The 256757-nt window shown below is 40.8% G+C and overlaps 4 protein-coding genes across 16 annotated transcripts; 2 read left to right on the top strand and 2 right to left on the bottom strand.

Moving 5' to 3' along the window:
- The first annotated feature begins 28613 nt into the window (after positions 1 to 28613).
- CD44 (CD44 molecule (IN blood group)) lies at positions 28614 to 73681 on the top strand. 10 transcript variants are annotated; one of them, XM_079308367.1, is made up of 17 exons: positions 28614 to 28855; positions 46462 to 46627; positions 48597 to 48733; positions 49930 to 50001; positions 50625 to 50867; positions 51716 to 51811; positions 55030 to 55155; positions 55617 to 55736; positions 57396 to 57500; positions 59031 to 59207; positions 60707 to 60868; positions 61421 to 61582; positions 62796 to 63056; positions 63881 to 64066; positions 66928 to 67044; positions 68308 to 68386; positions 70378 to 73681. In XM_079308367.1, exons 1-17 carry the CDS (start codon positions 28789 to 28791, stop codon positions 70592 to 70594), a joined length of 2493 nt encoding a protein of 830 aa, XP_079164493.1. In that variant the 5' UTR covers positions 28614 to 28788; the 3' UTR covers positions 70595 to 73681. The 10 variants fall into 10 exon arrangements, with proteins under 10 accessions (XP_079164493.1, XP_079164495.1, XP_079164496.1 ...); XM_079308369.1 differs by having other exon boundaries at positions 28615 to 28855; positions 62796 to 63029; XM_079308370.1 differs by lacking the exon at positions 57396 to 57500 and having other exon boundaries at positions 28615 to 28855.
- A 13836-nt stretch (positions 73682 to 87517) lies between these two features.
- On the bottom strand, positions 87518 to 164975 carry SLC1A2 (solute carrier family 1 member 2). 3 transcript variants are annotated; one of them, XM_079308383.1, is made up of 11 exons: positions 164117 to 164973; positions 115281 to 115420; positions 113991 to 114143; positions 113139 to 113389; positions 109601 to 109760; positions 106491 to 106617; positions 103842 to 104075; positions 101189 to 101383; positions 97514 to 97648; positions 91906 to 92137; positions 87518 to 88435 (listed from the first exon to the last, which is right to left on the bottom strand). In XM_079308383.1, the coding sequence occupies exons 1-11, from the start codon at positions 164131 to 164133 to the stop codon at positions 88361 to 88363; spliced, it is 1719 nt and encodes a 572-aa protein (XP_079164509.1). In that variant the 5' UTR covers positions 164134 to 164973; the 3' UTR covers positions 87518 to 88360. The 3 variants fall into 3 exon arrangements, 2 of the variants coding, with proteins under 2 accessions (XP_079164509.1, XP_079164510.1); XM_079308384.1 differs by lacking the exon at positions 164117 to 164973 and adding an exon at positions 152724 to 152742; XR_013774583.1 differs by having other exon boundaries at positions 88365 to 88435; positions 89359 to 92137; positions 164117 to 164975.
- Positions 164976 to 168596: 3621 nt separating this feature from the next.
- PAMR1 (peptidase domain containing associated with muscle regeneration 1) lies at positions 168597 to 224024 on the bottom strand. Of its 2 annotated transcripts, XM_079308377.1 has the most exons (12): positions 223804 to 224024; positions 215306 to 215482; positions 214437 to 214565; positions 208625 to 208739; positions 203129 to 203346; positions 197907 to 198014; positions 179406 to 179576; positions 176573 to 176785; positions 174915 to 174981; positions 172544 to 172776; positions 170892 to 171187; positions 168597 to 169640 (listed from the first exon to the last, which is right to left on the bottom strand). In XM_079308377.1, the coding sequence occupies exons 1-12, from the start codon at positions 223874 to 223876 to the stop codon at positions 169104 to 169106; spliced, it is 2337 nt and encodes a 778-aa protein (XP_079164503.1). In that variant the 5' UTR covers positions 223877 to 224024; the 3' UTR covers positions 168597 to 169103. The 2 variants fall into 2 exon arrangements, with proteins under 2 accessions (XP_079164503.1, XP_079164504.1); XM_079308378.1 differs by lacking the exon at positions 179406 to 179576 and having other exon boundaries at positions 223804 to 224004.
- A 31160-nt stretch (positions 224025 to 255184) lies between these two features.
- Positions 255185 to 256638, top strand: FJX1 (four-jointed box kinase 1). Its single transcript, XM_079309768.1, has one exon. It carries the CDS (start codon positions 255336 to 255338, stop codon positions 256614 to 256616), a length of 1281 nt encoding a protein of 426 aa, XP_079165894.1. The 5' UTR covers positions 255185 to 255335; the 3' UTR covers positions 256617 to 256638.
- The last annotated feature ends 119 nt before the right edge of the window (positions 256639 to 256757 follow it).

Raw genomic sequence — 256757 nt, 5'->3', positions numbered from 1 at the left:
AAACCAGAAAAGCAGCAAAGCAACCTGCTTGTGGTTTATTTCCTGGGTGAGAAAAACAGCTTAGGGTGTGACTGGGAAGAGGAGGTTTGTGCCATGGAAGTGTAGCAATCACCACCCATGAATAAGGAGCTGTTGAATAATGGACAGTGAAGTTTTGGGGTGCAGATGATTAACATTGGACCTAATTTCATTCTCTGCATCCTGCCCATGGCTCTGAGAAGGGTTCTCCATATATTTTGCCCATCTGGCTCTGCATCTGGTTTTAGCCAGGATTAAATCAGCTGCACACAGAATGCTGATGATTAACTTGCTGTGACAATACAATGAGCATTTCTTTGCATTTAAGAGCAGGACTCAGAATTCTGATCAGATTTCAAGTCATTCTGTTCTTCCTCCTTAAATTCTAACATATATTCATCTGAAACAAACAGTTGTCAAAACAATGTGCTTTCAATCATTTGCTGTATTGCAGTGACAAATTTATCCTCAAATGTAACCTGCAGTTAGAGTGAATTGATGATGATAGATTGCCAAATAAACAGCAATTGTTGTCCATTATAAGTACCCATAAAATAAGCATTGACTGTTAGATGGAGAAAATGAAATTGTTGTGGTTTGTATTTTACTTGGTAGTTTTAAAACTAAGATGTAAATTATGTAGTGTATCTGATATGAATGCCAAGCAGCATCCTAAGTTAGTTTTCTTCATGCAAGTCAAAAGGCAACAGCAAAATCCTGTGATTCCTTAGCTATAAAATATGAAGGACACAAAAATAAAGTTCAGGTCTCTTCAAGAGAAAAAACTGATGGTGCTTGGAATATAGAGATCAGGAAATTAAAAAAAAAAAAGAAAAAAAAAAAAGAAGTACTGCTAGAATGGAAAGTAAACCTAATAGGAAAATGAACTTCACTATTACAGGCTACTATGTTAATTGAATTTCTGATGAATAATGCTGGATTGGTAGCTTGGAATGCAAAAGGATTTTTAATTAAGAAAAGAAATCCTGCTCATTTGAACAGTACTTTAGAAATGGCATAAGATCAGTAGTATTGAGCTCTTATATGTAGAACAGATATATAGTTGAATTGCTTGAGTCTTGAAAGAATATGTGTTGCCAGGTCTTTTTCTCTTCCCTATTAGACAGCCACATTTTCTCACTTAAGGTATTACATTAGATGGTCCTTAAACTTCATTCCTTTAAAATTCATTTTTTTTATATGTATGCCCTGCAGGTTTGGGTTTTTTTGTTTTTGTTTTTGTTGTTGTTGTTGTTTTTGTTGTTGTTTTGTTTGGTTTTGGTTTTTTTTTTTAAAGTCCATGTATATTTGAATCATAAGAATCTTTACTAGTTCATGTTTTGGGTGGAAGTCACCCATATGTAACTTGATTTGCTTTTAGTGGATGTTAATTAAGAAGAAAAACATTTAAAACACCTGCAGAACTCAGGATTTTCCCAGTTTGGTGTAATTTCCCACTGTTAATTTAAGACAATTCTGTTACAATCTGCTATAGTAACAATCAGGTGATGTGCAATCAGATAAAATTTTTATTAATAGTCCACAGAGCCTTCCTTAGTTTCTCTCTCTGTTTCTCTTTTGGCACATGTGATCTGCTGTCTCCTTGTGACCCCCTAAGATTAAAATTCCTGCTCATTGTAGCAGTTGATGTTGGAACTGCAAAATCTCCACTGTGGAGCAGGAGGAGAAAATCTTCCACAGTCAGACATGGGTTTATTTCTTTGACATGGATTTCCTCCCACGGAGCAGTACAGGAGGAACAAGTTTGCTGATTTTTTTTTTTTCTTTAAGAGCCCAGATACTGTCTGAAAATACTGTAGCTGAGGTATTAATGTGGCATTTTCATTTGAATGGGCCTCTGCTGCTCTGCCTTGTAGTGGTGCCTCACAGTGAAATTGGTGTTTGGAGGAGAAAATCACAGCAGAATTTTCTAGGCTTGCTTGGAGATGGGAGTGTGCAGGCAGAGCAGTTTTTGCCCCTTAGCAAGAGGCTTTACTTTAGTCTAGATGAAGGAAATAAGAAGTTTGTTGGTGAGAGATGCTCCAACATGTGAAAGTGGTGTCCATTCAATTCTGTCTTTTCAGTAGAGGCTCTTAGAGGACACAGCCAGTTTGACTGGGATAGGTTCCTTTGCTTAAATGTGAGCTTGGAAAATAATGCAGAAATTCCAAGGGAAATGGGGGACCCTGGGGGTGTTCTTTATTAATCTCTCACATAGTCATATGTGAATATGCACTTCTTAATAGATTAAAACTCATTGCTCTCCCTCCTCCTTGTTCATTTCTGGTCTCCCCACTGTCACTGTCTTTAACCTGGCAGTAGATGACCCAAGGTGCCCCACCAAGTATTCCAAGAAACCATTTGAAATTAACTAGAAAACAAAATAAGCTGATAATTATAGACATGAAGTTTGAAAAGAACATTAAGGCAGTCCCAAAGCCAAACATTCAAGCAGTAGGAAATAGCAGAAAACTTGTGCTTCTAGTTTTTTAGCTTCTTTATGTGGATACTGGTGAGGATTCAGGGGAAAATACAAGCTGCATTTTTCCCTGAATCCTCAGCAGTATCCACATCTTTATACAACTGATTACAATTCTCTTTTTGAGTGCCTGTTGCATGCTTCCTTCACTCCTAGCCCTCCCAGGACCCCAGGGATGCTTGCTGCATGACATACACAGTACTGCTCACTTAACAAGCATCTTTTCAGTATTTTGCTTATGCCTTATTTTTCTTTGATTGGTGTTTAGGGCTGTGTCTGGTGACCAAGATGTGCTTTGAGATGACTTGTACTTTCCTGTAGTGCCTGAATGTTTCAAAAGCAGTTTGTCTTCACAAAGGCCCCTGAGACAAGCAAATCTTATCACCTCCAGGAGGTTTTATGATTAAAAGAAACAATTAGCTTGATTTGAGACAGTGTAGTTCTGACACATCTGAAACATGCAGGAAATCTTGTTTGAGAATGTATAGGAGTAAACTGAATTTCATGCTTTCAAAGTATAGCTCTCCAAACTTCACTTGCAGCTGTGAGCCAATGAGATTATTTCTTTACAGGAGGTACAGTTTAGATACCCAGAAATTAACATGCAGACTTCACTTGTTTTAGAAAAATAAAATATTAGATCAAGCCACTTTTCCAGCTTTAGGCAGAAAGTGCAAGGCAGAGAGAGGAATCCAGTTTAACCTTTAATTCCCAACCCTGAGCACACCTTTTTCTCCTGCTGTATACCTCCCAGTCTCTGTGAGAATTATAGGTGCTACTCACAGAGTAAACACTGCTACTGCAGAGCTTTCCTGCCTTCCCAGAGTGTTTTGTAGCATGCATGCTGAATAAAATATTAATTGTGAAATTGTGAAGGTGGTTTCTTCTATGCATAAGCATAGAAGGAACTGATGCATTAACTGATTTATTAATGTACACCAATGAATGCTGGTATTTCCTCACTTTCATAGAATCATAGAAAGACTTGAGTTGGAAGGGAGTTTAAAGATCATCTAACTCTGACACCCAGCCAGGTGCAGGGACACCTTTCACTAGACCAGGTTGCTCAGGCCCCATCCAGCTTTGCCTCAAACCCTTCCAGGGATGGGGCATCCACAACTTTTCTGGATAACCTGTTCCAGTGCCTCACCAGCTTGAGTTAAGAACCTGTTCCTAATAACAAACCTCAATCTCTTCTCTTTTATTTTCAACCATTCTCCCACCACTACCTGCCTGTGTAAAGTGTCACTCCCTATTTTTATAACCCCCTTTAAGTACTCTAAGGCATCCAAGGGGTCCCCTGGAGCCTTTCCTTCTGCAGCTGAGTTGTTGTCACAGCCTTTGCATTAACTGTTTATCTGTGGTAAGCTGATGCTTGCAAGCAGACCATTGCTGGAGGGAAAATGAGGGAGTGGTATCTGAGAGTGAGACAGTGAGATCTGACAGTGAGTCACTATTGTACAGTGACCTTATTTCTGGAAGGCATTTACTGTACCTCCAGTGGGACATTGCTTCTGGCAGGAGAGAAAGGGTATGAGCGTGGACACAGCTGCAATATTTATTTATTTCAACACAGAGATGAGCTTTTCTATTCCTTCTGTTCTGTGCTGAGATCTCCCTCTTGTTTTCTGTCCTTCCTCACTGAGCCAGCCCAGGTCTTCTCTCCCTGCCAGGTCTTTCCACATGCTTCTTTCTGCAGTCCACTTGCATACAGGTCAACTTTTGTCCTCTCCTTAGCTCTGGCAGCTTCTTTATGTCCCTGGAGTTTGTGTGGCTGGGTGGATTTCAGCAGTTTCAGGGATAGTTGTGCTTAGCCCTGTGCTTGGCCATGCCCTGTGGAGGGATGATACTTGATAATCAAGGCTGCAAAGAGCCACTGGGTGTATATGGGAGTCAGCAACTCTTAGAATTTTAGCAGCACTCAGAGGGGTAGAATATGGCATGCTCCTGATGCAACAACCACTACCATATAAAACTGTAAAGTGGGTGTTAGAAGAATTGGATGAAAAAAAAACCAATTTCAGAAATATGGATATTTGAATAAAACACCAGATTTTTCAAATGTTATGCTCTGAAAAAGCCCAGCTATTAAGGTTGAAATTTTCCAAACCCTAAAGTTACTTTATGCAGCAAACACACAGAAAAAAATTCATTTCAAAATGTAGCAGACCTAGAAATAAGATTTTTAAAAGAGATATAGTTACATGACTTTAATAGGTAGAGCTATATATATGGTAGCTACTAAGCCACCAGTACATGGAACTATGTCTTTATCTACATAAGATTGACCTGGAACCCAAGCAATCATCTAAAATTATAGGACTGTGTGTCTAATTTCCTATCTCTGAGCCTTAAAACATATTAATTTCAGGATTTTCTTTCCTCACTAGAAGGCAATTCCCAACATAGCCAGTCTTGTCTCTCCCTCTTTTCTTCCTCTTTCCTTACCATAATAAATTGGTTTTTGTGCTTTGCACTGTTGAAATGAAACTGAGCCCTGACAGGTATCCTTCCAAAAGAGAGATGTAGGAGGATACTGAAGCAATTGGTTAAATCTCATTTTATAGAATTTGTCATTCTTTTTAAACTATGCTTTGTCATTTTCCTAGTGCTTTTTATTCTTGGTAATAACATGACCTAAAAGTACTTCACAAAAAAATGAAACAAAACTACAACTAGATGCTAGATTCTTGAATGGAGGAAGAAAAAGGAAATCTTTTTTGCAAATTTCTGAAACATACAGGCATAGGAAATGAACCAGATTTCATTCTGCTTTGGTAGATTTTGCTTCAAAATGGCAGGCAAAGATAAAAAACAGTCTTGGAACTTCTCCATGTTTCTTAGGATTTCTGCCATCAGCCAGTGTTTCATTTGGATTGTCTGAGGTCTTTTGGAGGGGGTGCTGTACACCCTCAAACCAAAATAAGTCAAATATACAATAGTGCTCATAGGGCATAGCTCTGGTATCTGTTACACAGTCATTTGTACCTAAATGTTAGCACTCCAGTGTTAAAAGTTGCTGGAAGGATTTTATACTTTCTCCCCTTGTTTTTTCTCCTTCTCTTGTTCTCCTACATTTCTCCTTTTAAATTTTTTTTTCTCTCTCTTCTCTTCAACTCTTTACCTCCTCTCCACTACTGATTTTATTGCTCACATCAAACCACAGATAAGATTAGATTAGTTTATTGAGCTTCTATGTCATTACTTGTAAGTCAAAAGAGTACCTCTTGGTTAAAAAGAAAAAAAAAGGGAAAAACCCCAACTCTCCATCATGCAGAAATTCTCTGTAAAGCTTTTGAAGAATTTCCAAGCCCTTCTATCCCCTTCACAGAGAGACACATGCACTGTCTATTTTCATGTCTGTGAAGGAAAAGGTGGACTCATTTGCTAGAAAATAAATTCAAAATTCTTTATTTGTATTTTCACAGCTGATGACCACACACTTCATGGTGAGTATTCAGAATGTGACTTCCAGGTCTTGGGTGAACAGGAATAGAACTGCAAGGGAATTCATGACAAAAAATGCTGTGTGAGAAAAGGACAAAGAGAGCCTTTCTCATATTCTCTCTTTCCCAATGCCTCTGCAAAGGAAAGTTAATTGCTATTTGTGGTCTTTTTTTTCTGAGATTAAGAAACTTGGAACATTGCATCTGCAAATCTGCACTGCAGTTGGAGGTTAATGCAAGTCCATAGGCCCTCTTTGTCTGAGCCAAACAGTCTTTGGCAAATGCTACTAAAGCAAATTTTCTCTCACCAGTGTTGACTTTCCATTAAGATACCTAATATTTGTTTGAGCTGTCATTATTGTAATTATTTAGAGCCTTATGATAAGAACAACCTTTGAGATGTGAAGTGCAGATTTAGAAACCTTGGATAATTGCACAATAACAAACAGTTCAAGATTCTTCATACTGTGTAGGTACCAAACCACCTTTTGTACCTTTTTACATGTCAAGGAGTTGAAAAAAACAAAGTCAAGGGAAAAAACCCCCAGATTTTATTTTGTAGATTCACACAAGATATTGTGCTGTGCCACTGTATGTTCTTCACTGGTTAATGCTTGTGGTCCCCCCAGTGTATCAAGGTGTCATTTTATGATGTATGGCAGTGAGACATCATAGAAAAAGATCTCCCCTCATCCCTCAAAGGTGAGCTGCACTGTAAGAAACAATGCAAGGAAACTGAAGCTGGGAGAAAAAATCAAGCAGTGCATAAGTCAGTTGTCTGCATGAGGAGTGTTACAATTCTATGGCTTCATTCAATAATGAGACTGTAAATCATAAATATGATAGTGGAAAAACATCAGCATTACTTTTAAATAATGTATGCTTGGTAAAGCTCACATAATCTGCAAACATCCTAGAGTAAGGCATGAAGCAAAATTATTATTGTCTGGACTTGGAAGGAAAAAGTGAAACAGCTCAGAGGGAATACTGATAGGAGTCTGCAACAGTTGGATCATATTAATGCCAAAGCAGAAGAAGAGTTTACTATGATCTAGAAGAAGTACTATAAGAATTAATGGCCTGAAAAATTTGGAGGAATTATAACTATGAGACTGCAAAATGCTTTAAAAGTAGACTTAAAAAATGAGTCTGGGAGCATGTCTAAAAATTATAATTCAGGAACCAGCCTGAACATCAGAGCTGGATATTTATGGTCATATCTGAGTCTTATAGACTTCCTGCCACCACAGTGTTTTTCTGCCAGTAACCTCAACTCTCATAGAGATCTGATATGTTGCCCTTCTGCCTGTTATATTACTGATCATGAACTGTTCTGTGGTGGGCTTTGTAAAAAAAAAAAAAAAAAAAAAAAACCTACAGGCTGACCTACTAAAAATAATCTTTAATCCAGAAGAAATCTCTGCAATGATAATGAGAAATATGAACTCTAAACTGAGGAAGAAATAAATACTTTTGTGGTCTTGAGGCTCAGTATTTACTCAAGAGCCTAAATCAAGTAAATAACTATAAAAAATTTAGAGGAATATGACCAGTGAACAGAAAGTCAGCAAAGGGAATATGCAGATGAAAACAGGGAACAGCATAGGTACTGAAGAAAGTACATGTCATGTCAGAGACTGGGTGTAGTCAGTGAGAAACCAAATATTTATACACCAACACCACAGCATGGTAACACAGGGGAGGAAGTTGAGCTGGTGGGGGAAATGAAACTAGACAAGTGGAGGACGAGAGGAACATGGTGGAATAAGAATCATGTTGGGACCAGTTGTTGGCACTGAGATGTGTGCCATTTGCAAACCCCATTCTTTAGACATTGTTAAGGCAGATGGAGAATGCAGCACACTCAGAATATGATCAGAAATTTTTTAAAAATAGCAAAAAATATGTGGCTTTAGAGGAATAGGTTTGAATCAAAAGTAAACCCATTTTAAAATAGTAAAGTAAGTTATTGTGTGCCAATACTGAAATCTGTATAGATTTTTTCAAATTTTTTATGATAAGAAATACCTTTGGAAATTGCATGATTGATATTTTTGCCTTACCTGATAAGAGTTGGAAAATAAGTCTTACTTACAAGGATGAGTTGTGTGTATTTGCATATAAAGAGACATGGCAGCAGGAGCCAGGGGTGAGGTTTAACATATTAAGAAGTGCCAACTGGGTGCAGAGCAGTGAGGGTGAGCAAGGAGTGCCTTGCTCCTAAATCCCAGAGCCTGTTGGAGCATTGCCTATACCTGGAATGCCTGTACTATTGCCTGTAGTTTCCTACTGAGCACAAACCTTTGGAAGTCCTGCTTCCAGACAAGTGCAGGGTAGAAGACACAGGAACAGAATCCTTGAAAGAAACTGGCAGTGGAGGCATCACCAAAGTACAGCAAAAGAGACTGAGTAAAACATCAAGCTAGTTCTACTTCCTGCTGCTTGCCAGTCTGAAATCAGCCTGGAATAACTCAAAAGATGAAGCAGTGGACATGAGCCAGAAGTGATAGTGGCTTCTGGTTTCCACACTGTGCTCCTGTAGAGTTGTTAAGGGAGAACTTTCTAGTCTTGACCTGTACTCATTCTTAATATCATTTATTTGAAGGAGTTTGCATGCAAACTTTGCGCCTTTTTAATTTTTTTTCCCCCCCTAGTTGCAGTAATTTTTGAAAGAACATTTTGGCATACTATTGAATACTATTCGTTGGAATTCAAAGCATATCTGAATTTTGGAAGTTTCCCCACTAGCCTAACAGATGTACTAAGCAATTATTACATGCTAAAAATTCTACCCTTAACCTTAACCCTCTGTTGTTTCTGGGTGGGTTTTTGGACAGAGGACAACTTTTTTTTTATTTGAATGCAACTGTGGCAAAGAGCTTCTGATCTGTTGCCAGAACATTATAGTGTGTTCCTCCTTGGGATAGTAATACTTTAGGTTTTATAGCTTATATTTTTACATAAACAATTTGTAGTTTCAGAAGTGCACAAGCATAGTCATTAAAATCTGGTTAATATGGGGCAATATAAGTGAGAGGCTTAGACAGCTTGTGGTTGCAGAAGAGATAATATAGATTGCTAATAGAGATTGTGCTGTACAAATGGAAAGTGGCATAAAGCTTTACTCTTTCTTTGTCGGCTTCTTAGTAATCTAATCTCATTTCATCAGACCTGATAGAGACACTTTTCACCAGTAATTTTTAACTAGAAACAAACTGCAGTATTTTTTCTATGCCTGAAATAAATAGGAAAATAAAGTGTTTCCTGGGTAGCACGTGGGAGGTCAGTCAAGTGGTGAAGGAGAGATTTAGCACAAGCATTATGGTCCCAATCCACTGAAGGTCAAAACCATGAATTGCTTTCTTCCTTGGCACAGCACCAGTACAATGAACGGCTCTTTCAAGCCTTTGTGGAGGGAAAACAAAAAGACTGCTGAGAGAATGCAGGAGCATTCTAGAACATTGTCTGCCATTAGTTAACTCTCAGCTGCATCTTTGTGCTCCCATCAGTGCTCCATGGAAAAGGTACCTGATTGTCCCAGGAGGACTATAGTGACAGTTCTGATGATTCCACATCTACTGCATTTCTTCATGGAAATCTGAGAGAAAGTCACTGTTGTTCAGGTGTGTCACTACTGCTTTGCCTGCTGTAGGCATTTTAAAGTTTCTTCTAAGATTTTTAATCAAACAGAAACATGAATTCTAGAGCTGGATGATCTAGAGCTTTGGTGTAGAGGCATGAGAGGGGCAATAGGAGCAGGAATCAACCTATTCATCTGTTAGCTCTAAAAAGCCTTTGGTTGCTATGGCAAGGTAGTTTCCTCAGGAAACCTCACAAGTTCATTCCTCCCTGGCTTGGTGTTCTTTGTAATGGGAGCAAATAGTCTTTACGTCATTCAGCTTCTTTTTGCCTGGTTCTTTCTGTCCAGCCTTACAAACCGCAGAAATGGGAAGTCCAAAATCTGACAGCATCTTGTTGAAGATAAGAGTTTTCTGTGAGATCATGTTAAATACACAGAGTAAAGCAAACCACATGAATTATGTCCTCAAAAGAGTAACATGCTAAGTTTGACATTTCTTGCAATAATTTTTTAGTGAATTCAACAACTGAAAAGAGAAGAAGAAAAGGGGAAGGAAAGGAAGGGGAACTGAAACACAGAAATCAGTCAAAGAGAAAAGTTTTAGTTAAAATCCCTGTTGCAGTTGAATAGACGAATTGTATGAATGAAGTGGCTTGCTTTAATAGCTGGCAGGAAAAAAGCTGATCTGCATTACTTTCTCATAAACAGTATTTAAGGACAATTCAATTGAGAACTTGCTGAAGGCCTAGCAGATAAAAGCAGTCAAAAATAGGTTGAAAATGTTTTTATTCTAGATTATCACAATATTTTAATAAAGTGACAGTGTTAATTTTCAAACTGAATTTTCAATCCCTTTGATAAAATTTTTATGCAACCTTTGCTTTGCTAACCATTTTTCAGTGACTTCTAGAGTGAAAGAATCTGCTACATCTTCCACAGACACCTGCTGAGTATGGAGAGAACTGATACCACCCAGCTCTTACATTAGCAGGTGGTAAAGAGTTTTGACAGCAGGAACAGCATGAAAGCAGATAGAGTTGACATCTGTAGGAACCACTTCATTAAAACTCGGGAGAAAATGCATGGAAGAGATCTCACAGATACAGCAGGTGTGAAACAAAATTTGACTAATTGAGATATCAGAAAAACTATAAAAAGAGAATCATTAGAAAATGGAAAAGTTTCTAGGGACTCTGTTTTCTTGGCTCAGTTGTTTAATATTTTCCTCTTTAATGACTATTAGAATATAAAGCCATTTCCAATAAAGTTTATGGAAAAGAGGGTGTACTAAAAAAATGGCCAGACAGGTCCATGATTCAGAGTCCTTTGTAGTTCACATGGGTGGCCTGTACCTTGTATTTTTGTACAGCTGCATGTGATATTTTAGAACTGTGAGCAGAGAACAGTTTACTAGACAGGAAACTCAATGCCACAAACAGCAGTGTGCATTTTATGATTGATGGCTAACTGGAAATGAGATTGTGGTATAATTTTTGCCTTAGACTCCACCTACATTTAAACTATTATTCTCTTTTCCTTTTTTTTTTGGTTCACTCCTATTTATTTGATAATAGGATCTTCTAAACAAAAAATTCACACAGTGACATTTGAATTGTTTCCTTCTTCCAAATGTAAATATTTTGATTTTTTTCCCTTCCTGTTTCAACACTACATTGTTCCAGACTGATTCAGCTGTTTCATTTTGCTCAAAGTCTTGCTCAATTAACTATTAGCTTTATTTCTAATGCAAAATCATCACTTTTTAGAAGTTACTCTGTAACTTTCCATTATTAGGGCTGAACCATTAAAATTCTTTTCCCCTGCTTGCTTACAAAGACAAGACCAAAAACTTTGTAGGTTTTAAGGTCCACCTACTACTAATTACGGGAGATGCTTGATGACCTTTTTGACAGTCCAGGTAGCATTTAACTGACCTTTAGGCCACATAACATTTTCTCCAGGAATTGGAACAGGAATAAAACACAGCAAATGGTGAGCAGAGTGGGTAAATGAAACAGTAATGTGCCCTTGTGTTGTGGTTTAGAGCCCAGCTGAAATTTGAGCACCACCCAGCTGTTCTCTCAGCCACCCTTCCCCTCAACCCCCCGTGGAATGGAGAGGAGAAACAAAAGTAAGGCTTGGAGGTTGAGATAGGAAGTCTGATAACTGAAACCAAAGTGAAAAAAAAAAAAAAAAAAAAAAGAATGGTGCACAATACATTTGCTCACCACCCACTGACTGGTGCCAGACCCTGCTCCTGAACCCAAACTGCCCTTCTCCCCACCCTCCATTCCAGGTCACTCCCCCAGTTTATGAACTGTACAAGACATTCTGTGGTGTGGAGCATCCCCTTGCCCAGTTTAAATTGCCCTTCCTGGCTACACTCCCTCCCAGTTTCTTTTCCTTTGTGACCCTCCTCACTGGCAGAGCATGAGACACAAACAAACAGACAAACAAAAAAACAAAGGCCTTGACTTCAGATAAACACAACTTAGCAAAATCCAAACCTTACAATTATCAGCATTATCAGTGTATTATCAACATTATAGTAATTTTGAATCCAAAATACTGCACTGTACCAGCTACTGAGAAGAAATTCACTCCATCCCAGCTGGAACCAGGACAGCTTCCTGCAAAGAAGGTTGTGATGTCTTGGGCTACATCAGCAAGGAATTGTCAGCAGATGAAGTGAGGCAATCCTTCTCCTCTGCTCAGCATTGCTGAGGCCACAGCTGCAGTGCTGTGCCCATTAACAGGTCTGAGCTTCATGGAAAATTACTCTCTTGTCCCAGTATTTAATTCAGTGGCTATTAAAGCTGAACAATTTTTTATTTAATATGTCTCCTCTCAGACCCATAGATATAATTAAGGATGGACAGAAAATCAGACCATCAAGATACATCAAGACAGGAGCAATACATTTTGCATTCACTTGACATCTGTGGCACAAACTAGCCTAGAAGAAGTATAGAAGTATAGAAATCCTGGAATTGAGAATGTAAGTAGATTTTTTTCATCTGTATTGTTTTAAATTTCAAATAGAAAGATACTAATACTCCTCTGAGATCTGCTGGTAGAGTAATTTAAAAAAGCCTTACACATCATCTGTTTAATTTGTAATATGGTCTTTCAAATTATTTCATATTGAAAGCAAATATGCTGTAATTCCTACAACTGGTTAAACTCATAACTTTAATAATGTTCTGGGAAAATGAATGTATCAGCATCACACACAAGCATTACTTATATTAAACTGGAATGCTAAACAAACATCATAGAAAAAAGCAAAAACAGGGCCATATAAAATATGACATCTGTTTGAAGCAGTAGCTCTGCTCCTGCCCAAATGGATGTATATATTAAAAGGAAGTCTTTCTGGGTGGCAGCCACTTTATTTATGAAATCAAACGTGTGTCATGAATTGGTGTAAGCCTTGGAATTCCCTGTAAAATCTATTCTATTTGGCTTAAACAAATTTCTGTGGGCTTGTTTGTTGTTTTTCCTGAAATGAATCTAAGGCTATCAACCACTTGAGTGGACAACATACTGAATCTTTAAATCATTACTGACTCTTGTTATTTAGAAAAATACCAGCTAGCTCCAAGGACATCTTACTGTGGGAAGACCAGTTTTGTTCTTGAGACTTTTCAAAACAATGGTTGCATTCTTGGTCATGAAATAATTTAGTTTTGCTTAATGTAGGCTGGTAGAAAAAATGTATGAAGATTTTAAAATTATCATTTGCATTAGTATTTATGTAGACAACATCATCTATTTTTAAACCCCCAATCTTCTTGAGCCTGCAGAAGTAATTTTCTTCATTATCATAGAGATAAATATGCACAAACCAGCAAAATTCCTGCAAGCACTGTAGTGCATCTTCAGATTTTCTCAGCAAAGCAATCTATCTATTTTAGCTCATTTTTTAAATTGGACATCTCTGCATGTCACCAATGCAATGTGGCTTAAACATGCAAATTAATATGTTGGTCCTGGCAAACAAGAATAATTTCAATAATCTGTGTTACCCACTTCTTTGCTGGGCTCTATTATTGTTGTCATTCTCTTTGCCACTGATGGTGTAAGAAGTCAACTCTCAAGGCCTGAATTTTTTCTTGAATGCTGTGAAATTGTTTTCACTATGTGCACTCCCCTCAGGCCAATGGGGCCACATACATCAGCACAGAGCATGAAATCATTTATTTGCTCCTCTTTAAAACTGCTGTGAAGGGCTTTTGCAATACTGACCCATCCAAGTTATTTCTAATTGCAGTAGAATATAAATTACTTTCTCTGGCCAACATAGTAAGAGAGAGATGATGAATAAATAATTTAACTACATCTCTTCAAATGAGAAAATCCATTTTGGAGGAATAGTTTTGTTTGCATTGCATAGATGAATATCTAGGCCTACCCTTTGAAGGAGAAACTATTAGGCTCAACAATAACATTTCTGCACTGATTGTCACTGCTTTACTTTCCTGTTTAATCAAATTTATTCCATTAAGGTCTGAATATTCATAAATGAGAACATAAATGTAAACACACATTCTTATAAACATAAAATAAATTCAGTTTCTGGGTCAGAATTGCAAACTTCTTGAAATATAGAGTTCTAAGTTGAGAGATCCCTGGGAGGGATTGATATCCACTTTGCTTAAAGTGCTCAGGGAAATAGATATTTTATTCTCAGGTTTTGCGTTTTAAGCCAGAAGAATTGGGGAAATAATAAAAAGAAAGAATGTTATAAGTAATGGAAAAGGAAATTTTTTAATTATGGTTGTGATCTCATGGGTGGTGGAAAAGCTGCAGTCATTGCTGCTTTGGGAGTACACATCTTACATTCTGCTATGTGAGGGGAGAAATAATCTCATCACCAGCAGTAACTCCCTCCCTGACCTTGCATTCTGTGCAAATAAAGTAAATGGGATGCCCTGAAGTGCTGTGAGAAAATATAGTGGGGGAAAAATTGTATTTCTAAAAACTTATTTTGACCATTGTGGTAAAGGGGAGATCCTGTTTTATCCTATTCAACAAGTGTCCCAAATCATAAAGATACATTCTTCATTATGTATCTAAAGAAAAGTGAGGGCATGAAAAATGATTCTTTGTTTTAATAATTACTTAATCAGGAAGATAAAAGGGCTACAGATTGGGCAGAAGGTTTCTCTGAACTAACATGTTAATACAGCTTCTTTATTTTCCTCTTTTGACATAATTCTCCTTAATCCAATGAGTAAATCAGAATAAAAAAGAATTGTGCCATTGTTGAATGAGTGGAAGCACAGGCAGGAAGTACAGTACCTTCTTGCACAAAGTGATATTATGAAAGGTAGCAAAGAGTTTTGTTTCAGAGATTCTTTAGCTGATAAACAATTGGCTTTCTCTTTGGGGAATTCTTTTTGTGTTGAGCACTTTTATTTGAATAACATGTGCAGTCATCAAGGGTTTCTCAGCAGCAGCTACAAATAAATGAATCTGGAGCATGAAATAGGCACTTGATGAGCCAGGACCATGAGCCACTGATGACTGTGCAGTAGTGCAGGAAGTTGCACTCCAGAGGGAATGTGACAGAACATGTCTCTGTATCCAGTACCTGCAACCACGTGCCATCAGTCATTGCAGATATCTGGAGGATTGCCACATGCTGTGGAAACAGCAGAGAATATGGGTAGCTCACTGCTGAGCACATCTTCTCTTAAAAATTTTAAAGAATTTTTCAAAGAGAATTATATGGACTGAATTTTTAACCTAACTTCCTGCCAGAAAAAAAAAAAAAAAAGGTTTAACACAAGTTTGGTAAAACCCAGATAAAGACTGAAAAATTATGACACACTGGCTTCTTAAATCTAAGCAAAAATATTGGGTACTTTTTGTGATGGAAGTGATGAGATTACTCTTACTTGTCATGGGGTGAGGATTGGGAACAGGGCCTCTTAGGCAGTAGAAAGGGGAAATTCAAAAATTAAAATAATGAGATGTCAGAAGTTCCTTTAGAGAGATGTTAAGAAGAGTCACTGGACAAGAATGCAAATTTTAAACCTTTTGGACGAAAGTTAAAAAACCACCCCAAACATGTGTTTCTGTGTAGTTTGTATGGCTACTGTGGCACCATCAATTCTAGTGAGACAGAAACAGGACCCTGAGACACAGGAACATTCTCTGAGCTTCCCACTAAACAGGCTCTGACAGCAGAAAAATGCAGTAATGTGGTGTTATAAAAGGAAAACTTATTTTACTGTATTTTGAGTCAGTGGCAGAAATCATTATAATTCTTTGAGCTATACAGATTTACCAAGCCACACCTTAATTCCACCAGGAATTTAGAAAGCAAGGGGTCTACTCTGAACCTTGTGACTCACTCCCTTATCCTCCTGCATCTTTTGTCTTTGTGTAAATCATTCTGAATCAATGCTAAATCAAGTTTCCTTTCTTTCATCCACACAGTAAGCAATAGATGGAACCTTGCCATCAAGCTTTTTCAAAGTTGCATTTTTATAAATTTCTATTAAAATCTTTTTTGCTAATAACTGTTGACAGTGGTTCTTTGAGCAATCCTAACCCACTCTTTCATGACAAATTGGCATTGTTGGCAGGATCCTAAATGGGGATTCACAACAGATACAGAGAATTGTTTCCTTGACTTTTTTCCTTGACTTTTTTCCTTGACTTCCATTTCCTTCCAGGGTTAATACTAGATTCTAATAAAGTCCTTCAGGATTTTATTCCATTTTTGTTTTTTTCTGCTTTTCTATCTTTTTAAATATGTGATGGGTGATTCACAAAGTTTCCTGTTTTACACACACACACACAAACATACATAGTGCTAGAAATATATATACAAACATATACAAGTGTTCATTGGATGACTACATGCTACTGTAGAGCTTTCAGTCTTTTTTTTGCATCTTGAAATAGATATAAAGAAACCTGGTATCACAACTGCATCTTTTCCTTTTTCTTTTCAAGGATCATTAATATGATGAACATTTCCAATCAAATCAGAAATTATATTTCTTTTATAGTTTCTCTCCTTTTAAAGGAAACATCTCCACAAAAGTGGAACACCATTAATAGCTGCATAGGAATTCAAGCAGCATAGCAACTGTGCTATGAGCACAGAGAGATACAGAGCAATATTTGAACCAACCAATCCTTGGATGCCAGTCTGGCCTTTTCTGAAATCTACTTGCATAGCTGAGACTCTTGTCTCCCCTAAGAGGATGCAGAGAATTTCTTCAAGTTTAAAGTAAATTGTAACTAAAAACCACCCAAATAAGCAAACAAACAAAAACCTAACTAAAAAAAATACCCAAGCAAAAACCCCAAACCCAGTGTAAAGCACTGTTCTGCTGCTTCTCATCTGATGTGCAATTTAAAGACTGTAATTGAGACAGTTCATTGCAAAATACCTGGCATGTTATTTATGACTTTCCTTTACTCTTCATGTAGCCACATGCAGAAGAAAGAATTTATTGGACTAGGGTGGAAGTTGAGAAATAAATATTTATTCCTTTGGAAACTGGAGTTTATGTATAAACCCCACACATGGCTTCTGATTCCAATTCAAAAACTTTTAAAAATAATTAAGCAAATGTGTTTGATGCTGAATTCAAAAATAAAATTAATAAGGGAAGTTTTGTTTATCCAGAATTAGAGTGGGTAGGAGGTGGTTACATGCAAATGATTACTGATTGAGACAACACTGTCTTAATTGCCGGGTGGAAATGAGTTCTCTGTGTCCATATCATGGTTTTTTGTCTCCTTTCTACAGCTTGAAATTTTATGACCTGTTTCTGAATTCTCTCCAGGCTTCCCTTTTCTCTGCTCTGCACATGTCCTTTGGTTTGTACCTCTTTCCACCTCACAGAAATCATCAGAGATACAAATTCACTCGTGTCTTTGATTTAACAGAGAAGGCAAACTAAGATTTATAGAATCTCTTGAGACTTTGGAATTTCTTTTCCCCTCTGAAATTTGTCAGGTTTTATAGTAGACATCGGGAGAAAAATCAGCCTAGTATTTGGCCTAGTGGAGCAGATTGGTTTACTGAACATAGTTCTACATTTTTAAGTGTTCAGCCATAGGCATGAGTTTCAATTCCTAAACAAAAATAAACTTTACAACTCAACTGGGGAAAGAAAGATCCTTGACTTTAATACTTCCAACACAGAATGGACCAAACTTCTAAGACTTCAATTTGTATCTTGTTCTCCTTTTATTGTTAAGTTTGAGGTCATTGACAGATACAACTGGTTGCCCTTTGGATTGGTTGTAATTTTTTTGAAGACAGGATGAACATCCAAATCCAGACTGCTTTCCATGCTTGATCATAAAATGGTGAAAGGATTCAAAGTGTCAAAAATAGTGTTTGTCTTGGAAAAAAAGGTATTTTTACACTGTCATGGAAAAGGAATCTTTACTCAAACTAAAAATTACCTTTCTACCTCTAAGAAGACAAATCCATCTTGAAGTTTCTACATTCAGGAGCCAAAGCCTAGACACAGAGTCTCAGATTCTGGCTCATTTTGGGATTATTTAGAAAGAGGGAAGGGACAGGCTGGAACAAAAAATCTGATGATTTGAGTCTCTGCCTATAGGGAAGAAGGACTAAGGACAGTACTGCTGTGTAAGACTGTGGTCTACCTCAAGAAAAAGCAGCCACCATCATGTGAACTTCTGTAATTCCCCCTTTTCCCCCTGTTTTCTATAACTTCTCTTGTGACTCCCAGATTTATAAAGATGCTTCGGTGTTGCTTGTATGATCAGTGTAGTGTGGCTGAAACTGTTCATGAATGATCATTGTAAAGTCATCTGAAGAAGATTATATGAGTACATTTTGCTTCATATGTCTGTCTCTCTAGGTTTGATATTTTCAGTGACAACATATCTCATGACAAATCTTTTACTCTTTCCTTACTCTACTTATATACTTATAAGTATACTCTATTTACCATACTTATAGCAAGAGATCATTATATATTTCATGTTTCCAACCTGCAGGTCAGAAAGGATTCACTGACCTCAATAGAATAATGCTAATAAGAAAAGAATGTGTTCAGCCCAGTCCTTATTCCCTTGTTTCAAATCCTGTGTCCCTCTTGCTTATAATTTCTTTCACTCTGTACCACTCCACTCACAGGAATTTCTGAAACAAGTCAGAGCTGCACAGTGATTAATTCCAGTATTCCTTTAGCATTCCTTGCCATTCTAAAAAGCAAATATTATTTGCAAAGTAATAGCTCAGCATGTAAAGCACTGAAGAATGTGTAATAGCACAGCAATGAGAGTGTACTTGACCTAGGAGATCACTATACATCTCTTTATGAGAACTCTTTTCTGTACAAATGTTTTTCTTTAAAATTCCTGTGTCTTGAACTCTCCATTCAGTCATGCATCAACCCACGTGTTTTCTCTTGTGTTAGAAGCAATTACTGAATCTGTGAGGGAGTAGAAATTATTCTAAGATCTGTGAGGGTTTAATGGCATTGCAGAGCCCAGAGCACAATGCCCTCTTTCCATGACAATGGCACTGAGCGAAGTGTTTGTGTTTCTGTTGGAGTAAAATGTAAGAGATGATTAAAAATGAATCTCATAAATTCATCCACAGACTATTCCTAATTTTTCAGTCAGTAATTTTCTACCTACTGATAATATCCCATGCATCAAGGATGTTAAATGGATAGCTGAGAAATGTAAAAGTAGGATGTCTGTGGGATGGTTAATAACACAAATAGAGAAGAATTGGGTTAAAATACAAATGTTCTTTCTCATAACCTGTGCTTCAAGAAACAGAAAACCTTCTAGCTGAGTTTCAGTCTGAAAACTGTGTGACTGGAAGCACCCCTTGTCTGCAGCAAAGGCTCTGAGGAGTGGCAAACCCTACCATGGTGTGACTAATTCCTTGTACTGGTTTCAGTGACTGTTCACATGTTCCAAGTATAGCACTTGAGATGTGGGATCCTCTTAAATGAATCACAGAGCCATAGTTAAAAAGCTCTAGCTGTTTCACCTATTCCTCTGTAAGGGCAAGCATGTTCTCAGAAGTTATTCCACTATTTAGCTGGTCTCACAACAGGACCTTCCTAATGTTCAGATTAATTTCTTTCCTGTCTGAATTTTACCTCTTACTCCAGTTAAGCCTCAGGAGATTTTTTTCCTAGTCTTGCTTGGCTAGATTTCCTGCTTGGCAAAGAATTTATTTGGCAAGACCGAAATCTGTTACTGAATAGGCTTTACAGTCTGATAGGCTTTAGGCTTTAAATCTCTTACTGATTTTGGCTTCAGTCTAAATCCACACCACCAAAATCTGAAATCTTGCAGATCTTGCCAAAGAAAAAGAGTAGGGAGATGGGGAAAGCACAGACAGCTCCTTTGATAAACTCTTTCTTATCTCAGGTCACAGGCTGTCTTACAGGTGACTTGTGACCAAATCCTGCAATGAGATGTGTTCTTTAGGTAAGCTCACCTCCAGGGAGGAGGGAAACGACTCCAGCTGACATCAGAAGAGGGTAAAGAGCTGTACCCAGCTGGTGCTTCCACATGCTGTAATTACCAGGTATGTAAAGACATGAGTTCCTGAAAGCCATAGATCTCTACCAGAGTGTAGCTGGTCCTAGCTAGTCAGGCTTATCTGCAAGGCTAATGAGCTCATATGCAATGCCAAACCAGCCAGGCTCCAATGTTTTCAGCTGGGAGGCAGCTCAGCTGACAGCAGGCTGGAGCTGCCTTTGCTATGCAGATATGCAGATACATGCTAAGCTGCCTACTCCCCGAAGGAAGGAGGATCCCATTCTCACACAACAGTGTCAAAGCATCAGCCATAGGCTCGGGTTGTCTCCCTGGCCCAATATTTCTCTGTTCAAGCAAAATGGAGCCACTTCAACATGACTCAAGAGACACCCAGGGGACCAAATGCCCACTAGCAGCTGTGGTTGGAATGTACAGAATAGGTAAGGGCAGCCTCAGCCTCCTCAGGCGCCCAGGAAGGGCTGCTGGCTGCTTGTGACCACCAGTGTGTGCCCCGTTTTTACAGTTTTCTCAGCTTTCTATGAGGGTTTCAGTCAGTTCTCTAAAGCTAGAAAAAGTGTAAAGTGTTCTGGAGCTGCTAAATTCAACAAGGACTGGGCCATGTGAACTGTATTCCAGATATATCTGTCTGTACAGAACTGTGTGATTAAGACGAGAGGTAAAACTAGCTAGACTGGGGTTGAAGAACCGAATTTGAATACGGGAGGAGAAGTTAAAAAGGAATGCTTAAATAGTTGAGATAAGCTTTAGCATCCTTATATCTGTATTTGAACTAGACTCTTGAACATTCATAGCCTATCTCACATCTGTGCCCCTTGAGATATGCCTTGTATAATTCATCACTGAGGGTGTAATATATTTGTCAGAGATCATGTTGATGTTGATGCAGATCTATCCTTCCTGGCCCAGCCAATACCAAGCAGTGACTCTCCTCCTGTATATGGGAAAGAATCTTTGCAGGAGTGCACTCAACACATTCCTTTTTGTCTCAAGACTCTCAAAAAACTGTTTAGTATGATTCACTTTCTGTGGTATTGTCCTGGTATTGACAGGAACTGCTGTTCCTGCTTGCTAGATAGTGCTGTACCAGATCTATCAGACTAACAGAACAGTTTTTTATTCCTTCTATTATCTCTGCCTCTCTACCCATTCCCCTAGGGAAAATTTTCATTAAATCATTGCAACAGTCACGGAAGGGCTGGTTATAGAAAACAAAGTGAGGGGAGCATGAACCTCAGATAAATCTTCATGTGTATAAACTTCTTTATCTTAATGTGTCTTGCAAAGGACAGGAAGAGGGATTTTGTACTGCTGAGACTTTGGGTACAATGGACAGCAGATAAATGCAGATTCTCTCGCTAGTTTTCATATCTATTTGTATATCACTGAATTTGGTCTCATATTGTGTATCTTTGAAGTATCTGGTGACTCAGACATAGATAATTTCTTGTAAATTCAGTGCAAGTTGGCTGAAACTTTAACATCTGAAGGAGTCTTAATAGCTTTCCAGATCTGACTTGTTCAAAAAGCTGTTCAGACATGACCTGCTTAATTCTTCCAACACTTCTGTAAAATATTTAGACAATATAAGTAATGCATCAGAGGTGAACTAATAACCCATAATGTATTTATTGCCAGTTGTATTTCTGCAAATGAAATATTTGTGAACACATTGCAAATATTTTAGATGTGCACTATTCTGAAGAATTGATGAATTAATGAACAAATGTTCTCTTTATCAGTGAAGAACAAATTATTGAAAAAGGAGTTTTCAGGAACCAAAAGATGATATGGAGTTGCTGAGCTATGATGATCATATTATACTGTGTAATTTGATGATTACTGTATTTATATAAATCACCAGCATAATTTTGTAATATGCAATTGCATAATACATTGAATTTATTTATTTTTTTCTGTATAGGATTTCTGTCTGGTTAATATCTTTACTGATAGATCCTGTCAAACATCCCTCAAAAGGTTACCCAAAAAGACTGCAACTAAATACAAGCACATTTTCAAAATCATATTGAAAGTAATATTTTTTTTTTTTAATTTAGTTATTGTCACTCAATATTACTAAAGAAAAGACAAAGCTCATAAACCAAATTTTGGTCAGTAAGAAAAGTACATTTTCAAATACAGCTGTGTTGTTCTAGGTATGAATTTCTTGCTAATGAGAGAAATTTAATCCATAACTGAAGTTTTACCAACTGTGTAATAATATCCCAAATGAATGTTTATTTTTAGTTTTTAAAATGTTGGCTTTCATTGGTACTTAAGCCAAGTTAAGTAGGCAATGAACGTGCAGTCTAGTGTGACACTTCCCAGTTCCAAGAAAAACTCATTGTCTTGTAAGAGCAGTCAGCTCCTCCCTTACCCAGTTCTGTAGCAGAAATTCAGGCACAGGGAGATGTGCAAAACCAGAGTTTCTGTCTCACTAATCTTTTGAATTCTATTTTCTGTGCCTCTGTCCCAGCCTAACACAAAACTCCTGCCATCAGTCACCCAGTTACCTTCTTTCTCTTGTTTACAGAGAGGGGAACTTCCCTCAGAACTCCTGGCTTTTCCTACTTCAATTCCAGCATACATTATGTAGAGCTCAGAAATAAGACTCTAAAAGGACAAACTGGGAGGAGTTTCCTGCCTTATGCATTCTCCATCCATGGAGGGGCACTCAGCTCCCCCTGGACATGAGACAGCTCCTCAGGCTCCCTGTTTCCAGCTGAGCTCAGGGAGACAGCTCTCCTGGCTTTGTTTGGGTATATCCAGATGGAAAGGATCAAACTGTAGGAAACCAGCTGCTGCTGTTGCACCAATGCATTGATTCCTGGCTGTGTTTAACCTGCATAACCTACAGGGTTTAGGGAGATGCTGGTTGCTGCTATGTCTGCACATCCCACAAGGCAAAAGGACTGCCCATCTGAGGAAGAAGATGTCACTGCTGTAGCAATACATTCCCTAAAAGTATATTAGGGCCAGACTGCTCTGTGTGTACTTTCCCCAGGGAGTTCAGCATTTCAAAATCTAGCACTGCTGTGCCTGTCAGCCTCCCCACACTGTTCATCCTATGATGTGTGCACACCTGCACCTTCCCTTCTGGAGCCACTCTGGAAACAGCTGGAACCCTTACCTCCTAAAGCAAACATGCTTATTATGGTCTAAAATTAAGATGCTTTTCCTTCCACCTTTCAAAGGAATCATAAAACTGACTAACAGGGAGACTACTGAAATTTAGTAAGTTTCTGTTTATATACAGTCAGAGTCTGGTTTTAGTGCTCTTTAACTGAAAAAAAATAGGTTTAGCTGCTCATTCCCACACGGTCTAAATGTGGATATGTTGTGTGTGGCTATGGCAAGAGTGGCACAAACAGAACTGGTGTGAACAGAAATTTTTCCAGCTAAAATTCAGGGTTTACTTTTGTTAGATAGGAAAATATTTTATCTGTGGCTGTAAATCTGATGTAACCCCTCTATCCTCTCAGAATATACATATATACATATACACAGGGTAAACACGTTTTGCAGTTGGCAGAGTTATTGTAATACAGATACTGGGACTGAAGTAAACACTGCTTGCAGCTGCCTTGATTCAGAATTTCTCAAAATCAATGGAAAACCTCCCCTGACTTTGAATGGCTCTGGTCAGGTGTATATTAGACACAAAGGCCCCTAAGCATTTATCTATATGTAACAGTTAACAGTTTGGTTATGCAAATAAGAAGTGTTTCCTGAGTTTCCTGAATGTTTGCCTTTTGTAAAGCTCACCTGCTCTTCTGGGGCTTTAAATGTTTGACTTAATAATTCCAGTATGTTGTACAGAGGAGAGAGTGGATGAGAAAGAATGGTGACTAAGAAAAAGGAGAAATTAGTGGAGATGACAGAGAGAAGTCAAGGTAGAAGTCATGAAGCCAAATCAAGTAGGAGAAAATGAAGACAATGGGCAGGAAAGAGTAGATTCAGGAAATGGCTTAGTCGAGGCCTGATTCACCTCTTGTATAACTGCAAACAAAAGAAATGAAAGTGGGAATACAGAATGCTGAGCACAAAGAGGGCAGCTCACGCTCAGTGTTCTGCATTCCCACTTTCTTTGCTTGCATGTATCAGTGCCAGGCACTTCTGGCATGGGGTGTGCTAGGAGGGTCAGCCAGGGCAAGGAGGGGCAGGGACAGACAGAAATCACCTACAGGGAACAGGAGAGTGCCCTTCTGCCCTCTGTTTTCCCAGTATTCCCCCACCCCAGCCCCTCACTGCTGGTGACTCAGCCAGTCCTGAATGGGCTCAGTGTCTGTGGGGCTGGCACAGCTGGTGGCCCTGCTGGGGACAGGTTTCCATCTCCATCAATCAGTAACCAAGGGGCACAGCAGTGTTAGAGCTGTCCCTGGGACTGGGATTTGCTGCCTGAGCTCTGTGGCACACGAGGGTCAGCCAGGGACTACGTGCACTGCAGTGGTGCTGGGAACAAGAAAAATGATGGAGCCACAGGGTCTGACAGAATTCCTAAAGCCAGCCTGAGCCATGCTGGCTGTGGAGGTTTGTGCCTGAGTTGGATGAGTGAGTTATTTAGGGATCTGGGGCGAACCAGTAGAACAGGCTGATGAATCCACACGGTAGGTGCCAATCTGGGTTGCTGCCTTTTTCAGGAGTAAACAACTGGGAGCCATTGTTCATCTTCCCAACTCTCTGCAGGACACAGGCTGTAAATTACATCTAGGAACAAAAGCTTGATGGGAGCAGAACCGGGCGCTCAACTTCCCAAGGGAGTGCTTTGCCCTCCAGCCAAAAAGAGCAGCTTTTCTTGCTCAAACCAGCACAGGCTCTTCTTGTGCCTTCCCATCAGCTCAGAGCCCAAGAAAAGTGTGCAGCTCAAGATCTGCCACGCTGGAGCATTTACAACCGTTGCCATTACAAAACCTGTTTTCAGGATTGATAATGAAAATTAAATCTGCTCTGAAATTGAATCCAGTCTGAAATGCAGGAAACTAGATTGCAGTCTAGGGACATGGAGGAAATCTTATTAAAAATAGCATATTTTATTGGTATTACAGATAAGTGGGTATGAAATGCTCCCTGCTCCCCCAAATTTGATTTTCAGCCAGTCTCACAGATCATCTGTAGTCTACACAAAATATACACAGCCATGACCAGAACTACCTAATGACATTTGTGCTTTTTATATTCACTAGGACCAGTTGTTGCTCAACTTCCCATAACAATCTTGAAGTATTCACCAAATTATGCTCAGAAAATGAATTTTTTATTAAAAAAAAAAAAAAAGCATTTCTGCTGATAATAGAAAAAAAATTTAAAATTAGGAGTTGTATTTTTTTAGGAAGTTTTGGGGTTTCAGAAGACAAATGCCAGCTATTTTCACAGAAGCAAAATTCCATTCTCCCCTTCTTTCAATTTCTCCCATTGTGCTGGTTTGGAGATACCCATTCAATAGTGAAATCAATTTCCATTGCTACCTTTCTTTCCACCATAAATGCAGGTTCATTCAGGTACACCCATTTCCTTGTCTGTCCACAAAATAAAATATTCATTCTAGGGAGAGGCCGCACCACTGAGTTCAGTGGAATTTTGGTCTTTCAATTAAGCTAGGCCAGAATTTCATTCTCTATGTGAATTCCTGCAAAAAACCTCAACTTTTATATCACTCTAAGCCATGCATGTTCCTTTTCTAGGGCTCCAACATATGCACTCCTTATTAGGATTTTTATCAAAATTAATTAGTGCTGGCTACAGTTCACATATGTGATAAAATCACTGATGAGTTATTTTGGTGTTCCTGTTCTATATTTTACCATCACAGATTCTGTATTCACAAATGTATAAATACATCACAGAAAAGCAGTCTTTTAATGGGGTTTTATGCTTTTTCAGTCTTATTGTTTCATTTTCTTTTATAAATTTCATTCATTAATCATTTTACAAATTTTTGGTGCCAGTAGTTGAGCTTCTTATTGCCAAGGAAGTAAGCAAATTCCAGATCTCAGATATTTAACTGTACTGACAGGCTCAAAAGGGATGCTCTGCTGCATTTCTTCAGCTGAAGATTTACTTCAGGATTTTTCTGTTCCTATGTGATAAAGCCTTCCCAAACTAAAGGAGAAGTTATGTACTTCTCACAAAGAAATCCCCAAAACAAAACCAAAACAAACCCAAAAAACAAACCAACCAATTTTTCCAGAGTCATACATCTGCTTTGACTAAGTTTTCTGAGCAGCATTCTGCCCTGCATTTCTACCTGAGACCAACATAAGCTGACCATGCTTGTGTGGGAAATAAGGAAATATTTTTGTGACTATTTTTTGTTGGAATGCTTGTGTGTGTCCTAGGCTGATGTGTAAGCAGGCAGATGGCACAAGGAATGGCCAAACTCACATGTCCCATACAAACAGCTCATTAACTATTTTTGTGATTTATCACACAAAATGATGTAATGTTATCAATTATATTTCTTGTGTAGATCCTCTTTTCCTTTCACATTAGGCACCAGCACCTCCATGCACATGGTCTAAATGTGTCTAATCTTAGCCCAATTTTTCAGGGCAACAAGCAAGAGAGAGCCTTTCCAAAGAGAATACCAGCCACCCTTGCTGAACACATGCAGAAGTATTGAAAATACTCAGAGGAATAGCAAGTAATATTTTGGTATCCAGAAAACAACCTGTTAATAATTAGGTGTCAGAAGGGCTAGAATCAGAAACTTCAGACCATGAAGAGACTAGAAATTTCCACTCCTGGTTAAATAAGAGACTGCCTGTATCCCCAAAATGGACATTATTCTCCCTTTACCTGGGGAAAAAAAAACCTTACCTTTTTTTTATTATTATTTTAATTTGTTATCATTATGAATACAGGGAATTAATAGAGAGACAATTTATGTTCATCAAAAATAGGACTCAAAATTTCCTGAATTTTAATTGAATGTTTAATTATTCTGTTTCATCCATAGGATATGAATTTTAAAGTAATTTAGCAATTGAAGAAAAATATATGCTTAGTACATTTAAAGCATTCATTAACTATGTGCTAGCACACTAAACTTGATTAATAGATTTTGATGCCAAAACATTTTAGATATAAATGTACAGGATTTTACAGAACTACTTCTCTTTCCACTTTAGACAATAAGGTATATGGGAGATTGCTTTTTAATTGCTTTTAAAGCCATCTCTTAAGGGGAAAAATGTAGCATATCCACTAAAAAAAATGTGTTTATCCATAATTTCAAAGTTGCTTGTTTTGTAATGAAAAGATTCCTTGTGTTTAAAGGAATGATTTTTCACTTTAACTTTGTCCCATCAGATATTCTAGATCTGTAGGAAAAGCCTGTTGGAACCTGTTGCTAAGAATTTGGCTGGTTGAGGAAAGGATAGCCAACCATCTCTAAGTCAAAAAAAAGGGCAAAGTCCTGAAAACCTCTTTATGTGACCTTCTTGTGCCTGTCTGTATTTTTCCATTGTTTGTGCTAACGGAGATTAAATTAATGAGAAAACTCTTTCAAGTGGGAAGATGGAGAGAATGGTAATCTGATATAGGACTATTCATTCTGGGTTTGGCAAGGGAGACTGGAGTCGGGGCATTTCTGGTGTCAGCCATCACCACAATGCTGGCTGCTGGAGGTGGGAAGTGCTGGCTTTGGTGGTCCCTGAGCAGCCCCTCACCCCAGGAGCCACTGCCACGGTTCTGCAGCTCTAAAGAGGAGCCAGTGCATGGGGACACCATGGGAAATCAAGGCACGCAGGAGACAAGCCTTTTGCTTATCTGCAGAGGCATTGAGGTTTTCATCTGGGTTTTCATGAAGAGCCAAACAAAACCACACGCTGCAATGAACATATGATCCTCAGGAGCTGAGACCTTGTCTGAACTCAAAGGTCTCGTACCTTTCCATCCTGTTTCTCTGCTTTCTGAATAGGGAATAGGAAGGAAAATTCCTTCTGTACCTTATGCCATCAATACAATAAAACATCAGCTTTATTCCTCAGTGTCACTCACTTCTGGCACTGGCATTATTCACTGCTCTTGTTTGTTCATTATTCGTGCTGGAGCAGCCTGTGCAGGGACACCAAGGGTAGAACTGTGGGGAACTGAACTGCCTCACCTTCTGCATGAGGTTATCCTCCAGCAGACAGCAAAAACATTGCAGAAAGCTTCACTGCAGAGCAGGCATTTTACTTGCTCTTAACTGAACCACACAAAGAGAAAATGGTGAGATAGGAATAAATAAGCAAAATATTTGGAGGAAGTAACTAGGCTGTTATAGATGCTTTACAAAGGTCCAGAAACTCTAGTGTTTTTATGTTCACTTGGTTTGAATAATGAAGAGATTTTAAAAGGCAGGAGGAAAAGCATATAACAAACAGTGCATTTCTGAGGGAACTCAGGAGAGATTACACATGTTTTCCTACAAGCACACTAAGTATAACTTTTGACTAGACTTGTGTAAGAAGAGAATGGCTCTTTAAAACTCAAGTGTGCCTGCTTAGTCAGTACTAGCTCTCCTTCCACTCCCCCTTCTGCTGCCGGGTAACTTTTGTTGCAATATGGGTGTGACTTTTGATGGAGCTTCCCCCTCCCAGTTATGTCATTACTTCAGTTCCTTTGAATCAGAATAAAAAGTGCAGCAAACTTCAGACTCATTGACTGCAGGCTTAACAAGCGTCGGGGCTTTTCTTCTCTCTGCAGCTTGCAAGGATCTTTGGATTTTGCAAAGCAGCTCCAAGAAAACAATGGCCACCTTCTCCTTATGGGTAACTTTTGGATTATGTTTGCTGAAGCTCTGTCTAACAGAAACAGGTAAGATTTTTATGAATGAAAAGACTTATGATTGTTAAGTTAATGCTTCAGACAGCAAGTGCCCTTCTGCTAGATAGCTAAAAGCTTTCTTGCATCTTTATACTTTCATTATTTCAAGTGTTTCCAGAGATGTTTCAGAAGTGTAATCTCAGTTGTGCTGGTCTGCACGATCACGGAAAGCTGTGTGTTGCTTGTAAAGGGCAATTCCAGATCTGTAAAAACTGAATTGCAGAACATTAAAGAATGAAGTTTAAGCTAAGAACAGAACTACATTGGGGAATTCGGAATGGCTCTGGTAGAGCTCAGTTTGACAGTGTGACTGCTGCTAAAACGCTGTTTGCTCTCCCAGCTCCGCTCCAGACTGCAAAGGGGGGTGGAGGGGAGAGGGTGAGCCCCCCCAGTTTACAGCTGCCTTCTGGAGTTCACATGAGCTGAGCACTGAAACAAACTGCATTTGGGCACAGCCTTGCTGAACAGGAGAAGAACTGCAGGGATCTGTGAAATCTGGAGAGCTTTTATGCCAAGCATGCTTGCTTCTGACTTTCTAAGGTCTCTTCAGGGCTGACTGATGAGCTTTAGGAACAAAGAGGGTTAGAAGTGGCAAAGTTCAGTTGTTTATCACTTACCTTCCTGCAGCTTGGCTATCTGCTTCAAATATTTGCATTTTTATGTCTAAGGTTAATACAGAGGGAAAAAAATTATGTCCAAAGTGACAAAAAGCTTTTGAAATTTCACGTGGTGCAGGCTCAACTGTGTTTTAGGGGAATGACCATACTTTCAGCAGACTCTCACTGTGACTGCCACTGCCTCGAGGCATTTAGTGGTTATGGATAACAGTTGTGCTTCTATATTGTTCTTGTACTCATCAGTTCCAGGAATCTAACAAAAGGCATTTTTCATGGCCATCATCACCCAAGGGCTGTGTGTGTGTGTATAGTAAATATATGTCTCATTTGTTTGAGCAGCAGGGGATACTTCTGTAATGGTTGCAGAGCTGCCAGGCTGTGAATGGGTGTGTCAGGGGGAACAAGCTCCCAGTGCATCTGTGATAGCTGGGGCAGCCTCATTGCTTTTCTTTCTAAAATCGTGTGTCCACTGTACCAAAATGCTCCTGCTAAGACCAAGTGTATGGACAAAGTCTTAAGAGAAAGGACAGGGCTACTGTGGGCAAATAAGGAATCTCTAAGATGTGCTTAAATCCTTGGCTTGTTCCACGTCTGTGCACTGTATAAATATTATAACTGCTTGGCTGATTTTTACTTCTGTGAGCTGCCTGGAGTGTCCTGGAGAGCAGGGTCTGCACTGACTCTGGGAGTAATGTGATTTTACAGTGAGACAGAAAGCCCCAAAATTGAGCCCTCAGCAAAGATACAAAAAGTGTGTCAAACTTCACATATGCCCTCAAGGGAAGTTTCTTTACTGGCTTAGTAAGGTATTAGACTATAGCTACATATATTATATTTAAGTTGGTATACAGCACATTCCAGCATGACTTTGTAGTCTGTAATGACTTCAAAACAGCAGTTGATGGTGGTGGTTTCTTTTTTTAGCCAGTGATTTTGGTGTGTATCACAGACTAATATCTATTGCTGTTGGGAAACTCCTGAACTGGAATTTTGATCCTTTTAGTACAGCATTTTATGAAATTAAAGAGGACCTGGAATTACTCTTAATGTGATTTCAGAAGGAAAAAATGAGATACAGAGAAAAGTGAGAAACTTACTCATCCTGATTTTTGTGGTGTTGTGTCTCTACTGTCACTGATATGTTTCTTACTCACGGTGTTGACATGGCTTGTCTAAGGAGTCTGGATCCTGGAGGATATAGATGCTGACATCTTGGTAATGATGCTTTCAGAGGAGATTTCCTCCTGCGAGCATTTTGTGTTTGTAGAAATATTTTTTTCTTGAAGCTTTCCTCAACACAAAGCGAATCCTAGAATTTTGCCCCCCCAAACTGGAGGGAGCTGGAGCAGAAGTAGTAAAGATGAAATGGAAGGAGGGAGGATGAGTCTGCCCGTGGGAGGAGGGAGGTTGGCTGCCACAGCCCCGCTGCAAGGTGAAGCTCTGAGACAGGAATCCTGCAGCTGCTGGGCAGTCACAGAGGAAGGGACCTGCCTGCCCCTTGGTCTACATATCCACCGTGTAAATTTGTAAATAAAGCCGCTTGAAGAAGCTCTTTGTGCTAGTTTATTTTCACTCAGTCCCTACAGTGTGTATCTTGGCAGTTCCCCAAAGCTACAAAGTAACTAGACTTTATTAAGAGGTCACTTGAACTTTCCATCATTGTTTAGTGGAAGGGTTATGGAGCTGCCCTGGAAACACTCGCACACACAGAGCCAGAAAACCCTGGCAGGAGATTGTTTTTCAGTCTTTGGAGAAATGTTTGAAGATTCTTTAGGTACTGGTATTCACCACAATGAAGAGCCATTACCTTGAAAATAGGAAGCGAGAGAAAGGCATAATGAGGACAGATAGCATCGTACAATTGAGGAAGAACTTTTTAAAGTAAATGCTTTTAAAACCACTGGTAGCTCTAGCCAAGGTTTAACAAAATGTTTATCCCTATGTGGTGTATCTTTCCAGAAGAGTTCCCATGAAATTTATAGGCCTGAATTGGATATAGTGTGAATATTGCAGTTATTCATCTATCATCCAAACATGCATGAGATTTGGCTGTATCAAGAGTGTGCCAGGAGTCGGAGACATCACGACGTGCTGATAGACAGATAAACACCAGAGAGACCCATGAGCTCGTTTCTCTTAAAATACTTGTTGAAAAGATGTGATAATATTTATAATATTAGTTCTGAATATAATTGACTGGTAGTAAAACACGCTGCAGAAAAGCAGAGAAAAAGCAATGTAGAATTCCTTTATGAGGAGAGGGTAAATCAGTCAAAGAATTTAAAAGTTTTTTTGACATTCCAAATGCTGTAAAAAGGCTTCTCCATCTACTTTCTGGTCTTCTTGCATCATATTTTTGTTCCAGAACTAAGAGATAAGTGTTTGAAAATACAGCCAATATGGAAGATGATAATTCTCCCGTTTATATATCACTGTTTGGTCTTTTATTTTCAAGAGAATACGATGTGAGAGAGCAAGGGAAGGAGTTCTGCAAAACTCACCTCTAAAATTGGTTTGTCCAGGACCAAGACTATATGTACGTAGTTATCTGTGAAATACAACTTCACGGAGAGGATAATTGTAAAAAAAAAACATCACCCATCACAGTAATCTTGCCTACTTTGAAAACAATGCAACATTGCACTGGGACAATTATTGGTGCTCCAAACACATCATATTTTAGAGTCAGCTGGCATCTGGGAGCACGCTGATTTAATTTGTCAGCATTAAACTGAATTCTTAAAATAGAGATAGGGAAGCTTCCGAGTTGCTAGAAAGTAGAGCACATCCACATCTATTTTGTTCTTTGCCTGTTACCCTGCCAGGGTTTCTCTGTGACAGACCTGGTGTTTTGGACCATTCTCTGTGTGTTACCCATGGCTATAGGCAGGAAGCCAGTCTGGTGCAGTTGCTGGTCATTTTCCAGGAGTCCATCATCTCTTAACAGACATCTCTCCCTCCCAGAGAGGTAATAATAATTTCCAAGCTATCAGGCACTGTAATTATCAGCGGCCATTATGGGTGCTGCTAATAGCAGTGGCAGAGAGGATTGTGTCAGTGCTGTTTATTATCAGTTTCCTCCCCCAGTGCCTCTGCAGCAATATCAGTAGCAGCTGGCTGTGATTTCCCAGCTGCTGGAGCTGCCCCCGCCCAAGGACGGCAGAGCACTGATCCTATGAATGAGTTTGCAGGCAGCAATGTGAAGTGGCAACTGAGAGAAAGAGGGGTTTTCCTCGGAGGATCTTTCCAGTCAGACAGAAAGTTCAGCTAATTGCAATTTAAAGTTCAAATATCCATGACTGTTTCCTGCCTAACGAAACCTGCAGTCATTTTTTGAGTCTGTGCTTTCAATTAGGAACGTAATTGAACTTTCTTTAGTAAGCAATGGTTTTGGGACTTTCCAGTTCCTCTAAATGGCAACACTGGCAACTTTATATAACACAGCAGTCTTATTTTGGTGCAATAACCTCCAACTCTCATATTGTGAAACATTAAAAAACCCAAACAACAAAAAATCTCAAAAGGAGTTGAAGAATTATCTACAGTTTTAGCCATTAAAAACATGAGAACATAAGCAGGGTGTGCTAATTCAAACCAAAAATCACAGAGAAGACCTGAATTGTATCTACATTTGGAGTTTGAAAAATACTTTGCTTTGCCTTTTTTTTCCTCTTTACTGTTGGTGATTGATGTAGCTTGGTAGCTGGAAACTCTAATAGTCTTAAAAAAAAAAAAAAAAGAAAGAAAAAAACTCCACCAGACATACAACAGCTGTGTTAAAACTTCCATCTCTCTTTCTGCTAATGATACTGTTCCAAAAGCAGTGTGAGAGGGTTATAAAAGAGATTGCCAGGGCACAGCTGCCTAGAAAAAGGGCATTAGCCTGCAAGTTCACACTAATGTCTGTTTTACTAAATACCTGCTTTCCTAAATAAGATGCTACCTCTGACAGAACATATAATAGTAAAAAACAAAACTGCTATGGCATAGCTCTTGTTAATTATGTATGTCTCACAGTGACAGCATGTTAGCAAAACAGGTTCTCAGAAGTACATTTCCCTAGGGGGCTTTTTTATTGTTATTTTTGTTAATGGATAGGTGTCTGTAAAGAAGCAGGGTGTGGTGTGTGTGGGTAGCTGTAATGAATAGTTTCTTGCAGATTTCCCATACAGAAGTGAGAGGTTAACTGGAGCTCAGGGGCTGTTCCGTGGGCACCCAGGCCCCTTGAGCAGATGTGAGGGAGTGCAGCAAGAAGCTGCTGGCCAAAGTGGGGTGCAGAATGGAGCAGCAGGCTGGAGCTGCAGCCTCAGAGGGAGCACAGCTCTCCAGCAGGGAGGTGCACAGAGAGCTTGGGATGGTGCCAGGGCAGCCAGGCTGCGGCTGTTTGAGCTCTGAGCCCACATGCCCACTCCAAACAGACTGAGCAGGCTGGAAAATGCTCCTGCTGCAGCGTGGGAGTGGCACAGCTCAGCACTGCTGTAGGGGGCTTGGGATGGGAGTGATTTTGGCTCCCTGCCATGGGCCAGCTCACGTCTTTGGGACAAGGTGGAGTGTCCCCATCACACCGTATGCCACTGCTGACAGCCACGTCTGCCCAGCTCCATCCTGTGCTCTGGGTAAAGATTCTGCACGAGGAACATGGAATAGCTCACCAGGCAGGTTCAAGGGAAAGCAGATTTGCCAATTCTGAAGAAACATGATCCATTAGTGATGGAGACACTGAGGGTGCGGCCTGAACACATCTTTCACTCACTTCCTTGTTTTCCCTCCTCCTGCTTGATTAGCTGTCCATCATTATTTACATGTCCTTTCCCTTTTCCATCATTTACTCACATGTAGGTGTAGGAATGTAGAAATGTAGAAAATGTATTAAAAAAAGCTTCTTTTGCTAATGTGTCTTCATAATTGTAAATGTAGGGTTTTGTTCTCTGTTCCAATATGTTGTTTATGCATACATTTAACATATAGGAACACTTAGAACATGGAAGTGAAATAATTCATGTTTTGTTTAAATCAATTTTGCCAGTAGCAGTTCTGTAAAAACCAGACAAAACTTAATTGCTCTGACAGTTTTATCCTGTTTACTTGTGAGTTTGCTGTCTATATACTCACGGTGGACTGGCAGCTATTTTCAGTTTGATAGCAATTGTTTCCTGTTAGACAACAGTAAATGCAAAGTAGAGCTTCCTTAAAGAGTTCTTATTCTGTGCTTATCTTTTTATAATGAGGGATGTTTGAAGCAGTTTGCCAAGAGAGAACTGACACATCTTTTACCCTACTGTCAGAGTTGACACTTCTTTAGGTTCAAGAACTTTAGAATTTATTTAATAATTCGCTGGAGAATAGTGTCTTAAATTTAGTCAAATTTTGCTCCTGTTTGAACCAATACTTCCTGGATATAAATATCAACTGTTTTATTGAGATTTTGCAGGTATTTGTACTTAAAGCTTGATGCTCTGGGAAAGGCTGTAGGGCTGATATTTACAAAATGCCACACTTCCATTGCACTAGTCAGAGTGACTTTGTCTTCTTGTGAGGAAAAAATCTCTCCTAGCACAGAAAATAAAAATATCCTCCTTGAGATTGCATATTGAGCTTTAAACCTTTAAACTCCTCTTTTCCAGAATGTAGCCAAATCATTTTATAGCCTACTGAGAAGAGATACTTGGTGGTTCCAGTTCATCGCTGAGCAGACACAGCTGAGGTTTTAGAGAAGCACTTATCCTGTTGGCAATTCTTGTATTAAAAGTAGTAACTGCCTGGCATTTTGAGCATGTGAGACACATTCCCATGGTGACTGCCTAGGGAGAAGTTTCTTTCCTGCTTTTGTGGCTTGCCTCAGTAAAACCCCGGATTAATTTGTTCCCTGTTGTGGTATAAAAAATTGCACAGCTCTTCGAAGAGTGTCTGTGATGATTTTTGTGTCTTGTGACATTTCTACAAGATCAGTTCTATTAATTCTTTGCTTTTTTCTTTCTCCTTTTATTCTTATGGCTTAATTTTCTGGCTGGTTTTTTTTTTGGGTGGCAAAGGATTACAGTAGTTTTGTTTTCTTTTCTCAACATATTCTTGACCTGCCAAGTCTCGCACATTACCCAGCAGTGATACTGTGCTCACACTGAACAGAGAACAGCAATAACTGTTTTTTTACAAACAGTGAAGCAGGGGCAATCTTAGAGCATCATGGAAGAGTAAGATCAGGTGATTTTTCAGGGCATCTCTAGGCATATATGCTAGACAGTGTTTTTTGTCTCTATGGGTTCATGTGGATTGGAAAAAGCCCAATTGTCCAGTTTTCCAGGATGAGACATATCCTGTGAGTAGGAGATTGTTAAGGCAAATGACTAAATCTGAATTTGCTTTCTGATAATACTTTGATGGGAGTTTTTTTAATTCAGGTAGAACATATAACAAGCAGTTTGAGTTTCTTTCTGGAGCTGGAGATTGTTTTTCTTTTATATTTCTTAGCAACTCCTATGACTTATATAGATGTTAGTGGGGACCAGAACTATTGTAAATTAGTGCAGCATAAGCAATATATTGCATAAAGAACAGTGCAAGACTGGTAAGATGTTGCAACAGTACCCTTAAAGAACAGCAGAATTTCTATACAAAATTTTGCATTTGTAAATGAATAAACTCTTTAATTAATTTCTTTTGCTGAGCAAAGGAGGAAAAATTTAAAAAGCTCTCTCTTCCTAACTAGGCTACCCTTCAAAATAAAATATAAAAAATGTTATTTGCTTTAATTGCTTCTGTGTTCTCACAAACCCATTTAAAAAACATAGCATAGCCACAGTCTTGTCCCCAGCAAAGTTTATATCCATTAATAACCTACAAAAGTATTTATTGATAACATTTACTTGATACACATCCACATCTTCAAAGCTGAAGGTAGATGTTAGTAACAAAAACCTGTGGTGTCTCTTCAATACATCCTATTGTATCTTAAACATTCAAACATTTCAACACCAGCACGTTTGAGATGTATTCCTTCTGTTTGTCACCTGCTGGATTCTTCTGACTGTCATAGAAGAACTTGAATTCTTGAAACAGATTTGATATCTTAGTTTTTCTCAATGTATCACTTCGGAAATTGATGGTGTCTCTGTTGAAATTTTGTTCTTTTTGTTTTTTTTTTTTCTTGCATTGCACTGAGTTCACATAAATATTACAACATTTGGTTAAGAGGGAGTAACCTTAACTGGTGGATTTCACCAACACTTTCAGCAGAACTGGAGTCAGGCTGAATGTATTTAAATTGCCCTAGAACTTAAAATTTGAAGTCTAGACATAGTAGTGTTTAGCAGAGAAAGAATATTCTCAACTAGTGGGAAAGAAGTGAGCTGGCAAACAGGCTGCCATGTTTTTATAGCCCATGGGAAGTCAGGTTTTTATCCCCACCTCACAGGTAGGACAAGAGACAGCAATGTAGCTGTAAATAGAACATCTTCTCCAAAGTCCCAGCCCCTTGTCCCTCTTTTGCTTCAGTTTCAGAAAGCAGGTATGATTTCACACTGGGCTATTTCAGATGAAAGAAGCATTATGATTAATCGTAAGAAAAATGTTCTTGTGCAAATATTATTCTACTGAATGGGAAGTGAACAAGAGCACAGAGGACCAGAGCATTCTCTGAAAACTCTTACCATAAAAACAGGAAACTCTCTTCAGTTACTGTTTGGCAATCCATCACTGAGTCTGGCTGTGCAATCCTTCCTTCAGCTGAGCAATATGTGTGAGAAAATATTCCTTATGAGTAAGAGTAAGTGTTTTGAAACACTCATACAAGCAATTTTTTGTAGACTTACACTGAATTTCTTAACACTATCAGTCTTCTGTCTAACTTTATTACTCATAGTGCTAGGTCATGCCATTTTATCGATGCAGTCACAATCACATTGCTGTTGACTCACAGCAAATGCAAGGCATTGACACCTTTTTTCCACCTCTGATGTGATACAAATACATCCACAATGAAAGTCATGGCAACATGACTAACTGAAACCTATCTTTTGCTTTTTAACTTAATGGTTTTGGTATCTTGAATTGATTTCTATATTGGGAAGTAGCCCAATATCTCCCACCCATCCAGAGAAAGCAGTTTTGTGAGTCAGCTGAACTAGCAGTTTGTTAGAGCAAGGCATGTCTAAGATATGTTTTTAGGCTGTTCAAGGAAGACAAGAGGATCTGTGTGCAATGATTGGTAGCAAATCATCTGGAAAAGTGGTTTCTCACTTCATCAGCTGCTTCTGCTGTTTCTAAGACATCACAGAATCACAGTATGGCTTGGGCTGGAAGGGACTTTAAAGACTACCTTGATTCAATCCCCTGCATGGGCAGAGATGCCACGCTCTAAGTGATGCTGCTCAGGGCTCTGTCTAACCTGGTGTTGAGCACTCCCAGGAGTGGAGCTTCTCTGGGAGCCTGTTCTAGTGCCTCCCAGCCTCACAGTAAGGAACTCATTCCTAACATCAGATCTAAGTCTTTTCTCTTTTAGTTTAAACCCTAAGCCCTTGTCCTATCACCATCTGTCTGTGTAAAAAACTCTCCCTCTTTTAAAAAACCCTTTAAGTACTGCAAGTCTGCAGCGAAGCCTCCTCAGTGCCTTCTCTTTTCAAAGCTGAAGAATCCCAGCTCCCTCAGCCTCTCTTTGTGGGAGATGTGCTCCAGTCATTCCCACATGTCCTTGTGCTGGGACCCCAGAGCTGGATGCAGCACTCCAGCGGGCTCTTACGAGGACAGAGTAGAGGGAAAGAGTCACTTCTCTGCCCTGCTGGCCACGTTCCCTTGGATGCAGTTCAGGATCCTGTTGGCTTTCTGGGCTGGGAGCACACACAGGTGGCTCATGTCCAGCTTTTCATCCATGACAAATCCCAAGTCCTTCTCGTCAGGGCTGCTCTCAATGTGTTTCTCTCCCAGCCAGTACTCTTATGTCCTGGATGGATGCTTTTTCTAGTGCTCTTGATAAACCACTTGATGAATTTTGCTTCAATTAATGTCCTTGGTGGGGGCAAAATATATTGTGGTGCTTTATTAATTAGTAACTGTCTCAAATTTTGTATTTATTAAGATAGAATATTGCCAAACTGACATTTGAATTGACTCTTGCTCAAAATGAATCCAGTGTTGTAGAACTCACTGTACCTGGACTGAAGTCTGCCATTGTATCATTTGCTATTCAAATGTGGATTTAGCTCTGGACCTTTTTGTAAAATCCAGCTGTATCTCTTTAAAACAAATTACTAGAATCAATGAGCATCACAACAAAGTCACTGGCTTCTCAATGATTCCAGCACTTTTGGGAAGCAATGATGCTTCACTATTTGAGGATGATTGCATGCAGGCAACAGTGCATTGCCTTTATGTATCTCCACCGCCTAAATTATATGTAGGATTTAATGTAATATTTGAAATCACTGAATAGTAAGGCTACGCTGCCAGTGCCTCTTTCCCGTTCTTCCCTCAAGCAATAGAATCTTCACTGCCTTTAATGAATTGTTAAAGTTAAATAAACTTTTTTTAAATACAAAAAAAGATCACAATTCCCACCATATTTGTGATAGTAACAGCATCGTGTACATACTAATGTTTATTGCAAACTCTACTTATTAAACATGTCTTTTTTTTTTGAAACCAGCTCTAAAAGATTCATAACTAAGGCTGTAAGAATTACTAAAGATATTTAACAGCTCATGTAGCTTAGTGTATGAATAGCCTGCATACATCTTAGGAAAGTTACTTGCTAGTCAGCATTTTCAGTATAAATCTCAAGATTCTTGAAACGTTAGTATATGGGTGGACAGAGTCACAAAGAGTCCAGAAAATGGAAATATTCTGCCACCAAAAATTCCATGAGAAGTTGCCTGCTAGGCAGTCTGATTACAGGCTATGGGATCCCTGTCATTCTTGTATTAGGGGAAAAACTAAGGGAGTGGTGAATGTGACAATGTTCTCTTCCATCATCACAAGCTTGCATAAGAACTTTCCCTTCGACTTCTACAGATCATGTCCCACATTGAGAAGCATATTCTGAGCAGCCTCCTTTTTTTCAGTATGTCTACCAGAGTAATGTTATCTCTGTTTTAACTGGCAGGCTTTCAGAGCTTTTGAAAAGATTCCTGAGGTTCCTTTCTTTGATTGGATAGGTGACAGAGCAGCAAATAGGAATAAGGCCCTTTGGGCTCCAGGCTGGGGATCTGTCTGCTGAGCCACTCTGTGTGGCAACTGCTTTTATCCCAAATAACTAAATCGGTTAAACAGTGAAAACCAGACTCCAGCTATTATTCTCCAGCTTTGTTTGTGTGTTCCTTCACCTGGATTGCATGGAGCTGATCCCAACTGATTGTCCTCAGAGCCCTTGTTAGTCAGCCTTTGGGGTTAGACTGCTCACTGTACAGCCTGGAGCTCTCCCCGTATCGGCAGTGGTGATTATGTTTTCATCATTTCCAGGGGGGCATATCAGATAACTAATTGCAGACTATGATATCACTGCTTGCAATTTTTCCCCCGAGGTGCAGTGCAGCTGTACCACGTTCTACTGGAGTCTGAAAACTTTCAGCTCCCTATTGGGTGAGACTATTACAAAAAAACTAATATTAATGTCAGCAGCAAGGAGGTTTATCATAAGTGATGACACAGTATAGGCTCACTCAGGATGTTTACCAGAGCAACAGTTGCCACGCAGATAAAGCATGATTGGAAGATGCATTAGCAGATTCTTTTCTTCCTACAGCAGCTGCTGAGGACTGAAGCTTATTTCTTGTACTTACTTGCATTTTGAGTGACTCTGTGAATGCCTGATTTATTAATAGCACTACCCCCACACCCATTGTTTTAAAGCAGTAGCCAGGAGAGCTGCCAGTTATGAGTCTGGACATTTTTGTCCATCAGTAAACAGATGCAATGACTTTGATGTTCAGAAGGCAGATTCATTAGGAACAACAATTTGGAAAAGAGTCAGCAGCATGAGCTTTGTCCCACATCCCATTTCCAGTGTGCACTCCCAGAAGTAAGACAGAAATGCAAGGAATACTTGCTAGTTTTTGTTGGAGAAAGGAGAACCTCCCTCTGGCCTCTGTGGATACCTCTGGCTGCATTTCTTTTTCTCTGCAGAGATCCATGTCAGCCCACTTGGACCTCAAGGTTAGCATGGCTGTCCCGTGACTCTTCATGCAGCTAGCAGCACACAGGAAAGTGAGAAAGCTACACTCTTATTTGCTTTTTACAGACTTAATTACTAGGTGCCCAAATATAACTGGGTAGTAGAAGCAGCTTAGGCACAACTTCAAAGAAGTTCTGACTTTACACCTTTGGATCTATGGAGAGTCATCCTCACTTTCTTGTCGCCACACCCAACTACTAAGAATACGTTGTCTCTATTTATAGCAGGAGCTCCTTGCAAACATGCAGGTAAAATCCCTTATAAAGTGTTTTCCTGGATATTGCTGTCTTTAAAAAGCCAGGTGTGCAGACAATTTTTCTTTCCCTGGATATCAGCTATTAATTAGGGATACAAGAATGTGGGATTAAAACTTTCCAGGCTTAGACCATTTTTCTATGCCAATCTGAAATGAAAATATGACATTATAAAAAATCCCTGAGGGAAACTTTTGTCTGTGTTCCTTAAACCATCTACATGTATTGTAGCCATGTAAACATTTAAACCTGACTTTCTTAGGTGATTTTTTTTTTTTTGTGCAAATAAATTATTTTAATTTCAGAATTAAGGGTAGTTTCAAACTGGAAAACAAACCTCTTATTTTGCTTTATTTAAGTACCCACAGGGGATACTTTGAGAACCAAAAATACCGTTTATTGCCACTAAATCTGGAAATGTATTTCCTATAAATCATTGTAGGTTTCACAACTTGGCAATACTCCAAGGAAAGTATTTCATGGGACAACTCCCAAGAATCTGTGAAGACTTACTTTCACTGTCACTATTTGGAAAAGCCTTGCTTATGCTGCAGGTGGTCTATTTCTAGACTTGTTTCTCTACTCTCTTTAGAGCATGGTGGTTAGCAGAACAAGAATATCATAACTGGAAGAACAGTAAACCAGCCACACTTAATGATGATACATGTGGCTTGATCCTTGGCGCTTTTGTGCTGGGATTGTAAAGGACTGCTTGCTTCATTTCATGGGGATCTTGCAAATTTGACTTCTGGATTTTGATCAGTGAGTAGTCATCCCAGTTTTGAGTCCTCTTTTCCCAGCACAGTGTTCCTTTCCTCATCATGCCCCGAGGGATCCAAGTATAGGTGTGTTTTAATGATGTCGACACGTGTCTATTAGTGACTGTGGCTGGGATTAATGAATCATTTTACATAACCTAGCAAACAGCTATCCAGTGGTTTTCATCACTGACTTGGGCTTCAGTCCAACTTCTGACATAAAGGTAAAAACCTCTGTATCCTGTTACAGTTGCCTGGGCTGTGAGTTGCTTGAGTGAAGTTTTTTTGCTAATAGACTCTAAAAAAAAGATAGAATAATTAGCAAATAATGCCTTCCAGGCCATGTGTGTTGTAGTGTATTAGGTAATCATGCATACATTGACAAAATGTTTTGGATCCTGAAATGTTTCATGAATCCATCCCATATGAAATTTTGTATTCAGAGGTCATTTTCTCAAGTCAGAAGTAAAATATGCATTCTTATTTAGCCATGAAGTAGTTTTCTAGAGAAAATCAGAAAACCAGGCATAACTAGAGATAGGTTGAACTGAGAGCCAAGATCTGGATTGTCCAGACCTCCTCAGATTTTAGGACTCATATGGCCCAATTCTCAGATTTGCGTGGAAAGGAATCTCATAGTAATTACTAGGATTTTTTTAAAAAACATATTTTAATCTGTTTCCAGTAGCTACTTCATTTCTAGCATGCATTTAAAGCAGGTGATGATATTCATAATGTAGGTATCAGTGCTAAGCTGGTGGTTGTTCCTGTTCAGAAGTGTCAGTACAAGATTCCGTAATCTGTGATTATAAGGAAACACTTGTCCATGTATATGTGCCAAGGGCTAGAACTCAGTTTAATAAATTTAGAACCAAGTCCTTACAGTAAATGTAAATCCTATAGTCTATTAAAACCAAGAGAATGAAAACTGCCAAACCTCTGGTTCTGTCTCTGCTGCCAGCCCCACTTTAGCACATCCTGGTGGCCTATCAATAATCTTGAACCACAAACTGAAGAGGAAAATCCCCATGAAAACATCCCCCTAACATTTCCTGGTTGCCATGCAGTGCAGTGTGTGGTTTTACTCAGAAGTCTGTTAGTGCATACGAGTCTTACACGTGCCTTCGTTCAAACGGGCAGGGTGCTCACAGATCTTCCCCTTGCTTTGCTTTGATGTATCTCTGCAGTTGCTGAAAGAGCTGCTTTTTTTTTTAACCTCAAATACCAGACAGAACCCACCTTGAGAATGAAACCCCCAGGTGGTGTCTCTAAAACAATGAAAAGCAGGGAGTAGTGCGTGAGACATCCATACAGTATAGCAAAAATTTAATGGAAAATCAATTCCAGTGGGAAGAGTTAGCGTGAGTCAGTGTTACTCATTATACATAAGGGTTGCAGAATCAGGGTGGAAATGGAAATTGCACCTGGTTTCTTACAGTGACAGTTTCTAACAAGCCTCTCCTATTAATTATCAGGGTGTAACTCACACTTCTCTGACAGGACAATGCTCTGCTGTGTGAGGTGATTCTAGCCCACCAGTGGGCTCTAGCTAGCAAATTGTCTGGGGAACCAAAGTTAGTGATTTTGGCTGACAAGTATTAATTGAACCTGGTTTAAACATGTGAATGAGGATAGCAGAGAAAGGTTTGCATGCAGCTGCTTGAGAGAGGGCACCAGAAATCCCAGCAAAGATGGTCAGAAATGGCCTGTGTGGAAGTTCATGTTCTCCATGCTCATAAAGCTCAGCACAGACAGGAGCATGGCTGTGGTTTGTGTCACCCAGTCTCATGGCCTGGGTGAGATAATGATTGTGACAATTCAGAGGTATTTTGCACTGTCTTCATGGGCTATTACTAAACAGCTGCAGCAGATCATGTGGATGAAGGAAGAAAGGAAGGCTTGTGTCCCCAGCCCCCAAAGCCAGACAGCTCTAACGGGGAAGGAGGGAAAGTTTGCGTGCTGTTGGTGATTTCACTGTGAGTCCACTCTGAGTCAGCCCCTGTGAAGCTTCAAAAACGTTAAAAGCAATAGTTTGTCACGCAGAGTGAGTTTTACATTGCCTTGGCTCTTGGAACACAATAAAAATCCATCTTTTGCATAACTGTGTTAAAGCCAGCTAAGCAAAATCAACATAAAATTAACAGATTTGACCTTCCTGCCCTATGGGAAAAGGTGAAGCATATGCTTTAATGTAAATTTGACAGTCATATTTCTTCTTTAAATCAAAATTACTCTACAAGCCTCAGCAAGGGAAAAAATTTAAGACATTAATTTAGTTTCGATCCCATTATTTATTTTTATATGGTATTTATTGGTGTGATCAGAATTTTTTTTTGTTAATTCAGTTAAGGGTCCCCATTGTGTGAACATTAAAGTCTGAGACCCTGCAGTAAAAATGCTGTGTTCCCTGATAGCTCTGGGTTTGTATTTTGTCATTTTTAAAATGTCGTAATCACTGCTTCCAAAGAGTAGATGCTGAATTTATGCAATTTGCTTAGGCTGTGAAATGCCATGTGAGTTCTGGGTACTGCTCTGGTCCTTTTTCCGCGCTCAGCTCTTCATGAGCAGAGTGTCTCTGCCACAGCAGTGGTACTTTTGGAATAGTAGGCGTGGAAGATATCATCAAAGTGAAAACAAAATGCTGGCTCAGCATTACTTCAGAGCACGGCGCCAAGGAATTGGATGGCCTCAAACCCAGTTTTGAGAACTGGATTGCCACACTTTTCCTGGGGTTTCCTGGACACCCATGTGATCTCTCACGCTGCTCAGGCTTCCTGGGAGCCTGGGCTTGGCTGCTGTGCATGCCTGCAGCAGCTGGGCAGCACACGTGCACCCAGCCTGGGAGTCCCAGCAGGGTCCTGCTGGGCAGGGTCCATCAGGCTGAGCATTTCCATGGAAAACGTACATGGGTACACATGTAGTTCCACTAAGCCTCTTTGTGTAAATAAGCCTGCTTTTTTAAACAGCAGAATTGCTCTAAGTGGAATTCTGGCTATGACTGAACCTCAGAGTGGTAATAGAGCATAAATTTTAGTGTTTCAACCAGGAATGAGCTGAGGTTTGATGATAGCTAAATCAACTCGCTCTAAACAAGAGTGAACTTCACTTTATAGGATTAACTGCAATCAAGTGGAACCCAAAGCAAGTGAATGTCCTGCTTCCACAGGAAAAGCTTTTTAGAAATTAGCCTAAAATTATCAGAAAACATGTTGATGCTCCAAGAAAATTCATCTCTAAAATCTCTGAGCTTGTTACTTTGAAGTAATCAAATACAACTTCATGGTCTGATCCCCATATTTAACATTAATGCCTAGGCCTCACAGAGTAAGCTTTAGGAAGAGAGAATCAAGAAGGGAAAACTAAAGAAAAAATTTTTCTTGCCTAGGCCATTTATGCTTTATGCAGCTACTGACTGGACAACTTCCAAGACAATGTCAGGCTTTGAATATGAAATATTTGGAGCCAAAGTAGAAGTCACTTGTATGGCAGATGTCAGAGCAGCTCCATCCCATAGCAGTAGTCAAGGAGTGGCAGAAGGGACAAATGTTTTTTAATGACATATGATAATAAAAATATTAAAAATACTGAGAACTGTAATCAGCAAGACTGTTAACTCTGAAATACAAATTGATTTTGTCTAAGTTAGATGTTTTTGTCAGCCGGTATACTGGGGAAGGGGGAGTGGTTGGAGAAGAGGTATTTTTTCCATTCTTTTTGTGGAAAGGCTACCCAAGCAATAATAATAATTAATTCTGTTGCCTGTGGTATTCAAGATTGGATGCACAGCTTTTGAACTCCTTTGGACAAGCAAGCTTCAAGACTGTTGGACTCCTACCCATGCTGTGAATAGTTGTCCTCTCATGCATCCCCCCGTCTGCATCTAATCCAGTTTTTTAATCTCCTTGAGTGTTTCCTGTGAGCTATGGAAAGGAACATTCCTAGTGGTTTACACAGAGGAGATACCCTGTACACAGAATAACATAAATATATGAATGGACAAAAGTAACTAAAGAAAGAGTGCATGCCTTGATTACTATCATTTGCTTTCACATCTATGCTATAGAACAAAATAGACTATCAGGCAAAAATTACATTAGGGAAAATGCTTATTATTTATAAGAAATGTGTCAGTGCAGATGTGCAGGAAGTGCATTTTGTGTCTTTTAGAAAAACAGTTTTTATATGTCATCTTTTATTTCAAATAGACAGTAAGGACACACCCTTCTAAAACTGGAGAAGACTGATCTATTTTTCCCATTCTTGCATATGGAACTTCCATTAAAATTAAGATAAAAATGAGTCATGCTCCTCTTTGCACTGGAAATCATAGCTACTCCTATGAAATGTGCTCTGCAGTTGTCATTCTAGTCTGGAGTTGCAACTGCATTTTTTCTCTTGAGGGAAAGGTGGGGCAGAAGCAAAAATAATTCACGTTGCTTTGAAGTGTCCTGTTGTTTACCTTTCTCTCTCCACATATGGTTATTCTAATTTGTATTGATATGATTATAATTAACCCTTTCATCTGCACAATAGTGTTAATGGTATGTTAAAAGTCCTGAATACCTCACAAAAACATGTTGTATTGCTAGTTTTGGGAGGCTGGAGATTTGCCTCATGCCTCAACCCAAAGAGGGGAAATATGAAAAAGGTGATTGAAAGTGGCAGTGCTTTTTCTGAATTAATTGGTAGCTGTTACTTGTGGGTTTGCTTTGAAGGCATTATACTGGAAAATAAATAATTTCCAAGTCTTCAGTGAAGCATTAGGTCTAAATTTTTAACATTGTTTTTTCTTTTCTTTTGATAACAGAGTTCAATGTAAGTTGCAGATATGGAGGAGTTTTTCATGTTGAAAAAAATGGTCGCTACAGTCTCACACGGTCTGAAGCAGTTGAACTCTGCAGAGCTCTCAATAGTACCTTGGCAACACTAGAGCAGCTGAAGAAAGCTCATGAGCTTGGATTTGAAACTTGCAGGTAAAGAAATTCTTGAAAACATAATGTATCATTACACCACAAGTGTAATAATTACATTTGATTTACTGTAGAGATTAAGATTAGCTAAATAAATTATATTCTGTAATGAACAAAACATCTTTGTATATGTGTGTCCTTGCTCTGGGTCCAGTAACAAGTAAATCCTTGATTCATATAGTTTTAATATTTATTTTTTAAAAAAAACATAATCTCTCACAGATAAAATCTAAAGGCAACAAGATATTTACAGAATAATGAGCTTATTAGGAAGATGTTCAGATCCTAGTGTTCACTGAACAATTCATTTGTTTCTCCAAAATTTTAATACTTTCATTCTGTTACCATGAGAAATAGTAGTGACATCAATACTGCTTGCAACTATTTCCTGTTCTAACTTGTTCATTTCACAAGTATTGTGGTGGTGGAATGCATGAACAGAGAATTCTTAGAAGATTCTTTCATCAGAAGTGGAAATGTAATTTAAAATTGTACCATGTAATGACTAGAAACAGTTCTTTACTCTGAGGGGAAAGTCCTTCATAACACAGTGGGCATGTTCTTTTTCTGACATTGGCCCATGAACATACACAGCATTCTGAATTGCCCAACACTACTCAATATTTAGAGATCAAATTCTAAATAATGCATAGGGGTAGAGATTTCTGTGCAAGCAATTATGAATATCCTAAACTATGGAAAGTAAGCTGAAATATAAAGACAATTGAAAGAAGAAGAGGGATTTTTTGGTTTTTTTTCCCCCAAGAGGAAGCTGTAATTTTTAATTAATGTTACACTTTTTCCCTAATTCACAGTTTACCAGATGACAGATTTGGATATGTAAGCCAGGTAGATAGGATTTCTTCCTCCCTTCCTTCTGGCCAGCCCTTCCACCCTACTACTTTCATTTATTTATCCTGTGCTAGAAGTAGTCCTTGTCAGTAAGCTTTAGTTCTTATTAAACATGAGTAGGAGAGGGAAAATATACTGCATAAAACCATCCAAATGTATGTGAATAAGAAGAATCAACAGAACATAACACAAGTAGGTCAATAATGGTTCGTAAAGTGTCAGCACTGTAAGCTTAGTTGGGAGTGTGAGTAAAGCAATTTATAATTCCACCTACAAGAGAGTTTCAGAATGCAAGTACCTGCATACTAGACATGAAGCTGGAATGATGTTCATAGATAATAAACTGCAAAGGTGTGACATTTACTCCTTGCTGACAAACCATTCCTCTCAAGAAGTAAAGCAAAACCCAAACCAAACCCTAGTTCTTGTTACCATTCTATCACATCTCCAGTTAAATACATTGGAATCAATCAGGTGTTACAGGATTGCAAAACAGTAATAATGTATTGTACCTTATGTAACCACAGTCTTCACTGAATTATGTGAGCTCTGTGCACAATAATCACACTGTTCAACTGAAAGATATAGGAAGAATTTGTGGATGAATGGTTCTTGTATTTCAATATTTTACTAGGCTGTCAATTTTTGCAGAAAATGATGTGTGTTGCAATCATTCTTTAAACTTGCTCGAGAGCCATAAATTGAGCCCTCAACACTTCTGTGTGGAATGTCACTGAGAGGTGTGTTATGTCAAAGCAATGAAAATGTGAATCCCTAAAGAATGGGAATTTAGTGTCAGGTGGTACAAACTGCACTTGCCTCCCTCACTTTCACTGCCTTGCTCTGGAACTAGTCACTCTAGCTAGCTAATGAGATGCATATTTAATTGAAATTAATTTAGGTCTGGAGATTAAACACAAAATTATGCTGAGTGATAGGAGGCTGATGTAGCTGCATATGAGAAAGGAACGCTCAAATGGAAAAGGAATAAAAAAGCAACAAAACAGTGTGAATAAATGCATGCACTTTTGAAAAGTAATGGGTTTTTGTAGCTTCTTAATGTTTGAAGTGACATCTGCTGTAGTGAGTAATATGGTTTATTTACCTCTGTTCTTCACAGGTATGGTTTTGTGGTGGGGCATATAGTTATCCCACGGATCAACCCCTATCACCTTTGTGCAGCAAATAACACTGGCATTTACAAACTTTCAGCAAATTCAACTGCTCGGTATGATGCATACTGTTACAATGAGACAGGTAAGGAGATGATGTATGATGCATTTGAGAAATAGATTAACTAAAAATAACATATGTAATCTCATAGTTAAGGTACTGGATTCAGGGCTTATATAATAAACATAGCTGTGAATCTAAGAGACTGTTGTCAGCCATGGCATTCAGCTCTTCTGTACATGCAGACATGAGCTTTACAGCCAAGAGCAGAGTTTTTTGTGTTTTAGGAGTGGCTGCCACCTGCAGCAGCTCCAAGGCCTGTGATGGCCCATGGACACAGCTGCTGCTCTCCTGTTTGCAGATCCATTCACTATTTGCTCAGGCAAATCTCCATTTAGACACGAGGCAGCTGGACAGCAATGTGTGTCAGCAGTAGACCACCTTCTAAGGTTTTGAACTTTTTATTAGTTGGAAATATTATAGTAAATTATTAGAAAACTGTATAAAGTCTCTGACAGATGCTGAACACGCTCTTTGAAAACAAAATCTAAACTAACTTCAAGGATCTTGAATTTCAGTAGGTTGTGGCATTCATAGTGGAAGCAGTGAGCTCTCACAGAAAGCTGTAGAAAAAGTTTTCATTGATGATTTGAATGCAGTGATTTTTTATGTTTTGTTCTCAGCAGTGATATAATTAAAAATCTCTGCATTAGTGTAACATCATGTGAGTTGCCATTGCCTGTCACTCACAGATGACTATTCACAGATGGCTGTTATGGTGGTGTCCATGCTCTCCAGATCTTTATGACTGCTCCCAAGCATTATTCCCACCAGCAGCATGAGCAGGTAGCTGGTACACCAGCCCCAAGGGGGGCACCCCAGGAGCCAGCAGTGCTCACCAGAGCAGGGCACTCGCTGCCTCTGCACAGCCCTCCACAGAGGGGATCTTGTCAGCTAAAAAGGGTTAGAGTTACCACTGCCACAAGGGTAGTGGGTCTGACTGCATTGAAACTGGGTCATAAGGCTGTGTTAACCGGCATTGAGTGCAGCCATTGTCTGGAATGGTTATGGAAATGGAGAATCTCGTTGTTAGCTGACAGAACAATCTCGAAGTTCCCCACCTGAGAAGATGGTACACCAGTGAATAACATTTGTTTGGAAATTAGTTTTTATCCTCCTCATCTGAAGTTTTGTAATTATGTACAATTGATATGAGTATACATGTAATTTTTTAATCCATATTTTCCAAATTAATCCTTTGTATTTTCATTCTTTCACAGAAACAGCAGATAAAACATGTGAACCAGTTGTAAAAATAGATACTTCTTTACTCAGTAATCAGGATGAAACAGGTACTGTACTGATTAGAAAGACATTCACTTGCTCAATTTGTAGTAACTGTTTATCCTATTTGTACATAAATGATCACTAATATTAAAAAAGCCAAGTGAAACAAGAAAAATCAGTTAAGAGATGTTCAATAGAAATAAAAGCAACTAGTCACTTGTCTTTCCCTAAAGCCTGGGGAGTTTGGTTTATCTCAGGGTACTAAACATTTTTTATATAGACATTTAACATTTTTGTCATCTCAGAGCTGCTAACATCCCTTTGACATATGGAATTTGCTCAAGACTGCAACCTTCCTACATTTGATTTGAGCTGTTTGTTAGAAAAGCTGCTGGAAGCTGAAAAAAAGACCCACAGTAAATTATTTCTTCCAACTCTAAATTCTGGTTGACTTTACAAATGCCGAAATTTTATGCTAAAATCAAGAAGTTTGATAAAAATGAGTGACGCAAGTCAGGCCCCACAAATGTGACAAATAGATAATTATCATATATGCATTAGACATATTTTAGTGATCTGGGTTAGATGGGGGGGCTAAAATGGGTGAGCTGGTATTAATCCATAGGTGTTACTCCCTGCTCTAGCTGTGTATCTCCCTGTCATCAGCTGCTTTATTCCCTTTCCACAGTCATTGACAACGCGGACGGCTCCCGGTACAACCCGGACGGCACGCGCCACACCGGCGGAGAGTCCTCCACCTCAGGGGTGGATGAGGAAAATGCAGGTAGTGGCTCAACTCATGAGACAACCCCCATGGATGCCTCCATCAGGAGATCCAGCCCCTCGTATTACGGGAGTCCAACTCCAGTCTCACAGCTGCCAGATCATACTTCTGGAGGAGGCGAAAAAGGAATTCCTGGAAAGGATTACGGTAAGGACGGTACTTGCCACTAATTTCATGGGGCCCTGCCAAATACAAACACCATATGCTTTTCTATTTACTTTATTTAATCTTTTATCTTGCTTGTGTGGCTGAAATTATCAGAAGTCTGACCCACTCCCGCTGAACATTAGGGATACAAGTATAAGTCATCCTCTAAGTACAGTAAAGTTTACTGTGTGACTACAATTTTTATCAAATTACCAATAACTTGAAGGATACCAATATTTTGCATCACTATCCTCAATATATATACTGAAATTAAAAATTAAAAAAAAAATTCAAGAGCATTAGGATAATAAAATTACTTTTCACTGATGCTATACTCGTGGCATGTTATGCTTGTTTTGACATGTAGCTACCACCACAAAAGGTAAATCCTAAGATTCTCTTACTAAGGAGCTAGGATCAGAAACATTCCCCACATTCCCCAAGGTGTGTGCTGTGTATCTCTGTTACCATCTCTGCTTGCATGAGTAGTCTAGATTTTTGGATTAAATCTCAGAATGTATCTCAGCAGAGGAGAGTATGAGTAACTTCACTCATTGCTCTAAGATGCCTGTCCTCATGGTGTACAGCTACAATGAGATCTTGTGGCACACAAACAGATATTAGCCAGAATGTTCATTATCACTGTGATACATTCTCCTCTTCAAATGTTCTGAGTGATATCCTTACTGTGTCAGTAAGGTAAGCTTATGTGGGATCTGCACCTTTCTTCTCTCTTGGACCAACAAATGAAGGAATGAAGCTTGCAGGGTAGAATAGCTGAAGTGCTTGTGAGTACTGCATTGCAACTGAGCGACTGGAATAGTAATAATTTATCCATCACCATACAGATGATGAATTTCCATCTGTGTCACCTGACATCTCTTTGGGGACGGTGGCTGGTGATTTCCATGAAGAAGATGACGGACAGTATCCTGCAAGTCCCAGTAAGATTTATGTTTCATAATAGCTACTTTACACATAGATCACATTAAAACTGCTTTCTTCTTCCAGAAGGACATTCTGGTAAGTGAAGTATACAACACCTTAAAATTGGAAAGACATTGAAATACACTACTTTCCTCACTGGTTAAGTGGAAATAAACTTCACTCTGGTACAAGGGGAACAAAATCATTTACAGGATGTTTTCTTCAATGCTTGTACCTGAGCTCAGAAAGATTGGGTTGTTTTGGGTTTCCCATGGCTTTTCTATCACACCTACTTACTCTATGAGGCATCACAGATTAGTACAACCTTATTATCACTTTACGTCAATTTGTTTCTGAGGTAGAAAAGGATATTTTTGTAGATTTATGATATTATTCTAATATATTTATGTTTGTGAATGGAGGTAATCCATGTCAAAACCATGACCTTAGTCACCAAGGCAGTGCTTTATATGGCTGTTCCAACTGCCAAGCCATTTTGCACTACAAAAACTAATTTCATTCTTGCTGTTGGAAATATGCATGAGAAAAAATTGGAGGCTGTGGTGGCTCCACAGTCTTTGAGGACCCAAAAGAACAGTAGCCATTTTCTCTTCTTTGTCCTTAAATAACTTTAACCAGTTGGAAAAACTGCTTGTGATGATTTTATCAAATATGTAGTGCACATCAGGTGCAATAAATAAAAAGCTTTTGAAGTCCTCTTGCATGTTTTAAAGTGGAAATAACGTACATATGTTCACTCTAGTTCTTATGGTTAGAGTGATAAAGATCTTTGCCACAGAAAATAAATTGAACCTAAAGGGAGAACATTTTAATTATACAGAGGAAATCTTCAGAGGCATGTTGTAGTAAAGATCAAACTGATAGAAATGAAAGTTTCTTCCCACTGGCTTCCCATCAGGGGAATCCATGAGGAATTTGCTTGATTGTCTGTTTGATTGCTGATACGTGGTCAAATGGTCTGAGTGACTTGTAGAAATGGTGCCCTCATCACTGTATTTAGAAATCACAGGATAGAAGAAGAATGATTGTATGCATTACACAGTTAGCAAAAGCTCTGCTAAAACACATAAATTATTAACCCCAAGCATCTTTCCTCAGGAGACATGAAAGCTAGTAATGCCTTTTGAGTATGTAGATGGAAGAAGAAATATTAATTCTATTTTACCCCAAACCTTGAAAAAAGTAGAGAATTTTCTGGTGCTTGTTTCCACTGAAGGCTTTTAGTACAAAATGTTGCCTGTAAGAGGTGAAGGGTGCAGAAAATCCCTCCTGTAATAGTGGGGAGTTTTGTTTACTCTGTTGGTGATTTTTCCCTTCTATATGTTTGCTTTTATGTGCAGGTGTGACTTAATGTTTCCTTGTACTGGTGTTTCTGTACCCACTGCAAAAAACTGTATATTGTTTCTGTACAGGAACACTTTCTGTTTTAATTTTATTACTTTATTATCAAATGTATTGATCCTAAATATGTATGTCCTTTCCTGTTGCTAGCAATTGTCTCTCATGGGCAAGACAGAAGGAAAACAAGAGATATTTAAGATCTGAAAAGATCAAAGAAACTGCAGAGTAATGTGATAAAATATGTCAATACTGATAAATTTGTATCACAGAAGTGATAGCATTGGCATGTTTGTTTACAGGGTTAGGATTGATAAACTGGTTCTCTGGGAAAAAAAAAAGAATAATGAAAGTAATGCACCTGGTATCTTTGGCTGTTACTCAGAAACATCATTTTAACACTGAAGCGTTTAACTCATTTAATTTTACAGCATTATAAATTAATAAGTAACCTAGAACTCCTTTTAGAAAGAGGTAAAGTATAAGCTGTGCATCTCTGAGAAGTCATCCAATATTCAGTAGCACAGGAGAAAGTGACACGGAGAACAGTCCAAAAACAAAGATAAAGCCACGTCCCAGTATCTGTTATTTAGCTTGTATAGCAATACAGGCTCAGTTTTGGCCACAATTTAATTTCTCAGGGAAAATCCCACAGATGGGGAAGTAGAAAATTAAGAAATAAATAAAGCATTTGTCATCTATCTTCAGACAGATGGCTGAAAATCTATCTAATTCTATAGTGTGTTAAAGTAAGAAAGAAAATTGGCATCTCTCCACCTGTATACTACAATTCATATGTAAAGTTAAAGTTTTTTAAGAGATATCTAGCTTAATCTAAAGAATTCTTTGCTATGGTTTGAAATGAGCAATTGGCACAGCTCCTTCTTCTTCAGATAATACACATTAATTATTTCTCTGGATTTGGACATCATTGGTGGTATTCTCCATAAAGCTGCTGGTCCAGATTAATACACCATCAGCACTTTACCATTGACTTTCTCCCTTGCCAAAGCAGGTTTTAGTCTTTGCTATTAGCAAATTATGACTCATCTCTAGGTGTGCCATGAATCAGATGAAGGAATTGATTAATGAGCTACCTACATGAACAGTAACTCTGGCTGATTTTTCTTCATCCATATGTGATAGACACATTTGTATCTATTTGCATGCCAATACCTGTTTGGATGTACACTGGATAAAAAAGCTGTAGATTCCTGTAATTTTTTGAAGCAGAAACATCTTTCCATTCTGATATACCTATCACAAAGTTGTAGAACTTAATATTTGATATGTTGTATTCTGAGAAGATGTTGTGGATTTGTAATATGGCAGGAGTAAAGCTGCGCCTCTCTCGCTGTGATATACTAATGCCTACCTGGAAAGTGGTTCTGGTGTAAAATTAGGAGACATCAGGTGAAGGGGAGTGCATGTGCCTTTTGTAAGGAATGGTCTCAGTTCTGAGCTTAGGTTCTTGGCAGCATTGGCTTCATGGATACTTCTTGCATCTTTTAATTTTATGCCATCTTGGTGGATGTTCCTTATTCTGGACTCTCTTTCAAAGACTCTCCACTCTCTCCTGTGAGGAACTCATTAACCCTATGGAATGTGGAGAAGTTAAAACCCCACAGGGATTTTGGATGGCTGCTCTCAAGGGAGCATGCTCTTTGCTGGGGCTGCCTAAGGTGCTTGCATCTGGCTGCGTGTTGGAGGAATGTGATGACACCATGGGTTCATACATTCACCCTGCTCTCACATCCATCTCTGGGCATGAGCGTGCTCAAGGTGCTGGTGCTGGTGGACTTGACTTTGCTGGAGGAAAAGCTGCTTCTCAAGAAATAATGACAAGATCTTGGTTAAATGAGCCCTGTTGTAACAGCTGCAGGGCCTGACCATGACAACCTGGAGAAAACCACCACCCAAGCTTGGTGGAATCCGTTCCAAGACCACTGGTGGTGGTCGAATCCCGGAGAGAAGACGCAAGAACCCACGCCGGCAGCCAAGGGTAAAGAATGCCTTGCTAAGAGGCTGCTTTGATTAGGGCTGAATTGCCAGAGACAGGGGGTGAATGTGTGGCATTTGTGACTGCTGCTCATTGCTCTGTGCTTGAAGTAGGAAAAGCAAAGTCCTGGGCTCTGTCTCACGGGCTGTCCACGTGGCAGCAGTAGAGAGATGTTCACACTGTCCACGTGCAAGAGTCCATGGTTAGTGCTGTGAGCATACAAAGGGTCCCAAATGTATCTAGGAGCCCTAGTGGGGCAGATTCAGCAGGGCCATGGCAGAGTGGTGGTGAAGCCCTTGTGAGTGAAAAGGCCAGGAGCAGCCACAGCCCTGGGAAGCTCGGGGCTGTAAATTCTCCTCTGTGATTGTGAGGCTGCGAGTGGGGAAGGCAGGAAAGCTGAACTGCTGCCAGCACAAGGCCTTGTGGGTTAGGGCTTCATGGCAGATTTAACATCATCACAGCAGATGTGAGCTCCAGTGGCAGTGATTCAGATGATGAAGACTCTTCTGAGGAGATGATGAACCCCACAGTGTTTCCAGGCTGGGGCAGGAGTGTGGCCAAGGATGAGACTGCTCCGAGTCCGAGTAAGGAGCTTGTGTTGTCCTTGGTGTTGGTTTGTTCTTTTTCCTGTCCTTCCTGGTGTTCCTCCCCCTTAGCTGCACATATATTGTTTGAAAATTGAATGATATTCTCGTCAGCTGTTCCCTTCAGAAATACCTTTTTCACGACTGGAAAATTATCTTAAGTCCCTATGATTAAAATATGTCTCTTCTTTCACTTCTTAAAGTTAGCATCTCAGTTTTATGTTCATTCAAATGTTTGCATTTACTCATAATTTTCCAAGACAAAAAAGTTTCTCTTTCATTCTGTTAATTAATTTTACATGTTCAAATACTTCTAGTTCATGTTATGCATAACCGACAGCTATTCAATAGCAAAATTCCTGTCTCTGGAAGATGCTCAGGCACAATTTGGAAAGGCCAGTCCTCAAATCCCTTTTTCATTGGGAGCTATCAACAAAACAGTGTCGTATTTGCTACATTCTGCACACTTCCTGTGCAGTCTTCTATCATCACCTCATTTTTTTGTGACCTCAGATGTCTAGGCATCATCCAGTATTTCAATTGACATATTTTAATATATAATCTTATTTTTCTGGTGTGAATAGCCCTACAGTGGTCATCTGAGAACTCTTTTTTAGTTCAAAAGCCATTCATAAATGAAATATTTTTTTTTCTGAAAACCAGAAAAACACCACATATGAAGGTCAAAGCTTAAATGCAACGTGTCATTGAAGTACATAAACTGCTATTTGGCTTTATGACTGGGGAATTGCCCCAGCCCTGGGGTTTTTATTAGTATAGATGTTGCTGTTGATTACTATACTCTAATGCTCTTATTTGTACAAATATATTGGTTTGTTCTATTTTTGAAAATTTATTTAATTTTATCTTAACACGTCTGTTGTCTATGTTCTCTTTTATTCAGGAGTCACTGTTCATAAGCCTTTTATTTTTTTGAAGATAGTGCAGTATTTGTGTTTTTTTGGCAGTGGTTTCCATTTTTAGTAGAAAATGCAAAATCAGGAATTCATCTTGCTTTGGGACTTTTTATTTTTCTTCCTGTGCTTTGGATAGTTTTGGTGTTTATTTGTCTTTGGGACTCTGCACTGGTGACTTATCCCACATGCTTTCCATAATTTTGAAGGCCTAGTGGTGTCTGCATGATCCATGGTTGAAAGTGTATTCAGTCTCTGGTCACAGACTCTTGTAGAAGATCTGTTTTATCTTTTTAATTGTATTATAACTTTCTTGTCTAATACTGGTTTCTTGTCAACATGCTCTCATTTTTTTGCTGACCTTCACTTTTTTTGCTCAGTCATGGATATTCTAACATGGTACATCTTGAGCACTTATCAAGCATGTTTTTTGTGCATTGGGATATCTGCCATATTCTTTAGGTCCAGCATTATTCTTAAAACATGAGTTAAATTTCTACAACACTCTAGTGATTTTGCATTGCTTCTACTGTACATTATTCTTCTGCTGCTTGTTTTTCCCATTTTTCTTGGGAAACTTTCCATCAAATGCAAAGAAAAGAACAACAGGTTTGATGTGAAGGAATTTGATAGGAAGAGTAAAGAGGCTATAGCTAGGCTGTGCAAGAACTTTCCATTTCCCATCACCTTTATGGCACACATGGACAGTAGATTCAGAGCGTTGAATCCTCCATTGTCCCAACAGCTGTGGACTCACAACACGAAACATTTCTGGGAATCACCACACAAGACCATTGGAGCCCCACCTTTACAGATGAAGAGGAGCAGTATCCTAGCTCTGCTAGCAGGGGTAAAGCAATCAAGCATTTCAGATAATACTCAGATTTCTGATATAATTCAGTGAAGTATGACACTCGGGGTGCAGCTGTTAGTAATTCCCATACCATTAGGCTCAGTTCAGTGTGATACCTTTAGTACATTATTTGTGCTAGAGCCCTCAGAGGTGGCATCTGTAACATTCATCTGTCACTCTTTCTGTTGTAAAATCTGAACACAAAAAACAAAAAAGGGATCTAATGCTACAAATACATAAATTGTCCTACAAAGGATGTTATTCTACCTCCAGATGAATGTGAACATTTTGCTACCAGTGTTAGTGCCAGTAGCCAACTAAGATACCAAAATCTTTAATTCTAAAATCTCCTGTAGGCAAAAGCTTATAGAATGCATTCTCAAGCTATTTTTCTGTGTCTTTCTTATTTTGAGATTGTTTTGAACAACAGAAACGTATACAATTGGCATTAGAACAGGTTTTGTAATCACACAGAAATGGTTTTTGTGATAATTTTCTTTTAGTGGTGAAGTGCTGTTAGATCAGTTGTACACATACATTGGTTAATATTACTTCTTTTTTGTGAGACAATATATATGTATTAGGTTTAATTTATAAATAATGAATTACATTTGCATGAGTGCTCTCTTTACAAATATTTCCTTGCCTGTATGTGAAGATAAATATTCCTCCAGTTTTTATCTTCTTGGGAAAGAGCACAGTTTCTCTGTCTGGTGACTTATGGCGTGTAACACATCCAGCTCATTCTTTGCATGCTCTGATTAGGGACCTTAGCTTTATTTTTATATGTCATTCATAGAAATGTTTGATACTTAAGACAAATATATTTCTAGCTGAGTTCTTATGCATATCTTAGGTTTAGCAATGCATCTTTTCCAAACCTTTATTAGAACATCTCTTATGGTGGTGGTACTTCAGCTGATTTCTGACTGCATCTTCTGCTGTGTAAACAACAGCAAGTTAAAAAATAAGCAATGAATTAATTTTATTGGTAAGAACTTTAATTATTATTGAGTTCAAAATAAGTATCCTTATCTACTTATATGAACCTACTTATTTAATTCATCCAATCTCAGAAGAAATTACAATTTCCTTAGGGTTTAAAGCTTTGTAACTGTGCAATTGAGATAACTCAAAAGAGAACGTTCATCAGTGTTTTGTTTAAAAAAACAAGAATACACAAACTTAACAGTTACGCTAGCATTAATAAATAATTAATAAATACAAGATGGAGATGCAAGCTGTTGTTTCTCTGAGCTCTTCTGCTTCTTGGACATCTTCTTTTTATCTTACACTGTTCATTGGGATCCTTTCTAGTGCACTTAAATCTTCTGCTGCTCCTGGTGATGCTTTTGTATGAAAAGATCTTTTGTTTTCTTTCATCTTTCATTTCACATGAAATGCAACATCAAGAAAAAGCCAAAACACAAAAGCCAAACACCTTGTTATGTAGACCATGATGATAAGGATATTGATGACTGATGTTGAGCATTTTGATCATTATTGATTCAATCATCATCTTACCAGCACTAGTTGCAAGTGAAAATGAAAAACATCAAGGACCAACCCAACATCCAGTGTTACACAGCATTCATTCTGGAGGGATCAGTCAAGAACAAAATCCTGCAAATACCACTGGCAGTACCGAACAACATGAATTTGCTACTGCAGGTGAAAATTATTTTGGAAAGGAAGCTTCTACAGGTAATCTCATAGGTCACATTTTAGTAAATTTTCAGTGTTTTCTAAATATTAGTTTTAGGATTTTTGCTAGCATTTTTGCACTCTGAGGCCATAACACAGGTTCTGTGAATAAACCAGAGCAATTTTGGTGTTATATTATTTTTTTAAATTAGTCTGTTCTTCAGGCTTGCTCCTGGATGTTTCTCTTCTCTTTGTCTTGCATGTCAAGACCTTTAGTAGGTTAATTCTGTAATTGTCTCCTGCGTTTTGTGTTGTGTGTCATGCTGTCACCAGCTTTCAACAAGCTGTCTACCAGGGTTTTGTCTGTAGGAAACAGAGGTTTAAATGTAAAAATAATAATGTGCACTGCATTTTTCACTCTTTTGGGAATGGTGTTCACTCCCCTGTTGCAAATCATTATTGGACCTGGATTTTTTTTTCCAGTTTTTGTTAATGGCAGTTATAGCTAAAAAAATTTATCAAAAGTATCTACTCATCCGACTTTTGAATTGTGGCAAGATGATACTGGTGATGAAGGGAAGAAAACAAAGCATAATGTAGAAAAAGAGAGGGGCTTCTCTCTTTCATTGGTTGAATCAACTGAAACATAAAAGAAAAAACTATACTGTAAAGGTGGTTACTGAAAATTGATATATTTTGATTTCAGTTCCTATGAGCATACCAAACTTATGAGTTAATGACAGATGTGCTGTACTGAGCACTGCAACAGTGAATTCATTACAGTCATCATCTGCTCCTGTGGATTATCAAATACAGGTTTCTGATAATGTTATAATACACTGCTACAGCAATACATAATGGCCTATTTGCAATTAAAATTGTAACACACTGGAAAATTTCTTGCTTTTTTTTTTTTTTTTCTTATTGGGTTGAAGGGGTTAAGAAGGTTTATGCTTTTTACAAGATTTGGGTACTCTTTTGCTATGATTTTCTAATAAAAATTGCAGGTTGGTTGATATGGATAGCGTTTTTCTAAATAATTACATTATCAAATATTCTCCAGCTGAATGAATTGTGTGCACCATTCACAAATCTGTAGCATGATCTAGCATTCCCCTTTGTCACAATTCCTTGTCTGTTTTCCTGGAGATGCTGCAACTAATGAAACAGGGGAAAAATGGGATATAGTCAACACACCCAATTTATGCGATTAAAGTATTACTGTTGGGTCATATCCTTGCAGATATTTGAGTTTTTAATTCTGCATCAGTGCATTTTGGTTTGATATTCAACAATACAAGATTCAGAGAAATACTTCTGTAAAACAGTAAGACACCTTGATTCTGAACAGCATCAGTTTGAGGAAGGAGTTGGTCCCACTGGCAAAACATAAATATAAACCAGGATGAGAAGCAAATCTACTGTACTTCTCTTTGCCATTAAATGTAGTAGACATGTGAGCAGGGCCTGTCATAGAGACAAGAACTGAAGAGGAGAATAATGTGGGAAATGGATCTTTATGTGCTGAGTTGATAATTGCTTCACCATCACCATCACAGCCACGGTCCCCAGCCTTGGGGCCAAAGAGAACGACTCAGCATACGAGCCATGGCTGTTCCCAGACTGGGATGAGGGAGAGGACTATGCCACACAGCCTGCTGTGACAGAGAGAGCTGTTCCTTCCAGAGACAGCAGCCATGAAAGAGAGCCTTCCACCACAGGTACTAGTTATAGTGTCTGCTTTGCATGTTGCATCACTTCTGTCTCTCAGGTGGCCTCTCCTGGAAAGATAGATATTACATGAACTCTTAGACAGGAGTAATTAATCTCTCAAAATAATGACATAAACTGTAGAGTGATTGATTTTCTCTGTCTGGATGATGGTGGTGAAACAGAAGATTTTAGCTCCATATAAAAACAGTTGTTCTTTACTTTCCACACCACTTATAGGGATTTTCATTCCTTAGTGAAGCATGGCTGTGAAATTGCATCCAGCTCTTTACATAAGTTATATAATTTAGTGATGCCAGATTGTCTTTATCATGAAGTCCAATCCATACTTATGTATATTTTTAACCTCAAGAGGTTAATCTATTTAATTTGTGAACATTCACCTGGTGAAAAAGCATTGTTTTCATAGACTTTATTGAAATATTTATCCCTCTGGTTCATTCATAGAATGATGAGAGGCAGGAATCTATAAAGCACACATGGAATTCACAGCTATTAAATAACCTGTGTTTAAATCATCTGTTATTAAACCACCATAACAGCTGTTGCCTCTCCTGATGGTTCCCACCACGAAGAGCCAACTCAATCTGGGATAATGCCTTGGGATCCTGAATCAGAAATGAGCACTGAAGGCATCGTGGATCCCACGGATGCTCCTGAGGATGAAGTTCTCCATGGGACCACAGCCACAATGATAAAAGCTGGTAATGACTCTCCTCCCATGGGTACCAGGAAAAATAATGGATTGTACTCATTTCTCATGTCTGGTGTGAAATGAGACATTATTTCTTCTGAAACTGACTTCTTTCCCATCTTCAAAGAGTGCATTCTTGTTGGGAAATTGCAGTGCAAATGTTTTTATGATTTTGTTGCATATCAATATCCCAACAAGAATTCCTGTCTGTTTAAGGATTTCTTCTTTTCCTCTGTGCCCTGTTTCTTATGTCCCCTGAGTTTGTTCAGGTGTGTTTTTCACTGAGAAAGTTGCTGCTTTCTGGAGGTGGCTGGTAGTGTAAATGTTTTTCATGTCTGGTCTTTCCTGGTCTTAATATTTCAACACATGCTCTTAATAATTTAAAATATGAAATAATTTATTGGAGTTTGTTCATGTAGTTCTGCAAGGTTCTAATTTAAATTCTCGAACTCTGCACATTATCCATTCAAAATTATGCTCATTCAAAATACTGCTTTTTTATTTAATACAACAAGGTGTGTTTTTTATCACACTGTAGTTGTTTGGAACTTCTTGCATCTTTTCTTCCAAAGAAAAAATAGCAGTTCCTTTTGCTTTTCTTCCTCAAAATCCTTTTTTTATCTGGATTATTTAATCCTCAACATCTTGGATTTGACAAAGAGCTATGAAAACTACAAATTGTGTGGATTATAGATACAGTTTGTGAATTAAAATATAGCTGTGTTCCCTATCATCTACTCGTGTTTTCTAAATATGAATGAGATTCTGCAGAGTTTCCCAGTTTTTCAAGCTTTATGAGGTTTGACAGGTCAGTTGCAAATACGAAAACCCAAGTATGATTTTACAATTTGTTCAAATGTTTTAAATTAAGTAATTCTAATTTAATTCCCATGTTAGCAACAGGAATTCTTATACTAATTCTGAAAATAATATTGCTGTTTTCTTGCTCCTAAACAGTGTTGACTAGGTATTTTCAAAACCAATATTTTAGGCTGCACTGTGAATTTTAGTGAAGGAAGAGACAACCCAAAAACAGTGTGTCATATGCAGAGGATGTTCTTTGCTTGTGGCTTAGTTTTGTTTTGTTTTGTTTTTCTTCTCACTGCCTATTCTACACAGGCTTTTAAATAAAAAAGGTGGAGATAGCTAAAATAAAGAAGGAGTAATATGTAAGGTGCATTTCTAAAATGTGTTTGAAGTTAACTTAGCCATCATCACAACAGTCACAGCCTCCACTGACATTCTGGCACCAGAAGATAGAACCCAGGAAGCGTGGGCACCTCACCCTGTGGCAACAGCTGCTTCCTCTCCTGATGGTGCCCACCACCAAGAGCCAACTCAGACTCCTGTGCCTTGGGGTGATGAACCAGCCCAGGGCACTGAAGGCATCACAAATCCCATGGAAACCCCCAGAGATGAAGTCCTCCACAGGACCACAGCCAGTGTGACCCAAACTGGTAATGGCTCTCTTCTGATGGGTACCAGTAAGAATAATGGACCACACTCATTTCTCATGCCTGGTGTGAAATGAGACATTATTTCTGCTGAAGATGATTCCTTTAATTTTCTTTCTCAACCTGGGGATCTTCATTCTTACTGTGGACTTGCAATGAAAAATCTGTTGAAGATTCTGTGGACAAGGCATAAGGGACTCCTTGCTGGTGCACTTGGTGGTTTCTGTCCTTTGCTGAAGCATGTTTTGGGGTCCTCTCCTAAATGTTCTGCAAGACATGCACTTTGGTGATTCTGAATCCCTGGGCTCGCCTCGTCTTCCTTTCTTGTGCATCCACGGGATCAGGCTGGATCTGCCTTGGCACTGTGACTGCTGTGGTGGAGGTGCTCTGGCAGGTTAACCAGATGGCTTGGTCCTGTGACTCAGCAGCAGCACCATCGCTGGGCAGTGGTGTCCCAGTGGTGAGGGCAGGGCATTCACAGAATCAGTTCCTTACTTCTCTTCCCCTGTGTATTGCCAGGCAAGACCAACAGAGGTGAGGCTGCTCACTCCTGAGTTGCAGGGTCAGGTTGTTGCTGCTAAAGTCTCTTCTTCTAAAGGTCTCCCCTTTCCATCTGTCACTGGGATCTGTACATGTCACCAGCATCTTGCTCCAACGTGCTGAGCGTAGATGTGGAGCTGGAGGGTGTCTCAGCAGCCAGTGACAGAGTGGAAGGAGAGGCCTTTGTGTCTTCTCTCCTCCTTCTGTGCTTTGCATGAGGAAGGTGGAGGTGCTTTCTGGCTTGCTCTGGCCCCAGCAATGGTGTGGGTGGTGGTTTTTTTGAGTGCCCCCTGATCATGCCACCGTCATGACAGCCGTAGAGTCCGTGGATGATGCTGAGCACGAGAAAGCAACCAAGGAGCCGCTGGCCCCTGGCACTGCACCTGGAAGGGAAGGTGAACCAGCAACCACCACACACGGTTTCCATGTCTATGGGATGCCTGGAGTTTTTTCAGACATTGAGGACCGTTTTGTTCCCTTGCAGGACCCTCTTACTACCAGTAAGAAAAATGAAATATAACCATTTTCATTTAGCCATCAGTAAGTTGTTATTGTGGACAATGGCCATTGTCCAAAAATGTGTACTATGGTTGCCATATTATAACTTCCTTTTTGGGTTTTGTTATTGATTTTAACCTGCTGCTGACATGCCATGAATGGTATCTCTTTCTGCTAAAAACATTAGCTAAAAGGCTGAAAATAGTGTTTTGCAAATAAGCTCTCCTTATATTCTGTTATCAGCATGTGGTAACACAACTATTGAAATGAAGAAGTGCAAACTTTCTGCTCATGCCCATACATCTGTGATAGCATTTTGTCTTTCTTTCTTTGCTGGGCACAAATGACAGCGACACCATGTTTTTCCTAGCTATATGTGCTGTTGGTATCTTTCCAGTGAGTAATTAAAGCTGTTACTGGGCTGTAACTGACATTTCATTTATGAACAGCCTTGTTTTTCAAAGGGTTATTATTCTGCTGAAGTTAGTGCAGTTAACAGTGTTTGCTTTTTATACTACATACAGCTTTGGCATTTTTTTTAATGTGTGGTCACGTGCTAATAATACAGGAAATGAAGGGACTTTTCCTTATTCCCAGATGTAGTTTCCATACAAATAACCATCCTAACAGTAAGGGATTTTTCCCCAGTTCAGTTAATCCAAACTGTTTGCATGCACTTTCTTGGAAGGTAGTGGAACCATTCCAGAGTAGAATTTGGCCAATGCTCTGTGGGCATACAATGCACATTATCTACCTATATTTTTACAGCCTTACACAGAAAACACTTGAAAGGTAATTCTCTTAACAATTCATTAATTGATATATTGTGAGGTATAACTTAAGCTAATTATTTTTTCAAGAATTTTGTAAAAACCAGTAAATTCAACTCCAACAAAATTGCCTGGTGGTAGTATTTTAACATTGGCATAGCACTATAAATGCAATATATATATTTGTCAAAATTTTATTGGAAAGCTAAATCTGTTTTTAATAATGTCTTCCTACTAAAACTCATTTCTTTCATTTCACAGGCTCTATTCACTTAATTAATCTAAGCTGCCTTCTTAATTTTATGTGCAGACATTACACACTATGAGAAAATGTTTTCTACCTTTCTGTTCTGAGCACATAAAAACTATAAGAACTGGTTTAAATATTTTTAGTGGAAACATCTGTGTTGAATCTTTGTATTGTCAGTACCCTGGCAAAAAGGTTCAGGAGGCTATTTTCTTGATACCCTTCCTTTTTTTCATTTACCTTCTCTTGGTGCATTTTAAGAACTCAGAGTACAGGAATTACTAAGACACTACCACTGTCATCAAAAAGCTTATTTATTGAAGGGTTCATTAATTTGCAATGTTGCCCAATATAGGCAAAATGGAATGGAAGAGATTCATGAATGTATTGTTAAAGGTCTTCTCTGATCAAATGAATGGTTTGATGTACTGTACCACTTTTTTTCACTTGCTTTTTTCCTACAGCAATGTTTAAACTGTGGTCAGACATCACACTAAGTGTCCAAGTGTCCACAGAATAACAAGCCAGCCTACTAAAGGAACAAAAAATATCTGTCCATAAAGGAAAAAAATCTAATATGTTACCAAAATGAAATGTAGAGAGCTCCCTCAAAGCACTTTCAAGCACCTCCCCAGAGCAGCTGGGAATGTGGCTGACCCCTGCTGCTTCTTCTCAGTGCTCAGGGCAGCAGCAAATGTAGCAGGTTTCTAAGCACCCAAATTTTAATAAATGTCTGAATGTCTTTTGATTGGTTTTTGTAGAGGAATAACTCTGGAATTTTTCAAAGATGATTCAAAGCACTTGAGAGGCTGCTGAGATGTAGTGTAGACAAGTTAGTAGGTCCCTCTTGTCAGCTTTCTTTGGCACTGGATCAAGACTCTTCATGGCTGAATCTGTGCTCTGTCCTTTGTTGTGAGATAGCGCCAGACAAGACGCCAGTCAATAAGTTTCTTGTTAATAAAAATAATAAAAACATCTGGAAAATTAACGAGCTGCTTGCTGGCTGTGCTTCACAGAGGGAATAAAACATGCTTCTCAGTTTTGGATTTGCCAGCTGTTACTAGGAAATGAGATCAGAAATGCTGGACATAAATTAGTTGTAATGTGTGTTAAAGAAAAAGAACTTTACAGCTGACTAGAGTTAGTGTTTAATTTCTTAGAGTCTGGAAGAATTCAAAGAGGTGGAGACCTGTAATATATTTTTGTAGTGATAATAGCAGTAGTCCCAAATGAAATTACTACATCTATAGTCTGCTGATAATTTTAGAGTTGGGATACCCTTATGATAATAGCATGGGCCAAGAATGTAGTTGCATGAAAGTTTAGGCAGCATGGCCAGCATAAAAAATATGAGACTGATTTAAGATCTGATACTATCCTGGAACCAAATTACACAACTTATTATAAAGGACAAGAGGATCCACATCTAAGTTTGCAGAGAACATTTTTTCTATTAGGAAAAAAGCACTTTTAATTTTTAGAGTCCCACTCTATAGCTGTCAAAGTCATAAGCATTCAGAGAACTATTGTTCTGTTTTATGACAGGATTAGAGTTTTAGGTGTTCAGTTTTATCCTGTGTTGGAATAGAATTGAAAGATATGAGGGAGACAAGAGGAGAGAACTATGGGTTTTGCTTCTCAGAATGCTAAAGTTAGTCATAGACAGTTTAGGTGAGTGTCATGTCTATAGTCCATGTGACAGTTTGCAGTATAAACACTCACTAATTGCTTCAGCATGGACTTTCTAGAGTATGATTTTTACATTGTTAAAGTCACAGTCTTCCTACAGTCCTGTTAAATATTCATCAAGCACTTTTGGCCTAATGGATGGGGTTTTGTTCTTTAGGCTCTGGTGTATATGGTGGCCAAGGACCACACAAGGGACATTATGAATCCACTACTTCCCCTGGAGAGACAGCCACAACAAAAATAGCTTCACAACCAAGGCCTTCCCCTGTACCAGGTGGGTTTTTGAAATCAAATGTTTTAAAAACTCAAGTACAGAATTGTCTCCATATCAATTGAAGTAAGAGATTAAAGTGAAGGTCCAATACAGTTCTTCAGGCTTTGTTTTGAATCAGATAATATTCAGCATTTCACAAGTAGTCTGAAAAACGGAGCATATTGTAACTCATATAATTTTTCAGCAATATTAAGATGAAACATTTGGCGAATGGGATTAAAGTTCAAGTAAATTTTATAAACTGAAATTAAATCAGGCGAAACTTGGTAAAGTTGTGTGCATAGTATCATATCCGTGAGAATGTTCAGTGAAAATAACAGCTGAGACAAACTCTCCAGAATAGAGCTTGCACACTAAAACAGAATAAAAAGAAGCCAACACTGTGATACAGCTGCAAAAGAATGCAAATATATTCTGGGACTTATTAGTGGTAAAGTCATTTTTAAAACAGAGAAAGTAATTATCCCACTCTACTTAGGGCTAGCAAGTCCAGAGCTGAAACTCTGTGTTCAGTTCAAGGCATTGCATCAGTCACATGGGCTAAAAATGGAGAAGAGCACACAGAAAATTTTGGAAAGGTAATCTTTGAAGCACCTTTTGAAGAGCTCATCATTTGCAGGGAAAACTGAAGGGAGATACAAGAACACACAAAAAGAATGCCTGTCAGTTTTTCACCATTAACTAAAAATTAACTAATTAGAAGAGGTAATTTGTTCCAAATGAAATGTACAAGTCTTTTAGACAAGGGACAGTTGTTTCAAACAAAGAAGATACAGGACATAGCTCTTGAGAAGGACCTCCCTGTGTAATGGTAGCAGAGCTATAATGGTAGTGCAGAGTAGGCTGCTGGCAAGGCTGTGAAACCTGCTTTACCAAAAATGTGCTAAAAGTCATCCTGCTTCTGTGCCTGGGATTGTAGGTGTGTCATGCTAAGCCTTTTCTTTTGCCATTGGAGTAAATCAGTGAAACAGCTCCTCTTCACCTATGCCCACCAAAGTGCTCACAGCTGATAGCAGTGATTTACAGGGGTATTTATTAATACAGGGGTATTTAACTGAGCTGCCTGTGTGCAGCTGAATGATGAAAACATGTTTGGTTTGCATGGAAAGACTTTGTAAACCAAGCAAACATTCATGGAAGCAAGGAAAAGAGTGTGACAGCTTAAAGGAAGTGGAAGAGATAGCGTTTTTGCAGTTCTGTGAAATGACAAAACCACGTGAGGCACATTCACATGCTCCCTTCCCCTCCCTGGTGTCCCTCCAGACTGGCTGATCATCGTTGTGGCTCTCGTGGTGCTGGCATTGATCCTCGCCGTGTGCATTGCTGTCAACGCTCGCAGAAGGTAAGGACACCTTCACATGCCCAAAACACACTGCTTGCTCCTTTCTTCTGGAGTCTCCAAAGCTTTGTCAAAGAGCAGAGTAGCAAACTGCAGGAAAGAGCATCCTGTGCAAAGCTCTGTGGCTTGGAGTGTGGGACCCAGTCCCCATGTCCTGCACAGGTCACACATCAGCCTTCACACTCCCCTGGAACCACTGACATGAAGTCAGCACGACATGAACAGCTCAGTCTTGCAAATAGAAACTGCATATAGATCACAGAAAATTAATTACCCTCTATCTATTAGTTATTAATGGGAAAATCGTGTTCACAGAGAGTGGAGGTTGTGAGATGAACACAGACAGCAATATCCACAGGATGGGGCAGGAAAAATCCTCCACCATTAAAGCATTGTGTGCAGTGTGAAGGGCTGTCTTAGACAATCACAGTGATTCTGTGAAAAGCTGTTTATCTGCTCCTTCTGAGCAAGAGCCAGTATCACAGCTGGCCATCACAAGCATATATGCTGACATTGCTCTCAGAGCTCTCAGTGGCATTATGTACTCCATTTTACATATGAGGAAGGTGAAGAGTGAAAAGTAATGCAGTGATCTGTGCAAATTTAGCTGGGAAATTGGAGAAACCCTAGCCTAAAGGATAGGGTATAATATTCTTACCTCTTTCTTTTCTCTGGGGGCTGTTCTGAGGTTATTTCCAATTGTCTTCAATTTGTCTTTGCTACTTGAATGTTAGATTTTAACTCTTTTTTTAATCAGTGAGCACATAATGTGTGGAGATTTTTGTTCAGGAAGCAGTGAGCACATTTTTTCCTAGTCTGCTGGTTGCAGATCACTCTGAGCTGCTCTTTTAAGAGGCTGTGGAGCTCCACAGCTCCTTGCTGGCATCTTTTGGCATTTTATGGCTGCAGAGCAGGAAATGATTCCCAAGGGTGTGTATAACATTTACAGAGTGAACTGAGCTACTTCAGATAAAATAACCCTTATCTATGAGTCAGTGGGCATGAAAGAAAAGGTATTTCAGAAGCATAATAGTAAAATTGAACAGCCAAATCAGTCATTTGGGGAAAAATATGCTTCATTTAAGAAGAAAGCACTTGAAAGTCCAATTTCACATACACACTGTCCCTCCTAGGCATGCTGGGCTCTGCATATTCAGTTTACACGAGGCTGTTTGAGGACAAGTAGCATGTTCAGCACTGTGTAGCCAGGGAGTCATCTAAACAGTAAATCTGACAGCTTAGGTAGTCCTGTTTTTACCATGCTGAAGAATACCCATCCCACAATAACCAGTGTGCATCAGTTTTGTACTAGTGGTTCTTTAAAAGATTGTCTGTGCTTAATTCACAGCTGCATATAAAGTTTATTGGGCAGCTCCTGCAGCAAATGTAACTTGAAAAGCACAGTACCCATTTCCTTCCTGAACATCCCAAGGAGCTCTGCTGCAGACAGCAGCAAGAGTAGCTCCCCCTATTTCATTACTGTTGGTTGGCTTCTAAGCTTGGCATGCTAATACAAAGAAAAAAACTGTTGTCGTGTTTAATGAGGCAAGAGCTTGATCCAGATTTTCTGCTTGCTTAAGAATTTGTGCATTTTCAAAGCTGTGGCCCCAAGCCTGGGTTTAGAAAGTATCCCCATAGTGAAGGTATTTACAAAGTTCATAAACGTGGATATATTCAAATGATACAAGTATATTTCTAGCATTTATTGCTATATGTAGTAACATATAAATGTGTTAAATATAAATTAAATTACATTTAAATTAAATTAAATATAAATTGGATAAATGAGCTCCTGATAAATTTTATGTATATAATAGTGGACACTTTTAAAATAAAATATGCAATATGGAGAAATTTTACACTTTGTATAGTATAAGTCTGCACTGGCAGACACAAGTTTAATTTCCAATCACTTTTTCCTAAATATTGGCCTTCAGTATTTTATTACTTTTGTTAGACTCTATTTACAATATTTTATTTTTATTCCTTTCTAGATGTGGGCAGAAGCAAAAGCTAGTGATTAACAATGGCAAAGGGGCAGTGGAGGACAGGAAGACAAGTGAATTAAATGGAGATATCAGCAAATCACAAGAAATGGTGCACTTGGTCCATAAAGAACAGTCAAATGACCGAACAGAAGCATGTGATGAATTCCTGACTGTTAATGAAACACAAAATCATCACGAGTTTGACATGAAGACTGGAGTGTAATGGTACCACACTGCCAAGCTGATCAGGGCTGGGGAAACCAAAATCATGTGGAACTTGAACAGGAATTCACAGATGCACTGTGCTACTGATGTCTTTTGAACATAAGCATAAGTTCTGTTTCTTTTTAATCACTTTGCAATGATGCTGAGTTTAAAAATTGACGCGTGCTTTCTGAAATACACCTCCAAGAACTGCATAATGCTTTCATTCCCAGTCCCTCCACAGAGGGCTCTCACTGTGTCCTGGATGCTAGAAGGCATACAAATTTACATCATTACTCCCCAGATGGAAGGTCTTCACTGTGTGGAGCTAAAGAAGTATCCAGTCACTCCATCTTACAGATATTTCCAGTATTAAACATGCCATGGTACAGAAGTATGTGAGGAAAAATGTCAAGAGTAAAAAAATCAAGTTTAAACCCAAAAGGCATCTTCTACAATGTCTGCAACATAAGAATCCTTCAGAAATGCCTTCCAGCCAGGAATAGCAGTGGGTACATTCAGAATCTGCCAGTATAAACAAGAAGTGACACATTATAATTATGTGTGGCTTGGTCTGCAACGAGGGAAACCCAGAAGATCAAAATTTATTTATCTCTATTTTTAAATACCTATGGACTTACAGCACATCTTCTCAGGAGGGGTAATAAAGGCATGAAAACATGAACTGAAACATAATAAACTTTTGTTCTTTATTATCCAACAACCTGTACAATTATCCTTCAGTTTTTGAGATGTTCATTGTTCTTCTCCCCCCTCATTCATTGATCCAAGTTTGTGCATGTTTTTAATGAGCCTGTTAGTTAAGATAATGAATAAAACAAAATGACCCCAGCTCTGTCACACATGCATAAATCAAGCAATTGAGATCACTAGGGAAGCTGACAGTATTTTGTTCCTGAAAATAGGTCTCTATATTCTGCTCCACTTTACTAAGGAGATGCTGAGCCTATTAAATTTTTTTCCCCCCTGTAATTATTGTATTATTTGAGATTGCTGATATTTTAAAAGTTGCTTTTCTGTGATCTCGCTCCTTTCCTCTGAATTATATTTCATCTACATTGTTTTCCATCTGCTTTTTAAAAACACCTAAAAGAAACATTGCTTGCTTTTTGGTACCAGAAGTTCAATTTCTACAGAAAAGATCAAAGCAAATGATACAGGAAACTCTTCCCAGCCATATAGCATAGTAGAGTAGCTGAGCTGCATTGTTACATGCTTTTGTTATGTCCTTTGATGTCTGTTATGTAAAGTATTTGTATTAAGCTATGATGCTGTGCATTATATTGATATGAATTGTCAGGAAAAAATTATTTACTATCAGTGGTCTGTGTCATTTTTAAGAAAGCATATTGAAATGGAGGGAAAATTGCAGCTTCTAACCCAGGAAATGCAAGAAAATGTGGATGGTCTGTGGCAGGGTTATTCAGCAGTTTTGTTCACTGACCATAGCCCCTGTCTTTGAAACTGTTCTGCTAAAGTGTGTTATGTTCTCCACCTGAAGCAGTTTGGAGGATGAATATTCAGCTGGCTAAATACTGACTCTAGCTAGCACTGGTCTTTACAGGGACATAAAGCACAAGACTGTTGATTATATTCCTGAGTCCCAGCCCTCCAGCAGTTTCCCATGTGCTTCATGGAAATGCTCAAGTGCCCTGGTATCTGCTGGCAGATGTCCTCAGGGCAATTTACACCTGGGCAAAGTGTCCCAAGGCAAGGTGATGTTTTAAAATGCACACAGGATGTTTTCTGGCTTTATGTAGGTCAGAGATTTCATCTGTGAACAGTGCATTGATTTTTGTTTCATATTTTTAAGCATGCTTTTCTATTTGTCATTAGAAATCAAATTATCTGTTTAAAGTGGTGTTAGGTATTCATTCCACTAAGGATAGAGACCCAGAGTAGGAATTATTCCTCTCTTAAAATCCTAACTGAATATAGGTCTCAGTGAGAAGGATGTATTTCATTGTCTTGGAAGCTAAATTTCTCTTCTAAAAAACCAAAAAATCTCTGTCATGTTATTCATCTACCTATTCAGATGTTGAATGAAGAAATCCACAAACTTCTTCATAATTTGTCTTATAGTCAGTAGCTATAAAAGCACAGACAACACTGGTTGGTTCTTTGTATATTTTTAAATGGGAGATGCTCAAGAGGCAATGCCATTATTTTATATATGCTGATTCTTTCTAGATTGTGTCCTGTGACCTGTGTGTAATTGTTTCATTATAGTTTCAAAACTAGAAGGCCATTTCATATGTGTAATACATTACATATTTTTATTAATCTTGCATTTATTATGAGGGGTTGTTTGTTGTGTGTATGTATTTTTATATAGAGCACTTGATATATTTGCATATTTATTTAACAGATTAATCAGAATGAAAGAAAGCACCATCTCTAAATTGTAACTAGAAATAGTATTGCTAAAAACATGTCAGACTTTAAAATAAGCTTCCAAAATAAGCCTGATTCCACACTGAGGATAAAGTGTAAGTCCAGCTGTGAGTGGGAGAGAAGTATTCAGTCGTGTTGAGTACTGTGATCATTTCTTCTGCTTGCAAATTCCAGGCCAGGCTGAGGGGAATGCTGTGTGACCTTGTCTGCTCTGCTGGCCTCCCACAGGCTCCACAGCTGCTCTGGCAGTCAGTGATGGACTCAGCTTTCCCCAGAAGCAGACAACAGCTACAACAGCTTGGTTCAGCTCAAGATCAACCCAGTAAGAGCTGGACTATAGTTCCTGGCTCAGTGAACCAACAGCACCCAGCAAGATCCAGCCCCTCCTTCTGGGTGCTGACAAACTGTGCCTTGGTCCACCCTTGGTGCCTAAGAAGAATGAGGATCTCTCCTAAAAATGCCATGGAGCTCAGACCCTGCTATCAGCTTGTGTTATTCCTGAAATGTTTCAAATAAATGTGATCCAGACCAGGGGAAATACTGGCTACAGCAGCAGGCATATTTAAGATGGGCTCTGTATATTTTTTGGGAATGTAATATTTTCATGAAGCAAAGCAGGTTGATTGTTTCATCTGTATTTTCTTGAAGTTCTGGAAAGGAGTATTTGATTAAAGCAGAGAAAGGATGTGCAGCTGTCATGTCTACCTTTGTGGATGTGAAACCCTTCCCACAAAACCAGTTCCAAAATTGTACTTTTGCAGTTTTTCACATGATAGGGATGGTTTTTCTGTGTCCCTTGTCAACAACAACAGCCTCTGTACCAATTAGTTTGAAGCATGTTGCCTGGAATATTTTTCAGAGACAATTGCCAAGTGTCTCTTTAGAGCATATTCTGGTTAGGGCTGGTCCTAATTATTCTTTCTGTAGATGAAGGAAATAAATCCTCTGACAACTGTGTTCTGCCTCTGCATACAAAGACTCCAAGGTATTTTGTAAGTCAGCAGTAAATGGGTTTATTTTAAATTATATTAGGACATTAGACAATGATTATTTCTTAATCTTTATTAAACAGTTCAAGGGTCTGATGCCTCTGAGTGTCTGCAAGAGATCTGATTAGTAAAATGTCAGCCTTTTTGGCAACCACAGGTTCTGATTACTTCTTCTCTGTGGAGGGGAAAAGGAAAAATGGTGGCAGGAAAAGGGCTGTTCCTTGGGTGCTGTTCCAGCTGTGTACACAGCAGTAGGTGACAAAATTCCTGCTCCTTAAGGGTGGAAAGAATTGTGCTAAGGTGTTTTGGGCATGGAGTTCTGGGGATTCCAGGATGGAGGGAGGGAGAGCACAATTTCTGGGAAAGGATGTAAAGGGAAAGTGAAATTTCTGTACTACAACTGGGAAAGTACCTCCAACACCCCCAGGACTGTGGCACTCAAGTGTTTCACAACTCTGAGTAGGAAAAAAGAGCCTTTTCCTGTGAACCTCCCCACCTCCAAGTCAACCTCCATATCCACCTCCTCATTTTCAAACTGATTTTGGATTTTCCCCTGGTAGCTTATTTCTCACTATTGCTATGCCCTGCTGCATGTGGCATCCCCCAGGCTGGGGGCAACCAGCTGTGGCAATGAGGAGAGGCAGATTTAGCCAAGATGGGTAACACTGTCCTCTGTACAGCACAGAGACTGCACTTTTTGTCTTCTCTTCCTCACCCCTTTGGAGTATGATTAGTAGAGGCAAAAGCATTTCTGAGAGGGACTGATTGGATTTTTATGTGTGCCTTAACACGTTATACATGAGGTGAAAAATTGCTATAGGGACTGTGCATATGTTGAAAGCTCTAACACATGCCAGGTGTTAAGGATGCCCAGAAAAAATGCTGGGAAATGGAGCTGTGGCAGCAGCTCTAGCAGATAAAAGCAGTTACTCTCTCCATCCCCCTTTTTCTCTCTCTGGTCTCTTTTCTATCCCACTCTGGTCAGAACCATATCCTTTCTCTATCAATAAATGGTTCTCAGGTAGAGTATTTGCTGCTTTTTGGGCATTACTTTCATCCAAGAAATCGATCAAAGTGAATTTATCTTCCTGTTTTGAAGGTGCAGGACTGATACAGATCTTCACATTGGTCAAATGAGCTGCTGCATAGGAGTTTTTTAAAAGCCAAAACTGTAGAAGAGAACCCACCATCAAAGCAGCTCTCCTAACCTCAAGACAGTTGATTATTGTTAAAGTGCAGATAAAGCAGGGGCAGTGACATCTTTTCATATGCTTTAAACACAGACTTCTTTCAATTCTGTCTGCATGGTTCCTGAAAGCAATAGTAAGGTTTTGCCTGAGTGACACCTTCAAGGAGTCTCAGAACTTTTAATCAAAAAAGTTTTATTAAAAGGAATTTATTTATTCCTACTCTAAAGGCAAAAGGGTTTTGCATGAAAAAGTTGGGGAATGAGACCCATCTTTATACATTCTCTGCCACAAAAGAGTGCATTGAACACTGATATGATTGTCTTTAGTTTTTTCTTTAAAAAAGAATTTTAAAATTATCTTTTGGTTCAAAACAAATCCACAAAAACTGTCAAAAAAGATGACTTTTTTCCTCAGAAACAGACATAGTTTCAGGTAGTTTTAGTATTCCAGATAGGAGATAGAGTTGTACAAATTTCCTTTTTTTTGTTTGTTTGAGGGGATTTTTTGGGGGGGGGTGGAGGGGAGACCTTCATGTCTGATACACAGTAAAGCTTTCCCTTTGTACTAAAATGAAATTCTTAGAAGTAATTTATGGTCCCACTGGGGAAAAAGAATGGTGTGCAAATAATTCTGAATAATTCTGAAACAGGATTGTTTATGTCTGAAACATCATAAATTTAAGTGCATTTATCAGAAAAACCTCCAGCATTTTTTAGAAAATTAAGGAAAAGTCTCACTCAAACGCCCACTTAACTTAGAATTTAGGTCAACAGCAGCTTTCTGTGGGTGCTGAAGCTGAGGCACAGCTGAGATTAGGAGTAGTAGGTAAACCAGCATATGGTTCATAAGCACTGGAGGCTGTATATCCAGAAACTTTTAGGTCTGCTGAGTTTGTCCTGAAGTCCTTGTAACTCTCAGAGTATCCCAGGGCAAAGGAGGATGCAATAAGGCATTTTCCACTTCTCTGGAGGCTCTAAATTTTGTACCTGTCATCCAAAAGCCTTGCCTTGGGCAGTAGTGGTAGGATGGAGCCAGTTTTAACACCCACATTGCCAATCTCATGTGAAAGTGTATAAAAATTGTTTGGTACCATTTGGTACCAAATGGCTTTGGTACAGCATAGTTTCAGCTTTAGTTCTAAATTTACTAGTAGTCATTGGTATATATCATCCAGCTTCTGGCAGGACAGAAGGATTTTCTTCCCTGGGTAAATCTAAAAAACACCCCTTAAATCATTTTCAGTGATCACATTTTCCTTTGCATGAATTGAGACTCCACACTTCCATTTTTCTTGCAAGAAACAATAATAAACTGTTCTGCCCCATGATAGGAATTTAAGTCTGAGTTTATATTTGTATTTTTATGTGTATTTTATCAAAGTACTTTTTTTACAGCAAGCATCCTGTTTAGGGCTGCTGCTAGAGATTGCAATCAGCACCTTACTGGAGCTAGCTCAGGGACAAGTTTTCTGCAGACAGTCATCTCACTTGATAACAGCACACCACAGGAGAGAAGAGTTCCTGCACACGCTGTTCACTACAGCCATCAGTGATACAAAACTCAGAGCAAATGCTGGGCTCCTTTTACTTTCAGATCTACAAATTATTCTCTGCTTTGGCTGGTTCAAGCATTGCCTGTCTGTCTGTCTGTAACCTAGTGTGCAAGCACATGGTGTTTGTCTTCCTGTTTCACAGCCATCCCCTCTGTTCAGCATGTTTTGTTTTTCAGCAGTAGGTCTTCAGATTCACTAGCTCTTGGGTATTTCCCTGCAGTTCTTTTTTGGTTCATTTTCTAGTTAATCTTTCTTTCATTAATCAAGTAAAAGTCTGAAATGAACTCAAGGTAGGGATGCTTGTTTGTTCAGCCAGTGACTTAAAAACAAACTTACCCTTTGTTCAAAAAGGTTGACTTCTCACCCATGAAGAGAGCAGATATAAAGACTGCCTATTATTTATGGGCTGGTAGAAAATAGGAGAAGCCTGGTTCAGAAACAAAGCTGAAATGATCCAGTCAATTTAGATAACACCAGTAACCTGGGTGAAATAGTGGATTAATTTTAAGTGCATTTCCTAGCTTGGTTCCTCTTCTTGTCCCTTCAGTGCATTGGGAGTCAGCTGCCTTTTCTCCCTTGCACATGTGCACAGCAGGACTTCTCAAGTGGTGTCCAGGGATCACAGGTGAGTGATCCATCTTCAGGCAACCCGGTAAGAAAAGAGCCAAATGGGAGAGAGATCTGTTTTACAAATAGCTACATGAAAAGCAAAAAATTTTTAGTTCAGTCAGGAGTGAGGATGAAGGGCACAAGTCTGTGTAAAACAGACCCTGTGTTGCTTTTCTAAATGCTCATCCCTGTACTTCAGAAGCCCTACCAAGAGTGTGAAGCCTTGCTCCTCCAGACCTTGTTCCTGCAGTTCTGGGGGGCAGCAGTCAGTTTTGTCATTTATCTGACTGCACAGACACATCTTGTTTATCAGCACAGAACCTGCCTGCCTGAACCACCACGACCACAAGACTTATCTTGCATGCAATCTGTTTTCCTTCCCGCCTTCAGTGCACGCTGCAAAGTGAGGCAGCAGCTCTCACCTGCCCAGCCTGGGGAGCTGCCCCAGCTTTGGGTGCCTGCACAGGGCTCTGCACAGCTTTGGAAGCAAAATGGCACCAAGCCCTGCTGGGGTATTTCTGCATTATTGCAATGCAAGTGCTTGCTGCAAATAGCTCCTTCCAGCCCAACTGAGTGTAATTTTCAGTGCTGTTTTCCTCCTAAAGTGCTGTACGTTGGGGCCACCTGTTTCTTTCATAACCTTGTCCTGTTCACACGTCCTGGCTAATACAAAGGGGAAGACTGTTTCCGACCTAACAACCCCAAACCATTATCTCAACTGTTCTTTCATGCCTGAGAGGACATACAGAAATATCTCTTAATATGGGTCCATGATTCATAACTCACTGGCTTTTATATCTTTCCTGTACAGGGGGACATACTCCAGACACAAACACACTCCTGAAATAATCATTTTCTCTAAGGCTATGGACAGGGAGAAAAGGGTTATGAGGGGCTTGCAAGGGCTTAGAGAATCAGCCTTTGGGGTGTGTATTTTCAGAAAGGTCAGCTTCATATAATTGCAGTACTGACTCCTGCATGGGTTGGTTATTTTAGGTCATTTTGCAGAAACATTGCTTTGAAAAAAGCAACGCGCACAGGTTGGTGCAGAGCCTTTAATTTTAAACTTTTATTCTGATGTGTAACAGAAGAACAGACAGATTCCTTCTATGGAAGGAATTTGAACAGAGATGGGCACCCTGGAAAAGCTTCAGCGAGGAATTTTATATTATCAGAATGCATTTATTAACACCACTTGTTGATGAGGCCAGATCAGGACATTTTTGCTCTGGTATCAAAATGCCAGCAGATAGATTTACTTTTTCAGTAAATCAGATTTACTTTTTGCCCAAAGATCCTCCTAGCACCACATCAGGGCTTAGTTCGTTACTGACTCAGAGGGCAGGCTGCCAGCTGAGGCACTGCCAAAGCCACTTCCTGCCATGCCTGGATTTCTTTGGAAGTTTCTCAAGTGGATGATTGAGAAGAAATAAGGCCGTGGCTGTGCCACTGTGAGTGCTCCCAGCGAGTCTGGCTGTGCCTTTATCGCGCTCTGTTTCCGCAGCGCCTGCTGCTCCCAGCACCATCCTCACCGAGCTTTCTCCCACTCTTGGCACTGCCACCCCACTGGGCCACGGCTCACTCCATGAGATCTCTTAATTTATGTGCTAAATACTGTTGATTTCTTTATAAAGAACTCCAGAAGTTCCGCTACAGGCTTTGTTTATTTATTTTGGGGTTTTTTTTTTAGAAAGGCTATGAATAAAAGACTTATTTTTTAGCAGCTAGGGGAGGGAAGTAGGTTTCTAAAGCAACTGCAGCCATTGATTTGTGTCCTCCTACTCTTCTAACGTCTTTTCACTTCTCTAGGCTTCACTGCCAAGAACTGAAGTTAGTGAATCCTGGCTTTTGTGGAAAATGAGCTCATCTGCAGCCAGCATCCTGGAATATGGGGAGGATAAAGTGAGGGGTGAGATTTCTCTCTGTCAAAGTCAGGTCCATATTCTACCCTGCATGTAGTTCTCAGAACAGGCAGCCTTTCTCTTCAGACTGCTTTATATAAACTCCTACACAAAGCATTCCCATACTGAGCCCAGGTTGAGATTAAAACTCACAGATGTAAGCCATGAAAATTATGAATCAACATTTATTGATGATATGTACATAAGAGGTACAACATTTAGTGAATATTATATTAATGACTATTTCCAGTATAGAAAGAATGTCTAGTTTGTTTTATACATGAAAGTTACAGAAATCAGTTCACTCTGTAAGAAAGCATTAAAAGCAAATTACTAACAATCCTTGTAAAGAGGAAAGGATCTGAACTACAAAAATAGAATCAGGCATTCCAACTACAATATACAAGAACGGAGCCCAGGGTTGGGAGAAATTTTATCATCTGCATTTATTAATTTCTAAACAAACTGTGCTATAGATACTGTACAGTATGCCATTTCAAAATCTCCAGAACTTTCTGAGTGTAAAGACCAACCTTATCCCTCTTCTTTTTATTCCTTTTTACAATAGAACATCTCAAAACATTCCAGTTCGTGCCTGGTCACCTTAAGAAGGGGCAAGGGATGATGAGCAGGCAGCACAGAGTACTCCAGTGTGCAGTTCATCCTGAGGAATCGTAATGGACTCACCAAGCAGGATAGTTTCTGTGCTTTGGGGCCTGCTTTTTATTTCTTTCTGCCTAGAGGGGATTATTATACTTGTAAGATCCAGGTCCAAAGTATTTAGGAATGAATCAGCTTCTTGTTGCTGCATGGTTCTATTTTCTCTTTTCTCATAGAAATATAGCTCTGATTTCAGAAGATTTTTTCCACTGACTTTGTAGTTGATCTGCCTTTTTTTTTTTATGATCAGACATGCTTTTGTAAATAACAGGCCTGTACAAACAACCACAGTAGCTTTAGAAGCATTTAGCTTGGCATTTATTTTCCAATAAATGCTAGTATCCCTTTTTAACAATGGAAGAAGCAGTGCCCCTGTGCCCATGAGTTGCTCATCTTTCTCAGAGACTGCTCCTGCTAAGGGGATGAAGCAGAGGCTCCTATCAGACTTCTCAGGACTCTGGAGAGAGCTGGCAGCCCTTGCTGCCTGCAGGCCTGCCCAGGCACAGCCCTGGGACTGCACTGCTTTCCTGGCATCTGTGGGCAAGCAGAAACTGGAAGTGACTCAGAGGGATCCTGTGATGCCCCGATGTGACTAAGGGCTGAATGATGCACAGAGCCAAAAGCAGCCCGGGCACCCATCAGGAGTGCAGTTAGATGGACTTCCCCTCATTCGTTGTGCCAATTTAAATGGTGACTTACTAAGCTTCTGGTGATAAAGAGTCCAAACATTTTAGGCAAACAAGAAGAAAATAAAACAGAAACTTAGCATTCCAGTGAACATTAATTCTTTATGACACAACAAGTGCATTCACCAGGCAGCAAATCTATGCTGGGATCACTTTCACTCACCGCCAGGGAACTACACACATGCAGCTTCTAACACACACCATACTGGCTAGATAGCTGAAAACTAAAACTAAAATATTTACAATGAGCTGTTTGCATACATGATTCTGAATGTTATTAAAACTGAGTACTCCATAAGAGACAGATAAAGTAGTGACTAAGCTATGGAACCTAATTAATTGAATGGTCAAAAGGAACAAATCCAGATACAAATGAAAAACAGAACAAAATTTTAAAACACAGTCTAATTTTCTACTATGGCTCAACACACAGAAACCAATTAAATTAATTTAAAACACAGCTACACATACTGTATACACCATTTCACTGAAATTACATGTTGATAGCTACATTATCTACACTAAGTGCAGAGAGGCACTGGACATCATGCTTCAACAAAATGTCAAAACTGGTATCAATAAGGTTTTACAGCTATTAGTAACTCGGCACTATTCTACCTGTGATTCCTATTAAGTTAATACCTGTTACATCTGATTTAAAATACAATATAGATCAAAATACAAGGGTATATCAACACACTTCCTACATATATATCTACTAGAAACTTAGGCTCCAAAACCTCAGCAGAATAACATGGCCCCACGAATTTCTGAATAGCTGAAGAGATACCCAGTATCAGTATCACCCTGGGACAGCAGTCCTTCCTACTCCATGTTTTCTTTGTTTTGAATTACAGTCAAAGAGTTAGTAGGCCATAGAAGACTTTTTTGTTTGTTATATAGTTGTTATGGATATTTATATTATTTTATTTTTATTTCTCTAAAAACAGTTCTTTATTAATTAAGTTGAAATTATTATAGCCACGGCCTTAATGCCAACAGGTATTTGCCTAATGGGAAGAAATTACCAAAAAAAGAAGTAACTGTCATTTGGGTTGAAAAATAGAGTGATTTTTCTCTTAAAAATACTTAAGAAAACAGGAGGTATTTGTGTGGATGCTACCCAATTACATTGGTCCCATGGTGGTTCTGTTGGTCATTTTTCAAGAAGGCAAAATTAGGTGGCAAAATCCTGAACTTTTTCCACAGGCTGAACTCACACACACTGTATTGTAGCAAGATGGATGGGGTACCTGACAACGTATTTCTTGCCTACCCAGATCTATTTTCTATAAACTGCATTCTGAGCCAGTCAGTTATACATTAACAGGTCCTAAGGAAGAACTGCAGGATTTGGCAAAGGTAACATCAGGAAAAATTATAAAAGTGAGGGACGATTGCCCAAGACAGTCAATCTAGAAGATTGCTCAGATTATTATAGTATTGTTCCATGATGAACTGCAGCATTTAAGGACATAGTGAAATTCCTATTTGCTTCTTGCATTTTGTGCTTTGTCTATAATTCATCACCAAACATAACACAAAAATATTTCATTGATCCTAAATGTCATAAGAAAACTGGTTTTGTTCTAAGGTATAGATCACCTTTAAAGGAGTATTTCCCTACATAATATGATCCCATAGAAAACATTCTAAGAAAATATTTGTGTGTCTGTAAATCACAGATACTAGGTAATTTAATTCAGTCTACACTGTAGTTTCCAGAGAACAAGTACAAATCCCTAAAACCTGTATTATTCTTCACTAAATCAGTGTTGAGCACACAATATTTAACACTATAAATACATATTCAGCTTTTTCTGATGCATTCTACAAGCACAAGTTCATACCAGATCACAGGAAATATGATATATTTAAGAAAGGGGCAGGATATAGCAGATGGAAGTGTATGCCATTGTCTTTAAGTAGGAAGGACAACCTGTACTACACAAGAACTCACAAGTCCATACAAAACACCAAAATGGAAATGCTATAATCTACATTACTGACTGCAAAATCAATATGCAAGCACAGTTTGCTTACAGTCTTTGAAAAACTGTAGAAAAAGGAATGGAAAAGAATGATACAAAAATTCCAGCAGACTACACTACTTATGTACAAAGCAATATACAGGCACGAGACAATCCAGGTTGTGTGATGCTGCCTACACAGCTTCCCTTCGTGCAATGGTGTGTGCCACAGAGCATCATCAAAAACAGTAGCAGGACTCCTGAATGTTGAGTAGAAGACTAGAAGGACTGGAAGCTCTAGCACTGATCAGCATTGATCCTGCTCCTCTGCAGCAGGAAGGAGTTAGAAGTGAAAGGGATCAAAGGCTGGGTAAAGTGAGACACCTCACAAGTCTTGTCTCCCCAAATCTTGCATTTGGGTTAGTTATTTCCATCCTGGGCTAGTAGAGACCTACTCAGTGGCTCAGTCACCTGCTATAGGCTTTTCCAATGGCTGGAACCTGGTATTTTTGTAAGACTTCTAGTTGCAGCTGCACAACCTCTTTATCTGTTAGATTTGTATCCACCCATCAGTGGGGAATCACTGGGTTTCCCCTAAACAGGGGAAGATGTCTCTGGGATGGTGGGCACCTGTGAGGGACAGTTCCTCAGAACCTTGTGCCAAGGAGGCCACTCAAAAGAGAAGTAAAAGAATTACCAGCACCTGGGCATCAGCAGCAGTTTGACTCATTCCTAGCAGCAGATTTCCATTGAACATGAAGTATGACCAGGAGGAAAATCTGAGGGAGGCACTCACTGTAGATCCTGTCTGCACCAGGCACTGCTGCTGGGGCTTCTCCAGGAGTCCTGCCTCAGGTCTGTGCATTGTCTGCAGGGAGACACAGCCTTGGTGCCCAAGGGAACAGAGACTGGTGACTTTGGAAGGAATATGCACTAAATACATTGCTTTGGGAAAATCATGAACAAGAACACAACATCTTCCAAAAAAATCTACAACTTGACTGCCTTCTTTATCATTTCACTATTGTAGATCCTTTGTTCTTTTTAGTACTTGAAACTACACTCTGTATCATTCCTTAGACAAAGGAAATGGGGTAAATCTTTTCCCTTCAAAGTCACCAATATTATTAGAGAGAAGAAAATAACTCATCATTCCAAGAATGCTTTCTGCTGGAAACAGGAGCTTCTACATAATCTTATATGGTGAATTATAGCTGAGGTGAACTGTTCCAATGGACTTACACCTATCATAATGGCTAATATGAAAAATATCTTAATTGTGGCCTTAAAAGTCACAGCAATAAAATCAAGATAGTCTTCAGGCTCATAGCAGAATAATATTACAGTACATTTTTTATAAAGTGCCCTTATTTATCCTTCTGTAAATTAATTCAAATGCAGCAATAAAAAGAGCTGAATGGAAATTAAAGGGATGAGAATCAGTTATACCTTTACATCTCCACCAAAGGATTCTTCTGAGCCCTGTACTAAAGCTCAGAGCCTTTTTAAAGATAAAAAGAGAAGTGAATGCTAGAGGGGAGGTTTAATATTGCCTATAGTTATGGGGATTTGTGCAACTGCTGCTGTGTTGCTACAACAAGGCTGCAATAACACAAGTAAAGGCAAGGAAGCAAAGAAAATCCAGGCAAGTCACCAGAATAAATTTATTCACATGCTGATGCTTCAGCTTCTCAGATTAACAGTCCACTCTTCTGGATGATTAAAATCTAGTGACCCTGGGAGTGATGGAAAACAAATCAGAAATCTATATTACTCCTACTTTTAAAAGTGGCATAAAGTCTAGAATTTCATGAGCTGTAAGAAAGAAATGGAGATCAGCTATATCTCAGAGAAAACATGGGAAAAATCTGTGATGAGAGTGATCCTTATTTTTGTGTTGAGTTTAAATTCAGCGCTGGACTTGTAGCACTGAAACAAAATAAAAGAAGTATCTTGGCAGAAATCTTTTGGATGTGAGAATCAACTTCATTATAAATAGCAGACAAAGACTATTCCCTAGGATGGGATTGTGAAATGTCTCATAACTTAAGAGAGACAGGAAAGGACTTGATTTTTCCTGGAACATTTTGACTCCTACAGATTTCAGTGGGGCTTCCCAGAGCATTGCAGGCACAGTTTTCACTACAGCAAAGTTTTTCAAAGACCTACTGAGTTTCTCACCAACTCAAATGGAAAGAGCACATCTTGTAATAGGGACCAGCTGGCTTGTGCCCTACCTGTTTGAAGAATCTTTGTGTGTAAGACCCACACACATTTCTTAAAAGGCTGGTGCAGAAATAATGAAGAAACAATTTAAGTGGCAAAGTGCTCCACCTCCCCTGCAGTTCTAATGCACAGAGTGCTTTACTTTCAGTGAGCAGATACTATGAGAATGCTGACACAGCATCACCAGCAAATGCATAAGCATGTATGTCATTTAATATGCAATGAACTGAATCTTTGCCTGGTCTAGACTTTTCCATGTGCCAGTGTGCTGACAGCAATCCAAAGGCCAGAGGATATCACAGACAAAGATGGGGGGAACTGACAGAGCAGCAAATGCAGAAAACAATGTTAATATGAATTACACAGAAACCAAATGACTTTTCACTGAGCTTTTTCTTTAACTTTACCACCCCAGCACTGTGAGCAAATTAAAAAATATATAAATTGCCAGCTGCAAATTAATGCATTGAGACTCCCAGTGAAAGCAAAAGGAGGCTGGCCAGTAACCAGAACTGCCTGCTGAAACGTGAACCTTGGATTAGCTGAAGTGGACAGTCCCTGGGTTATTTTCTGTTTATTTAGTTAAGTAGCAACCCAGACTCATGGAATGAGCAAATAGAGAAATGAAAGCCAAGAGTGAGTTACATTTTCCCACAGAAATGGAAAGTTTTTTGATGATTTAATACAGTGCTGCACTGGAGTAACACTATATTAAATATTCTGTCAGGCTACAAGCAGAAGAATATACAAAACCCAACATTTCTCCTTCTCCCACATCCACATGCAAGTAGAGAAATACCATCATAACTATATTTTGAGAAATCCCTGAGTTACTGTACCTACAGAATTACCACTTTAAAATCACAGTCTGCTATTCTAATCCTATCAAAAGATCCAAATTTATTCTCCCATTTGTGGGTGGGGTTTCTCTAGCACTGCATTCCTTCCTTCTCTAGTCTCCATCCAAAGAAGCACTCTTCAAAGGACATTACATCCCAAGTGGATAACTGTAAGCATATTCTAAGTGTTTCTCAATATGTAATTTTGTGGAGCTGCCTAGTCACATGTTGCTGACATTCCTGTTTGCTTCCAACTGCTAAACAGTTTCAAATGACAGCTAAAAGTATATGGACCAGTTTTCTAAAGCTACTTTCAAAGCAAGCAATCAGTGTGGCAGCTCCTAAGAGACTGCTGTGGTGAAGAGGACGAAAATTCATCTACTAATGGGTGAGCTGTGCCATGAAACAGCCCAAAAATGCTGGATAAAAATGCTGTGTGTTATTCTTGGGTATAACTACCACTGGAGTGGCAGCAAATGTCACTTGATGAGAGCCAGCACCTCAGTGCAGGGAACATTTTACAATACCTCCACACCATCCCAGGCACATTGCTGGCACATAATCCAGTGAATGCTACTTGGGAAGCAACAGCTAGACAGAGGTTAACTCTGGATATGCTAATAGCAATGACTGAAGAAAAGAGAACACAACCTGCCTGCCACTTCTCTGAATAACCTACAATTCCATCCTTCACCAAAAAGAAAAAAAAAAAAAATCCTCAAGATCCTTCAGGAGGCCTCTGGGAAAGGCTTCCCCCTCTAATACATGTTAGAGGCTTACAGAATTCACAGTGGTTTAATATTGGTTAAATTAGGCCATTTTACTTAGGATTTGCTTGGCCATGGCATTCAAGTGATGACAAAATTACAGTGGTAAGAAAAATATTCCATGATAAATGCTTAAATGAAGGATACTCTGACAATGGACTTGATCTTGCACATCATTAATCATGCAAGTAGCCTTGGCTGGCTAAGGTCCGTGTGCAGTTTCAGAGATACTTATATGAGTGCAGATCAACAAAAGCAGATTATATTTTTACTTTAATAGCCTCTACAGAGCCAAATAGCACTCTACAGTTAAATATATTACTCCCCTTTAAACCCATGACAGGTCTGAGCACAGACACTGAATGGCCTATTCCCATAAATGTTTGAACTCTGTTTCTTGCCATTTTTAAATTCAGCATATGCTCATATTCTGAATCATTCTCAAAACTTCTGAGAGTTCCCCCAAAATTGCACAAAGCTTGTTCTGTGAGTAGAACCTTCCAAGGCCACGTGGCTCAGCTTTGCTATGGAACTTTGCTAACAGCATAATGGTATTCACCAGTGTCTTAAAATTGCTAAGTATTAACAAGCACCTTTAAAAAAATTTCACAAGGTGTTTATTCCCATTGCAATTTCTTCTGACAGGTTGAGTCAGATATAGTATGCTTATCAAACACTGTCTCATCAGTTCAGATGCTATGTGCTCAGAGAAACATTTCTCTGACATTAGGGAGTTATTACTCTGCAAAAGAGACAAAATGTAAATTCAACATACTGGTCTAAATCCTGAAATTCTGGTTTCATTTCCATTCAGTCCTAACCCTGGACAAATTCTTTTAACCTTATATGGAATTTGGTTTAGCAATGAATTCAGAATTTAGCCACTCTCTAAAACATGACATACTTGAAAGATGGCTTTCACTTCAGAGCAAATGCTACTGATGATCACATTTAAAAATTCTGTGAGAGAAATGTATTCAGAACTTGTTTGCAGCTCATTATCAAGTACCCAATCATGACATCCATAATCAACCTTAGTGGTACCTTACTTCAGTATCCCATCCATGTGAGAAACCCCTCTGACATCAGTGGAGCAGGGTGAATAGTAAGGTACCACCTACTTTGATCAAAAATGGCACAACTGAGTCCATGGTTTTCTGTATTTTGCACACCAGCCATAGATTTAGTGAAGGAACTACCACCTCTGAAATTATAGTGCCTTGTATTGTATGGTGCACTGTGGTCACAAAGCACAGCCCCAGCATGAAATAAAGGCTGCACCTGCCCTGGGACATCTGATAAAAACACACATACAAATCTGAGGTCTTCTCTCCATACTAAGTTTTAGTTGTGCTGATCTAACAAAATGCCTGGGATCATTTATTGACTTGTATGCGTTAATCCTGCCCCCAGATCTAAGCTCAGTTTAAAGTACAACTAGGCACAAAAGTACAGTGCTTGTTATTATCAAAACAAATAGAAATCTTTATGGATGTTTTCAAAAGGTATTTTAGCCATACAGTGATAAACAGATCGGGTGTGCCACAAGAGTCACCAAAACACTTGAAGGCTTACGTGGTGTTGTGTTTCTCTTGTATCTGTGACCCTGAGTCCCTGTAGTGAACTGTACTGGCACTTTGATCTTCCCATTTTGCAGCATTTACATTCTCTGTGTCTTGAATGAAAGGGGAAGTGGGTGAGAGCACATTGCACTGCATGGAGGATTCTCCAGGTGCATCATCCAAACAGTAACACAAGGGAGACAGATGGCTATGGATCATTGCTTGGCAAAGACACTACAGTGACTTGATGAGATCTTTGCTAAGTTTCAGTTACAAAATTAAGCAGAAACTGTAGATGTTAAATAGGGAAAAAAAAAAAAAGAAAAAAAAAAAAAGAGAGAAATCTTCTTTAATCATGGTATCTTCTGCCACAAGATAGCTTCAGGACTTATTAAGGATACAGCTAAGAATCTCTTCACTTAGTTTTCCCGTTTCCAAGGCTCTTCTTCAACAACATTGAAGTCTGCAGATTTGCCATTGGTTGCCAGTGTTACCTGCAAGTAATTATCATCAACAAGCGACTTAAAGGCCAAGGCACTTTGACAAGAAAAGTAGTGAGTTTTATATGGAAGATTATGATATTTACAGGAATTATATACACTGTCACTTATTATATAAGTAAAATGCATTTATTCAGAATTCACCACACTCCCAAATAGTGAAATTCCTGTTCATTTATTATAATGACTATAAAACATCAGTAGTAGAAAAATGTTCCCCATTTTCTTAACCTTCACTGCAGGTTTTATATTTTTTAAATAAATATGCCAGATTCTATCCCTTTTTTATCTCTTGTAGATTTTCCTGGGTTATTTAAAAAACAGAGGGGGTTTTTTGGTTTTTTTTTTTTTTTAATGTAGGACATTGTAATTTTTTTCAGTGGAATTTTTAGCAAAGTTGCATACCTGATGCAACAAGATAAAAAATATGCAAGGCCAGAATAAACATAGATGTGTATCCATACAAACTCACCTACAATTACACCACCTTTAAAGAAATGGAAGAAAAGATATGTGAAAGTATTGTCCATTGTACCACTATAACAAAGTAGTAAAAAATTTTGATTATAGTCCAATTAAAAATTCACAGTAATGCCAAAATGGTCTCAAATGAAGCACAGCAAATCCTCACTCTTTCCTGTAAAGACACATGCTGGAATTTTTTAGGTTTTAAGTGTGATAGAAGATCTATAGAGATCTTCCAACTCACAGTGAACACTGGACAGTATGTTCCATTCCAGAGATCAGTAGAAATGAAATGAACCTGTGTTTCAAGAAAGATATCTCCAGCCAAATGACTTAAAAAACCCAAAAAGGTAAAATGTCAATTTAACTTTACAAAAGGGATGTAGATCTTGATAATGTGAGAAAATCTTTCATTTAATTCTAAATGGATGGCTTACTTTTTCCTGACTTACCTTGTAAGTTAACATCTTCAGCTTCAAATGAAAACTTAAAGACAGAGCTGAAATTCCCCATGCTGGATAAACAGGATGCATGGAAGCATTGGGACATGGAAATATGACAAAATGCACTGATTTTTGAAACAAAGTCAAGCTTTTTCTTAGATAATCAGAAGGGGAAAACATGCAAATACAGGAATGAACAGCTTATTCAGAAATGAAAATCACACAGAGTCATGTGAAATATGATAAAAAAATACAAAAATATCATGCAATAACAACCACTCTAACCCCATACAAAGGTAAACTACTTATTAATTATGTACATTGACCATGCAAAATTATAAACTACTAGTGTTATACATGGAATATATTACAGAAAGTAAATAGAAAGGGCATGCTAGAAGATTAGCTTTTCCATATCCTGACCAGAGTTGCAGTAAGCTTTTCAACCCACCAGCACATTGGACAGGATGAAGAGATGGCTTTTCAAATTTAACAGCTGGCTGTTTCAGAGCCCCAGATTCTACTCTCTGCTGCCTTTGCAAGTCTAACACTTGGGAGTTGCAGACCCCTTCAACATGATCCAAATGCTTTGCAAGTGCCAGCATATATTCATAGCTCATCAGTGAGGTCACAACACCACATCCTTTTGGCAGCTTGCAGACAGACAGGAGGAGTGACCTGCTCAAAGTCAGTCTTGTGCTCAATCCAGTAAAGCCTGGCTCTTTTCATGAGCTTAAAAATGCAAACTGAGACTGTAAGCAGAGCAAACTTAAAACAATTAAAAAGAACAAACATTGCTAGCTCATAAATCACTGGCCCCAAACTTGAATTCAAGGGTGTGCTTAGGATGACATACAGCACCATGAATCCATGGTTTTGAGGCAAGCTATTGCCTCAGCTGAGGGAAATGATATGAGAAACTGAAGGAGAAAAGAAAGTGCAGCAAGTATTGATTGCATCCCCAGGCTACTACTTTTTAACTTGACTTAGAGCTCTCTGCAAATCTGAGAAACTGAGAGCAGATCAAATTATCAGTATTCAGTTCCATAAACATCATCTCAAACCCAGCATTGGCTATTTCACTTGAAAACAGTTTTAAAAGAATTCCAAGTAAGTTATCCAAAAAAGTGTGTGTGCACATGCGCTCTTTCTTTCTAGAGTGTTTCTTTTTTTCTTCAAATTTAATCTCTTGTGTCCTTGTCTTTCTTGCAAAATATAAATTAATGACAATTTTTAAGTTTATGTAAGTGTGTGTTCTCCTTCCATTTCAGATTTTTTTTTTAATTTTTCAAATGGAAAAAGAATGGGTCTAAATAGAAAGAGAAGAACCTTGTCAGAAAAAAAAAAAAAAGTATGATTTTAAAAAAAAAAATCACTTCATGGAAGCCTTGGAAAATTTAGGGAAAATTGAAGATAAGATGAATGCTGTTTGGTTGGGATTTTTTTCCTGAATTCTGTATTACTTTTTCCCATGAAAATTCAGATTTGGCCTGCAGGCCTGCATTCTCAAGAAGCAAGAATTAGAAAAAAAAATAATTCTAAAGAACATTTCCAACCAGGGTAAAGACAAGTGAAAATGACACTATAGGATCATATTTCCAATATAAATTCTAATGGACTTAGTGCAGTCATTTGCAGCTAGATACTGGCTCAGCTGTGGCAGCTGGAAGATACAAGACAATCTGTTTGGATAAATGGCTAAGACAGGCTGATTGGCAAACCCACTGTCTCAAACTCCAGCATCAGACTGGAGCATTAATAAAATGCAGGGAAAAAAAGACTATGAAATTAGAAGTTCCACCTTGCTTCACTTTCTTTTCTCCTCCTTTTCAAAAGCTCTCTCTGGATTTTAAGCTGCCCATCCCCATCCCAGTGGTGGGTTCTCAGTGAACTTTTAACCACTAACCTCCCGAACTGTCTTGGCATTCAGCTGGCAGGGATGCTCAAGCCCACTTCACTCTGATCAAGATGCCATGATTAGTGTTAATATTGCATGTTAGTTACAGCAAGGGTTACAGAGGGAAGAGAGTGTTTGTGCCTTAGTGTCTTGGGAAGGAAGGCTGGCAGAAGAGAAGCAGAAGCATGCTGTGAGTGCAGGAGCATTCTCATGCTAAAGCGCATTCCACATGTCGACCTCTGAACAGCATATCATGAAGGCAGTCAGCAAGTGACAACACCTGCAGCTGAATTGCAGCCATCCTTCATTTGGGTTGGCAATTAAGTTCTCTGTTGCCACAGAAAATTAAGTAAATGTCCATAGAAGGTGATGCCATATTCTCTGCGTCTTGGCATATTCCATAATACGCTGCATCTTGCCTTTTGATATGTAAACAAAGTACATGATTTTTTCCCATCAAATGACAAGTTTTAAGAAGAGTGCAAAAAACCATCTTTTGAACTGCTCAAACACATTCAAAATGTCTGGGGTTCATGGACCTTGTTGTCACATTGTTATTTGCAGAACGATTTGAAAAATACATGCAGGTTAAAAAATAAGGTAAAATAAAGCATGCAGTGCTATATACATGTCTCAATATCCATAAATGTGAAAGGTACCTTGCACTCATCTACCATGACTGAGTTGTGAGCTGCAAAAACACATTGGTTTGAGTTGTTTTCCCTATGGTTTTTCATGTCGTCATACATTGACTGAGTCTTGGTCATTTCAATGTCTTCGTGCGCTTTATGGTGGGAATCAATGGTGTCAAGTTCTGCCTTGGAAAGGTGGTAGACAATGCCAGCACCAAAAGAGTCCCCCACTACATTGACTGACGTTCTCATCCGGTCCCTACAAAAGAAGGAAAAGGCAGAGGCTGAATGGCATGAGAGGAAAAAAATAGGGCATGGCAGCCCTGTTTATGGTACAGTTACTGCATTTGTTTCAGGAAGCTTAAGGTATCTTTTCAACACAGAGATGGGAGCTTTCAAGGGAAATGGGAGAAGTTTGCTTTCCCAAGGAACTTGCTCAAACAGGGATGATGCTCAAACTCCCATGTCCCAGCTGCTTGTTCTCATGGAGTTTGTATGCTAGATCACAGCCAAACTGCAGAGCTGTGATTGACTGAGAGCCCCCAGTGCCTGCTTCTGGAGCTGGAGGTTTCAATATCAGGGTGCCAGGCCCACCCCCCTGCCCTTCATTTAATTATCATTTAATTATTCATTTATCAGAGCACTGAACTTAATGCAGCCAGAAAAAAAAGGATTTTGATTCTGATAAGCTGTTCTCATTCCTAGTCTGAATCAACAAAAGCCCTCTCCCTTTACTCTTAGTGAGCAAATTATGAGGAACAAAAATGCCTGAAATATCTCCATAATGCTTAGGCTATTGAAGCTCCTGTCCTGGCACCATCTTTACAGATGGCCATCTGCTGGTGTGGCAGCATGCCCGCTCACACTACCTGTGCCAGAGCTTGGCATATGAGCAATCCAAATATAGGTCATGGCCTACAAAATTATGAGCCTGTGACAGCATTTCCCTAACGAGTGCCCCTTGGTGTAGAAGGGTGCCAACCAAGGCTAACATGCTTCATTACAAAGAAATATGTTTGTTGGCACTTTCTAGACAGGATGCCATTGAACAGACATGCCACCTTCCTCCTGTCTTGTCTTTAGTGTGGCTCCATCTGTCAACAGTGAAGTCACAGTTGCAGATTTTCCCTGATTTCAGAATTCTGCCCCAAACCTGACCAAAATTCTGCAAAAATAGGAGCTGGCTCATGATATCTTTCCTGCTACAGCACACATGTTAAAATCATTTAAATCTCATTTGCCTCTTCATATCTGCACTAAACATAAAACTCCTAAAAACCTTCTGACCAAGAGGGCTGCAAATTAAACCAACTGAAGGCATCTGACTCTAGCTCTGCCAAATAGGTCAGAGAAGTGATTACACTGATTAATTCTCAGAAGTATATTCATGAAGATTCATTTACACAAAATGGCCAGGTTGAACAGTGTGGACATTTGCCAAGTGACAAAAGCTAGCATGTAAGACCTCATTTCCCAAGACAGTGATTAATTTCAAAACAACCTTTCTAGTATTTCTAGTACTAGATTTGTGCAACATCTCCTTTTTCTGTAGAAGACCGAGAAGAAAACATCTAAATAAATAAAATCTCAACTGATAAACATTCATTATTCATGCTTATTCATGACCATATAAACTTTTGAGCCCATTTTAACATCTTTGCTCTACACATCAGTAAATCTGCCTTTCTCAACTGTGGAATTATAGTCCCATTCAAGTTTATCCTTTCCCTCTCAACATTATCATGCTTACATATTTACAGACTTTGTGGTGTAATATTTTGCTGAAGCAGTTAATTTTTTTTTTTTAATTGGCTTCAAAAGAATACCCAGAAGGGAAAAAACCTCTACAGTAATTCCCCCTAGAAATAAATCAACAACCTTTAGGAGGAAAACATTCTACCAGTTTTGCTTCATACAAATTAAATGCTTTATACAGTTCTCATTCAATGCCTGTGAAGACAATTTTAAACTTGGTCAGAGTGGTAGAATAGGAAAATAAGACTTTCTGTTGTGATTTTTAATTAAGACCATTAAATACTCTGAACCTGGCAATACAACTCTACAAAAAGAACACCTACTTTTTTTTTTGCATGAGTGGTATTAAATTTTGAAAGGATTCACTGATGTCAGATGACAGAGGGATAGTATAGGATGCCAAAAAAAAAAGGTGGAGAGAATACATAAACACAATTGAGGTAGAATTCAAATTCTGAAAGGGTCATTTGAGGAGATGCTCCAGCTCATGCACACGTAGCACTGGCTGAGGGATTCAGCAATGCAAACTGCACACTGATGCACAATTTGTTACACTGTGCCATCTGAAGGAAAATGGGAGGTGCCTTACAACAAAAACAGCAAAGTCTCAGCTGTGAGGAATCAGCAGCACAGTGCCACTGACCTCTTTTGGGGCAAAGAACACCCTATGAAGAACAAAGACAATTGTACTTACTCTTTTGTTAAAACCAACCAACCGATTAATTTCAGACAAGTGGGATGATGTAAACAAAACAAATATAGGAATGTTGCAGTCTAGACCCTGTTCATAACATTCAGACTTCAATGGGGTCTCAATATTCTGAATCTAGACCTAAGTTAAGGCTTAGATCAGAGTCAGAATATTCAGAGCCAGAGTCAGAACTGAAGCAATCTTTTTCTGAGTTACTGAATGAAGGTTTAAGTACCGGATCAGCTGCCCAAGCTCATTTTCCCTAATTCCTCTCTCTTTGCTGCAAAATGCCACTAATCTGGTACCACTGATATTTGCTAAGCTTGTCAGCTCACATCTGGAGAGTACCCAGTTTGTGGCTCAAGCAAAATAAGCTCATTTTCTTCCATCTGTTTGCATATAATTGCTGTCCTATTAAATGCCACTGCTGTGTTGTGCTTGGTTTTAAACTGTAACAGAGCCTGTAAGAGCTGTGAAATCCTGGGAAACTTGCCTGGTTGAAAGACCTTACACTAGGTATGTGTGCATGGGAGGTAGAAAGACTGAACAACTGGAGGCTTGAGAAAAAATTGGTATGGCAATCTTTCAGCTCCAGTTTGAAGGAGAGAGTGTCAAGTTTAAGGATTTGATATAAAGTGATCTTTGTGTCACACAATGACCAAATAATGCAAAACTGGGTTTGGTAAGATCACAATTTCAGATGGTGGTAGTACTGTAAAGTCCACTGATGTTCTGATATTTGCTTTTATCAAAACTAATGAAAAACTCATAGAGCAGAATATTTTTTGAAACCTTATTTCTGCATGGCTGATTGCATTTACTCATGGGTTCCAGAAAAGTGGCTGGAATTGGGTTTTAAATACTTTACTAACTTTCTCTTCTACATTCTGTTAGAAATACTGCTGTAACATTGTTTAATGTTTGCAAGTAAAGAAAATGTGTTTTTATGACATTTCATTTCAGATATTCTTTAAGTGCACAAAAGATTGCTCAGAAGTTGTCGTGTGTGCCTTTTCTTAACACAGCAATATCAGCAGCATCATTTTTCATAGTTCATTACATCATTGTGGCTACCATGACACAGCCACTAGAAGATGGAAAATGAGGCTACTAGTTGTTGAACACAGAATAATAAATACAGTGGCATGACACAGAGCTTTTCACCTCTTATTTTATCTCTTTTCCTTTTACCTTTCAGTTCTGGATCACACTGCACTGGCACTGCTGATCAGTAGGCCATGAGCATCCAAACCCAACCACTGGGGCTGAAAGTTCTCTTGCCTTCCATTTATTTTGGAAAAACATCTTGAAGTACTTCTTTTAGAATTCCTATCCTTCCTCTTCCTACATTCACCATGGCTACAGCTCCACAGTACAGAAGTTTTTATTTCTTAAGCAGGGTTGGATTAGCCAGTGGGGACAATGCTGCTGAAATGCAACACCCACTAGTGGATCAGAATTGCTGATAAACTTACAGCTCTGAGGCTTGCTAGTGTAGGCAGAGCTTCTCAGTCCACAGGAACATTGTAAAAATACATTTCCCTAAAAAAACCAAACAAACCACAGGCTTCTTTTGTGCATCCTCTTAGCAGCTGCAGAAACCTGCCTCTTTGCCTAACTTGGAAAGCCAAGAAAAACAGATATTTTAAATTCATTTTCATGTATTTTTTCTCTCCTCCTTCCAGCTGCAGATTCCTATACCACTTTCCTCTTTTCAACCATGATATCATAAATATAATAAACCCACTGAATATCACATCCTTCCCTATGTCTGCTGTACATTCTCATTTCACCATTCTGTATCATGATATCATGGAATTCAGTTATATATAAATCACAGAAGTCAAGTTTTCTCTTTGCCTCCCAAGCTGTAAATTCCTCTTTTTCTCTTCCCTGAAGCAGAAATCAGAGCTGCTTAGCAGAATTCTTTGTGACAGATAGACCATGCCAGTAGACCCAAAACACATGTCAGAGGATTGATTAAGTTCTTGAATTCTTCTCAATAACCCAAAAGATAATGACAGAAAATTGAAATTCTATTTCATCTGCACATGTACATTCTCAACTCTGCTATTTCTTCTTGCATAATTTTAGTTGTGTATCTGGAAATAAAAGCTACCAGAAGCAGGCAGATGAGGTTGCTAGTGTAGGAGAAAACACACAAATAGTACAGTTATATTTATGTCTCCCTTTCTGAGCACCACAGCTGGAACAACAAAAACAAATGTCTTTACTACTTAAAAGGATATCAGGGGAGAGCTGGCTGTTGAGCAGGATATACCAGAATATAGCAGAATATATTGTGCTGCAGCAGTACAGGAAAATATAAAAGTATCTCTGAAGGCCAGTAGAACTTAAGGCTACTGGGTCTCTTTCAGATCTGCACAAATGACAGAAGGATATCCCAGCTGTCAAATGACAGCAAGAGAAAGGATGTGGTCTGGCATACACTCTGTCAGTATTTACAGTTTCAGTATTCAAGTGTTGAAGACCAATAGCCTCAGAAAACAATATGTGGTTTATCTGTTTCTTGCTGGAGGACCTGCAATGGCATCAGAGGACTTTGATCACAAGTTCTTGGAAATGAAAACCATTTTTTATAGTTTGAATGATTTGTCAGTAAAATGAAACTAGGAAATTACCTTCTCTATTTCAGTTTTCATTCTTATTTGTCTTTGGTCTTTGTCCTGCCCTGAAACAGGCTCTTTTAAAAGGTATTTTAATTTTTTATACACAAAAAGAAATTGACTTTCCTCCCTTCAAGTGTAAAACATTTGATACAAATGCCCAAATTACTCTATAACTCGCTGGTAACCTCCTGATAAGAACTTGCATTTTCAGAGTTCATCCTTTATTTTGGGCCAGAACTATAATAAACTGAAATATGAAAAGAAAAAATGAAAAAAACTGCTCTTGAGTGATGGAAAGGCATCATTAGGAAGAAGATAATATAGAAGTGTGAGCTCACAAGTGTGCCAAAAAGACCCTTGGTTCAGGGAAACTGACTTCAGTAGCTCTGTAGCAGTTTGAGAAGCTGCTTTGCCTCCTACTTCACTGAATAGCCCATTTCCTCCTTTGATTTATCTGGGGAGACTTACAGTTCTGTAAGACCAGTGGCTACAAAGCACTGTGGACAAGAATTACCTCACCACCTTTCCTGCACTGAGCAGCAGAGTCAGCACAACTTACAAAAGCCAGTCAACAGCAACAAGCAGACTGATGTCCTGGGTAGGGAGACCCACTGCAGTCAGGATCAGCAGCATAGTGACAAGTCCTGCACTGGGAATGCTGGCAGCTCCAACACTTGCAAGGGTGGCAGTCAAACTGCAAAAACAAAAATCAAATGGGAGTAGCAGGAAGAGAACACACACTTCACCTGCATACTTGTGTGACCACTAGGAAGGTCCTATTTTCAATGTATTTTTCCCATAAAACACAACTATATGATAAATCAAGGTCAGCTCAGGTCATATTTTTCACTATTGTGTTTCTCTAGAAATATTTATTAGGGGACGGCAGATCTATGGGGTTTGTTACAAGAGTTGAAAGAAGATTGTCTGTAAAGTAATTATGCCATTCAAGTCTGTGTTGTGGTGTTTTCTAAACTTGACAAACTCATACCGGGTTTTGAATCCTGAGTTTTTAACATCCAGACATGCCAAAGTTTGGTGACTGCAGGTTGAATTTTTAGGGTGTTTCAATTCTGTTTATTTATGCTACCTGAAGACTAAATTGTGAGTTAAAGGCTGAGAGAAAACAGTTATTATTAAACACAGAAGAATAAAAGTCTGGTATCCAAAACTCCCAAAACACAAACCAGTGGTGTACCAAGCCTGGACACAAATCACTTTAGATGAAAAAGCAAAATTGATCTTATTGTTTCATAAATCCAAACCTGTGTTTGTTTTTGCCTCTTATGTTTTGATGAAGATCACTAGAGTGAATGTCTGAGCTTCAAATGTTTAAAAATACAAGACAGACCATAACAAATATCAACATCACTAGGGAGTCCTATAAAGAATGGAAAATAAATTTGCCAGAGAGCAAGTCAAGGGGAGAAAAGCAGGGGAGAGAAGGAGGAGAGGGAGAAGCAGAGGGAGAGGGTAAATAAAAAGGAAAGCAGGTGAGAGGGACAATTTGATTTTTATTTATGCCTCAACTTATGCTATACATTAGGTGAAAAACTACTATAGAGGCTGTACACATGCTGAAAGCTCCAACACATGCCAGGTTATAGGGAGGCAGATAATAGAGGGACGCTCTTTCTCTGGGAGAACTTCATCTGGCAGCCAGTCAGGGCATGGAAAAGTTCCACAACTGGGCTGCCCAGGAAATTGGGCTGCGGGTGGAGCCTTAGCCCATAAAAGCAGTGAACTGTGCCACAGCAGATGCCATTTTCTTTGGGTTTCTTGGGGGGACCAGGGCTCACCCCACCACCCCTACCCAACAAATCTGAAAGTGCTTCCAATGCAGAAGTAGGGGAAAACAGGCAATAGTTGTCCATTAGCCCCAGAAGTCATCTGTGAGGATGTTAGGCTGATTTAGAGCTGCCAGCTGCTCTGTGGCTGGGTCTGACCCAGGCTGCAGTGTGTGTGTCAGATGTCTGGGTTAGAGTGCAGCCTGGCTCACTGAACACCCAGATAGCTCCAGCAGCTGTGCAGGCAGGATGCTCTGCTCTGCTGTCAGGCTTTGCACGTGATGCCAGACCCTCAGGCACTCCCAGCCTAAAATGGTAAGGGATTCCTTCCAAGCTCTGTGAGGAAATGCTCCTGCCCACCTTCCCACAGCAGTGCTTACAGACCTGCAGGGGAATGAAGATAGCACAGTTCAGACTTAAACTGAGCCTGTCTTGGCTACCAAGATCACCCTTTCCCAAAGAATACAGAGAATCAGAGAAATTAAATGACCAGCATGAAGTAACTAAGGCTGGTCAGAGGCTAATTAAGTCTTTCTGAGGTTATGTCTGGGTCATTTGAATATTTTCAGTATCACAAAGTGCATATACCAGACAAAACTTAATAGCCTTTCCTTCATTTGTATTACCATCTCAAGAGACAGTTCTTGTCATATTTCTGTAGCAAAAACTCATGAAGAGGAAAGCCTGTGGTTTTACAAAATAACTAAAGTTCTCCCTGCTTTGTAAATGTCAGTCACAAAGCTGGATATACCAACCTTGAAATGGTGAGATCAGGAAGAGACAATTGGTCAATCCCTCAGGGGAAGAGGAGTAACTCAGGTTCAAGCCTACCAAATCTCCTGGTTAACAGCAACCCCTGATTTGAATTTCCCTGGTCTCAATGTAGTTTAATATGTGGGCATCTCTGAAATGACTGTTTTCAGTTTTAGGAACAAATATGGATCATGCAGGTCTAGCATCTGCCTTCATTAGAAGCAGCCCTGAAAACATTTTACAAACTTGGCTTTACTATTTCAGGAGTCAGGACAGGAAGCAAACAAATGGAAAATGTGGAACTAGTATAGCTGGGCAAGAAACATAGAATTAGACATCCCTTTGCAGGAGTTTCTTTAGTGTTAAATAGGTTTAATAAAAGAAAACTGTGTAGGTGAAAACGACAGGAAGAAGACAAACTTGGCAGCCTTCACTTGTGGTTTCCATTTTAACTATTCAAAATGCTAGACCTGCTGTCTTCATCAAGTTAAAACTCCCTTACAGTCTTTAACCACTCTTATCCTTTTTTAATGAATCCTTTCTTTTTTTCCTTAAAGATGCTCAGCTTTCTTCTGGATAAGACAATTTGATATGAAAAGACTACAGTTAATATTTGCTGGGCTAGAGATAAAAGGGATGGGAGTATCCAGACCATGCCACAGACAATCTCACTCTCAGGATGGCTTATTCTCAGTTCATTATTTTTTTTTCCTGTTAACCAAAGTCACAGAAAAAGTAAAGACAAACATAAACACATAGAAAGATTTTTTAGGTATACATTTTTTCTTCTAATGTATACAAACAGATATATTCTAGAAAGTTAATGGCCCATATATGGGCATACCCTTAAACTAAAAAGAAAAAAGCATTTCATTGGACAGAGAATGCTTTATATTACAATTGACGTTGTTTTATGTGCTGGTTTTGGCTGGAATAGAGTTAATTTCCTTGGCAGTGACTGGTATGGGGCTGTGTTTTAGATTTGTGCTGAACACAGGGTTGATAATACAGAGATGTTTTTGTTATTGCTGAGCAGGGCTCACACAGAGCCAAGGTCTTTTCTGCTTCTTGTACAGCCACAATGGTGAGAGAGCTGGGGGTGCATGGAGGAGACACAGCTGGGACAGGTGACCCCAAGTGACCAAAGGGACATTGCATACCACATGATGTCATCAGTGCACAGAGTGGGAGGAAGAAGGAGAACAGGAGGTTTGCAGTGATATTCTCTGTCTCCCAAGGGATTGGCACACGTGGTGGGGCCCTGCTCTCCTGGGGATGCTTGAGCACCCGTGGGAGGCAGTGGATCAACTCCTTGGTTTGCTTTGCTTGTGTGTGTGGCTTTAACTTTCCCTATCAAACTGTCTTTATCTCAAACCATGATTTTCCAGTTAACCCCTGTGATTCTGTCCCCAGTCCAGCTGGTGAGGGAGTGAGTGAGTGGCTGTGTAGGGTCTGCCCAGGGTTAAACCATGACAATTGTCAGCTGAAGAAGTGCAAAACATCACCAGCCTGCACTAAGGCTGCAAATGATAGAAAACACATCACCAGAGAGCCAGGACCTATATCTAAAACATGCATTTATATATCATTGTAAGAAATACATGTATTTCATAGTGAATCCTACTGAGACACCATCCAACCCAAAGCATTCACATTTTACATTTTGTAGAAACAAAGGACTCTTTTGAACTGACCTCACAGTAACTATCTGGCCTCCATCCAGGTCAATTCCATTCATCTGTGCTATGAAGATGGCAGCCACAGCTTCATAAAGGGCAGTTCCATCCATGTTAATAGTTGCTCCAACAGGAAGAACAAACCTTGTTACACGCTTATCAATGCCGAGGTTTTCTTCAAGACACCGGAATGTGACGGGCAATGTTCCAGCACTAGGGAGAGAAAGCAAAACACATAAAGAAGATATCATTAAAATTAACACATACACATATGGGAGCAAAAATCAGAAATTCTAATACCATTGTTTACATTTGCTACTTCCACTTTCTGTTGTGATTTAAGCCTTTTCTGGACAATTTTTTAATTAGGCCTACATTTAACTGGAAATGGGAGTGAGGCCAAGACATGAACATGACTTACTGTAGGATAAGAGCTTGAGAGTGCTTGGATGAATTTTTCAGACTCATTGCTGAGGTCTTGCACCACAGCATTGCATGTGATGCAACAGACCCAGAGTTTGCTGCAAAAGACTGTCAAACTGCCTCCTCCATGGGGGAAGTACCTGGGCCTTCCCACCTGGCCTGAACCTACAGTAATCCATTGGATTCTTTGTGTTTTGAGGGACCCTCACCACCATGAAGACCTGATGGACAGCATCAATGGGAGGCTGGTGGGATCCACAGAGTGGTGATACTTTCTTTAATCTGTCACTGTTTCTGTCTCCTCACCTCTTTTCCATCTTTTTCCCCTCCCTTCCCTTCCCTTCCCTTCCCTTCCCTTCCCTTCCCTTCCCTTCCCTTCCCTTCCCTTCCCTTCCCTTCCCTTCCCTTCCCTTCCCTTCCCTTCCCTTCCCTTCCCTTCCCTTCCCTTCCCTTCCCTTCCCTTCCCTTCCCTTCCCTTCCCTTCCCTTCCCTTCCCTTCCCTTCCCTTCCCTTCCCTTCCCTTCCCTTCCCTTCCCTATAAAATCCATACTATTGACTTTGGCCTTTTGGTCTTGTTTGCCCCTTAATTCAGGCAGAGGCTTTTCTAACAATTTTGAGAACTGGACTGTAACACTGATATGCAGACCTCTGAGTGTGATACACAGACCTCTTAGTGTAAGGACAAATTTTAAATTTGATTGTGAATTCACTCTAAATGGAGAAATAGGTATGGCATTGACTGAAAAAGCCAGGCAAAAAACTACAAGCCATGTTGTTCCCTGACACTGGAGAGCAGGAAGAAAGGATGTGAAACACAGTAGAAGGATAGGAAAAGATGCAAAAGATGGCTAGAAGAGAACAGCTTTGCAAAGACACACAGTGCTCTGTTTTTGTGGCAATATTTCAGGTCATGACATTCACTTGCTCGAAATAAAACCCCTCCATTCAAAAATACTGCTGGAGTGGAAACTCAAACACTTCAATGAACAAAAGCCTTAGGTAAATTGTCATTTATGAAAACTCTTGGCCAGAGCAGATCTCCTATAATCCAGCATTGTTTATCACAGAGCCACAGAATCACTGAGGTTGGAGTGTATCTCTGGAGGTCACCCATCCTGACCACCTTGCTCAAGGCATGGGCAGCTAGGGCATGTTTCCCACATTTCCCAGGACTGTGCCCAGACAGGTCTCCAGGGATGGAGACTCCACAGCTCCTCTGGGTGACCTGTGCCAGCATTCATGCAGTGTGGCAGTAAATCACAGCAAAAAGAGTTTTCTTGTGTTCAGATGCTATTTCTGTGCTGCAGCTTGTGCCCACTGCCACTCTTCCAGTCACTGGGCACCACTGAAAACAGGCACCACTTCATCCTCTCAGCATATCACATCAGATATTTATGCACATCTGTAAGCTCCCCCAGTGACTCTTGTTCATCAAGGGAGAAGCTGTTCAGCAGAGGGTTTGGGTAGACCCAAAGAGGCAGCTGAATTACAGTTATTTCAAGGCATTCTTCAGATCAAGAATGCTCAGTTTTCTGGTGGTCTGTTTTGAACTAGGGTTTTTTGCTTTCACCTTTTTAATTAAACTGAAATTTTCTACATAAATAAAACATTCATTGAAGGAAAACACTTTAAAATATGGTATTTAACTGAAAAACATTCTCAGCTCAAGATCTACTGACTATTCCAATGCAAAACACCATTTTTTGATTTTTAAAAATTTATTACAGAGAGCTGTGTTACTTGCAGAATTTTATGAGTCTGTTCTGTGCATTAACAAGTCTAAAATGCTCAGCTTTACATTGAAGTCCAATTATTTTGCCAAAATTGATTAAAATACAAACGGAGAAGTTTTTTCCTTTCTTTTGTAAAACCTAGTAGCAATGTTTGCTTGTTTTTTCTTTTTTGAATGCAATGAGACCGGTCTTAACATGCTCTCAAAATAAATAGAATTATCACTTTTTCCTAGTTGAGGAAACAAGCACAGAATTAACACAATTTGCACAAGTGATTAGGCAAATGGCAGGAAAGAAAACAAAAAGTAGGTCTACAAGATGCCTGCAGCCTCTCTGGAAAATCCTGAAGGCAAATGGTATTTTGATTTATTTAAACGCGGCTGTATTAAAAATAGTTTTCATTCAATGGCATTAAATGATTTTGCAGTGAACGTTAGAACAGCAGATGTACCATGTCTAAACAGCAGGTAATAATCTGCTAAAAAACAAAGCACACTGGTATTTCTTAGATGTACCTGGAAGCTGTGCCTAGTGCTGTGATCCATGCCTGGAAAATCCCAGCAAGAAATGAAAATGGGCTTTTCCTTGTTATCACAAAGTAGAGCAGAGGCAGGAAGATCCCTCCATGGATGACAAGACCCACAATCACAGTGACCATGTACATGCCAAGTTGTCTAGCAACTACTTCTAAGTCCTTGATGGCAATGATTTTTCCACAGATGAGGCAAGCAATACCCAGTGGGGAATACCTGGAGAAAGAGAACAAGCATAGACAGAACTCATCTTGGCAGTGCAGTCATAAAAACTGTGCTGAACAAAATAGGGGAGAAGAGTAGGGAGCTCTCAGGCTCAACACTGAGGTGCACTGAGGTCAAGAATTGATGGAAATTCAAGGGATGGTTTTCACATCTTTTTTTAAAGTGCTGGCCATCTCCAGCAAATTCCCCATCTACTTCATTTTCCATCCTGTCAAGTGGAATATGCCTTTCCTGAATAGTTTTTAATCCTGAAATAACATTGTACAAGAATATGATAGTTACACAGGCTTGCATCATTATAAAAAATGGTGTAGATTTGTTCTTAAAACATAACTTTTACAACCCATTGTTTATGTGGTTTCAGGGGCTTGAATTATTTACTTCAGTTAAACTATTTGTTGAAACGAACTGTTTATATCTTGAAAGCTAAAAATGCTTCCACTAGGTTCTTTCAATAATTCAGACAAATGTTTTTTAATTTATGGATTCTTCATTAATTATGTACTTTTGTTACTCAGGGTAGGGTTTTTGCCTCCTCAATCATTAAGACAATACAAAGGAAACTGACTTTGAGAATAGGAGTATTTCCTGGTTTTTGTTAGATTATCTCATGGTTTCTTAAGCAATGTGCCCAAGGCCTGGAAAGCCTTCAATCACTTCAAATGCATGGCCAGCTGTTACACCAGTTATCATAAAATGCCACGTTTCAATGTACTTGACAAAATACTTTTCTTACAGAGAGTTACATGGTGTCAGAGCCAGATGTCTGTTTGTTTTATGCTTGTGTAGCAATGCCATGCTCCTCAGAGTCTGTAGGTACCATGGGAGTTACAGATGTCGGTGCTGAGCAAGCATAAACCAAACAAAATGTAACTCTGCATAAGGAAGTGCATTTTTCTTTATAAACACACACTAAATCCCCCTTGCTTCTGGCCTCAACAAATCTTTAAAAATTCTAAACAGAGATGAGCAAAAGAAATTACCAACATGAATTTCCTTTTTTCATGAGAAGAGAAATAAAAAGCACATCAATAAAAATAAATATTTACACTGAATTTCTTGAAAGTTGAAAGATTTCCTGCTGTTGCAACACTGACTACTAGAGAACATTTATATTGAAGGCAGGGTATTACATCTACCAAATGGTGCTAAGTAAGAGTAAATTCTAGCTCCTGGAGGGTTATGGGAATATAGTCACCATCTCTCTATTGAGTGGAGATTGAGTAAATGTTGAAAGTTTTGTGAATAAATGGTTTTATGCAACAAGATCATCTACAGAAAAGCAGAAGTGTAACAGGAATGCAAGGTCATTGCTTCAAGTTCTTTTTGTTGTTCTGCTCATTTCCACACTGTTGTTGCTGTCTGCATCACTCTTGCCTAACAGTGTCCCTCTGAAGCACTGATGGTGCTGATGGCTTGTGCTTCAGGCACCCTTACTTTCCTAGACACTGTGTCCATCCAGCTGCAGACAAGAGGGCAGCTTTGTAACTCAAGGAATCACTCCCAGGGACACCAGGGAATCACAGGTAGCAATGAGCCATGATACATGTGTTCTGCTGGAGTGGCTATTTCTGCTCTCAAAGACCTAGGGAACACAGTGGTACAATGTCAAACACAGCCATGCATGTTTAGGTGCTGGAAAACTGGCTTTATGTGAGGTGGACATGCTTGGCATACAAATAGCTGTGGGGAAGAACTCAGAAGAAACACTTAAAAAAAAAGAGAGAGAGAGTCAATCCCCTCACAGAGGAGTAAACAAGAGGTCATACTTAATTGGAAAAGTCACTTCCTTAAAGGCAAGTGAGGCCCCATTAATAAAAATGGGTATACTTCAAAACAGGGCAGATCTCTTCCAGTGATCTCATTGCAGCAAGGCTGTAAGACACATTCTGCAGAAACTATGAGTGAGAGGATTACACATCACTGAAAACTGCTGGAATTTTATTTGATGGTAAAGTTATTTTTACTAAAGAAGATCATAAATAAAGTGTATCTACAGGCTTTTTAAAAATAATTATACCTTCTAGGTAATACCCTGGGACTATGCTAACCTCCCAGGAAGATTGGGATGCTTTCTTGTGAGCCATTCTTGCTTATATAATATTCTCTTATACAATGAGCTTCCATAGTCAATGTGGCATTTGAAGGCCTTTGCTGGTACATGCACATGTTGTATTTCAGCACACAAAGAACATAATCTCTTCAGAAATGATTCAAACTGTGTCCTAAATAATCCTCACCAAATAGAAATAATGCTGCTCTGGTTCTAATATACCTGCCAAGGCTTTAGAAAGTCAACTATTTAATTATACTGTTTACTAACAAACTGGCATCACCATATTAAGGTTTTAAAAGGGCTTTTTAAAAATTACTTTTGTGTTCTATGAGTTAGAATTACAAACTTACCACATGATCATGGTTACTAACTTCATTACAATCTCATTCAGGATGTTGAAGAAATCCACCATCATCTTGGCCTGTTCTCCCATTTTCCCCATAGCAATGCCAAAAGCAATAAAGAATCCTATCAATCCTATTGGGAAAAATTGCAAGACAAAAAGAAGGCTTTTAGGAAGTTTTTGCACTAAGTCAATGGCTTGATGCTACCTGCAAATCCAGATTTCACAGAGGCATATAATCACAGTTGGGTAACTTTGGAAGGCACCACAGTGGGTCATCTGGTCCAACCTCCCTGCTCAAGAAGGGCCATCCTAGAGCAAGTTGCTCAGGATTTCAGAACTATAGGGTATTACACATGTCTTGGGACTTTTTAATATGTACTCATGCTCAACTTCCATGATCAAAACCAGAAAATCTTTGATTCTTTAATGTTTTACTAGATTCCAATTTCATAGCCCAACTACAGTTTAGTTGGTTTTTTCCCCTGTATTGATCTGATCATCAAAGCCACATGCACATTAATCTTTTCAGTGCCATTTAGCTATCAGAAACCTCATGAGCCCTGGCAAATGAGAAAGGTAACACAGTGCTGCACTGTAACTCTGTTGTTAGAACAGTTGCTGAAAACCAAGAGGAATTTTCTCAGGCTTTAGGAAAGTGCCTTTAGAGACCAATCAGTCCTGGAGTGCAGGGAAAGGCAAAAGGAGCCCTAGAACTTTTATAGGCCAGGATTATTCCCATTAAATGAATAAGGTAGAGGTGGGAGGAGAAGGTGGGTATTGCACTTAACCACAGAACTCCCAGTAAGCAGATTAATCTCACTAAAAAGGCTATCAGTGGGTGCAAAATTATAGCATTCAATATGGCTAACATTTGGCTCCTAAATGTAAATTCTAAGGTGTGAATATGTGGAGTATTGGACTATCAGTGTGAAAAAAAACCTGATGCATCTGTCATGGATTACTTTGGAGATGTTTCTTCAATGCTGGCCTTTTACATCCAGAAATTTTCAGTGTCCAGAGTTGGATTATTAGCTGATAGTGACAGATGGTTTGAATCTTCAGCCATTCTTTGAGGCTAAATTTTTAGTATTTAACAAATGTGTAAACTCATCTGGGAAATTCCTGTGGAAAAAACTTATTGGGACACAAAAACATTCAACATAAGGGATTATAAGCTGCCAATACCCTGGGAAAAGACAGGCTGTCCCATATCCTCACACTGGGTTCAGCAACCAGATTTTTTTCTTCTTTTTTAAAATCCAATTTCCTGGATACAAAGTCATTCTTTAGAACCAAGCTATCTTTGTTGAGTCAGTTGAATAGGGAAGTGAAGCATATGTTTGTGTGCTGCAGAGCGGAGAGAAATGATGAAAAGCTTTTCAAAGACCAAGTTACTTCCTGGAATTCAGAATCTGCATTAGAAAATGTTAATAGGTAGTTTTGTTCATTAATTCCAAATGAGCTGTTATGTTAGTCATGAGAGTCAGATTGGTTCCTATTTGCAGGAATTTGCCTGACTTGTACAGCTTATCCAAATTGGATGGCAATTCCCACAACATTTTCATTTCTTCATTCAAAATCAAACCCACACCAAACTAACCCAAAAAACTCAAGAATATTTGACAGCCATTGGTCAAAACACCACAGAAAATTCCCCATCTAAACCGTGCATTTTTTATCTGTAGGAATTGTATTAAGCCTTCTAGATCTTTTCTTATCCATGACAGAGCGTGCAAAAAACAAGCCCAGCATTGAATGTAATGCATCTCTGATGTCAGAACAACTGCTTCATTTTAATGCATAAGCAGAATTCCAGGAGAGAATAAAGCAGGTGAGGGTAAACAGCATTGGCAACGAGCTGCTGCCCCATGCCTGGTGCAAAATGCCAACTTGCAGCTCAGAAAGTGGCTCCTCTGCCCACAGATGCTGAATGGAATGAGAGCCATGGAGGCAGGATGGGTACAGGGCTCTTGCAGAGCAGGCTGCCTCACAGAAAAACAAGACCAGCTTACAGATGCTATCATCTCCCCCATATCTAAGCAAAGCAGCCAACCAACTCACCAACAGCTCAGGAAGGTCTGCAGGCACGGCAGCTGCTGTCAGCAAGAGCTGTTCAGCAGCTCTAAGAGGTCATTTCAAAGGTTATGGCCCAGTGGTGAGAGAAAGCAGGGGATCAGGTACCCCAACATACTGTCCCACTTTGAGGACAACACCTATAGACAGAGGTGTCAGCCTCAGCCTTGTGGACCTGCTGTCACAGAGCATCTTTGAGTGTAGGTGTGAGGCCGCAAATTGAGAGCTAATCTGTGACTGACTTCACCCACATGCAGAAAGCAAGGAGTTGAAGGAGGAGCACTCCTCTCTCAGATGACAAAACAGGGACTCTAGGCACAGAAGAGAAAATAGAAATGGTGTGGAAGCTGTTTGCATCTCATGTGCTCCCATTCCAGACTGAACAGTTGCTCCAGGAAAGGGTGGGAGATAGGCAAAGTTTTCCTACCACCTCCACTTGCTGGCTTGTCCAGACAAGATGGCATGATGGCATTTGCAGCTGGTAAAGGTCAGCAGCCAAGATGAAAGGAGGAGGGAGTTGTGACTCAGAAATGTGTCAAGCCTTTCTGGGATTTTTCTTGGGTGGTGTGGTTCACACTCCACCTCTCACTTCAGGCTCTGCCTCAAGCCAAATTAGTTCAGCACACCCAAGACACCTACTGGAAACAACTTAGCTCAGATCCATCAGGGGGTGTGTGAAGCTCTGGCTCTTGAAGCTCTCCCCCATGCTGTTTTGCCAATATGCATTAGTATTAGCCTAGGTCAGCTTCTTCTAGGATTAAAGGATATTTTGGGTACCTCCTACATGCTTTGCCACTGTACTCCTGCAATTCATAACCACAAAGCTGCCAATCCAGAACAATTCACTTGCTGATTTCTGTGATATCTCAAAGACCAATGGACAGCCAGTAGGTGATAACATTTGGTGATTATCTGGAAAGACTAACCATGTACTGAAGACCAGATCAGAAAAATTGACCTAGCCACAGCAAAAAGCTGTGACATACATATCATGTTTGTCATATTTGACAGGCATATTTGACTGGCAGAAAATTTTCTTACCCAGGACATTCATGCCATCCTTAAATTCAAGTCCCTTCTTAATGACCATCTGGGCTTCAGGTGGTGCTGTCTCATTCACCATTGCAAGAGCAGAATCAGTGACATTGGGTGGCTCTTCAACAGGTAGTGGCACCAGCACTTTCTTGGTGACTGTTTGGATCTGAAGGCAATAAAAGGGGAGGATGAGATTGCAAATAGACTGAATGCATCCATATGGTAGTTAAGGAATTAATAAAAATTCTTCACTTGAAATTCCAGGGAACTATATTTTTAAAGGATTGGACATGCATTCCACAGCCTCTTAGCCCTTTGTCCAAAACGAAGTTTATTTTTCAACAGTTTCAAGTGCTACAAAATACTGGGGGTCTTCCTCATGACTCTAGTGTGAAAAGTATGGCAAATGCATGGTTTTTATCATTACATGAAACATTTCACAGATAGCTAGTCCTTTTGGCCAGGCAGTTCACAAAGGGCATTTCCCAGACTGTGAGTTACAGGCTGATACTATTTGTTTAACACCAAAAACTAAGTGCCTCTAAGATCAGTCATGGCAGAAGCTCTGCAGTAAGGCTTGTAATTCAGCATGGTCTGTACAGCTGCAGTCATCCCTGTTTGAGCGTTAACTTGAATCAAAAATTCAGGACATTTCCAACACTTCTCTTACAGCTTTTGAGCTCTTGACCGCAAGAACTCAAAATGGAATATACGCAGTCCCCTGAGCTCTCTGACTAAAAGATTGTGGGGGATAGATAACAGAAAAATTACCAATGTTGCCAGATACAAATCTGACCCCTAAAAATAAAAATAAATAAAGAAGGCGTCAGCTTCTGAACACATTTGGACTCTTCCTGGCCCTTAAAAGGCAGAGTAAAGGAAAAGCTGGGAAGGTGTGGTAGGAGGAGAAGTAAGCTTGAGGTTACAGCTAGGAAAAAAGGGAGGAGGCAGTGGAAAAAGAGAGATCTGTGATTTGCTGCTTTTAGAAGGGATATTTTCCTCCCACTTCACACCTTGACCCTTATTCCGCCTCTTCATGGTCCTGGGACAGGCAAAATGTTTTGGAAGCTGTGACTGGCTTGCCATGTTTTCCCACCTGCTCCCTACTCCCCTTGCTCCTGGAAACACTTAGCAAGATAACAGACTGTGCATTAGCTTTTCAAAGAACATTTGCACTGCTTTCTTGTTGACATGGGTATTGTAGTGCTATGGATGATGATCCAGATTTGATCCATATGGTTTAAAGCCTGATGATTTTAAAATACCTTACATCTCTCCTTCTAAAACCTACTGCCTAAATCTGGAGGGGGCATATAGACAGAAAACCTACATAGCTTTGCATGAGAAACTTTCCAGTTGTCCTGAAACCACCTAACATTCTTGCATGCCTACTTTTTTCAGAGTTATGTTTTATCTGAGGGATTTTGTCAACACAGTACTTTTTTATGTGAGGTATTCAGAATGTAAGAACTGAGTAATGGAAATAAATTATAAAATATTATACTCTTTACACTCACAAATTCCACTATAGTCACTTAAGTCAAAGGTTCTCAGTAGTCCTTTGCACAAGGCCACAGTCTCTAAAAGTGCTAAGTCTGACATAAAGCTTAGATTCTGACCACATCTGAGACTAGAAAATAATTTATATGTCATAGCCATAATCATATTTATAAATGGTCCCATGTTTTTTTCTGCTGGAAACTTTCACTCTAAATGTAAACCTTCTTGTGGACCATGCTAAAATTCAGGAGAGATTGAAATCTCATGACAGCCCACAGTCCAGTTTGCAAATGAACAGTTCCAAAGCTGCACATGAATCTCTTCTTTGTGTTTTGCCTGGTGGCAACGGAAGGCACAAAAACCTCCCCACACACTATTCAGCACCATTGCTGTGCATCCTTCAGAACCATTCTTTGCAGGATTGCTGCAAAATATTTCTTCTTCCTAAGGCTACCTGGAAACTCTGAGTGTCTATGGAGAGACACTGTATACATGTAGGAAAACAAATATATGCTGACACCATTAAAGCAGGTAATTTTCCTCCTAAAGAGAGAGAAAAGTAAAGCCTAACTCTTTACAGAGGAGTTAGGGCTAACAAAAGTTCCATCTAGTCACACTTTACAAATGAAATGTGACTTTGTGGCAGAGGTTTTCACTAGAAATTAGTCTGGAATCTGCTGAAGTCAAACACTGAAAAGCCAAAAAGCTCTTTATCTAAATTAAATTTAAAAATAATCGGGTAAATTGGTGATCCATAACTACTGAAGTAACTTGAACATTGGTATTACATACACTGAAAAAACAATACTAACGTTTTAAAAAAACTTGACAAAGTTAGCTTAATTCTTCTTTTTTCTGTTTTTTTTGCCCCTTTGTCAAGATATTTGACCACTTTCAACTGAGAAGAAATTGCATTTTCCTCTCTTTCACAGTCCAGATGAGGGAGAGGATGAAAAAAACATAAGCACTCTGCTTTCCCTCACTCAATTTTTCAAAAATACATTTCACATTACATGTGATGTTTAGCCACCAACAGTTTGACCGCATGACTGACATTCCCATGGTGATTTGGAAATATTGAGAATGTTCCCTCTCTAAATCCCCAAGGATTATAAGTTTTTATGTGGAAGTCCCTGTAAGAAGTGAAGCAATCCAAGCCCTTTTGGCAGTTTAGGTCACCCTCCATTCTTCCACTCTCCCATGGCCTCTTCTTCCTTCCCCCTCTTCACTTTTTTCTTTGGCTATAAGCACAGCACCAGCTATCACGCCATTTCACACAGGAACATTTAAGAACAGGTTTGGCAAAAATCCTGTTACATTAAAAAAAAAAAAAAAAAAGTCAACCCCCCAAAATCCTGTCTGCATTACTTTCAAACAAACAATTCAGTTGGTGGGAAAAGCATCTTACATACAAAAAATATGCTTAAGCATATTTTACTTCTTAAAGTCAAGGAGTTTTGATTAAACACTGGTGAAAAGCTTTGACAAAATTATCCCCCTACAGAGCAAACAACACATTGTGCAAGCATCCTTCCTTCCCAGCATGCTCCAAAGCTGGTGAGATGGAGCCACCTGTAGGTGGATCAGCCCTTTGGACCTATTATCCCCACCTCCTCTAGACTCTAACACAGCAATAGAGGTTATGAGAAGTTGGGTTTTGGGGTACAATTTTGGCAACGAGCTGGACTGATGAATATCCATATATTCCAAATGGCATTGCAGAACCATCCTCTCTGACTAACAGCCAAGTTAAAATTCAACCTGGGTGAAAGACCATAGATACAGTATGAAAAGCATGGAAGAAATTAAAGTTTACTTAAGAACAAAATTAAAATAAACTTCATTTTTAAAAAATAACAAATTTAAATAATAATAACATAAACCAAGTCAGCTATAAATAATGCTCTTTAATTTACCTGCTCAAGACTTTAACCCTGTATTCCTCCTTACATCATCATTTCTCTGATTAATGTAAACAAATGACATTAACTCTACAGACAACCCTGGCAAGTATAAGATGTAAACAAGGAGCAGAAGGACTTACCTGCTGAAAGCATGCTTGAACCAGATTTTCAGGGAACAAGTTTCGGATCAAATCCAAGAAGGCATCCAGACTAGATACCTCATCATTCTTCTTCCCTTGACCAAGCTGTTTCCTGAGTTTGGGATTCCCTGGATGGATGGCTAAAACCAGAATCACACCCAGCACAGCAGCAATAATGGTGGTGGACATGTAGTAGACCATGGCTCTTGTCCCCAGCCGGCCACTTGCTTTAGCATCTAATCCAGACAGTCCTGCAAACACATGGACACTCAATATCCAATTCAATAATTATAAAATAAATCCTTCAGAATTTTCAAAGTTTAATGACTACCAATGGGTGCCTAATTTCATCCCTGTGATATTCTCACCAAGAGACAGATTACTGATGCTTCTCCCTCTAGTTCTTACCCATGCAGTGTCTACTGCCTATAATTTGAAGAGAAGCATTTAAAACTCCATCTAATTGTAGAGGAAGCATTGAAAAACAGAGAAGATCTCTACCATCTTTTGCCCTTGACTTCTGCAAACTAGCCATGTTCTGGCTGACACCACACCTTCAAGAATGCTAGGCTCACTAGTGTCATGCCATTTTATTTGCAACATGCAATCCAGAAATTAGATTAAACAGCATATTAAGAAATTTCTGATGGTAGCAGTGTGCATGTATTTGGAAATAAACTCACTAGAGCATACACCTACTAAAGCCCACCAAGTTACTCCGAAATTTACTCTGAAATACCCAGCTGCAAAATGCTGACAGCATCACACCATTATTCTTCCTACATCACAAAAAGCAAACCAGGTGATATCAGTAGAAAGCATCTTAAAGTATTTATGGCTAATGGATCTTACCTGTGATTAAACTGGAGATAATTAAAGGGAGGATCAGCATTTTTAGCATCCTCATGAGTATATCTCCTGGGAAGGCTATTAACATGATGATGTCAGGGTCAATAGGTGTTGCTAGACGAAGGAGACCCCCACACACTGCACCCAGGATAACACCTGGAAGAAGAACAGAAAAAAAGGAGCAGGTGGGTATTGGAAGGAACTGCCTGATGTGGAATACTGCACATATCTGTGAAGAAAACTTGATTCTTGGGCTCATGTCTTATTCCTTTTTTTTATGCTCTGCATCCTTCTCCTTGTGCTGGTGTTCTCAAATTGCAAACAAACTCCTCATCATTTATGTGGATAAAGTGATCAAACTTAAAGCTCCCGCTCAGGATTGAGGCTGTTGAAGCATGGATTAGGGAAAAAATTGCCATGTCTGCTTTCATAACATGATCTTTGTGAACAGGTATTTTTATGTTTACATTCAGGATGCCTTTTTTCCTGATCCCAAGCCCAAGTGTAATAAAATCTGATAGCAAAGCTTCTGTTGTGATTCACAGCAACTATGACTATGAAGTATCTTTTTGATATAATGAAAAATATATGTAGATTTAATTTTTTTCTTGGACAGCATCAGGTACACCTCTAAAAGGTGATTCAAGGCAAACACTTCAGCAATATGGAGTTTTGCAGGCTAAAATTATGGAGATGAAATTTGTAACTTGAGACCAGTTGCAGCTGGTTTTTCAAACAATAACAAGAGTACATCTACAAATTTGCTGCATATGGCTGTTGGGCTTTCAGGGAAAAAGAAACAGGCAAAGAGCCAGTGAACCACAATAAAATGTCAAACTGTTCCGTATTTGGAAGCTGCTAAAGCCAGAGGCAATATTCAGGATGAGATCATGGAGTGCTGGCTTACAGCTACAGAGAGGGAAGACAAACTTTAAAACCAGTGAAGTGTAAGCTGGGAGATAAAAGAAATTTTTGAAGAGTTTTTGTCTTTTTTTTCAAACCACTGAGAGGAAAAAAGTGCAGCACATTCAGTTCTACTGGATGACACTGACCTGACATGCCTTGAGTTTAAATCACACTCCTTTCCAAACCAGATAGCTCAGTGGTGTGGATTTGCTCTGTGTTGTGTCAGGAACACCTTGCTCACCTGAGCTGCACAAGCAGTGCCCATGGTGTCCTATTTGCTCTCTGGCTGTTCAGCTGGAGCAGCTGAAGACCACAGACAGGGGTTGTGGTGCCACAGGAACAAATGCAGATACACACAGAGGGTCCAGAGCAGCAGATGTAGCTTACCAAACACAGTGAGAGTCAGGAGCAGATTCCTGTGGAGGGACTGGCAGAACTGCACACATATGTTCCTGGATCTGTGCTCCACTGGATTTAAATGACTTTCATGCATCCGGACTTCTACTTGCTTAGGCATATTGTTGGCACTAGAATAAAAAGTGAAAATCAAGTAGAAGTTATAGCACAAGATGCCAAAAGGGAAATTCTGGACTACTTCCATCATATATAACTGGGGAATCTGACACATATTCCACCACCTCCCACATTTCACAAACACTGCATATTTACTGCTCCAAAGAAGTCTGAAATGGCAATGGGGTGTCCTTCTAAAGGTGTAGCCTTCACAGTATTTTTTGTGGCTATTTCTCAAATGGCAGAGATACAATCAAAATGAATTCACTGGACGTATAATCTCAAATGTTTTATGGATTAAACTACTGATGTGGAGCTCAAAATCTTGGTTTTCCCAAAGACCATGGCTGTTAACTTAAGGAGAGAAAGCTGAAGAGCAGTTCTTACTAGCAGAAAAATGTAGATTTTTAATACCTTATTTAATTGCAACTGAGAATAATAGTTTAAAAACTAGAATTTATTTGCAAATTAAAGCATTCAATAACATTTTGCTTAATCATTTGAAAACATTTAATTTCAACATTAAACATTAATATTTTAGTATAATGAGAATGCTGAGGTCAAGAGAATACTTTTAATTTGATTGTAATGAGACTTGAAAAATTGCCACTGAAAATTGGTCAGAAAACTATGCATTTCCCAAGAAAACCTTTGGTTTCATTGCACTGGCAATGGTCAGAGGAAAAACTTCTTTTACTAACTCTGGTTTATATTTGAGGAAGTGTGTAGTGGGTTGATGCTGGCTGGATGCCAGGCATCTACTAAAGCTGCTTGCTTACTTCCCTCTGGACAGAAAATATAACAAAGGGCTCATGGGTTGAAATACAAACTGGGAGAAATAGTTCATCAAATACCATCACAGGAAAAACAGGCTCAACTTGGGGATATGAGTTAAATTCATTACTAACAAAGAGCAGGATAATAAGAAGTAAAGTAAGTCCTTAAGAATGCCTTCATGCCACTCCTCCCTCCTACCCCAGCAGTGCAAGGAGACAGGACATGGGGGTTTTGGTCAGTTCATCATCCTGCTGCTCAGGGAGAGGAGTCCTTTCCCTGTTTCACCACAGCATCCCTCCCACAGGAGACAGTTCTCTGTGAACTTCTCCAGCATGGCTCCATCCCACAAGCAACACTCCTGCCAAAACTGCTGCAGCGTGAGTCCCTCCCACGGGTGCCAAAAGTACCACAGTCTTCCCAAAACTGCTGCAGTGTGAGTCCCTCCCATGGGCAACACTGCTTCTCAAAGTGTGGGTCCCTTACAAGGGATGCAGTCCTTCAAGGACAGGCTGCCTCAGCATGGGAACAGGGCCCCTCTCTCCACGGGTCTCCCATGGGCTCACAGCCTCCTCTCAACATCCACCCGCTCTGATGTGGGGCTCCTCCATGGGCTGTGGGGTCTCTGCATCCCTCTGGATCCCTATGGGCTGCAGGGGCACAGCTGTCTCCCCATGGTCATCACCACAGCCTGCAGAGGAGTCTCAGCTCCAGTGGCTGGAGCACCTCCTCCCCTCCTTCTCCACTGACCTTGGTGTCAGTAGAGCTGTTCTCACATCTTCTCACCCCACTCTTCTCTGGCCACATTTATATCTGTGCAGTAAGTTTTTTTTCCTTTTTTTCCTAAATTTATTATCACATAGACATTGCCACTATTCTTAATTGTCCCAGGCTTGGCCAGCAGCACATCCATCTTTGGAGCTGCCAGGGGACATGGTGGAAGCTTCTCACAGAAGCCCCCCCTGTGTCCCTCTGCTACCAAAAGCAGGCCATGCAAACCCAATACAAAGTAATACACACATGAGTGCAGGACTGCAAAAGTCATGTCTCTAATTTTCTCAAGAACTTAAAAATTGTTAGCAGTACACTCCCTTTCTATATACAAAATATTAAAATGTATTGGAAAAGCATACTAAAAATACTACTATGAATCAAACATTTCCTCTAAAAGCTATGGCTATGTAAATATGAGAAGTAGGTAAAGAAGGAAATTTTTATTATCAAGAAAATTACGCTTTTTGAGATCAGGTTTTATGCCAGATTAGGACAAGATTTTAGAAAATCTGCCTCTAAAACAGTAGAGTGAGGTTTACAGATCTCTTGTAAACCTCTTGTATAAAGATTGTTGTCTTTATAAAGTTTTTCAACAGAAAGTTCTTACACTTGTAATAAGATTCCACTCATTTTGATGTAAATATTTCTACAATTTTCCCTTTCAAATTGAAATTGCATTTCTTTCCAATACACTTGATGGTTATATAAAGCACCATTTGAAAATGCATTAGAGACTATTCCTTCTTCTTTTTTAACGTGGAAAACCCCTCCAAGTGTTGTAATCTTTATTCTGCAATTTTAGAAACATTTCACAGCAGTGGTCACAACAAAATATGCTGCTGACAGTGAAATAACAAAGAATACCAGTGCACATTCTGGCAGCTCAAATGTGAAGCTTGCCTACTTCATGAAGACTTATCCATGCAAGCATCAGAGATAGATCAGGATTAGCCAGGGGATAATGTACACAACTTGAGGAATTACAAAAAAGTTGAGACAGTGTCTGCAGTTTTCATGCACACAGGCCCCAAAGCCATGAAATCTGGTGGAAATGTGCCAAAACTCCAAGGAACTTGGGATCCAAACTTTGCAACTGAGGATTACTACTAGTTTCACTTGCATACCAAACATAAAAATCTAACTTATTCTGAGCTATTATTCACTACAGGTTAATTATATATTCCTCAGAAAATCTGAAATATGAACAGCTGAAACTAAGTCAAAAGAAAACCTTGGAGTCTTGCTCATTAGTAAATAATTAGGTGGAACTGAAATGGATCAGTAAACAGAAGTACTTGATGCTTTTACTTTGGGCTAATTTTAGTTTGGTTTCTTGGAACCTTTTCCACTTTTCAAAGTTTTACACTCTCCATCTCTTCAAGATTGTAAGTAAACCTTCAGCATAGACTGAAACTCTGATGAGTATGGGGTTTTTAAAGAAAAATGACACAGTAGGAAAACACACTAACTGTTCACCCATGTTACAGAAAGTGATGACAGAAAAATATCAGAACATGAAAAATGGTACCACAAAGGAGTTAGCACTGCTTTCCAACAGTGAGATATTTATCACTGGACCAGAGAGGAAGTATTGTTCCCAGCTTTTAACTATCTTGTGGGAGGAGAGGAGGAGAAAAAATAGTGAAATATGAACCTTCTGTGGAAGGATAAGAGAAGCTTCTTGTGTAGCACATGACAAAATCTGAGTTTTGCAACAGAAATTTTTAGAGGAAAATCTGTTTATCTCAGAGTCACAGAAATTAATTTTTCTCTTATGGACCAAGACATCTTCCTTATGCTGATTTTGTGCCTCTATTTTGCATCTTGTAAATGATACTCAGCTTCAGAAGAACACAGAATTTTGCACTTGAAGCCTGCAGTCACGTAACTGTAAGAAGTGCCCAATGAAGTCAATGGAAGATGTAGGTCAGGGCAGAGTATGGGTCCCTACAAACAAGACTACCCTGGATCTGTTCTACCCCTCTGCCATCTCCCACTGACACTGCACACTCACATGCACAGCTTTCTTCATACCCTGAAGGCCACAGTGCCATGCTAAAGTGTCTAGGGAAGAGACTTAAACATATATATATTTCTTCTGCTTCACATTTTCATGCTGATGGAAAAAATGAATGCATGATAGAGTGGAGCTTGACTACACCCCAGCTCATGGGCAGTACAAAGCCAGAGGTGTACCAACAACTAGAGATCCTTCTACACAGCTCAACACCCTTAATTTAATCTCAGTGTTAATGGTACCTCTGTACACAGGTAAGTATCACAAAACAGGGAAGAATGCATTTTAGCAGCTGTGATCTCTCAAACATGCAAATTATTACCTTAGTTAAATAAATTGTTGTTCCACTGTGCTGAGCTTCTGTGGCTATTCAAACAAAGGACCCTTTCTGAATGCTTATCTGAAACCCATCCGACCAAAACATCTTTTAGTCTAACTCCACTGAGGCCAGAACATAAAGACATAAATTAGTTCTGCTCATTATTTTCTTATGTCATTGTGACAAGCAGCCAAACAGCTAAGCTCCACAAGAGGTCTACAGAGAACTCATAAGTACCAAGACCTTCAAAGACAATAATATTTACTACAGATGACTGAAACTACAGATGCTTAGTAATATTGACAAGATTTATGAAAAAATGAACCAAATATTGAAAAATAAGTAGTCACATGAAACAGTAGATCATACCAAACAGCATATACCAAGAGCTACACATATGTTGTAGCTTTTGAATAGTTTAGCAGGATGTTCTGCTTAACTCTGTCCCCTACCGTTCTCCCTTTTGAGGTAGAACGCTTCCCTAGTAAAGAGAGAGACTCCTTTGAGCCCAGGTGATTTGATTTTTATTCACCTTAGTAGAGTACAGAACTCTCCCAAAATGAACATTCTATATTTTCACTGATTTCAAAAATGCTTTACCCTGACAAGTTCATTAATAGAACTTAGTATCAGAATTAAACTTCAATTTTACTCCCTTTTAAGCAAAGAAACAATCTCTTGCCTGAATAATTGAGAAGTTGGCTACTGTCCCTCTTCTCAATGTGCACTAGGTACAAGAAAAAGAATCTGCCCATAAACATTTCAATTTACATTATCTAAATATTTGCAGATAGTTTTGCCTGTAAGATACACAGTACTATATGAGATAATCTATTTTTCTGCACTTTTTCAGCTGTAGCCTGTTTCTCTTGCTGGTTGCTACACATAATGTGCCAATGTGCAGGAAAATAATTTATTAAAGCACTAAGGTCCCTGTTATTTTTTGTTCCTACTTTTTCCTGAAGCATTTTCCTTAGGTTTTCTCACAGTTTCCTCTGGGATAGTCTGCTCGCTGTATTTCTTCAATTTCTTCTTTCTTTCTTGTATTCACACTGAAGCTTCTAGTACTAAAAGGTTTTGGTGGGGGGGAGGGGGCTGTTTGCTTTTCCTTTGCTACCAAATGCAACTCCTTTCCTTAAGAATTAAGGGTTAATGATTTTCACAGTGTTTTAGTGACAATGCCCTTTTATTTTCAGTCAGTTAAAGGGAAAGAACTCTCCACCTCCCAGATACTCCCCCATCTCGGCATAAACCTAGATTACAGGCTACAGGGGAAAAATAATCTTTCATTTAAATGAAAAATGTAGGCAAAGACCATAACAAAGCTAGTGAAAACAGATTCTGGGGACAAGGTAAATGAACAGAGACCATGTTTATTCTGTTCTAAGTGTTTCAGCTCTGTCAGTTAATCAAGCAGGTATTCTCAGAATAAAAGTCTGCTTTGTTTTGTAGCAATTACTTCAATTGAGGTAGCAAGAGCTGTACTCGAGAAAACAGTCTTGGACTGATAGGCTTAAGATCAGAGTTTAAGAACTTCTCTTGAGCTACATGTTTGTTGTCAAACCAAGCACTGGTCTCTTCTGAAGCAATGAGTAAACAGCAGCTACAAAAGTCCAATTGTTCCTACAAGGACTGTTCTTCTTAAGGAAAAAAGAGGAGGCATAGAAAGTTAAATCAGCTCTTTTGACCTCAGAATAAAAAGTGAATGGACTGCAGATCTCGTCTTGCCAATTCTATTTAAATGTAGCTGGAGCTGAAAAGTTTGGGAGTTTCATTTCTTATATTAGATATATTTTTCAAACCACACTGGAATTGGTAAAGCTCAGCATATAGAGCCAAAATATGACAGGCTATGCAGGTGAAACAGCTGAAATATTTTTATTATGGAAAACACACACTAGCTTTGGTATCATTCCTATCACTGCTATGTAATGGCCAGTTGTTAAAGGTTACATTATATATCAGTAAAATAATCTAGTCAGATCTCAGTTTCTGCACAAAAATAAAAAAAGTACAAAACCAAACACACAAAACTCCTCCAAACAAGAGTAACATAAGCTTCAGTCTGCAAGAAAGTCTGCAATAACAAGGGGTTTAAGCTAGTTGCTGCCACTAATCCCATCTATTGAATTTTAACTGCATTATGTAGGCTTTTTTCTTCTTTGTGAGACATTAATGAATTTTGAGTGGAGATTTACTATGGAGCCTGATTTGGCCTAGGGACTGGTATTACAAGCAACACCCTGAAGCATGACTTGCCTTTTTGTAGCAAAAACAACTTTTCTCCCTGGAACAATTGTTACAGCCATGTTGTTTCATCTGAGTTAGCATTTACTGTACGTTCTATGAGTTTAACATAATTATATGAGTGAGTTTAATCACAAACACATCTGAACAACCAGGGCATCAGGTCCAGCCAGCGTGGTCTTATGAAAGGCAGGTCCTGCTTGACCAACCTGATCTCCTCCTATGACAAGGTGACTGACTTAGTGGATGAATGAAAGGCTGTGGATGCACTTAAGTAAAATCTTTGACACCATTTCCCACAGCATCCTCCTGGAGAAGCTGGCTGCTCATGGCTTGGGCAGGTGAACTGTTCACGGGGTTAAAAACTGTCTGGATGTTGGTCCAGAGAGTGCTGGTGAGTGGAGTTCAATCCAGCTGAGGGCCAACCACCAGTGGTGTCCCCAAGACTCAGTGTTGGGGCCAGTCCTGTTTAATATCTTTATCAACAATCTGGATGAATGCTCCTCAATCAGCTCACAAATGACACCAGGCTGGGTGGGAGTGTTGATCTGCTGGAGGGTAGGAAGGCTCTGCAGAGCACTCCCCAGAGCTGCCTGGAAGGAGATTGTGGCCAGATGGGGGTTGGTCTCTTTTCCCAGGCAACTACAGATAAAATAATTAAAATGGAAAGCTTCCCTCACCAAAAACCATTGGAGCAGGCTGCCCAGGGAAATGGCTGAGTCACCATCCCTGGGGTTAGTTAGTGTAGATGTGATACTTAGGGACAAGGTTTGGTGGAGCAATGAAGGTTTAACCATTGGACTCAATGATCTTAAAGGCTTTTTCCAACCTAAATACTTCTAGGATGCTCCAGTTATATATTCAAATGGCTGATCAGCATCTTCCTTACTGACCCTGAGAAGAACAGTGACCTGAATTTTTACTCTAATTTACTTACCAGTTACATCTTTTTCTTCTAATTTTTGAAGTATTGTTCCATGAGATCATTTAAGAAAACAACTAATGATCCACCTGAGTTATTAATCTTTAAATTTATGCTACATTTGTTTGCACTTTTAAAACCCTATTAGAATTGTCATGAGATTTCTGCTCATTAAATACTTCCTTTAACAGTTTCACCAGCTTTTAAATCTAGCCCACGAAGCTTAATTGTCCTGGAGAGAGAGATTAGTCTATAGGACACTTGATAGCAGGAGCAAAGGAAAATGAAGTATGACACCACACAATTTTTTTACAAATGTATGATCCTTTTTTCCATCTCTATCTAGGTCTTTTCACAAATATATGTCACTGTGAAGGGGGACTTTTTTTCCCCCAAGATTTCTTTATGTCTGACTGACTAATGTATTGACTTACTTATTAACTGGGCTGTAGCAATACATCTGAATAATAAGAGAGGTAAAGATGATGGATCTGCCAGGCAGGAATTCTTTGCTATTCATAATCACATGTCCTGTGTATGGCCACATACACGGCATTCAATAATCTCTTTAGACAGACTGCAGTGCATGGATAATGCCTTTTCCTATGCTCAATTTTTCTTATTGACTTGCAGCTTAGATTTCATGGAGCATTTTATAGCCAATACTGTGGAAAAGAATATTAGTCTCCCTGGAGAGATCATGAACTAAAGTTCACTTTTCATGGAACCTTGCACTATAAACCACATGAATCCAACAGATTGCAATGAATCACATGGATTTTGTTAAAAAGAAGATGACTATATTTTATACAGACATGTACATACCTCCATACCTAGAAACTCCTTGGAAGTGTCAGGTAGATAAGGATAAAGCAACCAGGATTAACACCTAGTTGTTAGAAATGAGGAGAGAGAGAAATTTCTGCAGGAAGTTGCAAAAGGGGGGGATGTGTAACAGCACCTGTGAGCTCACTGCATGGTGGGTCTGATGGAAGGGAGCCATGGGAAGCTTTACAGGTGTCCTTCCACGTGTGCAGTTCCACACACTGGAAGTGTGTGAGTTAACCGACTTTCTGATTTAAGTGTCATGACAAAGCCTGATGGAAAAAGATTAAGATACAGTTTCTAAGAACAAAGCTAAGACAGTTATTCAGACCTCACACAGACAAGTGTCCTTGTAGGCTTCCACAGTCCTTGGCAAGATTCAGATTTACTCAGTATTTCAGATTTTAGAGGGATATCAGTTCTATATGCAAGAAGGGCCACCAGTTTGTTTCTTGTTTGGAATAAACAAGGATCACTTCTATCTCCAGGGATTCTATTCTGTGCCTCATTCAGAGTCTAAAGCAAGAAAGTATAGTTTAGACCAGACAGCATAATACCTACTACAAAGATGATAGTTTATTTATGTAATAATGCACATGTGGAATATCTGGCAATTTGCTGATAAGGCTTTATATTGGTGTAATGACCTGGGACTGTGCATGCTTCATTACCCAAGAATTATGTACTGAGGCTGAGTTGAAGAATTAAGGATGAATCATATTATTATCATCATGGCAAATTATACAATAACATTGTGCTTTGTGCAAAAAGTTATTTCCATACATCCTGAGAAACTCTGAAACAAGTAAAATCATGACCTTTCATTTGCTTCTACTTGGGGTGTGCCAGGCAGTACAAAGAAAAAGGCTATGAAATTACTGGGGATTAGCATAGTTTTCTGGGACACTGAGCAAAGATTAAGCCAGTGAGAATGTGAGAAGACCAGAAATGTAGCAGCTCCTAGACATGCTGGCTAGGGACAAAAAGGAGTAGAAGAGTGGGGGGTTTTGTATAATTCAGAATAGTCCACAGAAAGAGAGACTGATTGAGGAGCTCCGATTGAGACAGACAGTAAGAATTAATTTGTCATGAAAGGGGAAACAAAATGCAGTTTCACCTATGAATTTATTTCTTGAGTAATGGCTCTTGAAACACTTTTTTTTTACTGAAGTAAATTGTCACAAGTTTGTGACACATGCATTTGTGTGATTTTTTGACCACATGACTCACACAGAACAAGTTTCCCCCCCACCATGGCTGAATTAGTCTACAACAAAGCAAGTCTTAACTAAATCTGAACACAGTTATTACCATTCATTTAGACACCATTAGGGATAAAAGGATGCAATCTCAATTGCTTAGTTTATTTTCTCATCAAATCTGCCTATTAACTATTTATTTTAGAGTATGATCTGTATTAATAAGAAGAAAAAATACAAAAAATTAGGAAAACCCTCCATGCCCATCCCATCATGACTGTTGTTCTTGGAATCTACTTTGAAAATTTCCTGTAGTTTTCATAGCATCACAAAAATGTCCTTCTATCCATCCAATGCCTCAGGACTCTTACTCATGCTGTGCTATAAAATCCCAAGTGATTTCAAAACAGTTCTGAAGTATCTTCCAGCTAAAAACAGTGACCACAGGTGTTGCTGTTTTACCCTGCAAACAGAAGTTCCCTCTCATACCAAAACTTTGTTTTTCTTTTCCCATATTGTTTAGAAGCTACATATCCAACAAATTGCTTCTCAAAGTACTAAATGCCCTTTATATTTTCTGAGAAGTGGCTGAATAGTGTTTGATTTGCTATACACATTTATTCAGAAAACTAGAAAAATCAAGATTAAAAAACCCAACCATCAGAGCTACTCTCCAACAGTCAGTGGCAAAGGTCTGAGATAGATGACCTTTCACATTTTAGTATTTTTCTCTAAACCCTGCAAAGTGCACAATTAGATACAACTTTGACAAGAATTCAGATAATATAAATCAACGAAAAGCACACTAAAAAATGCATTCATTTCCATGAGATGAGTGTCAGTGAGCCAGCATGTAACAGTGCATCCAGCACCAATTCTGTTTGAAAACATTCCTCAGTGCTTCCTGTGGGGAAAACTCTCTTCCAGAAACTGTTGTGGATAGAATCAGAAACTTCACAAAGAACAACTACGGAGAAGTCTACAAGAAAACAGTTGAACTTCTCTGAGAAAATGTCAGAATTTGAATTAGTGTATGAAAACTCAAAGTCCCATTGCTCCTATGTCTCTAAGTACAGATAATGGTCTTTCTCAGCTGTTCTCCAAAATCTGACTTACAACTATAAAGCTAGTAATCTACTACTCCAATCTCTAAGTGCCAGAAACCTCTACAAAACTGCAGAAGTCACATAGCATAACATTACAAACACATTATGTTTGTTTACCAGTGGAATATTATCTCACAGAGTGAAAAGGAAAAAAAAATACTTTTAAGGTTTTTCTCTTACCATATGACATATTTAGCTTAAAATGTGTCTCATTCAAGAAACTCCTTGCTATTATTTTCTCCTATTTATTTTACTTTTTTAGCTTTTCTTACCCAGAATGCCTGCTTCTCTTTTAATGCCACTACACTTTCATTATAGCCAGACATTCAGATTGCTTTCATCACAACTATTGCTCCAATAAAATTGCTTTGGCCAAACTGCTCATGTTCCATGAAAAACATCTCAACAAAAATCACCTGGGCTGGGCCCTGAAAAAGTGAAGAAACTTAGTTTTGAAGACATACTAACTCCCTGTAGTATGTTAAAGAGGTTACAGAAATCACTTGGGATACAGTTTAAAAGAGAGCTCAGTGTGCTCCCTAGAGCAGGATTTGTGATCACACACAGCTAGCTTTGAAGAGTGCATGCCATCTACTGGAACCAAAAAGACTTCTTACAGAAGAAGTCCTAAAAAGCAGCAGTGACTTTCACTCAGTGCAAAGCATCTTCTTCTTTGTCTCATGTGGCTTTGTAATTAGGGTTTGGAGACTTTTTTTCATACTGTGCCTTTAAAATAAATGAAAAACACTAGTAAACACACTTTGACCACAATCTTGTGAAAGTAGGAAAAAGTTTCCTATTCATATGGACTAGTAATTTATTCTAGTAGCTGCATGAAATGGAGTGGGCATTCAGATGAATAGGTTGCTCAGCTGATTTGTTTCTATTGTTTCCTCCTAGCAACATATCAGAGATGCCTGTTGGGAACCTACACCCAGAAAACCCATGGCATTAATGTGGGAACTCATAAATACAAATTAGCTTTCAGAAAGTAGAGTGCATTTAGGATTATGTATCTGAAGATGGGTGATTGGGTTGCTTTCTACCTTATGCATGTGATGCTCTCAGGGTATGCACCACTCCATCCCCCAGGTCTACTTACATTCATTTTATAGATGCAAAAGAGTTAAGAGAATTTCATGAATAGCAGGAACAAGATTATTTTTGGCATTCTATAAGTCTCTATCCGAACAAGGCATTTTTTGGAACACTTTATTTTTCTTTCTTATTTAATATTGTCCACTGGACTGCAGCACCACTTGGAGTAGCCTCAACTGAAATACTACAGTTGAGCTTGGCAGTGCCTTCTTAGAGAGGTGCTTCTCTTCAACACAGAGCAGCACAGTTACTGTGTAAGTGTTGAAGACAAATCTTTACATCCAAAACTTGTGAGGCTCGACAGCAGGTTGCATTTTGGTGAGCAGCTGAAGTTGGTTTTCTGTATGATACAACTACTGCCACTGCATAAGGATCCACAAGCTTCTATGAAAACTAGGATGGATTTTCTAACCTTCGCCTAATTCAAACATGGAAACTAGAATTTTTAACTCAGTGGAAACCTAAAATGGTTAATTTTCCAGTTAGTCCATGATGTTTTAATACAGAGCAAAGCAGGTAAAACTAGAGGGGTCAGGTTTGAAATCTCTAACACTGAGCAGCTCTGGATACCCAGGACATGACTATAAAACAAGCAGGTAGCACAGTATACTGTCCTGGCATTCACTGGTCTGTAGGTTGAGGATTTCAAGTGTTATCCAAACATAACTGACTCCTTCAATACAAAGTTAGAAAAAAGAAGCACAAGTAATTTTTCCCATTCTAACTTGTGAGATTTATAATCCAGATTTCTTAAGGAGAGGCCAAGCCTGAGATGGCTTTCAGAACCTCTGTAGACCACGCTGTATAAGTAGAAAGCTTGCAAGCTTTTAGCTTAAATTACACTCATCTGCATCTCCAATTATAAATTACAGAATGATCTAAACCCAAACCACACGCACTGTGTCTGTTTTCCATGGTGAATTCCAAAACATATTATGTAAACATCACATCCAACAAAATGGTAATGTATGGCAGGATGCTTTAGTCCAAGAAATAGAAAGCTTATACCCCATAATGAACTCCCATAAGGTAAATCCTAAGGCTTTCGCTGAGTTTTTACTGACATTTCTACTAAAGCCACTTGAATGTTTACCTAAAGTTGGAGCTATGGAAAATCTCATTCGCTTTTGGAAGAAATCATTGCCAAGAAATAAAAAAAAAAATCTCACACCACTAAAGGTCTAAGCAGTGGAAGTCTCCACATGAGTTTGAAATGGGATAGTAAAACTGTGAAGCATGACACTCCTCAGCTGTGGGATTCCTGGCTCACCCCCAGGCCAACATTAGAGGAAATGCACACTGGAGGCTCACTTTACAACATGTCACACCCAAACACGATCTTCTGGTCTTCTAATCTAGTGAAAAGAGATCTCCTGGGACACAGCTGTGTGTTAACTTGGCAGCTCCTGCACATCTCCTTAAAGTTAAGTACGTGTTTATCTGGTGGACTGAACTGGTCCCTAACCACTGAACCACAGGAAGATACAGCCCTAGAATTTACTAGGCAGTGTCTCATTAAAAAAAATCAATTTAAAATGGAATTTTAAACTGAAAATAACTGTTGCCTAAATATCCAATTATAACTAATGGCTGTACATATCCTAGGTTATTTTTTTAATGATGGCCAAATATTAGGTTTCTAAGTACTTACAGACATTGAATCTAATAATCCTTTGAAAGGGCCTAATGGTTATTTTATTATATGCAGATCATCTAGAAAATTCTAACTATTTAGCTAGGAAGTTTTAGGGAGGCTTTAGCTTATATTACTTTTATTTACTGCATTTCAATTTAGTTGCTTGAAAACTTTAATAGCAAAGGACACTTGAAACAATGATTCATTGTCATTGTCCTGCTGTTTGTAGCTAGCAGAAAGCTGGAGTCCCAGCTGGCCAGACTGTTTCTGATTCCTGGCACTCTCACTCAAGCTCTGATTGTCAGTACAGTGACCACAGGGGTCCTCAGTGCAAGCCAGTGCATGTCTTGATCATTTACATTTACAGCTTCTTCCTCATCAGCAAAAACAGCAAAGGGGAGATGCAGCCACACACTAAAAAGACACTGGACTAGTAATGCTGTGGTTGTGTTCGTTTAATCATGCCCTGAAATTATGATGCATAGTTTTATAGCACCTTATAGCACTTGTCTGTTGCTTTCAGGTCTGTGAAGAAATTGCTATTAAAAATTCACAGAGTACATGACCTGACAAACAGTACAGTTTGTACTATTTTAATTGCTTGTCTTTGACTACATATTTAGTATATGGATTTAAGTGGGAAAATTTTAAACATTATTTTGCACAACAAACCTACTTGAAGAAGCATTCTCTTCAAATGCTCTTTATAACACTGCTGCCCTGCCTATGTATCCTGCAGTTACACATCTGTTTAATTTGTGGTATTTTTCTGCCAGATTAATTAACAGGTGATACCAACCAAAGCACAACCTTTGTACTACTGAAATATTTAAAAAGCTCTGGGAATGAAAAATCTGTGACCATGCATTCATGTGTCTTTCATGAGGCATCACAGAGCCACTGACTTGAAGTTACCTCATATTTTTGTTCAATTTTCTTTCTCTCGCTGCCCAGCTCAAGTCTCATAAATTAACCCTGCTACTTTCTAATTACTGAAAACTATAGGTATTCACAGTTGCATTTACTGTAACACAATTAACAAGTCAGTCTTGCAATTCTTGAATCACTTAACTCAGTTTCTTCTGCTGCTGATGCTTCTTTAAGCTGTAGTGCAGCCCAAATGTCATCCCATTGCTCAGCGAGTGGCCAAAGCAAAAATCTCATGTGACCTTTTGGCCACTGCATCCTTCACGTGGCACTGATCAGAGAATGTTTCAAAATACACAAGTGTCCCTTAGGACATTTACACAAGCACAGTGACCATATCCAAAAATGATGAGCAAGCTCCTTCAACTGACAGAAACCAGAAGATCATCAAAATTGAAGTATTTTCTCTAGAGAAAATATCAAAGTATTAACTTCTTCTCCTCTTGAAGAGGAGCCCTGGCCAATTTCTGTCCCTGCCTCATCTCCTTCATCTGTCCCCACTCGTCTCCTCCACAGCAGCAGGTGGCCATTCCCCATGCCTTGTTGTCCCTCACCACTTGCCTGCAGAGAAACTCCAGCTGTGCCACGCTGCACACGCAGGCAGGCTTCCCAGAACTCAGTAAAAGTCACCTTCTAGAAGTGACATTTTGAAAAATTTCAAGCCAGAATCAATGCATCAGTCCTCTTATCATAATTACTACATTTATTATATTTCTTGACAGGTTCACTTGAACCTTCAAGGGACAAAAGTTTGTTTCAATTGCTTGCAACACACTCTCCCTACCAGCTGCCATAAAAATTAATTCCATTGGAACAAATATTATCTTCAGCTTTCATAAAATGATATGAAATTTTACTTCTAGCAGATTTCAGAAGGGTTTTGCCTGGCAATCACAGCACCACCTACAAAGAGAAAGATCTCTTCTCCCTCTTGCTATGCAGCAGAAGTCTACTGGAGATTAATGGGCACACCTTTTGCTGGTAAAAAAAAAAGGTGTGTTTTTTACTAAAACAAGCACTTTATATATTGTTAAATAGTGTCACAAGACAGACTGGGCTAAAGGAAAATCCAGTTTCCTAAGAACTTCATGGAGCTCAAATTTTGTCCCAGACTAATGTAAATTTGGGGACACCCATGAACTCCTCTATAGTTTTTCTATTCTGGGCTTTAATTGAGAGGTAGCAATGAAATAATTTTATAAAACATTTCACTTTATTTTAACCTTGGATTTATTCCTATTCTGCCTCCTTCTTCATTATTCTGCTTTAAACCCTTCAGCAACTGAAGTTTAAAATATTAAAGGAGAACAAAAATCTTTAACTGATGAAGGAGGCTGTGATTCTTTTTAGTACCCTGAACAGCACAAAGGCTCCATTTCGGAAGAAGGAAGACTCATCTGAAATGACCCAGGTAATCTGACATACCCAATTTTAGAGTGACAGGAGCCAGAAAATATGGTTTATGCTGGAAGCACACTCCTTGCAGCTGTCCTGACTTCCCACAGCAGTTTGAGAGCTGGTGCAGGCTTGCAGAAGGCAGCAGAGGCTTGGGCAGGGCAGCACCTCACACCACCACTCTTGCTGGTACCCAAATCCAAGTTATCTACCAGACCTTGCCTTCACAAGCCAGGCAGCTGCTGAGAACCACAATTAATGACCTCTGCATGCTTGCCTCTGGCTCTCAGTTTTAGTCATTTCCTCACTTCCATGGCAAAGACTAATGCAAAACATTTTTACACACTTAATTTTTTCCATGCATTTCAATACTGCCTTGCTTGTTAATTTATTAGTAGCACAAATAGCAACTCACAGGTGTTTTGCAAAGGATTATTTATAACAGGAGGCATTGGTGTTAGATGATAAAATACATTCTTCATCTATGGTTGAAAATAAACATGAAACATGAACAGTATGGGTGAACCAATATGGTATAGGCAGGTAAATGTGAAAATATACAAGTGAGCAAAGCTATGAAACAAGACCTTAACCTGTTGTATTCATGTATGAAATCCAACCTTTGAATGAAAATATAGAACCTGTGCATTTTGACTGCATATTTTAACAAACAAAATCTTCTGAGCATCTCCTTTTAGTTACTCATTTCTAGAAATATGGAACTTGACTATCCACTCTACTGACATTGCTTAGCACTAATAATATCAAAGGCCACAGGATGCCAGAACCTGTTACACAGTTTCCTGTGTTGTTTATATGAAGAAAAATCCCACTATTCTGATTTTTCTCCCTCCTCTCCCATATGACTTGGGTTAAAAGCAACTTGGCTTGTTATTGCACTTGCAGAAGTGTGTTACAGATCATCAGGTATGATGAAATGCACACCTGCACTAGCAGAAAATCTACTTTTAAAGTAACTAAAAGGAAAACTGGTTTGTTTTAACACACTATTTTTATAGAAGGGACACAGTTTTGTGAAACATCTTAAATCTAGTATTGTTTTTACCTTCAAATAAGGTTTATTTTCATGTAGCATAAAAGAAGGTGAGGGCTGGGAAAATTCACCAGAATGTTACTACAGTTTTTAACAGTAAAACAACACACTTGGTATCCATTACTCCTCCATAAATCGATCTTCTATCACTCATTTCAATGTCCCTGGTAACATCTACTTATTTTTGTCTCTCTTCTCATTTCCTGTATTATATGAAAGAGGTGTTACTATCATTACAGCTGTGTAAGATGGACATCATCTAATTGAAAGGGGATGTTCCTTATTTTATTCATGCGTGTGCCAATGGCCACATTTGAACTCCCTTTACTCTTACCTTGGAACATAAAAGATTGGTCCTCCATGCCTCCCAGAGAGAAGTTTTTCTGCTTAAAAGACTCTAAGAACAAAATAATTCACAGGTTTTCTGCAAAGTCACTGAACTAGCATGTTACATTCTAGACTCACTTCTACTAGAAATAATAGCTCTTCAGACCATTATTCTGCATATTAATGTCCCATTGTTAGCAAGCATCACCTAAAAGAAAGCTCACCTTCATGCTGAATCCTGAACTGTGTTTTTCTCCTTTATTAATTAGCTTTTCCAAGTTAAGCAAGGTCAGCACATCTCTTTTTTTGTCTCTCACTTGTCTGCCCCTTTAATCCCCTTATGTTTAATTTATTTTCTGAGCTGCTACCTCTCACACATTGACAGATATATATTCATATGATTGTTTTAAGGCTTCAGCCCACTTAGGAATTGTCTTTGGTTCTTTTCTTTTTTTCTGTCACTTCTATAAAGGAAGAGAGATTTCTTTCTCTTGGTTGTACAGGTACATATGAGAAGACCTGGCTCTATGAGTACCAAAATTAGGAGTACATAAAACTCAGCAATATCTTTCCCCAGGTACAAAGGAGTTTATCATGTGGGACATTACCATGTCTGTTATTTGAGTGCCTATTTATTCCTAATTCAGAGTTTAGCCAAAATTCAGGGCTTGAGAAAAGTTCAGCAGAAGTTTGGAGCACATTCCCATTTTAGATATGTTAAAATGAAGGTGTGTGATTACCTAAAGTCAACACATATTTTCATCTGTAGAAGGAACATTAACATGATTTACTCCTCCATTCACTAGACATAATGTATATGTTAGCCCAGGCCATTAAGAAGAATGGGAAACCATCTGGGTACCCTGATTACAATTACTATGGCAAGACAACAGCAATACCACATTGTGACAGTTTGATAATCCAGCCAGGGGAGTTCTGATCTGAGTTTAGCTTGAAGTGATTGATTTCCATACAAGGAGAAGAAAGCACATCCCAAGATCTCTCTCTGCACATTCCTTGCTCACACAGATCCTCCAGGCAGTTTAAATATATTCTCTAAAATCAGATTCACAAAATTACCTCAATTTTCTTAAACTTCCTTCATCCCTGGAGCCATATTTGTATGACAAATAAATGAAACATCATAGAATTCTGGAAACCCTATGTTTTAGTTTGTGACAGCATCATTAATGCAATTTAATGGTTTTCTTTTTGAATAATAAACCCCTCAGCTGTTCAACACAAATAAAGCAATATATATGTGGTCTTCATGTGCTCTTTGAATAAAATATAAGCAAGAAAAATCCCAGGAGGTCTATCAAATGCAAACATGCACTACCAAAACAAACATGTCATCACTACTTGCCAAGATACATACTTATAACACCATTCCTTGGTGTATAACCTCAGACAGGACTTACACTAGCAGTAAATTTACAATTTCTACTCTGCAGATTCTTGACTAGGGGGTCACATGAATTATTACAAAGATTGAAGTGTGAATCTTTATACTAAAGCAAAAAAAGGAAATTACAGCTGCTGATTTTGTTTATTCTTGCAAATACATATATATTATAGATACATATTATGAGCATCCATATATATGGCTGCACATAAAATCCATGAATTTTTTTCCCCTCAAAAGCAAAACCCATTAGAAAACAAAAGTAAAGTAACAGTGGAAAAGTTTTAATAGCCTTAACACAAAAATGGGAAGGTAAAAAATATAGTATAAGAAATGGTTAAACCACATTAACTCAGGAAGAGACATATACGTTTTCTTCTAGTAAATGATGCATCTGTTCTGTATTTACCAGATTTAACCTATAGAATAGTTATGAACCCAAAACCAAATAAAAATACCAATAGCAATTCAGATTAAAAAATGAAATATATATTTATAAATCTACCATGTTGATTCTACCATCAGAGATTAAAAAAACAGTGTTCAGTATTTCTATTCACTGTTTTCTTTTGTCTGCCTCCACTGGTCCAGCAGACTAACCTACAGACTGTGGGTTTGGCTCTATTGAATGTGAAATGCTTCTTACTTCCCTTCAATGCAGAATGGGGAAAAAACCAAACTTCTAGAGGAATCGTGACAACGGAAAAATTCACACTTCTCATCATAGAAGTTGTGAAATGACAATTGGTGTTGTGAAAGTGACCCTTAGCATAAAGCTTGAAGTGGAATTCCTCCAGAACATCAGCTCCTCCCACATGTCTTTTGCCAGCTGACAGTGAAGTCACATGGCTCCAGCCAGTGGTCTGAAGAAAACATGTATGTGAAGGAAAGACAATTAATAAGCAGACATTTCTTGTTTGCTGACATTTTCAATGAGCAAATATGCAGCCTTGTCACACCAGCCTGCACGCAGTGATATTGCAGCAGGAGAGCTTGTTCATAAAATCCTTTGCCAGAGGAGGATGTAGGACACTGCAGTGATGAGAAAGGTCTTACAGAGTCCCTGCAACTGTATTGCCCTGGAGTCATGCAAAGTGTTTTCCTCTGCAGCTAGTTTTCGTCCCTTTAGTCTCTTCTAACACCTATTGTGCTAGACAAGAGAACAGCAGCATCAGGAGCAGCAGCTCCCTTGTGCCCCCTCTTCCCTTTTCACTCACCTACAACAGGCAAAAAGTGGCCTTTTAAAAAAACCCAACTTTTTTCTGGTGCATGATCCTGAAACTGTGCCTAATGATAAGGAGACATATTCAGCTGAGGAGTTATAACATACAAGATGGTATTTGAAGCAGGAAAGGTAATATCTGGCCATCAAGGACTTCAGTACTTTTATAGATCTGAAGGAAAATTGGAAGTCTGGTCTGATCCTACATTGCCTGTAAGTCTCACAGTGCTCATGTATTTAATTCTTCTTGTTCCTTGCTTGGGATTTTCCATCTTAATGTCTCTATGGTCTGAATTAACATTCATATTTTTTATTGCAATCAATCATAAAAAGGTGGTGGTGGTGTCAAATTATCTTTGTAAACAGCTGAATCTGCTGTACTTATGCCAAGCAATCTGTAACCATAGTGATGTGGGATAAAGACTCAAAATGAGGTAACATTAATAAAGAAATACAGAAGTAAGAAAACAAACACCACAAACAACTTGAATGAATACCACCTTTGTTCTTTGTAAATGCATGTGAATGTCCTAACTCCAATTTCATAACTTTGCATTCTGAAATAAAAGGAGTGTACACAAGGAAAACAGAAAGAGGAAAATTTTAATGGGAGCTAATAACTTCTAAAGATAAGGACTGGACCTCATAAAGAAAGACACCTTCTCTTACTTAATTTTAATGTACAAGGGAAAAGAAACTCCCCAGAGCAAATTTCCCTGGGTACATTCAAACATCAAACCTTTGAGGGGCACAAAGCATGCACTATTGTGCAATTAAAAGTGCAGGAGAGTACAAAATGTTTTCTATGATGGAGTATCTTTGGTTTAGCTCCTGTTTTAATAATGCTTCAGGAGGTACATCTCAGGATAAAGGTTAGCAGACAGCAAACAACATGCTCGCTGTGGTCACTCTCTGTGCTTAGCTGCTGGTTTTTGCAGATTCTTCTCTTGTTTAGTTACTCATGGAGAAATAGGTACAACCTTGATTCACACTTCAAAATTAACAACAGAAAAAAAAAAAAAAAAGAGGGAAAAACAACTCTTGTTGGAAAATAATTTGCTAGAGCCTCTGAAACTTTTGAGTTGATGCAAACTATTTCAAGACTTAGTCTGCCCTGGTCCAGACCAGGTGAGCTCTAGAACATATTTTGCTCCTACAGACCTCTGTGGGTGCATTCAAAGGGTGAAAAGATGACAAGAAATATGGTTTTTACAAGGATGCTTTTCCTCTGTAATCTACTTTATACAATTCTGCTCATGCCCATAGGACAGTTTCACTTCTGCTTCCAAAGAAAAAAGAACCTTGAAGGATCTTCCTTATGCTCAGCCATTACAGACTGAAGTCAGCAGGTGGAGACTCAAGTTCTTGGGCTGTGAGCACTGTGCAGCTTCCACATGCTGGGAAGACACGGTGTCATGGCCTCACGTGCTTGTCTGAAATGATAATGCTGAAGGTTTTAGAAAAGGAGCCTGTCTGGTTACTGACCCTGACCTAAACTGCCTTAAAGGTCATTCAGCTATCAACGGATGCATCCCGTTTTAGCAGATGCCTCAAGAGCCCTTTTCCACAGCCAATAGAAAGGGTACAGACAGGAAAAGTAACTGAATACCACAATAATCAGAACTGATGATTGTCAGCAAAACTGTATGAGATTCAGGGCATTTGATATGTTTTAAAATAATATAGGAGTATAAGAGATTCAGATTATGCCATCCTTGGCTAGGATGGGCTAGGCCCCTCCCAGCCCCATCATAGCACTGCATTACCCAGACAGTGGTTGATTTGCCTTCTGAGCCAGCTGCATGACCATGATCAGATTATATTTCAATGAAAAATATAAAGCTATAGCTACACAAGGTCTCTTTTTTCCAAGCAATAACTTCTCCAAAAGAAGCAGAAAGGAACTAGAATGAAGGTCCCCATTATTCTGCCAGCCAGCTGAGATGACCAGGTGGAAAAGGCAGCTCAGCATGCACCCTCCTACAGGTGTGAATAGAGCATGTTTCCCTTGGATACAGCTCTCCAGAACTGCACAGTCATCTAGAGCTGCAGGGCTCTGAAACCAGAGGTTTGCTAAAGGTTCATCAAGCTGAGACAGAGCCCACATCTCCACTGTTCTTCTAAGACTCCATACTTTTGAACCTGAGCCAAACCATACTAAAGTTAATGGGGGATTCCTATTTCTTTTAGTGATTTTCAGAGAAAACACTCAAACCTCAGGGCTGCCTGATGTGGGCTCCTGGCTCTGAAAACACTGAGCTCCATGCCAGAAAAAAATCACCTGAGTAGAAGGAGCTATCCCGTTCCTGTTTTTGTAGATGTAAATCTCATTCATTACATGTCTGTCCAAAAAGGTACACTGACTAAACTGGTAGGAGCAGCAATTCTATTCCTGCCTAGTATAAAGTTATTCCCTACGATCTCACAGATACTAATCCATACTTTTCCTCCCTGTGACACATCTTCCAAAGACTTACACTACACTCCCCAGCTCGGTTTTCTCTAGCTAAGATATAAAGATTTCAAGCAATAAACCAGAAGCATTCTGTATTAATGTGCTGTAGAGGGGAGCTTGAAACCTTTTATTTTACCCCAGCAATTAGGGTCTACAATGCCATCAAAGAATATTTCCATCTCCAAACCTTTGTTACTGGAGCATGGAAATAATTTGCTATACAAATTCCTTTTGGGGATACTGAAAATAGTGTTCAATGTCTTAGGGATAAAAAGGTTCCATACAATACTGTCAAACAAATAACTAATTATTTCCTTAAGCTAAATATTTTCTGGCTTTCTGGGAATGTATAGTTTAATTTCAAATGAAGAAGCAGATTTAATTTTAAAGCATGCAATATAAACGTGAGCTGAAATAAACTCAGAAGAACCATCAGCTCCCTCGTTTCAGGAAGCATTCTTGCAAACAGAACAAGGGGAGGCCACAAATACTGAAAAAACCCTATTTAGTTGTTACACATGTAGTGTGCAAGTTATTCTAAACATTTGCCTTTAGAAATATGTTTCACCATAGCTTTTTGCTGATATGTTCTTTCTTTAGAGATTTCCCAGTCTGGATTTGAAAAAAAACCAGGATTTCTGCACTTCTTTGTTTCTTTTTCATTAAAAATACAAATGAGAATCTGGAAAGAATCTTCATATACACACATATATATATCTGTAAGTTTGAAACACATGCAAAAATAACCAGTCCAGAAAAAAATCTATGTTCCATGTTCTACACAAACATAATTTAAAGGCACAGATAAAATGGCTATAGGAAAAAAGTAGAGGATTTGCATTCCTGATCATATCCTCTTCTTTTTAAGGTTAGTGGCAGCTCTGCCCACTGGCCCAGTCCTTTTAAATCTAGCCAAAGGAAAAAAAAAAAAAAAAACAACCAACAAACCCCACACAAAACTCACAACTGATGAACCCTGTGAAAAAATGTCAAAATGTCAACCATCCAGAAAGAGATTGTGCAGCAGCCTTGATAGGAAGGCTGATCTTAGACTAGAAACAGGCAGGAATTTTATGACTCCTGGCAACTCTTTCCAAAGCCTAACGGCAGCCAGTTTATTGTAGGCATTACCAACTGCCTTACAGGAGCCAAGACAGCTGCTAATAGACACAGATAGACACTACTGTCCTTTAATCAGTGTTTTTCCTCTGCTGTGAAATTAAATCAGTATGTAAGTGCTATTGACAACTATTAGGACAATTTGGCACATCTAAGGAAAAAGTTAAATGGAATAAGCCATCTCAGCTTTGTTGGCATTAGTGGAGATAAGTCAGTTAATGATTAATTAGTTTACTTGCATTTTTGGAGAGTTATAACTCCTTTATACTTGTCCTTGACTCTGTCACAATCCACTGTTACTCTGATGATTTGCCAAACTTCCCTGTACCTTCATTCACCTGCCAACACAGTAAATGAATGGAATGCTTCCCACAACAGTGTTGTTAAGATGCTGATACGTGTTTGAGGCCACTGCAGAATGACAGCGGTTCCACTGGTGTTTTACTTCAGCTTTGGCACAGAAGTCTGATGGAAGGAGTGCAGGAGAAGCTGCTCCCTGGCAGAAGAGACCAGCAGCACACACCTGAACAGTGCCACACACCTGAACAATGCCACACCCCATCAGTGCAATGACTCAAACCAGCCATTGCCACACCAAATGCTGAGACTCACAGCAAGCCTCAAGTCTTCTGACATTTTCTTCTCATAGACAATCTCCTGAGCCTGAAAATGGCACAAATAACAGCCTCAGAACAGAAACCCAGGAGAAAGCACAGGAGCACTGTTTCTATCTTGGGCTGGTGGTAGCAGACAAGTTACCTGTTTCAATAGTCCCTGCCCAACCCAGAGCTCTCCCCAGACTGTTTTCCAACTACTGACCACTACAATATTCAAGGCCCTTGCATAGCATCCCTTCATGATTCTAGCTGTACAAACGAAAAGGCAGTGTGTTTTTTTCTTTTACCTTCATTTTCCTCCCAGCAGTCTCCCAGAAGGCAAATCAGCTTGAAATACAGCTTACTCATTTCAAGCACAGGTATGATCTCTGCACATTTGTATCCAAATTATTTTATGCTACCCATCTTTTGCCTTGAGAAGGAAAATGGATATTAAAGGTTTGTCTGGAAAATGCTTTATCAATATATGCTGATGAGAATTTCTGATGTCTCTTAAGAGTAATGTTCCATTTTTCATCTTTTTCTGTCTCAACCTGCTGTGTCAGAATTGACATAGACATTGGTTCTAGGTAACATTAATTTTACAAAGTTAATATTAAGACTCACCTTCCTTATATCTCAAAGAACATCAACATGGGAAGGTCATGCAAGGTAAGTGAGGGTGTGAGTGTCAGTACACTCTTTATTTGCACAGTTGTGTAGATGTGGCCTTCTCTAGGTGCTCCCTTCCAAAGCAGAATCCTAGACACAACACTAAGAAGCGAGTGCAAACCTTGATGTACTTCCTAGTAACTTAATTCCATAACAACTCATCCAGAATCTTCTGTTTCAAGATGCTTGATCCCAGCCACTCCAATAAAAATCAGAAATTATTTGCAAGAACTGTATTACAAGGACAATAATACATAGGCCAAAAGACATTCAAATTTCTCTCATGCATTTTAAAATGTTAAAAAATATTGACCTTGGAAAAATTCCTGACCCTCAGGTTTCTTACACCAGTGCTAGAGAAGTCTGATTTTGCTAAGCCTAGTTCTCCTTAGGCTGGCATCAGAGATTCATTTTGGAGTCAAATGGGATCTGTAGTGAGAACATGGACCATCACTTCACTGGATTCACTCCCAGGATTGTAACAATGCACATTAAATGAAAATTAAAGCACTCTTTGGCCAGAGTTACCACAGGCTTTATTCCCTCTACTTAAATTTTGTTATACAACTCAGAGGTGTATAGAGTTTAATAGAGTTAAAACAGCATCAAACTTTTGCTCTTTGCTCAATTAGATTACTTAGCTGCCAAAGATAATCACCTAAACATTCTCCTCTCATGCTTTACCACAGACTTAATAAATCACTGTCCTTCTATTGTAGAATTCTAGACAGTTTTCACCAAAAGCCAGGGTGCTTTAATCCAGACAATAAACTCTTATTTAGTTCTAATTTCACTTTCCAAATGGTGTCTTTACAGAGGGAAGACAAAGAGGAAAGATAGTCTGGCAAATTAAATCCCATTTGTGGTTAAGCAGAATAACAAAAATTAAACTTCTTGGAAAATCAGAATATGTCATCTAAGTTTGCAAAAGCTTAAATCAAGTTAGACTGTGCCATCCCCTTCACAATGAAAATCGTTATGTTTCAACTCAAGGCTCTTCTCAAAATGCAGCCATATTAATTTAATGTAGAAAGATAAATAAAGTAAGATTTTTCCAGAAAGAGAACAACATCATTTGCCTTACTGTCCTAGTGACAACAGTCCCTTAGGGGAGCATGCAGGACACTTCCTGACCCACTGAATAGTGTCATTCATCCCATCTGACAAAGTTCTTCACTTTTCATTTTTCTCTCTCCAGAAGCAAGTCAGTGATTTTGAAAGCATTTAGTGAAGTGCAGAATACTGCCTGTAACCTAATTTGGTCCAAAGTACCAGACACATAAACACTGTAACAGAGCTCAATGAGGCCAGTTACCAAAGACATCCTGACATCTTTCAGCAGGAAGCAAAATAACTTCCAGTCGTGGGCTGGGAGTTAAAGTAGGCTCTCTGAAGGGATATGAAGGTAGAACTCTCACCAAACAAGTGCTGTTTTCAAAATGTCCCACATGAGAGGCCCTAAGTCTAACCTGCTGGTGAAATAGAAAGAGGTCATGCTGAATAGAGCAAACCATCATGAAAATATCATATCATAAATCTGAGTGACTGATAGCTTTATTATGATTGGAACAAAAATCAGTTTTACTCTGTGGTTGTACTATATCTCTTGTAAGCTTTAATATAAAAATAAATAACCTTTCCCATAAAAATTAGGTATTTAAATTAAGATGTAACACCAAGTCAGGATCAGAAAAGCACTCCATTATGAAATACGCTGCTCTATGGGACAGAAACTTTTTTTTATCTGTGGCTGGAGTAGATTGAAGGAAAGAAACCTTAATGTTTAGTGAGGAGGCTAAGGTTAGGTGTTATGAAAACTCTTCCACTCAGCAAAAAAAACAAACTGTGGAGGCTGGGGGTGCTCTTTGCTAACCCTTTAGTTTAAACAAAAAACAGCCAGAGATGGAGAGGGGCTTAATACACAGGCAGATACTGAAAGGACAAGGGGGAACAGTTTTAAACTAGCAGAAGAGAGATTTAGATTAGATGTTAGGAGGAAAATTCTTACTGTGAGGATGGTGAGGCACTGGAACAGGTTGCCCAGAGAAGTTTTGGATTCCCTATCCCTGGAAGTGCTGAAGGCCAGGTTGGATGGAGCCTTGAGCAATCTGATCTAGCAAATGGCTTCCCTGCCCATGTCAGGGGGATTGGAACAAGATGATCTTCAAAGTCCCTTCCAACCCAAACCACTCTTGCTTCTGTGATCAAAGGGCCTTGATTACTTGATTGTGTTTAATTTCTTACTAATTATCAGTCTGCCTCAGACAGTGAATGTGTTTTACAGTTTATACTGGGAAGAGGAGTCATACTGCTCTCTGTGAACCAGTTTTGATGTGCTAAGTCCATAACAGTGATGTCTGCACTGTTTGGGATCTAAAGCACCCTGTCACTTTCCAAATAACAAGGCATTTTTAAGCACCAAGAATTTCAGTGTTGTTCATTAGCAGGAAGATTCCAACTGACAGATCTGTACACATACTTCTTCAATAGCATGATTCCATTTAGTAGTTTAAAATAATGCCAGACTCCTGATTTCATCAATAACCCTGGATACCATGCCCCATCTATTGCAGAGGAATCAAAATTCCTATTTATCTTTTCTCAAAACAAAACAGCTTCTTTGCTCTATGATTGTGATTCCATGTTGTTTTAAGCACTGGTGTCTATTTGTAGTCCTTGTACCTATTCATGGATAAAAGCAAGACAGTTTATTTTTAGTGCACTTTTTTTCCAAGTAGTTTTATTTTAAAGCCTGACTAATCTTTGCTGCACCACAGACTAGGCTGATCTCTTGATAAATCTTTGCTTAGATTGGCAACTGAGCAAGACGACACCAAGTGCTTTTTCAGTTAATCCTCTTTTATATCTACCTTTAGAAGAGGGTAAGGAAGACACAGAAAGAGCCACACAGCATGCAACACTTCCCTGGGGTCCAAGTGCATCCTGGAAAAGATGGGGCAGCCACATGCATTTACTTGTATTCTCTTTCTTACCACAGTCTTTCCAGCAGCTTTACAATGGATGATTTTGTCAGCTCTGTCTGCAATTACTGACTGCATCTCAATGAGAGAGGAAAACATGAATCAGATTTACTTGCTCAGATTTTCTTACTTTTATCTTAACCTCTCTAAGGGAGAAACAAGTTCAATTAACAGAATGGTGCATTTTTGGAGACATATTATTGTGGAGTTTTATTGTATAATAAAAACAGCACCAAAGTCATAAAAGGTCTTAGAAATCTTTCTCCTGGAGTCTGTGAGTGGCAATTACACAGCCTGAGCCTGTGAGACAGTGATGGACAGACACACAGAGAGACCTCTTTTGTGTTCACAGCCTTGTAGGTGCTCATTTTGAGTGCCCTCTTCCCTGGCACTGGGAAACATGATGCTATGATTATTGCAGGTGGCATAAAGGTAAGGCTCACTTGGACATCGTGCAGTAAAAATCAGATGGGATTTCTCTGGTATGAGGGAGGTCCCAGAGGCAAAAATACATGTGTAGGCACAGCAAACATACGGGTACAAGAAAAACTATTTCACTGACTAAAGAGTTATGAGGAGGACAAATAGTTGACTCCATCTGTCCTGGAAGTGACAACCTAGACCTTGGATTACTCCCGGGTGGGTAAAGACCCAAATGTTTTCCTAACCTATGCAGGAGTAATGGCCATGTGGAAAACAGGGGAGCTGCGGCAGGCACCTCCCCCTTTCACTGTGTCTCAGGGCACAGACCATAGTCTGATTTTCTTCAGTAAGAAAAACCCTTGGCTTCAGCATCCTGATGTGCTCTGCAGACAGGAAGAATGCAGCCTTTATTCTTCCAAGTAATCTCACAGGGACTGCTTGTAAGAGGAGGCATTGCAAAACCAGGCTTGAACTCTTCTGCCCCATGCTTAAGTAATTTCCTTTCCATTTCACAGAGGGAACTAAGATACAAATACAAGAAAACACTGGATCATTCAGTTTTTGGTGAAATGACACCTAGATGTACTATTCAGCTTGAGATGTTTATTGAACTCTGAGCAGTGAAATGCCTTGAAAGTGCAAGTAAAGATCTTTATAAATATTTGACTAGATTTTATAAACCAGATTCTAGCTGTAGCATTTTGCCTTTCTTGGGGCATGAATTTTGGCTCTTAAATCTCCTGGCCAATCCTCCTAATGCTTCTGTGGGGAAATCAGTGGGGTAGGGCTTAACACACGGTAACCTTCAGAGAGCCTGGTGGCCATCAGCTGTCTGCAAGGGATGACTAAACTGGTTGCAGGATAGAGGAAAATATACAAGTGTTAGGAATGGGTGGAGACTAGCAAAAAGAAGCATTGCTCTTGCTACAATCCGAACTTCTGGGGTTTCTGGTAATTCTTTATTTTTAACTCAGTCATGAAGCAATGACTATGTCCAAACCGGTATGTGTTTATTACAGCCAGCCCCTGTGGGCTGAGTGTAATCAACACAGAGCAAAAAAATACATATTGTCCCCAAACCTTGTGGATTTTCATAAAGCTTTACTGATGTTTTATTTTCATTTCTTCTGTTTAGCCTTTTCTTTCCCTTTTTTCTTTTTTTTCTTCTTTGCTTTTTTCAAGCTGATTTATAATATTTCCAAGTCACAAGCAAGAGGGAGTTGCCTTGAATATTCCTGAATCATGATTTTATCTGGCTTTACTGAAGAGCTAAAATATCTGCTAAGGACAGCCCCACTGCTAATGTTATGGCCCCACACATTCCCCACAGGCCTCATCCTTGCCTCCCTGCTATCCAGTTTTCAGTGGATTGCATTTCAGGGTCACTCCTTGGCCTTAGTAAAGAGATCATTTCCAGCCATGGACTGCACCCACACAGGGAAGGAATAGTTTCTTTCCTACTAAGAGATGGCTTTGGGGCAGATAATGCAGTGATGAGGAAACAGAAGATAAGCAACTGCTCCCCTCTCTATTGTGTACACTGAATATGTCAAATGCGGTGGAAGGTCTCAAAATCCTAGGGACAATAGGATCCCACTGCAGAAGAAAAAAGAGGGCTGGATATTTTTTAATTTGACCTTTCCTCTCTCAAATAAAGCTCTAAACCAGATGTCTAGTAGGTTATCTGGGCACTTCCTGAGGAATTCAGGTGGTTTGCCTTGTGATGTCAGTCACTTGTCTAGCCTACTCATTAAAATTTTAAGGAATTGGTTTTCCACTGCTTCCCCTAAAAATGTCCAAAACTGTCTAATGAATCTTCTCATTAATACATAAATACTTGCATACATTTGGAATATTTTTTAGTAAATTCAAGTTCATTTTTCCCTTGTTTTATTTTGTTTTGTTTTTTAATCTGAATATTCCTAGTTACATTTCACAAGGACCAAGCAAATTAATTTATTTCATTTCTTCACAGTAGAAATATTTGTCTCAACCTGCAGCATTAGGACTGCTCAAAGCCCTGCAGTAGAGTGTCCTCAGATAAGCACAGGCTATATCCTTAAAACATTAAAGTAGTCATTTCTCCTTCCTGTGACAGTAATAATGATGAAGACCAGCTCTTCTTCTGCCTCTAATTCTGTCAGCCTAGGACAAAAAACTGACTTCTAACAAAAACCTGACAAAGAGCAGGAGTCTGTGCTTTGAACTATAGATTTTCCCAAGAAACTTACTGTGCTGCCACTCATTTGAGGTCAGCTGGTTGGCCTGATCTGTTCTCAGCATTGCTGAACAGCTGAAGTCTTCCATTCCCTCTGAAATGGGATCCCACATTTACCTCTACAAAGTTGCAGTGAAGCATGATCTGACTTGAACAGTTGGCAAGAAAGTTGCCTACTCTTCAGTTTATTGCTTTTCCTAGAAATAGAAGAATGTCCTCTGGTAAGCACAGGCTTACTAATAACGTTGTTATCACTATTTCTCTTTCCCATGGCATTAACAGTAAAGGCTAGCTCTGCTTCTCCCTCTAATTTGGTACCCTAGTACAGAACATTTATTTCTAACAAAAACCTGACAAAGAGCAGGAATCTGTGCTTTGAACTATGTTTATCCAAGAAACTTGCTGTGCTGCCACTCATTAATGTCAGCTGGTTGGCCTGATCTGCTCTCTGCTTTGTTGAACAGATGAGTTCCCTTATTCCCTCTGAAATGGGATCACACATTTACCTCTAAAGCTGCACTGAAGCAAGATCTGACTTGAAGTTGGAAAGAAAATTGCCTACTCTTCAGTTCATGGCTTTTTCCTAGAAATGATCAATGCCACCTGCCAGGTGTCTCAGCAAAGTGAAGCATCCCACACCACTGATTCTTTGGTTTTATTTTTTTTTTTCCAAAGGACTCATTAAGGGTTTGTGAGGGACAGACAGGCAGATACAGCTCTTGTCTGTTTGGCTGATGAGGTTATATTATCTGCTCTGGACCATCAGATATGGATTTCAAACCCTGTGTGTAAAACCCATCTTTGGTCTCATTCCTGCATATCAAAGCCTAGATAGAGAGTCAAGAAAGGACAAGAAGAGCTGTGGAAAAATCTGTGCTAATAAGGATCCCAACAAGAATTATCAGCCCACAGTGATGTTTGAGTATACTAGACATCACAATGTGAAAAGTTGGGGTTGGAGTAAGACTTTGCTTAACCTGCATAGCTCTACAGCAAGCTCTGAATTTGACTTAAAGACACAGATTCCTGCACAGCACCCATGTGGGAAAGAAAAATCTCTTATCTGGAGTCACCAACCAAATTCCTTAGTGGATAAGACTGAAGACAAATCTGAAAAACCAAATAAACCTGACTGTACATAAGTGAGAAAAATTGGTAAGTAGGATCACACCAATAAATAGTTTTAAAGAAGTAAAGACCCACAACACCAGTTATTCAGAGCCTTTTGAAAAATAATCATTGTGTCAACAAATTCTGTGGAAAGTAGTTCTGTTGAAAGTTTAAAGTAGTTGTCTGACCCTCTGGAGAGCAGCTGCTGTCCATGCCAGTCCCAGAACACAGAAATACACCTTGATTTTGCTATTAAAGATGGAAAAACCTGTCCTCAAATCATGCCACTGGCATATTTAATTTCCAAGTGAATTGTCCCCTTAGCTTCATGATGATTTTCATACTAACCCCTAAAAAGAATTTCCAGGAAATTTTATAAAATTAAATGTTTGAAGTATGTTTGGGAGAGTGCAGATCTGAGCAAGTAAAACCCACTATGAAAACTCCTAATAGTGTAAAACCAGAATTTAAGAGCTCATCAATATAGCTTTCATTTTGTTATAGTATTAGAATGCTACAGTCTTTCCTTACATATGTACTGGTCAAAAATTGTTTTTGGATTACTGAATATACAAAAACTCCCTTAAAATCTTCTGCAATACTTCTCCAACCTTGAAAATTCTGCATGGAAAAGCAGTATCAAAAGCTAGCAGGCATTGAAATATTCCCCCTAAATTTTAATTTTTATAGTAACCACCTAATTTTAATATCAAATAGTATTTTTTTTTAATTATATGGAGGTATCTTGTGTAAAAAAATTAAACCAAGTGATTTTTGTACTGGAATTTTGAAGTTCAGAGGAAGAAATTCCCTTTTTAACATAACCCATTCTGTCTCTTAATGGCAAATAAAAAAAAAAAACAGTTAGAGCTGTTTAAAGCTTGAGAGTAGGAGATGAAGCACCAGGATAAAACAAATAAAGAAAAAATATCTTACAGCATACAAAAAGTATTATGAATTCCCAGTGCTACCAAACACTTGCACTATTTTCTCATTAAAATACACAACACCACAATATTCAGGAACAGAATTTACCATTTTCTGCTGTTGAAAACCACTAATAATTTGAAGAGTGTGTGTCTTGACAAAGGGCAGGGAGATGTGTGTACACTGAAGCTGAGGTTGCCCCATAAAACACAGAGCCTGCAACTACCTGAATGATGGATTGTCTTTATAAATTGCAGGCAAGCAGAAGGTCACACCTCTGCTGACATAAGATGACAGAGCTGTACTGAAGTCAGAAGAGTGATGATCAGTGGACACAAGCAGAAAATATATCTCACTGTCTGCAAAGTCATCTGCCTGAGAGAAAGTAGCAAAAAATACTCTTTGTTTCCATATTCTGTCTCACTGTACTTCCTGGAAAAGCTTTGTTTGGATCCATGTTAACATTATAATAGCATCTGTTTCTCCTAGTGATGGACCAGTTGTGTATGGACACAAATGCACTCTCACAACCACCTTCAATGCTGAGTTAGAACAGCTTCAGTCTGTGTCCTTTGGCCAGAAAAGTTTGTGTCACATTTTTACACAGCTCCTTCAGCTCCCCGGAGCATAAAAGCGAGTCAGAAGGAATGGTGACAGGTACATGGTTTGCTTCATGGTGCTGACCATGATTTCAGAAGGAGTGTTCTTGTAGTTTAGGCCTTTTTACTAGCTTGAAGTAATTATTATTTATAACAACACATCATTCTCTATTGCATGAGTCGCGCACGTGTTGTCAGCCTTGCTTCTCTAATAGGGTCACTCCTCTATGATGGATGGAGCAACAGCATTGTATAATATCACAACATCTTTTATTTTGGGAGAGGCAGAGTTAATTTTACATAGTGGAAGGTGTTGGTGTTGCAACTGAGTGGAACTGGATGCCTAAGGGAGGGGAATTGGGATCATTCTTGGACTCAGTCCAGCCTGACTCGGCTGTGACTGAAATGCACGACCACAAACGGCAGTTTTGTGATATACGTAAAAGAATGGTTTCAGTTCCCACAAAGCAGTCCCACAAACCACAAAAACATTACTTATGGCAGACACAGCAGGGAGAAGCCAAAGGATAAATGTCTGTTGGGACTGGATTCACACCCTGCAAGAGGCAAGATGAGATTTTTCAAGCATACGTAATTGGATGTTTGTACATTTGGAGGCCGCTTTAAAAGACTATACTGAAGCAGCACTGAGACCTTCCTACCCATGGAGAAATACCAACCTAAACCTATTCTTCTGGGCTGCTCATTTAGCATCCTTTATGAGCACTGAATTCACACTGACCTAGAGGAGACAACAAGCATGCTAACATGAAGTAAAGCCATCCAGTAAATATGGTTCCGTTTAAAATCTAAGGCTAGGAGAGAAACAAAATTCAGAGAAACCACATATGACTAGGATCTAAAAGGCAAATGAGTAGTAAAGAGAAGCTCAACAGGCACGTATTTCTGATGAGCTGTGAATAAGATGGTAGGAAGAAGAGAGTACCTGGTAGGAGAAGCTAATTCCTAATCTTTTATGTTGCACTAGAATATGGCAATGCACACAAAAAGTTTTAAGTGCACTATGGTATCTAATTGTCTAGACAGAATTTTAGTTTGGCAGGTTCTTTGAGTTGTTCATGTTCTGAAGATTTGACAGAGATCAGATGTCAGGTGACACAACCACGCCCTTCCAGCTCCACCAGACAAGGTGCTCTGGGGTCAGCCTGCAGAAGGGCTGCTGCACCCTGACCCTGACTGCCAGGGCTCAACTGCATAAGGCAAACAGAAGCAGACTGCCCCTGCTCAGGCTGACCAGAATGGCTACCATGACCCTGCACACAGGCTCACTTGACAGACAAGACACTGGGCTAATGCAGCAGCACAACTCTCCTGACTGGAATTGCCTAACATCCCTCCCGCCCACAGCAGAGGCAGAGCAGTCTCAGCACAGCAAGGGGTTGAATGATCTGCATCTTGAGGCCAATTGTATTAAGAGGCAATAGCTAAGTTTCAGCTCTCTAAATCCATTTCTGATCGAGCTCACTTCTTTCTGTACATCAAACATCCACCTACACCTCTCAATCCACAACCTACCAGCACGTTACCCTGAAACTAGCAGCATTAAACAAAGAGGGAGGAACAGAGACAGGTCTTTCTTCACTTCTTAAAAAATGTGGTTACCTGAGTTTGATAATAAGAACCAGCTTTCTAATCTGCTTTGGGAAGCAAACAAAAAAATTCACAGATATAAAGTTCAAACTATGTAATATTCTGTATTATAAATCAGATCTGAGTATTAGAAATTCTATCTTTTTAATACAGTGAATCTTTGCTCTCCATCTGCTGGCAGAATTTAACTCCAGGCTTATATTTTCATAAGACAGGAAACAATGTCACTCCACAACTGCAACTTAGAAGTTGCATTATCAGTGTATTACTAATTGGTGTTTTACTAGCCTATCTACTGTATTTCATGACATAAAAAAGTCCACTTACCATATGTAAGCAGTTTCCCCACAGCCTCACTAAGGAAGCATCTATTTGTCTTGTTTTGGTTTTCTCAAGTCATCTTTTTTAGTTAATTATGCCCTCCCATACAGCCCTTTGAGTCCTTGTGGCATTTGCAAGATGCTCTGTGAAGGGAAAACTGGGAAATATCACATAAATGTTACTGAGCTTTACCTGTTTGGGGTTTTTTTCTGCACTGACTCACATTACTTTTTTGTAAGTGTCCTGCTCCTTTTACACCTACAGCAAGAAGGAACTGTGCCTCAGAGGGAACAAGGCAAAGTTTGAAACATGCAAAGCAAAGCCTGTGGCTCTTAGACACTCTATTTCTAGGACAATTATGAGCCAAATTAATCTCATGCACAACATGCAGTGGTTTTATGAGCTGCCAGGCTCAAACTTGCAGAGTGTCTCATGCACTGCTAGCTGGTAGTCAGAGACAAGCAGTCAAAATCAATTCTTCAACCCCATCTCCTGGCCTCATCAGGCAGTCCCATTCAGGACCAAGCCGAGGAAAACAAAGCTGCTAAAACTCACAGTGCACTGAAAGAAGATGATTTTTTTGAGGGAGGCAGCAAAGCCTTTTCAATTCTAAATGCTTGCCTGCACTGGTAATCCACTGTGGTGCAGGCAAAGGTAGCATGCTGGGTCTCCTATACTTTCAAGGTATGATCAGTTACTTTCCCCTTGCTTTGGGGTAATCGTATCTGTGTGAAGAATTACTGCAGGGTAGCTCATGCACAGCTCATTAGCAAATAACTTGCTTCACAGTAGAAAAGCCCATACATTTCCAGACAGAGTGAAGGACTTCTAAAGAAAGACTTCCAGATAACAGGTAATCCAGCAAAGCATTAGAATTTACATGTGACACATATCATGTATTCTATGAAAGTCTGGGTTTGAGCAAGAAGATCAGCATGTTCCACCAACACTGCTTTTTTGCTGCCAGCCACACTGGCAATAGTTTCACTGAAGGAAGAGTAAGCCTGAAATTAAATTTTCCACTATTACAACAGATGAGAAGTGATTGCCAGAACATGGGCAAATAGCCAGAGCAATCTGTACTGGCAAACCCAAATAAATGATGCAAAGCTGGCCAAGAGAGCTGCAATTAAATGTGCACCACCTTCCTCACATTCCTTTGTAATTAATTTTTATTTGCTTTTGCAAAGAGTAAAGATCTAAAAAGTAACCAACAGGCAGAATACCTACCTTACACTTTTTAAAAGAAGTATTTGTTTAGGACTGTGAAAATTCTAGAATGCACTTTTTTCCTCACTTCTTTTTCAAATAAAATCTGACACTTGTATAATGACTTAGTTCTAGCAACTATCAATTTACTAGAATATTCTAATTTATAATGGTATGGGACTGTGAAAATAACTTCCACAGTGCCCAAATACTTCTTTTACACCGAATGTGGACTATGATGAAGTTTCACAATAAAACTTTAAGAAAGGTGTTTTGAGGTCAGTAATACCCAGACACACAAACCAAATGATAGCTAGGCCCTCTTCACTTAAATGTAAATTTTGTAGTACATCAAGTGGGGCAATTTCCAAGTATGCCATGCTTTTCAGTTAAGTCCTAGGGACACCTGACAATTTAGTGGCATATTACCACTTGGGACATAACAGTGACTGCATGTTTGAGTGTGTTTCTTTTACTATGCGTCTGTCTGTAAAACATTTTCCGTGTCTCAGTAGATATGAGGGCATCTTCTTTAAACAAGACAGACCACTATTCTGTTCTCTCACTTTTTGTCATGTAAGAAATATTTTTCTAGGGTGTGACCTTGGCTACTCAACTGATATAATAATTTTTCTGTCCCTTGCTACTCTGCTAGACTAGACTGGACTCTGCTAGACTCTTGCTAGAATCAAAAATTATGTCATGAGCAGAAGTTACTAGGAAGAAACTGTATGTTGAAACATGACACATTATTACAGGAAACTGTTAAAGGAACAACCAGCTTCAGATATGTTTTGACTTTCCTGTTCCTGAGTACTCTTTTGTAATTATCCGCAAAACAAACAGTGATGGAAGATTAGCAAAATGCAATAACTTGATCACCTGCCAATAGAGATCTTTCCATTCCAGCTTTTGATGTACATTTGGCACTAGTGTATTTCTCTTCACTGGGAAATGTCCTATCTACCCTTCAGGTATATGCTCTTGATGTCTAAAAGCCTAGATTTACAAATCAGCCACTGTTAATAAACCCATCAGTTCACAACAGTGCTAGAAACAGCACTTCTGAGAAAGGCAGTCTGTCAGGTTTACAGATAATTTAAGCTTCAGCTTGAGGAATAAAAAAACCTGAGAGAAAGCAAAAGGAGAATCTAAGCTTTCCCAAAAATTCAACAAATGTGAAGACAGAATGGTATTTTCATAAGAGAAGGAAAACCACTGCAGGTCTACACAAAGAAGTAAGTTGAGCTCCTCATCTGGCTTCCATCTGCTCTAGTCAAGCAGAGCAAAGGCATAACCAGCATCACCTGGGATGAAAAATATAGGAAACAGAGTTTTGCATTGCCTGACTGGCCATGGTGACAGCACAATTTTCATGGGAAAATTAGCTGCAGATTCTGGTGTGACAGGGAGCAAACTTCACACCTTAACTCTCCATCTATGAAGACAAGAGTACATTACTTCTCCTAAGCTGTCTGATTTCTTTGTTAATATAGAAAGATAAATTAGGAGATATTATTCTTCCTATACATGTCATTTTAGCCATAGAGAGGCACATCTTAGACACACTGATATCACAGCATAGCTAATAAACAGACTGGAGAAATAACACCTCTATGTAGCCATTCTGGATACATCATGGATGAGAAGTGAGGTTGACCAAACTAACATCTTTCTTGATGGCAGAGAGAGTAGGAATAGAGGCTAACTGGCTAGAAGCTAAAATCCTCCTCCTCCTTCCCTTCTCTCCTCCTTGCAAATAATGAAGAAACAGTATATGGCAGTTATTGTGATGTCTTCAAGGTATCCAAAATTATGAAAACACTTACAGGATGGTGCATGGTCAGTGAGTATCCCAGGGCAGTTACCAGGCATTAACACACAGGTAAAAGATGGTAATTAATGTGTACCCCCCTTTTCAGTTCAGCTTGCAGCCATGTCTGATCTCCAGGCACCAAGTGCTGTTTCTGCATCTTCAGTTTGATGTTTGATGTGCCTGTCCAACCCATGCCCTGTTCTGCCAGGCTCCTTTCACCAGCACTGACCAGCTTCCGAGTGACAGTGCTGAGTGCTCCCTTTGCAGAAGTAAAGCCAGTGGCTTTGATGTGCAAGCTCTAGCTTTTTCTTCTCATCATCTCCAGCACTCAGCAGGCTATGGCTGTCAGAAGCAGCCTAGCAATCTCAGACATGTGCTGACTGCATAAATCCTCCTGTATTTGCACGAGAAGGAGGGATATGTCAGCTCTTACACCGGTTCAGGCATCGCAGTGATTTTGTACCTTCAACTCAGAGCCTGAATAGAAAATATTATGAATGGTTACCACCCAGTGGAATTAAACTGTCATTTAACACTTTTTCAACTTCATTGCATCAATCCTACACTGTCGTTCCATCAATTTGTCACGGAAGTTTGAGCAATGAACAAGTTTTATATGCAGGTTGAATAGCATGACATACAGCAGAAAATAATTTGTACTCATCAAAACAAAGGGCAAATCCAGACTGAGTGAGCCAGACACACAGGAAAACTTCACAAACTAAGTAATACTGATTTTTGTGGTTTTATTGTTAGGGGCTACATATGCTGGCTTCACAGGGTATTTTGGGAGGAAGATTAAAATGGACAGAAATAAAGGCACAGGCATTTGAGCATTTCTAAGATTACACCTTTACTACTCCCTCAAGAAATAAAAATGCATTATTTTCTCCTGACTTGGACAATACATACAGATTAACTAACCACTGACATTTTGAATTGGAAACATTTGTCTATAGGTTAGTGAATAAATATCTCCTACAAATTGAGTTGGTTTTGGTTTCCACCTTACTCCTGCCATCACCACAGCTTCTACATCCAAGGGCCATAACAACAGAGGTGTCTTTTTTAAACCACAAAAATGCATCACACAAAGAGATTCTGGCAATAAACACTGCTGCACCTTCGCTGCAGCAGCTTGTTGGAGCTCTGTACAAGAGTAATTGTCCAGAGCAGACAACTACCTGTCTTTCTACTGTGAAAATGTATGAAACATTTAACACATAGCTGGGCTCTGACCCCCAGCCTGGGCTTTTGGAAATAGTCAGCACAATTACAAAAATCTCAACAAAGGATTGACCTCCTAAGATGCAGAGGATTCCAAAACATGCTCAACTGCAAAACTGAAATACCTAAACTCAACAATGTACCTCCTTTGTGGAAAGGCAAAACAATGTATTTAAGAGCTCTTGGTCACACAATACCTTCATCTAAGCTAGGAATCTCTTCAGAATCCAGGTGGCCAGAACGGGATTCCCTCGGTGTGTATTTAGCTACATATGTTCTTGGTTTATATTCCACAAAATCCTTAACTGCAACGGATAGTAACACTATAATTATTAAATATTGAGAAAAAAAAAAAGAAAAAAAAAAGAAAAGGCAAAAATTATCATCATAAATACCAACCAACATACTGGGATTTTCCCTTTGCACTATGATCTTGTGTTGACTGTCAGGCTACCAAAAAAAATGAGGCTTACACAACCACAATGCCCCTGTGGGTTTTATCTGTTTCCTGCTGCCCAGTAAGTCTTTCCACCTACCCACTGATTTCAAGCCAGACACAATGAGGGGATCAAATTCAAAAGATCCTGAAGCCTCAGTTATCAAGTGAGAGTGAAGACCCCCAAGACGTCCCTGAGAGAGGCTGCAGTGGGAGTTCAAGCTTTATTTGGTTTGCAAGGGTGCCACCGTGTGACACAAACCCGTTACCAGCAAAGGTGACAGGAATGTCCTCCTCAAGGCACGCCAGCAACTCACTTGAAGAGATGGTGGCTGCTGTGAGGTCCTAAAAAATGTGCCCATTACTGTATCTTTCAGAAGACCCTCCCCAGGTTCCCCCTGGAAAGAGTTATTGGGAACCCCGTTCAGCAGACCACCAGGGAACAGATGCCTGCAAATGGGACAGGAACAAAAGCTAGAAGAAAAGCAACAGCTAATGCTGGAAACAGCAGAAGGCTTCCTACAAAAGTTCTTTGGCATTACCGTGACATAAGTTTTGTATGTTTTGCCCAACATAGTTTGAGGATTCCTCTGGTACTTTTTATGTCAATAGAAACATTATTTCCTGACAGTTTCCAGCATGGGACACTGCAAAATGCCTGTTCTAAGTCTCCCTAAAATGTCGGGTGAGCAATTCTGATCTGTCTTCCACTACCTGACCTACATTTTGTGATATAAATAGCAACCAGGTGTTAATTAATTCCCATATGCATGCGTGTATGTGGATGACATGTGTTTATATACACGTGCGCTTTTTGGGACAAATCTTTTCTGTTACCACAGCAAAAGTAGGTCTTATACAGATAAGGACCAGATGCTTAATTAATGAGAGAGCTTTCTGCCTCAAAGGAAGTGTACTAAACCATATATACTTGAGATGCTGCCTCTGTTATTGTATGCAGCCCAGAACCCTCTGCACACTTGGCACAAATTTGCAACAGAAGCCTCCACATTCTGTGATTGGAGAGCATGGTTTACCTCCAGCCATGCTTTGCCTTCAGCAGTGTGTGCTGCTCATGGTGAGCAGGCCAAGACTGTTCAGTAGTGACTTACATAGGCAAGTGACTCGAAGGCCATGGCAGCACCTCAGCTTGTGGCTGCAGAAGGAGCTGTGCTGTTAGCAGGCACAGCAGCAGGCAGGAGATGAGGAGAGCCTGCCAGGAACACCTGCCCACCAGGGAACATTTACCTGAGGCATATCAGTGACCGACTGAGGATAAACTTACATTGGTAATTTAGTCCAAAGTGAGCTTCTGGAGTGAACTTCCTGAAGATGCCCACCTGCTATGCTCTGGTTCATGTTAAGGAGCTGAATTATGTTTGGATTAAGCTACACCAGGAATTACCACAGAAACACACCTAAGGCTATCCACATAGTAACCAGCACAGTGTGGAGTCAGCAGGTCTGGCTACCTCTGTTGGGTTGTGTTATTATGCATATATACATAACCTGAATCCAACCTCATGAAAAATCAGTACATGGATGAGCATATTCCAGGATGGTGTGCCAGCAGTACATGGCATCACAGCCACAGTCAAGAGCTAGGATATGAAGAGACTACATGGAGATGGCTGTACACCATGTATTTGTCATGCACAGAATCTCAGAACAGCTAAAGCTGGAAGGGACCTCTGAAGAGCATCTAGTCCACTCTCATATCCCCAGTTACACATTACCTTTGTGTTGTTACTATTTCAATTAAGGAAGCCATGGTCGCAGGCAGTTGATGGTTTTCAAAACCCACAAATGCTGCCCCTAATTTCTGTACTCATAAATAATGCTGATCTTTTTTCCTTGCCTTGAGAAACAGGCTTTGAGACTCTGTATAGGCTGAACCTGGTGTACAAAGGGTGTCTGTATGCTAGCCTGGCAAATCCATACTAGTGCTCTCCTGCACTCAAGATAATTAGCTGGACTAAGAGGCTGTCATTAACTTGGATACAATACCAGACTAATACAGTTACACCACTTTCAGGATCTAAACTGGTCCCTGGTCATGTTGCTCCTCCAGGTTGGAAACACTTACCAGAAGTGTTTGTCAACCCCTGTAAAAGGGTGCTGCATCAGACACACTTGTCCAAAGGAGTAGGAACGAGCAGGTTTGTGCCCTGCACCTGCCAGACAGCCTTTGTGAATGATGTGCAATGTCAGAAGCTTAGCAGTGCATGTGACTTGTTTAGTGGTGATCTCTGTCATTGTCCCTGTGAGAGAGCAAATCTCCAAGAACCAAATTTCATTCAGCTGCTGGGTAAATGACAGTACAGAACGTACAACGAGCAGTTGGAAAGGCAAACACCAGGGGTTCCTGCCTCAAGGGAGATGAAGTCCACCATCTGGAAACCACATGGTATGGCTTGAGGAGGCCACAAGTCAATCAGAAGTGCAGTCACTCCCAGATGTGTAGCACAAATTTGGCAGTAGGGCTAAGTGAGACTAACCCAAATCACATCAGAGATGTGAACTAGCAGGTGATGTAACTCTACTTAGACCCATTTACCTGTTTGCCCTCGGATAAATTAATGCATTTACACTTTTGACAAGTATCAGTTTGAATGCAAATTTGACTTCTAAGCTTTGTAAGTGTTCTAGTACCAAACTGACCATTTTCTCACTCACACAGATTTTACACTTGGATACATCTCTGATTATTCTCAATACGCCAAAGAGATGATAGATTAAATTTAAAATACCCCAAAATACCTACTTCAGAGGTGCTGTCCATTATCCTCTCACTAGTTATGCAGTTGATAGTGAGCCAGCAGAGAATTAGAAGCAGCTCAATTCATGGATGGGGCTCAAGGACCTTGACTTTGGGAGGGGCAGTAGCATCCTGTTCACTGAACATTCAGGCAGGCAGCCTCTGTGCATTGATATGGATAACAGTCCTAAAAACCAATGCTGCAAAACTGCAGTTGTGAAAACCAACACTGCAAAATATACTTGTAGAGTGCAATGTTGGCAGAAAAAAATGGCTCAAAACTTCCTGGAAATTTTGGAAGCAACACCACTGAACCAGCAGAAGAAAGAATCAGATACGCCTTTTTATGCAGCCTCCAGAAAAGGAGGATGAGGGGAGACTTTATTGCTCTCTACAACTCTAAGAGGAGATTGTTGGCACCTTGAAAAACTCACAAAAAAAGACAAATATTGTCTTTGTCTACTCAAAACATTTTCTCAATACACAGTGAAATATTTTTCTTTGTATTGGAGGCCCCATCATTTTAGTGTTCTTAACTGAAGTTGAAACCAAGAATTTATTTTTGAAAACTAAAAATTAAATCATTTTCATTTTTAACATCTCATTCTATTTTCCATTCTTTAAAATGCTGCAATGAATTTGATTTCTCAGACTCAACTGTGAACCTGAAATACTGCATTTTCTTTAATTCCACACTGCTTTCCTAAAGATACCTGTAATTATCAGTATTCCTTAATTCTTTTATGCCTTGGTCCTTTTTTAGTTCTTCCTTGTAAGGATCCCCAATTTGGAATTGTTTACGTACAATCAACGATGTTGAAGATAAAAGTTATAAAATATGATGAGCTTTGAACTTAGTCTGTTTTCTTTTCTAAGGACTGAAATGTATTGTAGTCAATTGTCTTAAGGCTTTACTTTTTTTAAAACTGAGAGCCTTTAAATTAATACAGAAGCAGGATTAAGTATATAAAATCATACTTATTTTTCTTGCTTGTATGCCTCTGGTAATAGCATTTTAAAGTAACGAGCTGGAGACTAAAATTGGGTGAAACATTGTACTGAGTTGGCAAAAGAGGATTTTCATTAGTGGATTACAAAGATGATGGATTTGACAGACCCAGCCAGTGTTTTCAAGAAATCATACAATTAATAGCTCTAAACAGCAGGCGTTGTAAGATATTCTGGCAGAGAAGAGAATGAAATCCCACAGAAAATGGAAAGGTATTACACGAGAATACTGAAGGTGAAGGCCACGTGTTAGCACTGTGCCCTCACCCCACACCCCTCACACACATACAGACTGCTTTGGTATGGAGACAACTCTTTACAGAGTCAGCCCAATGCTGCAGGCTCTTGCTAGTGCAGGATCCATGTTCACAGAGAGCCCCAGCATCCCCACTGTCACCCATGCCACACAGGAACATGCCAACCACACTGCCTCTGAAAGAGGACAGAATTTTAACCTTACTCCTTTTAAACTCAAAAACTGCAACCCTTTCAATACTGCTCACAAATTAACAGGTCTTAGAAGTCTTCATTGGGCAGCCTGTAGATCAAGGGGAAACAGGAAAAAGGAGAAAATTAAATGCAATAATTTGCTGGTACAGCAATACTGCTTTGTATGCTGATTTCTTGGTGCATTGTATACAAACATTTACACATGTCCATGGAGAAGGCTGTAAACATACATTTATCTCAGAGAAAACTATGGTAAGACAAGGCTTTTGAAAATTTTAGTCATTTTTTAAGGAAGCACAATCTCCCTTCAGACTTCATATATCAAATCCAATAACACAACCTGCTATTTCCAAAAAGTTCAAAATAAATAAGCACCTGTAGACTTTATAGGAAGCATATTAATCCCTGTACATTTATAAAGTGATCTGAATATGTATAAAAATGATGTTATTGTCTGGGTGATGACTTCTTTTTTAAAGTGTGTCTCAAGACCCAACTGAAGGTTGGGCCATGAGAACTATTGTGTCATTTAAGGATCATGAGTTATCTTCTGTAAAGCTTAACTATCTTTTACTGAAATTGATGAGATATTTGCAATTGACAACAGTGAAATGAGGTCAGAGCCACAGCTGATATGACTAATTACCAAGCTGCATTCACTCCATCTGTCTCACAAAATATCTAAGATAAAGAGCATAGGGTAAAACATCTCCATCCTATGCTGGTGCTCATCAAATCAAATATAAAAATAACTGAGAGCACTTGGAAGATTTCATCCTCTGAAGTATCTAAACATTTGTGCCAGAATAACTCCTCAAGTTTCCATGTAGAGAAATTTTGTGGGTAAATTACAGAATAAGAATTCAGATGACAAGAAATGTGTGGGTGTGCTTGTTGTATATATTGTGGCAGATCCTGAAAACCCACTCTCCTATGTAGGTGCCTGAACCCTACGATGAAATGCCAAGTTAGTTTTCCTGACTCACCTAGGTTTGTCATGCTGTCTCCAGGCTAGGTGCATAACACATGCTGGCAATCTCCCTTTCTGGCTTTGTCTTGACAACGCAGCAAATGGCTTATGACTCCTGCTCCAAGATCCAAAACTATCACAGCTGCATGGCTAAAAAAATAATCCTGTGTAGTAAATGAATTCTTAATGTTCGAATTTGTTCAAAAAATGTTGACAGGCTAACTAGCATTTACAGAGCTTTATGCCAGTAAGGTATTTATTATTTGTGCCTCCTGTGTTAGCTTATGTTAGCTAATAACTATCCATCTACAGCTAGTATAGAACCTATGTGGGTTCCATGGCTGTGGCTAATTTTGGAGAAATCAAACCATATGCTCTCTGGTCTGGACCAAACTTTTATTGTTTGGTGATCTGACAGCACAGACAAACAGTACTCCTGATGGTGGAACTGCAGTTTCAGAGAGTGCAACTTGCAATGAAGACAGGAGTATCTATAGAAGAATGTAGAAACAACCTAATGTGGAGAAATGGACCTCAGATGAGGTTCTTTGTTTCCTTCTAAGTAAGATATTGACAGAGTCAAATACCCAGGCGGGGATCTCCACACCTGCCATGCAGTTTATCTACTACTGTGAACAGAACAGGAGCATTGCATTTGTGCCATTTCATAACACATGAACACTGTACATAGAACTGAGAAGGACTATTTCACTAATCAAGCCATGACACTAAGCAATTATCCAGACTTCTGTTTATTCAAACACAGAATGTTTTCATAATCTTCCACTTCACTGATTTATTTTGTAGCAGGGTGCATACATACACACACACACAGAGATGTGCCCATTAACTGTGCACCACAAATCTGAACAGGTGACATCTCTGTGCTTTTCATAAACCCTTCCTGGGATGGCTCTCCAGAACTAAGACCAATGGAAGAGCTCACATCTGCATTGTTAACTTCTGCAAAATACAGTGACCCTACCCCAAATGCCCACTGGGAATGGCCACTGGGCCACACTGACTCCCTAACCATGCCCATGGACGGGGAAGGGACTGCCCAGCCAAAGCACGGGCTGCCCTGAGGCTGACCTGCACACAGAGGGCTGAGCTCCCAGCTCACACACCTGCCCTGCCTCTGTTTAATTTGCTTCTATAGATGCAGTGATAGTGTCTCCTAGTGGCTATATTCCTGAAGGAGCAGAGCCTAATCCAAACATCACACCTGAAACTCCCGCTCTTTAGAGGCTACAAAATACCAACACATCTCTAGATTTTTATATTATCTAAATCAGCATTCTTGAAGGTTTTTGTTTTTTTTAAAAAAAAACAAAACAAGCAAAACAGTAGTAAGGTACTCTATTCTCTCCCTTTAGTAAGACTCAAGAGAGAGATAAGAGCCATAATAAAACCATGGAATTAAGGACTTTGCTCGGAGGTCTGAAGGCAAGCATGGGCATCAACCGATCAGAGTCAATCTCATGGAACCTTTAGGACCTATCAAGACTCTGTGAAAGCAAACGAAATGCTATAATGTTCTACTTTGGTAAATTTCCATAGATGAACCCACCACGTACTGAGCCCTACACCAGGCACCACAGTGTGTGGGTATGGACTCATGTCCTGGGATCTTTGAACCACGCTAGCACTCGCAGCATCCCGCCTGCAGTCATGGCCAGCAGAGGACGTTTAAACAGAACACAAAAAGAAGAAAACCTTGAACTGTATCCATACTTGATGCTAGCCTTTCCTCCTTGAGCAGGCTATTTTCCATTTTCAGCACCAGCTAAACACCAGAAATCCATCTTAGTAATGAGAACTGCATCAGAGAATTTTGTGAAAGAAAGACTAAATCTTCAGTATAGAGACAGCATAAACCAAAACCCTACTAGCTGGAAATACAGTTAGGTAGACCCAGAGGTAGACCCATGGGTCTGATTGTGCCATGTTGTTGAAGGTTTCCTTTCTCGTTTTCTCCCAATTGAAGTTTCCCATTGTTAACCATCCTCTTGGAACAGAAAGATTTGCACAGCAGATTTCCATACATAGATAAGATTAACCAAATAAGATATTGAAAGAAAAATAAAAGAATGACTGGAAGGGCACAGGCAAGGAAATCTTTCCTACCAAATCCTGTCTGCAAGTGACGACTAAGTCTTAACAATGGAGCACAGATTTACCTTCAGCAGTATATATTGTCAGTGCCTTTTGTTGTTCATTAAACATCCTGTCACACACCTAACATCCTCACTTTGAAGATTTTACATAAGCTTCCCTGTTGGAAGAGTAATAAGTCACTACAAAAATGGCTGTAGTTGGAGCAGATTTAACACCACAAAATAAAACCTTTACATACTTCTATATCTAGCTGAACAAGCCAAAAGAAACTCGATGTAAATATGGAGTGCATCCCTTTGTTCCCAGCTCCAGCAGGTCCTTCTCCATGCACCTGTGTGTGCCTGAGATAGTGCCCATGGCTGCAAGCAGAGCTATGTTTCTGCCACCATTCTCACATTGCACCAGTGCTGGGAGAAAGCATTTCTTGAACAAGGTCCAGTCAATATTCACTTTCCCTGATGATCCTTTTGGTGCCTCAGTTTGCTGACCTTTACATCAGAGTGAAAGCTAATCTCTACCCTCAGCTTTTCACTTGAAGGGAGAGAAAGATGAGGATTCAGTTTTGGAAGAGGTTCTTACTGATAAACACGGATTGACAATTGAGATGCTTCCCACTCAACTTCTTTTTCCACACCTCCTTCAGCTGTCACAGACCACAAAATGAATCATACCAAACAACAATTTCAGTTCGTCTCAGTCTAGGTAAATTTCCTACAAGGTATGAAAACAAGGCCTAAACTTTTAGTTTCATTTCTCAACCTGACAATTTAGCTGTGTTCCATAAGAAAAAATGAAAGCATGCATCTACTAAAGCCTTTCTGGTTTTGGCACTCTGATTTTTTGCAGCCCGCCTATTCACTCAAATTCTTTTAAAAGCCTCCTCTCATCCAAAGTTGACAGATCTCTCTAACACAGCCACCTTTTATTAAACTCCTGTACAATTGATCCCACCTTCCACCAGTGATCCAAAACAAGCACAGACCTCTGCAGCCACCTCATGTGGGAATACAAACAGAAGATAACTGCATCATCCAGAGGAGAGTGATAGTTGGGGTAGTCCAAGGATACAGAAGGGAAAGAGCTGCAAGCCTAGGCTGGTCCTTGCATCTCTGAGCTTCTTTCTCATGGCTCTGATCATCTGTTGACAATATATAGCTAAACAGAGGATATGCTACATAGGGCAGATTAAACTGCTGGGCTGCCACCAAAACAAAAATCAACAAATTCAGGGCAGAAATTCCCTGCAAAGGTAAGGCAATAGTGAATGATAAATTAATGTCTTCTGTCACTGTCCTGTGAAAAGCCAAAGAGCTTTCATGTTTGTCCTCTGTTAGGCTGAGTGATTGTCCTTTTCCCAAAGTAACACAAATCATACTTTCTAACCTTCCATTCTTCCCAAGCCAACTGCTTGGGGGCCGCTGCACAGACAGCCAGATTCTTCTTCTGACCAGGTAATGGGATACCTGTGTGCACACCCTCCCAGACATGTGTTGTGTTATTTAAATCAGCTCAGCAAGTCTTTTAGCCTGAGAGACACAAAGGCAATATAAACAGAGCTTCCTTTTGCACTCTGTCCTTAGAGAGTCCTATCCTGAGCAGATCATGCTGATACAACATGACAACATCCAGGGATAAAGGGGAGGCTCACACTAAAGGCAGTCTAATACTAGGTAATGTTATAAGAGGGCAAGCAGAGATCAATGAAATATTTTCTTTTCTTCCCTACTATCAGCAAGTCTGCAAAGTGAACAAGCCCCCTGCCTCATCAGAGAGTGACGAAGCGGGCGACTCCTGCAATCCTGGCACGGGTAGGTAGGGATCACAGTTTTCTTCCAAAGGACACTACCAGAACTGAACTGTGTTTGCTTTTCTTTAAAGCCTCTTGAAGAACCCTTTGCCCTTCCCAGCATTTCTCTTGCTAGAACTTTAACGCATTTGGCACAGAACTGCAAAATTGCACAACTCCTCAAGAAGTTGGATTTGTTTGTTGCCTTTTGAAGAGATGGCTGGGGGACAGGTTTTCTATTTTCTTTTTTAAATTATAATATTGATCACTATTATTATTATTGTTATTACTAACACATTGTTATATTTAGAAAGAAGATACCCCCTCCCTTTTGAGTGAACCATTCACTTGTACTCTTCTTTCAGGCAAGTGGTTTAAGCTTGATCTGCCCTCCAGGGGTTAAATAAAGAAGTGATGGGAAGGAAAACGAAGACCTTTTCAGTGGCTCATATTTGAAATTTTTTCCCTCTCTCTCTTCTATATGTGGATCGTCTGCTTCTCGTTTCCTCTCGCTCCCTAATTATTCTGTTAGGGAATGGCGAGGGGCAAGGATTAACAATGAAGCAGATGACAGGAAACTGTTACCAAAAGAACAATGCCGGGCATCTCCCCCATCCTCCCGTTCCTCCCACCCGAGAGATGGTCCCCCTCACCCTTCTGTCGATGCCATGGCTCCGAAAAACCCCCTGTCTTCTCAAGGGTCCAAGGGATTAATTTGGGCAGCAGGGCGCGAAGGAGGTTGGTTCTTTGGTATAACCCTCGCTCACGTCTGGGAAGGAGCAGGCAATTCCTTGTAATCCTGGGGGCTCGGCGGGGCTCGGATCCGGCAGCTCCTCTCCTCCTCGGCTGTCCCCCACCCCGCCGTCCCAGAGCAGGCTCTCGGTGCCCCGGGGACCGGCGCTGCTGCGCCGCGGCCGCCCAGCAGTGGCCGGCGGGGCGAGGAGGCGCTGGCACCTGGGCTGCGATCCCCGCGCCCTCCCCTCGCCGCGGGGAGCGTGTGCGTGTGTGCGCGCCTGTGTGCGAGAGCTGGGGGGCGACTTCACATCGGCGCGGCGCTGGCTGAGGCTGGATTGGAAGGTTTAGCCCTCGAGCCGTGGATTTGCAGTCAATCCCTCTCTATTTTAGGCACGGGCTGACATCACGAGCCGTTGTTACTCCTATAAATCCCCCCCAACAGCTCCTTGGCAGCAGCGGGGGGGCGGCGAGCCCCTCGCAGGGGGAGGGCCGGGCGCCGCCGGCCGCGACCTGCCCCGCTCGCCGCGGCCGCCACCGCCTCCCGGGGCAGGCTCGGGGCTGCGGGAGCCGGCCGGAGCCGCGGGAAGGCGCGGTGCCTGGGACACAGACACGCACACACAGACACACACACACAGACACTGCCCCGCTCGGGGTGTCCGCCTGCCGCCGCGCACCGCACGTGCCCCGCCGAGCGGGCCGGCGCTCGGGCGGCAGCCGAGTCCCGCAGCGCGGCCGAGGGGCAGCGCCCCCGCAGCACCTGCCCCGGCGCGCCGAGGCGGCAGCAGCCTCTCGGGAGGCCCGGCCCCTGTCCGCGCCGTGCTGTCCCACCGGGACGGCGGGGCTCGCTGAGGGACCGCGGGGCCGCGGCGAGCAGGCGAGCGGGGCCCGCGGGGACGCTCAGGGCGCGGCGCGGCGCGGTGCTGCCCCCTGCCGGCAGGTGCTTGCGGCGCGGCGCCCGGGCCCCACCTGCCGCCGGCGGCCCCGCAGGCTCGGCCCGGACCGGCCCCGGGCAGCGGCCACCATCCCGCCTGTGGCCCTAGCCTGTCCCCACGCCTCGCCCGGGCCCGCCCCGCCACCGCGGGGGTCGCCCCGGGGCATTTTCGCAGCGTTAGGCAGGACGCTTCTGTCCTGTTCTGTACCTGAGCCCAGGTGCAGGGCACAGAAGGCTCGTGTCACGCCCCGACACTGCCACACACCTTGGCTCCCGTTTCCCTCAGCTGGAGCTCTGCCCGCCAACCTCGGTGCTGTTTCCACTCCAGCCTGACCAACCTGATGTCCCGTTTCACAGGGAACAAACATTTCCGCCGCAGCTCGTTCCCCCCGCCCCGAGGAGGGGGCGCAGAAAGCCGGCAGCCGTGCGGAAGCCCCCGGCGCGATAAGGAGCTGGCAGGCTGCAGGGACTGCACGGGCGAGCAAAGCCTGCCCGACCCCCCGCACCACTCCCACTCCCCCAGGATGCTTCCCCCGCGGCCAAGCCAATTCCAGTTACTTGCCCTTAAAACATGGCAGGACGCAGCCTATCACGCAATCCCCAGTCCTAATCAAACGCACATTTTTTTCTTCTGATCTTACCGTGGACGTAGGCTTTCAATGGAAATAATTTACAAGGGCAATTCTGTGAGAGTAACTGAATGTGCCTGAAAAGAGCTTGTACTTCAGTATGTCCATTTCCTTTCAGTGCTATTTTTCAGCTAAGAACCCTGGCTTTTGAAAGCGATTTAATGCAGCCCCAAAAAACCTACAAAGGAAAAACATACACTCGTTGGAGTGAATAAGAACACAGAGAGTGTTTTGCTCTCCTCTTTCCATAGCAATATCCTTATGGCCTTTCCAGAATGCACAGCTCTTTTTCTTGGAGGGAAAATGAGCTGCTATCCATGTTGTGCTATTTCACACCCTTTCTCCAACAGATGGCACAGATCCTCACCTGTTTAAAAAAAGATGTTTGAAATAGTTCCACATCTTAAAAATAGAGCCAAACTATCAAAGAGATTAGCAATTCCAGGTCACACGTTACTTTTTTTCAAGCATTTTATCCCTATTTTTCCTCATTATTGGCATTTAATGCTAACCCCTGCACAGTTCTGTTCAGTCTGTAAACAGGAAATTACCATGGGAAGCCTGACAGAAAGGATGGACAAGCTGGTTCGTAATTCCTGGGAACACTCAAGGTGGTACAGGTGCTTGGATATGTTGATATGACTGCTCACTTTTACACGTGAATGCCTGTGTCATACAAGTAGAGAAATACAACATTATATGGGCATTTACAGATAGGTAGGTTTGAATCTAGGATTCAAACATGCTTGAGGTCCAGAAATAGAAGCAAATGCTGCAACCTCATCCTCCTCCTGCTAAGCACTGTGCTAAAATCTGAATCCTGGGGTTGAGAGGCATCTGGCTATTTTCTTCTGCTGCTTTCTTTGAAGAGCATCACGGCTGTGAAAAAAAGAGGTTGAATAGTGCTGTGCATGCACAGCTATAGCAACCTCCTGAGATTTTAATTCCATGAATTCCTACAAGTTTCTCTTCAAGAATGTACTTTTGTCTGATATACAGCTAGTGAACAGCTATATTGTTGCTGTCCAAGCCCAGAAACTTTCAGCTATTCATTGCCAGGTCTGTGAGTGATTTGAAGCCAAATGGGGATGGGATTCAACACTGAGGAGCAGTTAGAGGATCAGTAACTACTTAAATATGGTTGATTTTTAGTAGAAGAAGAGTGAGCTCTAAGGCTGGAATAAAACCAAACTTTTGCAGATCTCTTTGGACTGGACAAATCTAAAGGGACAAAAAAACATTTAGGACTTCGTCTCTCAGTTGTAGCAATGGAGAGAGAAATAATGCTATGGAGAGCAATGCAGTCATGGTGTCATAACTGAGAAGACAACCAGCTCACAGGTCTTCATAATTTCTGCTTACCATCAAATAATACAATAATTATTTAGAGTGTAGAAACTCTCTTTTAATGTAATTGTGAAAAAGCTTTCTCCTTTCATTCTTTGTCAATAGTCTTAGGAGGAAACACATGTTGACTTTCTGCAAGTTTGTGCTTCTCCAAAACTAACACCTAATTTCCTCTAACCCATTCTGTCAGCAGGGGAGTACCACACATTCACTGGCATGTGTTCCTCCCGGCAGAGGAATGAAACACATCATGTTTTTCACATTTAATTCAGGATTTTTGTTGCTGTTGTTGCCATGCAGTTTGCGGCCAAGCATAATCTCCTGGCAGGAGAAGACAGACAAACAAGATAAAGAGAAGCAATATACTTTGATTGTAGCCATTAAACTTTTTGATTTAAGCAACATCATGAGGTCCTATTGCCAGTGGAAACAAGAAAAGTGCAAAAACATAACACAATAAGAATTTCTGCCAAGAAAATAAAAAAGAAATTGCATGGAATTATGTCCAATACTAATTGTCCTTTTAGCAGCAGTTTTCAGATTCAAAAGTAAACTACTGAATGCTAAGAAACTCTTATTGAGATTTTACAGCATCTGAGAATCAGAGCTGAAATCAGACTTGCTAGCTTCGAATTGCCATAGCTACGTAATAGGTGAAACACAACTTCAGGATCCGAGTCCTTCTTGGTAAGAGAATTAAATCTTTTCATCAGATTCCCAGCCTTCACATCCAGCTTCTGCTGCAAGATGGTTTGGGCACTGTAGTAATTTGAAGGTCCTAAAAACTCCACAGTGTCATATCCAACTTACCAAGAAATCATTATTGATGGAAGACAGTCATTACTGTCTCTTCTCCCCAACTTTTATAGGATTAATCCCTAGTCTTTAGCCATGACTGAATAGAGAGTTGAGAATGATTTAGTGAAAGAGCAGTGACTAAGAATCACAAGAACACCCAGGTGTCTCACTGGACAACATGCCAAGTGGGAGAATCTTACCCTCTGATGTCAAACAGTTCAGCCTCAATTCAAGGAATGTGCCTGCTAAGTGTGAGACCTGGACATTATTCTTCACCCTGAAGAGCTACAGAGCAATAGTTTTACCACTTATGTATGGAAAGTCTGGGAATCAAAAGTTTTCCTGAGGTTTCCATAGCTTTTTGAAAGAACCAATTTGGAAAAAAGTATTTAAAATATTTTTTGTGTTTTTAATCTATTTGGACTACAAGGTGAAAGATAAGTCCTCTGTACATTTCATTGTAGTAGTTCATGCACAATAGCAGCACTGGGTGTATTAAAAAAAAAAAAAAATCTCTTGTTATTTATATACATAAGTGGTCCTTGAATTTTGTGCTGATTCTGCCTTTTAGTGTTCCTGAAGAGTTCCAAGTGAGAGTGACATGCAAAGAGACAAGGGCAGTAGAGAGTTCCGAGAGTGTAACACAGATAAAGCAACAATGGATCTAAATGATGTCAGACATGAGTATGTAGGTTAAAAAAACAAACCATGGTTTATTTAAATGTGTAAAGTACTTGGAGGGAAGAAGATTACATTGTACTATGGCAATACAGACAGCACATACCGTAACAAGCTCATCCATCATAATGAATTCAGGCTACTCTTTCCAGACTCTTAATCCACTCAGTCACACAGATCTTTGGGAGAGGCTCACCATCAATTTCTCCAGGGAACTCCACACTACAGCTTAATTTCAGACAGAATTTACTGTCCTGTTTCTGCATGTCAGACTCAGGAGCAGAGCATTGTCCTCCCACCAGGGGAGACAGACAAAATATGGCAAAACTTCTCATGCACTAAGACTCTCTGTCATGGGTTAAGTAAAAGTAGCCCAATTAAATATCTGATCCTAGGACAAATTACCAGGCTGTCTGCCTTTACCTTATCCCAGATGTGTCTCATCACTGGGATGAGAAGCCTAAAGTAGCAGAGACTTAGAGAGATATTATATCATAAAATGCCATTTCCAGACTCAGATTTTTATTTCATGTTCTTCTCAATCCAGTCTTTGAAGGGGAGAGCTTTGGTGTAGCCACTGTAGAGTTCTAGGCTGCAAGTTTTATCATAACCCCAGCTCACTAATCCCATCAGGTGCCACCTTAGCTCAGGAGATGCTTTTCCAGGCAAAGTTATGGCAGCAATCCCACCAGTCTCAGCAGGGCAGATATTAGAAAAGGCTGTGTGGTCTTGTTTGGCACAGAACATACTGTCAGTGATGCTGACTTGTATCCCATTATCCTCATACTGCTGCTCACACAACAGTGAATCCACCATATGAACGACTCCCATGCGGATTGTGTCATTCTTGTATCCGGGATCTTTAATGTCAGCCAACACCTTCCAGCCAGTAACCATTATCTTTAAATCCTCTGTGGATGAAGTCAAGTCATGAGAAGATGACAAGCAAATGGGTTGAACACGACTGCTGATCCTGGCTTTGTCCAAGAGTTTAATGACAGCTATATCAGAATCAAGTAATATAGGATCATAATTGGGATGCACTATGATGGCAGAAATCTGGAGAGGAAACAGAGTAGGAAGAATTGCAGGGTTAACAGCAGTGGCAGCTCAGCAGCACTCTTTCCATACTACTAAAATACATTTTAGTTTATCTTGAATACTTCTCTACCCCCACCTGTGGTGTTCTTTAACTCAAATGAGAAACGTGCACAGATCAAACATCTTCTGACCTTTGTTTTTCCTTCTTTTTCTGCTTTAATTTTATGAAAGTTTTTATTGCATGAAACACTTTTTACACAAAAGCAGTCAAGGGCATTTTTTAGCAATGTGGGGAGTTAATATGCAGTTCATGTTTTTTCTACTGTGTACTGAAAAGGTTTTACCTGCCATGACACCTTCAGCCTGTGGAATTTGGAAGGGGTGGGTACTTGAACTAAAATGCTGCTTTCTTATTGAAATGTACCTGACTTCCCACCAAAAAAGACTACTAGCAATACATTACATAATATTGGGGCCAAACCTTTACTGCTCATTTCCTTAATGGAATGCTACAGAACAGATAGGATTCCTCTAAGGAAATACTGTAAAAGAAAGTAATATATTTTCTTGCAGTAAAAGAATGAAAAAGATGGGATTAGAGAAAGAAACGAAAAAGGGGTCAGAATCTAAATTGTACTAAAAAGGGAAAAAAATAAGTTAATTATGATATTTTGGATAAATTCCATTAATTAGGTCATATACACACCTCACACTTCCCCTAGAAAAGAGACACACATACCCAAAATTGCTGTGTTTATCATTTTGACTTCAGTCTTTCTAGTTCTGCTTCATAAAAGCAAATCACTCTGGTGATTTGGTGCTATTTTTGGAGCTGGAGTCAGACATAAATTTCTTTTCAGTTTAGAGTTGTACGGCCTTGGGGCTGAGAAGTGAAATGTGCTCATGGCATCAAACCAGGATTTGGAGCACAAGTGTTTCCCTCATAAATTATGCTAATCAATTTTGACAGTAGCTGGCATCTCTTCTACTTTTTTACTGGCAATATCATTCAAGACATTATGGCCCACTGAACCCGAGCTATTTTCTTAATTAGAGGTGAATGTATGAGTTGGATGGCTTCGAGGAATTCAATGAACTACAGCATGAGCCCTTCTTATGCCATGGCACTCGAGTCTTTACACACGAATTTCAAAGAACAACATGTAAGAGAGTGCACTGCACAAAGGGTGACCTTTTCTCCCCGTACGAGACGGATGTGATCAGCATCTACCTGCGCTCACATTTTTCACTCCTCTCGGGCTTACTCACCCTCAGGTTCTGGATGGTCTTTTCATCCCTGTCATCGTCTCTGTAGAATTTGCCCAGAACCACCTTGAGCTCTGCTGTCCTGAGCACGATGGTCTTGCCCAGGTCAGTGACGCAGTGAGCTGCCACCACCACCGTGCGCTCGTTCACCAGGGCCCCGCTGCAGATGAGGATCCAGGCCCCTTTCCGAAGGCTGCTCTCCTTCACCCCGCTGGCTGTGCGGTAGATGGCTGCTTGCCACGGCCACCTCACAGAGGTCACTGCCTTCTTAAGGGTGATGTTCTCTGCTTTCCCACAGACTGAGGAGACATCAAGAAAAAAGTAGGCAACACTTTCTCCCCAAAAGAATCTGAGCATTACTCTTGATTCTTTCTTAGAATGTGCCAAAAGAAACGAAAGTGCAGTGATGAATATAGATTTGTCTAATTAGCCTCTGTCTCTAACCTGCAAAATTATAGGACTATTTGATATCAATTTTCTTAAAGTGTTCAAGTTTTCCATTATTATCTGAATTCCAGGGTAAAGACGGAATGTAGATTTAGCACTTGAGCAGGTGAATTTTCACAACCTTATTGAGTTGCACTGTAATGAGATGACCGCAGAAAGAAATGGAAAGAACAATCCTGATTCATGTTTATCATAAAACACTATAAAGCCACCAGTGCACTCAAATTCACCCTAGACAGTCACAGTGTATTTTTGAGGCCTCTCCTGGCACAGATATTTGCACAGGTCAATTCATGCCTGTAAGACCAGACTTGCCTTGCGACAAGAATGTTGAAGCAAATGCATCTAAATCAACAGTCACCCTGGGGAAAATAAAAAGCTCTGCCTTCTTCTAGAAATATGTTATCCATACTTAGACCTGGGGTAAGATCCCCTACATCATGAAAAGTTTACTTCACTTGAAAGAGTTACATTGCATGGTTGCATTTTTTAGTCTCTCTTAGGAGACTTTATCATGTGTGCATGTCCATAGTGAAAGTGATACTTTTCAAAATATATGATATCATCTCAAAGTAAAACCACAAACAAGAAAAATAAAAATTTGTTTGTTGTTAAGATCTTCTTTTCACAGTTTGCTTGATGTCAGTAGTGGGGTTTATCAAATCTTGTGATGTTCTTACCCTAATTTAGTTTGTGCATTAGCTCCTGATTAGATTTTATCTAGACTTACAGTTTGCAGTATGAACCCTGCCTTAGCAGGGCTTATTAAGGAAGACCCTCTTTAAAATTGCAGACTCTCCCTTCTATTGCTTAAACTTAGACAGTTTTGTCAGCTGTGTGCCAAAGTATACAAATGAAAGAAAAATCCCATTTGTAGTAAATAGTACAGAAAAATGAGAAGTAGGAAAGCTAGGAAAGCTATTTCAAATCAGGAGAAAGACTCACTATACATTTTGCTCAATAAAAGAGTAGGAAAAATTAATGGCAAATTACTGTGCTGAAAGCCTGATCACTTTACCATCAGCTGCACAGTTCTACTGGTGGATAAAAAGACACATATATCCTTCAAGCTTTATTGCTCCTTTCTCCCAGCTGGAAGTATAGGCAGCCTACACTGCTGTGACTCCCTAAATATCTAAGATGAATCCACATCTTGTTCCCTCATTCACCCAAGAGATATGCACATTTTTTTCCCCTTGGAGACTCACTTGGAACACACACAGGGGCTCTCCCACTCCATTTTCCTGTCTTCAGGCAAGTCCTCCTGCTGCTGCCCAGGCGGCGGTAGAAGGGAGAAACGCACTCGTACTGCAGCTGAGTGTGCAAGTGCTGGTACCCCGGGGGCAGCTCTCCAAATGGCAGTGCTGGCTTCTTGGTTGGATAGATTTGAAGCTTTTGCTTGCTGAATGCAGAAGAGTAAAGTTGATGCAAAGGTGTTTCTCTGTTTCAAGGCACAAAGAACACAATTATAAAATTATAAAAGCAATCATTGCTGTAATTATCACCAGTTAGGTTAAGTATCATTTAAAATCACATGAAGTTTGCTTATGAAAAAATAAGGAAAAAAAAATTCCAGCATAGTTAGCAATATTCCCGTTTACATCCCAGCTATTTTTTTACATATATCTGCACACGTATATAATTACACCTATGTTTATACATATACTATTTGTGTCTATTTTTTAATTTTATAGTTTCTGAATTGAAATCAGTTGCCTCTGAATGTGGAAGTTTTTTCAATTCACAAAAGGACTAAGATACTATTTTTTAAATAAAGACATTACACCTGAATTTGGCATTGTCATAATTAATTCTCAGTAGAGGGGAGCTAGGTACATCTTTTCTCTAGTGAATATTTTAATAGACAGTATTAGGAATTGATTCAGATTAAATGATGTTGCTAAAGTTGCTTGATTTAGCAATTAACAAAGATAATTGCCTCACCACAGAGATTTCATAATTTCATAATCGCTAAGCTTCCACTTAGAAATTGAACTGATTAGGTGAAACAAGGCACATAATTAAGAAATAAATACATGCACCAGCATAGATATGGACCATAAGCTTGACTATGGTTATACTTAAATTTTTATTGTTTAGAATATGTTCCTTGCTTTAATGCTTAAAAGCTCATATCTACAAAAAAATCCTTCCTTTTATTATGCCTGAAAAATTCAGCAGGAAATTAGTTCCCCTTGAGATTTCTGGTCCTGCCTACATCCAGAAAATACTTTTTTTTTTTTTTTTTCCTCATGATGATTTCCATTTTTATCACAGGGAGACATAGATATCTCCATTGTATCCAATCTATGAGATAATATATAGTAGAAAAGTAAAGTTATAAAGAAAAAGAGCAATGGCAAGTCCCCTGTGTTTTGGAAGAAGGATGAGAGCTCCTGTGGTCATACTTGGTCTGCCAGGGTACCATGCCAAACTCACAGGTGACTTGCAATATTTCATAATCTAGACTTTACCTCACTATTGACCCATTAAATAGAGATTCTACTTCAAGGGATTCTACTTCAAGGGATTAAATAGAGATTACTTCAAACATTATGGCATCTCATATTTGTGGACAAAACAGTCCACAAACATGAGGTGCCATCATATCATGGCATTTTATGGATGGGAGGGCATGTACTCTCAATATAGCTGGTGTTTATATCTGAAACATAAAAGACTTGTATTCAAAAGTTAATAGAGAAATTTAAGCAAGAAAAATCCCCAAATGGCTACTAAAGCCTCATGTCAGCTTCTCAAGGCCATGTCTGCAATCAAACATCACAGACCTGGAGAGTGGCAGAGTGACTGGGAAGTCATGCTTGCCTAGCTCCTCAGATCTTCTCTAGGCATCTGCTACTGGCTGTTGCCAAAGACAGGATATGGCTTGAGCTGGGCCTTTATTCTGACCTGACATGACTGTTCTTGAAAACAAAGATGAGGACAGTTCTTGCACTGAATCTAAAATTAAATGAGTCATGTACTTCAGAAATAACCCCGAAATGAGAAATTACTACTTGGACGAAAATGGACCTGAAGATTGCAACATAACTAATTCAGATTGGGTTTATTTCAAGAAATCTTCAGAAGGGTAAGCCCAGGAAAGGTCTAATCTTTCATTCCTTCCTCCCCTCCTCTCCCTCATGCCCAGCCTATATAAATTGTGCTATATTGCTTTGGATGGTGAAACTATTGGGAGATTGCATTGCCATACCCTCTTCTCTCCTTGTGCTCTCCCTGTGCACTAAGATGGCACATGTTCATATATTAACACACATAATTAGCCCCAAGAAACTGTTCTTAGACTGTTCTCATAGTCTGTCACAAGCTTGCAAGCAGAACTCCAGCATCATTCTGTAGTTTATCCATCTCAATCTGTGCATTTCTTCCTGGCTGCCTCCAGCAACTGGCAACCTGTGCTTAATCAGACCTCCCTCCCAGCAGCTCTCATTGCTCAATTATCAGTGGATTTGTAGGAATTGCTGCTCCAGCAGGCTAAACACATGGAGTGAAAAGGAGAGGAGGGGAAAAGCAATCACATTTTTTCTTTAAACTGTAGTTGAGATATTGCATTCTCACCTTGACTGAACCTGCATTGGAAGCACTTTCTGTCTCACCAGGTCAGAGATCTTTGGCTCTCTGCAGGCTAGAAAAAATATAATGTTGCATAGTACTTTTTCACATTCACAGCTCAAGTGCTATGGTTCATACACATTTCCAACCTTTCCTCTCACTAACTGTAGTTCACTGGATTAAGAACAGAGGCCATTAAGTTACGTGCATTAAAATAAAGATAGAGCCTAAAACCTAAAGCCTGGGAAAAACACTTCTTCACAGTTGACAAGATCTATCCCATTTAAAACCATGGCAGCTACTGAAGTACTCTGCACTGGCACTTTCAGGCACAGAGGAAGATTTTTCCATCATTCAGTGTGTCTGAATGCTATACTTGCACCACTACAGATGATGGTTTTGTATCAGAGCAAAGTTTTCCAGTAATGGAATTATATAGAAAAATACTTAATTTCCATCTGTTCAGCCTCACACAGCTAATCCCAGTGATGGCTACAGAGAAAGGCTGCAGGATGTTATGGACTTCTAAGTTTGTGCACTTATGGAAGGAATTGGAGGCTCTGATTCAAAGCAACACTTCAGAGTTACCTGAATATGCATAAAATAACAGAAAGGAAATCTAAGATTTCTAGCTTTGCATATTCTGTTTACTTATTTTAAGATTAGGATAAAATATTAAAGTTCAAATAACTCTGCCAGGGTCTCCTTCCTGCTTCCCTGAGTGGAAGGAGTCTTGCAGGATGGATTTTATCTGTAGGCCTGAGCAGTTGTTCTCTGTGCAATTCAACAATATCTAGTTCTTTGTGATTGATATATATATTAAACATTATGTCAGTATCACAGTAAGCATCAATAAAGATGCATTCCACAGATGATTATATGCTTCAGGGAGAGACTGTTTTCATCTAAAACAACAGAATAAGGCAAATTCCCCAGGGACAAACATATTCCCTTATATTATCATCATTTCAGTTTAAAAAAAGTCCATATGTCAAGAAATTGCTTTCATAAAATGAATTTAGCAGCTCCCCAGTCCAAATTCATTAATTCGTTAATTCATTCATTCATTCATTCATTCATTCATTCATTCATTCATTCATTCATTCATTCATTCTCTCAGGGTTTTGTCCACGCTAATAGAATAGCTCCCAGTCAAGAACATAGGATTTAAAGGTGTGATTCAGTGTTTTGATGAATACATATAAATTAATCATATATTCAAGCCTGCAGTGTACAGGCTCTTCCTTTTGCATTCATGACTGGTCACATTGTCTTAAAAGGATGGTGAAAGGACAGTTATTCCTTATGACAGCAACTGATTGTTAAAGGTCTCATGAGACAATTATTTCATTCTATTTCAATTCCCTCCTGATCTTCTTTGATTTTGATCTTACACAGGTTCAGTCTAGAATGAGGATAATAAGGGTCTCAGGGAACATTCCTTTCCCTGTTTAAAGATGGAATCTTCTGGAATCACTGGCATCTTCTCTGTCTGAGTATAGCAGCCTACAGAGCTGGCAAACTACAAAACTCAGTATCAGGTATCAGCCAGACAGTTTACTCTTTACAAATATGATTGTTTGTCGAGTACAAGTGATATTAAACACCATCCAGTAAAACCACAGCAGCTTGAGTGAATTGTGGTAAAAAAGTTTGTAAACTACCTTTTATGCAGATTGGTTGCTTCCCTGACCATTCTCCATCGTCTTGGCAGGTCCTTTGTTCATTGCCACTAAGAACATACGAGTTGTTACAAAAGAAAGCAATGACTGTGCCAATTTTTGCATAGCGTCCATTCAAGAGCCCAGTGTCTTCTACTACTCTTCTGTAGCCATTGAGTGGGCCACCAGGATCTGTGCAGGTTTTTTCTTCTAGAACTAATGATAGGAGAGAAAGATAGTAACCATTTTATCAGATTCACTATTTTCACCCATCAAATTGCTCGGCATTTAATTCAGATGTTACTAAACAATCTACACTTTATTAAAGATGCCTTTTCAAGACCATCTGGGATCCTTTTCTTTGAAAATGTCAAATATTACAGAAGAAATAATAATCTAGAGATATCTATTTATAATACACACTTTAGTCTCACTGGAAGCATAAGATTTTCAAATTGGTAAAAATTCTCTAATTGTCAAAACCTTAAGAAGTAGCTGACAATCCTGAAAAAGAACCTTGACTTTCCATGATGTTAATGTCCCATTAATATTAACAAGGCTTCTTCAGTAGCATAAAAGGCTGCACTTAAACTATTTGCAGGAAATAGGCCCTTGGCATTCTTTTCCCTTTTCTGTATTTTCAATACTTCACTGCACATGGATAATAAAACTAGACTACTTAATTTTGCTTTTATGTTTGGTTGCGTTTTGTTTTCTTAGAACTGAGAGGGATATTTCAATAATCCAGGGAAATACAGGAATTGAAAGAGAACATATGTATGTATTTATTGTCAATAAAAATTTAATATGAAAAGCTTACTCATGCTATATTCTGCCTATAAAACCTCTTTTAGTTCCTCCTTCCCAGTATTTTCAACTTCTTTTTAATTCTTGTTGTTTTTTGGGGAGTTTGGTGGGGGGTTTCCTCAATAAACTTAGATTTTTGGCCTAAATCTAGAGGACAGTCTTCACTATGTGGTGCTAGAAGATGACTTTTCCTTTATTTTTAAATCTTCTGTTCTTTCTATTTAGCAGCTGACAAGGTGTTTTCTTTTTTTTTTTTTTTTTTTTTTTTTTTTTTTTTCTTTGGATTTCACCTCAGTTTTCTTGCCAGGACAACAGTAATATGCAATTGTTTAATTTCTCTGCCTGATGTCCCAGTGCATGATAACCAGTGAACATCTAGTTCAGACAGCTGGTGTTGGTGCTGCTCAGAGAGGGCCCAGAGGACTGGGACATATCAATTGACCCAAAATTACCTCTTCATATCATATCTTCAGCCTCGGCTGCCTGCTGAGCCTCGGCTCACAAAAGCACCAACATATAACAAAGCACTCGTGCATTTATTTAAATTGCTGTGAAATCAGCACAGTTACAGTGCAAAGGTATGGCCCTGCCCTGTCACAAAGTCATATCTTGTGCCAGCAGACAAAGCCCAGCTCAGCAAAGCGTGTGAACACACAGCCAGCCATAACAACGCCACTTCAGTGAAGAGCATGTGCTGTTCACAGTGAGCTCTATATTTCTGTGTTTTCTTTACAAACATTGCATTTTAGCATATGCTGAAGGCTATATATTTACTTAAATATTTTCCATGAGTTATGCTCAGTAAACAAGGATTTCTGAACTTCCTTTACACCAGGAGAAAAGGAAAAGCATAACTCTTTTCATTTGTCTCCATTTTCCTTCTGTGTACCTCACAGGCTCTCTCACTTGTGAACCATAAGTGACTGATAACTTGATAGCAGCTAAAGACTCCAGAGAATCCTCCACAGAATAATGCTTTATTTGCAAGTTGCCTTCTGCACTGATGACTGGCCTGGAGGCATCATCTGATCAGCAGAGTGCGTGTTTCCAAATGTACCAAAAGCTTCACCACGTCAGTCACTTAAGGCCTTCTCTTATTTCAGTGCTTTGACAGTAATTGTCTTCTTCCTTAGGCTCAGGGTTATGACCTCTTTGATTTATTAAAAACAAAGAGAAAACATCTGGGAAGGAGAGACCTAGCACTTCAGTGACTGCCAAATCTAGAGACAGCTCTTTCTATAGGTCTTTAGCCAGGGCCATCATGCAGCAGGGACTTGGCATGATCCTGACATTACATTTACTGCAACTTCTCTCTAGACAGAAGAACACCTATTGCTTCCTCTTTCAAATCAATTTCTATACAGCTGTTTTACAATACCCCCCCAAAAATTTACATTGCTTGACATAACACACTTATAAAACACTTCATCAACTGAAACAAATAATTCTGGAATATGGAAATGAAATTGTGCAATGCAAATCAACTAAAGGAAATTTAAAATCTCTCTGGATGGCAAGAAGGAATTTTATAGCTGAACCAATGTGAATGGTAGGCATGCCATCCTGCAAAGTCAGAATGAATGGAAGTTTCTTTTCTAGCAATTTTTGTCTAGGATGGGAATTGAAATAAGTCTAGTGTTCACACAGTAAGCTCCAGATTTCTGCAGAGAAGGTGTCAGACACACAGAGTAAGGAAGGTAACTATTCATTGTTGCACTATGTCTGTCACTTGGCTTTTGCCCTAGACATATTCTCTCTACGTGGAAGAAAGACACATACCTAAAGACTTAGAGGTTATTAGTTTTCAGTAAAGTGATGTTTCAGTCAGACCTTTATACAAAAAAGTCTTGCAGGCTGGGGTTCCAGCAAAGAAAAATAAGAATTCCTACTGCTTCTTAAAGACAGGAAGACAGAAGGACGTGTTATGTCGCAGACCTACCAAATTTCAAGTGAGATTTAGATAGTCTTGTGTCATGGGAATACATTGGCCAAAGTATTTGATAAGAATTAAAACTTAAAGTGACCTTACCACATTCAGGATGATGTGTTGACCAAATCCCATCAAGCTGACAGTAGGCAACACGGCTGCCTTTTAAGCTGTAACCTGCGTTGCACTTGAAGTAAACCCGGGCCCCGTATTTAAAGTCATCTCCTTCCACAATACCATGAGCAGGAGCACCTGGAGTCCTACACATCACCACTGACAGTTCAGATATTTCAAAAAAATCCACTTTATTACAAAAACAGGACTGTGTTAAGGTGATTCTTTACTTAGAACATAGAAAAACCAATTACAATGGACACAGGAATTAAAATTAAAGGACCAGTATACGCTGATCTTTAGAAAGTTGTTTAGACATCAGCTCTAGACACATTTACATCCCGCTTTTCAAAACCTATCTAGATCCATTAGGTTCAATAGCATTACTCTGAAGTGTCACCTGTGTGTATAAGTGTTTGAATCACTAGGGCTCATTTGTTTAGAATATTAATACTTGAAATACTTTCCATCTTAACAAGGGTTTTGAATGAACTACCATGCTTGTTCAAGAAAAAAAATCTAGATCCTTAAAAGCCTTATACTGAATTTCTTTCAAATGCCTCTACATTTTATACAGATATTCAGATAACATCTTAGAAATTGGAAACCATCATTATTTGTGTAAATAAACATTTTAAACTAATTGCATTCAACTGGGATATTTACCCTTTCCACAGGATTTTTTTTCCACTGGGAAAATACAGGTGATGTTCTACATAATTACTGTAAGTAATAAATATGAAATTAAGCATCAAAAGGAAGATTTTTCTGACAGCATCAAGCCAACCATGCTAAGTCCGTCCAGCACAGAAACCTGCCCAATTTTGATAAACAGTATATTTGAAGGAAGGACTATAAAAACAGAACAAGCACATAGAATACTTTCCTGGCATAATCCCCCAGCATTCAAGTCTCAGGGCTACCTGAACAACAAGAACTACCTGAACAACAATGACTACCTGAATAACATACCATGCTGATATTTTTTAACATTTATTTGTCTTAGTATTTTCTAAATTCAACCACATACTTGGTATCCACAATATCCTGTAGCAATGAATTCTACAGACTAAGTGCAAAAAAAAAAATGAAATGCCTTCATAAGTTTTGTTTCTAGTCTGCCACCTGATAACTTTATTTGATGCTGTATTTCTTTGTTATGAGAGGCAGAGAATGTCCATTCCTTATTAACACTCTCCAAGTCACTTTTTACACTTTTTAAGGCTAGTTTCCTATATATAGAAATTACATGTGTATTTCTGTAGGTAATGTAGGCAACACATGGTTTATTATCTACACAGTTATTCATCTCTTTGTCTCTGGCTTTTCCTAGGCCATTCATTGTGGTAAACTGCATGGGAGAGGCTTCAGTGCAGGACATAGATATGAATATGGGTTTTTTACCTGTCAGCTGTGGTACTCTGCTGACAATAGATGGATCAATGTTAAAGAGATCATTGCTACTCTATGCTTTTAGAAATTTGACTTTTCTGTTTTGCCTCATACCCAGTTGCTTGCTAACTTGCAGGCAAATTTAGATGCTCAGAACTTTCAGAGGAAAAGTTTTCTAAGGCCTCTGCTCTAGAATTCTTACACAAAGCACACATAAATGCATCCATTTATATGGATTGTAGACCATCCAATTATTCACATAAAGAAGACATCAAACAATGATTTGGAAGAATCACTTGTGCACTAGTGAGCAAAGGTCTTGGTAAGAAAAACTGTCCAACAATTAAACATTAGAGAGGAGCCTGGTCTATAATGCTCCTAATCAAATTACATCCAGTTATGTAAGATCAGAATTTCCTCTTGGCCACCAAATATTCTTCACCAATGTCATCATTAGCAAAAGAATAATGTTAATTTATTTTTTATTAATTCCTAGCCCTTGACTTTTCTCATGTGAAATATAGACACACATATATATCTACATATATATCTACATATATAGGTGGATATGTGTATACATAAGCACATAGATAAATGAAACATAAATAATGGGAACACAGAATTTCTAGGTGTTTTAAATTCTCAGAACACTCATCTTCCCATCTACTCATCTTCTCATGATTTGTGTATTCCCAGTCACCCCCTCCATATCTTTCTCGGAGCAGCAATCCATTTCCCTACATTTATATTTCTCTTTCAATGTCAAGTCACTCAACTTGTCAAATAAAAAAACTAGATGAACCATCTGTGCATGTTTCAGACTTCTACTTTTTGTCATAAATACAGGTTTTCTGTTTTGCTTATTGTCCAGTTCAGCTCTGCAGAACAAATAATTTGGTGCTTTCTTGTTCTAGGTCTATCCTGCTAAAAAAATGTCACCAAGTTACACTTGCTTACAACTATAAATATCTGTTCTTGCTCAGTTCCTAAGTGTTTAAAAGATTTAGTTTCTTGTTCTTTTGATTTGTTTGTTGCCAAACTTTCTTCAGAAAGTGTCCCCTGTGAGCCAGCTGGAGCAACTCTGGTTTTATTTATGATGCAAATTCAGTATTTCATACACAGATTCATTTAGATTCATCTGTGGCCTGGAGTAGAGGATTTGGAGGCAAAAGGTCATGAGATCCAATCATAGCTAAAAAAATGTGGTAGCAACCTATGGGTGGGTAGCTTCGTCTGCTGTATGTGACAAATGAGAGCACCCCTTTCATCACAGAGATGTTACAAGCATTAGCTCATACCCACTTATGTCAAAGAGCCACTGTAGGGTTTCTCTGATGGCAAAACACCTTAGCATTATTAACAGATGTATCGCTTTTGTTACCCTTGCTTTTAGCTACTGATTGTCTGCTCTCTTGTAACACAGGGATGAATTTGCCACTGGAGACAGAGACACTACATTAATTTTTTCCTATGGATCATTTGGTAAGCTCATTCTTTCTACAAATCAAATGTGGTTTTGAATCTTGAGATGTTCCCTGCATTCCAGTCCCACAGCTGAGCTCTCTGTTTTCAGAGATATTATCTAGTCTGAAAGTATCACACAGTTACTCCAGTACCTGCTTCTACTGCTTTGGTTTGAGCTCTATACGTTTTTTCTTCTTCAGTTTGACCTGCCTTTTATTTCTTTCACCTAATATGTTTCAGGGAGCTCTCTTGCACCTTTTCCCTTTACTCATGAACACTTCAGGCAATGGAATTTTGAAGAGTTATTATGAAGGGAATCCTAGCCCCCATGTGTTTCATCCAAGTCTGTCTTATTTTTTTGTGGATAGCTACCTATCAAGAGTGAATTTAACTGGTTTTTACATCTTTCAGAATGTGCAGTGTACCCCATTGAATTTTCAGTCAGCCTTCTTTGTTTGAGACATTTTATTGAAGTCTTTCAACATTCTCTCTTGGTGTACAACTAAATCCAACTCTCCAACAGACATTTTTCACAAGTCAAAGAAAGAATAGAACATTTTTTGAGAGTCATTCATACCTAGCTCTGCCCTCTGGATACACATTAGCTTTAAAATCCAACCACATGATCTGACCCACTTCTCTTCAGTTTCTAAGCTTCCTAAAGTATTTGATATGATTTCAGATTCCCTTACTTAGGCAGGATGGACCTTATCCTACCATTTACTGAGTATTTCTGAATATCAGTCCTCCTTGTGTGCATGGTCCAGCAGAGAGGGCTGATCCTTCTCAGAGCTCTCACTGACCTCCAGCCATCCCCATCACAGCTTGTATCCACCCCCAGCTGTACCTGTGCTTGGTCTACCCTGACTGCTACAGCACAGACAGGGCTATGGGCTGTCTGGACAGCCCTTCCTTGGGAAGCAGGTGCTGGGCTGGCCAGGAGCACTCCATGAGCTTCAACCATTCCTAGGCCACTAGTCAGACTGCTCTGCTCCACATGAAAACAAACAAAAAGCTAAACAACATTCCTACTGCCCTGTGACTCTGGCTTCCTGCCTTTGGATAGCTGGATATGTGTCAAGTGCTTGACCTCTGCACCTTCCTCTTGGACCAGACCCACCTGAGACCCAGAAAATGGACTAGGTGTCTACAGAATGCTACTGTGAGGTGGTAATGGACAGCCAAATATGAAACATATTCATTCAAGTTCTGTCAAAAGACATCTGAGCAATCCAGAGACTCCATGGGGCCCGGCTGATCCCATTCTTCCTGCCAAGATGTCATCAGACCTACAAAGATCCTGGTGAATTTGTATCTAGAAAGGTGATACTAATGTTAGGGGAAAATAATGCTGTGAGTGAGTAAGAGCTAAGAACGATCACATTGCTCATGCAAAAGTTAAAAAACTGTAAGGATTGAAAAGGTAAAAAGAGAAATAATACATTAAAATGTTTAAAGGAGGACAAAGAAGTATATTCAAGCAGGATAAAATTAGGAACAGGATAATTGTTACTCAAAAAAATTTTATGAAAGCCTCCTTGACAAATGTTGGAAAGGTATAGTAGGATGCAAGTAGAAATTTTTTGAGTCTCATCATTTGAAAACTGAAACTCCGACTAAAAAACCAGAAGAGAATTGTAGGGAACAGAGCAATACCGGCAAACACATCATGAACAGAGAGATTTTTGTTTAATTTTTTCCTTATTTTGCTACACACTGTTGTTCCTGGGAAGTTCCACAATTAATCTATACAGGCATGTAGGTAACCTTTGCCACTTAAGGGTTTGAGGTGAATTTTAGCTTCATGCAGCTCTGTACAGTTCATAAGAGAGCAAAGTAGGAATGTATGTGAGAGGCTCCTCTGGCAGAAATGCTCAGTTGTGACGGCCCAGCTGTTAGATAATAAGAACCAGAGCTGCCTCAAGAGTTTATATCACAAACTCACACATTCCTGATAAAACTTATTGTACTTCTTGCTCTTACTTTGGTGTCTTGGGAAAAAGAAAACAATTTCTATCCCATATGAAACATTAAAATGACTTCACATTTCATGGATAACTTTCCTCAATCTGAGAAAAACTTGACTAGAGGAACAGTAAGTTCCTGAATTTTTAAGTAAAATATTCTATTATTAATAATAACAGTACAAATTCCTTTCCCTTTTAAATTATATGTAAGAGACATTCCTCAGATCAGAATTATCTGCCATTTAGAAATAGTCTTCAGGCTCATTTTATCACCAGTGAGATAAATTAGATAATCTCTCAAGCCACACTTTTCTGTCTCCAATATCCTTCAAATCCTGCCTGATGGAATTATCATTTGCTTTTGTCCCAGAGTCTCTTCATTAAATGAACACTATTTTTTCTGCTGCCTTCCTCTCACCCACTTTGTTAAATAATATATACCCCCTTATACATATAATTTATTATCTCTATATTCTGCACAACCTTTCAATAATATATTGCATGCCTGAATTAAACCTCATTTCTCATTGCTGGTACTAATAAAAGGTTTATATTTCCCTTTTTGTCCTTCCCTGAAATTATGTGCAATAGGATGCATGGAACTTTGTTAATTTGCTTGCACATTTTTTTAATATTGCTACTTGCATATTCCAGAGTCAGAGCTTGGCTTTCAGGCTGACCCATGTTAATGTATATAGTAGGATAGCTCTGAACATTTTTTATAGAATCAGTGTATGGTTTGGGTTGGAAGGGATATTAAAGATCACCTAGTTACAGCCTCCCTGCCACGGGCAGGGAAACTTCCATCAGACCAGGTTGCTCAGAGCCCCATCCAGCCTGGCCTTGAATGCTGACATGGATGGGGGCACCCACAGCTTCTCTGGGCAACCTGTTTATTGCCTCACCACTCTCACAGTAAACAATTCCTTTTTGATATCTAATCTAGATCTACCTTCCTTCTGCTTAAAGCCATTCTCCCTTGTTCTATCACTATCTGCCCTTGTGAAAAGTCTCTCTCCAGATCTCTTGTAGCCCCCTTCAGGTACTGGAAAGTTGCTCTAAGATCTTCCCAGAGCCTTCTCTTCTCCAGGCTGAGCAACCCCAGCTCTCTCAGGCTGTTCTCATAGGAGAGGTGCTGCAGCCCTCTGGCCATCTTCCTGGCCCTCCTCTGGAGCTGTCCTAACATGTCCACATCCTTCATGTGTTGGGCACCACAGAGCTCTTCTAGGTGCTTAAATGTTGCTTTTGCACAAGTTGTGCTGTTGTGTTCAGTGGAGACAAAACACTGAAAATGGTCACAGAAACTGCACTTGGTAACCAGCAGGGGAATAAAAGCAGCTTCTGCTGTTATGAATCCTTTCTGCAAAAAAATAATTATGGACTTACATTGGAACCCCTGAGGCCACCATGCTACCCAAACCAGTCTAATGACTGTCAGAGAAAGCCTGATAGACTGAAACTGGAGAAATTTAAATAACTATCTTCAAAAAGAGGACATTTTGTCTGGAGGAAGCTTAAATTACATTCTGTTCCCCAGTGAGTGCTGTCATTACCCTGCATGCTGCTAAAAGTTACAGCAGCCCCCGAGCCAGAAAAACGCCTGCACAGGGATGCTGAGCATCAGGATTTTGGATCTGAGTTTTGGATTTTCATGGTTTCATAGCACTGGCCAACAAGTGCTCTGGAGCTAGAGGACCCAGAAGCCTGAGAAATGTGGCTCCAGGATCCTGCTGCTGGAGGGAGCAGAGTATGTGAAAGTGACATTTTTCCTCTCTGTGAATAAGAAAACAAAAATTAAAGGATAAATCCAGCAGAAAATTAAAATTTCTTTGAAATTTACTGCTATGAAACCATTCTGACAGAAATCTCCCAGCCAGCTCCACCTACATGCATTTCATAGAGCTCGCTGATATTTGCAAAGGCTGCCTACAGCCAAGCCTGCTAAAGTCAATAGTGGTAAATCCCATAATGTTTGCCATTTTGACTGTAAGTCTGATTTGATCAAATTCTTTTCCTTAGTTTAAGTTTTGTTTAGAGGGCAAGCCTGATTACCTATCATTACATAACAGTAATATCTGTTTTTCCAATTTTTTTTTATAACATTAGTATATCTGCATTTTACTGCTGGGGAAGCTACAGCATGGAGTTATCAAGTGATTAACCTGAAGGCAAGCAGTGAGTGACTGACAGAGCTAGGAACAGTCCTGTCATCTCCTGGTATTTTCACTATGTTTACGCTTAAACTGGCCTGACTTTGTGCAGAAATCACCAGTAATTTTTATACCATTCAGTAATGTACATACTATTCTCAGCAGCAGGGTTTTGTCCAAAGGTGATGGAACCATATGGGAGCAGATAGTTCAGAGTGTCTGAACACAAAGCATGTGAGTTAAGGAGCAGCTCAGCAGCTAGTGCTGGGTTTTGTGATTCCCTTTGCAAAGCCCCATGTGTGAAGAGCTCTTCTGAATTCAGACATAGAGAATCTGTAGTCTTCACTCATAACAGAGCTTATTTCTTAATCTTGGCCCACGAGCTCTGTTGGTCCATGTAAATCTCTGATACCACTTATTCCTATGCTTATCCCTTCTCTGCCCAGCATGCATCCACAAGGTGAGGGCGCCCAGGTTCCCATAAGATTTGCCAGCAAAGAAGATGCCATGGGGGAGGACTCAGATGGTTCTCCAGAGACATCCTTCTTTTGCAGCTTGGCACAGCAGCCAGAGATGGTTAATGCCTAACACATAAGCCCACAGAGACTAACTTTAGCCAAAAGCATAAGGACATTGGCTGTCAAAATATTTTTAGAATGGCTGTATCCTCCAAGAGGGAATGAGGTGAGGGATTCCTGGAGGCCATGGCTCAGAGTGCTCAGACCCGCTTTTCTACTGCTTCTCATAAGCACTGCTAAGGGCTTTCAAACCAGCATTTGGGTTTGGCAATGGATTTGATAAAATAATCTGCATTGGGAAGTGTCAGGCCATCCTGCCATCCTGAGGCAGCATGGCTCTGCACCCTTCTCTGCTCATTGAGACACCTTGTATTGGGTCACACACAGTATGAGGCAGGAATCCTAACTCCAGACTGATTCTTTAGGTGTCCCAGTGTTCTTGTCTGGCTCCTGCCTGCCTTCAAGGTTCTCTGCATGCTGAGATCATGGGCATATCATAAGTCTGCCAGTAGCAACACAGGCTCATGAGGTCCTGTAGTGCCTCGTAGAGCAAACTGTGTCAACTGTGGTGGGAATGTCCTCTCTGTGACAATGCTGACACTCTCTCTGAGCCTACAATTGTTTCAGAACAGGCTTTGTTTCTACAAGGAGCTCAACCCACAGTGATGGTACTAACATTCAGGAAAGAGCCTGGCATCTTCTGATGCTGTTCTCAAGAACAGCTCTCAGCTCAACATCTGAATAAATGGAGCAAACACTGCAGGATCCAGCAAAAGGAAACCAACATTCTTTCACCACCTCCCTGAACGTCCCACCTCTCCTACACTGGAGAGCACTGATGACTAAGAAGCCACACGAAGGAGCCCAGCTGTTCTGCTCCAGATTCTGGCAAGAGCTGGATGTGAATGGAGCCAGAGAGGCTTGATGGCATTAGCTTTGCAATGTGATCTTCATTCTTCCCCACAGCAGGAACAGACTGCTGGGAGCTGAACAGCTTTGGAGGACAGGTGGTCTTGGTCAGGACTCTGAAGAAAATGCTTTCTGGGGGTGGTGTGTGTTTACACGGGCTGTGCCTGAGGAGGCTGGTGATGACTAGAATGCTCGCTTGTCTTCTTTGATTCCACTCAGAACCTTTACTTTTTGGAGCTGACAGGCTCTGTACTTTAAAAAAGAATGTGGCTGCAACTTTTAGAACCAGAAATTAGAAAGGGATAAACAAGAAAAGCCAAGAATGCTAAGGTTTGGATTGAAAATTAATTTTTTTTAAAGCAAGGCTTTCACAGCAAACAGGAAATGCATAGAAACATCAGAGTGGATCCTGTTCAAGAAAGGACATGGAAACTAATGTGATAAAAAGGTGTTCACAGTGATGGCAGTGTTTTCTGAACAGCTACAGCCACATATCAAAGAAGCTGTGCTCTACTTGGTCATGCCTTTCACCACAGACTCAGCAAGGAGTGGGTGAGGTTCTAGGCAGGGGCCTCAGAGGTACCTCAAGCTCTGTGTTATCACAAGCACTTAGCCAAGGCTAAGCTCCATAAAAGTGCTCATGTCACTGTGATTGCAATAGCTAAAAGAGCCAATATCCCTCAGGAACTTGGCCTTCAGTAGCAAATACAAGTCCTGAAGGAGTAACAATTATTCCCCAAAATGCCCGTGCATTACAGTAGCCTCCATTTAGGTTGCTGGCAAGGGAGGATTTTTGATAAACTATCTCTGTCCACTGTCACTTGTGTTTCAAAAGAGAGGAAACACTCTAACACTCTAACCTCCTGCCTCTTGTGATGTCCCTGGACACATCCTCCCAGTTCCATGCCCAGCTCCAGCCATAGCACATGCAGAAGTGCTGGGACAGGCTATTCATTACAAAGGTCTTTGGCCTTAATTTATCCTCCATGAAAGAGTCTTGGAAGTTCAATTGCCTCTCACTGTTGCATTTTGCAAATCCTCACATTAATCTTGGGAATGTCAAAGAAAATCATAACAAGAGCAGCTGATCAACCAGCTCTAAGAACCAGAGAGGTTTCCAGTCCTGCTCTCTTTGCTTTTGCAGTAGTTCCACCAGATAGGAATAATTACACAAAATTATGACGTAATCCCTACTGAAATCCAAATCTTTTCATTCCCTTCCAGCCAATTGGAAGTTGCCTCTGATGTTTTTTAGCTCCCTGCCTCTGTGAATGAGACCGTATCCATGAGAAAATATGCTTGGATCACTCACTGTGATTTATTCATCCGGAGGCAATTTGGAGGCTGTTGCTTACAATTAGCCACTTGATCTTTATCAGCATTGTTCTTAGCCCTTAGAAGGCTGTGTCTTGGGATACAACCTTTCCGGTACTTGGATGGCCTATTTAATTATAAAACTGGACCTGCTTGTGCATGGGATACTGGAGTGAATGAAATCCTAACAATCCTCAACGTTCATGTTCTCCATCAGTAGCAAGAATTAATATTTATCATAAGTTCCCTAATGTGTCCCTTGGAAAAAAAATCACAGTATCAACCTGCAGGGGAGAGCGCTGTCTGCTCAGGGGGAAGATTATAGGGCAAGAAAGAAGTGGTTATGCTCATCATTATATCAAATTACAAATGAGAAAGTAAATAATCCTGAGGTGTTTCATTGTGGAGATGTCATCTTTCCAAATAAACAGGGACAAGCCCAGGCAACACTGGATGAAAAAGGCACTCTAAGTAAATGCATATTGCTGTGAAAAAATGTTTCTGCATGTACATTAACCAAAACAAGAGAACAATATTTAATGATATAGATTCAACCTGGCATAGCTGACAGAATACTTCATTTAGCCTTTTGCAGAGATCTGAGCTGAATTTCCTATAGGAAGGACAATCTGGCATTGCCCATTTTAGAAAAAGGGATGGGAATTACGAAGCATTGAGATGAGAGTATAGGGAAAAGAAAATAAAGGGAACTGAAAAGCAGAAGAGCACTAAGGAAGTAGTAGGGCAATTTGATTGGCTGTGAAATGCAGTTTCTGAGCTCTTGAAGAAACCAAAGTGGAAACTGGGAGTCATATGAAAGAACAAGTGGGATTCTGCCTGGTCAATTTTGTCATCATTCCTACCTCCTGGGGCCATTCTGCCTTGGCAGTGTTTTGCATCACCAGCAAATGGCATGGAAGACAATGAAATGATTCCCATGAAGGGAAGTGTGTAAGGTAACTGCCTCAGAGATGTTTGAGTGTAAAATCCTCGAGGAGGAATAAACCTTTTAATGAACTTGAGGGGAGGGGGAAGGCAAAGAACAAAGCTTTGAAGAATGCTGATTATTTCAGCCAACTTTCAAAGTATTTGTAAGGTTACCCCAAAGCACTGCAAGAGCTGCAGTCTGTATGCTTGCACCCCAAAAGTACAAACAGTGCACCAGCAGTCTTCAGAGAGGACTGAACAGAAGGGTAGGAGGGGGAAGAAAAAAAAGAAAAGTTGTATTTTGGGAGGGTTCCTACAACTAAAGTTTATGGCAACGTGTTTTCAGGTCATGGACACTGGAGAGAGGCCCAGCAGGAACAATTATGACCTATTTGTGCTTTTCATAGGGTGTGCTTTGTTTTGGGAGGGGTAGGAGTTGCATCTAACCTATCATTGTATTCTGAAAATGTAGGTTTGATGTTGGCATCTGTTGCAGGGTGTGGGTGGTTTTTGAGTTTGGGGGTCTCCTTTATGTCTTTGGTGTTGCTTATGGTTTATTTGAGTGGAATATCAGTGGATTATGTTTATTCTTTGTCTTTAGTAGCAGATCCTCTTCAGAGACTTGGAGGGATTGGTTGTTATGGTGTGGGACTAGTTCTAGTTTGTGGAGGTAGTTATTGGGGGAGTTTACTGAATGATCATAGTTTGGAATGGCTGCTGGTGATGAGATATGTTGTCTGTTCATATTTCAGTGGAATAGCTATGTTTTATTCTTGCAAGGTGGGGATGGTTTTGGTGGGGGCTGTTACTAACTTTATTTATTGTTTTGGAACTTATTCAAAGGTTATCTGACAGGCTGATTCAAGCAATTTAAGGGTAGAAATCAGAGAATAGTATAATATAAAATACCAGCTTTGGGAGTTGGAGATAGAGGTTTAAGTAATTTTTTTCTCAGGTGATTTGTGGAATTCTAAGAACAGGTGTTGTCTTTACTCATTGGTTCAGAAGACCAATGTTTCTAAACTATTAGAGTATTTTTAGAAGTTGAGTGTTTTGTTTTTCTAGGCCTCCAGTAAAGGGGAAGAGGATTAGTAAAGTAGGTGAGGGAGGCTAGCTGGCCAGCAATGATAAATGGTTGCTACAGGCAGAGATCCCAAATCTACTCTGAGCCTTCTCTCAGTTCCTCTAGCTCCAAAAAACTCAAAAGTTACATCTCTTCACACTCAGCTCTGAGGCAGAAAGCATCTCCATCAGCAACTTAACAACTGTATTCCAACCCCCCTATTCTGTGACCTTTGCAAAAAGTGGGGGTGAGCTTGAAATGTGCCAGTGATGCACACTGCTTTTTGGGCTGCAGGCAGTCATTCTGTGCTGAAGAGCTGGTTTATGCCATGCATTAGAGGAGGATTTTCAGAAAAACTCAGCCTTCTAAGTGATTCAGTGGTGAAATGACAGGCAAAAGCATCTTTGTCCCATCCAGTGTGGCAAAAATGAGATGTACCTGAGATGTGGCATGGTCCCACCTGTCCTCCTGACACTGATTCATCCTTCCATGTGGCAAGTCATACCAGGGAGAATCCTATGGATGATTTTATCTCTAAGATTTCTTAGCAGGCTGAGGGAAAAGTTCAGTACTGTTTTGAGGTGAGCAAGTAGAGATTGCCTATGAATACATTTAATGTAGTTTATAAATATATTTCCTATGGCAGGCCTATCCTTGGATAGATTACATTTACAAAGAGACCATTTCTTGTTTATTTAGATGTTGGCTATGCCTTGGGCTATGCTCTGGGCAGAATATACCATGGAGTTTTACTAAATATGTTGCACTTTCTGAAAAAACTGAAAGAATTGTGTGGTTAATTGACACTGAGGAAATAGCAAAGTGACAAGAGGAGTTGTCAGTAAAGCAGATATTCTGTCTCTTTCAGCCTTGCTGTCAGTGACAATTACTCACTGGAATTTCAAGACACTGTAAAAGTATTATGAGACCAAACACTTAAGTGCTGTGAGCACCTTCCTCCCAGAGAGTACTTGATTTACCCAATCCAACAGTCTTACAGATGGAACTGAGGGAAAGGCCAGTACTAGGGACCAGTTTTTGCAGGTTGATTTACAATCAGCTGTTGTTTAGTGGCTGCTTCAGAAGTTTGTAGCGATATCCATCAACATCACTTTTCTCTTAGGTGTTTCTGTGCTCCTAGGAGGCATCTTGGCTGTTTGTGTAACACGAGCTGCACAGCTTTAGTTTATTGCTCAGTGAATCAAGACAATCCAGAATTTATATTAGGTTATCTTAAAGCACCACACACAGTGTTTGGTGGTTTGGCAGTTTCTCTGTACGTGGTTCCAACATCCTTCTAACCTAGGGAGAAATCTCCAGGAGATATACTGAAGAGAAAACTGGGAGCAGAAATCTCTACCTCCATCTCAAACCAAGCCCTTCAAATACCTGCACTAGGCACTAACCAATACAGATTGCCTTGAAAACACATGATTTTCCTGGAAAGAAATGTACTGGGGGGCAGTGAGTATGTTGTGAGGCAGGATGGGGAAGCACAGATAACATCCTAGCAAACATCTATGCAGTATCACAATCTTCTTCTGATCAGTTCAGTAATACAGGGAAGGGCATTATGCCACCAGAACTGAACTCTGAAGCAAATTATTAAAAACCTCTCCATATTATGTTGTGTCTCAGAGGCAGTTCCAGGAAGGTTCTGGAAAACAGCCACCTCTGAGACCATTCTGTGGTCACAGAGCTGCTGCATGACAGGCTAGAAGGTGGTGCTGTGTTAAGATTCAGTCTGCAGCCCCTGATGGATCTTCAAAAATCAAGAACTGCCCCACTGGGTGAAAGGTTTTGTGTGGGTCTCAAGACAGGTGAGCTCTTGGATTGCAGCAGTGAAAAAAGGCCACTAGCCTCCACTCTTTAGCAGCTCCAGGTACATATGCCCTTCAACAACAGGGGTTTTATTTCCCATCCCATACATATATGCCAATAGGAAGGGCAGTGGAAATGTGGTGGAGGAGGAGTGGCAATTATCTCATCTCTTTGACATAGTCATCCAAAAAAAGTGATCTTGACACAAGCGAAGAAGAACTCTCTCCCTTTAAAAAAAATCTATAGCAATATAACAAGCCATTTTACACTGGAAAATTCACACAAAGCCCAACAAACAACTAAAAACAAACAAACAAACAAAAAACAAACAAAAAAAACCAAACCCCAATGGCAGTCCCAGAAGCAGGGAAATTAAGAGTCGTATTAAGACTCATATTTCTATTTGGAACATTTTCCCTAGCTGGAATAGGACTGATTTGATTTCCAGGACAATGTTGCAAGAAAGGACTCAGGGGCATTTATTTAATTATACCTGAAGTTCTCTATTGTAATCATGCAGGGTAGGTAAGGTGTAACATGTGTGAGCTGCAAACAGCACAGTGATTATACACTGATATAATGTATAATTATACACTTATATAGTGATTATGGCACTCCTTAAAATCTATTACTGAGAATATTTCCGACAAATTAAAAAAAAAAATCCTCCAAGCAATCTATTAGAAAACTCTGCATTACATATCCAAGGTTAGGTAAGAAAACTAGGTTCAATGCCCAGAACCTCTCCTCAGTGCCTCATTCAAAGCTCTCCTGGGTTTCAAACTCTGTCTAGCTTATGCCAAGCACTGACAGCTGGGCTCCTTTCTCCCACAGCAGAACAGGGGGTGGGGTGTGGTTGGTGGGATGTTAATGCTTCCTCCCTATCTTAGGTATCAGTCACTCTGATAGGATGAGTGGATCCCTAAGAACCAAGTCACAGATGTATGGGGCCAAAAAGGATGGAAGTGGATGATATCAGCAGTGGGGAAAGGCCTGAAAGCTATATTCAGAGTCCTGTTGGCACACTGTAAGGCCAGCCCTAGCAACATCAAAGGCTACAGCAAGGAGTTAGTTTATACAGTTTTGTCAGTTGGATTAGACTCTTCATTAGGATGCAGAACAAACCTCTCCTACTTGGCAGACAGGGGCGAGAAACAGAATAAAAATGGAAATCAGATCTCAGCCTGAATTCCCCATTCAGCAGAGCTCTTCTTATTTGCGTAGGAACTCCAGTTCGCCTGGCTTTGTTTGAAATAAAGGTAACAGGAAATTTCTGGGCAGGATGAGGTCAAGGTCTCTTGCTTTGGGGCCAGCAAGCCCTGGGAGGACTCTTGAGTCAGAACAGCCTGTCCTAGGAGGAGGACAAGCAGAGGGCAAGAGCATTTGCTATGGGGTACCAGCAGCACTGTCTCTACAGCTGCACCCTCAGCAGGCAAACTCAACAGGGACACTCTGGAAAAGGCCTTTCTCAGCTTGAGTTGAACAAGTAGTTGTCACACTGCACAGTCATGGACAGCCTGACACTGGAGTGGATGGTTTTTAGCAGGCAGGTTGTGCACTAGTCAGCTTGTTACTTTTCCCCTGCATCCTTTGATGAAGTATCTGGTTTGACTCAGTATTTGTATGCTAGGAGAACAAGATGATCTGATTTTGTGGGTTCCTAATGCCTCTGACAGCATCAGAATATACAAAGGTCAAAGAGAAAAACCTGAGTTTTCTCTCAATCATGTCAGCATGGCTAAGGGGTCACTGGGAGAAGTATGTAGATATACTGCAAATTCACTTTTAGATCAGAAAGAAGCCCAAGTATTTAAAACAGGAGTTAGTTTTCTTTACCAACTGTACCATGATAGCAAAGCATGTTTATCTGTAAGAAGGTATTTTTTGCTGTCCTTAGGATTTGTCTTTATTGCGTTTTGGGTCAGAAGATAGAAGGTTAGCATTTGTAAATCAGACATAGTTATATAAAATATTTCATGCCCTGATACAAGACTGACTGAAATATATTAACAGCTGTCAGAAAGATAAATGCCTACATTTCACTCCATGCTGTTGAAGCCTTTAAATCACTTTATTAGCCCTTCAAATTGTAAACAAAATGTTAATTTCTTGGCTGCTATAGTAGAAGATAAAAGAGGCTGTTAGTTGTAAGTAACCTGTACCTTGGATTAATTTGTTAATATTGCAAATTGTAAGTGACAGGGCAATTGGAGTTAAATATGAACCCAGGAAAGCAGCTTGACCAATGTTGATCATCCTGCTAAATAGATGGAATTTAATTTAATGAAGGAAACAAAAGGTTCCCTGTGGTTTATCTCATTAAGGTGATTTCCATAATTCCAATAGTGATTCCCATATATTTAAAATTAAACTTGGCAACATAAAAAAAAGAGCAGCATTGGGATGGTAAGGGATTAAAAAAAAATCTGATTCTGTCTTGAAATACCCATTGCTAAATTTGTTTAACTTGGCCTTAACTTATTCCTCAATGAGATAATCCCACAGTCTCTCTTCATCTGAACTATGTCCCTTGGATTTCTTTAAAACCCTCATAACTCTCTAGGTACCTTCTGTTGCATCACCTCAGAGCTTCTACATGCACTTAACACTAAAGGGCTCTAATTTTCTTCTCTCTTATACCTATTTTTCATCCATTAACTTTAATGGGATTGCACCTGACTTACTCCAAGAAAACCAGACTGAAAAATAGTCAGTCTTATAGTGTCCAAAATCGTATTGAATATTCCAAAAGTGACTATTTTATGACAGTTTTCTGCAGAAATAAATTTCTTTCCCTTGGCTCCACCTCACAAGACAGCACTTTTGCTGAAAGACCTAACAGAAAGATTCTGAGGAAGACACAATCTGTCTTTAACATTTAAACTAAAAGGCTGTTCATGAAGTTAAACTAGCTTTTAAAGAATTACAGCCATAGATATTTTCCCCAGTTCTTCCTTTAGTTCTTAAAAACCAAATCAAATTTCAATTTTCTGACTTTTCTTGTCATACATTGGAAAATACTTACAATGCATTTTGGCAAAATTGGAGGAAATAACTTAAGGAAAAAAAATTACTTGAAACCAGAAATAAAAAGTATTTGCCATGATGCTTTCCAACTGTGAGGTTTGTTATTCACATAGAAAGCAGCAATATAGGTGTTGGAAAACAATATTATGTCTAGCATGAGCAAAAGGCAAACATACAGTCACAAACATCATAAATAACAGAATTTTATCCATCAAAATTGTTCTGTCATAAATCAAACTACAAGGTTCTCATCAAGTTAAAAGTTTTACTGTATATATAAGTGTGTCCTCTCTTTCATCCTGTTAGTACCTGCACCTTTCATTGCTTACAGTGACAGAAATCTCATCCTATTGTTTTTCAAGTATCTCCCCTATTGTTCACTGTGTGGGTTGCACAGGTGAAGCTTCTACACTGGAATTACAAAATAAAGTCAGTAAAAGAATATGAACTTCATTCCTTGCCTTGCCTGTACTGTAGAGCCTGCCAAAACTAGGGCTGAGGTTTGCTGCAAATGTAATTATTTGAAATTTCAGTTGGTTCTGAATCAGACAGGAATCTTTCCTTTTTTTTTTTTTTTTTTGGTTTTTTTTTCTCACTCCATTCTAAAGGAGCAGAACTAATCTTGCTGAGCAGTTGCAAAGAGCTCAGGAGTTTCTAGTCCCTAAATGACCTGCTAAACAACTACTCACAGGAAAGAGGCTGTTAGCAGAAGAGCCAGACAGTCTTATTCCTGAGGTCAGGAACTTCCAATTTTTAGCAACCTCTTCCCTACAGAAAACATACCAGGAATCTGTGCAATCTGTTCAGACACAAAATTTTTTCAGGTTTATGGAAAATATGGAACTATCTCTCCTCACATTTGAGCTACTTCTGGATCTGTAGAAAATGAAAGGTCTTTCATCTCAAAATGATTCAACAAAGGAAGTATCATGCCACTATGATTTAACTCCCCTAATGAAATAAAAGAAATTCCAGGAGATAAATCCACTCCTAACAATGGCATACGAGGGGGGAAAGATTCTGAAGTGAGATTTGGTGTATATTGGTTCCTCTAATATAGAACTGAAAACTGTGCTGGCAGACAAGGCATTCTGTGCCTTATGGCCAGAGGAATGCCACAACAGGACACAGTAAGCCACACTTTCTGTCTTGGGCCAAATATGATCCCAAGTGGATTTCCCACTACCACTGAAATCTTCCAGTGAAATCAGCTCAAGCTCAGTGACTTTAGTATTTCAGAATAGTCCTTTCAGCTAGTATAGATTGCACAGCTTTTATCATGGCATATAATTCTTACTCCCTCATGCTCTTTTGAGCCCTGCTAGAGGAAGATTTTCTCACCCATGAAGAAATAAAGCACTGGAACAGGCAATTGATCTGAATCCACTTATTTTACAATCCATTTGTCAGGACAAAACCAGGTGTATGACTATGTGTACAGTGAGGGCTACCAGCATAGATATGAACAGAATCAATGCTTTTTAATTTGTTTTGATCCCAAATCTCTATCCTTCATGGAGCCAGAATTCTACTTCCCAGGTGACTGTGAAGAAAGATGAATTTCCTATGACTCACTCAGTCTAGTGCATTAAGCACAGGGCTATGTGTTTTCAGTAGAGAACAGCTGATGCACATAGTGGAAAGCAGCAGGCAGAGATATCTCTGTCTGATAAGGTTAATCCATTACAAAGACTTCTTGTGTGCCATTTCCCAGCTTCAAGTCTGTTTTACCTTTTTACAGATTGACATAAAGCTCCAGAATGACTGAGTGTAAAACTCACGAAGTGCAAGAAACATGTTAAAGAGCCACAAGAAACTCAGTGCATCCTCTGACTCTCTATGACTGACCAATCCTACACACACCAATGACACTCCTTACAATAAATGCATCAGTGACAGCCCTGGAGGCTGGTCATGCACACAATGCCTGTACTCACAGTTTTCACAGCGATTCCCTGTATAGCCAGCCAGACAGGCACACTTGTAGGTGCTGCTCTTGTCTAGGATGCAAGTCCCATCATGAAGACATGGAGATGAAGAACAAGCTGCAAAAGAAAAGCAAAAGTGTTCATCATCTCTCATAGGATGGGGAATCTGCTTTTCCTCATGGTGGCTGTGTCTTGGGGTAAATTACATATTTTGGTTAGAAGTTAGAAAGACACAGTAAAGGGCCTGGTGCATGTCAAAAGGTCTTCTGCTCTTACTTACTAGAGGAGGGATCTAATAAAGATAAGGTACTCAGTCATAGGTTGGACTTGATGATCTCAGAGGTGTTTTCCAGCCTAACTGATTCTGTGTCTGTAAATGAAGTTGATATCTCTTTTAAGCAGTTCTTACTTACCAGCATATATTACTTTTGCCATTTTCCTTTAACTGCAGTCAAGTAATGAGAAATATTTATGGAACACAAATAATGTTCATCAAGTTCAAATAATGTTTAGAGCTTAGATTAAACCAAAGAAGTTCAATAGCAACCTGCATTTTCCTGCCATTTAACCCAGAGTTCAGGGATAAGTTCTGGGACCCACGGTTTTTGAAGTTCTTTTTGTGTCTTGGGTCTTGTTGTTTTAGATTTTGGGAGTTGCTTTGTCCCTAGAAAACCCTTGCATACAACAATTTAACAGTGATACATATCAAACTGTATACACCAGCATAATTTAAAACCAGAATGTATAACTATGCATTAAATACCAACAAATTCCATTGTGTAATAACACATGTGCCTGTTCTAAGAGGACATGAGTGAATAGAATTATAGAACCCCAGCTGGCAGTAACTCACCCACCCCATCACCTCTGGTGGGGAGAAAAATTGAGAAAGAAAAAATAAACTTCATCAGTTAAGATATTAACAGTTTATTAATTGAAAAAAAATATGATTATGATAATAATAATCATAGGAATAATAATTACATTGAAAGGGAAAGAGAGGGAGAGAAATAACGCTAGAGAGAATAAAAGTATCTATCCACAGCACAGTTGTTCACCACACCACTAGCTGAAGACCAGCCCTTCCTCAAGCAGCAAACCACACTCCCAATCAACTCACCCCACTTTATATGCTGAGCATGATATTCTGTGGTGGATATTCAATGATATCCCTGTGGCCAGTTTGGGTTAGCTGCTCTGGCCATGCTCTCTCCCAGTTCTTGTGCAACTCCTCACTGGCAGAGCAGGAGAAACTGAAAAGTCCTTGATTTAGAGTAAGCACTACTTAGCAATCACTAAAACATTAGTGTGTTATCCCACAAAATCCAAACCACAGTATGGCCCCCTCAGAGAAACCACTTGTCACTGATGTCCCCTGGGGCACTGAGCTGTTGACCACCACACTCTGGATCTGACCATCCAACCAACTGCTCGTCCACCGAGCAGTTCACCCAACAAATCCATTTCTCTCCAGTTTAGCCAGAAGGATGCTGTGGCCATGCCCAAAGGCCTTATGAATGTCACAGCCATGACATCTCTAGCCCTTCCCTTCTGCACTGGTGTAGTCCCTGCACTGTAGAAAGCCACTAGATTGGTCAGGAAGGACTTGCCCTTGGTGAAGCTGTTCTGGCTGTCCTGAGTCACCTCCCTGTTCTCCATGTGCCTTAGCACAGCTTTCAGGAGGGTCTGTTCCATGAACTTCCCAGGCACAGAGGTGAGGCTGACAGGTCAACAGTTTCTGGGCCCTTCCTTTCTATCCCTTTTTAAAAATGGGTGCATTTTTATCTCTTTTCCAGTCACCAGGGACTTCACCTGACTGCCATGACTTTTCAAATATTGTGAAAAGTGACTTAGCAACTACATCAGCCAATTCCCTCAGGACTCTGGGATATATGTTATCAGGTCCCATAGGCTCATGTGTGTTGAGGTTCTTCAGAAGGTCACAACACTGATTTTCTCTTACAGTGGGAAGGACTTTGCTGCCCCAGCCCTTGCCTTGCAGTCCCTCTGCTCAAGCAGTGTGGGAAGAGAGATTGTCAGTGATGGCTGAGTCAAAAGAGACGGACTCTGGCCCTCCTGCAGCCAGAGCTGGGTGGCTCCATGTTTATGTGGCAGCCCTGCCTGGGTCATCACCTCCTTCCCGAGGTGCAGAGGACACACCTCCTGCTGAGGGGACACCATGGCTGCGCCCCCTCCCAGGGGATGCTGACCCTGCCTGGCTCAGCTCTGCAGCTGCAGCAGCACCCTGCCCTCCCTGCACTCCAAGCTGCTGCACACCCTGGCTGCACTCTCAAAGGCATGGGGTACAGAGGGGTGCTTCTTCTGGCAATGTGCAGAACTCCTCAGAACCTCACACAAGCTGCTCAGGTGTTTCCCACCCCAGGAAAAGCCCCTGTGTGCCAGGATCTATCACTGCCACCATATGGACCAACCTCAGAGCAGCTTCTCTCAGAGAAGTTTCTTATTATCCAGATGGCATGAGGTAAGAAATATATATAGATGCCACATATGGATTTCTCTGGAGGTTTCATGTGGTGATGTAAAAGCAATTTATACATGGCTGGGGAATTAATATCATCCAGGTCTCATTGAAGATTAAGGCCTGACTAAGGACAGCAATTCATTTGTTAAAAGAAAATATATACGTGGCAATTGTACTATATACAATTAAGGTAAAATATCACTGAGAAAGGGAAGGAGAAGCAGAAGACTCCTTACAGACTGATATTTTGTAGTCACTGGCTGAAACAAGTGAATGGTTTTTTTTCCTTTGTCCCAGCTTTGTCTCCTGATTCTGGAAAGTAAGCTTGTCAAGTGAACAAGGGTAAGTGCCAGATCTTGTCCTTGAAAATGCCTGATACTAAAAACCACTACATATTTTTTCTGTTTTAAGGAGTCTTGATTTCCTGGCTGAAGTGAAACAACAAGGGACAACACTACAGAAGTTTAAAGCCACTATGTTATGTCCACTAGCTTGGCTGTACAGAAAGGAAAGCGTTATTGAAAGTCAGTAACTGGCTTTCATTTAACTGGATCCAGCATATGTCTAATCCTTGAGAGACTCTGATAGCTCCCCATCTGGCCTCCTATGCTTCTCATCTGAATTCTGTTCAGTGACTTCTAGTTACTCATGCCAGTAACTGGTTCCCATTTCACACTTGGCATAGGATGGGACCTAGCACCTGCCTCCAGACTAGGCGGCACAGCAGGTTGTGTGGTTCATCCTTTAATAACTATACACACAGAGACCTTTTCTAAAGGAGATATAGGCTTTGCAGCTTATATTGTATCAATCAACACCTTTCTGGAATTTGAACCAGTGATCTCTGTGCAGTCAGTGCCCCTGCTTCAGCAAACTGTGGCTTCTAAGCCAGTACAGAGCTCACAGGAAGAAGAGGCAGAAAAAGAAGGAATTAACTTTTGACATACTTGTTCAATCCTTTCCACTACAGCACTAAGGTGCTGGGGAAACCAGATCATCTTCATGTCCTAGTTCACATCCTGTAATTACCTCTGCAGCTCTCACCTGCAGCTCAAGGAATTGCTTTAGCAAACACCATGAAATCTGTTCTGGGGACCTTGGCTCTTCCACAGTGCTGTGCACAGAGGGAAATTTCAGGGCAAAAGCTTCAGTTTTCAATGTGCTGCCAGAGCTTTCGATCCTGTGCTGCCCCCAGTTTCAATTCTATGCTTCCCCATGCACACTGTATTCTTCCCTTAAATGGTCCTGCTGGCCAGGTTAGTGCTTCACACAAAAAGACACTGGGAGTATTTGAAAAGCCTTTCACTGCACTACACATTAGACCAGAACAGCCTCATAATAAAGTGCACAAATAGAGCTCCTCACAACTCTGAGAAGCCCTTTACAATGTGCTCTGTGTGGATTACTACACTTGCAGCCTCACAGCCTCAGAATAATTACCACTCAAAATGGGGCGGAAATAAAGTGCTCAACAATATTCAAATACCGAGTGTTCCCTGCTGGGCAGAGAAAACAGAACCAATTCAGCTTGCACCATATGGAAAATGTTAGTTCCCTGGGTGTAGGCAGCCCTTATGCAACCAGCCCATGCCACACTCATTTGTTCTATATCACCTCTCCTGCTGTAAGCCCAGGCAAACTATCAATAGCTAACTGCTCCTGCTAACAGGTATTAAAGGTGACATTTGAAGAACAGGGCAGGCTGAGAAACAGCATAGGTGCTACATCCAGAAGCAGGAACCTTTCAGATTGCTAGTTACACCTCTGATCATAGTTAGGAGCTAGGTTTGTGTGTTTACATCAGGGTTACATAGACTAACTAAATTTACTGAGCCAGATATACCCTGGATGACCTCATGAAATGTGGGTAACCAGGCTATACATACAGAAGGCAAGTTATGGTGAGTCATGGATCCTGCAGGGTTTATCTATGGTAAAGCAGCACAGGCTGATTAACCTGTGCCAGGAGTACTGTAGATAGACTTGACCAAAATTCCTTACACAGCTAAACAAGGAAGATCCAAGATGAGCGTGGAGGCTTCTGCAAATACAATGGCAAAATGATGAGCCAGCTACACTTTCAGTGCTATTTTGAAACTATGGAAAGCAATGTAGGGGACTGAAGCACTGAGTAGTAACAAAACCAGTAATTCTGGAGCACCGTTTCTGTCATTGATAACACTGAGAGCATCACAGAATGGGAAATGCTTCCTCATTGTTTTTCTTAAAGAAAATAATTTGCTCTTTGTACACACTTGGGGATCTTGTTTGTTTTGGTCTTGGTTGTTTGGGATTTTTTTTTTTTTTTTAATTCCTAATGGTACATGAGCCAACAGAAGAGTTCTGTCAGGCATTTTCACTGAACTATATATGAGCATCAGGTTTACTGCTTGAGACTCCTGCAAACGGCATTGAGCAATTCTGCCATTGCATATACACATGCCCCTTCCTCTACTTCCTCTGTGCTCTTAATTCTTCAATTCAAACAAATAAGTCACACAAAACAGCAGCTTTTCTCTGCTGGCTGATGTGCTTGTTCTTCACACAAGTAGAAGGAAGTTAGACTTTTTTAGAAGAGCTCACATTCACATGCCATCTGACAGCTTTTGAATCTTCCCCACATTGACTTTATATAAGTTGCTGCTGGCAACACAGCATGAAAGTTTTTAATGAAGCAAAACAGGGAAAGAGATTAGTGAAATTGAATTAATGAGAACGAGTGGCATGTTCCACTTTTAGATTACGTTACCTGTAATTTCTTCAAAGACAGCATGAAATCCATCAAAGTTCTTGGATCCATCAGACTGGAAGAGGACATGGAGTGAAGACCCAGTGCTTCGGATAGGAGGTGGCCTCTCATTCCCACAGAATTTCTTTATTATTTGACTGTCCAAATTGTCCCCATCACGGATCTCCACATAGTCGTACTGGCACATGTAATCAAACTCCAGGCTCAGCATGGAAAATCTTGGGGAACAAGGACAAACAGTCAGACTGCTTACTTGTGCACCCTGAATACTATTTATTTGGGCACTTAGGTATTTAGGGCCTACCCCCCTCAGTGAATCAACAAGTTCCTATCCACACAAAGACCCCTCACTCATCTCAATTTTTGCATCATGATGCCTAGAAGCCAGCTCAACTCTGTACAGTTGCTTCATGAGAATATTCAAGTGTCAGAACAGTGAAGTCAAAATTGAAGTCATACAGTCTATGCATGTGCATCAGGTGCCTAAACAAAATACAATGTCAGAACTATCTTCCAGGGTCAGGCACTGCAGAGGGCATATTTCTATTGTCATTGTTTGCTAAAAATTGTTCTATTTGCCCTAAATAAAGTTCTAAGTACTGAAAGTTGCAGTATCAAATAACAAGGTTCAAAAGCTATTTACATTGTGATGCTCAGAAGTGAGCAATTAGGGACACAAGGAAAGCTTGGGGATTTAACAGAAGCAGAAACAGCCAGAGAAACAGAATCAAAATACTAGAGCACGTTTTGCATTAGAAAGCAAAATGGTAGTAAATCCCCAATGTGTGGCACTTGCCTGTCTTTTGAGAGCAGAAATAAGGCAGAGGAATTAGTACAGAAGGGAAATACTTAAAGCCTTTTCCCACAATGTTTGTCCTTTCCTAGCTTCCATCCAGCCACTGAGCAAGGCTTTTGTTCATTAACAGCCATGCTATATACTGCCACTGGAATTCAGATGGGCACAGAGCCAAAGCACCCCACCAGAATATGAACAAGAAACAGAGGGAGCAACACCAAGTGCCTCAGGAGAATGTGCAATGGTCAGGGGGCTGGGCTCAGCCTTGGTACAGCAGGAAAAGGAGAAGAAATGGGCCTGGGAGAGCCGTGCTGCTAACTGTCCAGCAGGATATTTTATAAATGAAACCCATTATGTACTCGATCCTCCTGAAGACTCCTAACACTGCAGATGTGTATTTAGATTAAGCTGTATCTCCCACACTGCCTATTCCAGTGTGGGCCTAGTGATTTGCAAAGACTGCATTTTCACACCAAAGAGGTGAGACGAATTTTGGATCTGCTCCTGGACCTCATAGTCTGAAGGGAAGAGAATTCTGGAGCCTGTTTCAGACTCTTTTCATCTTGAGACTCAGGCCCCCATGTTAAGGAGGCCTCCATGTCCTCCACCTTCCTTTGACAGCCCATGAGCTGAGTTAAGAGCCCTCTTCACTCAGTCACCTTTGTTCAGGTCATGTGGCTGATTTGCATCAGGAGTGTGCTACCTACAGAGAAATGACTGAGCACTTGTAGGAAGCTACGTCAATGGAGCAGAGCCCCTTATCTTTTTAAATCATCTGATGGAATGTAGAAGAAAAAAAAAAAATACATCCGTTTTAAATATGCATTAGAGAGATATAATTCAACTTTGCTTTGCATAAAATGCATGAGTTGAATTCTAGTTCTGTCAGGTCTGTCAGAGACATCCTCTCAGGTATCAGGTTATACACGACATTTTCAAAACATTCTTTCACTGGTGAAACACACCCCAGGGATCCACCCTTATGGAAGTTACAGAGCAATACAAATTAACCCATTCTTCTTTGTCACACTTATCAGGCTGCAGTTTATCCTGACCCAATCCTAAAAATATTTTCTGTTTTTCTGAACTGGTACATTTCTGATTAAAATTAAGTATGTGTGCAAGTAAAGAAGGAAAGTTTCTAGAATGCCCACCATGTACTAGGAGCAGTATTATTTATAGATGTAAAGGTAAACTGTGTCTTGATGTGTGTCCCTGAACAAAGAATTTCAAGACATACACACAGAGAATGAAAGAACCATACAAAGGATACTGGTTTTAATAGTTTGCTTTCTCTGTTTTTAAAAATGATGAAAACAGAGCGGAAAATGTGAAATGCATAGGGGTTCTCACTTGCATTTTATTTAACTTGGCAAAGAAGCAGATACACTGTACTGATGACATGGAATCCTGTGATTAAGACTCAGAATTGGCAGGTCAGGAAACCTGCCAAAGATTTTAAAAACCTTTTGGCTACAGCCCAGCTGACATGACCCTTTACAGACCATGAGATCTACTGCTGTTTAAACCACAGGTACACACAATTCAAGGGACTTCAGTTTCCTCACCAGTGAAAGCATAATTATATCATAATTCTCTTGGATATTATAAAACTAAGCATGCTAATTTTGTGCTACAGATCATCAGATACAGAAAGCAATGAAAACTATTGTCTTGATTTCATCAATGCCTGCAGTGAGCAGATATTGGCCAACCCCTGTGAGGAAAGCTTCTAGCCAAAGGACATATTTAAAACTGCATTTCTGCTGAGGCACTAAATAAAAGAATTGTAAGTTGTGAGCTACTTCTACTGTGATATGACATCCTTGACATGGCTCAGGCTGAAGGAGCCTATACATCACAACCTAAAAAACTCATCAAGGCTGGCAAAAAAAGCAGAGAAAACAAATTACCACCACAACATGGACACTATTTATCAAAACAGCTCTACTGAGCCAACCCCCAAAGGACTGCGTGGCACGGCTTAAAGCAAGAGAAGATTTATCTGTGCTCCTGGGAGTTTTACTCTTCCTGCCCTATGTAAGCAAAGGCAACCACTTTGTTCACCTTCTGTAGTATGCTGTCCCCATCACTGCCCTTGCAAACCAGGGTGGCAGCAAACAGGATTTGTGCACAGAGAGAATGAAGAAAGGAGTTCTTTTGTTGGCAGTTGTGCTGATTCAGCTCAGTGTTGGCTGTGCATTACAGCTCTAAGCAGTTACCACCCACAGAGGGGATCAGCACGTTTATATGAAAACACAGTGAAGGAAACATGGATGGCAGACCCAGGAGGCAGGCTCTGTTGGTTAGCTTAGATGAACCTGCCCTCTGTGTAGGAAGAGCCCAAAGGTGAAGTTTTAAGTTAAAGGTATGTGTTTCCCACAATATCTAACTGCTGAAGTACCTCAGTGGACAGCTCTTGAAGATGTCAAATGACTCAGAACACATTGCAGGGTTACCTTCTGTGAGGACCTCCTGTTCCATCTTTTCCATTAAGGTTTGCTCTAGGCCTCCTGCAGGACTTTCAGGGTGGGAGGGTTAACTGTGGGCATTCAGGAGAGCTTCTGATCTTTCCCTGGGAGTGCTATGTCATCTGCTGAGATTTCTAGGCATTCAGACAGATTCATCATCAGGCTAGGCAAAGGGCTTTAGGATTCTCCAACATTACCCAGCTCAAATAAATTAGATGCTGACAACAGAAGTTTGGTAGTTCAAGATTCCTTCTTGGAGACCTTCACAGTTGAAATGTAATCAATAGAGTTGACACCTACTAGTAAGTTTGTTTGATTGCAGGAAGGACTGATATAGGGAGGAAGAGAAAGGCACTCTTGTGTTAAGGTTTTCCATCTTCTGTAACAGCAAAGTTGAATAGTGAACTGTGAACCATACTGTGAGCTGTATGGATCTCATGTGACACATCTTCCTAGTCTGTGTGTGGGTGGTCCTCAGGGTCTAGGATGAAAGTCTGATTTCTCCAAAGAGTTACTACATCTGTTAACTACAGCAGTCCTCATTCTATTGCTTTGAAAACAGAATAGAGTCTCCTCAGTGCAGCCACAGCAAGTTCTGCTCTTGGATACTGTGTCCTTAGTTAAAATAACCTTTAATCCCTTTCCTGCACCTTGTGCCTGATGGATGCCATCTGGCTGTTAACACTTCACCCAGAGATAGGTGCACCCAATAGTTACCTGCAGGCACACGACCCATTTCCACTCTCACATCCATCCCCACAACAGTGAAGACAAGTGACACCTGTAGGTCTTGAAGCACTTTTTAAACCTCACAATTGACAAAGCCCTTTCCAGAAATGTAAAAAGTATCACCTCCCTAAGCTTGTGCTGTGCAAATCACAACCTCACCAACAATATCTCTTCAAAAGAAGGCAAGTACAATTCATGTTCACTGACACTGATGCAAAGTTTTGTCATGTGAACACAAAACTCTTCCTCACAGCATTGATCCTGTGATATTAAGTGAATAATGGCTCATAACTACACAATAGGCTTGCATTTCCAGGTCTGAAAAAAGTGCATTAGTGTGGGAAAACCACAAACTCTTCTTTTCAACTGATTTGTTGTTCTTTCTCCCATTAAGTTGCTCTTCAAACAGATAAGAACATATTTAAACTGCTTGTGTATCTAGCATGGTTCTTTTGTCTGGGTTCCAAAGTTGGTGAAATATCGATGTGAAGGATTAAGTTATTATTTTTATCATATTAACTAGTATGTTTCAAATACCATCTCCTGCCATACTTTCTGTGGCATGTGTGAGCACCCTGCTGCAGACATTTGAAAACATTATTAATTACCCCAAGAAGAGGCTTTCCTGCAATAGGCAGGAACTGTGACCTTGAGCCATTAGGGGTTGTTTAACAGGTCTAAGCATACACAGCTCAGAAGAGTGATAACTGGACAACAAGATGCAGTCTTAGGCTGTGTGAGTGGAAGTTTAGGCTAGACATTAGGAAAAAATGAATCATAGAAAGAGTGATGGAGCATTGGAATGGGCTGCTCAGGGAGGTTTAAACTCCCTGAAGGTGTTTAAAAAAAAAGACTGGATGTGGCACTGAGTGACATTGTTTAGCTGATAAGCTGGTGTTGGGTCACAGGTTGGACTTGATGTTCTCAAAGATCTTTTCCAACCTAGTTAATTCTGTGATTCTGTGACTTGCAGGAAAATCAATCATACCCTCCAAGCATAGGAATGGTGAGGGGAATAACTGAGGCTGATAGAAAACAGGGTTGGTGAAAAGAGTGATAAAAACTAAAAAGAGAGGGGAAATGAGAATGAAGGCTAAATGCAAGTGCAAGGCACTCTTGGGCAACTGTCTCCTTGATTGAGACATCATATTAAAACATTCCTACATCTTTTCTTCAAAGAATGTCTTAACTCAGCCTGGCACAGTCTTCAGAAAATATCAGGTGTTTTTTACTTCTAAAGAGGTGAAACCTTGTGTGCAATGCCTGAGAAACTCTCCTCAGCATCCATCTGTCCTAAATGGGAATTGAAAGCACAGTACTGATTTGCCCAGTGTCCTTCTGTCCATCACAAGCCAGACCAGGGGAAAGAGCTGTGGTACCAAATGCAAAGTGGTCGCTATACCTTCACTGTCCCAGGGCTCACAGCTGCTGCCCCTCATTGACTCTTGGTTACCCACATCCACCTGAAATGAGTGCTGGCTGAAAGTCAGCAGGACCCACCTTAACTCAATGTTGAATCCAGTTTGAGCATGGATAGTCCATTCACATCGTGCATTCAGTGGGTAACCCTCCAGCAAAATCTGACCTCTAGAAGCCCGAAGAACCTGCCCGCACCCTGGGGAGAAAAACAAGGAAAAAAATGGTGTGAAGGTCCTTCAAGAGACATTTGAAGAAAATATATGTAGAAATAACACCAGAAGGAGATCACAGGATGGCTTAGGAAGATATACTGTTTCTTATAAGGCAGTGTATAAAATGTTGGGACAGCCACACAATGGTTGTGAAGAGTTGTGACTCCAATACTGAAGTATTGACTAGGCTAAGAGTATCCCTGGGAAAGCTGTAGCTGATTGCTTCTCCATGGTTTGTAATGTAGCCCCATGAAACCATTTCTTGCAGCTTTTGCCTCTCTGTTAATTAAGCCACCCACCCACATGGCTGATGCTCTAGCTCAGAACATTTTTGATGGAGCCCATGCAGACATTTGCAACCTCTGAGGCTGAGGAAGCTGGTGGGAGAGTGACAAAACTACAATGAACACTTGAATTAGCTCAAGTGAGCAAAAGAATGAGAGAAAAAAATATGATGCACCCAATATCATGGTTGCTAGTCCTTCATAAGGAGACTCTGGGAGGAAAAAGAGCTGATGTATTCCTAGAGGACACATTTGTCCTTGGGATTCACTACATCATCCTTGCATGTTAATGCCACCATGCCAGTGAAGATATAGAAACATCACAGCTCCTCTATCATGACTCAGTGTGACATATATTCAATATACAGTCCTTATCCCTTCTTTCAGTTTCATTCTTATCCTTCCTCTAGTCTTGTTCCACTCTGCCTCTCAGTGCTGCTCTTAGTTTTTTACCATACTTCAATGTACTTCAGCACCAACAGGATAAGATTAAGTGTTCCAGTCATTTGTGCACAATCTAAGAAAACTATCAGAGGACAATGAGCTGAACAAACAGCAGACAAGGTCACACTGGGGGAGCACTGTCTTTTCATGACTATCCTGCAGCTGTCCCTAGGCATCTGTCCAGGGATAGTTGTCCTAATTCCTCATCTTGAATGCTGAACATTTTTAGCCCAGAGAGTTCTCTCACCTTCGGTAACCTCTCCCTTTTCCCCAGCTATAAAATATGGCTAATGATACTTTCCTCCATGGAAGATGAAAAGTTGTTTAGTGATTTTTGCAGAGCTTACTGTGATCTGCACACGTATGTCCTAGCAAAATACACAGTTAAATCTCAGTGTACCAGACAGAGCTAATTTTTCAGTTCCTACTTTCCTGACTATATCTTTCTGAGTGGAGCCTTGCACATGGCTACATCCCCTGGTAAGCCTTCTGTTGCTTTGCTGGAGTATGAGGCTCTATCTGTAAGCCAAACCTGCAATTCAGTCTAACAGCATCACCTAATCAGGAGAGTCAACACACCGCAGATGAGGATAAGTAAAAAGTCAAATGACCCAAAAGACCTCCACAGCAATTCTCTCACTTCTTTTTACCTCTTCAGTCCACCAGAAAGCTCTGCTGCTTCCGTCTGTTTCCCTAGAGAAACCCTAAGCTTTTAACCCAGGATGAATGTTTCCTACTGAAACAGAGGGTTTTAACACTCGCCTCCAGGCCCTTCCTTCCCTAGGGAGAAAGGGTGACAGTGACCTGATTTGGTGAAGTACTGAGCATCTGTGGTTCCCATTGATCACAGCGTCTGGAAATCAATCCTGCTGCATCTGGTCTATGGGGAAACATGAAGACTGCAGGTCAAATCCTCCTCTTTCTTCTTAAGAAAGTGTTGCTCAAATGAAATACCCTTTGTTCATTTACCCTCGGTTACCCTTAATTAAGCAGGACCCAAGGAAACAGAAATCCTGCTCAGAAGAGTTCCTCAAAAGTGTTTCATCCTCTTCTGTGGCTCGCTCAGTTCCCTCTGTAAAAGGCGAGGATTAATGAGTGTGCCCAGCAACCACATTAGGATTCAATGAGTACAGCAGGATCTGCTGTGGTGAAAATGATAATGCTCCTTCCCACAGCAAGAAACGGGCCCTTGTGCTGCCATTGGCTCCTGCCACAAAAACAACCTGAGACAAAGCTGCTAGAAATCTTCAGAGGGTTTGACAGGGGGCTTGGACCACCTCAAAGAAAGTTTCCCTTTCGTCCTGAAGGGCTTTTGAGTTTTTGATGCCTTTAACAAAGGAAAGCCAAAGAACTGGTGCAAAGAGATACTTGTATGCACGGCATACTAAACACACTTCTCTGTTTGCCTGGTACAGCCTGAACTCTCTGAACACTGGCGCCGAGGAAGTAGGTTTGGCCAGCAAAGCAGGTGGTCCAGAGACTAAAGAGGAGCCATTCAGTGACCCTCTCCAAAAGAATGTTCTCAGGTTTGCTCCCACCCTTCTCTGCACGAAGCACCTTTGCGATCACATCAAAACTGTGCTCTTAAATCTCCAGCACTTCTAGTAGAAGTTTGACTCCCCAGACCAACAGTTCAATCATATGTTGATCAAAAGAAGTCTTTTCTCTTCCTATTCTAAATCTGCAGGAGACCTGGAAAGCTCTCAAAAATAATTTACATCATAAACACAAATGCTGGCAAATTCTGCCTCATTTACAAAAAAATAAACCGCTTTGGCAGAGTGTCAACATCCTTGTTCCGTTCCTGTTCCTGAAAAAAAGGCAGCTTTCAGGGCCGCAGTAAGATTTCCTCCAAGGCTTGTTACTAACAGAGAATAAAAAATTCAGGAGACCTCTGAGTTGTAGCCCACAGAGACCTGTGGGTCAATGGAGGGAGAGGTCCTGAGACGACCTCTGGTAAGAACACAATATCTTCTGTTTGAGTGCTGCATCTTAGACGTGAGGCTCCTTCAAGGGTCAAGATGACTGAATGGAGGAGAAAGACAGCAGAAAGTTACTGCTATTCAGAAACAGGCTGATATGGGAAGGCAGCTGTCACTTGCCACAACTTGTTGCTTCCTGTTGGTTGTTGGTCACTAGTATTACATGAAACAGTAATGTCCAGAAAGTTTTGAAAACTACAAGTACTGTTGCCTGGCACAGGGTCCACATTTGGACAGCAGAGCTGAGAACAGCTATTAGAAAACACCACTTTCTCCCTTACTTTGATGGAGCACGTGCCTTGAAGTGACATTACAACTTGAGTTTGGCAAAAGCTGCTGGAGTGCAGGGTACAGAGGAAAGGGTTCTGCAGGGTTGGTTTTCTTCTGGTTTTAGAGCCTGATGTGCCTTTTAGGTCATGATGATTCAATCCAAGAGAAGTCCTGCTAGGAAGCATACTAGCACCCAATTAAATCTAGTCAGTGTGTTTATTTCCTAATAACACTCCTTTGGCCTACCCTTAATTTATCTTTTAACCAAATGTTCTGGTGGGGTTCCAGCTATGCCAGAGGATACTACAAACGGGACAGACCCATGGTACTTCTTGCCATGGGTTTCCATCACCACTGCTTTTTCTGGCAGTCCCCAGCTGTGTCCCGGGGGCTCACGCCGCGCTGGCGAATGCCCTCAGCCGCGGGGCCAACCTCGCTGCTGTCCCGGAGGTCGCAGCCCTGGCACACAGCTCCCCGTAGAGCACGGAACGGGCCCCGGTGCTGCCGCAGCCGCTCGCAGCCCCGGGCTCCCTGCTCGCTGCCGGCCCGCGGCCGCCGGGCCCTCACGGCGCGGCCTCCCCGGGCCCGCCACCTACCGCCCGTGCGGCGCGCTGCCGCCGGCCCGCGCCCGCCGGGGATGCGGTACCGCCCGGGATGGGGTACAGCCCGGGATGCGGTACAGCCCGGGATGAGGTGCCGCCGGGGATGCAGTACAGCCCGGGATGCGGTACAGCCCGCGATGCGGTACAGCCCGGGATGCCCCAGCCCCGGCTGGGCGCAGGGATGCGGCCGCAGCGCTGCTCGCCCTCCCGGCACCCGGAGGCGCAGCGCCCGCCGGCCCCGCGAGAGGGAGACAGAGCCCGGCGCTCCGGCACGGCCAGGCTGTGCTCCGGCAGCTCCGGGATTGGCAGCGCGGGACAAAGCAGGTAGGTTATTACATCCCGCCATTACTCTGGTGGCGCTGCTTTGTAATTCCGCGATTTCCTGGCCCTCTGCCGCTGGCGAGGCACCCAGGGCTGGCCGCAGTTTCAGCTGTGTTGCCGTGCGCAGGTACCAAAGAGAGGGTTCCTGTGCTCGCCCAGCTGGGATGTGTCAGCACACCCACGGCTCCAGCAGCCAGTGCCTGTGGCCAGCCAAGGACACTTGCTGCTCACACCTGTGAGCCCGCAGTCCAGCACCACATGGTCATAGGCTGCTTTCCAGACGGGCAGTTCTGCATGCCCGAGCCACCATCATGGATAGCCGCGAGAGCCACAAAAGGGCAGCTCAGGATGGGGTCACAACTGGCCTCTGTGTCCTCACTTTAACAGCAGAAGAGACAGCAGCAGTATCTAACCTTCCTACCCTACCTCTCAAGTACCACAGCCTCAGTGTCACACTGCTTCCCTTCAAAGAGCAACTAGTAAGAAAACACTGTAAGATGAAGCTGTCAAAAATTTCAGTATTGCAAAAATGCCCAAAGAGACCTCTGTGTGAAGGTGTATTTGCTTCAATATAAGTGGGAAGAATAAACTGAAATATACTGTGGGCAACCAATATATTCAGGCAGATGGAGGAAAAATTAGATGAGTTAATGACTGTTTCTCGACTCTGCTTTTAAAGAAAATTCCAGAGACGCTCTAGCATGGACCTTGAGAAAATGGGACTTTAAAGTGTTCTCAGAAATCACACTGTAAATGGCAAGGGACTCAGGTGATCAACTTCCAAAGCCTCAAGGTTGAGTTAGCTCTGTTGCTGGAACATGTTGATTCCCCACATGCTGCTGTTTGAAGCAATGATTTTATTTTATATGCTTTCACCTCTTGAACGCTCACGGGCAGTGTTGTGAAAGCAAGTTAAATTGTTGCTTTAAAATCAATGACTAAGAGGACACAAGCCTAAGGTGTGTAGCACAATGGACAGAACAAAGTAGGGAAAACAGACTCTGCTTTTATCCCTTCCAGTGAAATATGAACAAAGAGAGTCAATAAAAATTGAAAGAGACCTACACCTTCACTGGTGGGAAATGGTGAAGGAAATACCAATCTTAAACACTATACAATTAGCTAATGGAATTCATTCTTGAAAACAGAATTGGGACTAACAGAACAGTTAACATTAACAGTTTAGCAGAACTAAAAGGCAGGAGCTTTTGTACATGGTTAGGAACAAAACTTTTAGATATTGGTACCAGGGTTTGAAACACTCTTTGTTGTGACATAGTCAGAAGTTGTAAGACAGTATTTTCTAGAGGCACCTTGAAGCATGTTGAAGATGTGTGGCAGAGGAAGAAAACATTGGGATATCCTTGGGGCTGGCAGGGGTTGAAGGAGGACAGAGGGTTAGCTCTTTTTTAAAGCTGTTGCCCTTATAAATGTTTATGCTTATATTCCAGGGCTATGATGAAGCGTGTCCAAGAAATGCAGATTAGAGAAGATTCCCGGAGTCACGGTGGTTAAAGTTTAAAATAAACCAAACCCAAACAGACATTTACTAGATGAGGCCATGACATGAGGCCCTGTCCAATTCCTCTCAAACACTGGGAGAGAAGTGTTTTTCCTGACTGTAGGTCTGCTTACTGCCTGGTTGTGTTTGCCTTCTCCTGCTTTGCCCTTTGCAAGAGTCTCTGTACAGGAATAGCTGGGAAGGCACAGCCTGGCCCTGGCTCTGTCCCACCCCTCTGTGCCCCTGACATCCCTCCCTGCCCATGCAGGACACTTACTCATGCAGTCACCTCCATACCAGCCAGCTCTGCACTCTGCACAGTAGATTCCCTTGATGTAGAAGTCATCAAGTGTCCCTCCCCAGGAGCCATTGCGACAGGACTTGCAGTTCTCAAAGATGGTGCAGCCTAAAAAGAGAGCCACTGTGTCAGATGAAAGCCAAGGTGGATTGTCCTGCAGGAAGAGGAGCAGCCTCTCTGTCTTTTCCACCGAAGATGCCAATGACGTTAATGACTGTGGGGGTGCTGACAGCTTTCCCACTGGGAACCACACCCAACCTCCACGCCCTAGGCAGCTCACACTTGGAGATTTGGAACCAAACTCCTGGCCTGACTTGCCCAAACCTCTAAATCTCATTGCTCCAACTGTAAACACCTCTCTTAGGACTCAAAACGTATGTGTTGATGCCATTTGGGTCCAGCCTAAATGATTCTGATGATTTCTGAACTGCTCCTAGCTCCTCCTGCTGTCTCCTGTCAACACTTTTTCCTCCTTGCTTGTGGGACTTGTCTCTCTTTTCTTGCTTTGGGGGTGTAAATCAACCAAGAGTACCACCAAAGCATTCCTGGTGTGAAGCCAGCTATAGTGTCACCCTTTGGCAGCTTCCAAGGCTGCCCAAGACCTCCTGAGGACAGCACTGCTAGTAGAAAGTGTTGGGTTGTTTTGGCCAGTGATGGTACTGTTCTGGAGGAGCCTTGCCAAGTGTCTTGCTGCTGTCAGCTGAGTGGTAGAGGAAGTTCCTGAGGAAGGAGATGCAGGACAATCCCATGCCCAGTGAGATGTGCTTGTTCACCACTGCTCTGCCCAGCATCTGCCACGATGCCTTGGCCAAAGATTTGGAGTGAACACAGCATAGGCACAAACATACCTGGGTGGATCAAACAGGAGTCACACTCATTCTCCTCATTCCTGCAGCAGGGAATGGTGTAACCCACTCTTTCTTTCTGTCCTGGGCAGATGCACTCAATTTGGTCATATTCACAGCATTCCCGACACATGATATTCCACTCGGCTCCTGGGCAGTTCTCATTGATCACTGTGTACTCTGCAGAGAATGGAGAGGAGGACACACAGAAATAATCCATTATCTGATGAGGAATGGCAGGATCTGTTATCCAGTAGTTTATCAGATCATGGATGACATGTGGCTGGCCAAGGTCTTCATCCAACCCAAACTCAAACTACGTGGTACTGTGCACCTGAAATGTCAGCATGGTTTGCATAGCAAAGAACACACAGGAGTTTTGCAGTGTCAGCCAGAGGAAGCAAACAGACTGGAGGGAAGGAATATGTTTGCTTTCTCTGCAAGGCCTCCCCACTTCAGTGGTGAGAAAAATTGCTTTTAAAAAAAACCACAGAGGATGACATCACATGAGAAAGTCTTCAGATTGCAGGACTGACTTAGAGCATCATATGTAGTATAGATTATTTAAACTATGATTGCATATTTTGGTTGCATTTCTGCTCATGAATTTGCTATTCTTGAAAACTAGAGGGCTCACCAGGAAAGGCCACTTTTAAAGTTGGATTTTAGCTGGTTTCACTCCCTATTTTCACCCAGAAGCACATGTTGTTACATTTGACTTCACTGCCAAAGTAAACAATGTTATTTTATTATTTTTTAAGGTTTGTTTTGCCTGGCATTTCTAATTGGGTAACATCTTTCTATTATTTAGCATAACCTCATATGATACCTGAGCTATGCTGGAAGTACCCTTTTAAGAAACAACCTCAGACTGTGACTCAGGACTGCCACAATAAGTGCAGATCCTGTCTTTCCCCACCAGTGTGCTGTCTAAATTCTACAAAGAGAGATCCAAGGAGTGCACAGAGCTGTCAGCGTGCTTTCTAACCAGCTGATGACTGCTTTCATGGAGTTTGATAGTAAAAAGAGACAGCAGACTTGAAATATATGACACAAAGGAAACTTAATGAGACTAGCTCTTTTTTCCTCTTCTATCTCTTTTTTCTATTTTTTTTTTTTTATTGTGGTTAGGTAACAACCTTTTTCCTTGTGTATTAAACTCTGAGTAACAGGGTTGCCTTGTCACAAAACAAGCCTTACATCTCTAAGGTGAAACACTCCCATCCATGCCCGTACCTGGTTCCCTTCTCACACAACTGTTTTTTGTTTCACTGCTGCTGATAACCTAATTACAGTGTGCTGGAGCTCCCCACCACTGAGCCTTGCTGCTCTGTCTCACTTGACTCTCCATGACCTCATGAAGCCTGGCTCCCTGAAGCTTATCTTCTCCCCTCATGATTTTTACTGACTCCATTAAAAAGGGACCACCAAACTGTTTCTTCTTTTTTTTCCCCCACTCCCCATTTGGTTGGGAAATTAAGTGCAGCCCTTTGTGCTCCTCAGAGCTGAACCTTTCCCCTGTGCCTGGTGTACCAACCAGGGAGAGTCCACTGCTGCTGCTCTCAGTTTAGGAGTGAGGCTGCTGTTTGTGCTGAAACCTTTCCATCCCTCCTCTCTGCCCCTATAATCATTCCAAAAAGAAAAAGCTGTTCTGCCATCCAATAAGGTTCTGTAGTTTTTTATTCCAGTAGTGGAATCTTGCATTGAAATAATCTTAGTGTTCAGCAGTTATAGACCCTTTTGCCTATAGATCTTGACATGCTTTATAAAGCTCTCTTTCCAGATGGGAAAATGAAGCACAAGGGAGGTAAAGTGACTTTGCTCAAGGTCCCAGGGAAAAACAATAGTAGAGTTGGGAGTTAAACTCATGCCTTCTAATTTCCAGAATGGCAGTCAATCAACCTGGCCAAGCTGGGGCTTCTTAACCTATGGCTATTATTCCCTTTTAATTAAGTCTTGTATCTATGAATTGTATCTGATTCATATTCCAAAGAAAATTAATTACAGACATCCAATTATCTCCATAGAACTGACACTCAGTTTGATACATCTCACCATACAAGACAGACAATTGCTGTGTCTCTGGTGTGTGGGGTGGGGGTGTCCCTCCTTCCTGAACAGTACTCTAAAATTTGACTAGTAAATAAATACCCAACACTCAGAGCTTTGGTAAAGCATCCTTCAAATTCTCATTTTTTCTAACTCAAGATAAAATTGTAATTTATCTCAAGATTGCTAAAGCTGATTAATAAAGTGGATGCATTATCCAAGAGAAATTTTTGTCTGTATGACAATGATCCAAATATTCACAGGCAAAGTTACATTGGGGTGACAAAGGAATGTTTCCATCCTTGCAGGAACTCAAATCCTGGCAAGATAAGGCTGTGAGCAGCACAACTTAACTTTCAAGTTAGCACCAAGAGGTGTGCTGGACCATGTGACATCCAGAGGTACCTTTCAACCTAAATTACTCTGTTCTTCTCTAAAATATTACACATGTATTTACACATGTAGGTAGGTAGAGAGTGTGAATGTGTGCATGTGCATATTTATTTTTATATGCACAGCTTGTCTACACAATAGAGAAAAAAAGCAGAGGCCACACTTATTCTTGGTGGATCAAATGTGTGTATTTGTGGAATAAGTTGACCTTCAGGTAATATTTAGTGTTAAGAAGGGAGCAGCAGATCTTGGCCCTTAAAAGATTGTAAAAATATACCTGCTGCTGTTTTGTCACTTCTTTTGTCTCAACTTAGACAATGAAAATAAACTCTTTTGATTTACTGACAATTTAATTCCCTTTCAGGTTCTCAGTTTTTGAGTTGGCAATTTATATAACCTTTACAAGGAAATACGTGGATTAGAGATTTTTTTTAAAGTGGCCTTTCTAGGATTTTCTTCACAGAATTCATGGAATCTATTATTTTGAGGTTCTGTAAAAGCTATTCTTTAAAGGAATATGATTGAAGAGTTTATGCATCCCTTTAATAATAGCAGGATCCCTTTATTTTATCTCTGGGCTACCGAAAAAGAAAGGCAAATAAAAAACTTTGCCTCAGAAGTTTAAGAGGGTTATGCAGAGAGTCACTTATGTGTGTAATCAATGTTTGTTTGTGTGGCTGAGCTCAGCCTGTGCTCCAGGGAGGCAGAGGCATAATCCTGCTGGCCCTTGTGTGTTTGGGGATGGACAGCCACTGGCAGCTCCCCCACACACACTTGGCCATCCCAAAACAGGAGAGAAGGAGGCACAGAAAAGTGGGGGAAGATTTATTGACTGAGTGAAATACTGAAAGCGAGGCCTCAGCCAGCTGTGGCAGAGATAATTGTGGGGTGTTTTGTGAGCTTTACTTTGATAATCTTCCAAAGCAGGCAGTCTGGCTTGCAGGCAGTGACTGTGTCTTTGATTTTGGGACAAGCAGGAAGAAGCTGCTTGACAACCCATGCAAAATATTTAGCTGCAAAGAACAAACAAGACTCTGGACAGGCAAATAAACAGTGGATTAATTTCTGAGATTTTAATGATGGAAGAAAAGCCCATTAAATCCAGGCATAAACAGCTCACATGGAAGCAGCTCAAGACCATGGAAACCAAGCAAGAAATGTCTGTGTTGGGAAAGCAAGCAAAGGTCCAGGGCTTGGCTCAGGAGCCTGGCACAGCCCAACACAACACTTCACCTGATGCTCTGGGTCCAGCCTGAGCAGCACTGTGAGGGAGATCAACATTTCCAGGTTCAGATGGCAGCACATTCATGCTTGCTACCAACACCTGCAGCTAGCAAGGGCTCCTAATCCCTACAGCATGTCAGATCCTAAAGGCTGTCGGTGATGGATTTGGTGGGACAGCAGCTGGAGGCAATGCTCCCAGACAATGTCCTCCTGTTGGCAGTGTCAGTCCAAAACCAGCTCACCTCAGTGATGCTGCTGCCTCCCCTCATCCCCAGGCTGAGATCAGCCTTAAAGCTTTGGTGATTCAGGAACAGATTCACAAGCACATTGTTGCCTCAGGGGTGGGTCGGGCTGCTCATCATGGTAAAATGTCAGCTTCAGCTGACTAATTTATTGTCATAGCGAATTTGTATAACATAGATTTCTGCTCCAAAGATCTGACAGCTGGGAGAACTGTGTAGCTAAAAACTATGGTGAATTCAAGCAAGCCCAATTATACCAATTAACTCTTGTGTCTTCCACTTCTTTGGAAGAATGAGAATTTTTTAGAGTACAGTCACTTTAAGCAGATATAAGCCCATGCTGCTGCTGAGATGGGACATTTTTCTCACTCCTCTCCCTGCCTTCCCATTCCCATCCCTGTATTTGTGCTGACAGTAGCTACTAGATGGAGGGATCAGACAACTGATTGAGCAAAAAACCAGTTTGCCCTACCTGTCCTTGGAGGGAACTTCCTGTGCTATATGTCCATTCTGTTATCCTGCAAAAGTTTTCCTTCCATGCCTCAATTTACCCATCAGTACATTGTAAACACTACTCAATCTCTAAGAGATATTGTTTCAAATTGCTTTGAAAAATGCCATTTGCAGTAACAGTACAGTGTGAATAAGACCAGATACAAACAGATAGACACATCTCTAGAATTTGAGTCTATAGAGAATGATTTTCCAAAGTGATTGTTTAACCAGTTCATGTTCCACAGATGAGAACATTCTCCTTTGTATTTGATTTCATCTTAATTTTTCAACATGCTGCTCAACAACAGCTACTGTCTTCTGCTGAAGAGACAAGCAGTTGAATTTGAAGGAGCAATTTCTTAAGGCTGTTAGTAGGCAATGTTTGGCATTGTAATAATTTTGAAAGGATTCTCTAATCCGAAAGGATTCTTCAACTTCTCATTAAAAAAAAGACAGCTTTAACAGAGATGAAACCTAGCAGCAGCTTACACTTTCTTTAGGTACATCTCATTTTTCTGCTCCTTTCTTACTTGGCTCTATTGCCATTGTACAGATATGCAAGCTGGTCCTCACCCCACAATGACCAGGTGTGTCGACATTGACCACAGGAAATGCTCTGAGTGCAACACTGGCTGGAACTAATGAACAGTAAAAATCTCCATTTGGGTTCAATGAGGCCAGGAGGAAGACAACTTGGAAGGGAAGAAGGATATTTCCTCTAAGAGACTTTTACTAGGGCAAATAATGCACCCCAAGCCCTTAATAATAAAGGAAAGTACAGGTCTTTATTGTTAACCTTTTTGCCTCAGATAAACTATAGTGCAAATTATGTCTATTAGTCTATTTGATGTGTTAAGAGGATGAAAGGGATAATGCTGTCTCTAAAACCACCTGCTTCTCTTTGGAAATTATGTACCTATTACTCTTTTCACAACCAGGCTAATTAAAAGAGGAGTTAAAATACATGCTTGCTTTAGTTTTACTCAGTGTGCTTACTTTATGGTCACAGACCTTTGATGAATAATTAGACTGCTGCTTCTGCAGAGTCAGTTAGCATCCTTTTCTGCCAGTAGTGTGCCAGTGCCACTTTCACACAGTGGCAAGGGAGAGGCAAAAAGAAAGGATTTCTATTTAAAAAGAAAATCAAAGTCAGTGGGAGAACACAGGAGGAAATCTACAATACTAAGTGGAGTCTGTCCACTTAATGAATGTACATTAATTTGACTGTCTTTTTTACATACCACTCTCCTTTAGCTTCTTCTCAGTATTTATGATCTGGCATTTGTGATCTTATTAGTGGCACTGTGGCCTTGTGACTTCATTTGAGAAAAGCTGTGGCAGGAAGAAATTGGTGGGTTAAGGCTCTTCAGAGGCTGCCACATTAGCCTTTGGGCTTTAATTCTTTCTGGGACAGGGGATCTTATTCTGGGCAGAAAAATTATACTAGTATGATCAGGAGGAGAATTTTTCTCTGTGCTGCAGAAGAAGGAACAGGTAGTAAATGTAGAACTTTTGAGTAAGTGACAGCATTGATGATATTAGACTTCTGCAGTAGGGGAGAATGGTTGGAAATCTTCAGAGAAGAAGCAGCTGCAGTATTGAAATTCATGACCACATGACATGAGAATGTGCTGGTGTCCTAAACGTGGAGGAGTGGTGCTGGACCTGTCTTGAGGACTTGCCCCTTGCAATGGTGTGAGACCTGCAATGTGCTGACAACTTAAGTCACCCATATAGAAACAGTCCACACAGACAGCACAGCCCTCCTCAAACTGCAGTCCTTAACTCCCTTGGAGTGTGTAGTCCAGCCTGAGCAAGGACTGGAGATGCCCTCAGTCTGCCAAGCTGATCTCTTGCCTCCCTGTCCTGTGGCTTTCCTTCCAGCTGGCCCCTCACCACAGCCCTGTTCCTGCAGAGGGACAGGGGCATCCACATGCCCGAGGGAGGTCCTGCTGCTGACAGCTGCATCGTCCTGTGGTGGTCAGGGCTGCTGGAGAGAAAAATCCTGGGCATTGGCAGAATGCAGGGACTCCTGGGAGCTACTTGAAGAGACCTCAGGGTCAAAAGTGAGTAACCCCAGCTTTTTTCCAAAATAAAAAGCAAGTCTCTTTCCCTTTGTCCATGCTAGGAACCTAAACATGTGAACTGAAGTAACCCATTTGCTAAGATTGAATGCATCTGGATGTGTCTGAGTGCATCTGGCCTTCACTTCTCTAGACAGGGGTTGGAGGGGGAGGGGAAGAGAGCTTGGGAAGGGTTTAGATAGGCAGAAACACACAAAAACACACATATATTTTTAAGGAAACATGAGTCACTTGCAATCCAAGTTTATTCCAAAAAATAAATTCCCAGACCGCCTTGACTCCTGCCCCCAGCTCTCGAGGCAGGCCCTGTGCAACTGGGTGTGATAAATATGGATAAAAATTGGATACATCTGTGGGGAGGAGACAAAATGCTATTTTCCAACCTGCCCTGACATGCTAAGGCCACTGCACTTCTGAGTGGCTCCCCTGTCTCTGAGAGCCCCTGTGCTGAGAGGAGCTCCTGGTCCCTCCTGCTGCCAGCTGTGTGCCAAGCAAGTGCCACCAGCCCTGCAGCAGCAGCAGGGCAGGGGAGGCATGGCAGGGGTGAGGGAAACAGCTGGCATCCCTGTGTCCCACACCGCTCCTGGTGTGCCAGGAGAGGGTGTTGGGGAAGCCAGCATGCTCCCTCCAAAGCTCACAGCCCTTGTGTCCCACTGGCTGCTGCTGTCCTGCCTCTTGCCTTCCCTTGTCACTGCTGCCCAGGGGACTCACTGCTGGATTACCCTGCAGACCAGATTCCTGCCATGAGAGAGATGTACTGCCCCTGCAGCAGGAGGAGTTTGTACCCACCCAGTCACCTGACAGCCCCAGCCTGTGCCAGGGATGCTCTGTCTCTGGCAGGGTTAGCTCTGTGCCACTCCAGCACACTGCACATGCCATGGAGCCACCATGGCCAGTGTGCAAGGTGGCACATGTCAGGGACAGGGGACAAGGCAGAGCATGTGGCACTGAGATGGGGAGAAGCTCTGTGCCTGTGACCCAGGGGAAGCTTTGGCAGGAGGGCAGCCTCCCAGGGTGGCTGCAGGTGAATGCCCTGGTCATCCCTGTTTAGGACACCTGACCCTGTCCTGCGGGGTCAGCAGGGGAGGGCATGCAGAGGCAGACCCTCTGAAGCACCATCCTTGACACCAATTCTTTGCAGTCACTGAGATCTGACAGCTCCCCTGGTAAGAAGAATCAGCAGTGCCGAAATATGCAGCATCTTCAAGGGTGGGTGACTTGAGGGCACCTCACCTCCCAGTCCTTAGGGCTGCAGCTCCCAGGAAAGCAGCTGGGATGCTGACAGCTGGCTGCTGCAAGCAGGTCTGGACACCTCCAGGTGTAAACAGCCCAAGTTCGTGGCCATAACTACAGCAAATTTGCACTCAACAGTAAATGCTTTTTGCTCACCCTTATCAAGACAATACATGCTGGTTCAGCAGAAACTGGGATGGGGCTTGAGTATAAAAAAGATCGTTCTGCTTTAACAAGGCTTCCCCTTCGAAAGAATAATATTGGAAGAACTAAATCCCAGATTGGAAACAATGTGTGGGTTTTGTTTTCTTTTTTTCCTTCACTTTTTTCTCCCTTGCCTTCATTCTTGGTGTTGGGGCTGGAGAGGAAAATCTCTGTCTTGCCAAACTAAACAAATTACGCTTTACAATTCAGAGACTTAAATGCCTCTTTTTATCATCATTTCCGTAGCACTGAGTGTTGAGAAAATAAAAGGAGTAATGAGCAAAGTGATTGCATACCTTTTTCTTAATGGCCATTGGCAAACAAATTCAGCCAGTTGTTTCTCTTTAAGGCTATTAAGTTTGCCTGAAAGTCATTCCTGGGTAAATCTACACACGCACACACGCTCCACGCTGACAAGAAAAAAGTACATAAAGCAGAGCCCTTTCTTTCTGCTATCGCTGTCCCTGCAGCTCTCTCTGCTTCCCTTGACAGCGCATGAGATCGAACCCCTCTGGCCACACTGAAGGAAAGGGACTCGCTCGCCCGTGCCGGGAACACACACGCTCTCTTACAGTACCTCTTGGCAAGCAGGAGATGAGCAGGAGCTGGAGAAGGGTGAGTCCTACAAGTGTCCAGGGTGCTCGCTCCATGCTGCCCAGGCCAGTGCAGCGCGGTGGCTGCTCGGGAAGGGAAGGCAGGCAAACAGCTTTTACTGGGACCTCACCAGCTCCAGGCTGCGAGGGATCTCGGATTTCAGACCTCAGCACGCTCCCATCCTCACCAGAGGGGAACTACCTTCAAGAGACTTCTCAGGCGTCCAGAAGCACACGTCACCCCAAACCTCTCCAAGTGCTGCCTTAACCCTTTCTGGACTCTGGCAACAGATCCCTTTTGTGATGGCTTTGTTGGCTCAGTGCTCAGAGCAGAGACAGCAGCTTTCCTTATGTGAAGAAAGATGTTTTAAAGCGGGGAGAAGGAGAAATGCAGCTATCCCTCTCCATGAGCCATCCCAGCCAGCTGAAGTTACAGGCACCTCCAGAAGGAGGCACTTGGTCCTGGCTCCCCTGGGGCTCGTGGGGCTGATGCAGCCCAGGGGTGGCAGGGCTGGGTGTGGGTGGCTGCAGAGAGGGATTCCTGTCCCACACTCCTGCCTTTGGGCAGCCTGGCCAAGTGACACTGTTCACTGTACAGCGTGCTTAAAATAGCCGTGCGTTTTATGGTGGGGCAGATGGATGAATGAGGCTCAGTGAAAGTTCACTCCACAGTGGATGAAAACCACAACACACAAAAGGAATCACTTGGCATACATGTGCTTGTGCTAGTCAAAACCTTTTTACTGTCCATTTCTGCCAGGAAATGCAATTTTGGCAAAATTGAAATGTTTTGTCAGAACATGTTGATATTGAGGAAATGTTTAATCCAAACAAAGGAGACCATTTAGTTTAGATTTTATCTTTGTGTCATATTCTGTTTTGCCTTTTCTATTAGCACATGCTACTGACTTTTTTCTGGTCTTGAACCCATACCTCATATTAGCATACTTAATTTCTCTAAAATTTTTCTGGAACAATTTTTAATACTTTCCAAAGGTTATGATTTTTTACCTCTAAATCAGACTTTTTCAATTTGATTTCTATGGCTAGATTTCAAAATTTACATATAATACGAGGGGGGAAATTTGAAAAATTTGCATTTGCTTTGGAGTAGGAAATCAAGTAACACAAAAATTTTAATGAATATCTACAGTACTTTGTAAAACTCAGTCATGTTGAGAAGTCTTAAAAATTTGAAAGCCATTGCCAATGGAAGCCTTGAGTAGTCCAGTGCAGTGCAAAATCCCCTACACCTTCAAGTGGTCTTTCATGGGATGAATTCCTTTAACAAACCTTTCTAGGCTTGTCTGTCTGCCAGCCTCTTGACTTTGCACTGTGAACAGTCTTTTCAGGACTTGTGCATCTTCCATATAAAACAGTACCAAAGTTTTGGGGTTTTTTTTCCAAATCTTTTAACATTGTTACAAGCCTACCATTAATAATACCAATAGAAGAAGACCTGAGGTGGTTGCCAAGATTTTAATCATTATGGTGCATAATCCTTGCTGAGCCAGCCTGACTGCTGCCCTGGGTGCTTTGCAGGTCAGGAGGTCACCAAAGCTCTCCAAGTCCCACTGGGCCTTATTATGGCTCAGTTGCTACATTCTCCTGGAGCCCTTGATGCACATCTCTTGCCCCAGGGTCCTGAAACTCTGCTTGGTGGTCTCTTGCTCCTTTCTGATCATTCAAACATATATATGCTCTAAGCTCCTTCCTAATTCCAACTTTGGGTTCCTCTAACAAGTTGTTCCTGGTCAGTGGCAGGAGGAAAAAAAATTAAGGCCCCAAGAGTAGATGAAGACAGTGAAAATGGGAAGCTCTTACATCTTCTCAAAGAAGCACTAAGCTGTTTTAAAGCCTGTGGAATCATGATTAGTTTATTTCCTATCCAGTCTTTCCAGTAAGCAATTAAATTATTTAAGCTAGTAAGATCCTTTTGGACTGCAAGTTGACTTACAGATGTCTGAGGCTTAGGTATCTCTGAGGGGGAGGGTCATAAGGGTATAAGCCAAAATCTGGGTTTGGTGTGTAAAGTGAATGCAAATCACAGAGCACTGAATGAGGCTGGACATGGAAAAAGAGTTTTAAGGCCAGACACAGAGGACTCAATACTTGGTTTCAAAAAGACCAGAACCACTGGGGAAAATATACCCACAAGGGCCACAGTTATTCCTTTGAGTCAATTCCTGTGGTGAGACATTCAGCCTGGTAGAAAAGGAGTAGATGAAGTTGTGTCTTGGCAGGAATCAGCTCTTCAGGGACACCTTCTGTTTTAGGGTGGAAAAGTGGTCCTTCTATACTAAGGAGGTGTGAACTAAAGGGCTAACTAGTACATTTATGGCATCTTTTTTTGTCTCTGAGGGAATGCAATTATGCCACCAGAAGATATAACCACACTCAGCATTACTCTACAGTGCTTAGCTTAGTTTGGCACCTTGCAAAATCAGTTTAGTTGGTGGATCTACTGCCTCCTTAGAGAATGGCTCAGCAGCCAAAAAAAGAGAATTCAGTCATGAGCCCACAAGTGGCCTATTTACATGGGCTGTCTGTTGGGATGTAGCCTTAGTCCCAGAAATTACTCTGGGCAATTTACACAGTGCTCCTGAATGCCCTTCTTGCATTCCTAGTAAGAAGCAGGGACCAAACCAGGCACAGTGCACCAGCCAAATATTTCAGGTTGTATGTAATCCCCCATGAAAGAAAGCTAAAAGCTCTTAACCATGTGTCTGTGCTGCTGAGGAATCTCACTGTAGCATTTGGCTTCAATGTTTGTATCTGCCTTACTGTTGGATGTAAAGGTTTGGAAAGTACATTCCTCTGAAACTGAATTGTAAAACAGAGTGCTGCAAAAACTGATAGAGTTATTGTGTAATAATAACTCCCAAGCACCTAGCAATCCATTTCACCCTAGAGTAAAACAAGACCTTTAATAATTAATTATTGACCACTGAGTGAATAATTAATGTGCAATCAATACCACTAGCTCATGTTTTTAATAATTTGCGATGAAATCTGAAAAACAGCGTGTGGTCCAATCTGCAAAAACAGAAAGAATGCCATTATTTTATACTGGGGAAAAATGACATGCAGGGATGTGAGCTGAGGCACATATCCTGAAAAACAGAGGCAGGTCCAGAGTCGAACACAGAAACTTCATCCCATTTGGTACTTGTAGCTCTGGACTGCTTGAGAGGACTCAGTGAAGAATAATTAAGGATGGATATACAGTTCTGAATAAATTAAGTTTGGACTTGAAATAAAAATGATTTCAGTTTTTAAAATTTTAGTGAATTTTTTATTTCCCCCCAAACTACGGAAATCTCTTGTTTCTATTACTGGAACATTGCCAGAAAAATTTCTGCTTTTGTGACTTCTGCTCAGACAATTCTGTCCCAAGTGCTCTTGATCATCATCCAAAGCTCCAGAGGTTCTGCTAAGGAGGAAATCTGTGATTTTCAATGTTATTCACTTCTGCTACTACAGAATAGATGCCTTCACAGGACTTCCTTCTTACAAGAACATTTGGAACCCATTTCTTTTTTATGGGCATTATTCCCACTTAACTAGAGGAGTCGTCTGCCAAAGAAAGGGTTTGAATCATCTGGACTCAAACATTCTCCCAAGAAAGTTGTTGGAATTAGATCTTGAGTTTTAGTGGCTGCCCAATAATACCTGTCCCACTCAAACAATATATGAAGAAACCACTGGGAAGACATCATAAAAGAAAATGGACCCGTTGAGAGGGTGGAAAGGATTTGTATCTCAGGGGGAAATGAAGTTCAGATGCTTTAGGAGTAACAGCAAGAGAGGTTAATAAAAGATTAGCATTCATATTTTGCTTCTCCAGTCAAACTGTTGTTGTCCAATAGGGAGGGTCCTTTTAGAGGAGAGATTATAAAGTGTCTGCCTTTAAAATAAAGCTTTTAAACTAAGTTCCAGACCTTACTGGTATATCTGAGGAACATTCTATAAGTTCCTAGGATTATCAAGAGTATACTTTGCCCTTTGGGTTTCAAGTTCTGCTGAATGTGTACATTGCAAATATCCAGTATTCATGAATTAAACTGGAATTGTGGCAGCCTACCCACACAGGCATCTACAGATAAGGGCCCTTTGTTTGGTTTTTCTGGCTTGAGCTCTGCAAAATATTCCCATCTCTCTGTGGGGTGTTAATCCTGTGACTGAAGCTTTACAGTCCAGGAGAGCTAACTGGGTGTGAATAAAAGTGGCCAAAAGAGGTAGGAGTTGCAGTGCCAGCACACAGTACAGCCCTTGACCTATTGGGACATGTAAAGACAATGATAATGCTTTGTTTAGAAAGCATTTGTATTTGATAATGTATTTGTTAGAAAGATTTTGTCAGGAATATTGAAATTGTTTAAAGTTAACAATTCCAAACATATTTCTGGACAGGTCAGCAGCAAAATATGGCCAGAAAAATATGACTGCATAATGGCACCTACCAAGCAATATGTTTTTTTTCAGTTATTATTACATGCCTTTGTCTGGATGGTTTTTTCAGTGATCCTTCTGTGTTTCACTTTTGTATGCAGTCTATGATAATCTTCACCATAGCAACGTGTAAGAAAAAAACAGGCGGAAGATTTGGCTTGAAATTAAAACTAGCCAGTAGTCAATCCTACTTAACAATCAGTCAGTCACTGATATTACTGTCTAAGGGGATAATAAAAAAGGACTGGAATTATTTATTCCCCTATGTGGTAATTAACAGCTTGTAGATTCTGTCATGCTTGTGATACTAATTTTTTGTTTGAAGGTTAACAAATAAGGCTTTCTAGGTTAATGCATAAAACTTCTAATCTGTATAGCAAATTGAAACTGATCACCAAAACATCAGAGACAGAGAAGATTAGGAATTGTTTTGATTTTAAGTTGGACTTATGTTTTATGGTCTTGGTTCATGTGAATCAGGATGGAAGCCAAGAAAAGAGTAAGGTTTTGGGATAGAATCCTAACCATATTCCACCAAGAAGGCTAACTGCAGCACAAAGTCCAGTCAGATGAATGTATGCATGAAACAAAAGTCAGAAAAATGCATGTGGGAAATAATTGGTGGAAGGTCAGCTTTTCAGAGGTGCTCAATATCTAATTTTGCAAGATGTAAATGTAAAAGTATAGCAGTTCTGGAAGCACAGCTCACACAAGCTGTAACTGTATTGCAGCTAGATAATGGAGATAATGGGGGGGATGTAGGATTTGAGCAGTGCTGTCTAACAAATTAAGAGCTTAATCTGAAGTACTGCTTTTTTATCATCTTCTTTTCTCCTTTCATTGATCCTCATAAAAACTGAAATTAAGGTTCACTTTCTCTGTCCCTGCAGGTCAAATTTGCCAAAATGTCCTTAGGAAGGTTCTGTGAAAACATCTATCTGGGAACAACAGTGAAATTCTAATAACAAGGAGTAACAAACCCATTCACCTTTTATGCAGTTGCTTTACATGTCATACAAGTAAATAACCAGGAAATGTACAGTAACACACCATTTATTTTCCTAATGCAACTTTTGGGAGTTCTGCCATTCATCATCTAACACCATCTTACACTAATCAGTTCTCAGGCTTTTTGTACTTTTCCCTTGGTTGACTTGACTGACCTTGACAAAAAGGGAGAGACTGAAACAAGATGACAAAGATGATAAAAAGAAATATATATAATGGTTCAGAAAGAAAGAATAAGATTACTCCAACTAATAGATGAAGTGGCTGAGATCTTTCAGACCAGTAGTCTGTTCTGAGAACAGTTGAACAAGGTCACCAGGGAATTGCAAAACTTGATCTCATGTTATAAAAATATATACTGCTCAAAATTCCAGACCAATGTGCAGTCATGTCATCAATTTTTATTAAACAAAAAAGTCTTCACCATCTTCAGCTACTTCTAAACCAAGTGCTGAGAAACAAATTGTTAAAAGATATAATTTTATCCACTTTTTCTGTACCTACCAAGCACCGATGTGCCAAGTGGACAGTCCTGATGGTCTTGCTCACACACAGTTATTCTCCATGTCATCCTTGTCATCTTTGAACTCTGGTGTGCCAGGCCACAACTGCTGTGTCACTTTAAATTGTAGAGAATTTTTCCTAGAAGTTTTCCTTTTGTTATTTTTTAGGCAGGGATATTGGGATATGAATTGGATCATACGTTGTTAAATACTGTCCCTGAGCATTTAACCTGGGCATAATTCTGAAGCACAAATCCCACCCACTGCCCTGGCATAATTCTTAGGGAAATATTTGATTTGCATCTGTGAAATCACCACTTTTCAGGAATGCATCCTCAGCAAGTCTAGGATATGTTTGTATCAGGAAATCCCCCTCTGTGTACTGAGTACCACAGAAAAATGCACTTTGACATAATTCTGCTACTTACACAGCTATATAAACTGGGGAGGTTTAGAAGGCTTATAAGGTGTTACTTAGGTAAAAATACTCTGTATACAAGAAGTGTGAACTAAAACATTTATTCAAGTTAATAGAAGATCTTATGTAGCTCATAAGATGTCTATTAAAAATATCCATGAAATACTACACTGTGCTGTTCACAAAGGTATTCTAAGCTCTGACCTGGTAAAGACTTCAGCATGTGCCTAACTTTGGTTACATCAGTAGGCTCATTGAATTCAGTGGGTCTAATGACTCTTTTGAGTCTTTGAAGCCTCAAAGTACCAGTGGATAGCCATAACTGAGACTGGGAGAAGTGACAATGCCAAGGGTGATGTGGAAAGTTTTCTGCCCAAGTCTGGGGTGGCTGGGCTTCCCTCACCTGCAGAGATGTGAAGCATCACTGTCAGCACTGCAGCTGCTGCCCTCATTTTGCAGTGTGCTGCCTGCTTTGTACAAGAAATAAAAAGAAATAGATTCCATCAGAGCTGGGATTACCAGCAGACTAGCACCAGTACATTGCTTCAGAGACACTGGAAGAGTGACAGGAATTTCTAATTTCTATATCCTTCAACTTACATTTTTAATAAGTGTTTCAGGGTTTTTAGCAAGTATTTATGTAGAAGCCTCCAGGATTAGAAATCAACAGTGCTGATTCACTTTAAAGATTGAAAAACTCAGTTGAAACAAAAGTCAAAGATTTTTCCACACTGTTGTTGCTCCCCTTGGCTTTTAGCATTCAGTGGCATGCAAGTCGACAGAGAGGGTATTGATTTTTAGTGCTCTGAACATTTCTTCCTAGAAAAGGAGCAATAAAAAGAAGTAGAAAAAAAAATAATAGCGATTCTTGTTTTCTCCAGCAGGGCTTTGATCTTACAAGTTTGAGCAGTAAAATAAAAGAATAGTCTATTCCATTGCACTCTGTCCTGCTTGAAAATCCACCTTTCTCCATCTTTGTTATTTCTCTATCTAGAAGCCACAATGAGAGCACGTGCCTCATGGCAGCACAGGTTTAAACCTCCTATATGACACCTTGAACTCCTATCACACTATAACACAAAAGAACATTCAAGAAAAAAAAGCCTACACAAAAAATCTGATTCAAGTAGTTTAAACTGCTACTGGAAGGACCTTAGAAGGGCCTTGGATCCAGTAGAAAATTTTTAGTTTGTGCTGCAAGATTATTGACTGTTGTGGGGGGATTATTCCTGTATATTTGGTTCTGTCCATAATACCATTGTTTATAGTCAATCATTGTTTTCTGTGTGAAAAATCTCTTGGCCATTGACATTTGGTTTAGATTTCTTTTCATGTATTTTTAATCAAAGGACAAGTTGATCCAAAGGCAGGAAGGTAGTGCTGGTTTGGGTTGCCATTCATCATGAAGCACAATATTGTCTGCTTCTGCAAAGTGCATGTGCCAGAAGGGTGGCAGGATCTGGCCTTTGGTGCCAGCCCTGCTCTGCTATTCCAGCAGAATAAAGCTGCTCTAAGTGTTTTATCATTTTATCAAGCAATATAAACCACCTGGGCCTTGCTGTACACAAATAAATGGAATAATAAGATGCATATGGAAGAAATCTACATATTCCCAGCTATCTGGAATATATTTGGTATTATCATCTTCCTCCCTGTGATCATAACTGAGGTGGACCCACTGCTTTCTTTTACAGCTTTTCTCTTTGAAGTATGGCCTATCAACTGCAAAAAGAAGAAGAGAACATAAATCAAAATGCCTTAATAAACAGTACTTAAAAATAAGTCGGTGAGACTTTTTTTTTTTTTCAATGTGTGTAGGCACAGAGTAAAGATTTTAATCAGTTTAAGATTCTTTTATAAGGTCACGGTGCTCAATGTGATTAACTAGATATGAAATTTGGCAGGCAATACATTCATAATGTGATCTAATCATGTTTGGTAGTGAGGGGAGGGGAAGAAAGAAATTGGCTGAGAGGAGATTGCTTAAAAGTTGGCAACCTTGCAAATACTGTAACTTCTCTATGGAAATCTCATCAGAATGATGAGCCAGCCATCTTTTCCAGGCTTGTGCAGAAATTTTCCTTTCAAAATATTTGTGCCTGAGAGATAATGGATGACTTCTATTACTGGATGGCTCCTGCAGTGCACTTTCAGGACCAACCTGAAGTATCCCCTGCTATTTCATTATTGGACCACAAACTGCTTTGCCAAAAAAGCCTCACTCCTCAATCCTTCCCTTTTTTTCAGGCCTAGGGCTCATAGATCTGCTGAAATATCGTCACATAAATGCATCCAGGCCAGACAAGATTAAGTATCCTCTTTGTATAGCATTCTGCCTCCAGAAATGACCAGATAATTCCTTATTACTTCAACAGATAAAACCAGTAAACTCATTGGGATAACCTTTCTAGTTCACAGTTTTATCTTGTTCTCTGCTAATAAAGGCCAACTCAGCTCCTGAAGTGCTTTTGGTTTAGTAATTACGCTTCTTACCTCTTGCTCTCTCTATATATAGATGTTTCATTCCTCTTTTAAAAGTGTTAAGGTTTTGCTCCCAGAAATGTGTGGTGGAATTGATTGATTATTTAGCTCTACTTTGCAACAAGAAAAATTTATCAAGTCAGGTTTGAAGTTTCTACATTCTCTCAATAAATTACCCCTAAACCCAAGACAAACAGTTAAACCCTACCTCTCTAACATTCTCTTGACTCACCAGGTTGCTATTTTTTGTTAAGACAATGCTCAGTGGCTTTTTATTGCCACCAATAGACAAGTTTAGTATTCTTCACCCTGCCTCTCTCCTTTTCCTCTCCATCCTTCAGTTCCACAATATCCATTTGGAATGCAGTGATTGGGATGAGGTGAGTATCCCACATGGCTCATTCCAGTGATTAGATCAAAGCATTGCATCACTCTCTTGGCCATGCTCTCCTGTGTCCATGCTTGCTGGTGTGTTCAATGCAGCTGCCACTGTGGCCATCACCTCTTTGGCCTGCCCAGAGCAGGATCCAGCTCGTTTGCCTGCTCTTTCTTCCTGTCTCTCAGACAGTTTTGACCCATAAACTTTGTTTCTGAGCCATGTTGTTTAAATGTATTTCTGTCCCTCTAGAAGGCACCTCAGAAGAGGCTGCAGGGAAGTCTGAGCTATAACAACCACCCATCCTCTACCCACTGCTTTACTCTCCTGGAAATTCACTGGGTTTTTTGTCTTGCAATGTCCCTTACTATTCTGGGCCCAGAGATCCTCCCAGCACCAGCACAGCTGCCACTGTCCTCATCTGCTGCAGCCTCAGATGGCTCCTGCTGAACTTCTGTTTTCAGTTCCATTATTTATGAAGTGGATCTCCCATGCAGCCCTATTGGTATGAGCAACAATTGTGAACATCACATACTTTTATCACAGAAATATTTTTTTAATGTGTATCTTCATGTCCTTCTTCCTCATAGGCTCAAATATGCAGGGACTAGGTCCCAATGCAACATCAGTATCAAATGTCTGAAATTCTTGCACCAAAAATATTGCTTATGTTACAAATAAGAAATAAAAGCACTACTGTCAGTGAAGAATGATTCGTCATTCTGTAAGGCTTTGGCAATGTGACAAGGGGAGAATATTCAGAAAAATAAAGTATTTTCCCAGTGTTGGTAAAATGTTCAATAAAATAAATATGATCTCCCTAGAGATCACACAAAATGAACATCTAATTTCAGCCTTTACAGGAAAGTGTCACTGTTTCTTTTATTCTTTGTAACTCCACAGAATAAGGGATGTATTTATAGAAGACTAATATCTAGATAGCAGGTTTCCCAGGAAAGATATTTGCCATTGCTACACCCTCTTTTGACTCTTCATAAATTTATGCATGGGTGTTCTCAGTATTAACTGCTAGACAGTTATTTGGCACACACTATTCATAGAATCAGAGAGTCATAGAATCACAGAGTCATAGAACCACAGAACCACAGAATTATAGAACCATAGTGTACCTTGAGTTAGAAGGGATCCACAAGGATCATCAAAGTACAACTCCTGGCCCTAGACCAGAAAAACATTCTATGCCCACGAGTGTTGTCCCAAAGCTTCTTGAACTCTGCCAGGCTTGGTGCTGTGACCACTTTCCTGGGGAACCTCTCCCAGTGCCCAAACACCTTCTAAGGGTGAAAGAACTTTTCCTAATATCAAACTTAAACCTCTCATGGTATATCTTTATGTCATTGCCTCAAGTTCGGTCACTGGTCACCAAAAAGAAGATTCTCACTATTGGAGATATTCTTTAGCATTACAAATTGCCTTTAATTTACTCATTTATCTCTTGTGTAAAATAACTTTTTAATTTATGAGGCACAGAAATAAATTGGTGATGAGCCAGCATGACAGTGAATGCCCTCCCACACTCTAAGAGTACTTTTACTGGAAGCAGAAACTCTGCTTTGGGGCAGGTGCTTCAGTCCCAAGCATGAACCCTGGTGTCCAGAACTGCTCTGCCATGGAAGGTGGGGCTGTGAGCATCTCAGCAAGTGCCTGCCAGAAAAAAAAAGAGGTGCCACTCATTCAGACTTACTGACAGCCTGCCTAAGGAAAACACTCTGGGAGGAAGGGCTGGCTAACAGGTGTTCATGAGCTTCTCCAACTTTTTGCAAGAGAGAAGTGAAACATGTTTAACATCAAAACAAGAGGACCAGATGTTGGTGGTGGGCTGTATAAAACTGAGGAATCCACAAAGGACAGGAAATCTTAGCAGGTGACAGGATCAAAGCAATGTTTTCACAGCAGAAGGCTTTCTCCTAATGTGTGGGAATAGGTAGTCAAAGCAAGCTGTTCTTCAACAAGGGAAAAAAGAGAGAGAGAAAAACACCATGACTGAAGAACAAAGTAAATTTTATTTATTGCTCAATTCAAACATCTGTCAAAGAAAACTAAGATACCTTTTTTCTAGTTTTTTCACTACTTTTTCTTTTTTTTTTTTTTTTTTTTATGTTTTCTTTTATTTAAGTGAATCATTGTATTTTGCAAGGTTTTACATCCAAAGGGTTTACTTTCTCTGTGATGGGAGTTACAATATTATCTCCAGAGAGAACTCCCTCTAGGCAGAAATGTCAGGAAGAGATGGCAGCAGCCAAGGTGCCAAAGCAACACTTGCAGAGGGGCACTTTGGGCACAGCAGTGGTCTGAAGAGGGTCCAGTCCAGTCAGGATCTGGGGGCTGGATGGTTTGGGCAGCTGCACCAAAACCAGGCAAACCCATCCTGTGGTGGAACATACACAGCCAAGAAACCTCTCAGAGACATGCTTACATTCATAAGAATAATGCTTACCATTGAATGGCTCCTGAAATGCTTCCTTGAATGGAGATGGACTGGAATATCATATCAAGATCACAATCTGGTTTAAATTGCCCTATCAAATGCAAAAGTTTTCAGATGTCTCCAGAAGTGTTTCTGGCATAAGGAATTAGCTGTTGGTTTTTTCCTTATCCTTTACTTTTTCTTTCCTAACTCAGCCTCTTGTCCCTGTGTAAGAGAAGGAAAAGACATGATCAAAATGTCATGGCTAATGATATGGCACAGTTCATAGCTGGAGGAAAATTATTGATCAGGCCAAGTGATATAGCTGGAAAAAACAGACAAGCTTTCAAGCACACAAGCATAAATGAGCCCAGAAGCTTGTCAGTTTTTCCCAGCTGTGTAGCTTGTTATTACAAGAGCTATTTCCTCTCTCTGTGACCTGGTTTGTGTGGATCCTCTGGGGCCACAGTATGGAGAATATGCTGGGAGCAAGGGAGCCCAGTGAAATGTCCTAGCATCCCACTTTCTAAACTGGCACACACCCTGAATCCATTTATTTCTTTTCTATCCAGGCAAATTCCTGATCATTCTTCATTAAAATGTTGTTTGACTTTCCCTGCAATGTGCCAGGTGGTATTTCCTACTCTTCTCTGACCACTTGCCCATGCACTGTGCTTCCTTCCCCATCCTCTCACAGCCATAAATGTGTGCACATAAATACAATAAACGTGTATAACTTTGCATTCATGACCTTACACTGAACCCCACACATCACAGTAATCTGCACCTTAACAAATGTGCTTGATACTAGCATCTCCATACATCTCCTGGCTGGATTTTGACTGCAAGAAGACACAAAAGGAATTAAACACTTTATGGCAACTGAAGATTTGGCATTGCTGACTGTGAGTATCTTTTTTCTTAACACACTCAAGTAAGTATCCTACTCTCATGCTCATGGCAATAATGAATCTTTCACTCAGCTCTGAGCAAGGAGATGATGACTAGATCTTATTTTTCACTTGAGGGGCTGAGACAGATGTGCTGACAGGTTAAGTTCACAAGTGTATTTGTCTACATGTTGTCCAAAACTAGATGCTTAGACAATTTTTTTTGTTTGTTTCTTTTTGTTTGCTTTTGAATTCTATTGTTTCTTCCAAGAGCACCAGAGCAGACTCCCACTGGCTTACATTACTGCTGTCAGTGACCATCCTTCTGGTGGTCAAATCTTTGGATGCCAGGTGAGGAATCTCAGTTTCAGAAAAACCAAATTCAAACAGGTAAAAAGCTTGGCTTAAGAAACCCATATTAAGTATTTGGGCTTTCTGTGCCACTCTTTAACAGAACTGTGGATAAAATCTGCTGGATTCTGCCTGTTAGAGCAGAAGGCATCCTCTCTTTTTTGTATTCCCTGATTTAATTCTCCACAATTCTGCCAATTTCTGCAGGCTGTAAGGCAGATGTCTGACCACTTCCTACCCTTGGTTAAACACCATAAGGCACCATTTCACAAAGCTCTCTCCCTCTGTGTGATTTTGTACCAGATAAACAAAGCAATTGGTAGAAATGCTTGTTTGGATGATGTGTCTTGTCCAGGACTTCCAGTGCTCCCAGGAAACCCTGAGCAATTGCAGTTTTGTTTTTATACCATTATTTTAAACGTTCTGAGACATTTCAAGCCCAGAATGAGCTGCAAGGTTGGTTTCTCAAGGCTGCCTGTGACTTGGTGACTCTTCAGCCAGAAACTCCTGCCTTGACTGAGGCTCCTTTCTGATATTTGCTGACACACAAGGAGAAGCAGAAAGGAGAAATGGCTAAAGGAAATGCAGGGTGAGTCTGTGCTGTCCTTGTTCATTTCAGAGACAAATAAGAAAAGGCTTGAAAAGTGGGACATTTTCTCCCTCCTGAAAAACCTCCATTCTCTTCTTGTTTTTAACCTTTCAAGGATCAGAAAGGTCAAGACTTATCAGAATTGCTTTTTCTTGTGGAAATGCAAGGATATCTGTGTTACTGGCTGTATAGAACAGATTGAGATGAGTCTTCAGCAAACTGATTTTTTTTCCTCCAGCTGTCTACATCAGTGTTGCATTAAACATATACTAACAAAAAGCCAGAATTTTAAGCAGTCAAGATATAATTTACTTTTTCTCTGAGTTATTTGTGCCATGCCTTCATCATAGATATCATAATCCTATTAGTTCTTAAGCTGTCCAGAGGGTTTATCGGGAAAAACAGTAGAGACAAAATCTGAATTTTTCATTTGCAAGGTATCTACTGAAAAGTTCTCTGAGAATATCTGTAAAATGCAAGCACTTTCTTTGTAGATAGAAGAATGCAAAGCAAAGACATGGACTTATGTGTTTCTCCCTTGGTATCATCTCCAACAGCTGGGAAAAGCCGTGGATAAATCACCATGGAGGTATTTAAAAGGTGGGCAGACAAGGTGCTTAGGGACATGGCTTATTGCTGGAGTTGTCAGTGGTAGGTTTATGTTGGACTCAATCTTTTTCCAACCTAAATAATCCTATAATTCTAACATTTTTCGGATTTCTCCTGCTCTGGGTCAGTAGGCTGCTTTCCATATGCAAGAGGCACATGGGTGATGTAGTGAAAACCAAAAGTCTTTCAGCCTTCAAAAGATGTTCATCTGAACAACAATACCTGGGATCTCAGTGTTATTTCAAGAATCTTGCGTTCTACCTCCATGCAAAACGTCCAGGGCTGCCTCAGGAAACAGAGCCACAGGGATCCCCAGTGCTCCTTGAGCAGCCCTGAACCAGAGCTTATCACAGATGGAAGCTGTTCACAAAACAGGGTGAGGGTGAAAACACTGCACTGTGCTCTCCTCTAAAAGCTGCTGTAACACGAGAGCCACAGTCCTGAACAGAGCTGTGTGAAATGTGCCTAGCTGAAACACAACAGTGCACAGAATGAGTGTTATACACTTGAGAACTTTGGACAGAAAGGATCCCTTTGTCTGGAAGGTACCTGGCCCCCTGTTCTGAGGAAATTTGGATGTAATCATGAAAAACATAAACTGCTTCTTTTGGTTTTTTCCCTTTTTTTTTTCTTTTTTTTTTTTTAACTTGGAAATTGCTGAAGCTGAGGGAAAAGAAATCCACTGAGACAGAAGCCAAAGAAAAAGGTTGTCATTATTCTCATTTACTCTTTTACCCTGTCCTCATGATGCCTTGCCAGGACACACATTGAAAAGTTTACTGGGTCCTGGAATGAAGCAACACAACTCTCTTTCTGTACAATGAAATCAGGTATATTTCAGTGTGACACCAGGGAGAGACATTCAACAATGATGTCTTTTGTACAAATGGGAGGCTTTGTTCAAGAGGAAGATAGCTGTGATAAAACTAATAATTTGTAACTTTGACATTATGTTTTTCCTTCAAAACACCTCACAAAGGAGGGCATTCTTATCCTATCATTACAGCAAAAGGGAACTTTTACAACAAGTAATGAAGGAACTAGTCTAAGATTAAATAGTAGATTGTGGGAGAGAAATAACCACTGTCCTGTTCCTGTCCCACATGTTTAGACTGCCCTGGGAAACATGTTGAGGGTAAGAGTTGCTTCCTCAGCCTGATCTGAAGGAGGAATTAGCACTCATGGAATTTCATCTTCTCCCTTTACTGCTGCTGCTACTCTTCAACCCCTCTTGCCAGCCTGGCATGTTTTCTCCAAGCCCTGAGCAGCCTGGACAGAGAACCAGCATCACTGGAGAGGGCAGGTTTGCTGTGCCTGTCATTGCTTTGCTGCAGTGCTCTGAGCAGCACACAAACCTCCTGCACACACACAGGCACAGCTCCCATCACACACACTGCACTCACAGCAGTCCTGTCCTCAGAGCAGCAGATGTCTAGCCATATGTCTCCTCCTTAAGAATCCTCACAGCCTGGGACAGTCTTACAGCAAGGGACTTGTGGTAAGGGCAAGGGCAGTGGGGAAATGCAGTATTACCTTACAGGAGGAGAAAATTCCACTCTGGGAAAGAGATGCTCAGAGCAGCTGAATAAGAAACAGATATGTAGTCACTTTGCCTGAGATTCAGGTGTTATTGCCATTGAGTGCTGAGAAGCACACTAGTGATGTCATTTTTTAAAATTAAAAAACAGTTAAACCTGATCCATTTTTTATAAGGAAATATGTCTTTTTCACAAAGAGGACTTCCAACTTATTGCACATACATCATGAGGAGATAGCAGCTACAGGAGCCTGGAAATCCAGGTGCTGAGCTTTGCATTGCAAATGCAATGCAGAGGGAACACAAGTTCACCCAGTGATTATGTGGAAGTAGCTTCCCCAGATGAAGCCTCATTAGGGCAGATGCTGTGCATGCACAGGGACAGAATCCTTACCCAGATGGGTTATGGTCTCTCTAACATACACACTTCAGAGCTTGAAGGCATAATGAAAGGGGATGTCTTGTCAAGAATCTCAAGGGAGTTTCGTGGCAGAAGTGCAAACACAATAAATTCAGATCTGCTGAGCTAAAGCCTGTGTCCCGACTTCAAAAGCCCCTGCCTTTCACTGAGCAATTTCAGACTCCTTTTTCCTTGACTCTCTCCTCCAGATGTTTACTGGAAACTACTGTGGCATAGATAGTGGTTATAGATTCAGATCCACAAAGGAAATAAAAGACAAGAGAAGCCTCCTTTGGGCTACCCTGGATGGAACTCAGCAGGTTTATGTATGGAAAATAGCTGTTTGCCAGGGATTTAGGGGTTGAAGGGGGACCTGTGAAGTGTCGTCACTAGGGCCAGAATAAACTGGAACAAACCCCAGAACATCCTGAGCAGATACATCATTTTCAACAGAGTTGTCAATTAGCACAAAGCAAGTCAGATGTCACTGGAGAAAAATCTCTGCTCTTCAGGGAAGGGAGGAATTTCTCCGTGACTCAAGAGCAGATGGTTTGGCAGCATCAGCACAGCCAACCCCTATCACTGGATTAACAAATTACAGAGGTATGCTCCCTCCTTTGTATTTACAGCACATGACTGGAACAAGGGCTCAGGAAAAAAGGATAATGTGAGAAGAACTCACATGTAAGGTCAGCTGAGTGGCCAGAAGGGATTCTCATGAAAGCCAGCAGCCTGCAGCAGGATGCTGCCTGTCTCCCTCTAACAGCTTCATCTTTCTGTGGGCATAGGATCCTACCTTCTCACTCGAGATAAAGCACAGCATTATAAAATGCTGGTATTTCCCCTCTCTCTAATTCTCACTGCTTCAATTAATGCTGAGCCTGTGTCTTTAAGCCCCGTTTGTTGCTTCTCTTGTTGCCATGGCATTTAGTGTTTCCATGTTTGAGATTTCCTTTTTTTTTCCTTTCCAGACATTACCCCATCAGCACAATTCCAGACCTGGGATTCCAGCCACTTTTGGCTAAAGGGAAACTCATTTTTGTTGCTATAAAAATATCAAGCCATGTAAATGCCTGTGGCTCAGATTTAGGTACTGTGTCTAGGAATAGCAGCACAGCTGAAGGTGAATAAGAGAAGTGAGGAAGAAGCAGATTTCTATGTATCTAATTTCTCTAGGTCTACCTGTCCTTTCAAGAATAGGGAGAAGAAGAGACCTTTGTCATCCTCTGGCACAGCAGCACTCTTTATGCTTTTGTCAGGGTGACTTTTTGGTGTGGGAGATGCTTGCCTCTGGTCTGAACCTCTGCTTGTCTGTCTGGAAAACAGAAGTAATGAATGGATATTTAATTGCCTTAGTAAAGTGTCTGCTGGTACAGGGATGGAAGATATGAGCTAAGCACAAAGTACCAGTAATATTAAGCTATTTCTTACAGTATTGTTAGCACTGCTTTCTGCAAAACACTGCTGTTGACTCACCCTGGCACTCAAATTATTTAGGCTGTACAATGTGTAAATCTGTTACAGCACACTGCAGATTGAAAGAATAAGTTAAAGTCCTCTGGGGAATATAGCATTAAGTTTTAACTAGCTCTAAGTAACCACTACTGCTAATTATTAACATTATACATTTCTCTAAATTGCATTAAAATAAGAAAACATTCTTGTTACTTAAATAGCTTAATTAGCTACTGTATTATGTCATATTGTAATATGTCAGAAGCAGCAGTACATGCTAGCCATGTATTGAGAAATTATATTAAAAATCCAGATAATTTTAGAACTAAATTAAATTGGAAGTAATTTTTTTTTTTCAAACAGAACATTTCATACAGTGCTTTTTTAATTTTAACACATTTGCATTCAAATTCTATCCCTGATGCTCAGGAATTTCAAGGAAAAGAAAATCTAAGATCAGTCTTGGGACTTTTTATGAGATTAAAATAAGAAGTGTGGTGCCAAATGCAAACAATTTTTCTGGTTTCTACTCACTTGTGGTTTTTTGTGGTTTTATATGAATATTTCCTGAATACTCATGGGTTATGTTTCTCAGGGAAAACCCCTGAGAGAAAAAAAATTTCAATAAAGAGCTTGTTGGCCACACTATGGTGATTTATTTTTATTACCACTTCTTGAAGCAGTATCTTTTTGTGATTTTCTTGTTTTTTTGGTTTTTTAACTTTGCACATGAAAGAATGTTTTTGGCAAAGAGGAAACTAGTAAAATCCTCAGGGTGAAAGTTTCTCATTTGGACTGTCTTGAGAATCCAAAAGAGAAGAGGGCTAACAATAGAAGCAAGGCTGTTGGTTAGGGAAGCAAAAAATGTTGATCAGCTGTGGGAATCCCCAAGCCTCTCTACCAGAACAACAATGCAGGAACTTGTTGCAGCAGCAGTGAAGAGCCACTGCTCTGGAAAAGCACAGGCAAGTGTTCTGGCTCCCCTCTGGAGACCCTTCAGAGAGGCTGACAAGGCTGGCATAGCACACAGCAGGTTTCAGCAGGCAGCAATCACAGATTTATTTGTTAGGCAGCCCAGACAAATGAATGGTGGACAGTACCTGACCTTTACCAAGGTTCTCTAGCTGGGATTTCTGTTACCTGAACATTTCCCATCACTGTGTCTCTCTAGCTTTGCTACGATCCACAGTGAAGCCTGTTAAACCACCAACCAGATCTAGCTGCACAAGCAGCTGGTAAAGACTGACAGGTAAGGTGATCTGCATCTTCTTTTCCAGGTTCCCTGGCTATCAGACAATGTGCACATTTCTGGGAAGTCAAATTAGACCCTGCAGCAAAAAACAAGGGGGATGTAAAAACATTTGCAAAATCAAGATGTACATTCAAGCAATATTGTCTGATGCTCACAGCAGAACTGCAATTGTGAAAATCAAGCAAGCCATGGCTTGAAAGGGGAAAAGCTCAAGCTGCATCTAAAATACTAATAAGGATTTTAAAAGATCTTAAAGAGGATCCATGAGGATACATCCATTTGTGGAAACTGCACACTGGAAATCCTCAGCTCAAGCTTTTTATTAGCACAGGGCTACTGGCTTACCCTGGTAGGGGCAGGGGGCAGCTGTAGATTCATCTTCTCTTCCCTGAGCTCCCTTCTGTACATGACAGGCTAAAAATGATTTTTTTGTTCCTACCTCCTTGCCAGCCAGCCTAATTGCCCAGCTAATTGCCCCTCACCAGCCAAGTTAATACACAAGCTAAATTCAATGTTTGAATTTTCACCAAGAGAAATATGGTTGAAATTTAATAGCACAACTGTTCTACTAAGGCTGCCTGAAGGGAACTCACACCAACTTTTCTGGAGTAGAGACTGATTTTGTTTTCTGCTGTTTTATTTCAAAGATCCAGATCCAGATGATGTCATCTTTTTGCCAATTACACTCCTGTGTCAGCTACATCCAAGAATACAGAATGTCAAAGGCTCTGAGCTCCAAGAAATGTCTCAGCTGGCACTTGCCTCCCCTTGGCTTTGGACACTGTGCACATGTGCACAGAAGGTTTCTGCTGTTTCGTCTCAAATCTGACATCCCAATTTGTAGAGCTCTCACCACGAGGACAGATTTTGATTGTGTGGTTTTGACTTCCCCTCTCACAGTGATAGACATGAACACAAATATCCAGCACACAGCTGGACAAACACATCATGTGATGGGAGAGCAGCTGGCTCACAGGGTGGGGACAAAGGGTTACAGGGAATGGGGTGACATCAGATGGTGACCTGCCACCACTGGGGTTCCACAGGGTCCATCCTCAGCCCTGTGCGCTTCATCATCTTCATAAATGACTTGGACACAGGACTTCCTCATCCAAGGTGCAGAAAAAGTCTCATGGAGACAAGTTTTGAGAGAGCTGAGCTGCTTACTGCTGTGTTGGTATTCAGACCATCAAGCCCTACTAAAAACAACAAATCATGAAATAACTTGCATTTAAGTAGATATTCTTAGTGATACACTGTCAGCATCTAAACAACTTTTGACATTCCAGAGCATTTGACCATGGGCAGATTTAACCTTGATGTTTGAAGATAATAAAGTAAGCAAGATGGATGTTGCACATTAAATATTATTTTGTTTCCCAAGCAGAATTCATAACATGAGCTCATCTGAGCATGCTACAGCTGTAGTCTAAATCAGAGTCTGAGCATCATCCTCGCATTGCATATTTAACCTAGTAAATATTGTGCTTTCTCTGGTTTTGGCAGCAGGAGGCAGGAAGTTCTCAAAGTCCTTGTGTGGGCTCCTGAGTGCTGCAGCTCCTGATGAGAGGATATACAGAAGGAAAATCCAAGGTCTTTACACAGGCTTTGTCCTTGTCTTTTGTTCCAGCAGACAGAGAGAGAGCACCAAAAGTGATTTAAGGTAATTTCTTCAGGTTGCCTGTCCCTACACTGGCACAACACAGCAGCACAGAGTGTGGAGCAGGTTCATGGTGATGCAACCCCTACAAAGCTGAATTGCCCCTTGTTGGTGCCTAATTTGAGAAACCCTGTAAAAAGGCAATTAGAGAAATGCAATGCATTGCTTTACATTAGTTCCATTCCAGAATAATAGAGCATCTGGTGTAGAGTTTGTGAAGGGACCTATAATGCCAGTATCTGCCTCAGTGGTTTCAAAATCCCAATGCCAAACATAAGGACAATTTTAGGGTAAGGCAGGGTGGGCACAGGTGTGTCCTGCTGATCTGAACAGGGGAGATGACACAGCACATGAGCCCAGGCAGTTTCTTGTCCAGCCCAGAAACAACCAGAACCAGCTCAGCTCATCCCTACCACCAACTTGCCACTTACATTAAGCCACATCTTTACTGCCACTCCATATCTGAGGAAGTTCAGATGTCTATTCAGATTTATCTCAAAACTTAAAAATATAAAATATATAAATACATACTTTCTATATGATGCATTTGTTTGTTTGTGCTGTGTTTTCTTATCTCCCTGGTGTGTTTTCCTGTGACTAAGTTGAAAAACAACTCTCTGATGCCTAACAAAGTGCAGGAGGAAGAGAAGAGAGTTCACTTCAGTAACTCATGACTATGTTTATTTTCCTTCTCTTTGAGGGATTTGTTTTATGACTCTCACTAAACTGTTTACAGAAAGTTCAACAGCTAGGCAGAAAGTCATTCGCAAGGAAACTGGGCTAAATTAAAACAAAAATGTTGGTCAGCTTCCCAGAGGGAAAAAGGTTTTTCTCTGTTATGTCTGTTCTGCTCTTTCTCTCCACCCACATACTGGAGAATTTCAAATGGGATAAAATGGGGAACTGGGTAGGGGTGAAAACTGAAAGAATTGTAGCTGGTCTGGAAGATAGTGAAATTCATTTATCTGTCAAAACTTCTGGCTTTTTCCAATCTCTAGTCTGAAATCAGTGAGAAGGACACAGACTTACATAAACCAGAAGTTATGTGAAATATGACAGTACAGCAACAACAAAAAAATGCTACTGTGTTGACTTTCTTGAGTGTCCACCAGCAGCTGCTAGCTCTCAAAGAGAACTCAAAGACCTCTTTAGATATTGTCAAGTAATTTATCTTTACATCATCCCATTCTGCAAGAGAATAAACCAAGGCACTGGCTGGCTAAAAGTCACCCCCTGTCACAGAGGGGAAATGCACAGGGCCAGCTGTAGTAACAAACACCTACATTCACTGTCTTGCTAAACTATTGGATGGAAGGAAGGTTAAGGCAGAGACTCCTGCTTTTGCATTTCACTGTTCCTGGTGAAAGACACTCTGTGTGCAACACGTGGAATGCATGACACAGTTTCTTGCACTGCCCATAAATTGGCTGCCAGGGTTCCTGAACCTGCCCCAGGGTTCTGGAGCAGGATGAGCAGCACCTCTTTCCCCAGTGAAGTGGAGAGGCTTATCCTACCAGAGCACATGGAACACATATAGCAGAACTCTAAATTATCCTTGTCTTGCAGTTTTACAGCCCAAAGCTCCAGCCACTCAGCAGTGTTACTCTTCCTGCTGTGCTGTTCAGTGGCAAACACAGGCTTTGCAGCCTGAGGAACCAAACATTGCTTTGGGCCAGTTAAGCTATGCAGTAACTGGGAGGCTTCCCTGTTTGTAGGTAAACTGGATTTCATTTAGTTAAAACAAACTTTGATTAAAAAAAAAAATACCAAACTCATGGTATTTTTAATAAAGTTCATTGAATATAAAAATGTCCATGACAGTTAGATATAGGGCAGATTCAGTTCCTGAGTGTAGTCCTTAAAATTAGAAGAGTCCTTTCAGAGTTCCTTTTAAATCACATGCACTAAATATTGCTTGTTTCTGACCTTTTATTTATTCCCTGAGAGAATGCTACATAAATACCAGATAAGTAAATATGTGATCAATAAGACATTTATTGAATGTTAATTAGGCTTAGAATTTTAAATGGGTCACACTAAGATGTAGAGGGTGCAGTGGGGAAAATTCTAAATGTCACCAACCCTAATCACAGAAAAATCATGAGCTTGGAGCTTCAAAACTGGGTCACCTTCATGACTCAGATGTGTGTATGTGTGTGTTTCTATTTCTGCTTCACACTCCATCTTTTACAACCTTTTACTCCTGCCAGATGTAGAAGTCCTGACAAGGAATATCTCCACTGCCCAATGAGCAGTGGTGCATGCATTACTGAAGCTGCAGAGATACAAATCCCTGAGCCCACTTGAGCCTTAATTTAGGCTAATAATGAAAGTGTGCTAGTAACTGAACCTGGGCTCCTGAGCTCAGACAGGGAGCATTGTTAATGCAGCTGGACCACATCCAACCTAGCCTTGAACAATTCCAGGAATGAGTCAGCCACTCTGCTTTGGGTGATCTCTTCCCATGCCTTTATGCCTCACAGTAAAGTATTTCTTTTTTTTCCAACTGAAACCTATGGCTTTCATTTTAAAGCCATTTCCCCTTGTCCTATCACTCATGCCCTTGTAAAAAGTCCCTCTCCAGCTTCTTCCTAGGCCACCTTCAGCTACTGAACGGCCACAACAAGGTCACCCCAGAACCTTCTCCAGGCTGAGCAATCCCAATTGTCTCAGCCCATCTTCATTGAAGGAAATCTAATCTTCATGTCTCTCCTTGGGACTCTCTCCAACAGGTCCAGGTCTTTCCTGTGATGAAGACCCCAGATCTGGACATGGCACTGCAGGTGGGGTCTCATAAGAGTAGAGAGGCAGCATCACCTCCCTTGACCTGCTGGCCATGCTGCTTTTGATGCAGCCCAGGACATGATTGGCTATCTGAGCTGAAAATGTCTTCTTACATCCACCAGCACACCCAAGTCCTTCCTGGCAGAGCTACTCTCCATCTGTTCATCCCCCAGCCTGTGTTGGTGTTGAGTGTTGCCCTGATCCAGGTGTTGTACTTTGTACTTGGCTTTGTTAAGCCCCATGAGATTCCCATTGGCCCAGCTCTTGAGCTTGTCCAGGTGCCTCTGGATACATCCCATCCTTCGGGCACGTCAACTGCACTGCTCAGATTTCAAGTGTCTCCAGGATGTCTCAGAGTCACCAGCTGAGGGCCCTCACCAGGTCCCCATCTTTCTAACCTTGGTGTTTCATCCCACAGCTTGTCCAGGCCAAGCCTGGTATTATTCCTCTCCCTCTAAGCCCAGTTTAAAGCTCTGCCAATGAGCCCCACTAGCTCCTGAGTGAAGACACTCCTCCTGCTTTGGGAACAATGAATCCCACCTGATGCCAGCAGCTGGTGCTGTTTAGGCTATCCCCTGTGAAGAATTCCAACATGTTGGTGGTGACACCAGCCCCAGAGACATGCATTTCATAAACTGGGCCCATCTGTTTCTTCCAAAGTCACTGACAGGAACTGGAAAGATAGGTGAGAAGATAACCTTTGTTCCATATTCCCTCATCAGTCCCAAGGCTCTGAAGTCTCTTTTGATCCCCCTGAACTGTGTTGTGACTTCATTGAGTTGCCCTGTGGAAGAGCAGTAAGAGGCAGACCTTACTCTTGTTTGAGGTCTGAGAGTGTCAGCCAATAACTCAATCCCAACAGAAGGAATGTGTAGAACAGCTACTACAACAGGTACAGCAGCCACAGTCAGTGCTTCCAGCAGAGACATCTGCTGGAGAGAGCAAGGAGGAGTGGAAATCTCATCATCTGAGTCACTTAAAATTGGGTTAAACAAAACCCTAGAGAATGTGGAAAATGAAGAGCTCCCATGAGAGAGGAGGGAGCCTCAGTGTGGTCTGATGCAAAAGACTGTACTGTCACTTGAGGTGGAATTGTACCTGTCCCCAGAGGTAGAGTTGCTCCCCATATGTGCCTGGGGGTTGTATCCTGTAGCCTCCAGGATGCTGCACATGTTGATGTGTACCCTGCCTGAGTGTCAGGCCAAGGATGCCCCTGCAGACAAGCTCCAGGCTCCCTTGAATGCCTGGTGTGGGTAAGAGCTGAGAAACCCTGCACCATGCAGGCACAGTGTAAGAAGACTCCCTCTGCCAGGACCTGTGGGCCAAAGGAGAAGGACTGGGACACTGGTCCACATTTCTTATTGCCTCACCTGACAGCTGCATGCAGGGGCAGAGGACACCTTCAAGGAGGGGAAGAAAAGCAAATGTCCAGGGAATTCATACATTTCTTTTGTTTGTGTCTTCCCTCTTCAGCACTCTTGGCAGCCAAAGAGGGTCCTCTGGCCTTGGAAGGAACCCAGATGCCTCTCCAGGCAACACATTGTAGAGAAGGTATTAGGGGTCTGGAAATTTGGTTTGCTATTTAAGCTGGTCTTTTCCTCTGCTTCACTTAAAGACAACTGAACAGCTGGCTTTCCACCGGCACAGCTGGGGGTTTTACCTTAAGACTAATTAGAACACTTTCACTGGCAGTGGAAAAGCTGCAGTTTTTTAGGACTTGATGAAAATTTTAACAAGTGTCCTGGGTGTATTTTTGCAGTAGAAGCTGAATGTTTTGACCATTTTTCTTCCTTTCTGTGACAATAGTAACTTTAGCTTGGCATTATTTTTCTAGTCAAGTCTGGTCCACTTCAGTTTTTAACTGGGCCCATCACAGGGCTAAGTGCCTGGAGAACACATTAAAGTGATGATAAAGGGATATTTTATCATCACATTAAAGTGATGATATTGCATTTAACCCCTGGCACAGCTTATCAGAAGGTGATGGAGACTCTCTATCTAAAGACAGTATCTTTCCAAACCATACATACTTCTCCACATAAAATCCCATAGGTTTGCAGGAAGGGTCAAGAGGAAAGAAGGTCATGAGCTATTATCAAGGTGGTTTGATCTTCTCTCTTCTAGAAATACACCAAATTTGGAGTTCTCCTCTCTGTTCTGTTCTGCTACACCAGGGCAGGCTCCTAGAATTACTGTATTGAATACCAGAGCTGTATTGAACAATATTCTTCACTCACATGTTTTGGCAGCCAGTAGAAGGACAGAAGAAAAGTTGTTCATATAACTGACATGAATAGTGTAGGCCATGGGGTCTTAGCTTTCAGGACCCTCTACTTGAAAGCAGAGGCTAATACCTAATGTGTTATTTTTCCTCTCATGGGGCAATTACCTTTTTTTTTTCCCTAAATCACCTCAGCAGTTTCACTTCAAGAGGTCTTGAACCTCTTTATCTGCTGATCTTAAAAAAAGTGTATTTTTTAATGGACACATATGGCTCCTGTTTCCCTCCAGAATGGGCTGTATTTGAGGGTGAGTGGTGACCTCCCAGAACTGTTCTAATGTGCATGCTGCAAGTTTCAGTGAGCAGCTCATCACTGTGCAGCTTTGCCAGTTCAGAGCAGCCAAGGATTTCCCCTCAAGCCATGAAAAGCAAGGCCATCATGCCTGATGTTGCTCATATGAAAAATCCTCCCAGCTTAATCATCAGCTGTCTGGAGGCTGGGTTGTATTTGTATAATGGATGCTGCTGACCTATCACTTCAATATATTACTTTCATGACAGTTCTGCAGAGTCCGCTTGTCAGAGACCCTGAGAATGTCAGTCTGAGCATAGCACAAATGTCTTTCCATCTTTTCTGTTCACTTTTAATGGGGATGAGAACAAATCACCTGAAGGACTTTGCATCATCAGGCACCTGACGTATCTTATGAACACTTTCAAGAGCCAGGCACAAGAGCTCAAGCACTTACTCATTTATTGCTTTGATATTAAAAACAGAGAGTCCCAGAGCACAGGAGAGATAGGTTCCATTCCAAGAACACAAATTGCCAAGCTGCATATTCTGCATGGTACATCAGATTGAAAAAAAGCCCACAAACAAATACAACAAAATAAAACAAAGCAAAAAACAAACCAGCCAAAAAAAAAAACCTTATATACTCTCATATGTCTGAGAGCTTTTCTGTGAAATCAACTACAAAGTCAAAGCAACAGAAAAGCTTCCACATTTCTCTATTCCAGGCTGAGACAAGTTCATAAATACTTCCAAGAATTGCCAACATGCCTGCAGGGTAACATCTCTAATGTACACCTCCCTGATATGAAATGCAGAGCACCTTAACTTCTTCATCCCTCCCCCAGTCACAACCAGCTATAAATCCTGCCCTTCAGTTGTCTGAATATCTCATCATGAGGAATGCATTTTTTAGGCTGACAAATGCAAATCCACCTTGACAGAGCTAGTCAGGCATATACATGGGCTATGCTGCTGATAGGTTTGTACCAAGCACTCCTAGTGTGAGAATAACCCACAGAGACACTTAGCAGATAACATTTTTGCACACTAACTCGTTGCCTGTATAGTTTATTCCAAACTCCCCACCTTTCCCCAGGAGAAACAAGCTGTATTGGCAGTGGCAGTATTTCAAAGGTAACCCTGCATCTGTAGTTTGTAGATTTGCAGGCACAACTCTTCACCCCTAGCCAGTTAGTCCAAGTAGCTTCCTTGCAACAGGAAGAATTGAAACACACAGACTATGCTGGCAAGAGGATCTGAGCCTGAGCTGCCTTTCCTCCAGAAGGCTGTGCATTCAGACAGTGCAGAAGGGCAGCAAAAGGTGCTCTCACCACCAAGTAAGCTGGCACCAGGGAGGCTGCATGGGGAGGAACCCACCATCAGCACAAAAGGAGCCCTGCAAATCAGCCAGTGTAGGTTACTGGGATGGGGAGAATTGATAGTGCCGTGATGGAAACTCCCAATACCCACATTTACCTTAACCCAGAGACTCAAACACACAGAGGAAATGTGGAGGCACAGGAAAGTGCAGCACTGAGGAAGCAGGGACATCATTTGGCTCCAGCCTGTCTGCAGCAGCTTTCATGGCAGACCCAAGTCCCACAGATGGAGGCACATTGTACCATGTACTCAGTGCCCCTCTCCAGACAACAGTCTCAAGTGGTCCCTTTAAAAATGGCTCTTACTGGTTTGGGAGTTCACTGGCACCAACTCACTGCCAGGAACCAAAGGTGCTAAACAGGGGTGGGAACAAGCTGTTCATGGACAGTTGAGGAAATGCTGGATAGAAATAGAGGTGTTTGGTAACCCGACTGATAAAGAAGAAAAAGTGCAGATAGAGCTGGAGAAGTGCTCAAGGTGGGAACAACCTGTATAAAAAGTCTTAGGAGGGTGAAATTCTGCTGGAGCAGAATAAAAGGACTCTATTTCCCTCCCACCCTGGGATCCTGAACCCGAGTTCAGAGTGCTGCATGTGTTATGCTAGTGAGAGGGATCACCACGAAGCAATAGCTCAAGCTCACCCCCTGCAGTCTCCAGGAAAGGAGCTCACAGCCCTGCTGCAGTTGATGTGGCACTCACCAGACTTGGTAATTTGGCATTGAGGTGTGTCAGGTGTGCCTTTGGGTATGCACTAAAACCAGTGTTGAATGGAAAGTGTCTGTCAGTACTCAGTGAAGGCATAGAAAATTTCATGAGCCTGGGAATTACTGGAGGGGACTGACTAATTTTGGTAGTCCAAAAAGGTCTGTGCTGGGAAATAACTTCAATGCAATGCCTCTGAAATGTGGGGATGGAGGCGTTATGCTGAAGCCTTGAGCTGTGGGAGAGCATCACACAAAGATATGCAATGCTAGCACAGGCCAGAACCTGCCTGAGCCAGAGGGTGCCTACTCATGGCTGGAACAGATGCATTCCCTCTGTCAGCTGCAGCTCCAGCCAGGGGAGAGGCCCCCTCCTGCCCTGGAGAGCACTGGTGCACCTCTGGGTGCTTTGGAGGTGCTAGTTTTGGACTCTGGTGCAATGAGGACTCATTCTGGGTCCATTTTGCCAGCCTTCTTGCCCAGCAGAGACTGTTAGCTGGGACAGGGCCACTCAACTCCAGCATAGATACAGTGTCCAGAAAAGAAAAGTCCCTGTCTGCTTCCCCACGATCCTAATCCTATCAAAGCCCATTAGAGCTTGGCATTTGTCTTGAACGCAAAATAACTTTCACTGCAGGGGAGAAATCGCCAAGTCTCAGTTCAGTTCCTGCTTCTTCTGCCTTTATTGGGAGGAAATGCTACCTGCAATAACAGCTACCCCTCATCACTTAGAAGCTGGATACTGGGCTGCCAGGAGGGGAATTAGGGGAATAAAACCTTCACTAGACTAAAAACAGTGTGAAACACCAGCAGTCAGGTATTGTGTGTGAGCCTAGCTTTGCAAGGCAGCTAAAATCAAGTTAATGTAAGAAACAACATGGGGAAGCCAGAAAATATTTTGTTATCTTTCTTCTTCTTAGAATTCTGGGTCTGGACAGTGGCCAGCACTCCCTTCCCCAGTACAGGGCTGTGAAGCCTGGAGACTTTCTCCTTTATCTCTGAGCTGCTTATTGCAATGTCTGCAAAGCACTAACAAGACATCTGATTGACCCAAATATATCAGTGATCACAGTTTCAGGAATGCTTAACATGCTGTAAATTGAGCAGCCTGGCTGATGTTTAGGCCTCTACCAATTGTCTGTTTTTAAAAATATTGCAGTTTGTAAGCAGGATTATTAGCCAGAGGGCAGGCTCAGCTAAACTCTGGCTTGTATTCCTTTCAAAGAGTGCAGTTAGGAGGTGGAGTATTTGGGGGAAGTGATGTTTTCCCAGCTATTGATTCAAGAGTGTAGTCACAGTATAGCCTGTTGATTAACTGCCTAGCTTACAAGAGGCAAGCTGTAATTGAAATTAATATCATGTATAACCTGGAGGTTATGTCCACCTTAAAAACAGAAAATCTAGTGTCCTTATCCATGGCAATGGATAAGAACATGGAATTCCCAGTGCAGACACTGGCAGTCTGATGCTCATAGAAGCATAACACCTGAAAGAAACACAAATTCATATAAAGCTAAATACATGTCCAACTAATGCATGGAGTAGAATTAGTTTTTTGCTTTCAATTATTCTCCAGCAAGCCAGGAGCTTTCTTAAGTCTATTTCAGGCTAGAAAGTGGCAGAGGACAGAGGCAATTCTGTGTCATTTCTCTGGTAAAAATACTGCTGGATAAAAGCCTCCTGCTCAGAGTAATGGTACTGTTCTCATCAACCACTCTGAAGTGTAGCAATCACCAGCTCCAAAAGTGTAAAGCATCATCTGGCAATAAGGCTTCAGGGTCGGAACAGCAGGAAACCCGAATTCTTGGGCAGTAAGAGGAACGTTTGACAGCTTGTATTGCCTTTGAGGGGAGCCAGGCGGGTGAGTATCTCTCTCTAGCCTCGCTACCGGTGCCGCCGGCGGCTGCAGCGCGGAGCCGGGAGCGGCAGGAGGTGCTGGTGCGACACGGCCACACCGCACCGAGCGCAGCGCAGCGGGGAGAGGCGCCCGCCGGCTCTGCCCGCCAATTTGGGGCAGCAGACAGGGAGAAAAGACAGTGAATTCAGCTTGTGATTTTTTCCCATTTTCTTTGCGTTGTTTGTTTGTGGTGTTTCGTGTTTTGCTTTGTTTTGTTTTGTTTTTTGTTTTTTTTTTACACGAGCTGTATGCGCGTGTATAACTGTGAGTTGCTAAAGTGTATTAGAAAAGTTTGATTGCTTTTAACAAAATGCAGAAAAAGAAGGAATTCCCTAATTCTTATATTAAAAGATAATAAACTGTGTGCCAACCAACCTAGAAGACTGGAGTGTCGCTGAAAAACAGAGTTGTGATACCTGAAGAGAGCAGAAAGAGTTTAAGAGATGAGAAAGGATTTTTTTTTTTTTCTTTTGCAATATTTAAGATTCTGCGTGCAGCGGTTTTGCTGAGCTGATCCAACTCCAATAACTACTTTGGAGGATAGCCACGGCAATGATAGCAGAAGAGAGAGGTGTTTAATCTCGCTCGGCTCACAAACGTGTTCTTCCCAAGAGAGGTCCCCAGTAAAATACAGAAAGAGCAGAGCTAAGCGCCTTTGCCTTGGGAAGGCAGAAAAAATTGAAATGGGGAATAGAAAAATAGCTACTCTTCTAAACACCTCACAGGGACAAAACTTGGAAAGAAAGGCTGGCCGTCGCTCTCGGGCAGGATATTCCGAGAGGTGGGTTAACCCCTCTCGAGAGGGTTAAAATGCCAGGAAAAGCTGGTCCGCACACTCCGTGACACGAGTGTGTAAGGTGCTCGAGCACCGCGCACACCCCGGTGTGTAAGGACGCGAAGGGCACTGCCCTCCGTGCCGGCGGGCCCCACCGAAGGGGGAAGAACAGGGGATGGATGCTCCGTGGGGTCTCAGCACCGCGCCAGGTCACTGGTGTGATGCCCGGCAGGGAGCCCCGGCATCACGCGGCGGTGTCCTGGCGGGTCCGGTTCTGCTGCCGGGTGGACAGGTGTCTGTCTGTCCGGGTGTCTGTCCGGCTGTGCACCGCGCGGTGCTCGCATTTGCAGAGATCCCTTTGTGCGAGCACCTGCCGGCTGCCGGCCCCGCTCGGCCCCGGGCCGGGCTGAGCGCTGCTGGAGCGCCGGGGGTGCCGCTCTCCGCTGACCGCGGCGCGACCCCGCCGTGCGCCCGCGGGCGGGAGGCGGCGCGGCCGCGCCCGGGGCTCCGCGGCCGCCCGAGCACCGGCGCGGGGGGCGGCCCCGCTGGCGTGCGCACCGCCTTCTCTTTCCCCTTCCCCCTCCCCGCTTTCCTCGCTCGGTGTGCAGGCTCCTTTGTGCTGCCTGCAGCGGCGAGGAGCCGGCGGCACATAGCCCGCGCCGCAGCGCTCTCCCTTCCAGCGGGCGGGCGACCGGCGAGGCTCCCACGCCATCCGCCACCCTTCCGCCTCCTGGACGGGGCTCCCCGCGGGCTGCGGGACCGCCGCCCCCGCCGCGCGGGCCATCGCCGTTTTAAGCGGAGGGCCACGCCGGGGACGGGGCGGGCCGGGCGCGCCCCCCCGGCTCCCCCACGTGGTGCGGCGCCCGTGTCTCCCGGCCGCCGGCAGAGCTGGGCGCACACGGCGTGGGGCAGCGCCGGGGCTCGCCCGCTCCCGCCGCCGCTCCCCGAGCGGCAGATCCGGCCCGCGGCCATGCGCCAGCGCCGCGCCGAGCGACCGAGCGGCAGGGCTGCACCGCCGCCGCGTCCCGCGGTAGCGGCGTGAAGCGGCGTGAGGATGAAGCGGGCGAGGCGGGCCGCGCCGGGCCCCCTGCCCGTGCTGGGGCTGCTGCTGCTGGGCGCCCTGCCGGGGCTCTGGACGGTGCTCCTGCGGCGGGAGGCGGCGGCGCTCCCGGAGCCGCGCCCGCCCGCCGGGCAGCCCCCGGGGCGATGGGGCTGGGGCCGCTCCCCGGCGGCGCGGGACGAGTCCGGCGGCGGCGGGCAGAAAACTTTTCGGACGCTGCTGGCGGTGCCGGCGGCGGCGACGGGCCGGGAGGAGCGGGACGGCGAGGAGCGGCTCGCCGTGACCGACTCGCCGCCGCCGGCCGACGCCGCCTCTCCGGTGGAGCGGGGCATCTTCTGGAGCCGTGAGCTGGAGGAGCAGGTGCCGCCGGGCTTCGCGGCGGAGGAGGCGGCGGCGTGGCTGTCGGCCGCCCGCGCAGCCCGCGTGGCCTCGCTGGAGCGGGGCGGCTGCGGGCGCAGCTCCAACCGGCTGGCGAGGCTGTCGGACGGGAGCCGCGCCTGCGTCCGCTACGGCATCAACCCGGAGCAGATCCAGGGCGAGGCGCTCTCGTATCACCTGGCCGGGGTGCTGGGCATGCAGGAGCGGCTGCCGCCCATGGCCCTCGCCCTGGTGGAAGCCCGCGGGCGGCAGTGGGAGCCGGTGCGCGAGGAGCTGCGCGGCTCGCACTGGGCCGAGGGCGCCGTGGTCAGCCTGACCCGCTGGGTGGACAACCTCACCGCCGTGGTGGCCCCCGCGCCCTGGGGCGACGAGCCGGGCGCCGGCCGGCGGCTGCAGCCGCTGTCGGCGGGGGAGCTGGTCGGGCTGCCGCCGTCGCAGCTGGTGGAGCTGGTGCAGTGGAGCGACCTGATCCTCTTCGACTACCTGACGGCCAACTTCGACCGCCTGGTCAGCAACCTCTTCAGCCTGCAGTGGGACCCGCGGGTGATGCGCCGCGCCACCAGCAACCTGCTCCGCGGCCCCGACGGCGGGCTCGTCTTCATGGACAACGAGGCGGGGCTGGTGCACGGCTACCGCCTCCTCGCCATGTGGGACCCGTACAACGAGCCGCTGCTGCGCTCCTTGTGCGTGTTCCGCGAAGGCACGGCCCGCCGGGTGGCCGAGCTGCACCGCCGCCGCAGCGCCGCCGCCGAGCTGCGCCGCCGCTACCGGGCGCGGGAGCCGCTCTGGGCGCGCCTCGGCTTCCTGTCGGAGCGCCAGGCCGAGCTGCTGCAGGCCCGCGTGGACTTCGTGCACCGGCACATCGCGCACTGCCGCGCCCAGGCCGCCGCGCTCTGAGCGCCCGCTGCCGCGCTGCCGGCCGCGGGGGAATGCACAGCCTGCCGGATAACGCGCTTCCTCAACATCTCTGAGGATGCAGGGCGCAATCGATATAATTACGGCCCAGTTCCACTCCAGGACTCTGCCCCCAGAGTTGGA

Source organism: Erithacus rubecula (genome assembly GCF_903797595.1).
Source record: "Erithacus rubecula genome assembly, chromosome: 6".
Classification (NCBI taxonomy): Eukaryota; Metazoa; Chordata; class Aves; order Passeriformes; family Muscicapidae; genus Erithacus; species Erithacus rubecula.
The sequence above is the reverse complement of the archived record's forward strand: the minus strand, read 5'-3'. Positions and strand labels throughout refer to the sequence as shown.

What these genes read in the sequence shown, in the direction of transcription:
- PAMR1 (XM_079308377.1), bottom strand. Translation starts at nt 223,876, where the DNA reads ATGGAGCGAGCACCCTGGACACTTGTAGGACTCACCCTTCTCCAGCTC. An exon ending in CTCCTGTTTGATCCACCCAG is followed by an intron (nt 214,566 to 215,305) that starts GTATGTTTGTGC and finishes CTCTCTTTTTAG; the next exon opens with GCTGCACCATCTTTGAGAAC. An exon ending in AACACATCATCCTGAATGTG is followed by an intron (nt 176,786 to 179,405) that starts GTAAGGTCACTT and finishes TCCTATCATTAG; the next exon opens with TTCTAGAAGAAAAAACCTGC.
- CD44 (XM_079308367.1), top strand. Translation starts at nt 28,789, where the DNA reads ATGGCCACCTTCTCCTTATGGGTAACTTTTGGATTATGTTTGCTGAAG. An exon ending in CTTGGATTTGAAACTTGCAG is followed by an intron (nt 46,628 to 48,596) that starts GTAAAGAAATTC and finishes TGTTCTTCACAG; the next exon opens with GTATGGTTTTGTGGTGGGGC. An exon ending in GCAGGACCCTCTTACTACCA is followed by an intron (nt 64,067 to 66,927) that starts GTAAGAAAAATG and finishes TTTGTTCTTTAG; the next exon opens with GCTCTGGTGTATATGGTGGC.
- FJX1 (XM_079309768.1), top strand. Translation starts at nt 255,336, where the DNA reads ATGAAGCGGGCGAGGCGGGCCGCGCCGGGCCCCCTGCCCGTGCTGGGG.
- SLC1A2 (XM_079308383.1), bottom strand. An exon ending in TATCTCCAGTTTAATCACAG is followed by an intron (nt 113,390 to 113,990) that starts GTAAGATCCATT and finishes ATGTGTTTGCAG; the next exon opens with GACTGTCTGGATTAGATGCT. An exon ending in TTCAAGCATGCTTTCAGCAG is followed by an intron (nt 109,761 to 113,138) that starts GTAAGTCCTTCT and finishes TATTGCCTTCAG; the next exon opens with ATCCAAACAGTCACCAAGAA.